Source organism: Trachurus trachurus, assembly GCF_905171665.1.
Source record: "Trachurus trachurus genome assembly, chromosome: 11".
In the NCBI taxonomy this organism is placed as follows: domain Eukaryota; kingdom Metazoa; phylum Chordata; class Actinopteri; order Carangiformes; family Carangidae; genus Trachurus; species Trachurus trachurus.
The window spans coordinates 14,958,069-15,230,140 of NC_139904.1; the positions used below are offsets into that span (position 1 = coordinate 14,958,069).

Consider the following 272,072-nt stretch of genomic DNA (forward strand, 5'->3'; position numbering starts at 1 on the left):
CTTCATCAGTGGGACTCTATTATGACTCATCTGTTCTAAACACCCACCGTCTCTCTTTACTGTGCAAAGCTTCCCTTTGTGCAGCTGAATGTGTCTCATCCAGCACTTGAGAGGTGAGCACCAGGTCTCATCCTTTTGGGTAAGAGGTCCATAACACATTGATGTCAGATTGGCACAGGGTCTGTGGACAGTAGGAGCATTACATTTATTAGACAGCCCATAGGAAACAATGGATAAAATGACGATATCTGTTTTTGTAATCCTGCAAATCCTGAGTAACCCTATTCATTGCATAAAATGGGTTTACAAATCTGTGAAAGGATCATGGAGTGTGCACGTATTTCCTGTGTTTGCATGATGCTCCACATAATCTGAGACCTTTGAGGAATTTCTTGCAGGGTTCAAGTCCCCCAGTAATTTTAGACATGCAGAAAAATGCAGAAAGTTTGCTTTCAGTTTGGTAATTGAGAATATAAAACATACAACAAAACAACTAATTGTCTTCACATCATCAAACAGAGGTCATATTTGATAACAATTAGCAGCAACAGGAAAAGTTTAATGAACTGTTACATAAAAATTGAGTCATACTTTGATCATTATTTTGGTTGACAGGCTAATAATATAATTGGTTTACACCCTTGTACAACAAATACTCACAAAGAAGAGGAAAAAGAATTAATATTAAACCAAATAAATACAAAATAAACAGTACCCTAACAACTAAACATTGAAATTCTGGAGATGGCCACTTGTTAGGTGAGTTTGTTCAGTTAATTATAACATGACGTCAGTAGGGCTATCACATGATTCAAATGTTATTGCACTGCTAGCTTAGCCTTTTAGTTTTTATTTATTTATTATTATTTATAGCGTGTTTGTGTCTTTGCATGTGTTTTCTTAAGCTGTAGTGCGACATACAAACAGCATTGGTTCCCAACCTGTGGTCAGAGATCTCAGGGGGGTCCACAGAGCTTTGACTGTTCTGAGGCTGAGGTTATCAAAATTAGCTATATTTTTATGCATATTAAAATTCAACAATCCCAATAACACATGCAATTGGATAATCAAAATCATGTAGAGAATAGGAACAAAAACCTACAACATGTGATGTTCTCCACCCAGCATTTGAATGGCTCCCGCCTGGACGCCGGCTCCGCTGCCCCATTTGCAAGACTCATAGGAGGGGGGCAACCAGGGCTGTCAGTCAGCCTCCTCAACTCCTAACACATGAACTCAACACACACAAACACATCCCTCACCATTTGACTGACAGATATCTCCTCTCAACCATAATGTATTTATTAATTATAATATTTATGCTTTTTGTTCTGTATTTTAAGCTTCCTGCTCTGCCTGCTTTTTGTTTTAATTGTCCAAATAATGTTCTTTGAATTTAATTTTAAACTGTTTCTTGTTGTAAATAAAAGTTTGCATCACTTTATTCTTTTAATGTGTCTGAACTGAAGGCAGCTAGGGGTTGTGTTGTGGGTAGTGAAGTAGGAAAGCTGCAGTTTCGCCCCCTCACCGCGCGGTGGCAGTAAACGAGCCTCACCACAGACTTGAGGTGTTTTTTTTCCCTTTTCTCCACGCCCATGTCAGACGTTTAAATTTCCGCATTTCGACTTTAGAGCTGAGAGACCAGTGAAGCCAAACTTAAGTTTCTCCTGTCCTGTCTTGTCCTGTGCTGTATTGTTTTATAGCTCTTCAGTATCTGAGCAATGTCGAGGTTTCTGCTGAGACCAAACCTGCGGAGCTGCGTCGCCTCTCAGATCAGACTGGCATCTGATCAGGTAAAACGGTGGTGAAGTGGTGACACAAGACGTTTTGGATGTTAGCAGCATTAGCTGGCTAAAAAAAAAGAAAACAGCAGCTTGATAGTACTTGCTATCGGGGCGAAGACCAGAGACTAGGCCAGGAGAAGCTACAGCTAGCTCCAGACAAGACAGTCAATGTTTGGACCCATTGATAAAAAGCTGTTGAATAAAAACGCATCTATCTAAAGGCTGCTGTGAAAATGTATAGCTATGTCTTTATTGTAATGTTAAATACGCTGCAGTAGTCAAACAGCTGCTATATGAATTGAGACGTGCCCTCCTGCTGTTATCCAATGACGCAGATAATGACATAAATGTACTTTTTTTTTCTTTTTACCCCCTGAAGACTGTAGTGATTAGTGAATATTTAGATTTAACGTTATATAACATGTTCAGTAGCACCTATATAGGTTTGTCTTAAGGGAGAGGTCGTTGCAGGATTGCATAATAGTTTTTCCACATCAATCAGTCAACAGTTGTTCACTTGTCAGTCTGAGCAGCTAGGAACAATATCATGTATTCAGTCATATAGGCTGAGCCAATAACAAGGGAGACTATGTGCAAACTGCAGGTAAAGGCAGGTGCAATGTTGAGTTTTATCTTCTGTTTACAAATTGAGACTTGAAAAATAAGATCTGTATTTTATTTTATTGTTACTTGATAAGAACTTGCACAATGGTAAATGGTCCTTTTCACTTTATTGGGATAGGTTGTTTCTGAATGTGTACATCAAATGCAATATAATGTTATTTCCTCTGGTTATTCCAGCTTGGTGAGTTGGGCAAGGGAGCAGGCAAAGGCGGTGGTGGAGGAGGCTCTGTGAGGGAGGCAGGAGGTGCATTTGGAAAGAAACAAGTAGCAGAGGAGGAGCGGTACTTCAGGTGAGAAGCCGCACGTCATCCTGTCTAAGGCTCCTTGTGTCTTGATGAATAATAACTGCTTTGGTCACATAAAAGGTTTAACGCGGTTTTCTCTCCTCCACATTTTGTGCTCACGTGCAGGCAAAAGGAAAAGGAGCAGATGGAGGCGCTGAGGAAGCACCACGCAGAGGAGATCGAGCACCACAAGAAGGAGATTGAGCGCTTACAGAGGGAGATTGACCGCCACAAGGGCAAAATCAGAAAGCTTAAACATGATGACTGAAGTGGGGGAAAAACATATCATCACTACTACTCCCCCTCCTCCTTTGAGTCCATCCATATTATTGCCAAGTCAATGCTTATCAGATATTGATTGATTTACTGCTGGCCAGGGCAGGTCCTGTATCAGATTTAAGGCTGACAGCATGAATACTAAAGAAAACAATAAAGTGCTTAATTTTTCACATTCCATGAAAGCTTTTCAACATGTGTGATTTAATTATTATTATTATATTTAATCTATCTTGATTTCTCTCTCAAAAAAAGAAAAGTAAAAGTCAATCTTTAATTGTGTTTTTAATAGCTCTGGTTGTGAGGAAGATTGGGCTGATCCTGTGTGTAGTGTGTGCAGAAAAGGTGGATCTCATTGGGCTGAAGTCGTGCCAGTCAAGGTTCAACCTCCACGGTTGGACGGTTGGTGGTGAAGCGCTTGTTTTGAGTCACCGCGCCGCCCGCTGACAGCCGGCGACCGGGTCACATTGAACAGCGAGGCCGGAAAGCTGGGATTTAACCGTCTCCTCTAGCTTTATTTGGTGTGAAATTAAACATATATATATGCTTTGAGTAAAATGAGGGCGTATCCGGACGCTTTTCGTAAGTATTTGTTGCCCCTGGACGAGCACGCTTGCCCCGGTGTTTGAAAACAAACGTACCCGCCTTATTGCGCGTTTTTTCGTCCAAATCTCGCGATGTTTGCCGAGCGGTGGCGTTGTTCGGGCGAGCCGACGACGAGACCGTAGCTGTCTGGAAATCTGTCTTGTGGGATAGACTGAAACGTATTCTTCATATTAGACATTTTTGTACGTCCGACAAGTTAATCGTTTCACATTTTAACACACCCCTCAGTTAGTTCCCCGAATTAGACTGGTAAGTTACGCTAACTATCGGTTTGCGGCTCGTACGGAGCGTATGTGTTTGATTTGTTGAAAGGTGTCTCTCTGCATGGCGAGGCCTTCGTATATATAAGCTCGTTAGCCTATCAGCAAGCTAACCGTTTTCTCCGAGCTCAACAACAGGAGCTATTTCGGGAGATAGTTTCGGCCCAAAAATTGGAAAAATGCATCTAACTGAGAGCGGATATTTGCCCCGAGACGCCTTGTGCATGTAAATGTAAAAATGAAACGTATCCACCTCGGCGGCTAGCAGGCTGCATGTGAAGGGGGCGGGACACGGTGCCTCTGTCTGTGGTTTCTCTTCAAGTGACCGGGTTGTGTTACCGTTCAATACCTGAATGTTTTTCACCTGAGCTTCAGTTACCAAGCAGCTTTTATACTCTAATGTACCGTGTGTTGTGATCTTCAGAGTATCCTGCTATTATTATTATTATTGTTGTGGTGGTGGTGGTTGTTGTTTACAATACCAGTAATGGTTTTCCAGTTAAATAGAGCATCAACTACTCAGGCAGGTTACAGTTACACCAGAGTAGTATCCAACCAATAGAAACAATTTAGTTCAGGGGTCTTCAACGTTTTTCAGACCAAGGACCCCCAAACAGGAACCCCCTACTTTAAATATTTATTTAAATGTGTTTTATATTATTCTGGGCTTAGTATACCCTGGATTTAATACTAAGCTATTCAAACAATATACAGGTTCATATATTCATGTTTTTATTTTAAAGGTACAGTGAGTAGGGTCGTCATGCCACTGCCATTTATAAACATGCCTTGTTATATCAACAATGTCTGTCAGTTGCATGATCATCATGCATACAATTTATTCAAATTTACGTTTTTATTTTAAGCTAAACGTGGAAACAAAAAAATATACAAAATTGTATAATCAACCAAAAATTTCATGACCTCCCTGCAGTACCTCTGCGGACCCCCTAGGGGTCACGGACCCCCTGTTGAAGACCTCTGATTTAGTTCAATCATCAACTGGTTTATGATGATTTACTATAAAAACAATAATTTATAATAATTAATTTATTACTTATAATAAAATGAACTGCTGAGTGACTTGTTTTTCTTGACTGCTGTATATTTATTTCAGGAGAATGGCTGCCGCTGAGGTGAACGGTAGTTCTGCCCCGGCAAAGGAGGAGGAAGAGCCCATGGATGTGACAACACCGCACACAGAGAACTACCAGACACTTCTTGATGCGGGGCTGCCCCAGAAAGTGGCTGAGAGCCTAGACAACATCTTCCAGACAGGTGGGTGACCGGAGCTCTGACTCCAGCAGCAAAAAACTGAATAGTGTTAGCTGAGGCTTTGTGTGACCATACCTTGTAAACTTCAGGCCTGGTGGCGTACGTTGACCTGGATGAAAGGGCGATTGATGCACTTAGGGAGTTCAATGAGGAAGGAGCACTCACTGTGCTGCAGCAGTTCAGAGAGAGTGATCTGTCCCATGTACAGGTAACAGGTTACATCCTCATTTGTGGAGCTTATGTTGATGCACATTGCTGCAGGTCACATTCATTATTTGTTTTTGTTTTTTTGATGTAGAATAAAAGTGCTTTCCTTTGTGGAGTCATGAAGACCTACAGACAGAGAGAAAAACAAGGAAGTAAAGTACAAGAGTCCACCAAGGGACCGGATGAGGCGAAAATAAAGGTAAACAAAGTCATGTCGCTGAACTTTGTTATAAAGAAGATTAGAGGAAATGTCATACGAACAGGTCCCTGCAGCCATGGAGCTTAGTTAATGTGTTGTTTTTTTGTGCTTTCCAGGCTTTGTTGGAGCGGACAGGATACACCCTGGATGTGACAACAGGGCAGAGGAAATATGGAGGCCCCCCTCCTGAGGATGTATTCAAAGGAACACAACCAGGGATTGGAACTGAGGTAGATAAAACAACAGATAAATAGGTTGATGCTGGAACCTGTCTATCACTGTGTACATCAAATTTGGTAAAGAATCCTAAATATCAGTCTTTAAATAGTGCTATATATATTCAAACATTTGTCTTTCTGATTTTTCTCTCTTCATCAGGTGTTTGTTGGAAAAATCCCCCGAGATTTGTATGAAGATGAGCTGGTGCCACTCTTTGAGTCTGCTGGTCCGATCTGGGACCTCAGGTTAATGATGGACCCTCTATCTGGTCAGAACAGAGGCTATGCCTTCATCACATACTGCAATAAGGATGATGCACAGAAGGCTGTGAAGCTTGTAAGTGGTGGGGAAGGTTATTGGAAAAATTTAACTGTGGAAATTTGAGAGGATTGCTCATTATTTTGTAAAATTGCTTCATTCTGTATTATTTATAGACATTGTGTTTCACACAGTTGTTGACCTCTCCATTTTATTTTCAGTGCGATAACCATGAAATTCGCCCTGGCAAGTATTTGGGAGTGTGTATATCTGTTGCAAACAATCGCCTGTTTGTTGGATCAATTCCAAAGAACAAGACAAGGGAAAGTATATTGGAAGACTTTGGAAAAGTTACAGGTCAGTTTCAAATGCACAGGTGGACTTGTGTTATAAAAGTATTAAAATAAAGCCCCAACCATGAAGCATCATTTGCATTAAAACTGGCCTTTTGCTTTTGCATGGGATTCGATCTTATTGTTTTATCTTACAGAGGGTCTGCAAGAGGTGATATTGTACCACCAGCCAGATGACAAGAAAAAGAACCGTGGCTTCTGTTTCCTCGAGTACGAGGATCACAAGTCTGCAGCACAAGCTCGCCGCCGCTTGATGAGCGGGAAAGTGAAGGTCTGGGGGAACCCAGTCACCGTGGAGTGGGCTGACCCTGTCGCTGAACCAGACCCCGAGGTCATGGCGAAGGTTAGAATTATTTATTTTATTTATTTAACCTTTATTTTACCAGGTTGTCCCTTGAGATTTAATCTTTTTTGCGAGGGAAACCTGGCAAAGAGGCTGAACTGGTGTAAAAACAACAATAAAAGCAAAGAATATCTTGGTTCCGAGTCTTTTGCACATGAGAACAACACAACCACACACACAATATTGTAATCCTGTGTTTTTTCTGTGTAGGTGAAGGTGCTCTTCGTCAGGAAGCTGGCCACAGCTGTGACCGAGGAGCTTCTTGAAAAGACCTTCTCTCAGTTTGGAAAGCTGGAGCGAGTAAAGAAACTAAAAGACTATGCTTTTGTCCATTTTGAAGAGCGAGATGCTGCTGTTAAGGTGGGTTTCTGTTACGATTTGGACAAAATATTTGTCTGTGTGGTGTTTACGTGTATCAGTGCAATGGACTATTTTGTTTTGTTAAGGCCATGGATGAGATGAATGGAAAGGAGCTAGGGGGAGAGGAAATTGAGATAGTCCTGGCAAAGCCCCCAGACAAGAAGAGAAAAGAGCGCCAAGCAGCTCGTCAGACCACCAGGAATGCAGGGTGAGTCACCGACGGAGGCACATGACTGGTCAGCTGCCCGTCTCGTTCTTAAAATGGGAATCATTTAACCCTGTCCTCCCCCTCTGCAGGTATGACGACTACTACTACTACCCACCACCACGTATGCCCCCCCCAGGCCGTGGTAGGGGCCGTGGTGGCCGAGGGGGCTATGCCTACCCGCCAGATTACTATGGATATGAAGACTACTATGATGACTACTATGGCTACGACTATCATGACTACCGTGGTGGGTACGAAGACCCTTACTACGGCTACGAAGACGTGTACAGCATGAGGGGCCGCGGCACCCGTCCCAGTAGGGGGGGGCCTCCTCCGCCTAGGGCCCGCGGAGCGCCGCCGGCACGAGGGCGCGGCGGCTACGCCCAAAGAGGCCCACCCCTCGGTGGTCCGAGGGGCGGCCGAGGAGGGCGGGGAGCCCCTTTCCAGCCGCAGAGGGGGCGCGGTCCTCGCGGGGCCCGGGGCAATCGCGGGGGCAATGTCGGCGGAAAGAGGAAGGCAGACGTGTTTAACCAGCCTGACTCCAAGCGCCGCCAGACCAACAACCAACAGAACTGGGGGTCCCAGCCCATCGCCCAGCAGCCCCTGCAGCAAGGGGCCGACTATTCCGGTAACTATGGTTACAGTAATGACACCATGGAGTTTTCACAGGATTCTTATGGGCAGCAGTGGAAGTAGATGCACCAAAAGGTATTTGGCAAAGTGACAACAAAAAAAGAGCAAAATGATAAAAAGAAAAAAAAAAATAACAGGAGATTGGCCACAATTTTTGATTGACTTTTTATCCTTCATCCCTCATGAAAAAAAAGTCTGTATATATATCTCAGAGAAAAAAAAATGGACAGCCCCCAGAATTGGCTCGAGATGATTGGCTGGAAAACCTTTTGGCTGAAGAAATGAACGTAACCGTTGTGGTGAATCATTTCTTACTCCTACGGTTACATTGGGACATGTGTCTTTAACAACAAAAAAAAAAGAAAAGAAAAACACACACAAACCACTTTTACTGTTACTTTTTGTTCCTGATCCTTTTAAAGCCAACAATGAACATTTACAAAAAAGTGGACATTCATTCTCAAAAGTCTGAGAGGACATTAAATAATGATATTGCCTTGCAGGAAGTTTTTGTCCATGCCCCTTTCCTCCCCTCTCGTTCTTGTACTCCCTTTATTTGTGGTTTCTCATAGTTGCATAGGGACTTGCTTGTAAATAAATGCATATGGTTAGAGCTTCAAACTTCATTTTTTGCAATGGTGGAGAAAAGAATCCACAGGAAGAAAGAAAATCAAAGTTTTGTAATGTTCAAAGTGTATGCCTAGCATTTCTAGAGGTAGATAAATTGTGTTTTTTTTAAACTGATACCATAACTTCCTATGTTTTCTTTGAACTTGCCCAATAGAATTTGGTTTGGCTTACCTTAAGAGCCATAGCAGTTTGTTCTCTGATGTTCTTTGTATTTATAACTTTTACGTTTGTTCCGTTTCAATAAAACTCAGCTGAGCATCAGTCAATTGTCAGATACTCAAATTCAGTGTTGTCATTCAGTATTTGATTTGATTTTGACCTCAATTCTCACATTTGGATGAAGATCTTCTTTTCCAAGTCAAATTTCTTTTTGCCTCAAAGGATAATCACAAAAGGCTGAAATTGTGCAATCAGACAATGGGACAAGAGAACTTGAAAGGTGTTTGGAGGATACAATGATTAAACAGGATTTTAACCCTTTACTTTTCAGTGCATGTTCCATTAGACTATAGTCATTTCCTGCACTCTGAATTTATACAGTGACTATTTCAGCAATGCCAACAACTATTCACGGACCAAACAGTAAATGTGACTGCTTGCCAATGCCCAAGATTGTGCCTTTCTTTCAGACAATGTGCACAGGTAAACAGTGCATGCTTCAGTAAACCTTCACTAAAAGTTGCCATTCAGAAAGATAAGGAAAACGTACAGTAATTAACATAGGTAATCTATCTATCTCATTATACTAAATTATTAATGTCAGACAGCTCTTTTATCCTTTTTACTTTTTATGTCTACCGTGCATGTCCAATGAGAGCCAGAGAAACAGTTTAAATGTGATGTGGTCAAGAAAATTAATTTCCTTTGCAGAAATATAGAAATGTGAGAAATTTTAATTATCAATTGTGCAAGTTTATTTGGGTAAGGTAGTATTGTCATAGAAATCAACATGCTAAATGTTTTACTTGTGTACATTAACTGTGCTTTGCACCTCTAACCCCAGTATTAATTTCTTTATTTTTAACAGTGTTAAGTTTGACATCTACTGAAGCATAGACTGTGTACACGTGTTCTCATGAGTCTGAAAAATTGGAACAATTTTGGACATTGGCGAGACGTTACTTGCACTGGCATGGCCCTGATGCCCTAACAACAGTTCAGCCCAATGCATTTGAATGGATTTGTACCTGTATGCTGAGTTGTCTCCAATTCATTTGTTTTTTAATTTTCAAAATCAGCACCATCATCTCATCTTTTTCTCTCCTTTTGAAGACACCAAGGATCTGACCATCCAAAGGGTTAAAATTCTTTTAAAATGTACTTTTGTGCCATAGAAAGTCACCTGTCAGAATCAGTTTGCCATAGAAAAGTGTTTTTTTTTTTAGCATCTGCCTTTTGGTACCATGGTATCATTGTATTTTGTTTCATGTGTCTGTCCTCTTATTCCAACCTGCCTAGGTGGAGCAGCATTGAGAGCGGCACCAGTAGAATGAGGAACTCACCTGAACGGTACTCAAGGGTGAGCTAGCCTTGCACAGAGTACTGTCTCCTCTCCTGTAGCTTATTGTAATCACTGGAGAAACACTAGCCATAATTATACTTTGCTCTTTTTATTGTTTCCTCACTAATTTACTTTGCTACGAATCAAGCTTCTTTTTTTCCCTTTTTTTTTTAAATTCAGAAATGACAATTTTTTCAGGACTTTAAAAATACAAGTCACTAAAGTTGACTGAAGAATCATTGAAAATATTAAAATGAATTGCATTACCAGCATGTTATGGGGGGTTAAATAATCATTCGTCATGAGCCTACATTTCCCTTACATAGTGTATATTTTCCTCTTTTAGGCCAAATGAAAAGTTGCTCACAGTTTTAAGAGCCTAATGGCTGCTGCTTTAGACTGGATTTATCAGCCAGAGGGCAGACAGACAAGGATTTGGTAAGCGCTATAAACCTCAAAACCCTGCAAGCACCTGTTGCCCGTCTTGGCTTACTGCACCAAAATCACCTCAGCTGTCTGCACACACATTCTGTGAATGGAGGAGGGAGGGGTGTGGACATTTCCTTTCCTAAGCCGCTAGAGGTAGCAATTCAACACCAGCACTGCTCCTTTGTTCCCATATTCGATGATGTATTTATTGGCCATTTTCAAAGATGTAACGGTGTTAATTAATGTGTAGATATTAATAAGATGAGCTGTTTATAAAATGTATGTAGGTTGCAGTGAGAATATTGAGCTAAATATTGGTTAAATTGGCTGATTTTGGAACAATGGATGTCTCAGACGTGATGTCTTTATCCTTTAACACCACAAGATGGCAGTAGGAGGGCCACATTATTTATATTGCACAGGTAAGACTGGGATGTAGGGACCACAGTAGCTAATTGTATCATTTGACACACACACGTTTTGGTTTGCATTGAAGTGCCATCAAATGCTGGAGTGTCTTTAAAAAGCTTCTCATATCAGAACTGTGTCTTTATATGTTGCCTCTTGTCACCAGGCAGTAAAGGAGCTGCCCCCATCCATGTGAATGAGTTCACACAAATGGAAGGGACTGATTGGTAAGATTGTTCATTATCTGAACTAATGCTCAGACAGTCTCCACATGTTTCTGTTTTTGAGTTTTGTCATATTTTCAAACATAATGTTTGATGTCCTAGTTGTCTCTTTATGACCTCCCAAAGTAAGTTCTGTAAGTTTGTTTTTCAGAAATTTCAGAAAACTTTGCCTTTACATTATTTTAGGTTGTTGTAGATATAATGCATCATGTTGTATACAATCTACAGTGGGTTTAAAAGGACATGCTGATGTTTACATTAACATGTTCTTGTCCATGTGGCCTTTTTTTTTTTTTTTTACCTCAGAGTCCGGGCATTATTCTCTATAAGGCGCAAGCAAGACCCACCACAGGGATGCACGTTCCTCAGAGTCGTCTACTGACACTTGAGGTGCAGCACCCACACGAACATGAGCTGGCTTCAGCTCAGCAGGCGGCAGAGGTGAGAAATAACTGTGGACTAGTGCAGCTACTCCGGTTATCAGGGAGCACTGTGGCTTGTAGTAATCCTATCGGCCGAATCAACCTCTTGGTTTTCAAAACTGTAAATTCAACACTATTTTTATTCAATCAACAAACTGTGCATCTACCACAGTGACTATGCAGTATATTAGACTGGAAGTGCAAGTTGTCTTCTAATATGAAATGTTTCTTCACTTGCTGCAGAAGCGTAGGAGGATACAGCTGATGGACATCCTGTTCCAGAGCCCAGTCGAGCAGACTCATCCAGCTGAAAGAATTACTACTGTAAAGAGAAATCCTTTGTTTCTCTTGATCATTCAATACATTTTATTTCCCCAAGTAAATACATGTGTTTGTGTGTGCGTATTAAGTTATATTTCATCCACAGCAACTGAGCACCACAGCACAGTTTTTACTCATGGTGCTCCTGTTGTGTATTATGCATTATTTTTGAAGCTCAGTGGCCTAAATGATAAATGGCTTTTGTCATTGTGCAATTCAACACAAATGGTTAAAAGAAATCAGGGGGTGTGGGTGGGGGTGTAAACTTTGCCTTGCCGATGGTTGGAGGAACAAGATTTAAACCGCTGGTTAAGGTTTGACCACATGTTTTCATTGAGATCATACAGTATATGCTTCGGCGCTTCAGAGGACTCGCATTAAGTTGTAAGCGGCTCGGGAAACCAGTAACATAAAGCAAGATGTCGTTAGGCACCACAGGGTTGTTGTGGTTATGGTTTTGTTCCCTCTGTTGGTTTCCTCCGTGCGGTCTAAAAACGTAAAACGTGAGGCATAAAACAACAGCACGTGAACACGTCGTAGTGTCTCCTAAAAGAAGAAAAGAGAAAGAAAACAGTTTTCCTTTGAAAAACTGACATCGGTTTTACTGAAAGTTGTTCGTAGCAGTGTAACCGTGTTAAAAACAACCGTATAACAAGACGTGTTGAAGCGTAAAGATAATTCTTGACTTCCTATCTTTTCAAAATAAAATGACATGCGCTGTTTTTATTAGGGGAAAAAAATTATATACTTTTAAATTAAAACTACATCCTCTCTATAAATAAACCGTAACGTCCGTGAATTTCAGTGCGTGTAAATTGCAAATTGTGTTGTATCGACTTTATGCGATCTAATTCAGTTAACATAATTTAGCTACACTATATTACTTAAATTAAAAAAAAAAAAACATTTCTTATTTACGATATTTTATTATGTGTTGTTGTATTTTATGGACCACGGCACGATCACATACTCATAAAATCTAATAATTAATTTTGCGTAAGACTTGTGGGAATGCGCGATCACGTGACGTTAGTACGTCACATGTAAACCAGGAGGAAGATGGCGGCCGCCGGAGGAGAGTCTTCGCAGCCTGTGTCGGATGAATTATTTCAAAACTTTTACACGGAGGTAGGATAAAGCTGATGTGAAAGAGTGCGTTTCGAAAGTGTCGGTCTCTCTCCGTACACCGGCTAAAGTCTGATACTCGGCCGGGTTCGTGTTTACCGCCTACGAGGCCTGGCAAGACACGAACATCTAGCTAACGTTAAGATGCTAACGATCACTGAGCAGCTTCGTCTTTTCTAACGTTTAGCAGGGCGCTGCCGAAGATCTGCTATGTGTTTAGTTTCACTTTTAGAGAGTCCCTTAACCCAAACCACTGCTTGTTAAACGTTAATTCTGGTGATTACACGTGCTGTGTTGGCCTCCTTTAAGAAGCAGCTCTAAGTTACCAGCTGCAGTGCAGTGTCCGCTCTGACCAGTCATATCATATTAAATACTTATCTGTCAAGCAAATGAGGTCAAACCTAGACAGAAAATACGCAGAGCTAACTTTGTATTTCATCATCACATCATGCCTGAATGTTGACCGTTATTCATTCATTCATTGATAGAAGACGTCTCATGTTGAAATATTAGCTCGTATTCTGATTATCCTCATGGTGGTTTTGTTTTGTTGTTTTGCAGGTGAAGCAGATTGAGAAGAGAGACTCCGTGTTGACCTCCAAGCAGCAGATAGACAGACTGCTCAGACCTGGCGCATCCTACTTTAATCTCAATCCATTTGAGGTAAGCATACAGATTAAGTAGTTTCATTCTTAATGTCACAGCACTGTCCAAAATCTTTAGGCACTGACGGCAAAGCAAGTGATTTCAAAGTGTTGTGAACCAAAACCTAGGCATTTAGGGGCTTTGTAATACCAGTACTACTAAATACACGTTTAGGGTAGTATTGATTGTGTTTAGGGCCATCTTTCATGCTGCACAATGAGTTTGGGACCAATCCCACTCCCCCCTCATGGAAACATGAAAACCTCAATATCTAAAATGCCTGAAACTTTGACATAGTACTGAATTTATTAACAGTTGTGTGAGATAGGATTAGTACTCATCTATACAGGCAAATGCCAGTAACAGAGTGCGACCAACAGATGATAATACAAAGTGTTTATTCATGCCATCTCATCTTTTACTGACAAGTTAGTTAAGGTGTGTATTTAGTTCAAACTGCAGAACTGTAACTAAAATCTCAATATGATTTTTCAGGTGCTGCAAATTGACCCAGAGGCAACAGATGATGAACTAAAGAAAAGATTTCGGGCAGTAAGTGAAAAGAACAACAACTTTTCAGCGTTCCTGTCTGTGATTGAATTAACAGTGCTCTGATGGTGATTGTTGTTTCTTAATTCCTAATCCCTGGTCTCTCGACTGTCCAGTTATCCATTTTGGTCCATCCAGACAAAAATCAGGATGATCCAGACAGAGCACAGAAAGCCTTCGAAGGTAAATTCCTTACATCCGCTGATTAACTTGAACACTGTAAGAGTTACATCCTGCTTCTGCCGTTGTACGTTGTAAATACTCACCTGAATATCTCATTTTGTTCCAGCTGTGGACAAGGCATACAAACTCCTACTGGAACCTGAACAGAAGAAGAGAGCCTTAGATGTGATTCATGCAGGACAGGAATATATTGAGCATATGGTGAGTGTGCAACATAACTCCCATAACTCTTCATGCCAGGCACTGAGCCGCCATGTTACTCAGCTCTCTTATTTGGTGGCATTTCTTTCTTTCTTTTTTTTCTGCTGCTGTACTTTCAACAGGTAAAGGAGAAAAGGAAACAGCTGAAGAAAGAAGGGAAAATGGTGGACGTGGAGGAGGATGATCCTGAAATGGTAAGATTTAATTCAAGGTGCAATTAAACTGACCTATTTCAAAATGAAAATATCATTGTCATGCCATAACTAATTGTTGTTACCATGAGATATAGCTGTGAAAACATTAAATTGAAATTATGGATCCAATGCATTTTTTTCTTCTTTCAAAAACAGCACTTTTTTTGATAAAATTTTATTTAAAATGTCTAGTGTTCTCTGGCTACTTTTTTTTCTTTTTAGAAAACTTTTCATATAATTTCCAATAACTTAGCTGCTTCAACTGTTCACGACAAAGATATTCATGACTAATACATAATTACATACTGTATATTGGTTCAATAAAATGCAACTTCCTGTCCTCTTTCAGTTCAAGCAAGCAGTGTACAAACAGACTATGAAGCTTTTTGCAGAGCTTGAAATCAAGAGGAAGGAAAGGGAAGCGAAAGACATGCACGAAAGGTAAACGACACACAGCATATGTATGTACAACCTCATTTTGTCCTATAATAATTACAAAACAACTATCCTCTCATGTCATTCATTTGAATTTCTACGGCACCCAAGCCAATAATGTGAAATGGTGATACTGACATCCAATCAAAATGTTATCTTGTATTTTGATATCAAAAGTAATACGGTACATACATTCATTGAGAATGTGATGGATCTCTAATTCTGTTTTTTCTACTTTTTAAAGGAAAAGGGCGAGAGAGGAAGAAATAGAGCAAGCAGAGAAGGCAAAGCGAGACAGAGAATGGCAGAAAAACTTCGAGGTGTGTAGCTTGACTTCCTGGTCACTTATATAGAAATCAAACCACAAAGGTCTTGGTTTACCATCCTTTTTTGGTAACACATCTTTTCAGGAAACAAGAGATGGGCGTGTGGACAGCTGGAGGACCTTCCAGGCCAAAGGCAAAGGCAAAGCCAAGGAGAAAAAGAACAGGTCCTTCCTCAAGCCCCCGAAAGTTAAGATGGAACAGAGGGAATGATGCTGTAAAAAACAATTGGACTTCACTAGATTAAAACCCCACTGTCATAAAAACCCTCCGTTCTGTGTATCCTCACCTCGTCGTCTGCAGTTAGCTGTGTAGCCGTCACCAGGATACTTGTACAACAACTTACTCATAGTTTTGTACTTGGTTTTCTAATGTACATATTTGTGATTTGGACCCTGGGATCGTACCTGCCTCATGTAAGAAAGAGAAATAATGCATCTTCCATTTCTGTGACCGACGAGTTGATGTTGTTTGTCCTTATTTTTTTGCTTTTTGTTTATTTTTTAAAAACTAAATAAAGCTTGGTGTTCACAAGCCTACCTTACTGTGGTCTACGAAGCTGAGCCTGAAATGTCCAATGAAAGGTAAAAGCCTGAGTTAAAGTGACTGTTATGTGACTTGGTACAACTGTTTCTGATGATCTGGTTATTACAGATCGCTTTACAAACCAATACGATAACAAAGCAGATTGACACACAGTACTTTAAATTATGTTATCAAAGCAGAACAGGACAATATTTCTGCATCAGCTACATTAGCACAAAGGCACGTTTTGAGTTGACAACACCAATTTTGAACGTAGTGTCTGGGAACCTGCTTAGTTCTGCATGTTTTAAATCTCCTCAGTGAAATACTGTCAATACAACGTCGAACACCCCAGATTGGTGTTTGCTGCACATGATCTCCTGTTTGTTGTTTTGGGAAAAAAATCTTTTACCTGCTTAGTTTCTGCTTTGGATTTGATTCCACAAAGTGAAACAAGCTTGGGTGTAAACAGATGATTCAAGTAACAAGTCCAACAAATAGGTTTATAATGTAATGTTTAATAAGAAAAGACACAAATAAAAAGTTTCATACACAACACAATCTGGAAAACGTCAAATAATCAAGAAGTGGTGGGTCAAGAAGTGCTATTGTGTTTCCTATAACAAAACAACTTTTCAGGACAACAAAGGTTGATCTAAACAAGTTTACCTGTCCCCGTAGCTGCAAAACTCTGTTTTCACTCTCAACTCAAATCACCTTTGTTCCATGAGCCCTTTTCTCGCAAGTCTCTTGAGTGCAAGGGTCATTTCATCGGCGTGATTGTCTTTAAATATCGGCATATCGGCTCTCACATGACTTTGCAGGGATCGCCTCCACCTGCAGCAGAAGCACCGACAGCAGGAGATCCGTTAGAGCCGCCCATCAGCCCGTCCAGACTGAGGCCCTGAAAGGCTCCGAAGAACGACTCGTCCTTTGCTGTCGCTGGTTTTCTGGCTGGTGTTTTCTGCTGCAGGTGAAAAAACAGGTGACAAATGTTAAATCTAGATACCACTGAGTAAAACAAGTTTTTAAATCAAAATCTTTAGTCTAATTTACTATTCCCCTACCCGCTGGAGGCAGTGGTGTTTCCTGAAGTGAGTTGTCCTCATCGACCTCTCGGCGTTCTTCTTGGCGAGTGTGGCTTGTTGTCGTTTCCTGTTGGCAAAGATCACAGGTCAACAACAGACGCATGGCACATGTGCAAACAGCTTGTTCATGTGAGGAACAGCCTTATCCTAATTGAGCCTAGTCTGTCTGGCCAAAGGTCTAAAGTTTCTAAATTGAGCAACAAGACAGTAACTGAACACTGCTAATCCCTAAATGGGCAAAAAAAAAGATCACCCCAATAGGCTTAGACAGGTTTTATAGAAAATAATATGATGAATGAGTGAATATATGATTTGAAATAGATTGACTGAGCTGCCGTACCTTTCTTTCTGCAGCTCGGCCTGGTACACTCTGAGCCAGGAGTCGGGGACTTTCTGGGTGTTGCAGGGAAGGCTTCTCCTCCTGCTGACGCTCTTCCTGCGGGTGAAGCTGCTCCTGCGGACGGACTGGCTCCTGTTGGCCGCTCTTTTGTTGGTGGAGGCGCTTTTACCCGACATGCAGCTGGTGAACTGCTTCAGGGGAGCACCCAGAGACATGAAGGAATCCATTTGTCTTGCGTTGGATGTTTGTCTGCGCTTTATCTGACAAGTGTCAGTGTTGTTGCTCTTCTCCAATTTACACCAAGAAGGAGGCTTTTATCTGCAAACACAAAGATCCGTTATGCCAACCATGAATGAAATCAGCTGCTTTTATCTGCATTTTAACATATGAGCAAAGAAAAACACCGGATCCACTTAGATATACAGTTAAAGTATCATAAGTCAACTCAGCAGCTGTTTCCTACATTTAAAATGCTCACAGTTGAAGTGCAAATGAACACAACATACTGTGCATGTGTAAAAGAAACAAAAAGGACTCACCTCACAGGTCGCTCCTGTGATCAGCTGCTGGTATCATTTGTCAGAGCTTTAAAGAGTCAAACTCATTGACAGCATTACATCCAGTCCTTCAGTGTGTGCACTCCTCTGCTCTCCTCTGCTCTGCTCCTGTCGGCTCTTATGGGGATTTAACTGATGACCTCCCAGCTCCACAAACAGGATTAGTGGAAGACGCAAGAGTCGATTATCTCATTAACAACGGCACAACTCCCAAAACACATGCTGAGGAAAACACCTGCTTGTTTACACTTGACCACTGAAATAGCTCGTGTCAGGTCGTTGTGTTTACGGCGGGGGCGGGGGCGGGGGAGTTGGACATAAAATGGGTAAATTGTGGTAAATTCACAAGTGGGATTCTCAATTTCAGTAGGGAGCAGTTGTATAATTAAGAGTTTGAGTAACAGCTGAAAAGTTAATTTGGTGATAACGGTTAAGAGGAGGGCAGACAGATGGGACAGCGTGGACAGCTTTCATGACGCAGAGGATTTCTTCTTCCCTTCCTCCCCCCATGACTTGAACGCAGCTTCATTGACTGGGAACATGAAGCACCTGAGTCACAAAGCTGAATGACTCATTTCATTCACCCTTCAGTTCACTTAGTGACGTCCTAATTTGAATCCAGGTCTAAAGAGAAATCATTTGCAGTCATCCAATAACTAGGCTTTGATGCCTCATACTGCTTATATCACAACCACCAACTCTACTTACAGCAGTGCCGTCATATTACTAAATATCCGTGGTAGAGAGCCTCCATTCTGCCTCGTAACAAGTTACATGTCATTTATTAAACCATCACAATTACTCCAAAGATGTTTAATTGAGGTACAATAAAAATGTAGCATAGTTAAAGGGATAGTTCATCATTTTGGCAAACTGGCTCATTGCCATAATCCCTATAGTTTTAGGAGTAGGTTCATTACCCTTAATTGTCGGTGTAAACTTTTTTTAGAACAGTGAGCTGCTCAGAGCTACGCTACGGAGGCTAATGGGATTTCTTGGTTTCCCTCATCAAACTCATCAAATACACAATCCAATAACTCCAAAACTCTCTCGTGGACAAGTTGTGACCTGCACATTCACCACACTATGAGATAATAAGGGAACGTTTTTATTGTTGTCGAGTTGTTTTCGAGGTAAATTCATGCAAAACTGCTGGTGCGTGTTCCCGTCGGGGGCAGTTTTTCAGCAAGCAGTCTCTGCATTTGCCTCGAAAACAACTCTGTCTCGTAACGTTCTGTTATTATCTTATAGCATGGTGGATGTGCAGGTCACAACTTGTCCACCAGAGCGTTTTGGAGTTGTTGGATTGTGTATTGGATGAGTTTGACGAGGGAAACCAAGAAATCCCATTAGCCTCTGTAGCGTAACTCTGAGCAGCTCTCGGCTCTAAAAATAGCTTGCACCGACAATTAAAGGTAACAAACCTACTAAGACTATAGGGATTATGGCAATAGGCCAACTTGCCAAAATGTTGAACTAACCCTTTAAGCTAAAAATCCTGCAAAGTTCCTCTTTAATTTCTACTTCACTGACCAAAAGCCATGGTGTGTTCAAAAAGCAGTTCATCTATGTGCAGTTCAAAAGTGAAGGGGCAAAATAAAAAGAGCGTAAACAGAGAGTGGGGTTAATAAAGCAAAAGTAGACTAACACGTTACCGACAGATGGGGAGGCTTGTGTGTGTGGAAAACACTGAAACACCTGTCGCACCACATCTCGTCTTCCTCTCTTCCTGTGTGACGGAGCAACAGCTGAGTGAATGGTCTGGAAGGAGGACACGGGACAGATTTAGTAGTTTTGAAACAAATATCAACCAAACCATCAAGATATGGAGCGACAATAGGAGGCGTACAGGAGATCAGTAGATGGGACTGCCAAGAGCACTTACCTGAGGTCAAGAGTGATTTTATTTCGGGAACATGAGCTCTACAATCCCTGCAAGCTGTGCATTAAAAACTGATGTCTGTAAGATTGTTTGGGCCTCTTGCAGGCTTGGCTTGAAGGTATCAGGGGTAAATCCTGCAATTCAACTTGACAAAATAAACATCAAGTTACTGAAGAACTATAATGAAAAATGTAAACTTTTAAAGCTAATTTCAAACTCATGTTTTAGAGCTTTTATACACATAAATGCTCCATTTGTATAAAACATAGCACCATTTAAACAGGAAACATTTAGATGCCAGTTTTACCTCTTGTCCACACTCTTTTTGAGCCACCACTTTGATCTTCCTGCACATCGTCCAGCAGTGGCTTTAGTCAGTGAGGTAAGAGATGGACTCGGACACAGCGGTTGGTATTTAAAGACAGAGCGCCCTCCTTTTAGCAACCAGAGGCCCAAACTGACACTGAGAGCACCTTAAGTCTCTGGCTTGGAGGACTTTACTTTAATTCTACACAATCATACATATATACAGTTTTATACGCTTTAATTTCATACAAAAAAAGTCATTTACAGGTGAGGTGGAGGGTGGGGACTATGACCTATAGGAACTCAAAAATAAATACGTCAACAGGAGTTGTGTGTGGCTCGTTGGCTCCCGCCAGGAGCTGTGTGCTTAACCTCTTATGGAGAGACGTCAGGTCTGACCATGTCACACATGGAAAAAGGCAGTTTGTTTTGTTTTTTTTGTGTATGTGAGATATTCCCATGACTAATGCTGAACTACTAATAAATCTCTGAGCAAAACATTAACATGGATGTGTCACCCACTCCATCCACACCTCTACACACACGCACGCACACACACACATTCCCTCACACTCAGAAAGCATTGCATAACATAACAAACAGATATATCTATCAATAAGACAGGCTACAGAGGCCTGTGTGAGGAGTGTCCATCACCATTATCATCTCATCGGCGAACAATAACAGGCCTAATGACCGCAGATTGAGGGCAAGAGTCTCCATAAAGGGGATAATCATTTTATAATATATATATATATAAAAAAAAAAAACAGAAACATGAAAAATTATACGCAATGCAAGTGCTCACCTAACAAAACCGTAAACAAAAAAAACTTGAGACACTTGCCTCTGCTGGAGAAACTTGCAATTTCCAAGGAAATGTGATGTTCAGCTTGACCTTTCTGATGTTAGCGTAACAGAACATCTGGTTTGTATGTTTAGTATTGTGGGTGAGGACTGACACTGCTCGTACAGCTCCATCTCCTTTGTTACCCTGTCCTTACACTTCAGAATCAGAAGACATTTCTTCTCCAAAACCGAGTTTCATGACCGATTGTAGTAGTGCTTAAGGTTTCCTTGGAGGTGAAATAGTTCCTTTACATGCTGATGAAGTAATTAGACGGGACGGACGGAGGGAAGGAGGGAGGGAGGGGACGAAGGTGGTTCAGAAGTCTAAAGGAAGACAGGAGCTGCATAGAGGGCTACTTTGGGTACAAACAATCATCCGGTTGAGATTTTTTTGTCCTCTGCTGAGACTGTGACCACCACCAAAGATTCATTTCGACTCTTTTTCAGCCTTTCTGTGGATTATTTTGGTCTCTCTGCGGCGAAAGGGACATGCCTCCTGTTGGCTGCAGAGGTGGACATCATAGGGACGGGATGGAGGAGCGAGGAGAGAAGTGTCCATGCTTTAATGACAAACGACAGAAAACATCTGAAGCCCTCCCCCACCGACTCGTTCAACAGTTCACCTGTTCCACATATAAAAGACATGATCTCCACTGTCATTCAGTCTTTGGAGGCTGATGGGTCACCGGCTGATGTCTCTGTTGCCCTCCCAACTCTTACTGCCCGCCGCCTCGCCGCTGCCGCTGTTCTCGAAGAAAGGGTGTTTGAGGGAGTCGGCCAGCACCAGCCTCTTAGAGGGTTCATACTCCAACATGCCCTCGATGAGGTCAAACAACTGGTGGTGCTCCTCCGCCTCCGACAACAAATACCGCTGATGGAAGCACAGAAACGCAAACGAAAAAGAACATCACAAAAGAGATAAGGGCGGGATATTGAGTGACTGCTGAGAGCACAAAACAAAGACACTTCTGTTCTCTCCGTACAATGCGCTGTTGTCACTTCAGCGCCGCTAATTATCGTATTTATTCCTTTTCCATTTCACATCCACTCCACTTACTCGCAGGGGTTTGCAGTTTTCTCTGACGTATTTCCCCGCTGAAGAGCTCTCGTCCCAGTCCAGACGGCCGCGATAGAAATACTTCTGCTTCCTGAGAGGGTACAGACGTCATACAGCATGAGCGCCGTTCAGTTGTGTACATGTTTACTTCCATTATGAAAAGGTTTATAATATTAGTGCTTCTCTCACCTCGTCTTGCGAATCATCCTAGAGGGCACCGGTCCCAGGATTCTCTCCATCATGGCCAAATGCTCCCTGTTGTCGTGAGTCTGAAACAAGTTTTGAAATAGATGAGCAGGACTCAACAGCAAAGAGGAAAAGTGTTTTTTTAAGTATATTTTTGGGGCTTTTTTGCCTTTAATTGACACAATAGTTGAGGGCAGAAAGTGGGTGAATGACATGCAGCAAAGGGCCACCGGAAGTGGGATTCAAACTGGGGCTGGCTGCAGCAAGGACTGTAGCCTGTACGCACCCCAAAGAGGAAAATATTTTAAAAGAAATTACCCAAGTTTCCTACAAGATTGGATTCATTAAGTGCTGCTATTCATACTGTAATATGTTTTCCACACATCAGTATTTGGTCAAGCACACTTGCAATGTTTGGTCCATGACTATAAAGCATCCTATGATTCCTGTTCTAGGGAGTGTGGTTCTTAATTGTGTATTTTATAAATTTCATCTTTCATATTGTTGAGGGAGGACCAATCACTCATATCTGTATTATTTATGGAATCGCAGATATATTGCTTTGTGATTCAGTTGTAATTTACAGATGAATGGATGAGAAAGGTGAATTGTTATGTGAATGAACATGTGAACCATGGAAAATCATAATAAAAAGAAAAGAAGTTTGATTAATACAGGGTCAGATTATCTGACCAGTTAAACTAATATTCCCCTCATCTTAAACACTGAGTGATGCCATGGTACTGGTTGCACCCATTGGGGCGGTGCTGTACCTGAAACAAGGTGAAGCCGAGGTAGTACTCAAACAGGATACAGCCAATGCTCCACACATCACAGGGATGGCTCCAGCCTAGCTCTAAAGGACAAAAACACAAATTAATAAATGTTAAGTACAAAGAAAAATGTGAGTGATTAGTCCTAGTTTTGGTTGGACATGTGATTCGTGGAAAGAATCATACAATAATCATCTAATAGTTAAAGCCATTCTCACCTAGTATGACCTCTGGGGCACGGTAATGCCGTGTGGACACAATGGTGCTGTGGTGCTCGTGGTCAAAAGTGGCGCTGCCGAAGTCAACTACACGGACGGCCGTGCTCTTAACCGTCCGCTCTTCTCGTTTCTGCAAACAGAGAACATAAGTGTTTAGCTACTTAGCTTAAACTGACTTTTCTCCAAAGTTTTATGCAAACTTTGTTCTTGTAGCAGTGTCTTACCTTCTCTACATTGTAGGACATCGTGAAGTCTGAGTTCACAAACAGGATGTTTTCAGGCTTTAGGTCCGTGTGCGTCAGTTTATTGTCATGAAGAACTGGGGAGAAAAAAACATTTGACATTGCATAAAACATGGAAAGGAGGGCAATTAATGAAGTAGGACAAGTCATTGATCTATTTATGATTTGTGGAAAAGGGGTAGGATTCAATAACAGCTTCTTCTCACTCCTTTTCGAACATGTATGATTATGCTTTTGTGTTTTTGGTACTTCAACTTGTTTATGTTATTTACATATAAAGGAACAAACTGAAATTGTGCCTTATTTTGTTTTACATGTTCAAAATAAATATAAAATAAAAATAGAAATAAAAAAAACATTACTACAATATGCAGTACTACATTTTTTAAAAAGGAAATACTGTTTTTTTTGTGAATATTCCAATAAATGCAGCCATAAGAACAAGATTTGGTAAATTGCAAACAACAGAATCTATTGATAATGATTTTTCAAACAGTAAACTGTACAAAAAAGATGAGCAGGATAATTTCTCCCTAGGATGCTTATGAAGTTGATGCTCAGTCTACTTTGGAGCAATAATGCCCTCGTGTGGTTACAGACTGTCTACCACAAACAACATGTTTTTCAAACTGGTGAAACGACGTCAATGACTGAGGGTGTGTTCCTTATTTTAGGGGCAGACAACTCCAAAAGCTTCATTACAGGAAGATCGAAATTCAAGTTCACTGAACACGTTATGCCACTTATTTGAACCACCTAAAATTACATTGGTATTTCTATTTGTCAGATTAAACATATTCTCAATTTCCCTGCTTGTTTCTTGTGTATTCAAGTCAAAAAGAGGACATAAAAAAAGTCTTACATTTCACAGCGAGACAGATTTGGTAGGCCATGTGTCGGACCTGACCGATTGAGTAGGGAAGATAGTTGTTTTCCTTTAAGAAGTCGAAGGTGCTCAGGGCGAGGAGCTCAAAGGAGATGCACATGTGACCGTGGTAGTCGAACCAGTCGTACATCTGGACACACAGGCTGCAAGGTAAACAGGATACGAGAGGTTTGTCAGGAGTGGTCATGTAATACATTGTTAATGCCAAAAGCAGCTAAGAGATGCAAAATATTTCTTGATAAGTCCCCAGGAAAAGATGAGGCTTTTATTGACCTATAGAAGCTAAATTAATTTCATTTATGGTTTTTTTCACAATTTTTCAGTTATGTTTAATTGTAGTGCCACAAAAATTAGTCAAAACTCACAATTTGTTATCAGGATCCTTCTCATTGATCTTCTCTAGTACATTGATCTCCAGACGAGCTGCTTCCTTGTACTTTTCCACGTTTTTGATTATTTTCAAGGCAACATGGGCTCCTCCCCTGTAAACACAAAAGTTACATGTGTAAATGTCACTTCAAGGAGATGCTGTTTGCAGAAAAGGTACCACAGTGACAAGATTTGTTTGATTTCAGACAAAATACAGTTGTGTTTTATCTCTTGCCAGAAAAATCTCTAATTAACAAGTTTCCCGAGAAATAGTGCAAATTAAAGTAAATGTGACTCCCAACAGCTACTTCTGTTTTTTGGTTTTAATGAATACACCCACCTGCGATGGTCGATGCACTGCATCACCCTCCCAAAGGTGCCTTCTCCCAAAGTGCTGACAATCTCATCTGCAACACAACACAGAGAGAAAAGGAAGAGAAAGGGGGAGCAGGGAAAGAAATAACAGGAGCGTTAGACACGTGGACTTCTGCAGAAATACATAATGCAAAAGTGTAGACAGGCGTATCCATGCTAGCGCCCATCCCCTTTTCAAAGGGCTGCCTAGTCAATCTGGCAGGCTCCAAACACTTTGAGGTTAACTATGATAACCAGATGCATTGCTCTATGTTAAGGGGGCAAATATAAAGCACTCCCTTCCTTTGATGACCAATTTGCAGCCATCGAAAATGAGGGCACATGCTTTCAAGATGTGGCTGTCTTTGACCAAAAGGACACAGTGTGCGTGTGTGTGTGAGAAAACTGGAAAAAATAATTAGTATTTCGACTAAACAATGCATGACGCTGGAAATAACAAAGGTGTTAGTACGATAATACTGTCTATATGTGCGGTGGTTGGGTTGTACTATAACAAAGGCTAAATTGGTGATGTGCATGTTAGATGTCTCCTAAAAAAGAAAAAAAAAAAAAGATAAACAAAATCCCTGAAACCCTTACAGTGGAAAATTGGCTAGCTGAAGTTACAGCTGGAACTGTAACTGGAGTTTTAATCTAAAACACAACAGAGACAAACAGCTGCAAATGGGCTTCTACGTTTAGGAAAGTCAAGTAGCCTGTGAAACATAGAAAATGCTCCACAGCTTAAAATCCTAGAACAAAAAAAAAAGGAGAAAGTATCTAAAATCCCTCCTAAAATCTCCAACATTCTTGCAATCCACCCTGCTATTTCAGCTAGAGCGAAGAGCATTCTAGCAAGGCATCATCATCATCATCAGGCACTCCCATGTCATGTAAATGCTCTATGCTTTAATACTCATATGGAGAAGGGTTACGATAGAGTAGTGGCAGTGAGTACATCTCTCTTGCAGGACGTCCCCACTCCGACAGATCAGGTGCCCTTCCTCGTCGTCCCTCACACTCAGTGCCCGCGTCCGGCTGTCGCTCCGCTGTTTTCACACCCAAAGCGCCATCAGCCAGCAGGTCACGACACGACCAAAGGGAACAGGGGGGGTTTTCAGGGGGCGGCCGCAGCCACGGCGTCAGGCGGCACAGGCAGGCAGACGAGGAGGGAAGAGGAGGGTGGTGTTGGTTGGTAGTTGATGTAGTTGTGGTTGTAGTAGGTGGGTTTGGTGGTCATGGGGCGATTCACGCATGACACCACGTGAAGGAAATATATAACGATAGGGATATAGTGCAAGGGAACAAGTCAAAGATCACATGTTGTCCTCTGCTCCTCCCCCCTCTACCTTTAAACCACAGCTGCTTACAAACAAGGAAGCAACTGGCAAATCCATTCATCAACGCAAAAAACCAGTTAAGACAGTAAAATAACTAATTCAAAAAATTTTCAGACTGTCTTGTCAGATTAAACAAGATGGGAAAATAAAACGAGAGGACCATATGTAATCAAGCAGGAGATATATCAATATAACCCAACATTTATACTAACTCACCCCTTGCTCAGTTAAATTTAAACTACTTGTTCTCCGGTGTGGCCCAGTATGGCCCACACAAAAACTGCATCTTAATAAATCTATGAATCTGAATGCTAACAAAAATCTAAATTCAATTTAAAACTGAATTCAAAATGATGTTTGGTAGAACATTTTCACTTTTTTTTTTCCGCCTACCTGCACTAAAATTCACAAGTGGCCACACAGCTGACGACTTCTAAAGACATATTTACAAGTGGTAGAGCCACAGATGCAGTAGTGCAGTTACGTGTAACTACAGTTAAGGTGTATATCTGAAGAGCAGAGAGAATTGGTGCCTGACCATAAATAAACTAATGAAAAAGTGTTTGCGTAAAAATGAAAATGCTCTGCCAAAAAGAAATGCCAATTTAAGAAAATCCACTTAAAAAAATAAATAAATAAAATGAAATCCCTCTGACAGAACAAAAACAAATCATAAAGATTGTACTACTTACCAATTCCAGGGGCTGCGAAGAAGAAATGGTTAGGGAAAGACAGACAGAAAGAGCTGAGCGAAAGAGACAGAGAGGTGGAAAGAGAGAGGATGAGGAGAGTTAAGACACAATCTCAGGTCTGGCTGTACTCACCGAGGAGGATGGGCTATAGGACCTGGTTCTACGCCGCCTTCGTTTGTGCTTACGCCTGCTGCCTTTCCGTCTATACGATTCGTCTCGTTCGCGTTCCCTCTCGCGGCCACGTCGGTAGTCGTACATATTCGGGGAGAAGTCGCGTGGGTAGTAACTTTCAGCTGCTCCATGTGGCTCCCTTTCTCTGTCCCGGTCTCGCTCGCAGTATCTTCTGTCAAAGGGTCGGTGCTCCGTCGAGCGATTGTCATAACTACGACTGAAACACAGGACAGGCACATATTTAAAACCAACAGACTGGCAACCAACTAAAATCTAAAAAAAAAAAAAAAGCTCACCATACATACATGCAGACATACCTCCTCGAACGTGCAAAACTTCCTCCTTCCTGTCTGTGTCCTCGTGCCCTTCTGTCTCTGTCACTGCTGGAGGAGAAACTAGGCGATCTTCTGTGTCGGTGTCTTCGCCCCCTGTCCCTGTCTCTGTCTCGGTCCCTGTCTCTGTCTCTGTAGCGGTCCTGGTAGCTGTTTCGACTGTCTCTGTCCGAAGACGAGTACCGTCTATTGTGAGGCATCTAGGGGAAAGTTAGAGGGTCATACAAAGCATTGTGCAGGGATGAAAAACAATGAAGTCAAGCCTATGACTAAAATGCTGTTTTAAGTTAAGGAAATGATTGCAGTCAAGTAAAGGAAGCATTTTATTTCACTGTTATTCATGTTCACATTTTTCTTTGTGCCAAACATTCACATCAGTGGCTTCCATAGCCTACTCTGAGTGAGCTGTGGGAGCAGTAGGAGAGGCAGTTTTGGAAGAGAGAAACGAACAAATTCAGCCCCAAATAAACTTTGGTAGCTTAAAACACCACACATTCAACTTTAATGTGAAACCAGAAATGTCCCATTTGTTGCGATCAGATTTCTATGTTTTGACTGAAGACAACAGTATAGTTAGTAAACACACATTTTGGTAAGAAGAGTGGTTATGTTGGAGGCCTAACCTACATTTGAATACAGCAAACCACAGAAAACACACATAGCGACTTGACGTGCACACAGAGGAAGCACGCAATCTCTAAAATCTGTGCATTAAAAAAAATAAAATAGTTGCAGCTCAACAGACAACTGTTGAAGCGGACCTGCAGATACGTCAAGTAACAAAACAACGATCAAATGTGCAAGTGTTTAATAATCCTGTTGCATGATCCTACTGAACCAGTTAGACCCACCACCACCACTAACCTTACCACTGGCTGGTGTAAATAAATGTAGTGGTGATCATCGACACAACTGCAAACAATAAACAACTATAACTGGTGTTCACGAGTAATTGCACCATAATGACAATATCTGTTACTCTTCTAACTATACCGAAATCAAATCATCATAAATTCAAATTACACAAGCGTCGCTGTGTGTTGTTGTTTTTTTCATACCCTGAACGATGTAACGTTAACACTAGCTGGCGTCAACATTGTTGATTCCTCTAAACACTTGGACATTCATAAGTACAATAACTAAACATGCCAAATCTTCACACACCAACATATCAACGATATAAAAGATAATGTTTCAACTCGATTCAGTTAACTAACTGTCCAAGAAGCGACCTACTGGCAGTTAGCATGCTCCTCTAGCCACATTAGCTAATGTAAATAATTTGACCGCCATCTTAGCTACGTTCACCAGCCAAACGGCTACTGACGCTAAGCTAACAGCGAGCTAACTTAACCCTGCCGTAACTATTTAGTCGGAATGTCCGTGGCTCATTAAAAACGCGTATATTGTGCAAATATGTGTGAATTACCGTTTTAGCAGCGAGGCCTGTGCGTTTGTCCCACAAGAAATCCGTGGTGGCGTTCCAGTTTTAATCTATTATCTCCTTGCTAGCCCGATGTTCAGAGCTGTGTTGAGCTAAACGCTAGCAGGCGGATCTGCTCCGTGCAGCTGGTTCTGGCTCAGACTGGAGGTGCTAACGCCTCCCTGCGCCTCAGGTCTAATTCAGTCCGGGGTGTACACAAACAACCACCACGCACTCACTGACTATAGTTGGCTCACTAACTTATTATAAATAAATTATTATATATAGTATAATATTTTTGTTGTTACATTCAGATTTTACAGATAGATAGATAGATAGATAGATAGATAGATAGATAGATAGATAGATAGATAGATAGATAGATAGATAGATAGATAGATAGATAGATAGATAGACAGACTTTATTATTAAAAAACACACACAAAAGACAAAGATTTAACAAAAACAAAACAAAGAAACAATAGATAGATAACTTTATTTATTATTAAAAAACACACACAAAAGACAAAGATTTAACAAAAACTCACTGACTATAATTGGCTCACTAACTTATTATAACACATTATTATAGCCTATATAGCCTATAGATAGATAGATAGATAGATAGATAGATAGATAGATAGATAGTCAAGTCAAGTCATTTTTATTTCTAGAGCACATTTAAAAACAACAGATGTTGACCAAAGTGCTTTACATACAAGATTAGTTCAAACAAAGACAGTTTTAAAGATGTCTATGGAGGGTGAAGATCTGATTGTTTGTGGGAGACTATTCCATAGTTTGGGACCAATAGCTGAAAAGGCTCTGTCACCTCTTGTTTTTTGATTTGTAGGTGGGATAAACAGCAGTGACTTGTCAGTGGATCTGAGCAGACGAGAAGTGGAATAGGGGGTGAGAAGTTCTGTGATGTAATCAGGTGCTAATCCATGCAATGCTTTAAAAACAAATAAAAGTATCTTAAACTGAATTCTATATTTAACTGGTAACCAGTGAAGAGTAGCCAGTACAGGTGAGATATGGTCGATCTTTCTGGTACCAGTAGATAGATAGATAGATAGATAGATAGATAGATAGATAGATAGATAGATAGATAGATAGATAGATAGATAACTTTATTTATTATTAAAAAACACACACAAAAGACAAAGATTTAACAAAAACAAAACAAAGAAACAATAGATAGATAACTTTATTTATTATTAAAAAACACACACAAAAGACAAAGATTTAACAAAAACAAAAAACCGAACACAAATAAAAGACTTAAAAGAAACAATCTGCTGGAAGAGACAAAAACTCAAAGGGGTTTATTATTTATGCCTATTAGTTAGTTATAGCTACCTCATCATAGTTAGTTAACAATGAGGTAATGTCATACAAAAGAGAAATGGAACATACAAATGAACAATCAGAAATATGAATAATAATAATAATACAGGAAACATTATCATAGGGAAATGATATAAAGATATAAACGATCAAAATATATGACAATAAGAAACAAAAGATCAAAAAAGTATTGAAAATTTGTGAAATGATATAATAGGTTTCTGAGTAGTAGTATCCCTTTTTCAGTCATTTAAGAAAATAACTGACATCTTTATTCATGAAATAATTTTTACAGGATTACAAAAAAATAATACTCAAAACTACTGTGTAAAACGATTATCATGTGGTAACTTAACATTTTGAAATATGTTTACCTCAATATGTTTACCAATTATGTCATAATCTACCTTGATTTAGGCCTATGTCTAACTTTTTTCTGGTATATTTATGTTCCTGTCTTGGTGAAAATAGACTTCCATAGTTTGTACTTTTTATGTTTACACACATCTAAAACAGCTAATGCTTTTTTACATTTGTAAGTCAACAAGTTCTAATATGTTTGTAAACAAATTGACCATTTATTAATATTTCTATAAAAACAATCATACAAATAATCTCAGTATTTGACAGTCTTCAGCCACTCCAGCCAGGGAGAGCCATCAGCAGCATATACGATTCTCATCCATCATCCCAATCAAGCCTGCACGAATGGGGATGTGAGGTCATTTGAAGGACATAAGACACAGTAATAGACAATGGGATGAAATCAAAATAAAAGGCATTTTTGGTTTCAGAATGGGAACCAAAGTTACAATTGTCTGAAGTTCATTTAGTCTTCTGCAAATCCTTCGACTGTGAATTCAAATTCTTCCACAGATTCTTCAGATGCTCCAAGCGTGGAGAACCTCGGTATATCCACTCCTCATGTTGATCTACCTGCGCATGGCAACATATCAACTTTGTAAGTAAAGCAATCTGAATGAATACACATCAAAAAGCCTGTTTTAAACAGTTTATGGTAGGTGTCAAAATGTACTGACCTTAAAAACAACTTTTATCAAGCTGCTGTCCACCTCCAGCACCTTACACTCTTGCTTGTCTCCGTTAAATTCCGCACAAATCTTTCGTCCTTCGCTGTAGTGGGCCAGGGGTGCAGAAGGCCAGTGTTCAAGATACCCCTTCATAAACTCCCTGTGGGTGTTGTTTACAATATCGTCCAAGGGGTTTTTCACTGTCACAGGAGAAAGAAAGTAAAAAAGTAAAAATTTTAGCCGTCTGGACAAATGTGATTCAACAAGGGCAAAACTGGTGTGGTGACTGTTGATGGTTATTTTTTCCCTGTTGGAAAAACAACCAAGGGCTTAGTTGGAGAAACCAAGACATACATTACAAAATCCTCCGCCTCACACACAAAGCACTTAACAACCAGGCCCCCTTCTACCTCACAGACTTCTACCTCCACCACCACACCCCTTCCTGCGTCTGTTATTTCATTTAGACTTGGAGTTATTTTATAATTTTGTATCAATGTCTTTGAGCATTCTGTACAAATGCTTACAAATAAGAGTGTATCATTATCATTATTAAGAGAAGAAATGTCATCTTTCCATAACGGACACAGAAAAAAGTGGCACCAGTCTTACAAAAATAACCAAAGGTATTCAAAGCAGACAAATAAGACAGACAACAGGTGGAATAAAATTCTGAAAATAACTTTTTAAATTAAAATTAAATAAAAAAATTAAATTTAAATTCTTTAAAAGAATTTTTGTTCTTCATTTGTTTTCAATTATTACTCATTATTGCTAATTGTTCATACCCGTAGGCCTAAAGTTTGTAATATTTGTGTTAGACATTTTGACATACAGAAAATAGATATGCGAGAGATATGTATTATGAACTTATTGTATTATGAATTTATTCATAATACAACATGGATGAGCCATTTTTGTGCCTGTATGTTTATATTATTATGGAGTCATGGAGTTGACCTGAATCATACCTGAGGTCAGCTAAAAAAGACTTCTGTCATCCAGACCCAGATTTTCAAAAACAGCTGAGACAGTTACCAAACATACCTCACTATCATCACTGAAATCAAACAAACAAATCCTCAAACACAGATAAAGACCTAAACTTACGTGGTTCGCACACCAAGTGAATTGCAGGTAAGGTGACATAGAGTGGATTGTGATCATCAAAAAAGACCAGGAACCTGGAAAAAAAGAAGTTTTCATCAACTTTGGTATTGCAAAAATTAAACAGTGAATTGATATAGAGAAAAAAGGGCTCATCTGAAAAAGAGTTAAACACACACACACACACCTCATTTTGTTTCTCCTGTGGGCTAGCTCTGCCAGGACACCAGGGCAGAAATGGGGCGGGTCTTCTTGAGTCTTGACGACCACACGGGCGCCGACAGACAGTTGCTGCACCTTTGACGAGCGATCGAAGGCGATGTGATGAGCAGACACAAGTCTCTTCCCTTTGTCTTCAAAGTTAATCTTGTATTTCACCTGACCATTTTCTGCAAAGGAAATAAAAGACTTTTCATCTTGCAAAACAAGTCTGATCACCGTACCAATGTGCCATTTTTGTTCCAACAGTCAACATTTACTTGAACATTACCAACATATCTGATTAACTATTTTTAATTGATTCCACAGACAGAGTTGAGGGAAAACTGCAGTGCAAGTTCCCCCGAAACAGACAAATAACAGGAAATTAATGTCTTGCATAGTTTTATGTATTGTGCTACTGCTGCATGGATAAAAAAAAAAATCTTACCCTTTGTTATTACTTGCGATATTTTCCCATGCTGCCAGTTCATGATCCCCCTTTTGGCCAGAACCCTCTTGTTCACACTAAACTCACAATGTGGTTTGCTGTGAGGGGCCTCGGTGTCTTCATTAGTGGAGTCAGAAGGAGCTGATACCAAGCATAAAAAGAGAACAAAATGTTGAGTAAAAAACTTGATCTAGAACTTTCTCTGTCCCTTTCGATATCTAAAATACCTTCAACCTTGGTGTCACAATATAAAGTAATTCAGTTACTGTGATAAGTCCAATAAGATGAGATAATTTAGATCACAAAACAGGAAGCAGCAAACTGCCTCATTCCATCTTTAATTTTACACTTTAATTTACTCAAGTTTGAGCCTAAAACAATGAGGAATAGAGAAAAAGGTATTTGTGTTTTTGTATGGTGTGTTGTTGTGTGTTGTTTATGGACATTACCACTGGGTTCATGTAGTTCGCTTGTTGTGTTCACCACTTCTCTTGCAGCATCGTTATTTGTCCGGTCTTTGGGCTCTGTGTGACTTGTCCGATCCATTTTTCTCCTCTTATTTGCGGGAGGTTTGCTCGAGTTGTCCTCTGATTTTCTCTGTTCATCTGAATCTGAAACCGATGACAATTCCTTTTCTTTGCGGTGCTTGGGCGATTTTGGTCGACGAAGAGCTCTGATTTCCGATACCGACAATCTGGTCAAGACCAGGACTGGTTGCCTTAGAGCCAAGCTGTTTTTGCCTCTATTCAGATGCTGACTGCCGGGCCGCTTTGGTGACAGGTGAGAAGTAGGACCAACCGTAGCCTGAGAGTGGCAGCCTTGAGTCTCTGAGTTAATGGACCCACAAGGGGATGGAGATGTAGTACCGGTATCTACAAAGGTGAAAAATCACACATTGAAAATGGCTGAGCAATTATCACTGGGCAGAAACATACCAAAAGCATATTTATAAATGATATGCATCTTACCAGCACCCCTGACATCATCCTCCTCCCATCCTATCACCGAGTATAGTTTATCTACAACTGACTCACATGCTGTCACAGACCTGCAAGAGACAGCAACAGCATTATCAACTTCAGTCAAGAAAAGAACATCAACACTTGGGAACTAGTCCTTCATAAGTAAACAGTTGACATTTTAACATGGATTGAATATAACATGTTCATCCTTAGAATATAACATGTATCTCCTCAGAAATTGCAACTTTTTGTTGTATTTTCTCTGGGCAACAAATAATTGAATCGAAGGCAACTGGACTTGTATTTGTCCTGGAAGACGTTTCGCCTCTTATCCAAGGGGCTTCATCAGTTTGCCACGCGTCTGACTAGTCCTCATAAATCTGACAAACAGTTAGACCCAGGGATTTAACCTCTGTGGGAGTCCTGTTCACAAAAGTAGAGGAAGGAAGTACAAGCCACCTTATCACTGAGGAGCCATCCCATCCCCCACACCACTCCTCCATACTGCTGATCCTCAGAAGCAACTCTCCTCGCCTTACGCCCTCGGACCAAGCACCGAACTTGGGGGGACAGAGCCTTCTTTGTTGCTGCCCTCACCCTCTGGAATCTATCTATCTATCTATCTATCTATCTATCTATCTATCTATCTATCTATCTATCTATCTATCTATCTATCTATCTGCTTATCTATATGTAAAATCTGATTGTAACAACAAGAGATCTGAGGCCTCTAGGGAACGACAGTCGTTAAAGTCACGTGGGACCCCGAGTCATGTGTTATTTACTCTCCTGGGTAGATAAAGGACAGCTTTATGGGAGATGAGTGGTTTCGCAGACCGCCTGCCCTGTTAAGGGATGGCTTTTCCACTTTTACATAGCTGGCTTCTTTTCCTCCACTTTCAAACCATCTGTCCTCCCTGTCCAAAATCTGAACATTGCTGTCCTCAAAGAAGTGTGGCTTTTCCTTAAGGTGGAAATAGACAACTGAAACTGGACCCGAGGAGTTAGCCCTTCTGTGTTGGGCCATAAGTTTTGTTGTATTCGTGGGGTAACCACGCTCGGATCAAAATTATATAGGCAGAAATGACAAATGCACAAAAACAGATAAGATGCAACACTCACTGGGAGAGCTTCAGGAGGAGGGCGACCTGTTTCTCCCTCCTTTCCAGTAGTGACTGTAATTTGTCCAGCACACCTGAAGGGACCAGCTCTTTCTTCATGACCCTCTCTCTGATCCACTGCTGGAGCTCATCTCTTGTTGCCTTCTTCTGATCATCCTCCATAGTTAGTTAGCTAGTTGATTTTTGAGGTAAAAAGAACCATGTAAAACCTCCTGCAGCAAACGAGACATGAAAGATTGATTTTAGTTAGAAAAACAAAGAAAGAAAGAATATCTCTGCTGTTCTGTGATGTAAAATAACAATATTCAAAATGTTTGAGCTTAGACACTTAAACTGGTGAATGTCTAACTAATGATGTCTAACTTCAGTCACATAACACACAAACACATAGGCTACTTAAGTTTCGCTCTTACCGTATATCTTGAGGAGTAGTCCGCTACATTACCAGACACAGGCCATTTACAGCCTCTTGTGATTCACCCGTTTCCTGGGAGCAGTTTAGCCCCAGATGTGAAGAAGGAAAAAAAACGACTTTGAGCTGGTTTTTCGTCGGGAGTGGAGAAGAATAATATCCGAGATGCATTTGACAAAAATAATTAGTTATTTCTCCTCCATGACTCTCCTTCTGGTGAAAATGTTTGGATATTCTGTATAGCAAATGTATCCAGTAACAAAGCTTACCTCTGCTTTCTGCAGGAGCTTCTTCAGTCTGATGCAAACTTGGCGTCTTCCTCGGCTCACGCCTTCCAGGCTCACAGCGCGACCAACTCACTCCTGCCCCCCGTGTCCACACAGAGGACCAGCACGTACTAAATACTCAATATCTATTCTGTATACAAATTCTCTGATACAATATACAAGACTTAGGTATGATGTAAGACCATGCAAGAATGAGTTGCCTTAAAAGCCTTGCAATGTATTTAAATTGCTTTCATATTTGCACAAACACATATATGTTGACTCTCAAGGAGTGAATTTTCCATTTTGTAAAATGTGCATTTTGCCTGTTTATTGTTAATAATAAATAAATAAGTGGATGTAATTTTATAATAGAGACATTATATATATATCTATGGATTTATTTACCAAGCAAGACAATGTAGCCTGTGAGTGAAGGGCCTGTACTCAAGCAGCAGAAAAAAAGATAAAGTTGAAAAAGGTTGAGAAATAAGATTTTCTTTGTACATCTTTGAAAAATGGGCTGTGGAAACAATGTTCTTTTGTTATTTTTTTTAAATTAAACTTTTATTGGCAGCAAGAAATCGAAACAATGTTCTTAGTCAGGCGACAAAATGAAAATAAACAAAAATTGGGTGTACTGTATGTGTGATATAAAACAATCAAGGTAGATAATGCTGTGAAAATTGTGATAATAACAAAACAATTAAAAGACTATTGACTTCAGTGAACACTGTATCAAAATGAAATGAAGTTTATTGACCAGCAGATAAAATGCACAATTTTATCTAATTCTTTGTGTGGCCTCACATGTAGCACCTTCTTTAAAAAGTTCTCCATCACCTCGACATCCACTGATAAAGATGAGTACTCTTCATTATAAGTCATCTTTGTCGACGGGCTTCTTTGTAGAGTCACCGTTTTTCTCTTGTGCCTCTTGCATTTCCAAAAATTTGGACATGTGTTCCAACCGCATGGAGCCTCGATAGATCCACTCCTTTTGTTGATTTTCCTGAGTGACATTAACACCACATCATGTCAAAATATATCAAACAAAAAGCAAGAGGAAAAGAACATCACATGGACAGCAGTGGTGTTAAATAACACTGACCTGAAAAATGATTTCCATCAGGCTGCAGTCCACCACCTGGACCTCGCATTTCTGCTGGGCTCCGGCTAATTCTGTGTTTAAAATCTGTCCAACTCTGTAATAGGTCAGATGCGGGTACGGCCAGTCATTCAGGTAACGCTTTATGAAATGCTTGTGAGGGCTCTCTGGAATATCCTCTAAAACATCCCCCACTGTTGAAAAACAAAGAGCATGTCAGTCTCGTCATTATCACTCCAGTTACTTTGAATGAACATGTTTACAATATGCAGACTTTAATTTAAACCTTTATTTTAATGGGCTGGAGTGAAATAGTGATTTACTGTAATGGAGGTTATGATAATTCACAGCTTTAAAACTGCCACACAGAACATTTGTGTTGTTCTACTGATCAATGTTGATGCTGTTGAAACTTTCTATTGAATTTTTTAAGACAACATTTATGTTATTATAGAGTTGAACAGCATCACACCAACCAAACCTGAACAAATAATAATAACAATAATAACAATAATAATAATAATAATAATAATAATAATAATAATAATAATAATAATAATAACAATAACAATAAATAAATAAATAAAATATATATATATATATTTGGCCTCAGGTGTGAAAAGTAAACTTACATGGTCTGCACACCAGGTGAAGTTGAGGTAAACCAACATAGAGTGGCCTGTGATCATCTATAAAAACCAAGAACCTGAAAAAATAAAATATGTTTTATATCAACTAAAACTTTGACAAAGCACTGGATCAAATCTGTAGGGATAAATGCCCACACACCTTGAATGGTTCTTCCTAGCAGGCAGCTCTGCCAAAACACCAGGCTCGAACACGGACTTATTATCTTGACTCTGGACCGCCACGCGAGCGCCAACATACAGCTCATCCAGCTTCGGTGTTGTGTCAAAGGCAATGTGGTGTCCAGAAACTAGGCTCTTGCCTTTTTCTTCAAAACTAACTTTGTACTTTACCCGTCCATCTTCTGCAAAGAACAAATTGCCAGTCAATGTCCTCTCTAAAGAGTTCACTGCTCTAACAGGAACATGTAGCATCTGACATCCCACAAGAAAAACATGATCAAAAGAAAATGATGATAAAATGATCTATTTCAATGTTGTCTATTAAATGTCAATGAGTTAAAAATGGCATTTTCACAGATCCTGAGGATCCTCTCATTTTTGTTAAATATTAAAATTTGAAAAAGCAGCTGCTCCCCACATTTGTTAACTGACAATTGCCAATCAATTATCTAAATTGAAAAATAAATTTTCTTTCTGAATAATGAAGTTACTGACCAAATGTTAACAACAAAAGCTATTATGCAACATGTTTGGGATGTACTGAGCCCGATACTTGTATAGCACAAATGAGGTTATTTCGATTTTTACAGATTCATGTTGTTTTCCTGTTAAAAAACTTTTTTTTTTTTACCCTTTGTAATTATCTCCACTATTTTTCCTCGTTGCCATCTCATAGCTCGCCTCCTGCCCAGTACCATCATGTCCACTTTTACCTCCTTCTCTGGTAAATTGGGACGCATTTTTGTGGTTTCATGAGCATTACTGGCAAAGACTACTGATGATACAACAGGGGTTTCTTCTGTCACTGTGGGAAAAACACAAAACAACTATAAGTAATTTCTTTTTCTTTTTTTACCACTGGTATCTGTGTCTTGTGGTGGTGGTGGTGGTGGTGGTGGTGTTCATGTCATGGTGTTTGTGGCCTTACCACTGTTCTTGCTGTCATTACTGCTTGTTGGTGGTGCAGGTGTGACACTTTTCGGTTTGACAGGTTTCTGTTTCTTGTTTGAGGGTGAATAATCCGACTCACTAGAATCACCATCAGGCTCCCACTGCATCTCAGAGTCCGAGCTGCTGAGCAACTCATCTTCACTGTAGAACTGCTGAGGGGTCGGGGGTCGGAGAGCACTGATCTTATATTCAGGGAGTCTGGTCAAGACCACGACCGCGTTCTTTGTTAACGTTGGAGACTCTGGTCCGTTTTCCTGTGCTTTCCTTTGGCTGGGCATCTTGTTCTGGGAGGGAACAGACTTGCAGAGGGAGTCTGACATCTTTTCTGCAGAGAAAACGTTTGTGTGAAATTGAATTGTGACTTCCAACACACAAACAACCAACAACCTACAGCAGAGATTTTAGCGACTTAAAGGCTGTATAATGACTCGTCAATGATTTGTTGAGTCAAACTATTTCAATTTTAATTTATAGCATTAACAACTCACCAGGATGGTCTTTTAACTGCTAACTGTTTAACTGCAGCGACAAAGGTAAACACTTCTATGCCGACACCGTAGCTTAGCTGTACAGTAGCGTTAAGGCAACGGTCGCTATAGAAACTGTACAGTAGCGTTAAGGCAACGGTCGCTATAGAAACGGTAGGTGGGTATATAAGTAGCTGAGGCATCAATGTTCCGTTTGTTTTTACAGTTTGTCGTTTTTAGCCTGCTCACAATAATGGTAATGGACATCACAGTATTGTAGTTACAGTTCTACGTTAGTAACTTTAAGGTAAAAACTTTAACATTAAATGTTATCTGGCTGGTCAACATCTGCTGCAGCTTACCTGTTGTTGTTGTTGTGTCCAAGAATAACACATGTATATGTATATTTTTCTACGTGGTAACGTTAGTGTATTAGCTAATTTAGCTTAGCATTAGCACGCCAGCACTGAGAGTACAGGGGCTTGAGAAAGCGCGCACTTGTCTTTAACCGTGTTCTCTATTTTTCGTCAGATATTAGGCAACCGGCCTTGCACTGTAACTTAGGTGTCCTCTGATAAAAAATAAAACGTGTGTCAGACTAAATTATCATAAACAGCTTCCTCCATTTTAGAGTTCTGTTATTGTTGTGTTCTGCATTTCCTTCGTCGTGTTTTATCAATGGGCGCTTCACCGTCACCACCTGGTTGGGAGGTTGCATTACATCAGGTATTTAAAAAAAAAAAAAAAAAAGTCCCACAAACTCAGACGCTGCATCACACGCAAATAGTTCATTTAATAAAACAACAGCAGTGTCATGTAATTTGCTAGTTGTGCAACATGATTTTCATCTTTTCTATTAAACTTAAAATTATATCTATATAAAGTGCTGAAAATAAAAAAATATTTGCTTGTACATTACATTACATTACAGCCTACTGAATTTATTATAAACCTTTACTATGAGATACAAGGTTGCAGTAACATGGAAAAAATGGCCAAGAAAACTACAATGTCAAGTCAGTGACATCATATAATAGGCTATGTCTTGTGACTGGTGACAATGAGTTTAATGCTGATTCCTTTTAGGTCCAAAGTGCTCTGTTGTCTGCAGTAAAAAAAAAAAAAAAAAAAAAAAAAACATTCAAAACTGCATAAATGAAAAAAAAAAATGCACCAAGTAGAGTTTTAGGAACAAATCTTAATTCTCATGTAAAGTCTTTGATTGTCATCCCTCTCAGGTGATCTGTTCCTCCTGGTAAGTGGAGGTTGAGATGGAGCCATAGGGATCCATCACCGTCTGGGCGCACCGCACCACTGTCACCAGCAGGAAGAAGCACAGGAGGAAGAGGAAGAAGAGTGCAAATCCCAGGTCCACGTCCACCTCCAACTGTGCCACAGACTGAGAGGCTTGGTCCATGTGGGCGATGACGACTGCTGATCCTTCTCTCAGCTGATGACTACTTTTGCTAGCTCAGAGCCACCAGGTCAGAGACAGTACAGGTGTGTGCACGTGTGCTCTTGAAGCAACATAATGACTTCATGCTGGAAATAGAAATTAGAAAGAACATACAAGATGAAGAAGGTTAAACCACTTTTGCATTTGCAGTTTTGCATTGCGAAGCATTGTCTTGGAAGCATTATTTTCTCAAAAAATGCTAGGGCTGTGTAGGGTCATGTGATATGAGATGATTAATATGAGAGAAAAGAAGAAAAAAACTAAACTTTGGCCCTCAAATGTACATACATTTTTGTCTACAGCATAATTTTTGCTGTAGACAAAAGGGCCCCAATCAGACACAGCTTCTTTTTTTTTTTTTTTTAAGGATGTGGACCACTGGTTTGATCTTAACAATACATAGTATTTCTAATTTAATTAATTAATCAATTTTGTTTATATTTATAATCTGCATTTGTGATATATCTGTCACGAACAAGTGGTAAGTTGAAGTAGTCTACAAAAGAGCGCTAAGCAGACGTAAAGCACAAATACCAGACAACCTAGTACAGCATTTGAGTAAATCCAGTGAACAGATGTGAGTGGTATACAGTATGTACATCGATTGAAATGTCTCATTATATGAATTCCACACAGTTTCAACAAATATCTGATGTTATATAAATATATTATACTCTAAATTTCAGATTGCCCCTTGATAATTTAAGGGCAGTTATCAGTTTATTTCCACATCATTTGACCTGTGAGGCGTCAAAAGACACACAAAAAATGACTGTCACAATATCCTGGAAAGACTAGATTCTGTCTTCAAATAGCTTGTTCTGTACAACCAACAGTGGAAAAAGTCCAAAACATTTAGTTGAAGATTGCACAAGACAAAAAAAAAAACAACAACAAAAGGAAAAAAAAATGTATAGCTTAAACCACATACATTCTTGCTCATAAAATTAAAACAGTGATTATTAACATACAGTAAATAACTTCAATCCATCATTTATAATCAATTCATTGTAAAGATAAGATGTAAAACTCACCATCCTTCATCTATGAGTACCCCAGTGTGTATGAGTGTTTCCACTGCCTGTCCAAAACTTTGAATATAGTATCTCCGTCTTCTTTCCCTCTGAGGTTCCTTATTACTCCGGTTACATAAGACGCTCATCAGTTACCAAAGTCTTAACTGTTCTCTTCTCGTCATTATCATCATGGGAAAAATGAGCAGCCCACAAATTAGCTCCTGTACACATACACACACACATATACCCTTGCATACACTTGCACCTTGCGACCTCCCCCTGGCGTGTAAAGCCTTTATTAATACTTAAGCAGGAATTGAATAACAGTCTACACAGTTCACAAGTGAATCAAACACCCCACAGCTTTTGTTCTCCTGTCATGAGGACCTTCATCGCTGTCACCAATTAGACTTCACACCACCATAACTCAGCCACCTTAGGCGACGAGGAGCTTATTCATTACACAAGGCTGAATAGGCAACAGGGAGAAGGAAGGAGAAAACGTAATGTGAAAGCAAAGGCAAAGATTTAAAGAGGAGGGGGTTGGTGGGGGGCATTGGGGGGCGTGGAAAAGGAAAGCCCAGACACTGGAGTAGGAGAAACAGGAGATGCATTAGCAATTAAATTGCAGAGCCAGATGCGAGAGCAGGGTGGAAATTGACCCACGCGGCTTTAAAATGGAGATTGTTACAGTGAAGCTGCCAGTGACAAGAACAGTGTGGAGGCGGAAGGGCAGGGCACAGAGGTAAAGTGATCCCACTCCATATGCAATTAGCCAAGGAGGCCTTTTAGGCTGCAGCCAAAATACTGCAGGGGAGAGTGGCACAGGAAGAAGGAAGAAAGAGGAAGTGGTTTCTTATTCAGATGGATGAAAAAAAAGACACTCAGCATGATCTACATTGTCAGACTTCCAAGTTGCAGAGAGACCAAGTTTTTTTTTGTTTTTAATTCTCACCTGAAACTTCCAAGATAATTAGAAAAAAACTCACTTGAGGATTGTTTTGGCAGCATAACTCATCCCCCACAAAAGTGTGCCAGCCAGGTGGAGCTCAGTGGGTCACCACTACACACTGTGCCATCTGATATTGTAATAGCTCCATGGTGCCTCCGGGTCTGCTCGCTGCCAATGGGACCAGCGGACTGATGGATGGCGCTCATGCCAGACTACATGTGCTCCATTTACACAGCGGCAGACCGTCTCCAAGACGAGTGTTTTTTATGACGTTAGCAACATTAAGAAGCAACCTAATAACCCACATTTCTCAGCTGCTCCTGAATCAATGCTGTATCACTTCTCTCTCAGCAAATCACAAAACTGCACAAAGTAATAGATGAATCAAACCCTGTGACTAAGATAGTTTCATCTAAAAACAGGGATTTTTAGAGAAAAAGTACCAGAATCGCAAAAATGACTGGCCTTCAGACTCCTCACAGACATTTAGGCTACAAATAACAGATTTTCTAATGAAAATTAAATGTTTTTATTGTATTTCAGTGAGTGATTTTTATTATAGTCTTATACAGTAGCTGAGGACAAACTTTAAACATTACTACTGAAGTAAGTCAGCAGGGCTGTACATGTACATTGCAATTAGACTTATGTTTTGTTTAAAATCACTGTGCTACTGTCACATATTCACCAATTTGTGTATTAACAAATTTTGCAGACAAACATTTAAACAACCAACAATTATGATCAATCCATTATTAAATTGATTTTTGAAGCAAAAAATAAAATAAAATGCTGTATGTTCAAATCCTTATGAGTTTTCTGGCAATTTATAGGGGGGACTATTTGTTAATAGCAAAACAATCAGCTGTTACTGTAGCAGCAGTTAAGCATGAATCCAATTATTAGTTGCATTTAGTTCGGGATTTTTGGGGTAGTATCTCATATCTCACTTACATAAAACTTAAAAAGCCATTATCATTTCTCTTTTATTAGATGTTTTTTGTCACTTCTTTGCACTTGGGCAGCAGTTTGTTTGATTTTCATCTTTCATTTTGAACGTGATTTGGTTATTAAACGTCTGAAACCTTCGTATCTAAAATTAATTAATTTGAGATGCAAATGAAAGGCACCAGAAAAGCATTTCAATAGTTATCCACTGTTATCTTTATCATCATCATCATCATCATCATTATTATGATTTTACATCTCAGCAACACATAATGCAGAATAAAAACACTTTGTCAAAGCAAAGCTCTTTAGAGGGCGCTGCAGGTGATTGGTCATCGTGAGCCGAGGCGTACAGCAAAGTTAGGAGGCCCAGAGCGTTTACAGTGCATGGAGTGTTGAATGTGTTGGGGCACAAAGATGACAGAAATAAAGACAAACAAGGGACAGAAATTATGTTTTACAATTGACATTTGAAATGATGAAGGCACTTGAAAATGACAAGGTCGAACAAAATGTAAACTATACTTTGGTGTTTCATTTTTACCTCTTTACACAAGATTTCTTTAAACTGCTTTTTTTTCTCCTTTTCTTTTTTCTTTTTTTAAATACAAAATGAACCAAAAGACTGTGGAAGATCTTGGGTGGATAATAATGAGAACAAATATGAAACAAAATTGAAATCATACTCTAAATCTCTCTAAAATAAAAATAATGTCAAGTTTGTATTTGAATTGAACACTTTAACTAAGCTTTTTTTTTTTTTTACGAGATATTTTGTCAATGCTGATCTGTAGAACAAACCATAAAGTGCATCTTTGGATGGATGGGAAAAGCAACACTGAATGGAAATGCTATTGACTGTTCCAGCCCATAAAGAATTCATAAACAGTTACTGATTAGTTTGGGTTACCCTCAAACAATTTGCTCCCAATTTTAAACCGTTGACTGGACCAAAAACAAATAAAACACAAAGCAAAGTAAAATCAAACAACTAAAAGACAACGAGCATAAACATAAACAAACCTTTAAAATCTTCTCTGTGCATTCGGCTTCCGATAAGGCAAAGCTTTTTAAGACAAACTTCAGGCACATTTCAACACATCTGGCAGATGTAGCATCTCCTCGCACTGTTTCAGACTGTTAAAATACATTATTTATCACCCATTATTTTAATCTTAAACATCATTGCAACAAATATATTTTAGCAACACTGCTCAAAACCGTTGTCAACAACTGAAGTGAAAAAAATGGCAGATTCAGAGTCAGAGTTAACTGACACTCTGGACTTCGGTAAATTGACTTTAATCTGATTATGGTCCATAGAAAGACATGACCTCATTCACCTTAGTGCTCCTCATAATGTCACTGACTTCAGTGTGGTTATGTAGAGCAAAAAAATATAAATCTGTCAAGTTTTAGGGCAGTAATACTTAGAAGAGTGTTAACTGACTGTGCAGGAAGGGAATACCCATCCTAACCACAGCCGTCTCTTAAAACACTGACTTCCAGTAACAAAATATAAAGCTACAAGCAGGCAGATATGGCAACTTGGTCAACAGCACAAAATCTCAGCAAACAGCAAAATAGACTGATGGGGAGGGAAAAGAGGAGGAGGTGTGTGTCCAGAGAAAACCACTCACCACTGCTTAGGTGCTAAGCAGATCATCATGGTTCTCTAGTGCAGTCTTCCTCTCAATTTAATTTAGTGTATTCCACAGAGAGGTGAAATTATCCTCATTGGACTACTGGGGTTTTAAACAGGGGTGAGTGTTTGTGTGTGTGTGTATTTTGCCTGCTGCCTCTTTCAACATGTCACGCTCTCGTTCTTTGGCCTCATGTTGAGAGCCCGTCTTTACTCTTCGCACGGCCTCATCTCTGCCTCTCACTGTCCCATCAGTGCCTCTTCCTGTGGTTGTTGTTGAGGGGGGTGTGGCCGTTCTGCACGTGGCCATTTTTCGATTTTCGATCTTCGTCTTCGTCCTCTGTCTCGGTCTCCTCCTTATCACTGCGCTCGTCCTCGACAATTTCCTGTCAGGTGAGACAAGATATAACATTTTGTACAGTTGCTAGCTTGAAGTGATTGTGTCACATGATGGGGGAATTAAAAAAAAAAAAACATCAATGACTGAAAGTTGCTGCTTCATACGTTTCCTGGCAGGAATTTGACGACCATTCGCAAAATTAGCGCCGCCCAGAAGATGTGCAGAATCTGCAGCACGAACATCAATCCGTTGAAGAAGTAGAAGCCGAGGAAGGGGGGGTAGAGGGTCAGGGGGTACACGTATGTCGTATGTGTGATCCTGGACAAAGGCAGAACAGAGAGTCCAGTCAGAGCCACCTACAGTCAGTCTCATTCAAAAGCCCATTGAGAGCAGCCAGGAGACAAGACAATGTGTCTGTTGTTGCGTGTCCAATGAAATGTTGCACACTTATGATTTCTTTTGCAAAATACGTATGAAAATGGCTTTATATTCAAGAGGACATGATGATGTTAAATAATTAAATGGAGAACCAGTAGATCTGATACAGCATGTCTGCTTTCCACGTAAGATGGCATTGTTTTTTTTCTTTTTAATGAATGAAATGATCTCTTTTGAACATCATGTGCCCAAGCTGCTATTGAGTAGGAGGTCAACAAAGAACCATAGTCATCATAGTCTGAACACTCCCACAACATTGTGTGTATCATTCTTAATTTTGAAGGCTGTCTCACAGGCTGTTTTCAGTAGAGGATTAATACACATCTGATTCAATGAGGAGGTGTGTGGGCGTGACTCAAAATTACATGCCATTGTTCATCGTAACAAAGATACATATATACTGTAGCAAAATCCTGCTTTGCTGATTAAATTTTATCTTTGAAGGTTATATGAAAAATCTGTTTCTGACTACATTTCTACCTCAGACCACTCTGCATTTATTAAAAATGTGCAAAGCGTGGCAGAAATATATTAATAATTGCAACAAATTCTCCAATGCTTTTGCCAAACAGTGAGTCATTACAGTAACAGTAAGTCTGATACAACAACGTTTACCAGAAGGGGAGGATGATAAGGCGGGTGATGATGAAAACGGCAGCAAACACAGTGAAGATGAAGTTGCAGGTTTTCCTCCAACCTGCATAGTTGAACATTTTTGCCGACTGGAAAAAACAAAAAAGACGGATCAGTGTCACATTTTCATTTCTTCCCCTCTAGAGGGCAGACAGTGAGCAGCTGTATGGGGAGGACTGTGCCCTGATCACCTGAACACTGTTATCATGAAGCTTATCAAACAGTGGGTTATGGGGGTAAATTAATCAACCATTAACTTAATCTCTTAAATGATATATTTTCTGCCATGTAAGCATGTTGTCATACCTCCATTAGGTAGTCAGAGGCATCGTGCACTAGCATGATCAAAGTCCCTGCCCGGATGTAGTTGACCAGCCAGGAGAAACTTATAAGGAGGATGGTGGCTACGTGGTGAACGATCTGCTCTTTGAAATCCTGCAGAGGGAAAACAAAACACGGAGAGAAAGAGAGAGAGGTTGTAAAAACGAAAACCCAAAAGTGTTTGTACACCAACTGATCAAGCAGTAAAAATTGGTCACTAATCGACAGGGTGCATCTGATTGATGCAGGTTTTTACAAATGATTAACTCTCTGCACGCAGCAGCTGGGCAGCAAAGGTAGAAGACAAGTAACTTTAGCTTGCCATAACCGAACCCGCAGCATTCTCCACTGACTGCCTCATCTGCCACATTTGACCTATTTAACATAGTTTTCCTTTTTATATTTTGGGGGGCTTTTTATTACTTTAAAGGACAGGACAGTTGGAGAGACAGGAGACAGAGAGAAGGGGGAAGACATGCAGCAAATGGCCACCAGGTGGAATCAAACCGAGGCTGACTATAGCCTCTGTATATAGTTTTTACATTTCGCAGCATGTGCCCTCTCACAAACAAACAGTTTCTGAGAAACGCTTGCTCCCTATATGACGCCCCTCCCTTTTATTTTGTTTACACTGTTTCTCTTTACACAGTATAGTATTTCTTTATTGTTCTCTTAACTCCACATCATCAATCATCAGCTTTAATAGCTTCCGTTTCGTGTCCACTCGTTAATACACAGTGATTATAAAATGGTATTTTAACCTCTTAAATATCTATCTACTGCTGCGGCATACTTTGAATACACGTACACACACCCTTGGCCGGTCCACTTATGTGTATTGTCCTCTAAATAATTCAAATGACACCGACTGCATAGCTATAACAGCAGGTAATGGCGTGTTGTTTTTGTAACAAACACCACTGGGCGTGACACTGACGTCCTGATGCATCAGCTGCTGTTACAGCAACAGGTGACTGCTCCTCTGCCTTCTTTAGCCTTACTTCTGCCTCACCGCCTCTTTCCATGCTTTTTGTTTTCATCTCCATAGCCCTAGCCGGTTAGCTACCACCAGATGCCTCTGTCTGTCTCTCACAACAGTCAGTGTGGTGTGAAGTAGATGTGCTTCCTCATAGACACACAAGAGGACCCAAATGAATCTGTGTTATGTTATTTAATGCATGACTGAGATGACTAATGAATAGATTTGGGACGATTTTGAAGTACCGTAAATAATTTTGGGATTGGCGGCTGTTCAGAAAACATCCAGGACTGAAGCCCCGGATGACCAGGCCTAATAATGCCTATGATTATACAGCTATAAAAAGGAAACTAAATCCATACACAGAGGCAAAAAAGGAACTTAACAGAATTTTACAAAACAAATCCTTGAACAAGAGGCTGAATTTCAATGTGATCGCTCGCTGGGAAAGCCCCAAAATCTATTGTTCTGGTTTCAAAGATTACCACAGGGACCGACTGAGGCCTTGCAGTTTGATGACAGTCTTGAAGGTCTGCCACCTTTTACAACAATGTTTAGACCTGTGGGCAAAAATGGTCCGTCTCTCTATCCACAGTGCCGCTTCTCATTGAACTCTAGTTAAACAGTAATGGCAGACGAAACTTCCCCCAACCTCAAGAGACACAATTCAGTTTATTGCTCACTCACTGTGACATTTCCTAATTGACACGGGGTGAGTAGAAATGGATATTATCTTAAATGTTATTCTGAATTCTGACAACTCCACTCAATACAAAAGCATAAAGTCAGGACATGGTTATGTAGAAATCAATATCCAAACCTCAAGACACAAGAGATCATTCCCATTATTTTATGCACTCAATGAGTGATTGCTATTGATGGAAGGTCGCTGAGAGGCTTCATGGTAAAGAAAAGTAACGAAGTTTCGGGAGCACAGCCGGATCACTTACCTTACGTTTGATATCTGATGCTACACTGAACAGCAGTGAGAGATAGAAGCCCAGTTCAATCACGTAGTACCAGTATTGAGAAGGCAACAGCGGCTGGGAGAGGAGAAAGAAAGATCTGTTAGACCAACATGTTGCCCATTTGTCAGTTCAATAATTTGGTAAACAAATGAAAAGGGAAGAGAGGCCAATTTCTGCACATTTTGTGATCTGCATGTGTAAAATGACACAAAAATGAAAATATTTAAATATGAGACTGGCTGGAGAGACATTTCAGGTCGCAGCACTTGGCCTACCATTTTCGGGAAGCCATCCCATATCTGCTTCACATCATAGAACCATGGTTTCTGAGGTGGGAGAGAGAGATTCAATATTAAGTGTCCAAAGAGCCAAAGAGACACCACAAGCACTCTGTACAAACATCAAGCGAGAACACACGAGGACAATAATTGTGCGTGGCATCCAACATTGTGTCCATTATGGTTTTAATCTTCAAATCCAATTTCCTCCATTTCTGTACTTTCATTAAGCATTTACTGGGAAAAAAAATTGATTAATTCTATTTTGCTGATGAAGACACAGAAGAAAAACAAAATAATAAGGAGTCAATTTCATAATATGGCTAGGCAATAAATAAAAGATGTGTCTAGTGATGATAAAAAAAAATGGATTTCATGGTTATATGTTGTAAAAATTAACACATACACAGATGCTGGCACAGTACTCACATCAATAAGAGCTGCCAGGCCAGCAAAGAAAGCAAGAAGGTAAAAGGTAAATCTCCAACTGTAAAAGAATGCACAGCAATCTCAGACATCCCATAATATACTTTCACACAGCACAAATAAATCTGTCCCAACGGGTAAAACAACAATATGGCACCAAGTCATTTTAGCATCAACCCGAGTCTAAAGGTTTCTGACAAAGACATTTAATAATTCCCTATCTTAACTAATGATTCTTATCACTGGAATTTAAACCCTGAAACTCCCTCAGCTCGATGATGGGAAACGGCTGGCGTGTAACTTTAGTTTTTACATTTCGCATCATGTGCCCTCTCACAAACAGTTTCTGAGAAATATTTCCTCCCATTTTGTTCATTGTGGTCGAACGCCAAAACACTGATGATGAAATACTCCATTAGCGGACCACAGTGTGGCAGAATATTTCAATCAATGGGACGATATGGAGCAGCTTGTAGCAACAAAGATTTACTGGATCGGACAGAATATAACCTTAAGTACAGCAGGTATGTTTGTATGCAGGGCAAATAGATCTGGGGTGTATTCCAGAAAGCAGATTTAATTTCCTGCTGCCGAAAAAGATGTCTTTACCCAAGAGTTAGTTACTATGGCAAATTCCCCTGAAGCGCTCCTGCTCGCTGGCAGGTTTTATTCAACAAACCCTGAATAAGCTATCTGACACAGACTCATTTCCGCATTCATGGCATTGAGCATTCATTTGTAGACATTTAGAATGAAAAAAGACAGATCCCAGTTGGACATTTATTGGGACGCTTTACTAGTGGGCAAAACGGGATGTGCCATTTTATGCATTCTTTGTCTGGCACCCAGTTTTTAGATTTTGTGGATGTACGTGCAGTTTCTATAGTTTTTCATGGTCTCTCTTTACTAGTGTCATTGGTGTAAGGACAGAGACGGTGTCATTTAAACATTATACATCTTAGATTCACCCTTAGCTCAGAATAAAATCTACACCGTGTCTGTGACATTAAATCAACTGTCAGTTATCGTGCTATGAAACATTAATTGTTCTTAAGTGCAGTAATCACAGTGTGACACCCTTTCATGATCACACTGTTGTATAATTTATATCATTCTTAAATGTATGACAAAATATGGTGTTGAGCAGTATTTTTAAAAATGTAAAATAGATGTATAGAGATGTATAATCAGTTTTAACATAAATGTTTTTTCAAATGGCAAATCATCAAAATGATCAAGCCACCAGTGGACCGGACTAAAGGTTATTTCATGACATAGGATTGTAAATAAACTTTTCTCTTATCAGTGTAATTTCATTTTCTGCTGCCAACAGGACATTTAATCTGTCTCCATCAGGTCACAGCTGAATAAACACATGTGAGCAGGATTACCAATTTATGGTCGTGCTCCTGAGCTACTGTTTTTGTGAGAATGTGAGTGGGAGACGGGTGAATAGGTGCAAACTCAGAAGCATAACATTTTTTAGTAGTATTACTCCAGCACTTGATTATTCATAAAGCTGATTCAGATCAGCTACTCTTGAACCAAAATCTCAGTCCGGATTAGTCAACTCAAGAGTTTGGGGTTAGGACCAGAGTTTGTTAAACCTGCTTTCTGGAACAGACTCCAGTTCTGGTCTTTAAACCACTGTAAACGGTTTGATTGTTTGTTGAAGACATTCAGCTAACCTTGCTTCCCGAAACTTCTTCAGCTTGCTGGGCCGGTCCTGGTTTCTCCGCCGCCTGAACCACCTCTGGACCTGTCGCACTGAGCAGCCCGTCTTTTTACTTAGACTCTCTATGGAGCTCTAGCAAAACAAAAAGCAGGAGAGAAGAGTCAGTGCTGTCTTTGATGTTTGCAGACATAAAAATGGTTCTTGTTGGCTTGTCATGAAAGACTTGAATAAAGTAAGCCGAGTATTAGTAAAAATTGAAGATACTAACAAGTCAAAACGATACACAAGGATAAGATTAAGAATGAGTAATGAATGTATTGACCTGTGTAATAAACTTGGTATATGTATGTATGTATGTATGTATGTATGTATGTATGTATGTATATATATATATATATATATATATATATATATATATATAAACTTGACAAATTTTAAGACTCTTGCTTAGATAATCGTATTTATTCACCTCAGTTTATTTGAAAAAAAATCAATGTTTAAATTGTGTTATCTCATTATCTTGCTCTGTTATACAACTTTCTTTCTTTTAAATAGGGTAGGCAAAAAAAGCTGCTGCTTCAGCCTACGCTTTTTCGCCCCAACTTGACATATTAATCCAAATTGTATGTATGTATCATGTTCTGTTGAATAGACGAAATAAACTACTACTACTACTACTACTACTACTACTACTACTACTACTACTACTTCGCTGTGTAGACATGTTATATAGCTACTGTGCTGTCATTCTGGTCCATTTACAAGTAAAACACCAACATCTCTGACCTCTATAATCAGGACACACAGTAAGTACGAAAGCAGCGTCGGTATGCCGGTTGTGAGTACGGTACCTGTGTGGGATGCTTTGATGTGCGGCAGAAATAGGTTTCTAGGGCGGGATTTGGAGAAGCACGAACACGCTGCTTGTCACTCACTCCCAGCAGAGAGGCCAGAGGAACAGCTACTGTCCTGGAAGGAGGAAAACACGCCGGATGAGAAAACACTTCTTGTGCATTTCACATTTGTTACAAAGACGCATGCAAAACACACACACAGGCAGATTAACAGGCAAATGACGGACTGACTCACCTCTCAAATATTTGTCTGATGACCAGGAAGCAGAGTGCGACAGGGACAGTAACCCAGAGGTCTCTGGTTTTAGGGAAGACTACATCATCGTGATCTGTCAGGTCGGCCCAGCCGTGGCCTTCAGGAAACCAAATCCAGTCCGCCCATATCGTCTCATACAGGCCAGACAACATCCTAAAAATGAGAGAGAAAAGGATTGTCATCTTTTTTTTATACCTTGTGGAAGGAAATTAAGATGGGTATTAAAAAAAAAAGATGGTTTTGTCTCCTCTGTGATCTCCATTCATTTTCCATTAGATAAATATAGAAAAGTCACTCAGCCGTGACAATATCCTGAGAGGAAGGAGAGGAAACAAAGCGGCCCGAGAGGAGTGAGTATTGATCGGCAGTGATTAATCTCACCCGAGCATCAGGCAACAGGCAGCGTATCTGGACAACTTCCTGTTCCAGATGGAGGGAGGATTGCGTTATGTTGCACAAAGCGGCCTTCAAAATACCTACAAGAATTCACCCAGGGCACTAAGCTGGGTTCAAGTGTGGCAATAAATTACTGTTCTTGAAAATACATTAACGAACTGTCTACGGCTGGATGACACATTTACTGACACTTAGGAAAAAAAAGTCTCATATTTCCAGCAACTGCCACATTGGACGTCTCCATGTATATGATATCTGACAAAAAGGACCTATGTTGAATTGTCAGAAGATTACAGAAAAAGTATTTGTATAACCAGTATGGCCTTGTTATGATGACACATTTTACATTAATACATTTCCCATTAATTTGTAACTGTATGTTTAAATTACACAAAGGATATTTTACAACGAACACCACGTCTGCCGAGAACCTCTTGAGCAAGATTACTTGTCTTGTGTGTTAACCGAGTGTTAATCATTTCCACTATAACCTATAAAACAGGAATAAACAGTCACCCTGACATAGATGTAAAGATACTCTACAGCCAAAACAAACTGGGGTGACACCAGTGCTGCTGTAATCAGTGGCAGCTCCTCAGTGGAGACTTAACCACCCGTGGACTTCAGTACAGCAGTTTCACATCAGCAGATTTCGAGTCTGATCATCATATTATACTGCTGCACCTTTGCATCTGCCGCCAAAGCTTTGTGACAAAGTGTGAGCAACACAAACACTTCTTGACACCATCCTTAAGCCTGATGAAGCCCACTGGGCAAAATGCGTTGCTTAACTTTTAAATAATATAGGCTAATAAATCAGTATTTAAGTGACCACATTGTGTGCTGTGAACTCCTTCCTTTCTTCATGGACTCAATTCCTGACAATGTGAGGATCTAATCTGTGCTGTGCAGGGCAATCTACCCTTTCTCAACTTCTTGACACCCTATAACGTGGATGGTGCGTGTGGACTTTAACCCCAAGAATGTGTTTTTTCTTCTTTAAACTTACAACAGGGTAGCGTTGGCTGTTTAAAGATAAATTGCTTTAACTTAAAACAACAGCTGTGAAACATCAACTGTCTTGTCTGTTCAAGTTAATCAGTGAGCAGACTCCAAAGAGCCTCCCTCCTCACCTCTCTATTAAAAAACTGTCTCTGAAATTTAACACATAGTTTCTCGCCCATTGCGCTTAAACCAAATGCAGGTCATGTTTTAACTCTTTTAAATGCTTCAAACAGAGAGCGAGCTCTCTGTGGACTTATGGGATTTGAATGAACACACAGAAGGTTTTACTGACTAACTGGAAGCCAGCCTCAGGGCTGCAGAGGCTTGCAGGAGTGACTCATGTCTCTGAAATGGCAAAGTAAAGTACATTATACAGTATGTACCGGTATATATTTTTTTTATCTAAATTTCATCGGGTAGCAAACTGGTATCATTAGAAGCTCAAATGTTTGTATCTTGAATACAGTAGGCTATACACCGCAGTGTGTTCTTTCGGGAGGGTGACAGCTGCACCGGCCTCTCTGTAGCAGACAGTAACTGACTGCAGGACATCAAATAGTTGGATCTGGTTCCAGCAGTTTTGGCAGGTAACCACTGCGAAAGATAAACTTCTTTTGTTGGCCAACCCATGTTGACAGATCATCCAGTATAAAGTCTAACAAACATGTGAGACCAGAAGCACACTGGTGCTGGATACATCACAGCTCTGGTCTTTTTTTCCAGTTTCAAATGAAACACGTTGTGGAATAAAAGAAAAAACGATTCACCCTCTAAAATCTATTCAAGCCAAACAACAGGCATCTGTTCACTGTGTTTTTATCACCGAAGATGCTGTCTGTATTCATTGGTTTGTTGTATTACTCTGGCATTACTAGTACATCATGTAGTCCAGCTTCATTACTCACCACTCAGTAAATGCTCAAACATTTTTAATACAAGCACCGTTTTTTCCCCCCGGTACGGCCATGACGCAATCTTGCGTGTTGCGTGTTGTTTGCAGGCACAATCGCCTCAAACTCGTTCATCCCTCTGTCCATTAAATGTATGAATGAGCAGCTTGTGTGATGATATGTATGAATGTTTGCGTGTCCATACATCTGCCACTAGGACTTTCTGAGGCATATTGCACTTTAATGATTTTACTGTATGTTTTTAGTACTTCCCTGCTGCTTTTCTCTTGTACTGTTTTTGTCTTTGTTGTGAAGCAGCACTGCTCTCTGTCCGAGAGAAATTTCTCCTACAGGAGACTAATAAATTATTTTGACTTTTGACTTTGAATCTGCTGCTTTAGCAACAGAGGTTTAGTGTTTGGGAACAGGTGTGACTTTATTCTTATTTCTTTTGGACAAACAATTTTTTTCCAACTTTATTTATAGAGCCTTTTAAACATTTTGTACAGACAGTGTGGTATACAGCACCAGCCACAAGGGTACAAAACAGGCATCGATTATCACAACTGAATGTCAACTCCCTCCCCGCTCCCCTCCCCCACCCACTGGCAGGCCAACCCCACAAAGTTGGACAAACAAATTTTAATTCACAACTCCAGGTAACTCAGCATGATTAAGTATTGGAAAGACACTAACAACTGCTCCCATGGCTGTCTGCTATGACCTGTAGCCTAGAATGAGTCAAACTAAAAACAAAACTCCTACACGTCCCATAATGAAACTCAAAGGAAACTTTCTTTAGTGCCCACTACCTCCTTGTCAAGTCCAAGGCTCAAAAGATACCACGAGTGGTCTTTGACCACCAGCAAAGGCCAACATTTTGGTTGCTCTTGTGCAACTGTATGAGCACACCGACAGTTATAAACTCTTCCTGTGCTCACCACGTGGTGGCAACGCATGGAGACAAATCCTGCAAGCAAGTAAACAATGCAGGCTTCAAAATATTCCCTGAGGGAGGAAATGTATTCAACATGTTGTTAGGCCTCACTGCAATGTAAACAAACACAATCTTTGTGGTGTTGAGTTTTTTTTTTGTTAAGTTGTTAATCTCCCTGAGATACTTATAGGAGATGAAGGTCTAACGCCTCAGGGTATGATAACCCTGCAGGCTTTAAAAACCTGTCTCCAAAGCCACAGGGGACTGCAGACATTAGTTTCCACAGGCTTAGCAGTTACTACTCTTCTACAACTGTAAAAGAAAAAAAAAAAATCAGTCAAACACCCATTTACAGGGATCTTTTGTGTGTGTGTTTTTAAAAGCCTTAGAGCGTGGAGGTTGTCCTTTGTCGCTATGCAGATTGTAAAAATCCTTGGAGATAATGTTTGTAATGCTAAATTATGTAAATAGCATTAATTTGACTTGCCTACAGGGCACAAACGAATGACTCCTATACTATACTTTTTACAGCTAAAGCTCTGTAAGACAGAGTCAAAGCTTCTCAGGCTGTATTCAAGCTGCTTCAGAGTTGCAGTCATCATTTAGCCCCTTCATGCAGAGGCAGTTTTTGGCAATCTTCGCCTGTTTTTGTATCACTGTAATTACAGCTTTACAGTAGCGTGCGGTGGCCTTTCAGTCAGGGCCAGCAGTAACACCCTCAACCCCCCCCCCCCCCCCCCAAAAAAAAAAAATTAAATGTAAAAAAATGCAAGGCCACTATTGTGCAACAGTACTTAATCAACACCAACGACCGCTGAACAACCACAACGCATCAAGACACCACTGTGCAGCATCGCCATCTGATCATCTTCACTTTACAATGCACACGACACAAAACATCAAAAACAGCACCTACTGCCCGACTTCTTAATCACTTCAAAAATAAAATCAATTTCTGTAACAGACCCATGCCAAAGAGCGTGCCCACAAAAATTAAAAATTAACAATCTCTTAATGGTTGAGACACACCCACACACAGAGAGAGAGAGAGAGAGAGAGAGAGAGAGAGAGCGTTTTTGACCCAGAAGCAACACCAAAAGCATACAGTAGCCTATTAGCCCAACAGTATGCAGCGCCAATCTGAGAAAGTTTAAAAAAAAAAAAAAAAAAAATAGCACTCACCCATCACCACGGCTTGTACTGAAGAGTGGACATGTCCATCAGAACAGCTTGTTGTGCTCCGAGCTAGCTGTCAACCAGTCGTACCATAGTTTCCCACCTTATGCCACACAAAGCTTGTTGGTTTGAGTTAGCATCCATTTTAGGCGTCTGTCTTGCAAAAAATCAATTTTTTTCTGCAAAGGTCCGCAGTCATATCACAAAATCTTGCTGTTAAATCCCCCGCCATCAGCTTTCCAGAATAACAGACTACGTGCGTCATCACGCAGCTGCCCATGGGCCAATCAGTCAGGCTAACTTCAATGACAACACCAAGGCCAGCACTAGAAACTCCGCTGGCCCTAGGGCGTTCTGGCAATAACACATCAAAATCTGATTGGCTGATGATACTGTCACTCAACGTTTTAACCCAATAGCAGCGTCCAGCTTCGACCAAAGGCTAGCAATGCAACTACTGCTGGCCCCAGCCGAGGAACGGAGCTGTGATGCGTTTATAGGACATAGGAAATTTGAGTTCCACAAAACCAATCGTTTTCTGGATAAAATTGCATACTGAACAAGTAATTGACTCCAGACACATTTCAGAATCACTTTTCAATTATGAAAAAAAATGATTATTTCATTTTTGACAGGGCTAGCAGTGCTGGCCCTGCTACCCCTGACCGCACACCACTGCAGCTTTATAACTACATAAGTAATCATTCCACAACTATTGTTGATGGCTTAAATGAAAGAAAACATTTGTCCCTTTTCATCTATTGACTTAAAATACTGAGTTGAGTCATTCCATAAAAATTAGGGCTAGTGAAAATACTTTTGGAAAAAAAAAAAGAGTTTACATTTTATGTGAAAAGGTGATATTTCAAAATCCTAGTTATAAAACAGTTTGAATTTTACATATATGGTTCACACACTCCCTGTCCACATGTCTACCAAATTTTAGGTTGATATGTAAAACTACTGAGGCACAATATAGTTTTTACCAAACTGTGTCCCCTGGCGATCTCCAGTGTGCTAAACCTATCCAAAATGGCCCAATTTGTCTAAAATGCACCCTGCAAGATTTCAGTGAGATTTAATTTTTTTTCCAACAGATTTTAATCACAAACATGATTGCCTTTAGGAAAACCAATTACATAAGTAAAATACCATTTGAAATTTTCATTTAGGTGGATGGATATATGGTGTCCAAAACCCATCCAAACATGAATTTGACCCATTTTCGCCTGTTTTATATTGTTATTTTGAAGCTTTATAACTCCAGAAGTAAACATCCCACAACCATCAGCGATGGCTTAAATTAACAAAGACCTTTGAAATAGTTCATGTATTGACTTTTATTATTGAGTTTCATTATTACATTAAAACCTGGGGCAGTAAAAACACTCTTTGTAGAGACCTTGCTTACTGGGTGACACTGGGGGAGGGGGGGGTCAGAGGGACCAGGTGGGTGTAGGCTGTGAGTGGAGAAGACTGACAAACTGTGTCATGAGAAGAGCAGGTCTAGGAGCACTGGAAAAATTGGACTCATGAACTAGAAAAAACTTGAACACGCTGGAGAAACTGGTAACTTTTGAAAAACACGGTAAAAAACACAGGAAAAAACACGGTAAAAACAACTATTTACAAGTTCAATTGTCTGTCAGGACAGACACCTGGCTGAAATTTCAGTCCTTCTTAGTCTGACTGCTCTTGCGGTCATGCCACTCTGTGAAACAGAGACGATCTGCAATCATGCAGAGAGGCACATCACAAGACCTACACTTAAAAATGGTCTTGCTCCGCTTTCCTTGAGCACTGCAGCTCACACAGTACTGCCTCCCAGAGGTGGCCTTGTTGCGAGGGTCTGAAGCATTCACATCTGTGACAGTTACAGGAAGACATCCCTTCAGCTTCAGCTTCGGCTTGTCTTCAGCAGCTGCCTCCTGTGGCTCTGCTTTGACCTCCTCACTCTTAGGGGTCATCCCCTTGAAGTCAGCCGGCTGTGCTGCGGCCTCCTCACTCTTAATGGCCACCCCCCTGAAGTCAGCCAGCTCCAAACACAGTGCCTCCCTGAAGCTCTTCTGGGTCAGGGGAGTCCTTTGCTTCTCCATAGCCAACTCCTTGTGAAGGATGAAGCTGTTGACCACAGCAATGTCGATAAAGTGGAGAAACAGCTTCTTGTACCACCTCATCGTCTTCTGGGTCACACTGAAGTACTTGATGAGAGCATCAGACAAGTCCACTCCCCCCATGTACTTGTTGTACTCCCTCACCGGCTCAGGTACAGGTACAGTGCGTCTCGTCCAGCTGCCATCATGGTTCTTGACCCGCCGCTGCACCGTCTCCCCACCATAGGCCTTATGAAGCGAAGAACACACAGTTACATCCCTTGTGTCCTTCCATTTGACATACAGCAGAGGACCCTCCCTGAGCCACCTCATGTCCCCTCGTTCTGCTGTCTTCGGGAGAGCATTCAGGAAACCAAGCCTGTTTTCCCTGATGGTGCCACAGGCCCCATAGCGGATCTGGTGGAGATGGAGAAAAAGAGCTGTGCTGGTGTAGAAGTTATCCACGTACACGTTGTAGCCTGTCCCAAGGAAGGGCACGTCGAGCAGGTTTACAACAGCATCGTAGCTCAGACCCTTTCCGCTAGGAGTGTGTGCTTTCCCCTGGTACACATTGAAGTTGCAAGTGTAGCCTGTCTTGCCATCAGCCAGTACAAACAGCTTGAAACCCCACTTTATCGGCTTGTCCTTCATGTACTGTTTCATGCCATGCCTAGCTTTTGAGGCTACCATGCGTTCATCAATGGCCAGGTTCTGGTAGGGATGGTAATATGTCTTACACGCCATCAGGATCTGGTCTTGTAGTGGCTTCAGGCGACACAGGGGGTCATAACCAGGCTGGCCTCTAAGCTGGTCATTAACAAGGTCAGTTGCTGGGTCACTCATGTGCAGGAATGCCCCGATCAGCTCAAACCTGTAGCCTGCCATCACACTGGAGGGAAAGGGGTGGCTGTGCAGGCGATCCTTCCTCCACAGGTCTCTCATGGCAGAGGGCTTCACCAGGCCAAGATATATAACGATGGACATGTATTTCATAATGGCCTCGGTGTCCACAGGCTTCCACTGTGCTGTCAGGGGCCGGCGCTCTGCATTCTTGTTTGTATTTTGGCAGATAACCTTAACAACATCTTCACTGAAGAACAACATGAAGAGTTCAGAAGGGCTGTAGTCCTTCTGACGATCCAGTTGCACTCCAGGAGTTCTCCGTGGACAGAAGGAGAACTGATGAGGGACCTCATCCTCTTTGTCAATGCCATGCCACTGGTTCTGATCCTGATGCTGTGGGACAACAGCCGGCCTCTTTGTTGGCGTTCTTTTTGGCGTTCTTGTTGGCGTCCTTGTTGGCGTTTTTGTTGGCGTTCTTCTTGGCGTTTTTGTTGGCGTTCTTGTTGTGCTCACAGTAGCTGCACGCTTGCAAGGACGCTCAACAGTCGGAGAGGAAGACTGGGAGTTGGGACTGGGAGACTGAGGAGGAGTGGCAGGTGGTGGACGAGGGATGGTTGGAGACTGCATAAGGGCAGTGGAGGGTCCAGGAGACTGCATAAGGGCAGTGGAGGGTCCAGGAGACTGCATAAGGGCAGTGGAGGGTCCAGGAACAGGACAGGGACAGGGAGAAGAGGCATCTTTATTACTGAAAAAAAGTTAAAGAAAAAGCAATATTATTTTGTGATTAGTCATGATTATGAATTCAATATACACCACACACACACACCCATCCATCTACCCATCTAGCTACACATAGCCTACTAAAATAAAATAAAATAAATAAAAACCAATTCATTCATGCATTCATTCTCACACATTTTACACTACACTGGATTACACTTGAACAAGTGGCCCACCATTTTGCAGCACAATTCTGCTTAACTAATAAGAACAATACAATCATTTTTTGTGATTAGTCATACACCACACACACATTTATCTATCTATACAACAATATTTTTGATGTGATATGCAGCCAGCCTGGCTCCATACAGCAGCCTGGCATCTGGCATAGTGGAGTCAGGGTGCATCTGACAGCTCAGTGTGACGTAGGCTACGGTAGGCTTGGAAGCAGGCTTTTATTTGAGGGAGGCCTTTATTTCTAAATCCCTCCGTTTATTTTTACACATTAGCGACCAAGCTCATCGGTCATTAGCTCATCTTGATCTTTCTCATGTGCTGTTCTCCTTTTGTTATTTATTTTACTATCAGCAAAAAAAATAGCATGATCGGTCACTTAACAACAATTCAATATAGGTAATTACTTACATTTGGTCGAGCAAGACATCTTCCCCTTGCTCAAAAGCGTCTTCTTCGACCGAGTCCACGCTGTCAATATCAGAGCTGTCGTCGTCCTCGAATTCCTCCTCACTTTCCCTCAGCATCCGAAGTACCTCCATCGCTGAAAAACACCCTCTTCGCCATGGTAGTGGAAAAAATGGCAAGAAAAATAAATAAAAACGACCGGGTACTATGCACTAAAAACAGCAAATGTCGCAGAGAAATACAGCATCGACTGTGTCACTGTGTGCGTACGTGTCTGTCTTCAATGCTTCTCAACTCAACTTGACACAGAATAAATTAGGTTGTGCAGGGGTTATTTGGGGTGAAAACGTTGCCCAATCAGAGATTGTTATACATCGGAAGATACCTTACGGACTCTACCATTTGATTAAAAGGACGTCACCCTCGTGATTTTGATTGACAGGACAACCTTCATATGCGTAGAGGATGCTCAGTCTGACGGAAATTAGCAGTAGCATGGAGGGGACAGATGACAAAACGTAGGATTATCTGGTCGCCATGGATAAAAATGAACCGCGGATTATTGTTGGGCACATCGTCAGCTTTAAAATGAGGCTAAGCTATATTCAATATTTTAGTAGGGGTTTGATTGATGAATGTTCGTATTTCACGGCACTAAAAAATGAGTTTGTTTTTATGTTTAGTGAGCAGGCTTGTTGAAAACTTTATTGGGATATAAATTGCATTTTTGTTCTTTGCTTTTGTTTCTATGACAGTTTGCGATTTTTGGAAAGATGGAAACAGTTAGGCTATGTTTGAATTAAGTTGACATTCACCCCAACTGCTCCCATGTTTGCAGTTCACTCACAAGACAACAGGGTTTCCATTCCGCACCACCACAGCAAAATAAAAGCCCCCACACCTTCATAATGATGTTTTTTTTCTTTTTCCTTTCCACTGCACAGTTCTTCATAGTTCCTCCTCAGTAAAAACAAAACTTCATCAACCAGCGTTTCCCATTAAAGGGATACGCCAACATTTTTTTTTCTTCATGTCTTTCTTGTCTAACTCCAGAGTCCATGACAAGCAGATAGACACCATCCTTTCGACTGTGCGTGCAGTAACAAGGGAGATACAGGCAGAGCTGGCGCACCGCTAATTAGCTTAGCTCAAACGCTGGAAGTGCATTGGTAGTGTTAGCCTGCCTCCACCTAAAGTCATCAGAAAAACTCTTCAGCAACTCTAGACGGAAACGGGCGGGCCGATCTTCGTCTCAGAGCTGACAAAACTCTCCAGTATGGCATCTTGAGCGGTCAAATGCTGGTAACGGGACGAGATCGATCAAAACGGAGGGTTCAAGCAAAGACGGTTTATTTTGGTTCAAGCTAGCTACATCGAGGGTAGGTTAGCTTCCTATTTCAAAGTGAAAGCACAAATTCTATCGCCATTGTTTTCTCTATGTAAAGGGCAATGGGTATTTTATTTTGTGAAAGTAACCGGAAGTGCGTTGGTCACAACGGCTAGCTTGAGTAGTGCCGAATTCGTCCGAACAAAATTGTAAACAGCTGGTATTTAGACAAATGAACGGCACATTGCTGATCTAAACCGCTACTTTCTCGCCTAAAGATGTTTGAAATGTTGATAAAGTGATATATTTACAGAGTTTAGAGCTAAAATGAAATCAGCTTCTGACTGCTGATTTTGTCTTGGGTAGGAGGCAGGCTAACACGGTATGCACTTCCAGCGTTTGAGCTAAGCTAATTAGCGGTGCGCCAGCTCTGCCCGTATCTCCCTCGTTACTGCACGCACAGTCAAAAGGATAGTGTCTATCTGCTGGTCATGGGCTCGGGAGTGAGGCAAGACATGAAGAAAAAAAATATTGGCGTATCCCTTTAATAAAGTCTGTGGTGGCTCTCTCTCTCACACACGCACACGGACACATGTAGGCTACAGGTTGCGTTGTGACGGACGTACTGTTAGTGGAAACACACAGGATTTGAATTTCTTTTAATGCGCATTTCCCAGTAATTCTTATCACTTTGGATGGAAACATGGCTTGTGTCTGTCACTGCTGTCTACGCTGTTTGCGTAAACCCGTGCACAGGGAGTGGCTGGGCGCGTGTGCATGGCGCAAGCGGGGAGTCTCCCGGACATAGCGGAACAAGACCGTCTGACTCACTGAGATGGAGTTTGAATAAGTTTCCACACAACTAACTAACTTGAATGACTATCACTCGGAGCCACGTTTACTTTTCAGTGCGAATCACTCATTTGAAAAAAGTAGAAAGCAGGGGAAAACTTTTAGCGGCGACATATCCAGCTTACGTTAGAAAACTTTTTTACGCATACATAAATTAAACCACAAAAAAAGAAAGAAAATAGGCCCGTTTATCTTTTGGTACTCACTTATGTATTTCTCCAGGTGGTGTTACTGTGCTTTCTTTAGTGCATTAGTGGTCAGGCCTGAATGGTTTCACGACCTTCTCTTATCGCGGAGTTTACTGAGCAAACATCCCCGACATCAGGACAAGCAAAGGCCTGTGTGTGTGTGTGTGTGTTAGCTAGCTTCGCTTTGAAGTGTCGAGTCCCTTTAACGGCTCCAAACGGCCGAGCACGGAAAGAGAGGCTTCGGATGCTAGGGTGGTGTCGTCATGTCGGCGAAGTTTGGTCGGTCGGGCTCCTCAAGTTAAAAACTTCACATAAAATCCTCCGGGTAGAATGACTGTCCCGTTTTATGTCTAAAAATAGCTGCCTAAAGGTGTGTGTGTGTCTGTGTGGCGTGTGTGCACGAGGAGCGGTCTACGTTTTGAGGCGGTACGTAACTTTCCAACGGTCGTGGAACTGGAACTGGAAATGGAACGCGAAGTGGAATGCAGTAACGGGAGTTAACGGTGCAGTCAGTCCGCTTACCTTTCGTCTTCACCGCGGCGTGGTGCAGCAAGCAGGTAACGTGCTCTTCAAATGTATGGCGGCTGCTGCTGCTGCTGCTGCTGCTGCTTGTTGTTGTACGGCTCCTCTTCGTCTCTTCCCGCTGTAGCCCCAGGAAAGAAACTTCCAACGTTCAACTAGTCCTTTCCATCAAAACACAGCAACTTGTTGTTGTCGGTCGTTCAATGATGAGGAGTTTCAATCCGCCGTTTCCCCCCCCCTCACTCTCTCTCCCTCTCTCTCCCTCTCTCTTTCTGTAAACCTCAGGTTCGACACATCTTCGGGGGAAGACGAAGAGGAAAAAAAACAACTGTGTCGTACTTTCTCCTCGAAGTCCTGTCCTCTGATTTCAGACCCGGCCCAACAAACAAGAGGTAGGGGGAGGAGGAATAGTGTCTTTGTATCAGTTTTCCTTCTGATAAAAGTTGAAGTCTGAATGGGACTCGGCTTGTAAAGGCGTCCAGCCGGGTCTCTCAAGCGGTCGGATGTAGTAGGCTACATATTATGGTTCTATGTTAAAAGAGGACCGGGCTGGGGGCGGGAGCAGGCTATTTAAAGTGACGTGAGCCTCCAACCTGTATGAGGTGTAGTTAGTGCCATGATGGCGGCTGACACAGGAGGAGGAGGAGGAGGCACTTTTTTTTTAACTTTCATTTTATCTCGATCTGTGTGGTTCATTTTTCCAAACAACCTTAGTGCACTGCAGACAGTTTCATGGTACATCAAAACCTTATTGCGTGTTTGCAAAAAGTTGCAAGTCATCCAAAGCGTTTCATTCATGTTTTAAAACCTTTTTTTTGTGTGTGTCAGTTACTTGGCTAGTGCCACAACTAGGCTAAACGTTGTCATGGTATTAAATGTAGGATAGATGCTTTTTCACCTTAACAGTCACAAACTACATTAAGATTATTAATGCCACAACATTGCATCCATGACAATTTCACAGAGAATCAATTTTTTTTAAAGTTCAAGTTATGCTCATCTCTACTAAGCCTGTGAATATTCGCATTTGTCCAGGTCATCGTTATCCCCAAAGAAATTTAAATCAAAAGCAACTGGACTTGGTTGTCTAGGAAGACGTTTCACCTCTCATCCAAGAGGCTTCATCAATTCATGTACGCATCTGACCAGGCTGGGACAGGTCCAACTATCTGGTGTGGAGCTCCAGGTATTTAACCTCTTGTGAGGGCGTTCACAAGGCCGATGATGTCACTGGAACCCTTTGTGCTCCATGTGCCTACGACTACTCATCTCTACTAAAGGGGCGGCAGTGGCTCAGGTGGTAGAGTGGGTCGTCCAATGATCAGATTGGCGGTTCGAATCCCGCTCTGTCCCGGTTGCTGCCGTAGTGTCCTTGGGCAAGACACCTTACCCACCTTGCTCCTGATGGGTCGTGGTTCGCGCCTTGCATGGCAGCTTCCGCCGTCAGTGTGTGAATGTGTGTGTGAATGGGTGAATGTGATGTACTGTAAAGCGCTTTGGGTATCGTTACAGGTATAGTAAAGCGCTATATAAATACAGGCCATTTACCATTTACCATTTAAAGATAATTTGTCACTTTAATAAAGTGATAAGAATTTGGTGATGAATATGGGACCAAATTGTGTAATGCATTAATTATGATGCTTATTCAAGCACCGCTATGTAGGATTCGTGGTACTGGTACTGGTTGAGAAGAGCAACTGTCTGCTACCTGTAGCTACCCGGAGAAGCACAGTAGCCTATGTGCATTTTGTTTGCAACAGCACCGTTGCCGTTTCCAGTACAGGTAACGAGCTTGAGCTCAGTCTCTGGAGCTTAGCAGAATTGCGGTGTACCAGACCCAGAGGTGGGTAGAGTAGCCAAAAATTGTACTCAAGTAAGAGTATAGTTACTTTAGAATAATTTAACTCAAGTAAAAGTAAAAAGTAGCCATTCAAATATTTACTTGAGTAAGAGTAGAAAGTACTTGGTGAAAAAGCTACTCAAGTACTGAGTAACTGCTGAGTAACCTCTGATTTGTTCGTTTAATGATCAGCGCGTAAATGTAGGCCTAATCAAATACACAAAAATATAATAGCAATGAAAAAATTCAGATATTGCCAAAGAACAACATTTAACAACTAAGACAAAAGCCTAAATGACATTTTTTACAAAGTAGCTTAACATAAATGAAGACAAATTCAGCCACAATCACTATAGGCCTATCTATTATATGAACTGTCTGAGACTAATGCCAGAAACCCAGGTGATTAAACCCAGAGTCAGTGGTCCTATGATTGGTTTCTAGTGAAACCAAAGTCACATGACCACACCCCCGCGACTCGAGTCACATGTGTATGGGGTTTAAACTTCCTGGGGAGGAAGAAAAATAAGATGAGCTGGATGACTGAGAACCTTCACCAAAGACGGTTTATATTGAATATATTTGCCTTGACGGACATTATCCACGACATACCAGGGCTGATGTCACCCTAATCATTTACTAGCCGCAGTTTCGCAAATTTGAGGCGGAGTGGCCGTCCTGTTTACCGCGGAGATTTTGTGTGCGGTCATGTGACTGCCTGGCTCTGTCTGATTGGTTACACGGAGGCAAACGTCGTGAGTGGCTACATCTGATTGGTGAAACGCAGTCATGTGACAGAGCCTCGGAAGTATCTCCATTAAAAAATAAACAATTTGCACATTGGATCGATAAGAAAAAGTAGCGAGTAGCGACCGGAATGCAGCTCAATGTAACGGAGTAAAAGTACCGCTTCTTCTGAAGAAATGTACTCAAGTAAAAGTAACAAGTATGCTGCATGCTGAAACTACTCTTAGAAGTACAATTTATCCAAAAAGTTACTCAAGTAAATGTAACGGAGTAAATGTAGCGCGTTACTACCCACCTCTGACCAGACCACAGTGGCGCTGTGTTCCTACCTGCACAGGAAAGTTACATAGTGCAGTTACAGCCGGCATAACCCCACTTAGGCTGCAGCGGCGGCACGATTCATCCTGTTAACTCAAGGAAATTTAAATCGAACGCAACTGGACTTGGTTATTTTCACCTCTCATCCAAGAGGCTTCATCAGTTCATGTTCGCATCTGACCAGGCTGAGACTGGACCAGTCTAATTTTGAGATAACTATGACCTGGACAAATGAGAATATTCACAGGTTCATCCTGTTAACCGTTTTGCTACCACTTAAATGAATTTAAAAACATTATTTTAAGGTCGAAAAAGTACTTAGTGTTGCTTTAAAATCATTGCAGCCAAATGAACCTTAGCATGTTTGGTTACGTGGGTTTGCCATAGGTTTATTTTTGAGTTGACCTTTATTTGACACAAGGCGTGTGCTGTAATCTTTTCTGAAAAGCTGCCCACCCAAAATACTGAATTCATCTGTAATGGACAATTTGAAGAATATACTGCTCCAAGTGTCAGAAAATAAGTTGTTGTAGGCTACCTTTCATAAAGTTATGTGCAAGGTTCATTGCACTGCACATACTTTTCACCCAGTGAGGCCTGTGGCGTATGTTCAAATATAGCTTCTGCTCTTATGAATATGATGCAATATCATTTGATAACAATACAATACAATGCATGGGCTCCCTAATTTTGATGTTCCTCTTTTTACTTAACCATATGCCATTTCCCATTGTTGTGCAGACACTCTGCTTCCTGTCTTCTTGCTGCTCACCTGGACTTTGTACTGTAGTCATATTCAAATCAATCAATAGTAAAAGTGTTACTCTTAAATGTCTTACATGGACATATCATATGATTTCCTCAGCCTTACGCGACCACATTGGCAGTTGTCACTAGAAACTTTTCCTCTTCTTCCTACGTGGCATTAATCACCTCTCATACACTCTGGCATGCCAAAGAGGGTCAAGGCATGTATGGACTCATCAGACCAAACCCAAAATGCTGTGACAGACAGATTCACTGCACACCTCAGCTGTGGTTACACACCTCAGCCTTTTCCATCTTCTTCATATGTAAGATGTATATTAACACAGGCAGAGTCATCGCTGAATCACAGTGGGAGCTTGCTGAAGTGGGATTATTGACAGTTTTACACAATTATGTCCATTTATAACGGCCATTCCTGAACAGACTTGTACAGTAACTCTTTTCAAAAACACGTCATCATTTCCTGTCGGTGCATTTTTGGTTGTTTAGGATTCAAATGCAACCAGGACTAAAACTGAGATGTTTTCCACTTTCCTCAGTTCCTCCTCAGGCCTACAGAGAGCAGCAAACCCCCCTATGATCAAACAACCAAACTCTAGAAAAAGACAACCATTGTCTGATCTGTTGCCCGTTTAAACAAATTAAATGTAATTTCTGATTTGCATTTCGATTCATCACCATGGGAAATTAGGCTGAGCTATACAGAAAAATAACATAACATGAAGCAGGGACTTTTTTTTTCTAAATTGTACTTTATTTTTCTTTTAAAGACATATGTTTTAAAACAGCGATTGTAGAGAATAAATAAAGAAACATTATGTTTGTTTTTTTGTTTGTTTGTTTTGTTTTTTTAACTTCCATAGGTACATTTATGTAATTAAAAACTCTATAATAAGTGTGTTCATTGTCTTGTAGACCGCAGGAATCCTCTTTTTTTTCCCCCTCTTAAATTAAAAAAGAAATTTTCACATCTTCCCCCTCAGCAATTTGATTACCAAATAAATTAAAACGTAAAAAATCAAGATAGAAAAATTCCAAGCCCTTCCTCCTGCTTTGTTGAATTTGAAAAGTAGTGGCAGCAGAGAATCTCAACTCGTGAAGTTTTTTTTTTTTTTTAAGTCCTTTTAAGTCCATTTTTGAACCAAGGTATGTACAGTAAGAGGAAATTAATTTCTCTTCCAGTTTAATTAACCCATGGTTTTAATTTACGTATAAATAATAAAACTAACTCTACATAACAATATTACCAATGGTAATCATACAGAGTAGTATTTTCTTTTGCCTCTGACTGTGTAGACTGGCCTTCTCTTAAACGCCATAGACCACAAATCACACTATACAGTAGAACCCTGTTCAGTAGAATAACATCAGTGATATGCTTTTTCTTAACATGTAGATTTGTTTGTTGCCGACAATAGAGTATGTACATAATATAAATGAATCCAGCAGTGGAATGATACAGTAGGAACTCTGGAGCACTTCTGATATTGCGGATGCTGAATCTGAAGATGTGTTTGTTGCTGATAGTATTACTGCTGCTGCTGCTGCCGCTGCTGCTGCTGCTGTTGGTTTTTTGTAAGCGCATACACGTGATACTGCTTTTTGTGAAGTGTTGCTCCTGTGCTATACGGTTGGTCAAACAACCAAACAAGGCTGGGTCGTCCCAAGTGGTTTTCTTGATTGAACTCTTAGGTTTTTCCTGGGGGCACAGAAGAGAAAGAGAGACAGAGAGAGAGAGAGAAAGAGAGAGAGAGAGAGCACAAACATATTTAAACCACATCACTGAAATAAAACACACAACAGTTAAGACTTTGGAAGTGGAGTGGTGTCTGCAATACACACTGCTTGCACTGATAACCTCCGGGGGAGTCTCAGTAATCAACTAGTGTCCATGCAACTTAAATAGTGACAGTCATACTGCTGCAAAGTGTATGCACGTTCTTAGAAAATACTTTGTCATGTCTTTTGGCAGGCAAATTAATTCAGAACATGCACAGTAGGAATTCTGGTGAGGGACACACTGCAACCGATTGGATAATTAATTAACATTTTGATTGTTGTAGTAATACCATAACATTAATCAGTCTGTAGTTTGGCAATGAGGAAAGGATTTCAGATTCAAATCATCCACTAAATTGTTTATTTGTGATGCAAACAGGGCATCTGCAGGTACCAGAAACAACTTGTTAACCATGTGTTTTTAATGCCAGTTTGTCTATATTCAATATCAGCTATATATCACAAGCAATAAATCATCTGTCAGACTTGATCAAAAACCCTTAACAAGCAGACATTGCCCTCTAACTCTGTTCAAACCCATTTTATTTATTTTTTTAAAATAAACTCTACTTTACTTTACATACATTTCAGATACCAAGATGTCTAATGATGTCAAAAATGTCATGATTCATTTGAGAGAAGTCTGAATAAATTACCTATACATTAATAATCTAGATCCTAGATTCTAGGATATATATTTTTCTATAGCTGGTGTAAGGTTGTCCATAAAAACACATCTCATTATCTCATTCAGTACAAACAATATTTAGCTTTAATGAAGAGTTGATAGGACTAGACACAGAGTATACATGATGCTGTCACACAGTGTTAAAGATAGAAACATAATCAACTGTGTGTTAAGGGGTGAAATGAAATGAAATGCATCACATAGGTGACTTGTTTGTCATGTAACCTAACCCTACTTTTCAGACTAAAAATGATCCAAAACTGTGACTTCTGAGTTTAATTAACTTCATTTCTTTCAAACTGAATATCTGACTTTACAGTATAAGACATTAGTTGTTTTTTTGTTTTTTGTTTTTAAACTCTCAGGTTAAGTTATTGACCTGCAGATCCCCTGTGCAAGACACATAGTAAAATTCTGGTTGTTTTTGATACTTATTGGACATTTCAGGTTGTCAAATGTATATACTGTATGTTAAATCATTATTATATTTCTTATTATGTGTTGTATGTTTGTTTTTTTGTCTTTTCCAGAATTCCTACAGAGGAATGCAGTTCCTCAGCCAGCAGCACGTGTCACAGGAACCAAACAGCTTTACCCAAAACCTTCTAGAGTACGGTTAGTGTCTCAGTTGGTACAACACACACACACACACACACAGGACGCACACATACACACACACACACACACACACACACACAGGTTCACATACTCGCAAATGTCTTTTTTTCTCCCACATCTACTCAATTACAAAACACTCACACAAATACAAATGTAAACACATGTTTTCTTTGGCTCATACTCGCACACAGACAGAGTCACGCACACACACACACACGCACACACACACACACACACACACACACACACACACAAACACTAATTTGTCGACCATATACAGGGGCACGTTCAGTGTTCAGTCTCACAAAAAAACCAAACAAAGTTCAGGCACAAAGTCACTTGGATTTGAGATACAACCAAACAAAAACCCCGCATCACCGAAAAACTACCACACCAACCAACTAAACAGAGGGAATATGTAAGAATGATAATCATGACAGACAATTAAAAAAAAAAAAAAGTAATCAAAACCAAAAAAGTCTAAAAGGAAAAAGTTGTAATAGATCCATATTTGATGGACAGCAGGCTAATTTAGTTCTGAGCATTGAAGCTTTTAGAGGACTTTAAAAAAAGAAAAACAGCATGTCATGATAATCAATTACTTACAGATGCTGAGGTAAAGTGACAGTTATTGATCAGTGTTTGCAAGGATTAAAAACCAGGACAAAATAATAAGAGGAAACTCACAACGCACCAAACACAGTTCATGGTCGCCACAGTAACCCGCCATGCAGTTGAGCATGGTGAATCAAGGCAACGGCCCAAAATAAAAAAAATAAATTGCTAATGGCAACCATCACAGGCAATATCGCCACAGCAACCAACACAGGCCAATTAACTTACAACGCAGTGAGAAGGAAGGGGGGAGGTTTTAGCGGTTGCTAGGCAACCGTAGCCATAGCGACGCACGTCTCCACGATATATGTATGGACGGGACAGTCTTGAGAGTGGTGTGATGTTTTGTTCAGGAAAAATGGCATATGGCACAGCACAAAAACAATAAATGAAAAGTAAAACAAAAAATTAATGACGAACAGTAGTTGGCATTCAACCCTGCGACAGAACACTGGTTAGACACAACATTTGAAGCGAGTAAAATCTAGTTCTCAGTAAATCTGACACCTACACACACTGAGCAACATCACAGGTATCTTCTCATCCTTGTATTGAAATTCAAATTGATGGTATTTTCAGAGCGCTGCCGCCTCAAGTTAAGTTAATCTACTGTAGGGTTATTGACTTCTTCAGCTCCTCATGAAAGACAGCCATTTAAGTGCTGAGCCCCCAATTACATCCACTCTGTCTCTTTAACTTCCAGACACATTTGCAGCTGTCTATCAAGCCCTCCCCCATCAATACACAGTCTCTCACCTCCTTCAGTAAGGCCTGTTGGCGTCCTTGGGCCTCTTCAGCTGCACCTTCAGTCTCTTCATGCCGATCTGGAAGCCGTTCATGGCCTGGATGGCAGTCTGGGCGCTGGAGGGGTTGTCGAAACTCACAAAACCTGAGACGCAAAAGACGGAGCGAAAGAGGTAAAGCACAGATTTTCATGCTGCAGCAACAGCAGCAACGTCACATTTAGGAGAAAGCCGTAATTATAGGTACAGAGAAAAACACGTCTTTTGTCACATAAGGAGAAAGTCTGTCAAGGTGACAATTAGCCATGACAGACATTACAACCACCTTCACCGCCACCACGTGACTCACCGAAGCATTTGCTCTGGTTGGTGGCGCGGTCAACAAACACCTTGGCAGAGATGACGTTACCGAAGGGCAGGAACATCTGCAGTATCTCAGAGTCGGTGAACTCCTGTGGCAGGTGGTAGATAAAAATGTTACAGCCCTCGGGACCTGTACGCAAAGACAGACGGAAGAGAGACACAGAGAGAGAGAGAGACAAGGACGTGGAAATGACATGACGAGACAAGACAGGTTGGGAGATCAGGCAAAAACTCTGAAAAAATGTTGAGTTGGTAAGAAGAAATTTACAGCGAGCAACAAGAAGAAAACATTTTATCTCTATAAATTATTTTCCTTGAGGAGTCAGGACATAACAGCAGTTGGAGCTAAATTGTCTCCTGATACATGTTTACCAAACAGAGATGTGACAAACAAATCCAATCCGCTGAATCTTTGTCCAGTACACAGAGTTTTGTTTGATTACTGTTGCTTTTTAATTTCTATTTCATTATAATTGCTTATCATGAGAATGTCAGAGTGACAGTAATGTAATTAAATAAATGTTGTCATAGTTTGATTCATTGGTTAACGTTACAGAGTGACTAATTAACCAATTAGAAGATGAATAAATGCGGCTGTGGTAATTTCTTATCTTTATTTCATTTCTATTATTATGTAGATGAGACAATTGTTAAGATTGTCAACGACATACTGAACAGGTAATGTAATTCCTGGTTCTGACAATGATTATAATGCAGACTTTATCTTAAATATATAATTCAAGAAAGTGTACATATTTTCCCTTTTTTATGTCAAACATAAGTTCATGATAAGCAACAGAAAAGAAAAGTACAATCAGCTTTGTGAAACACCACAGCTCTGTTGACAGAGTGATCAGGTGTTATTTGCGGCAAAGGGACTGTAATCGTGTAAAAACCACTGGAACGTGCCTCTGAGATACGGTTATTTTTCCACACGTGTGTGAGTGAGTTTACCTTCCCGCTGCTGCAGCTGCTGAGGCTGCTGCGGCTGCTGAGCCACCAGCGTGGGCTGGTGGGGGAACGGCTGTCCCACCAGGCCGTAGGCAGCGGGGTAGGTGGCTGCCGGGGAGGAGGAACAGGAACAGGTGAGCAGAGAGCAGCAGGTGAGGCAGGCGGAGCGCTGCAAACTCAAAACAACATCTGACACGAGCTGCATCCACCTACAGATTCACTACAGCTGGGAGGATGTTTTGCATTCACCGTGTGACTCATTCTGTAGAGCTGCAGGTTATTTACATTTTGTAATATATGTGCATGTTTTGACCCTGGGTGTAGATTTCCACTTAAACATGCAGCACTGGGCAGAACAGAGGTAATGCAGCTGTGCTCCACTGTGTTGCATAAAACTGTTTTTTGCGTTTGGCTGCACAGATTGAAGAGTTATTTCTAGAAACAGAAACTAAAAACAATCTGAAGTCCACTGGTCTTATTTTATTCTGTGAGATCATTTGTTTGTGTTACAGCCATGCATTTATATAATTAAAAGAGACTGTGGCGCTCACCTGTGTAGTGCTGCATGCCTGTATAAGCTTGCTGTAGGGGGTCCAGGACAGGACTCTGAGCTGTGACACAGTAAACATCTTGTCAGTATATTCACACAAACACACACACACACATAAAAAAATAAAAAAAAACCTTGAATGCTATTCGGAGCACATCAACACGCCCCAAATAACATTTAGAGCTTTAGTTTCATTTCATTTCCTCTTAATTAGACCCTCGCTGTTGCACATCACAGCCTGTGAACCTGTGGAGGAATGCACACACACACACACACACACACACACACACACACACACACACACACACACACACACAGTTAATTGGATGTGACGGCTGTACCTTGATAGGCATGGACCCCGTTGGTGTACAGGGCTTCGGTTGCCGACTGGCCGTTGGGTGGAGCTGGCACAGTGGCGTAGCTGTTCACTGTGATTGGTGGAGGCAGAGCAGGAACAGGTGTGCCTGCCATGGAGGGTGGAGTGCTGGTACCTGCACAGAAACCTATTACTCAGTTATACCAACACTTTGCTGGTTCTTCTTTAGCGACTTGCTTATTGGTTGATTAAAGTTCTAATAATCCCTGTTTTATAGCTTAAAAGTTAGAGCCAATATGGCTGCCTTCACAAGAGTCTCAAAAAGGGGAAAAAACTACAAAATAGATGTTTGTTATTTTGTCCTCTTAGGTCCACCTCTCCTTGTGTATCTGTCCTCATATTTCAGGCAGAAATCTAATCAAAGCCGGCCGGAGCCAGACATCTCTGCCTCTCATTACCTGAGGAGGGGGTGATGGATGCGATCGGCGTGGCAATGATGCTGCTGGGGTTGAGGGCAGCGAGCTGCTGCATCTGAACCGCCGCCACCGTGGCAACAGGAGAGAGGTAGGCCGACTGCGCCACCAGGGCCTGCTGCTGCATCAGCTGGAGGATGGACAGGGAGAGAGAGAGAGAGAGAGGGAGGGTGTGATTGAGAAGAAAGAGGGAGGGGTTCAGAGGAGGTGGAGTTTAGAGATTCGTGCCTCAGTCAAAAACACAGCTCAAATTTTCACTACTAACCAACTCAAATAGATAATTTAACTCTCAATTGTAGCCTTCACCCACTGACTACCTATCACTTTTAATGTTGATTTTAAAAATATATGATTAACTTTTAAAGCCTCACATGAATGAGCCCCAAACTACATCTCAGATCTTATCAGCGAGGCCATAAGATGAGATCAGTCGGCAGTCGTCCTCTGCTTGTTCCCAGTGCACATTTAGTTTCAGAGGGTCATTGGGTATTTGCAGTCTGAGCTTCTAAACTCTGGGACAATTTACCTGATGAAATCAGGTCTGCTGATTCTGTTACTGCTTTTAAATCTCATCTTGAAACTTTCTTTTTTACAAAACCTTTTATTTGACTTTTAATTTAGATTAAACTGACTGCTTTTATTGATTTTACATTATGTTGTTTGTTTTTGTCTTTTTGTGAAGCACCTTATAATAATTATTATTCTTATTATAAGGTGCCTTATAATAATAATAATCATTATTATCATACAAATAAAATCCAACATGTTTAATATTATTGTGACAGCTCCAAACTGAACCGCAATCAGTCAATATATCTGAAGGTCTTATGTCTGCACACTGCAGCACAGCACAACACAGGCCTGCTCTCCTCTGTGACCTGCCCTGTTTTTGCTAAGTGCTGCAGATGCTTCACAGTATTTATAATCAGTCATCAGGACCAAATCAAGGTAATGATCTGTCTTCAGATCATGCAGCGTATCTCTGCTTTAAACGGTGAGGGTAAAAAAAATCACTGATGACATTTCTGCTGTTGAGTAATTTTAAAGTGGCCCTGCACTTAAGCTTTTTTTTATTTTATAGTCAGCAACTGTACTCTCTGTCATGTTTATGTTTTAGCTGAAGTTTTGAACGACGTGCAGCACATTCACAAACACGACCATCGCAGAGTTAAAAATGTTCTCAGGCTCCTTTAGCATCACAATTAAACAACAGTTAATGAGCCAAATCTAAAAGCATTTGCACTAAATGGTCAATTAGCAAAGACAAGAGCAGCGATGTGGCTTCATTCTGCAAATTGTAAATTGTAATTTTTACAGTTAAAACCATCCACTGTGACATTAAAGATCACATGGAACAAATTAACATTGAGTATGGATTTTGTATCCGCACATCACATCAATACATTTACATCTATACATAAGGAAAACACCATAATAAGACCTGATGCTTGTTAAGTTAAGAGTAAAAACAAACTAAAATGCATATTTAATTCATATATAAAAAGGACCTCTCAGCGACACTTATGTGTGTCTTGATGAAAGGTACAGTGTGTTTCTAAAGAAATGTGTCTGTGTGCTCCTCACCGCCTGTGTGTAGGCGTTGTATGCCCCAAGGTGCAGGGTCATGGGACTGATGACGCCCAGCTGAGAGGCCACCTGCTGCATCCGCCTGAGCCCTCGCTCCTTCTCCGAATCAGCGAACTTCACCACCAGGCTGGACGAGGCGCCCTGAGGAGGTAACGTGGAAAGTCATCACTCTTTTCTGTCTGAGGCTTTTCACCATAAGGTTAAACCTACGAAGCTGATGATCATGATAGTGTAATAGTATAGTATAGTATAGTATAGTATAGTCTTCAAAACATTTAGTTTCACCGCTACACAGCCTGCGACGAAATCAAGAGAAATAAGCTGGACAAAAACATCAAAACAAAAAAAAGAAACTGCCCATAATGCAAAAATCTAAAAGCAATGTGTGTGTGTTAGTGTGTATGTGTGTGTGGAGGAGGGGGAGAGGAATGAGAAGTGGTGACTATTAGCTGAGTCACCACGTTGAGTGTCTAAATGACTGGATTTGGAGCATCTGAGTGTGTCTATTTGAGTTCATTTGTAACCAAGTGTATGTGTAACTAGCTCTGTGTGTGTGTGTGTGTGTGTGTGTGTGTGTGTGTGTGTGTGTAGGGGGGGGACTCACAGGTAAAGTACGACTCCCATGCAGAGCGTTGATGGCGGCCTGGGCCTCTGCGTTGCTTTGGAACTTTACAAATGCACACCCTACATGAAATGACACACCATTAAAATGTGGCCTCATACACACACACACACACACACACACACACACACACACACACACACACTCACAGTATACAGAAACTACTTCCCTTTAAAAATACATTAGGAGCTGTCTTACATCTAGTGCTTCATCAGCTACTGAGGCATCATTAAACATGGTCCACAAAACATTCATTGCTTCATCAATCACAGCCCGTAAACCACCAAACGCATCATTAGCTCTGACCCATAAAACCTATTGCACCATTAGTCATGCCTCATGCAACAAACGCAGAAAAATCTAGCATCTGTGTTTGAACTGTTGCCGGACTTTGATTTACATGGCAAATATCATTAGCATTGTTGTTAGTGACAGTGGTAATTTACATCCACGTGACAGTTAACGCGCCGCAGGCTTTAATTCTCATGGATGGATGAAAATACAAAGTCAGTGTCACATTTTTACAGCGGAGATCTGGACTCCAGCTGCGATCATCTCAGACTGCAGCAGTCTGAAAAGCTGAAGGACACATAAGTAGTGTGTGTGTTTTTTTTAGGGGGCGGGGGTGATGTGCAGGGGTGGTAAATTGATCATTTTAATTACCGGGACAAATATGAGTCCAGTTTTTCTTTTTTCTTTTTTAAGTAATTGATCTGAGTCAGTCTAATCATTCTGTGTCATTTAAATAAGACGCCATGTTGCATCAATCTCAGTGTGCGTGTGGGCAAAAATTTGGAACAAACCAGATGATGAGAGAGATAATTCAGAGTCTATTTTAGTTTCTTTTTTTTTTTCTTTTTTTTTTACAAAAACAGGTGTTTTTATTCCAAGAAACGGGCACAAGACAGTTGGTTGAAAGCATCATTTGCATAATGAGTAATACTACAGTGTATCTATCTACTATGTTTAAATCTGCATATCACAACAGTGAGTCTGTGATGTAACAGAGACACAGAAGACAGGAGCTATTTGGGAGAAGTTAGTTGAACTAAATGGTTTTAATCCAGTGAAATGTGTTAATTTCATGCAGAACACTTTAGATTAAATGCTGTTGATGTAGTTTTTTTGTTTTTGTGTCCATGACGTGTCCATGACGTTACCTTTGCTGGTGCCATCAGGTCCACGGAGCACCGTGCACTCCTCTATGCTGCCGAACGGCTCGAACATCTTTCTCACGTCGGTGTCCGTCTGCTGTTTTCCCAGCATGCCCACAAACAGCTTCCTGTCTTCTAAGGGGAAGGAGATCACCAAGATGGGAGGGGGGCGGGGAGAGAGAAAACAGTGTGGATAATGTGAGTGAGATTAAAGAGAGGGAGAGAAGGTGAAACAAGGAGAGGAAAAGGGGGGAGGGGAGGGGTTAGGGGAGAAGTGCCATGTCACCGTACATGCATGGGTAATAGAGAGACAACAGTTGATAAGCAGGCACAAAGCAGGGCGGATGTCGGGCTGCCGTACTCCAAAACGCCACCAGAGTGCAGTAACACGAGTGTCACAACAAACAAACAGCATCTGGCAGTGACTCAAATGTTTGTCACCCTGTGTGTTGTCAGAGAAGCTGCTCCGTCTGTCCCCGTCTGTGAGGGATCAGACCAGCGCTCCTGCATGTTTCAGCTACCGATCGCTTACACGTGTTACATTTCATTTCTGCACGCTCTCTTCTCCGACGCAAACCACAAATAAAAAAACACAACGTGAAGATCCACCTGTATCTCAGATAAACGATCAGTCACAGCGAACAAACGCGTCTCTGTCGTCATGGTTTTGCCAGATTTGTGTAAATGTTACGCAAGGTTTGTGTATGGTGTGTGATTAGAGGGAGCTGCTTGTGTGGGGAGTTAATGTGGTGGATTTGAGTGCAGATCACATGTCACGTTTTCCAAAAAATGTGTCAAGACAGAGGGAGAGAGTAGATTGTGGTCATTTCTTGCATTATAAGTTGCGATTTGAGAGCCAACAAGTCGTTTTTTTAACCAAACACACTCATTTTTCTGTAATCAGTCTGGGTGGTGTCATCTTTCAGCCGCATTTGGACAAAAATAAGTCTTCCAGTTATGTCTACTGTAATAAATTAAGCAAATTCTCAATGTCGACAAGCTCACTCACTGAAATGGATGAGGACTAATGTCTTTGCAAAATAGGGAACATCAGTAAACAAGGACGTGTCTTTGATAACAGGCTAAAATAAATGAACGTGGACTATAACGGCAAGAAGTTAGAGAATGTGACAGACCTTTTTTTTTTTCGCTGCAGACATTTTGACTTGTCATAGCAGGGAAAAGCACAGGTGTTTCTAGTAACATGAACAATGGCTCCTTTCTATTCAAGTGTCCCAGTAAGCCACGACAGTGTGACAGCGAGCCGGCGCGCGCACAATAACAGGGAGAAATGAAAATGAAGCAACAAGGTGAAATTCAGCCGACATTAATTTTATTATTCACATTCAGGTTTTTCCTACTGTGACAAAATGTCAAAATGTCCCACTGTCAAAAAAAAAGGAGGATCTGTGAGATATCAGGGACGCTGTGAAAAGTTGGGTTTCTACGCAGGTGTCAGAGCAACAACGCACTTTACTGATGAAAATGAAAATCGTTGCCCGTTTCACCCACGTCGCTTCACCCTACAACAAAATATTTATGAATAATGTGCAATACATGTGGATTTTAGTAAATGAGCAAATGTTTAGAAGTGGGTGAAACTGATTCGAGGTGACCGGGGCGGCTGATTGGTTAGATGTGAGGATGCTTTATTCACTGAGGCACAGTTTCAGCCTGCAGCTCTGACAGGGAAGTGGGGGGTGAGTGCACAGCGTGTGACGTACAGGTGCAGGTTGTCAGCAGCAAAACAGCCATTTTACCGGGTAATTGAATCTAATATTGTGGTTTAGTTAAAACAATAATCTGCTGGAGGGACGATTAAGTCCTGCTTGTTGTTGCTGCTGCAGTTTATTGTGTCTGAAAACGTTTTAAATCAGCAGCAGGCTCTGTCTTTATCCTGAGTCTTTGTTTTTTCTTTTTTTTTTTTTTTAGATGATCCATATTGTTCAGTATCAGAAACGTATCTTTTTCCACTTGTTGATTGATTTGGTGCACAGTGTGAAGGTGCTGCTGTTTGAACAGGTGTTGTGTGTCTGGGTGGGCGGGGACAGGTGTCTCTTACCCCCTCTGCTCTCGCTGTCCGCCGGCTTCACTTGGATTGGACGGTTCATCTGGAAGAGACAGGAAGATAAAGACACTAAATCAAAACCTGGCCACTACCTCTGTCCTGTAAATGATGTAAATGACATTTATGTGACTTTATATAACCCATCCGTTACTGATGTGATAGTGACACATGTATGGGAGATGCTAACTCTTCTCCAGAGCAGAAGATGAAACTGATATGTGTGATATTACAGTCACAGTCGTACAGTTTCAGTTTCTCGCTCTCTCTCTCTCTGTCTCTGTCCCCACCTCTTCTGTCCGAGTCTCTCTCAGAATCTGCTCTAATCCCGCCGTCTATCGTTCCTTCTCCCCCCCCTATCACACAAAACCAGGAAAAGCACACACCCACGCGGGATTGGGGAAGTGATAAGATTAAGAACACTCGCCGGCTAATCTGGATTACAGGAGCACACAGCATCAGAGTAGTGAGAGATTCTGAGCCTGACAGAGAGGCAGAGACAGACGAGGAGGGTATAGAGAGAGAGAGAGAGAGAGAGAGGAAAAAAATAAGGAATAAAAGAATCACAAAGAAAAAGTACAGCACACACGACACAGAGAAGGATTAAACGACCTTTTCATAATTCATCAAAAGACAAGCTGCTGAAATCCTTTTTTTTTCTTTACTGCCGCTCAATTGTCCCTAACAAAAGCTCTATATGAAAATGTGCACACGTCAGTGCCTCCACTTTCAAATGTATGGAGCAGGAAGACGGTGGGAAGAGGCAGTGAATGAAATAAAGAAAATAATGAACAAGAAGTGGGGTAAAAGGGAGGAGGGTGGGATTGAGAGGAAGGAAAGGAGCATATGGAGGAAAAGATGGAGATGGGGGATGTGTGTGTGTGTGTGTGTGTGTGTAGAGGGGAGGGAGAGGGTGACGTAGGTGAGGAGTGGAAGTGAGACCAAACAGAGTGACACTCTGTTAACTGTGGCTTAATGAAGGTCTTAATTATGGAGCTGGTGACATTTCAGCCAGTCACTGATCCCGTGTCACTGATTGATCTGCTGCGATCGGTCACCAGGAGACACTATTGATCGGCGCCCGCGGTCGCGCTCCTGCCAACGCGGCCGCATGCACAAACAACCAACCAGCCTCCAACCAGCGCCGCACCAACACCTGCTGCAGAGGGAGAGGGGCCCCTGCGTCTCCTCACCCAGAGCACCCAATTGATTGCACCAATTAATGGGATGATAGAGTTGATGGAGTGGCAAAGTCTCAAAACCATCTTCCAATCACTCAAGCAAATGGAGGTCTGGCTCCTGCAATCAGTGAATAGTAATTTCAGTTTAATTTATAATTCAAGTTTTGTCCTCAAAGTGAAGGTAACATCTACACACCTGACCGGGGACGCTCATGTTCCCATGATGCTTTGTGTGAAAAGCTCTCAACAAAATGTCACTTTTGTTATTACAAAAGTGTCCATTCGCTGTCTTTCGTCCACCGTTTTTCTGCATTTGGACGCCCACAGAGTTATGACCACTGTGCAACAGTTTCTATTTATTCTGCGGCTCTCAGAGGTTTTAAATATGACACTTTATGTAACTTTATTCTCATTTACACTCTATGTATCTAATATATTTTGGATCCTACATGGTCGGAGACTGAATATATTTGTTTATGTTAAGGCCTGTTGTTACTATTTGATCATTTTCCCTCTTAGTTAGTTAAATTATGACACTCTCAGCTTTTTATTCACTTCATTTGAAGGTAGATTCCACTTTATATAAACCATAAAAATGCGAAACATGGATTTGAACGTAGGGAAATAAATCAGCTTTAAATGAAAAAAAAAGAAAGATAAAATAAAAAACTGATGGCTAAAGATACAGTAAAATATTTTATGGAGGGGGATAAGATGTGGCAATGGACGCTTTCCTTTTGAAAATACATGATTTATATGAGCACATGACTTTATGCTTTCCACATATGAAGCTGGTCATATACTCAGTAAAAAAAAAGAGTTATGTTCAGTCGCTAAAACCTCTTTACTGAGAACAAAATCCCTGTGCCCTCTTCATGCTGTAGCTGCTCTGACTACAATACACAGATTCTTCAAATCCAGATCTAATCTGAACCAGGCTCAGATTAGTTCAGTGACTTTTCCGATGCAAAGATAAAAGATAATTCACAGTGAAATGTCTTCAAAGCTGAAGCTGAAGCTCTGACCTTTTGTGGCAGTCAGTGGCTTTGCTTTTTAAGTGTGGCATCTCTGACTGTCAGAGTGACCACATGTTTTGTTTTTTTCCTCGTTTTTGTTTTTTGAGTGACTCCTGTAAAAAATCCCATGGCCCATATTTGAGAGCAGGAAGACAAACAGCGGCGGCCGTGGCGCTGGTGATAAGGAGCGGAGCGGCAGATGGCTCAGGAGATTGGAATTAGAATATACAAGAGGGAAAACAGTGAGAAGTGGAGGCATCAAGGCTGTGCCACTTCAGATCGGCACGGCAACCGGCCCCGCCGCTCTGACGAAGACACCGTGCTCGCATGGCCATCGTCATGACAACCCCCAGTGATGAGAGAACCCCCCCCTCCCTCCTCCCCCCTCCCACCACCGCCCTTCCACCCACCCTTACATCAGGTAAACAAGGTTGCTCTGAGCGACGTGCAAGAAAGAGAGACGACGGGTGAAAAAAACAAACGAGGAGGACAAAGGGTGCTTCTAGGTCGAGAGATAGAGGGATTAGATGGGGTGAGGGAGGAGGAAGAGGAGGAGGAGGAAGGAAGGAAGGAAAAATGAAAGACAAAAAAAAAAAAAAAAAGGACGATGGAGGGAGTGTTTGCGCCTGTTGAATGTTGGCGCTGCCTCGAGAGCAGATGCAGAAGCAGGGAGAAAAATATCTCCCTCTAAGCCGAAACCACTAACACACACTTTACAGTAATTTGCTCTCTCCCTCCTCCTCCTGTTGCTCCCCTCCCTCCCTTTCTCTCTCTCTCTTTCTCTATCTCTCTCTTAGGCTTGTTTACAAAAACAGTCCCATACTGTGCACAGACAACACAACAGGCAAAACCTGCCTGATCAACAGCCCTTTTTTTTCTCCACCACTGTGTGTTCTTGCTATTTGATTTCTCTCTCTCTGTCTCTCTGTCTGTCTGTCTCCGTTTCCCTGCGCTGCATCTCCAAACACACACAACAGATATTATTATTATTATTATTATTATCATTATATACAGTCAACGTCAGACTAAACACACATACATTACTCCCACAGATACACACACACACGCTCGCTCTGTCTGCTCCTGTCGGTCACAGCAACGTGAACACACACATCTACACATACTTAATCTTTTCGCTCTGTGATGCCGCGGGGGGATTTTGCAAAGGATTATGAGATATTAAATCCATAGATTATCCAATCAAATCACAGCTCGACCCCTTACGCCATAATGCATGACCCCCTCCATGCTGTCAATGACCACGTATATAGATATATATATATATAGAGAGAGAGAGAGGAGTGGCACTTGCTCCTGTTTCATCTTAGCCTAATAACATCAATGTGTTTTAGATGGGGGATCGTTTACAGTCAGAGTGAGTAAAGCATATTGATGATGATATTTCCCCCCCACCGCCACCGCCACCAATACCACCTTTCTGTAATGACCTGCGGAGCGGATGATAATCTCCATATACTCTCCGCTCAACAGAGTCACTGTTGTTAAGTCTATATAACAGTGAGCTGCTGCTGCTGCTGCTGCTGCTGCTGCTGCTGCTGCTGCTGCTGCTGCTGCTGCTGCTGCTGCTGCTGCTGCTGCTGCTGCGGCTGTGACACATTTCTGTCGCCTGTTTTCACTCCCAGTTTCAATCCATTCTGCTCGTTGGCTCTGAAAAGCAGCCGCTCTGAATGGTAAATATATCAGCGCAGACCATCTCTCCTGCTCTTTCAACAGCGTTTTACAGCAGGGAGGCAGAGTTGGAGGTGGTGGTGGTGGTGGTGGTGGTGGGTGTGGAGGGGGTGGGGGTGGGGGTGGTTGGTGGTTGGTGGTGGTTGGTTGGTGTAGTTGGGTGGGGGCACAAAGACAATTTGCCGTCTTTGCCTCCCCTCCACTCCATCACACAGCGCTGGTCATTGCATTGCGCCGGTCGCCAAGCAACCTGGCATCCCTCGTCCCCGCCGTCTCCAGGCAACGAGACCTGCGACCGTAATCAACCTGCCACCTCCCGCCTCTCCCTCCCTCCCTCCCTCCCCTCCTCCTCCTCCCCTGCTCTGTTCCTCTCGGGTCTCTGATGATTTTTGCTCCCTTGCTTTCTCCATCCACCTCCTCCTCGTCGCAAATGCACTTATACGCATGGGACGCACTTGTGAATTCACCCTAAAGGTGGGGGGCGGGGTGGGGGTGGGGGGGGCGAAGAAGAAGAAGAAGCACAGGTGGAAATTGGTATACACAAGCCAAAAAAAAAAAAAAAAGATAGAAAAAAGGGAGATTAACAAACGCAGATGAGTGTGAGCTCGCACAAAGAGTTGGAACAAAGCATCACAGGCAGGGACTGAAAAAAAAAAAAAGCAGAGATGCACAAATACGGTCTGTTAATGTTTCTACACGTGGATGCACACACAGATGCGCACACACATACACACATACACACATGGGTGGGTAAAGCACACAAAGCGGCAGAGAAACTCCACCAACCTCCTGAATCTGGCCAGTCAGTCAGTCACTAAATCAATGCAACACAAAGAGACTGACAGCACAACGCTTGTACAGTTCAATAATATTTAATCAATGATCCAGTCTTCAGTGTCAAAGTGACGTCTCCTCCTCCTCCTCCTCCTCCTCCTCCTCCTCCTCCTACAACAGCGTTCATCTCTCCGTCCAGCAGCAGAAACCCTCAAACTCCACATCACAGAGAAACGTCGCTAACAACACCACAGTCGACTCTCGATTGTTTTGTCTCTTCTGACTGTTACATATTCATGTCAAGTGTTTGACTCGACCCAGTGGAGCAGGAGGGGAAAAGAACTGAATCATGGGAACATTTGTGTGTGTGTGTGTATGTGTGTGTGTTTGTGTGTGTGTGCGTGTGTGTTTGTGTGTGCATGCTTTTTTTTCTTCTAATCTGTGCATGGTTTACACACTTTAACTCCACTGTGTGTGTTCATGCTATGTCCGGTCCTGCAGCAGAGTTCAAAGAGCCTAATGAGTTTTGTGACAACAGCCCCCTTTCCACTCGCACTCACACACACATTCACGCACAGACACACACACATGCATCCCAACCCCCCGAAACACTATTTCTCAGTAACAGATGTCTGTATTTAAGCTGATAAACACACTGCCTCAATGCACCTCCAACCAAACCACCCCCCCTCCTCTCCTCTCCTAACCTCCCCTCCTCCCCCCCTTCCCTGCCACCCACTGTTCATTATGTCAAACTTTCATTCATTTCTTCTTCCCTCCCCCCACCCTCCCTCCCTCCCTCCCTCCCTCGCTCACCCATTGTCCCCTCCCCTCCTTCATTTATCCAATTTCTCTCTAATTCACACCCATTTACCACCTCTGTAAATCCAATCTGCATTCATCATTACAGTGACGTACACACACACACACACACACACACACACAGACGGGCCCTTCTTTTTTTTCATGTGTGTGTGTGTTGTCAGTCGACCACAGCGCATTGATATGCATGCACATGTAAATGAATCGATGCCAGATATGGTCATCCAGTACACACATTTGCTCTGAGGCTAATTGCTATCATCATCATCATCATCGTCGTTGTCGTCGTTGTCATTGTTGCCGCCCCTGCAACTCAACTGACGTCAGAAGACACGAGCTACACATATGGAGCCGCGGCTTTATCTGCTTATTGTCACATACTCAAAATAACGTGTGCACATTGCCCCCGTGAACCAAATTTGTGCATTTTGTCTTTTAAATATCAGTTCCTACCTGTGTCTTCCTAGAAAAAGAGACAACAATGCAAAGCCTGAATGAGTCTTCAGTGCTAACAGGTCTATAAAAACCTTCCAGCCCATGTGTGAAGCAGAAAAAACGTTTACTCAGGGGCACAAATTACAACATTGTGGCTCTACTACTTCCCATCTCATATCCTGTGTAAGAAGCCCGGGCTATATTTAGCATATGCATTTATTTCAGACTATTGATAAAACCCCTCTGTCTGCTCCGTCTGAGTCCTTATGGCTGAGTAAATGTCAGGCTTAGTCAGATGTTCCACTCAAAGGGGGCTCTCTCTCTCTCGTATGGGCAGCTTAAACACAGAAGGCCTCGCAGCACAGATTTCACTCTCTCTGCAGATAGTGAATGGAGAAAACCTGAGAGGAGCTCATAATAAACCCCAAGAACTTTCATCCATCCATATCTTCTGATGTGCGCTCTCCGTGGAAGCACAAAAGCAAACAGACAGATACACACATATACACACACACGTGCGCACACACAAAAGCACACACCCTTCATTAAACCCTGTTAGTGTGAACACCTGCCCTCCCTTCCCCCGCTGCACATGCAAATACACACCAAACACACACACACACATGCACAGCTACTTCCTCACTTGGGCACAGTCGAACTATTAAATAGTTATTGCATTTTAAAAAACGGTGAGGCGGTTGTTGCAAATATTAATTCAAGTAAGTGAGTGTTGATGAGGAGCAATATATTATCTCTCTACTGAAGCAGATGTGAGCTTTAGGGCTGCAGCTAACTGCTCTCGTCCTCATTGATTAGAGCATAGGTTTGACATTTTGGGAAATGCACTTACTGCTGAAATGTGGATGAGAAGATTTGAACTGAGGCAGCTAGTTAGTTTAGTTGATAGGACACAGGGAGAAACTGCATGTGTGGTTCATAAATAGACACGATATAACATGCTAATCAGTGAGGTTTACAGGTGCTGAAGGGCAGACTGAGCCAGATTAGCTGTTTTCTACCTATGTACAGTTCTTATGCTAAGCTAAGTAACGCAGCTCTGCAGTGGTATCAGTCCTCTCATCTAACTCTCAGCAAGAAAGCAATTAAGTATAATTATAAAAGTGTCAAACCTTCTCTTTTAACGGACTGATTACTTTTTTGTTTGGTTTCTAAACTAATGGAAAATTTGGAAGAACAAAAAAAAAGGCAAGCTAATTACAAATGCCCAGCTCCTATGGTGACTGACATCTTAAATTGTCTCACAGACCACAACCTGAATATATTCAGTTTAGGCCTAAAAACAAAACAAAAAAAAACACATGGAGAAAAAAAGGCAGAATCAGTGAATCATTGCTATTTGCTCTTGAACATTTACTTGAATGCTTAACGGATGATTAAAATAGTTGCAGATTTATTTTTCTTAATGTCAAATCGTTTCAGCTTGAACGGCCTCCAACAGCAAACGGCTACATGACTCAATCGTTCTTCCCTTTCAAACTGATATTTATATATATTTTAAAAGATTTGAATAAAATGTCGTCTTTTAATGTGACATAACTGGATGTTATTGTCTCTGTGAGCCTCACAACAGCTGACTGGGCCAGACAAACTGAGATATAGCGATAAGAACAGAGGGGACAAGAGTACGAGATGTCCGAGCAGGACAGAATGAGAGTAGGCTACAGCTCTTTTCTTTTCTTATCTTCCCAACCTCCATTTCTACACTTCCTCTCAGAATGGATCTGTTTTTTTTTTGTTTTTTTTACTGCTCCTGCTTTTCCCAGCTCCACCATTCTCTCACTTTCCTTCCTCGCTTTCAGACTGAATGTGCTTTTGACACTCGTTCCTCCCCCTCCCACTTAGAGACGGACGCTCTCACCTGAAATTAAACACAAGGCCAGGTGCCACTCAGATACAACCATCTGTTCGCCCCTGCCTGACTTCTTTCTTTCTCTTTCTTTCTTTCTTTTTTCCCTTCTGTCTTCTTTTCCATTGTGAGCCGAGAAAAAAGAAAAAAAAAATCTGTGAAATAGCAATGGGAGGGAGAAGCAGTAGGTCCAACTCTTAGACTTCCCGGAGAAGAAAAAATACTACAAAAAAAGAAAAGAAAAACCCTACGCCAAGTGTTAATGACATCCTTCAGCTTTCTCTACATTCAGGTGTGCATTCATTTTAGCTCTCTCTTCTCAGTCCTATAATTGCTTTCATGTTATTTCTTTTGTATCGCCCTGACCATGAGATGCCAAAGTTAATTATTCTTTGGCAGTGCAGGTGCAATTAGATGACAATTACACCACAGCTGGTAGCAGGGGTGGGAAGCAGTTCTCGTCCATGTGGGCGTGTACGGAGCTAATAAGATGGTTTTCGTCTTTTCTTTTTTTCTCTCTTGGCGAGTGAGGGGGAGGGCAGGGAAGGATTGAGCGAACACAGGAGGGTTTAGCTTGTTCCACACGGCTTAGAGGTAAGAGGTTGTGAGTGCCGCTGGGGTGGAAGCACAGGGGGAAGAGGGCTTTAGCCATGGGGCATTGGGCCCTGCTGATCCCCTACGTGAGGTCAGAAAGGTCACGCTACTGTCACGCTAACAATAGGATTTCTTTTGTTGCCACCCTAATAACAGCCTGCTCCTCCAAACTGTCCCCAGCAACCCCCTGCCTGCCACTGCAACACTGCCCCACTACGCCTGACAGAGAATCTAAATAATCAAGTAAATGCACCGTTCGACCACCAAGAAAACATTCAGGTATCGGATTCTGATGATCATTTTATCAATAAAATGTTGAAAAGCAGTGAAAAATAACCCCAAATGCTCAAGGTGAGAGTCCATCACGCATTTTGTTTTTCTTTTGCGTTTCCTCCCGTCATGTCAGACAAGGAAAAGCAGGAAATTCTCCCATTGGATGAGCAGAAACAGGAGGATGGTTTGTGTGTTTTTCTTTTATGTAATAAACCAATAGTAAAATACTTGCTGAGTAATAGAGCGATCTTTTTTTTTTTTTTTTAATCTTTTTATGTAAAATGCCAAAAAGTCATTGGATCCAGCTTTTCAAATGTGAATATTTGCTCAGTAAGTGACATTCACTGAACTCACAGATGCACCATGAGAGCTATGAGGACTATATATCCTACAGGAATGGTGATGTAATCTTATTTTACAGGGGTTTCAGATCAGTTAGACATATTTTTTGCCAAAATGTTGCCCATCTGAAGGCTCAACTTTGTGTTTATTTGCATAAAATGTTAGTATAAATGGAAATAAACTACATACAATCAAATTATAATGCCATCACTTCCATCTTACTGGCTTTGTTTTCACATTTGGAATTAATATTCATGGTTCATAGCTACAGTGAAGCTGTATCCTCTTTGGTAAGATGAAGATAACAATAATAAAAAAAAAAGTTAAATGTCACATCATTGTAAATGATAGTAAACACTGAGTTTGCTCACAGTGATAGCCGCTTGTCTTCAAGCCACATTTGCTGGTTCAAGCTTCTCGAAAATGTGAAGGCGGGTGTCAGATTCTGATGATCATCTTTCTCTATTTCGTCTATAAAATGTCCAAAAGTAGAGAAAAATAAACCCCCAAAAACACTGGACGTGAGAGTCCATCACACATCTTGTTTTTGCTTTTCCAACATTCAGTTTCCTGTCATGTCAGACAAAGAAAAGCGGCAAATCTTCACATTTGAGAAGCAGGAACAGGAGGATATTTTGTAATTTTATTAAAATACTTTCTGAGTAATTGACCAATCTTCATTGCGCTAAAATTGCAACAAGAAAATAATAATAATTGGATCCAGCTTTTAATGTGAATATTGGCTTATTTTTTCAGTGATGTTAAATGAAAAATCTTTTGGGCTTTGGGACAAAAACAAAGCCACATCCTCCTGGGATCTGACAACTCGGGGGAATGTTTTGTCAGCCATTTACTTGATTATTAAAAAAAAAAAACCATTGACATGCCCATCAATAATGTAAATAACAGTTATTTGCAGCTATGTATTGTTTAATCTGCTTCCTCAATCTCCTCTCAAGAGCTATGGCCATGAGCTGCCATTCAGGAGAGAGGGGGGGTGGGGGAAAAGAAGCGAATGATGTAGATTTCAACAAAAATAACCAAAAGGAAACAGGGTTAAAGCCTTGTTAGTAAAAGAGGAAGCAGTAGCGAGTCTGGGAGCACACTCTGTCTCAGTAATTCCTTGCCTTGTCGCCTTGTCTCTCATATAGTCGGTTATTATAGAGACGCGGCTGTCATGTCATATTTAGCTCTGGAAATGTCATTTGGCAGCACACCTGCTGCCTGGCTATGCTAATAAAGCTAGGTTTAACTTTGATTAGAATTCAGAGGGAGAGATGGATGGAAAGAGAGGAGAGGAGGGGGAGGGGGTGGGGAGAGAGAGAGAGAGAGAGAGAGACGCAGAAAGGAAGAGAAACATCAGAGAGAATAAGAAGTGGCAAAGTCACTCCAGCAGCGAGCCTCATAGCTGTCTCCTCCGACCCATGACATGTAGCAAGATGACTCATGCCTTAACTGGATGGATATGTCTGGATGCATCACATATGAAACATAAGAGGGAGTGCAGCCTTTGACCTTTATTGGAGCATATCAGCTGAAGGGGGAAGTCGGGCCGACACGTCAAACTCGGTTAACGTTCCCGTGTCACTGTGTGTCCACGTGTGTCTAGTGTGGTGGTGGTGGGTTCACATCGCCTGCCATGCCACTTATTCTGACCCCCCTCCCTCCCCGTTCCCTACCTCCCTCCCTCCCCCTGTTATAAACATGTGGAATGTTTTTAGGATTCGAGAAGACGGCGCCGCACTCACCCCTGGTAGTGTCTTCTGCTCGTGCAGTGCATTCTGGGCTTTGAGGGCGGACTCACGTGCACAGTATGTCAGGAAGGCGCATCCTGGGTACGAAGACAAATGGCAGACGATCAGCAAGCTATAAATGTGTGTGTGTGTGTGTGTGTGTGTGTGTGTGTGTGTGTGTGTGTGTGTGTGTGTGTGTGTGTGTGTGTGTGTGTCTTTTTAATGTCAAAATCATAAGCTATATATATTGTTATTCTTGGCAGAGCCATGTTGTTGTAACTTAATCTTAACTGGCTGCTTGCCCTGCAGGCCTGTGGGGCAGAAACATCATTATCCTTGTTATAAACAAGTCATTTGATATATGTGCTCACAGCAATTTTTTGGGGTCAGCGCATGTTTAAAATGATCATTATTAACATATGTTTAAAGCTGCATAAAAAGAGGCAAAACATAAATAAATATATATATATATATATATATACATAACACAACACAACGGACACTGACATTTAGATCTATGGGATTATTAAACCACAATACCTGGAGACTATTCAGACACAAGCAGTCTGAATGAGTATTTAATATCACGCTGTTCAAGCAAAATGTATGCAGTCCCACATAATAGAGAAAGGCCTTCATTAACCTTTAGGGCTCCCACAAATCATGAATATGTAAATATATGCAGAATAGGTGTTATAGGTGTTAAAGGACTGATACCACCTGGCCCTATACGTCTCCCAAATGACTGATGGTTTATGAGGATTTTATAAAAGCCTTTGTTTTCTGGACTCACATTTGCATTAGAAATGACAGTAAAGATCATTGTTTAGCTCAGATCACTTCACCAACTGCAGTCCATCTGTCAAACAGGGTTTTAACAGGATTTTAACTGTGTGTTTCTTTCTTTTTTTTTCTCCTCAGAAACATGAGAAACCTGTTCACTAGCACTGACGTCTGACAACCAGCAGATTCAAACTGACTGATATTACCATACAAAATCAATTAGTGACTGACAGAATACTTTTCTTATGATTGATCTGGGGTTAACTACCTCTCTTGGTAGCGATAACTGGCTCGATGGAGTTTGCTGTGCAACATTTTACACTGTAAAAACAATAACAGTGCAATAATAGTCAATTATGTTTGTTTGGTTTTTTTTCAATTATTATTTTTTGCGTTATGTCTCATTTAAACGAGGCGATGAGGAATAACTACTGAAAGATTTGAGTGAAGACGATCTAAAATGAACTGGGTTTAAATATCTATTGAGGTAGGTGTCAAGGGGAAACCTCCCAGCATGCACTGGGGCTACACACTCATGAATTTCACATGTCAGTTCATTTCATTCAGGATTTTTATTTATTTATATTTTTTACTGTCTTCATATTATCACTGTTGTTACAGTACAGGCTACAGTCAGTGAGTCCAGAGTTAATCTAATAGACCGTCTGAGGTTTCAGAGTGTGTTGGTCATTAATCAAAGCGCTGAGGGATGAACAACACAAGTTCTTCCTGTTGTCCATAGGATACTAAATCCAACCTGCTACTAATGAGCAGGCCTTAGATTGCACTTTTATGTGTGGCCATATCTTTAGAAAATACATAGTTTGCCCACTTGTTCATAGAGATTAATGAGATTTGGTATCATGAGTCATTACTTCTTCTTTTTTTTCTTTCTTTTTTTTGTAAAGATGAGTCAAAGCTATTTTTTCCAGTGTAATCCAAAACAGAAACCATGACTAAAAGATTTGGAGATGTGAGGATACAAACTTTCCGCCAACTCAACTGCATTTAATTTTTTTTTTTTTTTTTTTTGTGAGTGTGCCTCACAGGGATCCTTACACAGGGACAATAACCTCACATATACTTAATGAGGAAGTCACTCATAACTGGGGCACAGAGGAGCAGCTGTTACAGTGATGTGGCTTTTGCCTCTCACTGCTCATCCTGCCATAACATGATCAATATTAAACCAGTAGTAAAATATTTCTCGGTCCTCACCTTTGTGCATCCCTGTGTATTTGTCCTTTATCACCGTCAACTCATAGATCTTGCCGAACTGCTCGAAGATGGGCTTCAGGTCCTTCTCCTCCAGGTTTCGGGGTATCTGCCCGATGAAGAGCTTGATTGCGTCAGGCTCCTTCATTGAAAAGTCTGGGGATGGAATAATAACACACACACACACATACACAGAGTGGAGGCGGTCAGGAGGAGCAGACAGGAGCCTGCAGGCTTAAATTCACACTGCACAGGAGGTGCCAACAGGAGGCCGGGGATGGAGGTGCAGATGGGAGCATTCAGTGGGAATGGGGAAGCTGAAATAATAGTTTGTACACCCTCGGAGATATGGCAGACCTACTCCTGCGTGGTGCTACATTTAAGGAGTATATTTAACACAGATTCACGCTGGAGTATACACAGTTAAACGTTAAACACACATACAACTACTACTGCTACTATACACAACATTAAATCGACGTATTTGTGGATGAAAATGCTTATAAGTCATGTAATTCCTCTGTGAACTCAGTGTTGACACAGCTCTCCCAGATACACTGAGAGCTATGAGAGAACTACATGCTCTGTAGAAATAGTGATGCAATCTTATTTCAAGAGGGGTTTGAGCGCAAATACACATATTTTTTGTCAAACTTCAACCCATTTGAAAGCAATACTTTGTCATTTTTTTGCATAAAATGTTAATATAAATAGAAATAAATCACATATAGTTGAATTATAATGCCATAACTTGCATCTTACTGGCTTTTTGGAATTAATATTCATGATTCATAGCAACAGAGAGGCTGTATCCTGTTTGGTCAGATGAAGATAATACAAAATAATAAAATGTCACATCATAGTAAATGATTGTAAACACAATGTTTCCTCGCTGTGGATTCGGGGGGCAGGCCGCCTGAAACATGCCCGTTTGTCTGTCAACACAGCTGGAGACCTGCGCTCTTTGTCAAGACGTGTGTGACAACAACAATGACCTGCACTGGATTTTTTTTCTGTCTTTCTTTCTTTTCCCCCTTTTAATATCATTATTTGACACGTTTACTCCCTTCCAAAAAAACACAAACCAACAAAGAGTTAAAAATAAATCCAAATAAATCCTACCTGTGGTGCTGCTCGTGGCAAAGAATCGGCGGAATCAGAGGCTGCCTGCTCTTCTTCTTCTTCTTCTTCTTCCTCCCGCTGTTATTTAGTTATTAAAGCTCAATTATTCAGTTCATTTGTCTCCACGAGCGTCTGTGAATCCTGTAACAAGTTAGGCCTGCACCCCCCCGACAACAACACAAGTAACATCCAGCGACGCTCCTTTATTCGGCATGAGCGTGTTTTTCTAGATCAGCTTGTTGTTTTTCCCCCCTGACAGATGCTCCTCTTGGTTTTTGGTTTTTTTTGTTTTGTAGATAAATGTGCTATAAATAAAAAATAAACAAATCTCTCCCTGGCTCGGCTGAGATATGGATGATAGGTGGATATTTCGGCTTCCCTTCAGTGACCGTGGGGGATAGAGAGATAGTCAGTCAGTCTGGTAGCTCGTCCTCTCCCTCTCCCTCTCCTCCTGTGTGTGTGTCTGTACTCCTTTGACGTCGTAAGCCGGTGTCTCCCTCCCTGTCCATCAGCTCCATCCCTCCCCTGGGCTGAACGAGCCGTGATGTCTGTCGCCAGGGGCCGTCGCTAAAGTACCCACAGTGTGACAGCCGCAGAAAGAGGAGGAGGGGGGGGATTAATAATATAAAAAAGCTATAATGTGAAATAAAACACAATAATGGTTTTACACTGTGCATGCAATTTTTTCCCCCCAAGACAAAATATTCCTGAATGAGCGATTGTTCTTATTTCTATGAGCTATAATAGTTTTCTTTTGTTCGGCTCTTATGCATAGATAGCTGTTTTAGCCTATGAAAAATACATAGGCCTATATATTTTTTTTTATGTGTTTTGTTGCTTTGCAAAATATCAAATTACATGTTGAAATCCAGACTGGTCTATTGGATTTGAATCATGATTAAGTTTGAACCCATTCGGCTCAAATGAAAACAGAATACGTTTTGATGTTGGTGGCAGTGGTAGATAAACGGACACACAAAAAAACCCTGGGTTTTAAAATGTAAATGAAACGTTTTAGGCGCCTGCAGCAGAGTTGAGATGTTGTGACAACTGTACTGAGCCTTTTACCTGTGAAGAACAAGCTAGAAAAATAAACAATGAAAATTTAATCCGAGTGTTACATTTAGACTGGACTGTTGTTTCTTATATATGATTTTTCTTGTCTCTCATTTTGCAGATGCACCAGCTTTATAAAGCTATTTCGTGTCTTTACTTGAGTCGTTCAGAAAAGAAAAAACACAGGATGAGATGTTGATATCCTTGTGTGAGCACATGCAAAAAGAACTGGTGGAATTGTCGGTGAATAGTGGATGGTAGGTAGATTTGATGGGGTAAATTGCATTTACGAGATGCAATAGTGTTCCTCTGGCTCATGGGCTTAAAGTCCTATTTTCACAAACGCCCCTGCAGTAAAAGCATTTCAACCTGAATCTTGAAAAAAAAAAAAAAAAAAATGTATTTTTGCTGTAGCCTACCACCATTACTAAAAATGAAACTCAGTTTTAGGAAATACTTCAAAGAAACTGAGGTTTTTCATTAGTGCACTGGTAGATCTAGGTTCAGGTTTGATGGATGAGAGGGAAAATGAATCATAATTTAAAAGGTTACGCATGTTAGGTGAGCATATCTCCTGAGACTCAACGGATAGGTCAGGATGTGCTCTGCTGCTCTGACGTGGGGTGGGGGTTTAATAATATTTTTTTCGTTTTCTGTGGGGTCGATAAAAAGCAGCGGGTCCCTGACATCAGAGCTGTAAATCCGCCTTTTGTTCTCGCCGTGGCTCTGGCCGTGGTCCTGAAATGGCTCTGTGCTCCACTCGTGACTCATTAACAGAGCTGCGATACGGCCTCTCCGAGCGGGAAACACACATTATTTCCACGAGTGTAGCTACCTCTTGAACGCAGGGAGATATATATAGGACACACACGCACGCCACACACACATACATACATATAGCATACACACAGCTACACCCTGTGTGAAATCTCGGCAGCATGTAAACAATGAGCCCACATGACAGCGGGCTGCACACACCCGACATGCGCACCACGACCAGTGACCACACTTCAAACGAGTCACGATGTGGAGCTGCTCGGTGTCGGTGTCGAGTCAGAGAGCGACATTATAACACAGAGAGAGAAAAAAACAACAACCTCTGGCCACTGATCTGAGAACAGATCTCCCTGCAGCTTTAATTCCTTTATTTCCAACAGCAGCAGCAGCAGCAGCAGCAACAGAATATCTCATCGGCTTGTCTCTTCATGTTAAGACTGCCATCTGCCATCAGTCACTAAATCCTCTCCGCCTTCAGCCTCCGTTTAAACCTGCACAGCCACATATGCAGCGACGTGGCAGCGGCTGAGCTGCGATCAGGTGGAAACGGATCATCTACGTAACTGCGCGTTGGAAAACGTGATGTGTGTCATTTTCACAATGGATGGATTTTTTTTTCTTTCATTAATTAAATATACATATTTTTTATTTAAGAGAGTAACCAACAACGACATCTGGTGACGAGCTGCACCAACACATATGATGGCACATGACAGTGATGGTGTCTTTATGTTGCTGCTGTGACTTTGCAATGGAGTCTATATCTGTAGATTATTGATAGATAAATTCATAATTGATGTGATCTTAACTGTGATGGAAGATAGATGATATAACTTTATAATGTCTGCTAAATTTACTCACAGAACAGGCTGTAGAATAAAAAAAAGAAGTTGTGTGCCCATTTAGACTGCATGGATCATTTCAATTATTAATACCAGAAAATATGATTTTTCTTTACTGTTTGACAGCTGTCTCTTGTTTTGGAGTAGCTACAGGTTTACATGCCTTAGCATATTTCTGTTTGCATGGTTCCTTAAAGTCCTATTTTCACAAAAGCTCCTGCAGTAAAAAAGTATTTCAACCTGGTTCTTGACATGAGAAAGTACAAGGCCTCTTTGCTGCCGTAGAATTGTGACAAATCAAACTCAATTTTAGAAAAACACTTCAAAGGAAGGAACATCTTAATGCACTTGAAGATCTTTCTTTGAACGAGGGATGAGTTACTGAATAACAGCTGGATAAGAAGGAAAATGAATCATCATTTTAAAAAGGTAATTTAATGTGAAGCACGATCTTGTTTGGTAAAGTAACAAGTAACTGTGTTAAATAAAAGCAGAGGAGCAAAGATCATCTCTTCATCCTTTAGTGAAATCCATGCATCTTCAAACTGGCTCATTTTGACATTTTAACTGAGACTTTAATGGTTGTAGAAAAACTACCTTGATTTTTCAGAGCCCCAATGGATCATGGGACAAAATAGCAAAAGAAAGAGAATGAGTTTCCACAGGACACTGTAAATAAAGAGGCAGCACAAACTGGATTTACTTTGATATGAACTACTTTATTTCACACAAATACGCATTTTTACACATGTGACATTGTTGGTTTAATCCTGGATGTACTTACTTCACACGAGGCTCAGTCCACCCCTCCTGTTCTCCTGTGACTCCTCTGAAACACACACACACACACACACAGAGATAGAGATAGAGAGAAAGGGAGAAAACACTACTTTAGCATTTCACCCCCCATTCCCCCCCCCCCCTCCCCCCTCCCGCCTGAGCTGCTCGTTTTGATTTCCACAGTGTCTGATGTATTAAACCGGTGGCTCACTCAGCTGCAGTCATGTCAGACCATGAAGAGCCATCACTGGAGGCGGCGCAGGGTTCAAACAGGAGAGCCACCACCATGCAGCAGCAGCAGCAGCAGCATCAACCCCCCACCACCTCCTCCTCCTCCTCCTTCTCCTCCATCACCTCCATCAGTTAACATGTGGGAGAGAGGGGTTTCCATCACATCAGGCACATCAAAGTGTGGCTCTGGATCCCTGAGGATGGAAACAGGAGGGAGGGGATCAAACAGGAAATAGGTTAAAATCCAAGAGGTGGAAGATGCATGAGCAACATTAAAGAACATCAAGTCCAACATAAAAAAAATAAAAAAATAATATAGCCTATATAGCTATATGAGAACATCGCGAGGTAAATAAATCTAATATAGTGTCTATTTGTTGTTATTGTTGCTGTAGCCTCGTTTAATAAAGCAGTGTAATAAAGTGTCACTGCGTCTGGAAAGATCTGCTGACATCTGGCGACGGCTGCCTCGCTGTGTCTTATTATCACCTGCCCGCTTCACCTGTTGATTTATTTATATATTAAACGTCGGATCAGGAAAAGAAAAACGAACCAAAAAAAAAAAAAGCGAAATAAACTTTCAGCTTCACTTTCATTTTTTCATGTAACGTCATTATTATTTGCAGAGTTGCATGAACACGACGAGGAGGAAACGTGTAGGCTACTTAAAAAAAAAAAAAAAATCGATTATTTCCTGAGACGAATCCTAGTTTTTTTTTTTTTTTTAAGTAAGCTTCAATTACACAGTATAATATTAATTTAATTTAATATAAGTTTTTTTTATGATGGTCAGAAAAGATATGTTTTAATACATATAAACTAGAGTATTGCTAAAAATATATATTAATCAACCAAGGACCTAAAGAGTCAGAAAGTCTAATTAACTACATTTTAAAATAAATGAATGAATCACGTCGGAGCTTCACTGCTTGCTTTGTAATTGCCTCATAAATCTGACTGAGCAGCACTTTGTTTTGCAGCTTTGACACGTTGAAGCTCAGAGTGGAGACAAGTCTGGCCTCTGAATTTAAAGCCTCTCGCCCTCACTGCCTCTGTGGAGGAAGCAGGAAGAAAAAAAAACACACCGAGGGAGACAAACAGCTGCTCTCCAACAGGGGAGACAATGAAGCCTCTAATGGACAAACAGGGGAGTGTGGTTGGAGGGTTGGGGAGGAAATCTGGATGTTCACTGAGGTTGTAATACTTCACATTATACAGCATTAGCATATTTATGTAAGGAGACCAAATTAAGTTAAATTAATGATATGATATCATATGATATTGATAATATTTGCATTTCAGGGGAACATTTGATCACTATTTTAATAGGGTCAAAACTATTTTTGTCAGAGCAAAGTATCAGTTTCATATTGGGCCTAAAATAGGTTGCTATTACCATCTAACATTATACCACAGAGGTTAAAGTAATGTTATACTCAAAGAGTGGAAACGCCTTTAATATTAAATAGTAATAAGTTGAATAAAAAGTTTCAAGTGTCATTTAGTCATTTGTTATTACTGTTCTGGACAGGGAAAATACAGTGGGATCCAAAAGTCTGAGATCACAGACCTTGGATCTTTTGAACCCCACTCTATATGATTCGATTTTAAAATAAATTATGCTCCAAATAATTATCTTTTTTTTTTTTTAACTCAGACATTTAAACTATAGGAAATAAATAAAAGCTCAGCTTAGTGAAAGGACATCTACGCTGAGGCTGCATCCTTCGACCTGTGAGGACGTTTTTTTGTTTTTGTTCCCCAACACCAGTGTGTTGGTCGATCCGCAGGGTTTTAAGTTTTTAAACAGAGCTGAGCTTCAAGGTCAAGGCCAGAGGAGTCTAATTTACTTTATCTGTATGTTATTAGTATAATACAACAGGTTTCAAATTGGCCTCGAAAACCAGAACAGAAGCTTTTTAAGTTTAAGTTTTCCCACTGATAGAGTGGAGTCTGATACATTGAAGTGAATCACATAGTTAACATGAGTTTTTTTTTCTGTTGAGTAGTGGAGTTAGGATAGTTTATGTTCTTAAAATTGTGAATCAGTTTTTCCTTCAAGTAGCTACCCAATTTTTTATATATATTATATTTACACACACACATGATGACTGGTAGTCGAGGGCAGAGCTGTAACAAGGGGAAAGAAGAAAAAAAACAACACACTTTTTTAAACTCAGATTTTTATTAGTCAGTACAAGTAAAATGAAACTGAAGACGAGACTCTTCATCCCCCTCCAAAAATGAACTTCTTCAGCGTCGGTGTTGGAGGGAGGGTGGAAAAAAAATAACACACCTCTCTCTCTCTCTACTTCTCCTTCCTCCTCTGACTCAGACCGGTGTGTCGCTCTCCTTCAAGGAACTCAACGAGACGTGAAACTATCGCCGAGGGGATCTTACGCACTAGTGGAGAAAGCATGGCTTCACAGATATAACATTCGGAGATGAAACAATGTGAATTTACCCCCTCCCCTCCCTTCCTCCCCTATATATAAAAACGGGTACACTGTTTGTCCCCATACAATACACTGCACGTTTTTTATCAGAGTGAAATTCAAATTGATGTTTAACCCCCACCCCTCCAAAAAAAGGCTACTGGGAAACTGCTGATGATGAGGAAGAGGAGCAGTCACAACTGCTCAGTGAAAAACTAAATAACAGCAGAGACGTCGCACCAGCTACAATCTTTTCTTCTTCGTCGTCTTAGCAAAAATAACTATCCTCCGATTCTGCTGCGGAGAAAATGAGGATCGGCCCCTGTGACTGGTTGACTTACACTTGACCGCATGCACACGCTCACACCATGCACGCACTCTGACCTACTGTATCAAAACTGATGATGCTCAATAATCACATATTTTAATTTGACGCTTGTTTATAACACAAAAAGTGAATTATATATATCCACCTCTTATTTTCTTTAATCTTCTTTCTTCGCTCTTCGGCTCAGCAGCAGCAGCAGCAGCAGCAGCAGCAGCAGCAGCAGCAGCAGCAGCGCCTCTCAGAGCCGCCGCCGTTTCCTGTCACGCCTTCTCGCTGCTGTTGGTTGTCTCTGTTGCTCAACCTTTAATCGTAGATACGTTCAGTCTTCTCGCCGCTCGCCGTTGCTGCGTTTTGTTCTTCAGAATGACCTCGCCCTCCCGTGTGCATGTTGATCCGCCCTCTCAGATTTTCAGCGACCGCTCGTGGACCCCAAAACTGAGTGACTTGAAAGTTACAGAACAGTCTGTGCCCCCCTGCCCCCCGCCGCCGCAGCCACCATCATGACGTCTATGGTTATTTCATAAGAGCTTCATAAGAGTGGCGTCTGCGGTCAGAACCGCGGCGGAGGGAAGGGTCTTTTCGGGGGGAACATGGGACCGGGGTTGCCCCCTCCTCTCGGCCCGGGGCGTTTGCCTCTTAACCTCGGACTGGGGCCTTGGAACGGAGCGAAGGGCGCGTGTGGCGGTCCTCTGGGGGGCGGGTGGCGTGCCGGGTGAATGGGATGATGTGGAGGTCGTGGACCAGGATGACGCATCTCAGGATGAGGCGGCGGCGGCGGCAGCGGTCGTCGTGGAGCGTAGTGTGGAGGGGGGGGGCTGTGGCGCTGGTAGTCGCGGCCGTAGTAGGGGTCTTCCGAGGGCGACAGCGGCGGAGTGAGGCCGCGGTGTCTGAGGTACGGGTGCGGCGGCGGCGGCGGGCTGCCCGGCCGGTAATACGGGTCATCCGGGTGGCGGTAGGCGTCGTCCTGAAACAGAGGGCCGTCACGACGCCGGAGCTCGTCGTGGTGGTACCGGTCGAGGTCGTCGTGGTAACGCAGGTCGTCCGGGTGGTGGGGAGGGTGTAACCGGAGGCGGGGTCTGTCCAGCTCGTACAGCGGGGGGTCGTCGGGACGAAACATGGATTTGTGCTGATGGTCGTGCACCACCATCCCGCTGATGGCGCTGCTGCCGCCGCCGGGCCCCTCCCCCACCGCCGCCCCGTGGTTCATCTGCTGCTGATGATGATCCGGAGGAATCATCGCGCCGCCGCCGCCGCCGGCCACAGCGGGGGGAGCGTCGAAGGCGCCGCGATGAGGAGGGGGCGGTAACTTCGGGACAGGCGGGAGGTTGCTGCTTCTGAAGAACCCAGAGGACGTTTGGTCTGGATGCTCCCGGGTTTGCTCCGTTTGGTACGGATAAAGTCCTGATGTGGCGTTTTCTCCGCCGTAGCCTCGGGGCTGCTGGGCGCCGCCGCCGTCCGGGTACGTGTCTCCGCCGTACCAGCCCCCTCCCCTCTCCTTCGCGCCCTGGAAGCCTTCGAGTGTCTGTGCGGCGCCGCCGGCGGCCCGGCCCGGGGCTCGCTCTCCGGGCGCCGGCCCTCCCGTCGGCGCAGACATCTGCTGGTAATGTCCGACCGGAGCAGGAAGCCCGCGGTTCGGCTGCGGCGGGTAAACCTGCCCGTTCTGCGCCGCGCCCGGCCGCAGGTGAGGCGGCGCCGGCTGCTGCTGGTTCTGGTTCTGAGCGCTGTTCTTGTACGCGGTCGGAGCCGTTTGACCGACAGACGACTGTACCGTGGACGGCACAGGCTCGTCCATGATCTCGTCTTGAGTCGGCGTGCCTCCGCCCTCGTCCCGCACCGGGGTCCCGCCCTGGTTGTCGGCGCCGGTTACCGGGCTGACGGCGTCCCCTCCCGCCGGGTTTGAATTAAAACCCAGGTCGAACGCGCTGAACGCCGGGTTCCCCTGCAGGAAGCTGTGGATTTTAGACTCCAAACTGTTGGAGGACGGCGGCGGCCGTTTCTCCGGCTCCGTCGTCAAGTCCATGTCCGTGTGCAGAGCCTGGACCAGAGCGGAGGCCGGGTTGGACGCCTGGGGGGGAGGGGCCTGGGGGGGGTCTGCGCTCGGCCTTACAGAGGAGGGGTGTGAGGAAGGCACAGGCGCAGCAGAGGAGCGCGACGGGCTCTGAGACGGCACCACTGATGCAGACGTGAAGGAGGACGAGGGAGGGGTCTTGCCCGTGAAGGAGGACGAGGGAGGGGTCTTGCCCGTGAAGGAGGACGAGGGAGGGGTCTTGCCCGTGAAGGAGGACGAGGGAGGGGTCTTGCCCGTGCTGGCGGAGGCCGAGGGGACGTTTGCAGCCGGGCTGCTCAGAACAGAGGTGATGCCTGAGAGAAGAGAAGGAGAAGAACAAAATGTATTTTCAGCACGCTGCTTTTAATATACAATATGAAGTAGATATATAAACACATACAGTGGCATGCAAAGGGTTGGGCACCCCTGGTCAAAATGTCTGTTAACGTGAACAGTTAAGCAAGTGAAAGATGAAAGGATCTCCAAAAGGTATAAAGTTTAACAGGAAACACTCTTTTGCAATATTTTAAGCAATATCAGTATATATTGCTTTTGTCTTCTACAATTTCAGAGTGAAAAAGGGAAATAAAGCAGCAAAGGAACGGGAAACCCAGGAGACTTGAGCTCTCAGATAACTTCGACCAAGGTATCAGACAAGATACACTGCCCGTACACCGTCACCACTTGGATCTAACTAAGCTAATAGGTAAGAGCTTCCCATTGGATAATTACTACATTACTACTACATTACTATTATGTTTCAGCTGGCAACAACTTATTTAACCCTGACTGATGCAGTCTCATCAAGACGCATCCTGTGGTCGTGGAGATGTTAATCTGTATTGGCATGAATCAAGCAAATAAAACATCTAAGGAGATTGCTGAGACTACTAAAATTGGGTTAAGAACTGTCCAACACATTATTAAAAACTGAAAGGACAGTGGGGAACCATCGTCTTCAAGGAAGAAATGTGGTCCAATGTGACCAGAGAGTCCAGACCTTAACCCCACTGAGAATCTTTGAAAAATGTATGCAACTGTGGATGGGAATAAATGTTGTGACATTGCAGAAGCTTATCGAAATGATGCCACAGCGAATGTGTGCTGTAATCAAAGCTAAAGGCGGTCTAACAAAATATTAGAGTGTGTGACTTTTTTTTTGGACGGGCAGTGTATTTACCATTTAAACGCTGTGATAGTTTCCAAAGGAGGTGCTACTAGGTACTAACTATGCAGGGTGGCCAAACCTTTGCTGTAGGCTCTCTTCCTTTTCTATCATTTTGGAAATGTAAAAGATGAAAAGGAAAAAAATGATATGTGTCATCTGTAACTTTATGCCTTTTGGGGATCATTTCATCTTCCACTTGCTTAGCTGTTCACATTAACCGAAATTTTGACTGGGGATGGCCAAACTTTTGCATGCTGCTGTATTTTGGTTGTGGACTAAGCAGAGTACTACTTCTTCTCACCCTCGAGGCTGCCTTGGCCCTGCACTTTGGACAGAGCAGAGAGGAGATCTGCAGGACTCACATCCACCTTGGAAAGCAGGTTTACCAGTGAACCGGCATCCTGAGAGGCCACAGGGGCGGCAGGCGTGGTCCTCACAGGGGCAGCAGGAGGACTCTCCACCAAAGGTCCTGCAAGACAGAGACAGAGCAGCACTCCTGTCAGATGTACTGTAACCCCCACTGTGGCTCATCACGGACACGTCGACTGCTCGGTGGCATCAGGAGGACGCTGAGACTCAGACAGTGTTGCAGAAATGTCAGGACTGCCTCCACATATTTGGCACATGGCAAATAAAACTCTGCATTACACTTTTACAATGTATTTTCTTCCAAAAAAGACTGGGATATCATGACATCAGGGGGACATCGTAGAGATAATGTATATACAGAAACAGTTTCATATTCAGTTTCATTATGCTGTAATTCAGTCCAACAGTTTTTATTCTGTCAGATCGTCCACCGACACTCACCTGTGTTCTTCATCACCGAGTTTAAACTACTGAGGATGGAGCCAATTTTACTCATGTCGACACTTTCCACCACTGCTGCAGGGGCGTCTACCGGGGGGGCGGCCTGCGGGACGGGCTGCTCTCTGCCTGCCGACGGCTCCTTGGTTACTGGGACTGGAGTGGACGCCTCTGTGTGGGCGGGGCGTTCGGTCTGCTCTTCAACTGAGAGGAGAAATAAGGCAGTGAGGTTGGAGGCTGGATCATGGGTCGTGTAGTTTAAGCAAGGCAAGGCAATTTTATTTGTACAGCTTATTTTTACAAACAGTTTGTCTCAAAGGGCTTTACATGGCATCAAAACAACATCCTCATACTTCATGTAACATGTTAAAAAATGTCTGTCTCTTCATGTTTGACACTCACAGCTAAATCGAGCTGTGCTCATAACTCGATTTGAGCGTCCTGTCAGACTTCTGTCCTTGTCCCAGTTTACATGCAACAGGGAAAATCGAATAACTGACGGTGTCACCTCCTCAACATAGGACGAGTAATACGGACCTCTGTCCTGTTGACTTTTCTGTTACCGAGTTAAAAAATGGAAATAAATAAACTTGATAACCGGTTTCCTTTTTTTTTCTTTCTTTTTCATAAAACACATCTTCTCACTGGTTGCACTGAAATGCATTCAATCGAAGCTGATGCCTCTTTTTTTCTTTAATTTTCTGTGCTACACTTTGTGTCATTTTTACTGTTGTGAAGTATTTGCACATGCATTGTCCAGTTTCAGTCCAATTAAGGCGAATACATGCAGAAGAAAATCGATTTCCAATTGCATTATCCGAGTGTCTTAGTCGGATTTGGAGAACTCCGGTATTAGTCGGACTAATGCGTTTACATGCACTTCAGTTTGTCCAGTTATACTCGGATTAAGGCATTAATTGTTTTGTTTTTTTCAACTGTCATGTAAACATACTCACTAAAGTGAAGATTTCAAGGTTAGGAGATGCTGAATTAGTAGAAAACTCTGCAGAACTACTGACATGGTCTTACACTGATGAGCATTTAAGTCAATAAAACAAAAAACTGGACACAAAACTGTAAATTGACACATCTGTTGCTGCTTGTTGGTTAAATGTCTCTTAATGCCATTTTGTTGGTGCGTGACCCAGAAAAAAATGCCTGGAATCCAGGTTGGAAATAATTACTTGGATCTCATCCAATAACATCTGACATGAGTTTCTTGTGACTTCCTGCATGAGTCAGTGCTCCTCCTTTTCAGTATTCAAACACATTTTCAACAGAACTTTGCCTCAGAAACAAGGAGGAATAATCACAAATTCAGATCTTTTAATATTGTGGTTAAAAAGCTCTCATTGTGCAGTCGTCAGCCCACTCCTCACCTATAATCCCACCACTGTCCATTTCCTCCTCAGAGAGCTCCATGTCCTCCACCTCACGATTGTCATTCTGCCCCAGAGTCTGCGTCGGTCGGGGGGATCCTCCCGGTGACGACAGGGGGCTCGGGGCCGGCGGCTCCGCCTCGTCGTCCATAGCGGAGCCGTCGAGATCTGGATCGGGGTGGGCCAGTTCCAGGCCGTGGAAGGGGGACTCGGACCCTGTTGGAGACGGTGCGTCTGCGGAGGGCGAGGGGATCGGCGACTCGTCCAGGTCTGGTAAGGTGGCCTTCAGGCTGTCCAGCTTCCGCTTGAGGTGGGTCACTCGGTTAGCGAACGTCTGGTAGGCCTGGAGGGAGAGACAGTCATGAGTTAACAATAAATCCATCCTAAATTATCAAATACCTCTGATTCAGTTTTAAAGCCTCTGGAAACATGGCTTTAAATAGTAAAAATGCTGGTATATTATATCAAAGTAGAGTGTCTCGTTAAAGGGATACTTCACCCAAAATCGATAATTCACCAATTTTCTAATCGCCGTCATGCCAAGGAAGCATTTGGAGAACTTTCGGAGTTATCAAAACACTTTTGGAGTTCCCGGGGGGGTCCAGCTGGCAACAGATTTTCATATAATGGCGGTGGATAGAGTTCACTTTTGAATCGTCCAAAACACACACTATGAAAAATCCAAATACCTCCATACTGCTCGTCCGTACTGACCCAAGTGTCCTGAAGCTGCCACATGAAAAAGTGGCTCTGTTGATGTTTGTGCGCATGAGCAAGATTTGCTGCAAGATGTTCGTTCGTCGTTGTAAACCATTGGATGTATGATGTAAACACGGAAGAACATGTGGCAGCAAATCTTGCGCAGCCACTGGGAGCTACTACAACAACAAGGCTAAAAACAGACATCAAATACATTTTTTCCGAAGTACTTTTTCATGTGGCAGCTTCAGGACACTTGGGTCAGTACAGACGAGCAGTATGGAGGTATTTGGATGTTTCATAGTGTGTGTTTTGGACGATTCAAAAGTGAACTCTATCCACCGCTGTTATATGAAAATCCGTTGTCAGCCGGACCCCCCCGGGAACTCCTAAAGCGCTTTGATGACTCCGAAAGTTCTCCGAACCCTTCCTTGGCAGTTAGTAGAAAATTGGTGAATCATCGATTTTGGGTGAAGCATCCCTTTAAGCATTCATAACTATTAGACAACCTGGTTTAAAAACAGTTTATTTTGCTGTTTAGACCACTTGTCAGCGGGAGCAGAAAGGTTTTGTTGCGCTGCCACTGGTGGGGTGCGGCGTGAGACAAATGACGTGGATGATTTATGATTGGTTCTCAGCGATAACCACGCCAGAGTCAAACCTAAACAATGAACACATCTTCACGAGCTACATGGATCAAGCACGGGTCTGACTACTTACATTAGCGACAATCTTGACCTCCTTGTACTGCATCTCGTAGAAGATGTCTGCGTTGCCGAGGACCTCCAGGAGAGGAGGTCCAACTTTGCTTTGTTTGTCAAGAAACTTGACAAACTCCTGCAGCTGTGCACTTCCTTCCTCAAAGTCTCTGGAGAATTTCTTTCCTCCGGCCTTATCTGTAGGAACCGATTAAAGCAGGTTTGAGTTTTAGGGAACGTTCAAAAGAGAAAGAGACACAATCAAAGTCACTGTTGATCCTGACTCATCTGATAATGCACTGCGGGAGGTTGGAGCGTACAAGCAGGACGAGACAACTTAAGACTTGCACCTTTAAGTTTCCGGAGGGCTTCGGTACTGCAGATGTCGACTCTCATGGCTGCCAGCTGTTTTTCTCTCAGGTCCACCTCCTCCAGAGATCTCTTGTACTTGGCCAGTTGGTCCATTAGCGCCTGGGGCTGAAGCAGATGGAGCAGTCATTCACATTATCAGACCACTGTAATATTTAAGTTGATAAGAAAACGACAACTGCAAATAGAAACACAGCTTCATCTATACCAGGGGTGTCAAACATGCGGCCGAGGCAGAGGGTCCAATCTGGCCCTCAGGATGATTTTGTCAAGTGTGAAAATTTGAAATTGCACATATTTTTACCAAGAAATTTCAGGTTGTTTATGTTTGTAAAAGGATAGTTCATTAACAGTAAACATATTAATAATGTAATAAATTTTTTTTTTTAAAGAATTCAAAGTTCTTTTTATTTATAGGCTATCATGCTATTATTTTACTGGTCCGGCCCACTTGAGATCAAATTGTGCTGTTTGTGGCCCCTGAACTAAAATGAGTTTGACACCCCTGGTCTATACAATAAAAAATAGATAAGCTAAAAACTTTAATTTCCTACTTACCACAAACTCAGCAACAATCTTGGACTGTAGTTCTGCTTTAGACTCAATCGGAGCTTTAAAGAATTAAAAAAAAAAATCAGAGAAACATCAACCAACAAAATATCAGAAAGGAGAAATGATCAAAACAAGATGTCAGACACGTTACAAATAAATAACTCTACAATAACCCAGTACAACAATATCAACATATTGCAGTTTATGACACCAAAGTGGATACGTTTGCTAATGTAGTATGTTTGAAAATTAAATCTAAACACTTCACAGTTGATGTTAATTTGAAATGTTAAAGATAATGTCAAAAGAAAGTGAGCGGCAGTGACTCAACAAACGTACTTTTTTGCTCCACAGGTGTCTCGGGAGGGGACTCCTCCTTGACCAGGCTGTTCCTCAGCTCAGTGATGAGCGTCCCTGAATACACACTCCTCTCCTCCCAGATGGACAGTATCCTCTCCACTGATTTAATCACCTTGGCCTCACCTTCGTGGCTAGAGAAATGGGAGAGAGGATAACGGAATAAGAACGAGGGAAGGCCGAGGAGATTTATGTTGCCGTATAATGACGTTTGTTTTATTAATGCGTGAGGAGTTTCTCTGAAGGACGGAGGAAGTGAGACGACAGGAACGAAAAGGACGATCGGGGGCACCTACACAGATGTTACCTCTTCAACTAATAAAATTAATGTCAAAACCCACACACACACACACATAAAACCACATCTCCAGAAACCACGTACCTGACCAGCACGAAGGCCTCAGGAAGCACTTCTGCGAACGCTGTGCGATAGACGATGGCGTTTTTCCTTTTGCAGTTCTGAATGACATCGTTGGCGAGGTACAACAGGTTGAGCCTGTGAGGGGCATCAGCTGTAGGACGACAGAGAGACAGTAGAGTTAGTTTGACTGGGAGGGCAGACAGGACGTGATTAATAGTAAATGGCTGGACTGGGGCTATTTGCATTCTGCCTCGTGTCTGCCTGTGTGACTCTTTTGTTTCTCCTCTAGTCTCTGTGCTCACACACACACACACACACACACACACACAGACAGTATTTTAACACATCTTCATTTTACATCAAGTTGGTTTTCATGCAGATTTTTCTGTCTCTGTTATCATTTTATTTAATTTTTTATTTTAATGTTTATTTAACAGGGACGATACATACAACATTGCCACAAAGAATGAAAGATGCGATGCATACAAGACGTCTAGCTTCAGCTAATTTGCAGTCTTTGTCCCTGGTCAGGCTAAAGAAGGATAAAAGACACTGAATACCGTTACAATAAGTGCAATAATACAAATACAGTGAATAATACAGTGAATAGATATCATGAATAAATAAACACAGCTACAACATTTTTGATTAAGAAATTGCACAGATTAAATACATTAAACATTAGTAAAATGCTGTATTGACAGTGACTTGAGAGAAGTTAATGTTCACATTTCTGCTGCTGCTTAAGCCAATGTTTAGCTCTAGCACTAAACATCTTTAATTCTGTTTGGGATTTGATTTCTGGTGGTAAAGAATTCCATAGGTGTGTACCCAGCAGCACTGAAAGGGATGATTGACCGAATGTTGTCCTGCATCTTCGAATTTTACAGTTTTGCTTGCTCATGCTCCTTGTCGTTGTGCCACACAGTTGTCTGATTTAGCAAAAATCTGTGACATCGCTTGTGGGGCCAGTCCATTGACACACTTAAAAACAACTTTCAAAAAAGAGAATTTTATAAAATTAGAAAAAGATAACAAATTATACTTCTCAATGATTTTACAATGGTGCCACTTTTGTGGCTTCTGATCTAAAAAATTTAAAGCTTGTTTGTGGAGTGAGAATAAAGGTCTAGTTGCTGTGTCAGTGGCCTGGCCCCAGGCAGTGATGCAGTAGGACAAATGTGAAAGGACCATAGCATGCAGGTATAAATGAGCTGCCCTGAAAGAGAGACAGGACCTGATGAGTCTGAAACAGTTCAGACTGGTTTTTACAGTTTTAGACAGCTTCTTTATATGTGCTTCAAACTTAAGTTGAGGATCTAGAGTTACACCTAAATATTAAACTCATTTACCACTTCAATTTCTTTACTATCAATAGTGATGTGAAATTCAGAAAATCAGACAGTGAAACAAGTATGAAACAGTGACTGAATGAGACGCAAATCATCGAGATAACATGTTAACTTCCTTCCCATTTCAAACCACGTCATCGTGTGACAAATTCACATATGGATTAGCTGTCTGTAATTGTGGCTACTGTGTATCAAAATGACTAAGAGATAAATTTACACATAACATAAAGAACAGTAATATAAATATAGGACCTGCTGAGGTCCACCCAAGTGAGTCTGACCAGAAGCCAAAGCCAAAAATACAGTATATCAAGAGACAAAAACAAATAACACTGTATGTTAAAAAGTTTAAATGTTTTGTGTTATCATATCCTTAATGAATTATTATAATTGTGACTAATTATCACTCAGTCATTTTGTTTTATTAAAGCTTGGCACTTCTGTTTAGAAATACAAAAGAGAGTCATGAAGAGAGAGGGATCAATAACTGTACGATATTTAGTCAATATCAAACTATGCAAACTGAGGCTGGACATCATCACAGTCTTTTATGTTTTAGTACCTGAGAGAGCTTTGCGTGAAACAACCTGCATAACTCACTCACACACACACACAAGGCTGAGGATCATTTGAATTATTTCAACGCTCAGAACCAGGAACAGAAACCAAATCAATCAATTATTCATCACCTTTTCCCACAAAACCCTTTCTTTAATTCAACAAAAGCAGCACATCTTAATGCAATCATCTCAATAAAGAATAAGCCCTCCGTCTCTGACAATATTAGCAGCTGAGTGTGTAATAATAACCGGCCATACAAATGCAAAACAACTATGAAAATAAGCAGGAAACTGATGAAACTGTTTAAAATCTAAACAATTTTTGGCATGTAAACTATGTAAAACATCACACAACTGAAACCAATGAGTCCACAAACACAAAGTCAAATCACAGCAAACAACGTTTCCCCTGATTTGCTGGACAGAAAAAATACATGTTACACAGAACACAAACAACATCTGACAACCAGAAAATTGATCTTCTTTTTTTTTTTAAATGTTTGATGATGATGTGGTTTATTTGTATAAAACTGCAAAAGGCTTTCCCTCAACAGTTATTAAAAAGCAAGTTGTCGTTGTCCTCTCCTCAGCAGAACAATGGAAACTGCATGTGAGCAGACGGTTGACTAAACACAACTGTAAACACAAACCACAAGCTGAGAGAACAGACACTCGTGAGCCGAGGTCGTCTCAGATGCACAATAAACGCCTCCACTTTCAAGGCGTGAGAGCAAAGCTGAGGTCCATTAACCTTGGCTTCTAGTCAAAGATAAATATTCCCACCTTACTGTATCTCCAGCCAAAACACAGAGATGACTTCACAGCATCAAAACAACAGCACAATAAAAATGCAAAAAGTTCATTTACAATACCAAAGACATGTTCCTGCGTTAACCACAATAAACACGAGTAATGCAGGACAGCATAACTACAATTTACTTCCATTTAAAACCTTCACTTATCCAAAGAAACCTGCAATATTCAACTAGGATTACTAAAAAAAAACTAACAAACATTACATGTCTTTAAGTACAATGAGCCAACCATTATCGAGTTATGTGTAAAAAGGGTTTGTGTCAAATTTATGTAAATCCTCTCTGAGGCATTTGTGAGGAGTCATGTTCACAGAAATGGGACAGAGAGGCAGACGGATGAGAAGACGCACAACCAGAGAACGTGTCAGTGGGCACGGCTGTCGACAGCATGAGGGCGTAAAAAGATCACGGATGCAACAACGTGTTCTCCCTGGTTATTAATCTCTACTTTCCATCTAAATGGAAAAAGCAGCAGAGAAAATTGTTACAGCTAAAGGTCATCGCCAAAATGTTACTGAGCACTTTCAAATCATTCTTGTGGTTATATTGCATTGACTCCATGGATGAGACTACATTTTATGTCCAATATCGATTAACCTGTCCCTTGCTTTTTAAATTCTTAACTGTAGAAATATAGATTAAAAAAAAAAAAAATCCCCAAAAGATTATTAGCTGCATGGATTGTGCATTTGTCCAAGGTGCACAATCCATGCAGCTCTTTGCAGTTGGTCACACTGATCCATTCATTTGATACAACCAATAAATATGTCTTTTATCATTAATATTTATGATTGTAAGACATTTAAATAGGTAAAAAAAATAAAACATACAGATTGTCAGACCTTGTTGCAAAGGTTCATGCAATAGGACATTTCTGAGTACCAGCGTTTCAGAGGACAATAGCACTCTGAAACACAACCACTCACTGTTTATCAACTCTTACACTTGATTCAATTGCATTTAAACAACACAAGTTGCAAACTTTACAACTAGTGTTAGGGATGGTCACCTCGTCTTTGCTAAGAAAAAAAAACACAGGTGATGTTAGACAAAACCTACAGAGGCAGGAGCTACGACGACGATGACGACGACGACGACGACAACTGCTCAGCTCAACAGAGACAGCTCATGTTAATAGGATACACTGTACAAAGCTGGGATAAGCTGCATATTGATCATCTGTTATGAAACATTGGGAGCAGGATTTTGCCTGTAATATCACTTTAGCGTATATGTTGCATTTCCTAACTGTTCAGAAAAGTATTCAAGTAAATTTGTCTTTTCATACAACTCTCTAAACCTAATGAATCCATGTAAACAGTAGATTTGAAGTGTTATCATAAACCTATAATAATAATAATTATTATTATTATTATTATTATAATAATAAACTAATTCCTTTACATCCTGAAAATAATTCAAATGTGTTCAATAAGTCCAATAAATAATTACTCTTATACGCCTGTTCCAGTAAAACATGCCGACACTTTCAACTTTGCAGCCACGTGTTGATACACCCACATCGTGTACCGGTAATACTTTATCTACCTCACTGCAGAGCAGCTCCATGACCTGAAGAAGCTGTACTAGGGGTGTAATCTGTTTCTCCATTCAAGTTTACAACGCACACAGAGGAAAGCAGCTTTGATGGATACGAGGGACAGCTTTCATTAAGAAAAATGCACCATGTGAGCACAATATATAAACTAGAGCTGAGGAATGATATGCAAATACATGTTGTGATTTTTGGCAGATACTGCAATTGCATTTTAGATTTTTCAATAAAAATTGTACTTGTTCTTTTACTAGAGAAAATAATTTGTGGCCACAGCAGACTCCTGCATTTATAGTTCGTAGCAGCACATCTAACAAGACAAATTGAAGCTGATGAATTAGATGACGTCCTGAGGGGTTCCTCTACAAAACAAGGCCACAAAATTATGTAATTACGCTGGACTCAGATGACATTGTACTGAAGTGGTGCAAATTCCCAGACAAATTTATAAATAACCTCACCTCTCAAGTGACAGCTGACACATGGGATATTATAGCTGTGCCTGTGCCTGGCGTTGTCATGGAGCTCTGAACACCACCAACATCTTCAACAACAACAAATTACAAACAAACAAGCCCCCATTCAGGAAAAAGTTACACAAATATCTTACGTTTGTCCTGTCAACACACGAGGCAGTGTAAGATTTTCCATCTCATCAAGCGGGAAGTAAAGCGCATTTAAAGTCCTGTCGGCACAGCACAAACCGGCTACACTCAGCAGGAGCGCACGTTTTAAACACCACCACGATCCCCCGGTTGATCCAGGCTGAGATACTTCAGTGGGTTAGAAAGTCAAAACCAGCAAATATTTAATTAGCACATATAGCTCCAGACTGCCCCTAAACGGAGGCATTTTGCCCCTAAAATTTAAGACAGTGCGAGTAATTTACATCTTTCATTTACTTACACATGTGCAACCAGTACATTTCAAACTCAAATAATCTGTAATCTGTTATTTCAGGTGACAGGCCAAGGTGTATGAGAGGATCATGAATGAAAAGGAAAGCTGAATATTTGCTTTGCGAGTCGATTTGTGTCCCTAAATTTTCTGTTTGCGCTGCTAAAATTAAATTTTTAAATTAGGGGCCACTGTGCCCCTAGAAAAAAAAAAAAAAAAGTTAATCCTGTTAGCCCACGGGGACCTGGGTCGTGGTGGCATCATCTCTCCAGCCGGACCAACAACGGTGTGTGTGTGTGCGTGTGTGTAACGTTACCGAGCTGCAAAGCTACTTACATTTCCTCAAACACTTGATCCAGCCTCTCACGATCAGACTGTGGTACTTCTTGTTGTCGATGCACCACGTCGACAGTCCTTGGATCGAGTCCATCGTGTTTGAGAGACTTTGAAACTTCCGGGCCAGAGTGGACTCCAGAGACCCGCCTGACGCGGCTCGCGCTCCCGCTGCCATGACCGGAGGAGCTCGCGCTGCGCTCCACCATTCCAAAACCCAACTGACGTTAGCCGGTGCTAGCAGTTAGCTTACGACGTTAGCGCATCCAGCCGCCGCTCTGCTGTCATTGTAATTATTACAAAGCTTTAAGTGTGTAGCTTGCTGTTTTGCCGCTATAAAGTATCCGTGGCGAGCTTCTCTAATCACCGTGGGGAGTTTAAATCGTTTAGTATTTGAAGCTGGAACTTAGCGCCTTAGCTTACGACATCCTGGAGGTCTGTTTACTCGTCGCTGGCGGAGCGATGAAGGACACTTCCGCAAACACGACGTGGTTATAGCGCCACCCAGCGGCCTGGAGGCGCACACGTCTAGCGCCACCTGCTGGATGGCACTAAACATACAGTATGACTAACTGTTTCATAATATAGGCAGGCTGGCGTCTTCACAGTCACGTGTAAAAAGTTTTAAAGAAAATGCTTTCAAAAATAACTTAAAGGGATAGTTCAACATTTTAGCAAATTCGCCTATTGTCATAATCCCTGTAGTCATAGCAGTTAGGTTCATCACCTTTAATTATCGGTGCATGTTGTTTTGAGATCCACGTCCCCTGTCCCTCATCAAATACATAATCCAACAACTCCAAAATGCTCTTGTGGAGAAGTTGTGACCTGCACATTCGCCACGCTATGAAATAATCATGTATAATTATGTAACATTACGACACATGAAGCAAATACTCAGAACTACTTGTGCTTTTGAAATCACACCCAGCAGCCGTGTCTGGGATGAATTTCTGGCTATGCATTTCCCTTCGAAAACAACTCTGTCTTGTAATGTTACATTATTTCATAGTGTGGTGAATGTGCAGGTCACAACTTCAGAGTGTTTTGGAATTGTTGGATTGTGTACTTGATGAGGGACAGGGGAACTGTACCATTCACCTCCATTGTGTCGCTGAGCATGCACCGATAATCAAAGGTAATGAACCTACTGCTGCGACGGCAATAGGCTATTAATACTTTTTATTCATCAAAGCTGCAGGAAACGAGGGGAAAAAAATCTTGTGTCTACTTCCACACACTTGTTTTTCAAACTATGTGCCAGGAGCGTTGTTGAAAGCTTCTTGGACTTGCTTTGCCACACACGATCATTTGTCAGTGTCTTCTGTCTCTTCATGTAATCCCACGCTGACTGCATGATGTTGAACGCTCAGCAGGGGGGCAGACCATCTGTTGAAGGACTCCTTGTTCCTCCTGTCTCTCAAATAGTTTATGTCTGATATTTTTCAAAATGTTCAGTGCAGATCCAGGATCTATGTGTTTGACATAGTGTTAGACCAAAAACAACTACTTTTACTGTAACATAATAAATGTACTCACAAATACTATCATTGAGACTGATTTAACTAGCATTTACGGTATATCATGCATTAACATTTTTATTTCTAGGTGATGCAATGTATACACCTTTAAATCTATTCAAATTAATAATCTAATTATTTAAGAGAAAGAGAAACAACAGACATGCTGTATTTTGATGAACATCATTCATTTATTATATAAAAATATGTGCATTTGTCAATCAATTGGAAGTAATGACAATTTTATCATAAGAAACAAAGAAATAGCCTAAAACAAAGGATGCTAAAAAAAACAACAACAAAAAAACATTAAAGACATATAACTGAGGAATAAGATTTTTTTACTCAACTTTCAGTGTTCTTGTATTTCACAAATTATGTTTCACAGATGTACAACCCAGCACAGCAAAACCTGCCCTAAAGGTTGCTACGTAATGTCATTTAATATGCCAAAACATCACTACACTATACTTTTGTTCTCTGTCACATGCTTACAATCTTGACTTTAAATGACCTAATCCTAGGCCAATGAAAAGCACTAATGTTGAAGCCTGAGGGACACTTAACTTACACAGCAGCACATTTGGTTTGCAATGACATAAGTGGTGAGATGATTATTATTTTTTACAACTGATAAATAATAATACATTATCTTGATTGATTGCTGAAAACTATAGGCATGTTTATCATTACCTTTAAGGCTGACTGGTGACAAACTACCAGAGATGAAATGCCATTCAACATGAATGATATCTGATTTATAATATGGTGGAACAATACCCACATGCCATCAAACGTAACTGATGTGTTCAGGGATGGCGTTTTGTTTATGATACCGCAAAGATATTATTCCTCAAAAGCACTTTGAGTGGTAGAGATTTGTGATACAAATCCAAATGACAGAAGCTGTTCTTTGCCCAGATGACACTTTACATTTTGTGTGAACAGTAAAATAAATTTACTTCAGAAATTACAAATATTCCTCAAATTCTCTCACTCAAGCACCTGTGAAGCACTCATCTCAGGTGTAACACACAACGAACGACTACACAAGTCTGCCAATACATAACCTCTTTTGGTTTGTTTGGTCAGCAGTTTCCTTATTGTCATCCAAAGTGCAGCTGCATCAATTCTTAAAACTCAAACAGGATCAAATATATTATGTCTCTTTATGCTTCTATGTTTTTAAAAAAAGGTCACTCAGAATTCACATGTGTACAAAAAATACTACATTTTCAAGTCTTTCTAATCAAAACACACCCACTCACTGGCAGGCTACTTAAAGCAGCAACTGACACAGTGACATCCAGTCAAACATCTTCCTCATATTTCCTCAATAAACACCGGCTGTAGTATTTTCTGTGCAGCACACATTTTAACCACAAGTGCAACTACATTTAGATTTAGATTCTTTATCTAAATAGAAACAATGGTGTGTGCGTGTGTTAACTATATAAATAAGTTGGGACTGACGTAAGGTGATAATGCAGAATGGTTATGTTTGGCAGATTAGGGCAGCAGCTACAAGCCTTTAATGTACATTATATTGAAGCAGTTGGCAAGAGCTATTTTAATGTTGTTAAATGTCACTTTTAATTTACAGTGTTTATGATTGAACTACAGCTGTTGTCTAACTGCTCTAGGGCTGCAAGTAACAATTATTTCCACTACAAATTAAGCTGCCAATTATCTTCTCCATTCATCTTTTCATTGTTTGGTCGATGAAAATGTAACAAAACAGTAACACGTGCTTGTAACATGTAAAATCAATAGTCAGCTTACAACCATATGGACAAATCTGTAAGAAGCTGAAACCAGCAGATTTGTAAATACATTTGAGGAAATCATTGTTTCAGTTTTGAACTGCACCGACAAAGATCCTCTGTATTTTCTCACTTTTTTGAAAGTGATGTCTGCTGTTGCTGTATCTCACCAGCGATGTGATATCTTGTCCTGTTACTGTTAGAGCTGTGTTCAACGATATAAAAAAGAAAGTACAAACAAATAAGCACAGGCTGCTTTAACACATTACACTTCAAAAGTATTTCCAATATCTTTTAAGTTAGTCCACGAGGACAAGAGTCATACTCTTACAGATGAACAATGTGTAATTCCTTGTAATATAGTGCAATAACTCTGGTGTTATCAAAAACCACACTGAATAGTTAGGGCTATAAGAGAGTCTGACTGCATTTCTCCACTTCCTCTTCTGGTTTAAGGTGGCGCGCAGCCATCGCAGACTGGCTGCACCTAACATTATGCTTATGTAATCATGTCTGCCCTCTCTGCCTTCACTCTGGCCGGCATGCTGTGGCACCTCCATGTGGTAGCAAGGTCAGCTAAGGCCAGCTAAGGTGAGTCATTTGTAGTAATGGTGTTGCTGGAGGACACTGAACTGTCTTGTGTAGCTGGGCTTCTACAAGGGGAGAGGGGCGGGGAGATCTCAGCCCACCCATTCTCATTTGGTCTCTTGCTACATAAATATGACGGCCTGCTTAAAGTGCTAGTGCTGTCTGTAAACTCACATCCATCTTCACAGCTGCACCTAGCTGGTTCAACGGTTTCCTCCTCTGGTGTCCTCCGTTTTTTAGGTGAAACGGATAAACATGTGGAAACGCTGTCGAGTGAAGCGTGGCAGCCCTCGTGTTTTTCATATGGATGGAGCCTATGCTTGTTTGGTATTTTGCCAGCTTGTTTGGGACTCTGCCAGTTCAGTTTTCTTTTCTGGAATGACAAAGTAAAACAGCTTTAACAAAACAAGATCTTACCAGAAGACTATACTCAAAATTCAAGCCGTGCTCTTTGAGAAATGTTTAGGTTACAAACTAGTTTTCTTTCTTTAAACACACATCTATCAAAGAAACAGTAAGCCTGAGGAGTATGTATAAAAATATGGTTTATGCAGTTCTTCCTAATATTTTTTTTTAAATCTTTCTCATGATACAATTCAAATGCATGTGATTGGTTGTAAAAAATAAAATAAAATTTTAATAGAAAATATGGTTCAGGATTGTTATTTTAACATCTCTAGATCATGAGGTCCATGATTTAATTAATACACACTTCTTGTAGGGTCTCTCTCTATTGGTAACAACCAGGATGAGTCTCACCTTAACTGGCATGTGGAGCTGGTTTTGACACCAGTGTTGTGGTAGCTGGGGAGTGATGGTCTGTGTTGGTGTTTCTATGGGCCGAAATGCCACCTGAGGGAACCAGATTTTTAGCATCATCTCTATCTGTAGCAGATTGCGGAGGTATTTCTCACTGTTGGAAGAAGGGTTAAGGAACAAGCTTTAGTGACAATTAACAACACAGTGGTTATATTTTCATTACTGTCATAATATTATGTTTGCTCTTCTTACCCCATTTCAGGCTTCTGCAAAATCCCAAGAATCCTCTGCAATCGATCGATGGCCACGCTCTGCTGGAAACTAGTTAAACCTGTTAAACCATTAAAAAGTATAGATAAGTAGGCGTTAGGGCTGGATGCATGAAAAGAGATTTCAAAGAGATTTCGCGTTTGATTCTGCTCTGCAACATACCTTTGTCAAATCGTCCCGTCTTCAGTCCATGTAGAAGCTCAAGCAAAGGATGGATAAACCTGTTTAAATCTGTACACTTTGAAAAAAAAAGAGAAAACAAGCTTTACTATAATGACTGATCTGTTATTTGGCTGACAAAGGAGCTAGGTATCACTTTAAGGGTTCTTACTTTGTGTGCGAAGGCCAGGTCCCCTGGTGTCATCGCTGGTGAGCCTAATGTGGCAGCTCTAGGGGATGAGGCTGAGTCAGGATGCTTCGTTTCATTAGGGCAGTGTTCAGTCTGGTCACTCTTTAACCTCAAATGTGGGTGATCTGAGTGAGCTGGGAAATGACAGTCATTCTGGGAAAATTCGATTCTTTCATCAGCTGAAAGGAACTTTCTTCCTCCACTGTCCCCCTCGCCCTCTGAGAAGATGTCTGCTTCATCCTCAGTCTGGTCACTCTCACTGAAGACAAAGCTGGAGGTGGATGGTAGCGAGTCATAAGACGGCCATTTGGAAGAGCTGTCCAATGAATTCATCTGTGGAGACGGGAAGATAAAGTAGAGAAAATTAGGTGATTGGAACAGAGCTGCTTCATGAATATTATGAATTATTCAAAATCTAATAGGTAGGATGTCTCTGATGTCAAACAAGTAATGGTCACCCAGGAAAATTTCAATTAGGGGGAATAACTTTACAGGTGCAGACAAGTAAGTCCAACCCTTCCAGTTGTGAAAAACAAAAACATTTATATCAACATTTCTAAGGTGACTTCTTTATAAAACATTCTGTGAAAAGTGATAATTGCCTGCATGAAAGATCATAGTAGTTATTATGAAAAATCTCAGTTTTGCTGCTTTTGGGGATGACTGCTGATACATTTAGAAGATAATTCAGGGTTCCTACACATTAGAAATTTCCAAATTCCATACTTTTTCCAGACCCTAATTTCCAGACTTCTCGGTAAAAGAAAATCAAATAATTTGTGATATTTAAGTAAATACCTGTAGACGTGCATAATATATAAAAAAGCATACAATTTATCATTTGTTTTCATTATTCTGAATGGGTATGCCATTATGCAATCAAATAATTTCCAGGAGATTGTAGCTCGGTACAATAGCGCATACAAAATAATTAACTCAAATAACTTCAGATAAGAACAAACCAAGATAAGATAGGCTACATAAAATAAATATATTTCCATACAATAGTTTCCATTTTCCATACTTTTAAAGACCTGGAAATGTATAAAATCAAATTCCATACTTTTCCATACTTTCCATACTTGCGTAGGAACCCTGATAATTATATCAGTCAGAAAATGCTCATGAAACAAGCACAGACATTCTGTTTGTATATTACAAAGTTGTGCACTTTAATTACGTAAGACATGTTTAAAAGATAAGGTCAGAACTGGCCATATCACTCCAAAAATAATATTCTGAAACAATACTTATGTAACACGCATGCGTAAACCAACACGTTGCTCCACAGTGAAGGGTGTATACATGCCTTAAGTTATTTATTTATATCAGTATCTCAAAATTGAGCTATAAAAAAATTTCCAAAACACACCCACACACGCATACACACCCACACACACACACACACACTACAAATGGTCAGTGTACTTGTTGCCAAACAGCTGCCAATAATGTCCCCACTGGTCTGGGGGAGTGGAAGATAATCAATATGGAGGACAAACTAACAAATGGTCAGTGTTGATATGTTATCTCACACACACTACACGGTTATACACATCGTGTGTGCGTGCGTGCGTGCATGTGCGTGTGCGTGTGCCAACAGACAGACACCAGTTGGGCCATGTGAGCGCAGTTTATAAATATATTTAGCTAAAGTCGAATAAGAGGCTAATAATAATACGTAACTTAACGTTGAACGAGATGAAATTGAGTATGAAGAATGGCAGAAACAGAAATATATCAGGGATCGGAGGAGAAGCTTCCTACCTTCAAGCCGGAGTGGAGTCGGGTTCACAAAAAGACGACAAAACAAAAGGACACAACGCTTGAGAAAGAAAGGCACCTCACTCAAAACGCTTCCTCTTGAACAAGTTGAAGAGACAACTTCAACAACAACAAAAAAAGATAACTGCCAACTCTGTCCGTTGGCTGATATACGTAAACAACACGCAGCGGCTGCTCTTGTTATCCAGTTCCCGGTCCCTCCCTACTGCTGCTGCTGCTGCTGCTGCTGCCGTCCGTAGCTCTGCTGCCCGTGTGTCCGTGTGTGTCTGTGTGTGTGTGTTTCGTCGACTTGTCAGATCTCCAACCTGCAATAAAAGTGTACCCACGGAGCGCAACGGTCGCTACACGTGCTGAACAGGCACGCCGAATCCTGATTGGCTGAGGGCGGGTTCGCTTCGTCCTGATTGGCTCGGGGGCTTGACCAATCGGCGGCGTTCTCGGCGCCCGTTGGCTGGTTGGCGAGTAGATCCCGCAGCACTTTCAACGGCAGCACGAGCACGTGTCGGTGTTGTGGCTGTGGAAGGGGAACAGCACGCGGCACCTGGTGTGTGTGGTGTGTTGAGGGGGGGGGGGGGGGGGAGTGAGGGCGGGGGGGGTGTTGGGTTTGCAAATCAGAACCGGTTTCACAGGCGGACAACAACCGTTCGTAATCATATAGGGACACAATGAAGCAGTATAATAATCCAGCCTGCAGTTGTGTTTTAGACCATTTTCAGTATGGTTTATGTTGGTTTGTTTCTGCTTATGATATCGTTAGTGCTGTGCTGACCTCTCTACTCTGCCTATAAAAGACACGCCTAGAAAGAGCAGGCAGGGCAGATGTCTGCGCATATCATCATGAGCAAAAATATTCAAGAGACGTTAACACGAGGCAACATCGACGTTTGCCACACAGTCCAAAACATCACGTTTGTACAATTTCCTTCTATGGACGTCTTAATCTACCATAAAGCCCCCACAACTATGTAATGATAAGTTGATAGACCAGTCAACATTAATAATCAGTAAAAGAAAACTGATTTTCATATGTGTATTATTTGAAACTCAGCATGTTTGTGTTTCTTTCTCTCTCTTTTTAAAACATGTTTGAAAAACTAAAAATGTATTAATGACGAAATAAACGAATGGTTGAAGTTGAACAGGACTTTGTTTTCTGTGTGTTAACAACTTGATACACACGCTCAAAAAAAAAAAAATTCATGCCGCTCTGGTAAAGCAGCCACCCCATAATTGTCACCATGTATTTGAGGCTACAATCCTCACTGCAGTCGGCGCCGGCTCGAATCCCGCATCGACCGGCCCTTTCCTGCATGTGATTCCCCCTCTCCCCTCCCCATTTCCTGTCTCTCTCTCGACTGTGCTATCCAGTAAAGGCGAAAAATCCCCCAAAATGTATGGTACTTAGAAAAAGAAAAAAGTCATATGGCCTAAAACAAACAATATAAAACAATGATGTAATCTTGAAACCAGATTTAACACATCGTCCATATTTAAGACAAATTATACTATTTTACCACCATTTCTGCTATTAATCAAATTATAGAACCAAGTAGTAAAATGTGTGAAATGGCAGTTACAACATTTCTGTAACAATTTCTAGGTTAAAAAATTAAGACTTACACTACATTAATTTAGCTGATGCCAAAAAGTTATACCACAGTGTACCAGGAACATTCTGTTTGCTTTTGTACACTTTATTGCTCGTGCTGGAATAAATGCAGATAAGACGGACAAGCTTATGAGATGTGGCATCATAGGCCTATTACAGCCAGAGACACAAAGCTTAGAATGCGTACCTTACATCGTCACATAATGAGATTGCTATATGCTGTAAGAGTGAATCACTTGTCACATGCAAAAATGGGATGATGTTACCATCAGGTGCATAAGATAACTGCTTGAGCAGGTGAAAGGGCCTCTTACTGCCAAAAGTGGATGACAATGACATGTTTTGAAGGTTTGACAGAGTTAAAAGGGAGTGTCAGTGAAAGCAAGAGAGGGGTCAGAAAGTTTGAAAGTCTGAATGAAGCGTCGCTGTCATCAGGTGTGATCAGGCTTCTAAGCGGTGGCCAAATAAATTAATATATAAGCACTGATGCCATGTTCTCCAGTTGTTATTTGTCAGGTGGCACTGTGCAGGTGTGAACATTGGGAGCAGGCCAACAAAAACATTAACACATTTCACAGTCACGTTGACACAGACCAGCAGTGACTGCACAACATATGTGATATAGACAATTGTATTGTTATTGCCTTGTTATAATAGTGTAATAATAATAAAAAAAAGTTTATTATGCTGTTATTATACATATGCTACGACTGTATAAAAATAAATAATACATATACTGTTGTGCTATATGTATGTACTCTGTGCCTTTCACTAGTTACAGTAGAGTGACAATGCATTATTCACAGTATTATATATTGTATTTGCACTCCAAGTTTACACTGTAACCATATTGACATATCTACATTACTATTCTTCCTTTCCCCTTCTGTTGCTTCTTATCTACCGGTACTTAGTATTTATTATTTCTTGTATTAATCATGGCTACAATGTTTACATTCAGGTGTGCACACACAGCACCTTAAATGGCAGCTGTCGTTTGCAACACACCTGGAGTGGCCACCTTTGTAATGTCCTGTTGAACTGAACTAGCATGAACCTGTAAAACCTTATGAACTGCCTTGTTTTGTAAAAATGTGATTAAACATAAGAAACTGAGTGCTATGAGTTATCAGAAACTTGTCACTTACATTCAAATCAAAAATTTAACAAACAAAAAAAATTACATCACCGTCCCTGTTAAAGGGATAGTTCAACATTTGGGCAAATTGGCCCATTGCCATAATCCCTATAGTTTTAGGAGTAGGTTCGTTACCTTTAATTATCGCTGCAAGCTATTTTTAGAACGGCGGAGCAGAGCTGCTCAGAGCTACACTATGGACGGAGGCTAATGGGATTTCTTGGTTTCCCTCATCAAACTCATCAAATACACAATCCAACAACTCCAAAAACGCCCTCATGGACAAGTTGTGACCTGCACATTCAGCACGCTATGAGATAATAACGAAACGTTACGAGACAGAGTTGTTTTAGAGGTAAATTCATGCAAAACCGCTGATGCGTGTTCCCGTCGGAGGCAGTTTTTTGGCAAGCAGTCTCTGCATTTGCCTCGAAAACAACTCTGCCTCATAACGTTCTGTTATTATCTCATAGCAGTCAACAGTTTTCCTTATGTTGTACTGGAGGAAAAAGGTTTGCCAGTCAATAAAACCAAGAACTCTAACATGACATCAGAAATAAGAGAACATGAAATGGGCCTTTTTTTTTTTTTTTAAAGAAAAAAAAAGGTAACAGCAGTCAGTCTCCGAGTGTAAAATGTAGGTAATCTCCCTCCATTATGCAGCCACCCACCGGCTGCAGCTGCAGGACCGGGCGTCAACATGACCTGGTAACCTCGAAGACAAGTGAACCTGGCACAAATGTTTACGTTTCCTGTGAGAGGGAGGCGAGAGAAAAGTGCACACATTAAGGACCCATGCAGTGAAAGCTTGGTTCTGACAGATGTACGTGGCTGATGTGTCTCACTCGAGGGAGTTTGCAGACATCAGTGGACATCAACACCACACTGTGCAGTAGTGACCTTGAATTAATCTACAGCAAGCTGCTGCTGAGCAGAGACCCCCATTCACACAAAAAAAACAGCTCCTGTATTGTTTGAATTTCCTCCAGCAAATGAGGTCATATGTCTGTGTCCTACAAACATCCCGTTACAGAATATACCAGCTGAATACAAGGTAAATAACTAAGGTAAATCATTTTTCATGAACATAAAATTGTAGGAAAATGTCATATTTATTAGCTTTTTCATCAACAAGGCTGTGTGAGAAGATTCAAAACTGTTATTGACCTGCATCACAACCAAGCACACAAGTACAATGGTCTTTCTCTCTTAATGTAAGGACTGCAGTCGTATTTAAGAGGGAATGAAAAGGAAAAACAGGGTTCAGTGTTGAACGAGTCCACATTTTCACACATGGTCTTTCTTTTTTTTACTGTTAAACAATGTGACATCACGACAGCCGTTCATTCGGATGTGACAGTGTCATTGTGTTAAGAGCATTTACTTCCTCCACTTCGCTGGCTCCATGTCAACCAGTCCATTCATAACGTCCTGTTTTAATCGCACTCCCCATTTTCCTAACGGCCAAGCCAAGGATCGTCTCTGCTCGTCTTGGAGATGAAGGCGATTTTCCTGGCCATTTCCATGTGGTAGATCCGCCGGCAGTTCTCAAAGTTCTTCCGCTGTCGCTCCCGGCACGGCTTCTCGAAGTAGCGTTTTTGCTTCACGGCGTCAACAATCCCCTCCTGACTTAGGACCCTGGGGTATGTAGAGAGAATGTGTGAATAACTGGGACTTCAACAGAGCGTTTCTTTCAAACTTAAATCTGAGATATCCTTATTTATAGATTCGACAATAACCATTGATAGCCTAAATTATATAAATAATTACATAGAAAGCTTTCCAAAAGGCAAACTATTTTTAATACAATCTGCCAACATACATATACAGTATTTCATGACAAATACACTTTAAAGTTTCCATCAAACATTTACCTTTATGTATACTTGAAAATATGTTTTAGAAGACCACTGATGATCACATTTATCGAGCATCTATTTAGGGAAATCGTTATAATTAGAACTTTTCTTAACAACACATTCTGTCCCTGGCAGATCCACTAGCGATCTCCCCTTTCTCTGGTAAGATGCCCAATTTTGACATCAACATCTCCAGTAGAAACGGTCTCATGTGACTCCACAGCCAGAGCCTATTACATCCAAAGGGCTAAACCAGAATGGCTGCTTGTCCAATTTTTTGCGTCTCAGGTGTGGGAACACAGCCGACAGTTTGCACTGACTTCACTGCGGCCAAAGTACGGCCAGGGACAGCGACTGCTCTGTATTACTTGCAAAGATCTTGTTAACTCTGTCAGCTACTTAACAGTGGGTAGTGATGTAGTGAAACACCCGTGTTACGTGGTGGTAATCACAATGCACGCAAACGCTGCCAACAAATGATTGCCTTAGGGTTAGGACTAGACTTACAGGTGACAACTGGTTTTGTTGTTTGCCAAGTCTACAAAGTGGACACAATGCACATACCAAACACACAGATGGAACAGTGTGACAATACACAACACGCAAGGCAAGTTTGGAGCATCTGCAGTCCTGTCTCCATTAAAGGAAATAGTTCAACATTTTGGCAAATTGGCTCATTGCCATAAACCCTATAGTCTTAGGAGTAGGTTCATAACCTTTAATTGTAAAAGCTATTTTTAGAACAGCGGAGCAGAGCCACGAGCTGCTCAGATGCAACACATTTTAATCATAATAACCCCTTTTGTACCCAGTTGGATCATGTTAAAAAGACCATGACAACACAAGCAGCTCAGCTATTGAAAGCTCCACTTCCTGGATATGGGAGACAGGTTTATTTTGTATTTATTCTATCCTAGTGCATGACTACCATACTTAGAGGTGCTTTTTATCAATCTACTGCCATTTCCTGTCTGACTACACTATCAATTGAAGGCAAAACAAGCCCCAAAAATATACTTATAAAGATAAAATTTAACTATCTTTTTTTTTAAAGTATATTTTTGGGGCTTGTTTTAAAAAGAAAACAAATTTGAATTTAGTTGCCATTGGCTCCACATAGCCTACACAAAAAAATTAATGTAAAAATAAAATGTAACAATCTTTTTTGTGTGTGCTCTATTTTAGTCTGCCCATCCTGGGTGAGGGGTCCCTCCTCTGTTGCTCACCTTGAGGTTTCTCCGATTTTTCCCTGTTAAAAGGGTTTTCCATTGAGTTTTTCCTCAGTCGATGTGAGGGTCTAAGGGCAGAGGATGTTGTTACGATGCCATGTAAAGCCCTGTGAGACAAACTGTTTGTAAAAACGGGCTATACAAATAAAATTGCCTTGCCTTAATTTTTTGTGTGGTATTTTACTGTGAAATGACAAATCTTGAATCTTGAATTAATACTTAGGCTTCTGTTTGAAGATCTGGTGGCATAAGATGACATGTATGACATTATATTGGGTCGCCTCTACATGTTGTGTCTATGCATCTGGCCTAATGACGGAGTCGGCAGCGCCTGCACGACAAAATAATAATAATAAACAAAATCTGTCGGGATTCCTGAAATAGACTAACAAAGAGCTCCAACAGCCTCTTCAGAGATAATAAATATTAATCAAACGACCTCTAAAAAACACACAAACATCCACGTTTAACCATGTAATCCTGCAGCGACGCCACAGCGCAGCCGCAGCTCGGTGACATTGAGCGGAAGGATGAACGTCAGCAGCTCACGTAATATCTTGTCATTCCGCGGCTAACATCGCGTTTTTTAACCTTATATCTGATCTTAAATACACAACCTGTTTACCTGTTTAAGGTCTTATATGCGGCGTCAACGTTGCCGTTTGGTACCATCACGGTCCGAGCGACGAAACGAAGGTGCCTCGACATTTTGATGAGGTCGGTCCTGCTTCCAACAGCGGCCGGGTGGAAACACCGAAGCGTCAAAGGTTCCGGGTAAAACAAACACGGCTGAGATGAACGCTAGGTGACGCCTCACTCAACCTTTACTCGTCTGTTAACAGTGGTCCAGTGTTGTGGTTGGCTTTCAATTTAGAAATACTTTTTCAAATACTTTTGTTGTAACATAATAGGATACATTTCAAGCTCTATTTAAAGGTGTGCTGTGGAACAAAAACAATAGCCTACTATTAATCTTATCCTGTCATTTAGGAGAGATTCACACCCATTTAGATGGATAGAAAACAGAAAATAACATTAAAAAAACTAAAACAACCTAAAGTTTTTTTGATATATAATCAGCAGGGCTGGCACTAGGAGTTTGATGGCCCTACAAGATTTTGTTTGTGGCCCCCAAAACATTCAAAGCGCAAACACCATGATCACACACACTGCTTAACTGAATCAACATCCGTCTTGTTAAATGTATAGTCTGTATATAAAATGTTTGATGTTGATGTTGTTGATGTGTAGTGTTTGATGGTGTTTTGTGCCAACACAGAACTATGTGCTACCATGCTGTGCCAAAAGCAAATTCTGATGACTTGTTGTGCAGTTAAATTAAATTAAATTAAATTAAATGAATGAACGGACACACACAGACATGTTTATGTGTTAAATGAATTGAATCGAACCCCGGTTGGTATACCTTTCTGATCATGTGGCCCTAAACATTGGCTGGATTGGCCTCCCCCTGTGGGATGAATAAAGTATCTTTTATCTATTCTAAAGTGTTTATGCCCTGATAATCAAATGAAAATGAAGGACTAACCAACTGAAACAAACAAAAAAAAGTGCTGAAAACGCTGCTCTTGCCCGATCTTCTTCATACATTGTTTAAAGATATTTTGCAGGTAAATTTTACTAGGCCTACTTTCTGTCTCTTCAGGTAAGCCCAGGCTTAGTCCAAGGCGAATGGATGATTAAAAGAAAAGCAAAGTAAACATACACCTAATTCTATCTCTCAGCACAGATAACCAAAACGGCCGTTATTAGCTTATTAATACATAAGGGGGATTTTGAGGAACTCCATCCATTGCCATAGCAACAGGGACAGCGGTGTCCAGTGTTATCCTTTCATCGAGGCCATTCTCCTCTTCTTCCTCTCATCCCCGAGCTGCAGCCGAGGTCAGCCAGCGGTGAAGGCATGGTCTGGAAGGCTAATGTCTAATGTGCAATCAAAAGTGCTTTTATTTTGTCCCTTTTTCAACATGAAATAACAGACACGGCTAATTCCCACGTTGCTGTAACTCAGTAAGCTGCTGTATCTGCACGGTGCCATAGGGAGGAATGCTGAGACAACCTGCACAGATAACATCAGGATGCATGATGAATACAGTGCATCATGTTTCCGGAGGCATCCTCTCTGATCCAGACCTGGTGACATATTCTTGGCAGTGAGTGGATTTGTGTGAACGAGTGTGAGAAACAGAGACTGTAACATTTTTAAAAAGATATGCATTGAGGGGTTTTATTTCACATTGAGTGCCATGATGGAATACATCTCCCTGACAACACTTGAGGTAAAATGCAAAAACATGCATTCATTCACTGTAATTAATCCTTTTTTTTTTTCTTTTATTGAAGTTAGTAAAAGTTTAAGTTACTCTGTTGCTATAGCAACTGCTACTGGCACTGTTTCATAGCAAGAATAACATTTTGTTGACAAGAACAAGAACCATTTTTCCAATTCATCCAATTTATCCAATGTCTAATGCCATTATTGTGTTATATCTATAAAGTCTGTTTTTTTATGATAATTTGGGGACGAGTGTTTATTGCAAACTAAATTAGCCACTCTCTTGCCGTGAGAAGCTTTCTAGAAAGGTAACTTTGCGGTAATGTCAGCAACATACTGTTGTCAGCCTAGCTAAGTTGTTTTGGTTTTTTCCCACTCATTCTGTGACTTTTGTGGACCTTGCATGTAGTTATGCTTACCTAATGTATAGTAATAGGCCTATGTTTTGCTTCCCATGAGGATTTAAGATCATCTTTCACTGCTGATATCTTTATTTCTTTGCATCACTAACTTTGATAAATCTGACTCTTTACTTCTGTTCTGTTCTGTTGTCTTTCATCCATTAGGCCTACTGTTTCACACTTGCTTTCATCTGGGTTTTGTATTGGTCACTTCATTAACAATGCCATCAACCCTGAATTTAATTTAATTTAAATTAAAATAGTTGCATTTCATTTTTTTTATTTGTTACATCTGGCTACATGGACATTTTTAATTCATACATTATTGACAATGATAGATTACCGGTATAATTCACACATCATGGAAGGGAGCAGGATGAAGAAAACTTGTTTTTTCTGCCCTTTACTCATTTCAATTTGAAACTAGAAATAGATTATCTCTTACTTGTAGGCTACATATCATAACACCAACAAAAAAAAGACAAGCAAAAACACAAGCAACTGTCAGTCTGTTTGATAACACAGTTCAAAAAGTGCTACACATTGTTCATGTAAAACAATTACAATCCTATTCTAATTTCATTATTGACACTACAATGTATTAGATTAATGCTTCTGTACAATTTCCTGAACATAAATGACTCAAGAATACTAAAAAACAAAGGATTTCACAGCTTTAGCAGAATATGTCTGTGCAGAATGGATGGAAAGTGGACAGTGATTCAGAAAGCCTGACTGAGAAGGTAAACAGTATCTTGTGTCTGTGTTTGTTTCCAAACATCACATGGAGCCGTAATGACATGTAACCTGTCACTGTCCAAGCCGGACAGAGACAGAATGAGGTGGCAACATGAGTCAGTGTCGGCTAAATGAAAGTGATAGGCCTGGTCTATTGTGCTATTTGATTCTAATGATTAAACTGGCTTTGTATCCCCCCTCTCTCTAAATAGATTTGAGCTGTGGAGTGAAAATGCTGATGGCACTTTCCTGGATCGATGCCTCCAGCTGGATGTCTTATCTTCTGCCCTTTCATTACTAGCTTTACCAGCCCCCTCTCACTGTGGATCTCAACACAACAAACCCTGATATCTGATTTCACATTCCAGATCTTAGAAAACATGACACATGATTTCAAGTTGGATTGTTTTTTTTTTCCCCTCAATTGCTTAATTACTTATTTACTCACTTTGCTATTTTCTCGACTTCTTGTCAAATAACTGGAGCTAACATGGCACCAGCTTATAAAACAATTAACACCTTTTATTATTACTATACGCATCAACATCAAAGGACTTACTGGAAGTGCATTTTCCAGCTCGTATCCAAATCTTTCACCATGCTGACAGAGGTGGAGGGTACACAAGGAGTCCGGGGGGAAAGTCCCTCCCTGCCACCGGCCTCAGCATTGGCTGGATCGGCCTCAGATCCGAGGAGAGCTGCGAGCCAATGAATGGAGGCGCAGATGCAGGCAAGAGGAGGCGGCTTTACAAACCGGGCAACGAGAGAGGGACAGACCAGACATCTACCGGAGAGTCTGCGGTCAGAGCCGGCGTCTTATCTGCCTACATCATCTCTGCAGCTGCTTGTGTTGAAATGGAGACGAAAGTCACAGATTTCTCAGGAAAATGGAAAATGAAATCTTCGGAAAATTTCGAGGAACTTTTAAAAGCACTAGGTGAGTTATTATGGATTAGGGGGGGGGGGAATTAATGCAGCCTTTGCGCATCAATGGATGGGTCACAGGAAAGAAAAGTGCTCTTGTGCTCTAATACAAGAGAGGAGAGGGTGGCATTCAGTGCATGAAAAGAAAAAAAAAACTAAAACTTTGCATGTTAAGAGTCAGGCTGTATATTGTGTATCTGCTTTATCATTAACCATTTGGTTCCATTGTTAAAATGCAAAAAGGATAAAGGAAGGGAAGAGATGCATCTCCCTTACAAAGACCTGTCAATCATTTTGTCAGTGGCATTATCAGCTGGAAATCCACTTGGCTTATAGGGGTCAGCTGGAAGACCGAAGTGTCTCTCTGTGGTTAAATTGGTTTTTCTCCTCCTGCCCTGCTCATATGCTCCCCGGGAATGTGTCTTCTTGTTAAGGTACATGAGGCTGAACAGGTTCCAGGTCTGAGTCCTCTTTGGGGAGAACAGGAGAGAGAGAGAGAGGTCAGACGAGGGCCAGCCAGTGGCATCCATTAAAAATTTGAAGACAAATAGCCTGTGGAGGAATGTTAGATTAGACTCATCTGAAGCAGGGTCCTCCTCATGCGGTTGTAATTAGAGCCAGTGTAAACGGAACTAAGCCTCGACATGGGCCCCAACAGCCAGTCGGCTCTGAGAATGACTTTCCTTCACTGCCCTGGGCCTCCCTGACCCAATCTGGGTCTCTCTCTCTCTTCTCGCTCTGTGTGTGTGTGTGTGTGTGTGTGTGTGTGTGTGTGTGTTGCCTCTAGTACCACTGCATGAGCAAATATGGTCTGAATTGAATCTGATTTGTCAGATAGTCCTGGTCTCTCTGAAGCCGCAGTCTAGCTCACATAAATAATCACTAAAACCCAAGAGGTCACCGCAACCGGGCAGTTTGCATTTGTTTTACATTTATGAAACATCACCTCACATCTCTTCTGATCCAGGACGTAGATGTTGATATAAGTTGTACTTTTCACAAATGAGACTATAGGCCAGGTTACATCTCTCTACTTCACAGTATTATGTGCTTTCTCTTGTTCCACAAATCCACGTTGAACTGTAGAATAGGCCTTCCTGTGCCAGGTTGGCCCATGGGTCTTGCATGGGGCCACTCACCCAAGGGGTTGGGGGTGAAAGTCAATCAAACAAATACAGAGGGAAAAAAGACAGAAACAAGCACTAATAGATGCAAAGTTGATACAACAGTACACACACACACAATAAAATATATAGCCTACACAAAAAAGAAGAAATGCAAAACTTTCACAAAGATGAAAAAACAAGTAAATAGATGCCAAATGACTATACAAGACTACAACTAACTAAATACAACTACAACATAACCACAGAGCCACACAGTGACCAAAGCAACAACAAATATAACCACAAGAAGATGCAAATCAATGATTAAGAAATGAAATATGCTCCAAATCTGCACTTCTATCCATAAGGGGATAGCATCATGCATAGCTGTTTTTAAATGTCAGTATGTCACCATTGTTCATCCCAATGAAAGGACTGCTTTCTTTTCACTTCCACATGAGGCAGAAACAGAATTAAAGTTTATGGAACCACTTATCACAAATTAATTTTTTATTGTCCCATTATTGTTGTGTTACAACATCAAACAAAACATCTTTATTGCAGCTGTGAAGAGATGAACCCTCAAACTATGAAAGGGTAAACAAGCACCCTGCTTCATCAGAGTTCTGGCTGACAACACGCTGAGTGGATAATCACTGACTTGAAGCTTTGTATCTTTGGTGGTCTTTGGTTTCTGCACTTCAGATGGTCGAGAATGTGTTTCATCTGTCGTTGTGCAATACGACTTTAATGGTCGCGCTAATAAGCCTTTCAAAGGACCAAAGAATTTGTCTTCGAAATCCATAGCAGTGGTTTTGCATGACATCCATCCATCAGTACATTAGATATCCTGCTGATCCTTTGAGCGTCACGGGGGGTTGGAGCCAATCCCAGGTGACATTAAACGATTAAGCAAATCACATATGCTCCACATTACTGGCAACCAGACATGCCATAAATTCTGCCTGGAAACCAAGAAGTTAATCAAAATGACAATCCGTCCTTGTGTTTGTTATTTTGTGTGGTCAAAAAAGTTTTATTATTATTGAATGGTAATGCAGCAGCACAGCAGGCTGCGTAAAAAAAGGCGTTGCATTCATAGCTTTCGTCCAGGAAAACAAAACTGAGGAGACGCATTATAAGTAAATATGGGTTTTGGGAAAAGCAGGAAAGAAGTTGGCTGTGACTTGCATTTATAGGCTGATGTGTGGCTGGTGACTCTCAGACAGGATGACATGATTTTATTGAACGCCAAGCGAAGACAGAAATTCCCTGCTGGTATTGCATTCCCACATATAGTGATCATATAACATCAAGATTCACTTTGACAGATTAGCCACCTAAGGTCAACTTCAGACTGGTGCATATTACCGTATACAGTTTATAACATGGTTAGGTTAATGATTCCCCAAACACAAATGTAACATTGAATTTCCATAATGAAATATATGCACATACGTATATAAATTAAAAACTGTCATATATGGAATAGTGATATATTAAACCTAGTAGATGTTGGAACAATTTTGTATAGGCCTAGTGATATATACAGTATAGGATCATTGCTTACATAAACATATATCTTTTATGTAATAAATGTTTATGTAGACACAGGGAGAACATGCCACAAACTGAACCCAGAACCTTTTTGCTGAAAGGCAAAAGAGCTCACCACCATCCCACATGATTTAAATGTTGTTACAAACATTTCAAATATAAATTATACATGTAGGCTAGTGTTTAAATATATGAATTCATTTTGTAAATGTTTTCCTCACATGTACAGTTTTTCTATTAATACATGCATATATGTTATAAAATTATAACTTCATATATCCAGTAGATGTGTGTGATAATAATATCTCCCATTACATGTGACATATAATGTATTACATTTTCTTTTCTTTTCTTTTCTTTTTACCAATACAGACCCACTCCTATGTGTCTTTATTCACAGCTGTATACACTTTGCACTCACCTCCAACCAACCCAGGCGTTACTTTAACCACAGCTTCCAGTTTAATATTTCATCTGTGTGTGTGTGTGTGTGTGTGTGTGTGTGTGTGTGTGTGTGTGTGTGTGTGTGTGTGTGTGTGTGTGTGTGTGTGCGTGCGTGCGTGCGTGCGGTCAGGTGTGAATGTGTTTCTGAGGAAGATAGCAGTGACAGCCGCCTCCAGCCCAGCGGTGGAAATCACCCAGCAGGGAGAGAGTCTGTCAATCAAGACGTCCACCAGCGTCCGCACCACCCATGTCTCCTTCACCGTGGGTCAGTCCTTCAATGAGGCAACAGTGGACGGACGTCCCTGCACGGTCCGTAACCCCTTCTACTTCTCATATGAACATTCTTGTGTAATGTCAATGAATGCATTCCTGCATTTGGCCAAGGACAGCACAACCAGCCACGGACGAAACATATGGAAATGATTTCAGTGCAACTCCAGAGTCGGTCCTGGTGATAGTGCATGGATCTGTTATTCATTCCTTCATGTTGAGTGAGTGGTGAAGGACAAACCATAAAAATGTTCTGGTGTGCAGCTCTCGGTACACTGAGCTTCAGATATGATGAGGCCCATATACTTTGCAATAACTTGAGTGGCCAAATCACATAAGTTATGTTTATTATTAATATTCTTCCTTCTCCGAATCCCTGCAGAGTTTTCCAAAGTGGGAGACAGACAGTAAGATCAGCTGTGAACAGACTTTACAGAAAGGCGATGGGCCCAAGACGATGTGGACCCGAGAGCTGACCAATGACGGAGAACTGATACTGGTAATTTTTGTGTAGGCTACAGCAGACACTTAAACATAATAACTGTCTAGTCTCAGGTCAAGTGTTTAAAAGTTGCCACACTTACTTATAGGTCGTAAAACATGACTAAAGTTGTGTCCCAAATCACTATTGAGATGTCTACGCCACGATTCATGATGCATTGTAGGATATTATGAGTTTACAATATATTATGTACAACAATGCTACATTGCACAGCAGGCTATGGCAAACTCTCTGTGGGGAGTGGTGAGTGAGTTCAGATGCAGCTTTAGAGTACACAGTCATGCTAGCAGCACTGTGAAGGCATACCCAGCATAGCAGTGCTATGATCAAATGCTAAATGCTATCAGCATGTTAACTAACTTCCTGGTAACACCATAAAAATAGCAAACTTAATTCATACTAAAAAGTCAACACTTGGCATAAGTATCTAAGAACAATGTAGGAACAGCTCCAAGTAAAACTAATTGGTAGTTTTTCCATAGGGCAGCTATTTGCATGAATCTTGCATCATCACATTTAGCTAAAAACCACATGGTGACAATGGACAAAAAGTCAAAGAATCAAAGCCAATTGAAATTGTCCCTGGAGATCCATAAATATCTGTACAAAGGTTCATGGCAGTTCATTCAACAGTTTCTGAGACTTCAGTCTGAACCGAAGTGGTGGAGTCATCAACACTGCTCTGACTTGAACAATGCAGTTAGTGTTATCTGGCTGGTGTTTATTCTTCTTTTCACTTTTGCTCTGTAGTTCACCAGAAAAAACCTCTCTAACCGACCATTTGACCACTCACCTTGTGGGAAAAATAAAGTTAAAGAAAAAAAAAACTCCAATTCAATTGCTTTTACAAATTGGAGGGTCTTTCTCATGAGTCTAGGAGCTTTTTTTTTGTTGCTTTTTTTTAAGTGTAAAATGGGAGGATTTTTCAACAAAACAATATTCTCCATCATTTTTTATTTTATTTTAATGATTAATTAAGCATTATTTATTCATCGTTACACACACATACACCCAGTAGGCTATAAAGGGTGCCTCATTACAACAGGGTACCAAAAGTTTAATCTGTCCTGTTGTTGCTGTTTTTCTTTCAGACAATGACCGCTGGCGATGTTGTGTGCACCAGAGTTTATGAGAGGGAATGAGGACGTGTTTTGCAAGACTGTCATACAATACTCCTGTTTTGTGTCTCATGCATGGTTTACATTTACTTGCCTAGTTTTCTTCTTTTTCATCCTACTTGCAGCCAGTCAGATGTTGGTCAGATTTTTTGCTGGAACAGCTTCAGTTTATACAGTATGAATGTATGTTTGTACAATTACCTTTTATAACACCAAAGCTAATTCTTCTTCTATATGTACCATATAGAAATGTCACACATTCCTCTTTTTTTTTAAATTGCAGTGTCTAAATCCTTTTTCAAGATGCCGATAAACTGTTTTATATGAATTTGTGTTTGATGATTCCTTTCCAAGTGCTCCGTCTTTATGCTGCCTCCTCCCTGCACCTCCTATTCCCATGTCAGCCATCCGCAGATCACTTTACATCGCTGTCTGTCATTCATCCCCTGAATACGCTGATTATTCCGCACCCTTTCCCTCCTCCATCTTTCCATTTGCAATCCTACCTTGTCCTCTGTATGCTCTCTGTCATCATTGCTCACTACAATATATACTCAATTAGTTTAAAAAAACCCCGAAGACAATTCATATTTTACAAACCCCGCTTTGAGAGACATTTTGGCAAAGATGGGGAGGGGAAACTGGGAGTGGAAAGGAAAATGAGGGCGGGAAAGAGAGATGGCAGCCATGAGAAAATGATTTCATAGCATCAGGAGAAGGTTCTACTTGTTTTTCTCCCTCTTCCAGCTGTACCTACTTACAGAATGAGCTCAATAAAAAATCCCCCCACTTTTTCTTTTTTTCTGGGTTTGCACAAAGTGTTAAGTGACTTCCTCTTACACTGCATGTGCAAGCAGATCTCCAGCTGTCCTTTCTCAAAATGCCCTTTTCAACATAATGGATGCAAAACAAAACATGCAAATACAAACTGAGACTGAGACAGGACTCACCTGGCTGTGAAAAATGAAAAATGGAGGGGTGGGGGTCTTTAAGGCACTTCCTGAGGAGAGCACACTGCGTTGGTTCACAAGCAGTGATGGTTTTTCCAGGTTTTCAAACATGGTGCAGACAAGCGCCCCAGAAAAATGCTTCCCAGTTTATACACACAGTGCTGAGCAAGCAGCATGAGCGCTGGGGCCTCCTCCTGTATGAACCCTCTCAATAACCTCACAGAGTAAGTGTGTGTGTGTGTGTGTGTGTGTGTGTGTGTGTGTGTGTGTGTGTGTGTGTGTGTGTGTGTGTGTGTGTGTGTGTGTGTGTGTGTGTGTGTGTGTGTGTGTGTGTGTGTGTGTGTGTGTATGAATCAGTAGTGGAAATATGTACCAAACCAACAGTACAAATTCCCTGTCCTTCTGTGTGCCATCATTAGATTGTTAATACTGATGGATGATACAGTAGATACCGACAATCATTATTGATGATGTGGCAAAAAAAGGAGGAAAGAAAATGTTGAATAAACAAAGTGACAAAGATATTTTAGACATGTTGTGAAATGTTGGATAATTGGACCTCTTTTGCAGTTATACATGGCCATCTGAGAAGGGCTCAGAGAGGAAGGAAATTTCTCTTTGGGGGTTCATCTGCTATCCCCAAACCAGGAGTGAAGGGTCACAGGCCATTTAAAAAAAAAAAAAAGTAAAATCTTAATCCATGGGTGACTGCTGTCAAATAAATAAAGTAAAAGGTGGTACAAGTCTGAAAGGGAAATCAAGTATAAGCACCTCAGCATTAATCTTAAGCATGGTATTTGACTGAAGGTATATACAGTATATAATCACTTTTCCACCACGGATCTGCAAAAAGTTTGTGTCTGCATCGAGAACGAAAAGATTAATGTGTGACCAAGTATGCACGGCTTACACAACCTCACTTCCATCAAATCAACAACCTTTTATGGCTCCCAGGCAAGTATGTTTTCAGTGGTCTCAGTAGAAACCCAATTTATTATGTAACCACTCATCAAAACCACAACTCTTTAACTACATTCTGGAGGGGACGGATGACTCCTCCCTATTTGCACAATAAGAAAACTTTCATCACACACACATGTAGAAAACACAAGACGCCTGATCCTGACTCAATGACCCCTTTGACTAATAGTTGTTACCCTCAGAGGAGCAGCAGGCTAAACCACCCAGTCCCAGGTCGCTTTCCAACACAACTCTCTATGCCAGTTCATTCCTCAGGCAGTGATGTCATGGAGACTTGCATTGCTCGATTGGCTAAGGAATGCCTGCGGTTTCAGGACTGCAAGGCACCTAAGTCCAGCACCTGAACCGGGACCATCTGGACCAGCCGTGACCGGGACCGTCAGAGGAAATGATGAGTCACACAGGAGTCGGCTGACAAACACAGATGATCCTAGATGAAGAATATAAAGGCAAATCAATAAGCAAAGCCTGGTTATGTGATATGTGCTACCTCAGCCCCAGCAGTTCAACTTAAAAAAATAAATAAAAGAAAAAAGGTTTCAGTAATTACTTGATCTATTGAGGCTGTCAAAATGGCTGCTATGACTCTTTCAACACAGGTTTCTCTGCTTTAAATCTCTGGTTGTCTTGATCTTTTAATCATACTTTAAGGGTGTTTTTATGATGCAGACACTCTGTTACCACTCATTAAACACATTTAATGTTGCTTTTCCATCATTATAAAAAGAAATGTTGCAACTTCATCTTTTTTTCCTTTAATGAGACACTTTTTTTGATGTGATGGATTCAATCTTCACTCTTTGTTCTTTCAGTAACCAGCAGCCCATGTGTGTCTTCCTCTTTCACTTTCTAAGGCCTTTGTTTATTCATCCTGCATCCTAAACCTGATGTGATAGTCAACCCTCTGAACTGCCACATCCTCCATGTGCTCCTCTGTCTAGTTGAGTTGTTTCCTGTTTTATTTTGAAGTTCAGTGTCATGTCTTCCTGTGGTCTCATCCTGTGTCTCACCTGGGTTGGTTCCCCCACCATGTGCCTCGTTTCTCCTTGTGTAGCTATTTAATCTCTGTGTTTTCCATTGTCCTCTGAGTAAAGTGTGTGTGCTCTGTCTTCTCATGTTACTGCCCAGAATTTTGTATTCAATACATCCCACCATACCTGCTCCAGAGTCTGAGTCTGCAGCCTTGGGTCCATCTACAAACCTTCTCCCTGGCATGAACCTCCTTAGTGATATTTAATAAAAGAGCAGTCACGTGACCTGATTCTTCCTTTTAAGTGACAGGTTCACATGGAGACAGACAGTGACAGGGCATCCTGGTCCATACAGTTGCTGATACCCGAGGCCAAAGTCTCGGCACACCATGATTGGCCAACGATTGCTGACTCACCCACCAGTTCTCCTTCAAACATGGATGTCAAGAAACATCATCATGGCTGCTGTATCAGAGTGATTCACTGAGATCTCACCCTCTTCATCATGCTGGTCTCCAAACAAACCCGGGAACGTTGCCAAGTCTCTTGTATAAATCAAAAGGGATTTGAGCTTGAATTTGAGTTTATAGTGTTGCCAACTATTTTCAGTGGAAATGGAAACTTCGATTTGTCATGCAAATTTATTTTACAGGTTTATAAACTTTGTTTTTTTAATTCAACTACAAACCGGCAATTTGATTATCCTAGTTTACAGGTTCAACAGGTTTAGATTGTTTTGATCCCAATTTGGTCTGGGACCACCTATGATAATTTCATGTCATAACCTTGCATATTTTGCCAGTTAAATAGCAACAAATAGTTACAGTGTGGGATTGTGGGGTTGTGCAGAAGGTTGAGAAATGTAATCTGAAAAAAAAATGAAGGTAAGCCTCTATCCGAGTTGAGTTTCTATTTTTTGATTCAGACCAATCTTTTCTCTCTTTTGTCTTTTTCATACATTAGTTTTTTGACAAATTGATTAATGATTTGTGTGCTGTTATATTTTCACTTGTTCATTGGACAATGTTTAAATTCCATGGTCATTTCTTTTGTTTCTTGTATGAATATGTATTTAGATCATTTAATGAAAACAAGCACTTGTGATTTGTCTTTGTGCAATAAAACATAACTGACAACAAAGAGAAAAGGGTCATGACATTTACATGTTTCTGTACTGAAGAAAAGTTTTGTGCCATTTCCAGTGAGCCATTTTAGATTAAGAGAGCGAATTGGGTATTTATGCGGCTGGACGGCATGTATACAGGTCTGTATACTGTAAGTGCATGTGAGACAGTTTAGCCTATGTGTTTATAATGAAATCATATGACTGCCCTCACCCATGTGACCCCATGTGACTTGTTGGAGAAGAGAATGAACAGACTGGATTGTACAGGGGCATTGGCGTATGAAATGTGTATGAATTAGTGAAGCTGAGGGTGTAATCCGTCCTGCTGCAGGTCAACCTGTTGCTGCATGTCCATACAGTTTATGGGCTAAGGTAGGCCTACAAAGAAAAACCTATAATGTGGTCTGGTCCTGCAGGATCAAAGAGACTGTGCCACAATATTAACCATAAGAAACTCACATTTAATAGGCCTAACACTGGTAGATAAAGCAATAATGAAAATAACATTGTTGAACCAATTACTCAAATTTAGCAAAGGTTCAGTAAAGGCGATGAAACACAAGTAGCTATAATAATAAAAAATGATGATGTTTCTTTTCTAAACTGATGCACCTTTGCAGTTGCCAGTGGTTTACATCCCACATCTGTACTGAGAATAGCATCTACTGTACTGTACGTGAGAGCAGAAAAGTGGGAAAATGGCTCTTCCAAGGCACATGAGTGACATCTACTGGAAGAGAAGGAGAGAGTTCATTTAAAACAACATAACATGACAATTGAATGAGTTCTCTTGTGTACAAAAGGAGTTGTGTTTATTTAGGCCTGAGTGTAGCTCACCAAAACAAACAGTTATCCTTCTTGCACACATTTGAATTGTATCCTCTGCATATGTCGTGTCAAAAACAGCTTACCGGTATCTAGCACTGTTTATATACATGGTTAGCCCATTAACTTGTGGTCTTCATTCCTGCCCTTGCAGCATTTCCCAGTTACCCAGTGTGCACATGCATGTGCATCCTTCCTCAGGCACCTGCATTAGATTAGGAAAAGGTGGACTCATTTCTAGAAAAATAGCTCCACATAGCATCACTGGAAGGCTGAAACTCCACAGGGAATAGCAGTTACATAAACATAGAGCCAGAATGAGATCCTGTCTTTAACCTGCAGCAAAACCATGATGATGTTAACCTTGTTCAGTGCCACTTTCTAATAGGCCTCTAAAAGATAATAATGACAAAAAAGGAAAATAAAATAAGATAAAATAAACAAACTTCAACATCAGGCAGTATTTTATTTAGATACAGTAATGCAATACAGTATCACTTTCTAAAGTGCCACCATATTACAGAATTATTAATACAAGCTTTACCACAAACTTGCATTTGCAGGTTTATTTCATTAAAATAAAATGTTTTTTAATTCAATTTCAATTTGTTATAGGCTTTATACAGTCAGACAACATGGTAATCAATTCCCTTAAAGAAACATGTTGAAACAAAAAATAAAATAAAGTAAAATAAAATTAAATGAAATAAAATAAAAATAAAATAAAATGGTCCGGGCGTGGCCCCGCCCCCGTGAGGTCCACGTGTTTCTCTGCCGCAGCAGCTGTCACATGACCTCGGCGAGCGGTTACTTCCTGAGCCTCCGTTGTTTTTCTGCGTTAGAGAAAAAAAAAATTAGGAATCAGTTTAAATCTGCGACACAACAAAGCCGCAAGGCAGAGGCTGAGAGTCGGGCCTGAAGAGGCAGGGCCGCCGCGGAGCAGCCGTCGACCTGTCGGTGACGTTACGTCGTGTTCACCTGCCAACGCTATTGCTGCTGTTCCAGCTGTTGTCTCTCAGACATGGTGACCGGACGGAGGAGGGGCGAGAAGACGAAGCTGCTCCAGTGAATAAAACCGAAACGAGCCGCTCGTCTGAAGAAAACCAGCAAACACAGCGTGCATCAGAGAGAAGACAGCTGCTGCCGCTGCTGTTTTGTTTCCTCTTTCTCTAAAAAAAAAAACTAGCCGGAAGTGGTGGCTACTGGGCATTAGCTGTGATTTCAGAAACGACCACCCATCCTCAACAACAACATGTCTAAATACACGAGCTTCCCAGAGCCGGCGGATGACCAGAACCCGTTCCAGGTGGGTGTTATGAAATGAAAGCTAAATTTAGCCTCGTGGTGTGTGTGTGTTTGATGGATGAAAGTGACTGATGCTGGCTCTGCTGTGTAATAACAGGCGTGTTGCCGCTCATGTGACATGTTGTGGCTGTTTCTGGGCCTGTCTGCCCCTCACTAATCTCTGCCCACTTGTAGCTCTTATCCATAATGGACACATTAGTGATAAGCAAAAAATAAATAAATAAATAAATAAATAAAGATTAATGTTCCAGGAGGTCAGTGTTAATCTACTGCCTATCTGATTGAAATAACTGATTTTGTTTTGTTTTGTTGTGTTGTTGTGCTACAGGACCCTGCAGTGACTCAACACAGCAGCAACACAGGATATGCCACACTGGACCTTTACAATCCATTTGATAACACAACAGGAGTGAGCATTTTCTATTTCTCACCTAGCCTATACATATATACAGCTGTGGAAAAAAATAAGAGACCACTCTCACAAATGTTTCTTAAAGGGATAGTTCAACATTTTGGCAAATTGGCCCATTGCCATAATCCCTATAGTCATAGCAGTAGGTTTGTTACCTTTAATTGTCGGTGCAAGCTATTTTTAGAACGTCGGAGCAGAGCCACGAGCTGCTCAGAGCTACGCTACGGAGGCTAATGGGATTTCTTGGTTTCCCTCATCAAACTCATCAAATACACAATCCAACAACTCCAAAACGCTCTCGTGGACAAGTTGTGACCTGCACATTCACCACGCTATGAGATAATAACAGAACGTTACGAGACAGAGTTGTTTTCGAGGCAAATGCAGAGGCTGCTTGCCGAAAAACTGCCTCCGACGGGAACACGCATCAGCGGTTTTGCATGAATTTACCTCTAAAACAACTCTGTCTCCTAACGTTCCGTTATCTCATAGCGTGGTGAATGTGCAGGTCACAACTTGTCCACCAGAGCGTTTTGGAGTTGCTGGATTGTGTATTTGATGAGTTTGATGAGGGAAATCAAGAAATCCCATGAGGCTCCATAGCGTAGCTCTGAGCAGCTTGCGGCTCTGCTCCACCATTCTAAAAATAGCTTGCACCGAACAAATAAAGGTAACGAACCTACTCTTAAAACAAATGGCCAAAATGTTGAACTATCCCTTTAAAAGCATCTCTACATGTGTGACAGTCATTATTTTCTTTTCTCTTTTAAATATTAAACACAAACACAACTCATTCTACTTAATGAGACACTGATGAGGTGATCACCTGAACCACATCTGATTTTATAGGAAGATTATAAAAACCACTCCGTCTCCATCTGACATTATCCCACAAAAACTGATTTATAAACTCTTCCTGAGTTAAAATGTTCTTGCTGTGTTGTTTAGGAATAAATATGAACATGTTTTCTTTGCATTATTATTATTCAAGGTCTGAAAAGACTTGATATTTTTGTTATTTAGACTAGTTTAGTCATTTTCAGCCAATAAAAACTCTAAATGACAATATTTTTATTTCAATTTTGGGAGAAATGTTGTCGGTAGTTGATAGAATAAAACAAAAAACAAAAAAATAATTTAATTTTACTCAAACACATAGGCCTACCTATAAATAGTAAAACCAGAGAAACTGGTCAAAATCATTTTGGGAGTGGTCTCTTTGGGAGGGGTCATTTAGAATAACTAACTAAGCATCTTTCAAATACTTTCTTGCAGTTTACATTACCATTCTCCAGGTTTGCTGTGGGGTAATTTGAGCTGACAATATGGAAACACAAGGCTGCAAATTGTAGCCATTGGCATTTTAGTTTAATGTTTAATCCAAGAGTATCTTATTTAGTTTTGCTTCCTACAGTTGAAATAAAAACAGAAACAAAAACATGTGGATGCATATAAAGAAAAACATGTGATGTGATTATGTTGTTTTTAAGTTAATTATGTAGATGGAGCTGTCAGTAGTACTAGGGGTCCATGGTCGGATCAAAACCTCTGTTTGAAGATGCTTCTAACAATTTTTCTTTGCTGGAAAATCAACTAGCAACTAGGAAATGATGCAAAATAACTATGAAGTGATAATGATGATGACAAGTTATTACAAAGTGTGATAGTTTTGTGTTTCTTTGTTGTAATTCTGTGTCTTTGTAATCAAAAACACAAATTGTGACGACAAAGACACACACACACAGACATCAGACTGCTTCTGCGTGTCGTTTGTGTCTCTTTCAATTTTTTGGTTTTCATCATTGTTATCATATAGTTTTTTTTTTTTATAGTTATCACTTTAATCACAAACCACACAGCTCAGTTGCACGATGTAGGCCACAATCAAGTAATCTTTGTTGCTAGGGAACAGCTTGGGTCAAAGTTATGGGCTGTGTCACTGGAGTTCTGTTGCTAGGAGACCACTTGGGTCTTCTACATGTACTTCCTGTCGGTTGTTGTTGTTCATAAATGTTTTTTATAGGCCTACCTACCTACATACTCATATTATCAATACATTTAACAAAAGGATATATTCCTCCAGTGTCCAGCCCCTCCCTCCCTGACATCACATGAAGGTTGGCTTTAGTTTACAGGTTGTGACCCATGAGGCTTAAAGGATTTTTGACATCTGTCTTTTTTTTTTTTTTCTCCACAAAATATTCTCCAGCCTCCGCCGCCATATGAAGCCACGTCTCCCTCGGCTCCACCTGTGCCGGCGCAGACCCCGCCCAGCAGGACGACACCCACCGAGCCTCGCAACTATGGCTCCTCCTATAACTCCAAGGTAAACTGCACACACAGGCTCTGATGGAAACACACCCTGTTGTTACTGTCATGTGCACTGGTGACAAAGTCTGTCATGGAGGGAGGCGCTTCTTTGGAGTTTACTGGAGATTTCTCAACCTACTCAGTTTCTCTGTGTGAAGCTGAATCCTCAAAATACATCAGATCATCAGCAGGACAGTGAATAGTCTGTTAATAAAGTGTTTTTCAGGAGACCTTTGGGTATTATGAAGGACAAAAAACTGACATAACAGTATATAATAATAATAATTATAATAATAATCTTTATTGTCCACAGTGTGGAAATTTGTCTTTGGCTTCACAAATGATCACATAAAAAACACACAGTAAATAAATAACACATCATTCAGTACACATAACATATATAGACACATCGAATAAATAAATAAAGATATAAATAATTAAATGCCATTCAGTTTTTTATTTATTTATGCATTTATGTGTTTATTTATGTGTCCGCATGCTAATTAGGATGTGTTAGGCTGTCCTAACATGGGTCTAAAGCAGAAGTGGTTGGAAATTATTTCTTTATTTAGTTCCTAATTTCTGCCTTTATGTATTTCTACATTTCTTATTTGATGTATGTATTACTGTGTCTGTATGCTAGTTATGTAGGTGGTGCAAGGCAGGATTGGTTTTATTTATTTATTACTTTATTCATTTATTTATTTGTCCTTATATGGGAGGACCTCTGAGTAACGTAAACATGTGCTACACTTAACCATTTTACCTACATCCAGCCCTTGTAACTTCACGTAATAGAGAAAACTTGACCTTCATCTCTTCTGGGAATCTTTCCCCCATTGGATACAGGGCCGCCTTTTACATCCTTAATCCTTTACATTATTTATGACACAAAATGCAAAGCTATCTCTTTGAAACGTGACATGGCTGATGCATCGTTTCCCATGCGTCTTTACTGTGTCAGACTGCAGTGAATGCGACCACGGCCGAGCTCCTGAGGAAGCAGGAGGAGCTGGAGAAGAAAGCCCAGGAGCTGGAGAGGAGAGAGAGGGAGCTGGAGTCACACAGCCTGGGACCGGGAGCCTGTAAGACGGGGAAGGGATGGGGAGTTAAAAACAAAAAATATTGTCAAAAAGGGAAATCTGGTGAAATGCGTAGAATTTGTAGCTGAAACCTTTTTTTTTGTAAAATGTATAATAGTCTATTCATGCATTGGAGCTCTTGTTTTTGATGCTGTATCAGGATTGATATGTGATACACAGATTGTAGAGCTAACATATATGAAAACATTCATATTGCAAATCATTTTTAAAACCTATAGATGTCAAGTTGTTGCAATGACACAAGATTAACACTATTACAAACATGTATAGAAAGATTTAATCACTATTATGATTATTATAGTTGATTTTTAAGTGGTTACTAATGATTAGTATTTTTTAACAACTGTAACGTCCCTATGAGGACGTAGCTTTTATTTTTAGAGCCATAGTTTGTCATTCATTACCTGTTTATACAGCAGCCTCCACTTAACGTCCGCAGGATGAGTTTCAGTTTGTGACAAATCCATTAATAAACACTCATATCTCTGTACAACATTATAATTAATAGAGGTGTGTCAAAAAATCAATTCACATAAGAATGGCAATTCTCATGTAATACGATTCAGAATCGATATAAAATGTCCCAAAATCGATTTTAAAGAGTAAAAAGATTAATCAAATCTGCTGGCTGTCTGCCTCCATTTCCTTAGAATTTAAAAGGCAGCATGTTTAACTGCACTATTATTTAATAAAGAGGCACTTTTCATTTTGTTACAAGATGTGATATTGCTTTTATTCAACAGTTTCAACAATTCCATCTTAGCATGGATAAATGTTTAAAACTCAATAAATGTGAAAAAGACACTTTAGTCATTCTGTCTTGCAAAGCAGACTGGAGTAGATCATGATGTTCCTTTGCACACAGATAAACTGAAGCAGAAATCATTATGAATCAAATCGTTTTGAATCGAAAATCGATTTTGAATCGAATCGTAGCCCCAAAAATCAGAATCGAATTGAATTGTGAGATAGTAAAAGATTCCCTAATAATTAATACTATTCATTGAATCCTTATTTGCTGAGGTAATCACGGCCTGTGATGTCTTCTCTCCTCCTCAGCCCGTCAGAATAACTGGCCCCCGCTGCCCTCGTTCTGCCCCGTGGGCCCCTGCTTCTACCAGGACATCAACGTGGAGATCAGCCAGCAGTTCCAGCGCACCGTCATCATCATGTACTACTTCTGGATGTGTGAGTTCCTGTTATTCGTACTCTGCTGGACCCATCGTGTAAATTCTCAGCAAAACATTTAGTACCATACCATTATGTAATTCTACAAATGATGTGTGTATGTGATTAGAGAGAAACAACATTGTCTCTCTGCAGTGATTCATCAGTGGAAGCAAAAGCAGAAAGAATATGTTGAGAAACTGAATGTAGAGCTGACTCATGCCTGTGTGTGTGTATGTGTGTGTATGTGTGTGTGTGTGTACTTTCCTGTCTGGAGAACGACCCTGAGTGTTTGCACAAAGACTCTGACACTTAACTGTTAGAGTGAGGACTGTGACAGGAACAAACTGAAATCAGCGACTCTAGGAAAAGAAGAATCAGCCATCTACTACTACTCCTACTACTACTTATGCTAATACTACTAGTAACGATACTAACTACTATACTGCCATTAATGATAGATAGATACGGACAGAAAATGAGGGGAACATGAAACATGAAACAAAATAGTTTCTGCTAATCATTTCTGCAAAGTCAGCCTATATAAAACACTAGAAATTAAATTCTCTTTGCACATTTTACATTTTCAACTGAATACCACGTTGATTCTTAACAAAATTAAAGCAAAAACAAGAGACACATTTTGATTGACTGATTGATTTGTTTTATTTGAAGGTCATACACATTTTTTGTGCCCAGCCCACATGTGCTTAAAAGACACTAAACATTTAAATACATACATTCAAGAATGGCTAGCCTGTCATCTTAAAAGAAGAAAAAACAAAACAAAAAAACAAACAAGCTTTCAAGATATACAGAACAATAAACAGTAAGTTAAAGTTAAAGTTAAGTCAAATTCCAGGCTTTATCAATGAATCTAGCCAGGGCAGAAATCTCCTCCTGTAATTCATCTTCAACAGTATTAAGGTCACACAAAACACATAAAGGCTGCTCTTCTGGTATACCCTTATACCTCCCTACTTCAATTGCTAAAGCCAATCCCCAAGTTTCATCAAATATGGTTCTATACAATAATCTTCTTTATTTTGAAGATCATTTCTAAGCTTAGGTTTGTTGCAGATCTCCTCCTTCCATTGTTTCTCATAGAGATTAACTAGCTTTTGTTTAACTTTATTTACATTACAGTACATTGCAAAGTATTACCAAAAATATAATCCAACTCAGAAAGAGAAAATACAGTAGAAGCATCTCTGGACCAGGGAAAATTGTTGGCTCTGTCCCATTTAAAGATTTTTTTTTTTGACATAAATAACATGGGTACACATGCTAGCTGGGGCTAACAATAGCAGTCCTTGGTAACGTCCTAAAAACCACCTGGAGTCTCATGGTTAGAACGACCAAAGAAAGAGCCAGAACTACGCCGAGCAGTGAGGAAAGAGAAGTGGTAACAAATCACGTCATGTTGCATCAGCCAAAATCCTGACAGACCATCTTCATCTTACGAGTGGTGGGGGGTTGGGTTGGGGTTGGATTTGTGTTGTTCCAGTCCAAGGCTCTGTGTTAAAGCTGTGCACTGTTGCCTAACCGCTTCCCTTTGTGCCTTTTTTACGCTGTGTCTTCTTTAATCCGTCTTCATCAATCACCAGTCTCCACTTGCACGATGGTCTTCAACCTCGTCTCCTCCATGGCCATGTTCTTCGTTGACCCCAAAAGTGGCATTGGCCTGGGCCTGGCCATCCTGTGGGGGCTCCTCTTCACCCCCTGCTCCTTCGTCTGTTGGTACCGACCTGTGTACAAAGCCTTCAGGTGTGTACCACCTGTTACTGTTTAGAGCTTTTGTATTTGGAGTCTGGACCTTTTGTATTTTTGTAGCTGGTAGGAAACAAGATAAAGATATTATGATATAACACACACATTATACACACAACTTATATCATAAATGAAAAATAGAATATTGAACTATAGATAGATAGATAGATAGATAGATAGATAGATAGATAGATAGATAGATAGATCAATGCTTGTGCTTTTGCATTTGCCTAATAATATTTTCCTTATCATCTCTAGGAGTGACAGCTCCTTCAACTTCTTCGTCTTCTTCTTTGTGTTTTTTGCCCAAGTGATCGTCTACGTTATCATGACTATCGGTATCCCTGGCTGGGGATTCAGGTAGGATTCATAACTAAAAGTAAAGTTTTGTAAAAATGTCTTCTAAATCCAGGATATTAATTGACTCTGTCCTCACTGTCCTTCTCCCTGTTTCTGTTTATTTATTCTTTCCCTCAGTGGGTGGATTGTGAGTCTGAGCGCTCTGAATACGAGCGTCCCCGTCGGCGCCATCATGATGATAAATGCCATCCTCTTTACCGCCCAAACCGCCATGGGGGTTGTCTTGCTGAAGAAGGTGAATATATTAAAATTTGTTCACACGCAGGGGCAAACTCACAGGTAGTGACTCAAATTAGGGTTGAATTTCATGACAAGGTGTCAGTCATGCTATCCCTGCACGGACTAATTAACAGGATATTCGGAGTAGCACCTTTTTATAAAAAAAACAAACAGAAATCCCATGGAGCATAAACTCAAGTAAGTGGGACAAAGACGGAGCCTTGTACTGTGTCTCTGCGTGTGTTTGCATGCACGTCAGCATCCTGGTTTTGAGTCTTGAGTCTGAGAAACCAGATTAGTTGAGCAAGGTGATATATTGTGATTTCTGTTTTCCCAACAGTTTATGTTTAGAAAAACTCTCATAGCATAAAGAACGCACAAAACAAAAAGGTTTGGTAACCCTTTAATTTACAGGCCCGTTAATTACTTGTTAATGTCAAGAAATTGCCAAGAAATAACAATTAATTGCATCATAATATCTAGAAATAACAATCGATTTCATATTAACGTTGATAAATATAGCCCAGAAATAATCATCAATTGCAAGGACTTGGTGGAAAAAAAAAATTAAAAACATGAAAAGCATGTATAATCTTTTGCCTTTATGAAAATCATGACATTACTATGAAATTGACCGTTATTTCTTGGCTATTTCTTGACATTATCACATAATTAACAGCCTGTAAACTAAAGGGCTACCAACAAAAATATATGGTCTTGTTACATACATAGCCCTACAATGTATGCACTGACAATACACAGCCATAGTATGGTCCCATTTACTCATAAAAGTCAATGGAAATATTTGTAGCCGCTCTGTACCTCGCATCTGCCTTGTCCTACCACCTACCATGAGGCGGGCAGCAGTGAACAAATAGGGCGAAGAATAGCCACCAGATCAGGTTGTGCGTATCATTTTCACCCTCACAATGACCACGATATGATGATGATGATGATGAATTGCCACGTAGTATATCAGGTGTCAACGTGTACTCTGCTCTTCCTCTGCTCCAGGTCCATAGTCTGTACAGGCAGACCGATGCCAGCTTCCAAAAGGCCCAGGCCGAGTTCGCCACCGGAGTCATGGCCAATCAGGCTGTACGCCAGGCCGCTGCCAACGCCGCCCAGGGGGCCGCCCAGGGGGCCTTCACCCAACCTCGATAGAGAGGGACCAGAGGGGGCTAGGAGGGTAAAAAAGTGCAGGAGGAGGATGGAGGAATTTGGTATTTATTTCCCCACATGTGATTAGAGTTTGATGATGGGGGGTTGGGGGGTGGGGGTGGGGGCTGGGTACTTTATAATTAACCCCAGGGCACGTGCATGAGACAAAGGTGGGGTTCGTCTAATTTCAAAAATGTGTACAGAACAAGTTAGCTTTATTGCCAAACCAGGAATCAAACGTATCATAAAGTGTTGATTCAAGACGCAGAAAAAGTGTCATGAGATGTGAACTGAGAAGATGCTGCAGCTGTATGAAACTTTACCGCAGTCCTACCTAGTGTCAGCTGAATGCAGGGAAAAGTTGTTGTGTGTTGTTGTTTTTTTTTTGTTTTTGTTTTTTATAAGAGAAGACAAAGCTGTGTGCCAAGTTGGATAGTACAAACGCTGGATATTTCCCGTTTTTAAATGACTCAGATGTACATTGTTTTTAGGAGGAGCCATGATCACAGAATTGGAGCTGAACACTGAAATGATGCCGTTCTAACCTTTTTGATCCATAACTGAGCGGATCGACTTTAGCCACCGCTACTTTTTGTTGTTGCTCAAAGTGTTAATAAACTAACAAGTTGTTTTGTTATTATTTCAAATGAGAATGCCTATTTATCATATTGCCAAAACATTTCATACAGTACCTAAAGTTTATGTGTTGTTTTTAATTACAATATACCTGTCACTGTTCTGTTGGTGCTGCTTGTGGTTCCTATGATTATTTCAGATCACTGTCTTGGTTTAAAAAAAAAAAAAGAAGAAAGAAAATAATAAATTGTCATGCTTACACAGTCAGCCGCAGTCATTGACGTCTTGTTATTGATCAACACTAAGGTTGCAACAAAGGTTAACTTTCAAATCAGATTAAATCCTGGTTTAAGTTAAAGTTATTATTTGTGTAATTATTTATTTAATTTATTTAACTTTATTTTTGATAGGGACACGCGTATGCATATTGATTAACTTCTCTTTCAGTTTTTATAGGCTAAGTAAAACTTTCCTTTACTAGACTGAGTTTAGCTAATATGAAATGGTGCAACATTGCTTGTGTTTGTTTAGTTTTTTTTTTTTTTTACTTGAATTACCTCTTTTTAAACTTTGTTTTACTCAATTCTGATGATCTCAGATTAAATTAAACCTTGTTGTTGCCATCTTTCCTAAAACTCATGCTGCAGACAACAACACCCACACCAGGAGGTCCGCTAATTATCATCTCCCATCACACCATCTTCCCCAGCAGATGGAGTCTCCTTGTTGTCATGGAAACAGTTTGTAAAGTCAGGAGTTGAGGTGAATTTATTATGTGTATTTATTATGCTCTTACTGGGTCAGACCTCTCACTTTTAAGAAAGTCACTCAACACATTAGCTACGTAGGGAGTTACACATGTACACACTTTGATTAGACTGTTTATCAAGTGACATACAACTGTTAACTGGAGTTTACTGTTGCTAAGAAACAGCTTGGGTCAGGTTTCAGGTTCAACAAAAGTTTTTTTTTTCTAAGGTAGAGGATCCTTAAACCTTTTATAGCCTATTTATACTAACTAGGCTTCTCTGGCGACACCCAACAACCTTCAAGGTAACTGCACCCTGATGCCAGGCTGACAACTTGTTGCCTTTTATGCTTCGCTCTTTTTTTTTTTTTTTTTTTTAAATCCTTGTAACACTGACACAAGATGAAAGCAGCCTAATCTGATCGTGGAGAAATGAGTCGACTAAATATTTAAATTTATTTAAAATGAAATAGTGTAAGGCGGAACTAGTCTGAAAGTGTTGCCGTTTAAACTTTATTCATTCATTGTTTTATTTTACTTTTTTTATTTTTTGGTGATTTTAATGTGCGGTTTGCTGCCGGCACCTGAACGCTCCTTAGACATTGTCAGATCCTCGGGACAAACCGTGTGAGACGTTCATGGGCTGCCACTGCGACGTCAGGCGCTGCGCTGCACCGTGAAGATGGCGGAGGCTGCGGAGGAACCACAACACCGGTTTTTCTGTCACTGCTGTAAATGTGAAACAAACCCTAAACTCCCGGTGAGTCACTTTTTTTTTTTTTTTTTTTTTTTTTAATAACAGTGTTTGTTTTCATTGCACACGTGCTGGCCTGGGAATCATGGACGCGCCCATTGAGAAAGAGAGAGAGAGAGAGGGAGGGAGGGATTACGATTATTAGTTTTCCTTTTTAAAAACGCAAAGATTGATTTCTATTTTATTTTATTTTAATACCCACTTTTTTCAATTCATATTATTGTATTTCAATGGACCGCGAAAGCACACGCGTGGCAGTCCGGTGGTGTTATATTTTTAATGTGCGCTCAGAAAACCTTCACCAAAATCTTCCATTAGAGAGAGACAGAGAGAGACAGAGAGAGGGGGGGGAGTGAAATCTGGCGACTCACGTTGCCATATTTAGAAGCACCACTGCTGGCTCTGAGGCTCTGAGGCTGGGTCCAGTTGTCTACTGTCAGCCGCGTGTGAGAGACGTGAGAGGGGCTGGTTGGGTGGTGTCAACACATGCACCAGCAGCGCCCAACACAGAGCGCCAGACACCGTCACATGCCCCAGAGCCACAAATAGTTGCATGTAGCCTGGAGTCCCGATTTGTTTGGTCCCCCTGACTGTGTTTGTCTCCGTAGACAGCTCAGTTTTCAGCGCGGAACCGATCGGCTCATGTTTATTTTGCTGTAGGTTCGTGTGCAGCAGCTGCAGACGTAGGGAGCGCTCACTAGGACTAGGAGCTTCAGCTGGGGGAGCTCTTGTTGCGCTCTTTACGCACAATTACGCACGGATGTTGCGGCGATATAACCGACCATAGTACACACGTAAGAAAGAGAGAGAGAGAGAGACATGGGATTAATGCGCACCACACATGCAGATATTTGTGGAGATCAATATTTTTGTCTTCATTATTTATTGATGTATTATAATTGGTTTGGCATCTCCTTTAGCTGACAGGGATCAGTGGTGGATATTACTTAACTACAATTAACTGAAAGATGAAGATTTTACATAAAATACATGCACATGAGACATGAGATGATAAATGTAAATCCTCTCACAATGTACATAGTTAAAGCCAACAAAAAGGTAATAAAGATATACTGTGTTTGCAAATTTGCATATATACTTTTTTGGCAAAGTCACATAGTATGAAGAACGCACAAACAAATGCAGTTTATTTGTATGCACCTTGAGTCAACAGTTCCTATAACATCCTACTCCACAGTAAGGAATAAACATCTGTCCTATTAGTAAAATACTCAAAAGGAAAAAACAGATAAACATTAAGAAATTAAATTTGTAAACAGTGCTCCTATTACATCATCACCTCAATAATATTTCTTATCTATTATGAACAGAGGAATCACAGTCGGTTGAAGGATTAGATAGAGAAACACAAAACTTCTGTAACTTCAGTACCATCAATACAGCGCTTCAAAGAATTGATATACTATCTGTCATTTAACTGGTTTTATTCAGATTGGAAACCTTTTTTTGCACATAACTGTATTTTCACTCATTCACTGCTCCTGTGGCTGAATGATCTCAATGGCCAGGTGCCAAAGTTTTGACAAATGTCTCAGAGGTGGTTACAGCAGATGATTGATGGCCATAGTTTTGGAAGTTTTACTACTTTTGGCAATATAGTCTATATAAATATATATTTATTTGTCTTTAAGGACTTCGTCTGCCCCAGATGTGACTCTGGCTTCATAGAGGAGGTGGCAGAAGACTCCAGGTACAGCTTTAAATTGTCTGTTGTTTTTATAGAGTGAGAAACCTCTGTGGTTTACACGGATGTCTCAAAGCATGGATTAAAAAGCACAATGAGACAAGCCTGAGAAGTTGGAATTTTGAAAATACGAGCTTTTTATTTGACAGATATCAGTGTCAGGCCAGTGAAAGTGGTGTTTTTCATTTTACACTGCTGATATAAAACAGATTTTTGCTCTGCTCTCCAGTCTCCTGCAGAGCAGCACATCGGCATCGAGTGAAGATTCAAACTCTTTGTTTCCAGAGGTATGTCCTCACGAATGGCATTTTAATAACAACACTCCTCTTTCTCTAAGGATTTGTTTGACACGTCGCCTCTCTGCTCTCTCTCCAAGTTATGGCAGCTGCTGTTTATGGAACGCTCTGCGCTGCTGTCGCATCCGCCCTCCTCAGAGTCCCAGTCGGACGACAGCGAGCAGATATCGACGAGTCAGAGCCAGTCTCCTCCAGAGTCACCGGTCGCTGCCGAGGCCAGAGAACCAGAGTCCTCCTCCCGGCCTGAGCAGGAGCCGTCGTCCAGACCTGAGCAGCGGCCTGCTGTGGAAGGGTGTGTGGACACGGTACACAGAAACACAGACCAGTGTGTGCTGACCTCTGAGAATGTAAAAAGACGTTTACCACATTAGTCATTCACATATTTAGCGTTATTTGTTTAACAAAGAGGACAAACTTGCAGTTTACATACATAAACAGCTAAATTTTGCACAAAAAATATTTTGCTATATTTCTCATAGTGCCTAAAAACCTAGGCCTATAGAATTCTACAACTTTCAAACTATGTTTTATGATTTATACACATCATTGCATTTCATTACATTGATGCTTGGGATTACAGACTTCAAATTACAATGTAGTTATATAATGCATGCAGCATGTCAATAAAAAATCTTACTACCTAGGAAAAATATGCAACTAAAACAGAAGAGGGCATGACGTTTAGGGTGTAACAACTTTGTGGTTAAGAGCAACTTAAATTCTCTTTACCTAAATTACAGATTATCTACAGTACAGGCCAAAAGTTTGGACACACTCAATGCATTTCCTTTATTTTCATCACTATTTACATTGTAGATTCTCACTGAAATTCCACTAATGAACCCTGACAAGGCACACATGTGAAGTGAAAACCATGTTCAGGTCAGGTTCACCTCTTGAAGCTCATCAAGAGAATGCCAAGAGCAAAAAGCAGTAATCAGAGCGAAGGGTGGCTACTTTGAAGAAACTAGAATTGGAGGGGTCAGAGATAGAGGAGGGGGAGCAAGAAGGAGAGGAAGAAGAAAAGAAGAAAGATAAGACAAAGAAGACAAGACATGTTTTTAGTTATTTCACACTTTATTTGTTAATTCCACATGTGTTCATTCATAGTTTTGGTGCCTTCAGTGAGAATAAAGGAAACACATTGAATGAGAAGGTGTGTCCAAACTTTTGGCCTGTACTGTATGTATTATTTACTTCTAAACTGTGGTGATGGATCATATTCAAATCAGGTGTTGTTTAAAGTATGGAATATGATATTAATATAGGCCTAGTGTTTGTTGTTATTGTTGTTACTGGGCAACAAAGCACTTGAATAAGCAAGAAGGGTGTGGAGCTGGTTGGGTGGGTTTGTAAAATGATGCTAAAACACTGAGGAGCAGTGATGTAGTTTTGAGATCCAGTGTCCGTCAGATCCTCAGAGCTGATGTTAGCGGAGAATGTCACATCATCAGATCATAAATTATCAAGCAACCAAGTACTTTCACACATGATCAAACTTGATTGAGGTTTTATTTGACAGCACGCAACATATAAAGACTGGTGTGGCATGTTATCCAGTACTCACAAATGAAATGACATTACAAATGCCTGTCTTATAAAAATGGATTCCAGCTAAAGTGATGGCTGTTCGCAGTTTGCAAGTAACTCTACACTGTCACACATGGGAGAAAGCTTATTACCATTATCACAGTGTAGTGTGTGTGTGGCCAGGGCCTTCAGCTGACTTTTCAGGGACTGTTGTGTGTGAAAGATCATCAAAGATTACATTTTTTTTTTATCTTGAAGTAAATTTAATTGTGTAATTCCAGGTCTGTTAATTATATGGTTATGCAGTTGTTGCACTATATTTGTGAAACTGTAATAATTTCACTTAATACATACGTGCTGCATAACATCTGTGATCTGCTGTGCGCCAGAGATCAATAAACACATGAGGCCGAGGCACGAGTTGAAAGTGTTCACTATACCATGAAGCCATGAAGAATGTGTTTTGGAAGCACACTAAAGCAGACGTGTCCGCTGTCTGTTTTTGCCCCTTCAAGGATCGTGCAGCAGTTCTTGGCCGGCCTGTTTGCCAACAGCGGAAACCCTGGTGTTGCACCAGCTGCACTGTAAACACCTCTTAATTCACATCATTTAGTTTTGTTTTCATGTAACCTATTGTAACAACTGCTCTGCCTCTCTCTTCTCTTTTTTTCTCCCTTTCCCTCAGATCCAGTATGCTACAGTTGTACTCTAGCCCAGGAGACTATGCGTGGGGTCAGGGAGGTCTGGATGCTGTTATCACAGAGGTCAGTAGGAGCTGTAGTCACATTATAGCTAAGCCAAGATGTATTGTTCTTCCATTTTCTCATATTCCACTGACCGTTTTCTTTACGAAAGCCCTTTGAAATATGTAATCTTATGTGTCAATAAGTTATAAACTGTAGATTTTACATGCTTTCATCCATGAGACTCTTTTGTTTATTGTTTCTCTGTCCATGTCTGTGCTCTCTCTCTCCACTATGTCCACACTATTCATGTCTTCACCCACTCACCCAGTTGTTGGGACAGTTGGAGAGCTCAGGTCCACCACCTGCAGAAAAGGATATGATCTCATCCCTGCCAACAGTTTGTATCTCTCAGGAACAGACAGGTGGGAATCCCAGCATGGTTCATGGTTCACTGGTTCACACCATCAGTAAAACGCAGCTTGGAAGAGTTTGATACATCTGGCTTTTGACTTTGATTCATATCACAGTGTTACTACTTAAAGTAAGGTGTGTACTATCCTCTTTCCTTTCCTTTCCTTTTCCCTTTCTCTTATACCACTCCTTTTTTTGCCCCTTCCCCCTGTTTACCCTTCTTTCCATTCCTGTGTCTTTCCTGTCCCTCTCCTGTCAACGCTTTCCTCATCTTTCCTTTCACTTTTACCTCATCGTTTCTTCTCCTGTCCTTTCATTTGCTGCTTCTGTCTTTCTACCCTCTTAGCTTTCCTTCTCACCTTCCTTTTCATTCAAACAACTTTCCTTCCTTCCCTCCTTTCTTTCTTTGTTTCCTTTTTGGCCTTTTATTCCTCTTCCTTTCTTGTCTTTCTTCCTCACTGTCGTTCTTTTTCTTCATCTTTCCTCCAAACTGTTTTATCCTTCCTTCCCTCCTGCCATATTCCCATGAACACTCTAGTCATTGATAAATGTTTTCTGGCCTGGATTCAGTCTCAACTGGAAGCAGCTTACAAAGTTCATGAAGTTGTTGCTCTTGATTAATAAAGAGCTGCTAAAAGATAAAGCTATACCACTCACAGTCTGTCCATCTAAATCATTTTATTCATACACTAAAATGACATGAAAAAGCACAATTTACCATTTATACACTCTAAGGTTAATGTTTTGCTGCTAAATCACACATTAGCCTGGGCCAATAGGAAATGACAGAGAGCTGCTAGGACTGTGTATTGGCAGGAATCTACTGTAATACATTGCAAGTCTTTTTTTATTTTTTATTTTTTAGAAAGCTCTCATGGTTTAAAGAATTCACAAACAAAGTTTATTCGTACGCACTCAGAGTAAGAACAGTTGTAACAGTATTTCACACTTCATCCTACATCATGATATTGACATCTGACTCAATCGAAAATCAAACAAACAAACTCAAAAGTGCAAACAGGATGGATCAGATAAACATTAAAAAAGGATATCTGTAAACAGCATTACTATATAAAATGTACATATACAGTCTGTCACCACCAACGACTTACATCCTGAAGAACTACATTTCAAAAGTGTGACACACCAGTGGCTTATGTACCTGCCGTACACATTTGTAATGTAATGAATGTTACTTTCTGTTTCTCTTATTTTTCAGACAGCAGACTGGAGTGTCCAGTTTGCAGGGAGGAGTATTCATTAGGGGAATCTGTTAGGAAACTACCCTGCCTCCATTACTTCCACAGTCACTGTATAGTGCCTTGGCTGGAGCTGGTAAGAACGAGAGGTGGCTGTGGTCGGTTGGTTGGGGGGTTGAAGGTCTGCTGGATTTGTCATCAAGGTCTTAACAGTATGTCTCACATTCATACTCGAGGAGTGCGTCAACAACACAACACAGAAACCTTTTTGTTGCTTAAAGCTAGACTAATGCTCACCCGGGTTTCACCAAACCGTTATGGCCGACTGTTTTTTAGTGAACTTGGAAATCCAGTTTTTCGTATTGAGCACCTGCAGCATGGAACAACTTCCAAAACACTCTAAATGTTTTTTCAATTTTAACCTCAGGGCATTTTAAATCTTTCATTTTATTGCACTTTACTTCCAGATGTTCATGTTTTAGCTACACACCCTTATTTTAATAAGTGTGAAGTTTTTATTTATTTATTCCTAAAGCTTTGTGGGTTTTATTGTTGTTTCATTTCTTGGCAGTTTTCTTAGATTTTTTTGTGTTTGTGTTCCCTGACTCTTGTGTCTGGGAACTTTTAATGTATCCTTTGCTAGGCTACCCTGTAAATTAAAATAAAGGGTGAATGAATGAATGAATGAATGAATGAATGAATGAATGAATGAATGAATGAATGAATGAATGAATAAATGAATGAATGAATTAATTGATGTTGCTGACTGGATTTTCCTCTCCAATCACAGCATGACACCTGCCCGGTGTGCCGCAAAAGCCTTGACGGTGTTGACAATAGCCTCCCACCTACATCAGAGCCCCCGCAGGACCGCTCCGTCAGGACAGAGCAACAAGAGAGGCAGACCATCTGAAAAAAACAAAAAAAATAAAACAAGGGGAAAACAGCTCTACCTCCTTCACTGTTTTCGAGAGACACGCTGCTTGCCTCAGACCTTTCCCCTTCTCAATGACTGCTTTAATAAAACACATTATATGCATCACAGTCAAAGGCTGCAGCTTCAACTTTCCCTTGCGTCTCTGCTGATGAGGACCTTTAATATTCTCCGGCAGCATCTTCACCATTTTAAAGATACAGGCCACACAAAAGGACGCAGCAGTGTGCTCGACAAGTCGTGGAGGCAACGTGCCCTTCTCACTACGCTGCTCTCCTTGGTGGTTTTCTGAATGACTGATTTTCATCACATGAACTAATCACCACTGAGCAGCCAGTGGTGATAAAACTGATGGGAATGCACAGAGTCATGAAGTAGCACTTTTTTTGCATTAAGGCTCTCGGTAAGACAGTTTCTTAACTCAGTCTTTTGTTGACCTTTTTGACGCCCAACCTGATTCAGCTCTGGCTATACATTAAGCTATTATTAAAGCCTAACCCTGTGACCCTCATCCTGTGCACCTTATTTCATCTCCCTAATCATGAGCGATGATTCAGAAGCAGGTGCTGTGTGTGTGTCCACCATGTGTTTAATAGTCACTTATTTGACTGACCTGAGTGCTTATTTTGTGAGGCTTTTCTGTGAGTTGTTATGAGAGCTGACTGACAGATTACACTTGTCCACCAAAGGAAGTTTTACTTGAATTCAGCAGGAATTCAATTACATATAATCTAATTAAACAGCACTATATCAGATAATACACAGGAATATAATAGATAGATAGATAGATAGATAGATAGATAGATAGATAGATAGATAGATAGATAGATAGACAGATAGATAGATAGATATAGTGCAAACAAACTGAATTAGGTAACACTCAGGCAATAAAATTGCATTAGGCTGTTATTGCAATATTTATTCTTACTATTAATACTCTATAACATACAAGCCTAAATAATGATGTGACTAACTCCTCAGCTGATTAATTATCAATCAATCTATTGATCTTTTTCAATTGAATGAATCATTTATTTGTAAAACAGGGGTTAAAGAGTTGATTGTATATTGTTTTGACCTATGACCTAGTCCCCCCCACCCCCACCCCACCCACACACACTCAAAAACAAAAACAAAAACATTGGTCTCTACTGTGAAAAGACTAAAGATAGCTAGATAGATGTTGTGTTTGGACAAACTTTGGAAAATGTTCTTGCACTGAACAAGGACAGATGATTTGTCTGACATCACTTCCAATGGAATTGCATTGTAGGGACGGATCCCTGGAGGACCACTGTGAAAAGAAGGGATGAGTACAGCCAGCAAAAACAACGTTTTGCAATATTCACATGGAAAACTGACAAGGTTTTTTTTTTCTTTTCTTTTTTCAACCTGTCTCGCACATAAATAGGCTAAAGCTATAATTTAACGTCAATGATCTGGTTGATTAGAGAGGATGCTCATCAATTAGTTTCAGCTCCTCTAACACAGCATCACAGGGCTCCAGACTGTCCCTATATGCGGGCAAAATTTTTAATCTAATTGCACATGTGCGCCCAGTAAATGTGTGTTTTTTTTTGTCAATGTGTGTGATCATGAATGAAAAGGTGAATAATGAGAAAGATATAGTGAACATTTGCTTTGCAAGTCAATTTACGGTTTGCGCCCCTAAATTTTCGGCCCGGCTCCTAAATGTTTAAGTTAGGAGGCCACTGTGCTCCTAGAAAAAAAAGAAAAAAGAAAAGTCTGGAGCCCTGCATCCCAACAACATCCTTATTATGGAACAGAAGGATTTATTTATTTATTTATTTATCTGTAGGCCAAAGGTTCTCCCGTTGCCTTCTCCTGTCGCAACTGTTTAGAACGTTCTGTTGACAGTCGTCACCCACCAGTTTGACAGTTGACTGTTGCTACCCAACACACACCTTCGAGCCGCGCGCGACGCAACCTGAGCCTCCTCCAACGGCTACCGAGAGTTATGAGAAAAAGAAAAAAAAAAATTATGAAACTGACATGTTTTTTTTCCTTCAACGACCAGAGACCGCAGGAACCGCGTACGACCGACATTTGCTCTCCCCTCCTCAGTCTCCTCGCCTCCTCTCTCTCTCTCTCCCCTCCGCCCTCCTCGGTTCGTCCTCCTCCCTCCTCTCCTCTCCCTCCCTCCCTCCCTGGGACCGAGAATGCCCGTGTTGTACTGACACAGTAGCGATACGGGCTGAGCAGACATGGAGGCCCGACTAACGAGAGAGGCCCGTGCTGACACATCCAGACCCAGCTAACGGCGTGTCGGAGTGGATTTCAGAGCATCTCTGGAGACATCACGGATACCAGTCGCTGTAAGGAAAAAAAAAGGATTATAGCACCCGTGGAAGAAGAAAATAGAGGGAGATCCATTTCGGGTCTCTGTTGATTCAACGCAGCCGCCATTTTGTTGACAGTTAGTGTTTTTTTTTTTTTTTTAATAACCTACACGGCGCTGCTGCATCTGTTATTATCTTTTTTTACACCACTGGAATATAACTCGCCGCGTTTTCGCGCCTGTATTTCGGTCGTTTTTTTAATTGTGTGCATTTTGTCTTTGAGTCAACGTTGGGAGATTTTTCTGGTTTAGCTGATTTGCTAGTGCATCGTTAGCCGTCGTAGCTGAGATGTAGTAACACGAGTGCCTACGAGAATGTGACGGAGATGTAAGATTATGTGCATCACTTGTCCAGGGGTTGTTGTCATATTCACTCGGTTTACACTAATTGTACAAAGGCTGTAAGGCGCTTACTACACATCTGCAGCCCACATACAGTGTATGTTAAGCTTTTTGCACGGCGGAATTTGCCTAAATCGTCCTCAAACAGGCTGCTGGGCTGATAGATGGCTAGTTAGCCGCTGCCAGTGCCATTGATACAAAATGTAGCACAGGCTATTATTGGACGGATGGTAGCTACTAGCTTGTTACAAAATAAACACAAACCTCTCATAATGCGTGGGTTAAATTAAGCCACACAGTGGTCATTACTTCCCTACCTTTCTTACCGTGTGTGTTATTATCATAGATATTATGAAAATACATTTTTATGGGGGGGTCGGGTGATTTTCATGCTGGCTCTCACCTTACACCATCGCAACTTTGTGTTTTGGAGGGTTTTGTACGTGGTCAGGAGCTGTGCATTGATTTCTGATTGAGATTTGTCGCTGCGGTCAGTGCCATCACCTCGTTATAACATATTTAGCACATCTGTAAACAGTATAAACATTTGTTTCGCGATTGCAGCTTGGATACACTGACTGATAGACTGTTTCTCTTCAGCTCATACCATAGATGTATATCTTTTTTATTTTTTTTTATTTTTTAGAAAAAGCAGCAACGCTTGATCTCCAAATGTGACATTTTTTCTTCATGTTTTGGTTTTTGGCAATGCAGCACTTGGAAGATAAAATATGTGGCCACCACGTTGATACACACGAAGGGAGGACACAGCCAAATAATGTGAACACCGCTTCTGGACAATTACAAAGGTGAGTGAACTATAATAATATTGATTTTGATACATTTGAATAGTTGATGTCTGTGGTGATATAACAGTGTAGATTCAGTGAATCAGATCGGTAACTCCTCTCTCCAGCAGATTTTAATAGTGTTAATGTTGACGCACGAGTAGATGCTTGCAGAAATTGTTTCTGTGCTGCACGCAGTGTCAAACCTAATGTCTGTCAAGAGCCATGTCTCCGAGGCTGGATTTCCTCTCAGTAATTACGAGTATGACTAAACAGTAGTGAATTGACTGTTGAGTTAATATGAGTACTTGCAGCGAAAATTGACGCTTATGAGTTATTCGCTAGAAGGGGCAGTGTTGACTGTACAGGAAACCGAGAGCAGATAACGTTATTTGGGTTGCTCAGCAGCCCCTTTGCTGGTCAACCACGTTTTTTTCCTTTTTTTTTGCACAACGTGGGAACGCGTGATTAATTTAAAAATGAATTCACACATTTTTGTTTGCCGGGACTGAGGATGTTTGCAATGCATGGGGCTGGTCTGACTGACACCTGTCATTTAGGTCCGCTTTATTGAAGCTCGCTTATCCCCGAGGTTTTTTTTTTTTTTTTTTTAAACCGCCCCTTTCATTCAAGGGCATAATCTGTTACAATTATGTTTAACTACTTCCGTTGTTAGGTGATACAAACTAATGGTTGTAGTAAAGGAATTTGGCTGCTTTCCCCCCTCCTTGAGAACCGCGCTGTGTAAGCACCAATGGCGTAAAAAAGCCCTGGAAATGACACCGAGCTCTGAGGGCAGACGCCAGCCCTCATGTGAATGATGTGGGGGTGGGGGTGGGTGGGTTGGATACTATTGCTATGGCCAAAGGGAAATCAGCAGTTATGAACAACGTGTGCAAAAGTGAGGAGGGAGAGAAAGGAGGGAGGGAGTAAGGGGAGGAAAGAAGTGGGAGGGGGCGCGGGAAGTTGTTTACTACGTTCCTGCCTGTGCTGCCATTCTTTAGGTTCTTAGCCTGATATTGATTATTGATTATTCGTAGGTTTTTTTTTTTTTTTTTTGTAATTTATGGTGTTTGGTCTTGTTTTAGATCCCCTTCTTTCTGCTTTGTAATTGTTCTCAAAGGGAAAGCAAACAACAGCAGGGCATGACCAATATGACTAATATATGTCTTTAAACCCAGTTATGTTGTTGTTCTCTTGTTTTGCAGTATGACTGTAGAAGATGAAACAACCGTGCCCTGCTCTTAACCGTTTTGTGTTGTATGTAAAAGTACCGTGATGCTAAATGTGAAAATGATATGTTTTGGTGTGAAGGCTTATCAGTCTCACATCAGAAATGGATTCAGCCTTTTTATCAGATCATTTACAGGAGAACAAGTGCCAGTAAATGTGACCTGACTTGGCTTGTTAGAGGTGAGAGGAATGTTTTGACTCTCCGGGAGGCTTTTCTCCACACTTGTGTCAGTAGCCTCTCACAGAGTTTGGTACTACAGTGGCTTATTTTTGGCATAGCTGCTGTCAGGCAGCGGAAGCAGCTAGTATCACTGCAAGCGCTTAGTATAAAAGAACGAGGGGAGCGTTTGTCGTCCTGCGTAAAGAAGAACACGGGGAGCAGAGTTTCAGGGCTGGAGGTGGTTTAAATGTGTTTTTCATTAAAGTCGAAACACAGTGACAGTGTTTAGTTTGTGTGCTGGTTCTGCTGCTTTCCAAGTTTTGCGAAACAGAGGAGGAAGAGGATGGAAAAGCTTTAAGAAAACGGTGAAAGAACCCCGGAGATTGATGGAGTGCTAAAGAAAAGAGGGAGGTGTGATTTGAGTGTGGTATGTGTAGTGAGGGGGAGTGCAGTTTTGAGGCGAAATGGAGTGAGTAATTGAAGTAAACACAGAAAGAGGGCGTGGGGGAAGTACAGGCCAGACTCCAGAAATTTGGCTACATTTACTGTGTGGTTCTACAAAAAAAACAAAAAAAAACTCTACTACTGTTTTCCACAGACATAACCCAAAACAAACATGGTCTAAGACGAGGGTCGATTACTTCTTTCTTTTTTTTTTTTTTGGCTAAAGCCTTGCTGTACTGATGACGCCTTGTATGACTTTCCTGAGGCTCCATTAAGTGGTTCCTTTAGTGCTCTCCACTAATGTAGGGTGCAGAGAAACCGCCGGCACATTGACGCTCTATCACTCACTCTCATTTGCTCCTGGCGAAGGCTGGGAAAGGCGGCTGTATCCTCTGTCTAGTCCCAGAGGGCCAAATGTGCTGAGGTCACAGTTCTGAGTTGCCTCCAAATGACTTCACCCAGAGAAAGCACCTGCTTGGGGGCGAATCCACATTAAATCACTCAGTGGCCACGGGGAGCTGTAGACAACTTCATTGAATCGGGCTGTCCTCTAAGGAGCACAATTAAGAAACATGCTGCTCTGTGCTAACAGAGTATGAGCAGGATACCACTATCACCGGCACGTATTCACCGCGGCTAATGAGCGAACTTAAGGGATTGCTCATTTGGCATCTTATCTTGTCACACCTCCGAAGGATGTTGTGGCAGCACTCTGGGATTAACGATTGACTTTGGATGCTTTGTAGTTCTCAGGTCGACAATTTAGAGGACTTAAAGCCTGAGGTTACATTTCTCAGGTAGAAAGATCCTTGGCTGGGTAAATGGGTCACAGATTGTTGTAGGCTGTGAGAACGGACACACCATAAAAAAGTCACCCAGACAGGATGAAGGACAACCTCTAACCAAATAGATGATAAAAAACGTTGCCCTCCATCTGCTTTGCACCATCATCCATTATAATACTTTTTTTATACTCCTCAGTTGTAGGGCACTGTTTAAAACTGTCAGTATCCAATTGATGTTCTGTGTTGCAGTGACTAATGTGGATTTGTTTTTGTCTCCTCCATCCTCCTCCCTCTCCTCCTCTCTCCTCCGCTCTACCTGTCTTTACCACTGCAGTTGAAGGACGGAGAAAGAGGGCTGGACAGCCAAGGAAGGGAGAGAAGCCGCCTCGAAACAAGGAGAGCGTCACCCTCACCTTTACCCCCCCTCCCCCCTTTTCCCCCCCTTCACCCCCATCCCATCCCCCTGACAAAAAAATCTGCCCGGTGTCCACTACGACCCTCCCCAGTAAACTTACACACCTCCGAAGTTTGCAATGGATCAGAAAATTCAGGGGGGAACTGCGACTCCTCCCCCTCTTCTCTCAGGTACTCCCTCAGGGGAGCGAGAGAAGGAGGGAGGAGGCGGAAAGAAAGAAGACGAGGAGGATAAGAAGAGAGACAGAGAGAAGGAGGGAGCTGCCACCGCTTCAGCTGGTAATGGAGGGGCGGGCGCGGGTGGTCCGGGAGGCGCCGGCGGTGACCAGTCCCATTTCTCCATCAAAGAGAGCAGCCTGTCGGAGGGCAACGTCAAGCTTAAGATCGGCCTTCAAGCGAAACGCATGAAGAAGCCGCCTAAGATCCTGGAGAACTACGTGTGTCGACCGGCGTTCAGGGCCACTGTGAGGCATACGGGGCGAGGAGGAGGCGGCGCTCGTGGCAACCGCGCCGTGGCCGCAGGCGACGGGCCGGGCGGCCAGAGCCAGACCCCGTTGCACGGCAGGGAGAAGGAGAAGGAGAAGAGCCCGAGTGTCAGCAGCAGACAAGCCCAATCATCTTCATCAACCCCCTCTGCTAAAGCCCCGACGCCACCTCCTCCGGCGCCTCCTCCCACCAGCACTACCAGCCTGTCGCCCTCGCAAGTGAACGGGAGCGCTCCAGCAAAACGGGTGAGGAGGGAGAACAAGAGTCAATATGCATACTTTACTTTGCTTCAGAGATTTACACTGTGTCAAAAGTAAACATTCAGTATTGACAAACGGCATGTTCACCAGTGCATTACATCTATTTACATACTTGTGTTTATTTGCCTTACTTCCTTAAAATGTTAATCAGTTGGTCAGTGATCCACAGCAAGGTTACCGTAGTAATCACCGTGTTATTGCACAGATAAAGAGCAGAGCATAACTTTTTCTTTAGTGTTCTTTGTGTTCTCTGTCGGCCCGTCTCTATTCATCGCTCACCGCCCCCTCCGGTCTCCCCTCCTCCGTCTGTGTCGTCTATCCTCTGTCTCTGCCTGGCCACGTCCTCTCCACCCCCTCCCCTGCATGACCCTTCTCTCAAGCTCTCCCTCTCTGTCCCCAATCTGACCCTGATAAGTGTTAGTGAGTTGAGTGTAACTTCCCCCCCTGGGCATGCCCAGGAAGCAGCTCTGACAGAAAAACTTAGCAATGAACTGATTTGTAACGGGGGTTAAGAAAGCTATTGTTGATTGATAGTTTGTAATTGTGGCTGTGGGCGTCTGCGGCCAGATGTTCAGCACTATTAGCACCAAAGGTGTTTCTTAATTCTGACATATTTCTCTCAAATGTGTCATTAAATGTCAGCACAAAACTTTATATTACATTTAATTTTCACAGTGTCTCTTCAATGTCATACACCTATTTATTTTAATTAACTTTTTGCCATCTTGTTGTGTTGTGTCTCTCCAGGGTCCACCAAAGTTGGATTGCAAGTCTGATACAAAGCCAGACTCAAAAGCAGCCAGCAGCACATCTGAGAGACCCCTTAACCTTCACCGCCCTCCACCAGACAGTAAAACGCATCCCTCCGTGAAGAAAGCGCAGACTCCGCAGCTCAACCCCCGGACATCCTCGCCCTCTCCACCGCTACCTGCATCAAAAGACCCCGGCTTTGAAGGTGTTAAACCACCACAATACGCCTACAGCACTGACAGCCAGAGAGACAAGGAGAAGGGTGTCCAAAACTGGGGAGCTCCCACAGTCACCGAGAAATTGGCTCAACTCATAGCGACGTGCCCGCCGTCAAAGACCCCAAAGCCAGCCAAACCCTCAAAGAGCGACCCTGCTCCTCCTCTCCCGAGCTCAGGCTTTATGGCCCCTACAGCCAAGCAGCGTGACAGGGCGATGGCCAATAGGAACACCTACTCAAGAATGGTCCACCTTTCTCCACCCCCCCCTGTGTCGCGACCACCCGGTCGGCCCTACGGTTCTAGGAACAAAGACAGCGTTATGGAAAATTCACCCAGCCTGGCGCCACTGCGGAAGGAGGACATGGATGGGGCCGGGAAATCAAGTAGCAGCGGTAACAACATCAGCAACAGCATGAACATGAGCAGCAGCAACAGCAGTAGTCGCAGCAGCAGCCCGGCGCTGACCTACAACAACAGCCGCCTGTCAAAGGACTGCAGCAGCGACAACAGCAACAGTAGCATTTCTAAGCAACAGTCACGTCCTGCTCACTGCCAGCCTCACAACACATCTTTACCATCTTGTCCCATTTCTTCCTCATCCACCACCTCAGCTGAGCAGAGAACAGTGAGCGCAGTGAGTCACCTGGGCTCTCCCGCTCCCTCACAAGGACACCACGCACGTGAGAGCCCTGCCCTAGCGGAGGAAAGCAGTGCGAGTGAGCGAGAGCAGGACAGGGACAGCCCCAGAGACTTAACCAAGTGCCCTCCCACAACAGGAACAGGAAAGCCAGAAGGGAAAGACAAGGGGGTTAATAATCAGTCACTGCGAGTGGAGAGGGGGAAGAGCTCTAGTCCGAGTAAGCGCAGTCCCAACCGGGATAGTAGCCGACCTGGTCGGACCATCAGTCCCCCAGAGCCTGTCAGACAAAGGGCACCTTCTCCACTGGAGCCAGATGATGATGATAGCCCACAGACGCCTCTTAGAGATGATTCCCCCGATTCATCTATTGACTCTCCCGCAGAGCAGGACTGCAAACCCTTTAAGAAACGGCGGGGGAGGAAACCCCGTTGGACCCGCATTCTGAACAAGACGCAGAGTCAGAGAGCAGACCAGGACAACCCCTTCGAGCAGAGCAAAGCCACCATGCCTTTACCTTTAAGCTTTGAAACGCCATTGCCACCAGTTAAAAGACCCGTGGGCAGGCCTCCCAACCCAAATAAGGTCAAACCAAATCCTGTGCCACAGAGCCAAGTGTCACAACTCTTTGCACCCCAGCCTAAGAAAAGAGGGAGGCCAAAGTCCAAAATGCCGAGGCTTGACGCCCTGGCCCATGGGCACCCACCGAACAAACTGGCCCCCTCCAAGGTCTTTTCATCTTTACTCAAGTCCAAAGAAGAGCAGGACCCCCCTGTTCTTCACCCAGAGGTGGATTTGAACCCCCCTAAACCTATGCCTAGAAAACGTGGACGTCCTAAGCGCCTTCCCCCCACCCTACCCCAAGAGGGTCAGCCTCCCACGTTGGCTCCAGAGTCAGGAGACATGGGAGACAAACGGTTCCGCAGCAAAGGAAACGGGCAGCTCATCATGAAGACGATAATAGGGAAGATCAATAAAATGAAAAGCGTGAAAAGGAAGCGTATTCTCAGTCAAATCCTGTTGGGCCCAAGACCAGAGGAGACCCCTAAAGGCACTACCAGCGGGGTGGTCGGCTCTGTGGAAGCTGCTACCCAATCACTGTCGTCCCTGGCTGCTTCTTTTGGGGGGAAACTCGGGCCGCAAATTAACGTCAGTAAAAAGGGCACAATATACATGGGCAAAAGGAGAGGCCGTAAACCAAAAGCAGTGAGTAACGCCACGGCTACGACGCCACCGCCGGAGCCCTTCCTCTCCCCAAACACCACGTCTCCTCTACATCACCATCAGTCGCAGTCGCAGCAGCACCAGCTCTCCGGCTCAGAGGTCTTTCCCTCCCCCTCCCTCTCGCAGTCCAGCGGAGGCCACAGTCCCATCAGTGACGCCAGCTTCGTGGAACCGGGCTCCGTGCACTTTGCAGGTCACGCTCACTATTCCAACTCCCACCACGGCCACAGCACGTTCTCCTTCCCTCCCCCGACCTTCTCGGCCCCAAACCCTCGCAACCCGGGGCTGGGCTCGTCAATGGCCGCGGCAGCTTCCCAGAAGAAGTCTTGCCGCGGTTACCATCATCACCACCACCATTACAGGCAGCACTACCATTATCATAAGCTCTCACCTCCCCGGCCGCTCCACCCGACCTCGCCGGCCCCCCTCAGCGAGCTAAAGGAGGCCACACCGTCACCGGTCAGCGAGTCACACAGCGAGGAGACGGTGCCCAGTGACAGCGGGATAGGAACAGACAACAACAGCACGTCCGACCGCGGCGAGAAAGCCGGAGGGGCGGGCGGCTTGGGTGGGATCGGGATGCCACCGGGGATGGGCAGTGGATTGTTAATGCCAGGGGTCATTGGGTCAGCGATGGGTCCGGGGGTGGGGCTTAATTCCAGAGGCAGGCGGCGACACTCCGCCATGCTCATGGAGCATCCCTCGCCCTCTCCCTCGCCCCACGGGGCAAGGTCGTCGCCCGATCCCCGGAGACCTCACCCGGCGGCTCCCGCCTCCTCCTTACTGGGACACAAGGAGAAACACAAGCACAAGTGTAAACGCCGCAGCCACGGTTGCCCCGGCTACGACAAGCTAAAGAGACAGAAGAGGAAACGCAAGAAGAAGTACCTGCAGCTGCGTTCACGCCGGCACGACCCGGACTTTCTCGCCGAACTGGACGAGATTGTCGTGAGGCTGAGCGAAATACGGATAGCACATCGCACAACGGGGCACCGGCTCGGCAGCGGGATCGGCATCGCGGCAGGGACGAGCAGAGTGCCGGGCGTGGGGAGCAGGGCCGGCGGCAGCGGAGGCATCGGAGGCACGAGTAGTGGCAGCGGCGGCCCTCCTCCGCACCATTATGTCCACAGGGACCTCCTGCCCACGATCTTCAGGGTTAATTTTGGCAGCTTCTACTCTCACCCTGCGTACTCCTGTGACCCATTGCACTATGTTCGTAAACCAGACATGAAGAAGAAGCGCGGGCGGCCTCCCAAACTGAGGGAGTCCATGTCCGAGGTTCCCTTTGTCCCGGGGCTCGGGTTCCCCCTCTCCAGCGGAGGCTTCTACCACCCCTCCTACAGCGTCCCGTACTCCTCCGGGCCGCTGGGATTGGGCTATTACAGAGGTTATCCTGCAGCCAGCGCTCTGTATCCCCACCCTCATCACCAGTCGCCGCACACAGCCCCGGCCCACCACTCTCACCACTCGCCCTCCTTCCCCCCGCCTCCGCCGACATCCTACATGCACCATCACCACCCTTCGCATCTCCTGCTGAACCCCTCCAAGTTTCACAAGAAAAAACACAAGCTGCTCCGGCAGGAGTTCCTGGGAGGAGGGAGGTCCCCTGTCCTGTTCCCACCCATGTCCTCCGAGCTTTCCTTCAACTGGCACCACAAACACAAACACAGACACAAACACAGAGAGCGCTGCGCCGAGGACGACAGGGAGGAAGCGGCGAGGAGCGGATCAGGGAGCCGGGCTAACGCAGGGATGTCTGACGGCGGCGGAGCGTCAGGGAAAGGAGAGCGAGTCGGCAGTTTAGGAATGGCAGAGTCTCTACAACGATGCCGCTTCGGACGAGACGCCTCCAGCACCAGCGGCAGCAAACAAGCTGCTACCACCTCTGCCAACTCCCCTTCCTCTTCCTCATCCTCATCTGCAGAAAGGTACAAGCGCAAAGACAGCTCCATGTCCTGTCTAGGGCCCTCCAGACTCGCGCTGGGCAGCAGCTCAAAAGGCCACCACCCGGTCGAGTCCTGGTTCAGGATGGGCAGCAGCTCGGAAGCAGACTACTCCAAGCTCTCACGGGGCCACGTGGCGCCCGGCCAGGGTCCCTTCTCAGACGGACGGGCAGAGGACCCAGCAGGCTGCTCGGACAGCGAGGATGAGGAGCCCCTCACCCCCACGGACGACGTAGAGCCCGGAGCGCACGATTCTCCAAACCTTACAAACCTGTTTGCCTCTGCTCTCACCCGCACAACGCTGAAGGGGAGCAGAAGCAGGAAGACGGATGTCGTACCAGAGAGCTCCAGTTTTTCCCGCATGGACCGGCCGATGAGGAAGGATCGCTCAACATCATCAGAGAGGAGAGAGATGGGTAAGTCCCACTGGTTGAATTAAACTATGACGCAATCTGTTAAACTAATGTAGTAACCAGAAACAGTAGAAGTGGGGAATTATTTGCATATATTTGTTCATTGAATCCTAAATCATAAATGCTGCTTGGTACGTTTTGTTTTTAGTTTGATGAGCACATAAAATCTTTTGACTGAAATGAATGTGACATTGTGTAAGGTTATCAGAGTCACCAAATTCATTTTCCAAAAATAGTTCAGATGCACTTGTAACAAGAATCCTGTGGCCGAATATGATTGGCTGATATCTGATCTGAGCTTTATGGCTTAGCATTGCTGCTGTGAATCTGGCCAAGGGTGAAATCAGTTAGATCCAGTTACTGTGTGTTTTGGCAAAAAGACGTTTTCATACTTTGCCATATGGCACAGCAAGTGGTTCTCTCAAATATTGCTTTATATTTGCTCACTGATCCCTGCATGTTTCTTGAAAATCCTTCATAGTATTGCGAAATTGCGAAGCGGTTACTGCTGGAGCCGTCCATACCTCAAATGTGGCTGGATCAAACAATGCTGGAAAATTATTAGCTCTGTCTGTGTAGCCCTCATCTGAACAAAGAAGAAGTCGGGCCACTTATTTTGGTAGAAAAAAAGACACAGTGACATCCCCACTGCGTTTGGTAGCTCTCTTACTAGTGGTTATGCTCTTGGCCAAAAAAACAAATGTGTGTAAACTGGCTCCACTGTGAGTGTGGAGGCCAGAGTTGGCCAGAGTTGATATAGCATTTCTGCCAGAGCTCATCTTACTGTAGGGGTGGAGTGTTTTGTTAACATGCTATATTTAGGAGCCATTTCCCTCAAAAGCCCCACAATGTGAGGCCTCGTCCTCCCCTGCAGTACGCCCGGCACCTGGGCTGAGCTTATGTTGCTGATGTAAGACACAGTGTCTCAGCAGTGGACTGTATCCACCATTGTGACTCTGAATGCCTCCCGATGAGACTAATGTGTCTGTGTGTGTGAGCAGCGGTGCTAAAGGGTTTTTATGTGAGCATTACCTGTGTTTATGTGCATGGCTTTAAGTGAGATGTGAAGCTGTGAAAGGCAGCAGCATAGAGCAGTTCAAACCAAGACAGAGTAATCCTGGATTAGAGCTCAGGACTGGGGGGGGGGGGGTCAGTCAGCGGTCACAGACTGCATCATGAAGGTAGAGGAGGCCAAAGGTGGCGACTGGGCTGGCGCACACAACAAGACATGTGTGGAGGGATGGAGGCAGATAGATGCACTCTGACAGGAGAGGGAGGGTGAGAGTGATGTGGGAGGGGAAGAAAAGTTTGTGAGTGAGGTCAAGAATAAGAAGTAGCGCAAAAAGATGGTTTAAATAGTTAATTTTTTGGTCAAGAAAAGAAAATGCGAGTTTTTCCATTAGCGCCGTCTATTATATATTAATGGATCACAGTGATCAGGGAATAGTTAAAACTGTTTACAGGAGTTAGTTAATCAGTACTCCAAGTCTGGGCTCGCTGATGTCACTGTCATTAGGTGTTGTGTGTAGCTGGATGTGGGACAACCCTTTTATACAGAGCATGGAGATAGTAGTGGTATTGAAAGACCTATAGGTGCCTTAATATATTTCTTTTAGTGATTCTGTTTTTAGACATCAGTGTGTTTGGGGCCTGTGAAGTTGTTGTTGTTTTTTGAAGTATTTTTTGGGAGGGCTTTTTGCCTTTAATTGATATGGTTAGTGGAGAGAGACAGGAAATGAGGAGGCAGAGAGAGGGGGAATGACAAGCAGCAGAGGGCCACCAGGTTCAAGATTTGAACAGGGGCCGGCGGCAGCGAGAACTGTAGCCTCTGCATACGGGGTGCCTGCTCAACCCACTGAGCTTTACGATTCAAATTCAATTCAAAAACACTTTATTTGTCCCCAGGGGGCAATTCAAAAAGAGTGAAAGTAGCTTAAAAGGGCAACACATGTCACAGACTAAAGGACACAGCAGTCAAGAGTCGACTAACAAGGATAACACACACACACACACACACACACACACACACACACACACACACACACACACACACACACACACACACACACACACACACCACACACACCACACACACACACACACACACACACACACACACACACACACACACAAAACGCCCCATGAAGTTCACTAAACTTCTGAATTGAATCTAGCATGAGATGTGGCATACTTGTGCTACGGAGAGGAAGGAGGGAGAGGGTGAGAAAGTTTGGATGACACGACACAGGAAGAAAAAAAAGATGAGCACATGGAAAGATTGGAAAGAGAAGCAAAGTCTTAAAATATCAAAGCATAAGGAAGTGTGCAGTAGACTCATGATACATTATGCTGCATTAATTTGTTGTGTCTCTGTCCAGGTTCATCGGGTATTCAGACAAGAGGTGTCGCCCACCCGACCTCTGACGGGCCCGAAGGATCCCTGCACCACCGGCAACAGCACCATCACCAAACCTCTCTGTTTCACTCCCACGGCTCTGCCTCCTCTTCCTCCTGCCTCTCCCCCCCTCAGGACTGTTGCCTGGATGCGTCCCTGCCCCACCACTCCCACCGGGCACAGCCATCCAAACACAGCCTGCACCACGTCAACAAAATCCTCCGGGCCAAGAAGCTGCAGAGACAAGCGCGCACAGGAAACAACGTGGTAAAGAAGAGGGGCCCCGGACGTCCCAGGAAACACCCGCTGCCCTCCCCGCCGCCATCCCCTCCGCCACCGCCGCCGCCGCCCCCCGCCATCGAATTGAATCAGGCACGGCACAGGGACAGAGGGGGAGAGCGGCCAGCGGGGGTCAGGGGATGGGAGGGGGACACCGTGACGGACGCCATTGAGTCGGTCGTGCAGGGACAGCGGAGAAAAGGCCAGAAGAGGAAGCACTGGGACCGAGAGGGGAATGAGGAGGAAGAGGAAGAAGAAGGGGAGGACGGGGAGGTAGAAGAGACTGAGGAGCGACTGCCAGATAGGGAGGAGAACCTGGGCAACCTGGTGGCAAGGTCCAGAACTGGGACAGGAAGAAGCTGGCTAACTCAGGAGGAGCTCCAGCACTTTCGTGGGTAAGCAATATGTTTTCTTTTTTTACCACACTGATAATCTTTATTCCCTAGAGTCTCAGCTGTGGGACACAGACAATGATTCACAGCGCGATTAAATGTTAGGAGTCAGTGTTGGTATATATAGGAACATTTATTATGTCCAGTCGTCACTAGAAACAAGTCATGGTTCTAATTTTAGCTCAATGGAAAGCAAGCCAGATGGCCACTGCTCCCCGGAACGCCCAGGCCCCGTCTCCAGGGAACAAGCTCCACCCATGCCCATAACCAGCCAACGGGAGAAGAGAGCAGCCAGACCTCCAAAGAAGAAGTTCCAGAAGGCGGGGCTTTACTCAGACGTGTACAAGACTGAAGAGTGAGTGCCAAAGAAATCCCAAAAAAAACAACAACAACTCTCTGAAATTCATCTTTTTGATGTATAGATACAAGCATGTCATATCACAGTTTGCCACCTCTTTACATCTCACTGTTTCTCTCCACCCTGCAGTCCTCGGAGTCAGCTTCTGCAGCTAAAGAAAGAGAAGCTGGAGTACATACCTGGGGAACACGATTATGGGTTGTTTCCAGCTCCTATACATGTTGGTGAGTCTCACACCACATCACTTTTACTCTGCACCTCCTATTTTTAAAACACAGGATTCGAGTATGTAATTACTTCCAGACTGATGGACCAGTCTTTTAAAACTCATCCTTCTCTATGCAGAGAATCTCTCTAAATAAATTCATTTTTCTTCTAATTATAACCTAGAAAAGCATTTGCTCCAGGTATGTAGGGTTTCTGAGGCTTTCCAGAAACAGAGAAAGGTTTTTTCACTTACCACGGGCCAGTATTTTAAGCCATTTAAAAAAAAAAAATCAAACCGTTGAACTTCTTCTTTATATACAGTATGTAATCGTAAATGTGAAGTGTGTGCATGGTCAGAAATGACTTCCGTCTTCTTTTATGTATGTTTTCTCTATCTGAATTTCCCCTGCTTTGTTTTTTCAGGGAAGTACCTGAGACAGAAGCGTATTGATTTCCAGTTGCCTTACGACATCTTATGGCTGTGGAAACATGATCAGGTGATCAATCACATCAAGCACAAATTCTTTTTTTTAGGGATTTTCCATGCTCTAAGTGAAACACTGAGTGATAGTTACAGCCCCAGTAGCGGCCCACCCACACAAGTATTTTTCTCTGTCATTAAACCCCTTTGTGGGTTTTTTTTGTGTGTGTTTCAGCTTTACAAGAGGCCTGATGTCCCCCTTTATAAAAAGATCAGATCAAGTGAGTATCTGGCTTCATACCAGGAATTTTGTCAAAATGTAACCTGATCAGTTTTGTTACCACTTATCAGATACTCTGCACTGGTTGCTTTGACTTTTGTTGTCCGTATTATTAGTTAAATTAGTTGTTTGCAAAATAGGGATTAAAAAATACTTAGCGTTGCCACTGCTGGTCACAGTTTTTATTGTAGAGTGGTAATCCCCTGTTTGTGTAACAGATGTCTATGTGGACGTGAAGCCTCTCTCCGGTTATGAAACAACTACATGCAACTGTCGATCTCCTGAGGCCTCGGCTGAAAAAGGCTGCCTTGATGATTGCCTGAATAGGTAAATGCAACAGCGGAGTCAATGTAGAAATCAATCTTGTTATGTGTCAAGAAACAATCTTGTGTTTATTTTCTATTTATTTTTCAAGAAAGGAAAGTAATTTGTCTAGTTATGAAAAACAATTTTTTTACATTTTCGCTCTTTGCCTTCTTCTTCTTCCAGAATGAGCTTTGCTGAGTGCTCTCCCAGCACGTGTCCCTGCGGTGACCATTGTGACAACCAGCACATCCAGAGACACGAGTGGGTGCAGTGTCTGGAGCGCTTCCGCGCTGAAGGGAAGGGCTGGGGAATCCGCACCAAGGAATCTCTCCGCTCGGGGCAGTTCATCATCGAGTACTTGGGAGAGGTGGTTAGCGAACAGGAGTTCAGGTGAGATGGTTTAATGCAAGACATCTTGTTGAAAGGTCGACACGTGCATGTGGATATCTGAATATTTAGCATATTTTGCATCTGTCTATCTCTTTGACTTGTTTAGATGGATAAAACCGTCCTTTTAATCTACCACTGTTTTCTTTGCTACTGTGTTTTAGGAGTCGCATGATGGAGCAGTACTTCTCCCACAGTGGCCAATACTGTCTGAACCTGGATAGCGGCATGGTGATTGACAGCTACCGAATGGGCAATGAGGCACGCTTCATAAACCACAGCTGTGAACCCAACTGTGAGATGCAGAAGTGGTGGGTGTCATGGCAGCTTTAAAACCAGCTCCCTACTGATGTCCTTGTGGTGCTTTTGGGCTCTTACCAAAACCCAGATTTGGTTAAGCCTGTTTGGGAGCAAGCATGAGGACGTTGCCAGACGTTGTCGCTCGCGGATAATTGAGCCAGACCTGGTGTAAATTGCGTTTTGTTTGACTGCGACGACAAAGACGGCACACTGCGCCCACTCACGCTATGCAGCTGATAATGTTGACATCCATTAGGATTACTGTAAGAGCAAGTTTTACCATTCAAGAGATGTCAGGTACATCAGCAGTCACAGTCTAAATTATAGAAACAGACAAGTGAAGCTGAGACTCTTGCTGGGTTGTTGTAAGAGGAGAGTGGGAGAAGCTGATTAGAAAATGTTCCAGCTTGATAATTCAGTATTTTGTTTTCTAAATGCTTCTGTCACTTAAGGTCAATGAACTGGAAAATGGACCTGCCCATTATCTGAACCGTTTCACTTAATTTGCCATCCGTTTGTGTGCCTGATGATTCGGGCGAGATGGGTAATTTCTTATTCTCTTTCTGCAGGAGAGAAAACCTGAGTGTAGTGACTATACCAGAACGCGTCTGAAAGATATTAAGCATAGAAATAATGCCTTTGGTGCGTTGTTATCCAAACAGCTATTTTAAACAGCTATTTTATTCTTGGGTCTTCACTCATCTTGTCAGAGAACAAGTGAGCCACATTTTAACCAAACGCTGAAGTCGTTTATACTCGTTGTAGGTGTGTGTCTCTATTTTAATACATGTAAATGTGGCCTTGTTTGTGTTGGTGTTAGATTCCCTTATTGTGGCAGAAGTGTTTGGTTATATTTAGACACTTTTTGAAGTTGTTTGGGTTTATAACAGCCGTACTCTTTAACCACTTTAACCTAAGACATGGATAAGTAGTCCAAGTGACTGTTAGGAAATGTTGTGTTGTCCTAGTTTGGAAATCTTACACCAGCACTGAAAGGGACACGTGTAGCAGGTGCATGTCTTTGTAAATGAGAAAGCTCTGCCTGGAAACCCCAACCTTATTAATGTGGTTGTGTGGTGGTAATCTGATGAGTTCACCTCAGTCACACTCTGCCAGTGTTCAGAGACCTAAATGGCTTAAAGGCCTTGCACCATGCCAAAACAATTCACTGGTTTCCTGAGGGATTGTTCTCACAGCGTGGCTAAATCCACAGCAATCAGAGACCTGGCTGATCAGGCCTCACTGTGCTTGACATTACTTGGTGAAACCTGCTTGGTTTTAACTGTAGCTGACTGTCGTTGTCTATGTATGGTGTGTATGATCCTGCACCACGTATCACCGCAGTTTAACCCTCCGAGGATTTGATTGTGGACAGCTCTCGACCTTGAGAGGCTCCACTATCAAACTGTACCCTCTGGCTTCCAGCATAGACCAGCTCATAATCTAGGACAGTGTATGTGTACCTCCACGTGTGTCTGTGTGTGTGTGTGTAATATAGAGTGGCTGGGCTGAAATAAAAGACTCCATAAGGATGGAGAATTTTCAGCACAAAGCCTGACGAGTCATCCATCTTGTCACAGAAGAGAGATTACATGCAGCCGGGCCTTAGATACAGCTGTAGTGGCTGAAGACAATGCGCTGAACCAGCTTTTTACCCCTATAGAAGGAATAAATTATCAAGTGGCTGGCAAACAGAATAGCACGCTTTATTCTTGGAAGAATGGCGAAAGGAAAGGAGGAAAATGGGAATTACAACGTGTTGAGCAGTTGGCTAATCGAGAAAATGAAAACCGGGACAGCTCTTTTTTCTGTTTTAGTCCAATTTAAAGGACCTTTAATAAAACTGCCTTTCCAATATCAATACTTCAACGTTTTAAATAGTTTTTAGTTCTACTACTTAGTACGATGTGAAAACCTGACTTCACTGAGAAGATGTTATTTCTTTACAAGGCTCTCCAGTATGTTTCGGATATAGACAGTGTGCAACCCACAGATGAACAGTCAACAGTCTGAAATTAGCTTTACCACAAATATTTTGTTCTCTATTGATTATCAGAAGCTCTTACTGTGACCAGAAAGCAAGACCTGAAAATAACAATGTGATTCATAAATTTTGTTTCATGCTGAACTAACTTGTTCTGTGAGCTTCGATGTTACATAATAAGTTGAACCAGTTATTGTCACACTTCCCATTAGTATGTGAATAACTAGGCTTGTACTGGAAGTTTTATCATTGAAAAGGGTTTAGGACTAAGCAGGAGAACACCTTCAAGTAGCTTTCTAGATATTTAGTCACCTTTCACATTCAGTTTATTCTTGTTAATTAAGTGTCTTTTTATAACTCCTCTGTCTCAGGTCAGTGAATGGAGTGTACAGAATTGGTCTCTTTGCTCTGAAGGACATCAACAGTGGCATTGAGCTCACCTATGACTACAACTTCCATTCCTTCAACACTGAAGAGCAGGTGAGGCACCAGCGCCCATTTTGTCCTCTTCATGGAATCACACTTTGTTCAGACCTATAATCACGGCCGCTTCCATTTTAGCGAGACCTCTCACTCTGTTTCTACAACTCCAGTGATCTTACTTTTTCTCTGCCCTGCAGCAAGTGTGCCAGTGTGGCTCAGAGAGCTGTCGGGGCATCATCGGAGGGAAAAGCCAGCGCATTAACGGCCTACCTGCAAAGACTGGAGGGACTCGGCGGCTTGGTCGGCTTAAGGAGAAGAGGAAATCAAAACACCAGCTCAAGAAACGAGTAAGTGATGAATGTAGATAGAAACACTGAGAACCTGTGTTGGTATCAGTTCACCTCTAGTTCAAGATTGTGTAGACAAAAGAGACATTTTCATGTCCTCAAGAGTGCTTAATGATTTCTTCTAATATTCTGTATTATTATCATCTCTCGGTGTTACCTGGGTGATGAAAGGTAGCAGAAGTCTGGCTCTCTCTTGTTAAAAATCAGGTGCAGTGTGTATGTAGGGCATGAGCGTGTCTGTGTCTCAGAGGTACTCATTGTGGGCCACAAGGTGTCTTAAAAAAGTAACTCAGAATATCTTTAAGGGTATACTTTAGAATTAGGACCTGATTCTCGTGATCCGAAATTGATATCATGGTATGTTTTAAACGTAGGTAACACACAGGATGAGTTTGAGAAGAGCTTATTAAAGAAATCAGAAATAAAACACACATTTTAACAGTGAGGGGTGTGATTATGGTCAGTGCAATAACAGTTTTCTTTCTCCACAGGAAGAGGAGTCGAGTGACAGCAACAAGTTTTACCCTCATCTAATGAAGCCCATGTCCAACAGGGAGAGGTAAACACACACACACACACACACACACACTTGAAATGACACACAGGCATCACATAAGAGACAGGACAGAGCAGTTGATGAAGTGTGTTTTTGTACACGTGCTCATTATCGTGCTTAGTCTGCATAGAAACCTTCAGTCAAATATACTGGGAAAGAACAAATGATCAGATTTTTACTTCCTTATTAGAGTGGTGGTATTTAAATGATTTAAGAAGAGAGTAAAGTGCAAAGACACAAGCTGTCTTCACACTCTCATCCTCTCACCCTCACTAAACAGAAACTTTGTGCTGAAGCACCGAGTGTTTCTCCTGAGGAACTGGGAGAAGATGAGGGAGAAACAGGAGCTGCTGAAGAGAGAGGGCGAGAGAGAGAGGGACGCCAGCAGCCTGTCCATCTACACACGCTGGGGAGGAGTCATCCGTGACGACGGCAACATCAAGTCAGGTGAGTACAAAGGTTAAAGGGATAGTTCAACATTTTGGCAAATTGGCCCATTGCCATAATCCCTTTCGTCATAGCAGTAGGTTTGTTACCTTTAATTGTCTGCTCAACTGCTCAGAGCTACGCTATGGAGGCTGATGGGATTTCTTGGTTTCCCTCATCAAACTCATCAAATCCACAATCCAACAACTCCAAAACGCTCTCGTGGACAAGTTGTAACCTGCACATTCACCACGATATGAAATAATAATGTAATGTTATGAGACGGAGTTATTATTATTATTATAACCTTTATTTATTCTCGAGAGACATTGAGGTTACCCTCATTTTCAATGTCGTCGAGTTGTTTTCGAGGCAAATGCAGAGACTGCTTGCTTTTGTACAGCTCCGCTCCGAGTCGACAATCAGAGTCTCAAGATCAGTATCCAGGGGTGACTGCATTATCCCCATGCGACACTCCTCCTTTGCACAATCTGTGTTTTCATGGACAGCCATCAAAGAATGGAACAAGCTGCTGAAACCCTGAAAGATCAAACTTTAAATTTCTCTCATCATTTAAAACAATGGCTACTGGAGAACCAAAGTTGCCAGCATGTTTAAAAGCAGGGCACTTGTTACTCAGTTAGTCTTTTTTTTAAAAATGTATCTTAGTATTTCTCAATGCACCCAATCCATGAAATTATCTTAAAACCTTATGGAATATGAACTATGGGATTCTAAAATGTTTTATATTTTATATTCTGTATCTTGTAAGACTTAGCTTTTCCCTCCATTGATCATATAGGATAGGGTACACCTCTCTTAGGTGTGTTGCATTTGATTTGGTCTTTTTAGATGTGGAAACTGTTTATTTTTCTCTTTTTTTTGTATTGTCTATGTGCTGTCTACTGTCTATTTGTGTATCACTCTTGTATAGTAGTTTGTGGTCTGCGTTTCTTGTCTGTTTGTTATATGTTACATGTTGGGACTGCAGATGGAAATGAGCTATAAGCTAAATCTGGTGCAACCATATTTTCATTTTCTGTAAATGATTAATGTCATTGCACAATGTCCCCTAAATAAACTAATAATAATAAAAAAAACTGCCCCCGACAGGAATGTGAATCAGCGGTTTTGCATGAATTTACCTAGAAAACAACTGTCTCGTAACGTTCCGTTATTATCTCATAGCGTAGTAAATTTGCAGGTCACAACTTGTCCACAATGCGTTTTGGAGTTGTTGGATTGTGTATTTGATTTGATGAATATGATGAGGGAAACCAAGAAATCCCATTAGCCTCCGTAGCGTAGCTCTGAGCAGCTTGCGGCTCTGCTCCACCGTTCTAAAAATATATTGCACCGACAATTAAGGTAACAATTAAAGGGAACGAACCTACTCCTAAAACTACAGGGATTATGGCAATGGGCCAATTTGCCAAAATGTTGAACTATCCCTTTAAAGGTGGGAGTTTTAGTAGCTACTGTGAGAGATACAATATCACACACCTGGTCTTAAATTATGTAAACTAATGTGTGTGAACTTGGTGTTCATCCCTCGTTTTCCAGATGTGTTCCTGACGCAGTTCTCAGCCCTGCAGACGTCACGGTCGGTTCGTACACGGAGACTCGCCGCCGCCGAGGAAAACACAGAAGTCACACGCACTGCTCGTCTTGCACACATCTTCAAGGAGATCTGTGACATGATCACCAGCTACAAGGGTCAGTTTCTTTTGTGGAGAAATATTGCTACAGTGCGTACTGGTGCACTCCACTTGTTATACCCCTTTCCCACTGGTCAAAAAACCCGTTTAAACCTGCTAACAATTGGCTTTTGGTGGCAGTGGGAAAGGCGCACCGAGCCGCGTGGACCCGCGTTGAAGCGGGTCAAACGACTCGGCAAGCGACGCGGGTTAAAAGCGCCTTCAATCGGCTCGGCTCTGCTCGGCTTGCAGTGGGAACGCCAGACCCGCGCCAACCCGCTAATTTACGTGATGACGCTGAGCGTTGCGTGACGCCATGTCATCGCGCCGGTCGCGTCTCATATCACGTACCAAAACAAAGCTCTGCTCCGCTGCTCTCATTCGAGACTGGGATCAAAAGATCAAATAACACTGACCAAAAACGACTGAAAAAAAAAGAAAAGAAGCGACAGTCTGTTTAACTGACGTGTTGTGTCGCGGACGTCTGTCATATGGCCGCGGCAGACTCACTGTCTCCGCGGCGGGCGGCTGTGGCATGACACTGTGTGTGTTTCTTGCACCGCGGATGAGAGCGGGGCGACTGGTTTATGCTCTGTCTGATCCCCCAGCGGGGGGGCAGACTCGGCTCATTTTGGTCAATGGGAAAGGGGCCAAATGCCGATTGTTAGCGGGTCGACCCGCGTTTAAAAAAACCCGCGACGACCCGCTAATTTTAGTGGAAAAACGGCTTTAGATGGTATGCACAAACCCACACACACACACACACACACACACACACGCATTGTACATTGTCCAGAAGAGGAGACAGACAAATGATCACCAGCCTGGCGTTGAAGCTTTGAACCTCGGTTGGTCGTTGTGAATGTAACTGGAATGTGATTTAGCTGAGAGTGTTGGCAAAATGCCTAAAATGAAAAATGCAATTTTGTTGTATTAATTGGAAACAGCCAGTGCTGCCATACTGCCAGTAATTCAGTTATTGCTGGTTTTAATCACAGAAGTGCCGCATCTCGATTTTGTTTATGTGACCCATAATTTACAGTATATTTGTAGTGTTAACAGTGCTGAGTGTGCACCTTACCTGCCTAACGATTAAATATCCTCATTAACGTGACCTCTAGAATGACCTGAGGACTGAGCAGGCCTGTAAAGCACATCTGTCTCCTGCCTCCATGCTGCTATCTAATATTCAGTATTTGATAAGGCTCTGCAACTAGAAAAATGTGTGTGAATGTGAATATGAATGTTATTTCTTTTGTGTTACTTCAGATTCAGCTGGCCAAACACTCGCTGCTCCGCTGGTGAACCTTCCGTCGAGGAAAAGGTAAGGAGTGCAGACCCGCATGTCGACCGGCCCATTCATAATGTTTCACTGTTTTCCCGACAGCAGAGTTAATGTGTTATCTTCTCAATCAGCGTACAGCACCCACATAGTGTAACAGTTTATCTTCCACTTCACATTTGAGCCGTGACAGCCTGTGCTTTGATTCTTGTCCAGTATTCATAGTAATCACTTGGTGTCAAAACAATAAAAGCTCATTATTTTCTTTTTGCTTCACGGCCCTTAAACCCCTCATGGTATCTGTAGACACACAGGCTAAGTCTTTGTTTTTTGATCCTTTTGTGTGTATGTGGATTAAACCCTGCTGTGTTTTTGTGTGCCATCAGGAACAGCCAGTACTATGAGAAGGTGTCTGACCCTCTGGACCTGAGCACCATCGAGAAGCAAATCCTCACCGGCCACTACAAGACGGTTGAAGCGTTCGATGCAGACATGCTCAAAGTTTTCCGCAATGCTGAGGTAGGCAGGTGTTTCAACCATTAATGAACCCCTGCTATTTACAATGAGAACTGCAGAAAGAGCATTTGTCCGTGTTCATACATAATTTAATAGTTACATCAGTTGAGCAGCACATCTTGCTGCCAGGTGGAGAGTATTTTAGAGACACAACCACTGTCCAACTCTCGTCCTTATATCAGTACAACACAAGCTGTATTTGCCGTGTCATCTGGTTTTACCTAATGAGCGGCATAAAGCTTTAAAAGCAGCATCTTGAGCACATCCTTCAGAGCAGGGAGCAGGTTTTTACACCTGGAGCTGGAACTGTAGTTCCTCATTCCTCTGGTCAGAACACAGATTTAGATCCCAACTTCCCCAAGAGGTTCCTGGTCCCCCGGGGAAGTTTAACAGGAACTATTGGCTGGAAATGAAGAATAAACGACCACTAAATCAGATCTGATGTTAATGAATTTGTGTATCAGCATTATTCTGCCACTTAAACAGATCACTATCCACCATTTGAAAAATATCTCATTTGCAAATGAGATGCTCAATCGTTGTTACAGATCTCTCTCTATATACATGGCAACAATCAATAGAAAGACTAGCATGATGATTGCATAAAGGCCAAGGCTGCTGCAGAATCCCTTTTGCATCATTATTCACTCCAGAGTATGATCCCGTATTCTTAGAGCCCAATCAATATAAAAAAAGCCTCATCAAAATGATAATTTAAGCCGTTACTGTGCAGCTCCAACACATTCTTCCTCCTACTCAATCGCTGCTTTCCTCTCTGCTCTCGCGCACAAAAACCTCCCAAATGGGACATAACTTGACGACTCCTGATCCTCTGCGCACACGTCGCCGGTCCTTTTGATTTACATTTGTATAGCGTAGCAGTTTAAGCAAGTGCCACTTGAAGCCCCTCAGAGGAGCTTTACTCTCCCAGTCAGAGAAGCCTGAAGTGGATGTCTAAATTAGATTCACCCTTCGGTCCCAAGGCCCTTTCTGGCAGATGGAAAAAGGCATGAGGGGGAGATGTGGTTTTATTGTTGGATTAAGAGCTACAGGGTGTTTTTGTCAGATTTGAACGCATCATTTTGTGTCAGTGACGTTTTATTCTGCAGCCATTTGCCCACAGCTCTGCAGGCGGATCACCTTGAAGTCATGTTGAATTGACTGAACAATGAGGGTGCAATTTTAGGGTCAAATGTTCACTCTTCCACCTGATATAATTTATGTCATCTCTTTATGCTGATTGTGAGGTATTGCTGTCCTTGTGCTGTTTTTTTTTTTGCAAACAAATAAAGCAGCTGCACTCAACGACTGTCTCGCTCTCTCATCAGAAATATTACGGCAGGAAGTCCTCGGTAGGCAGGGACGTGTGTCGGTTGCGGAAAGCCTACTACAGCGCTCGTCACGAAGCCGCTGTCCAGATTGATGAGATTGTGGGCGAGACCGCCAGCGAGGCCGACAGCTCGGATTCGCTGGAGCGGGACCACGGCCACCACCACCACGGAGGAGGAGGAGGGCCGGGGTCTCACGACAAGGACGACGACGTCATCCGTTGCATCTGTGGAATGTACAAGGACGAAGGCCTGATGATCCAGTGTGAAAAATGCATGGTGAGAAGCAAAGTGTCAAACACACAGCAAAAATGTATATTTTGGGGAAAGTTACATTTCACATTTTACACATTTCTTTTGATGTGCCATATAAGTTGTGGAAGAGTCACGCATTTGTGTATATTTTTGTTATTTTTAGACAGAGACAGCCAGGATCGTTACAAATATTGATGGAGCAGCCACTAGTTCTACGCAGGCTGATACAAATGTATTCGTTTACATCGGTGTAATTCAGCTGTTTGTTGTTGTCCAGGTGTGGCAGCACTTTGACTGTATGCGGCTGGAGACGGAGGTGGAGCACTACCTGTGTGAGCAGTGTGACCCTCGGCCTATAGACACGGTGCGTCATCTATCCCTTCACAGACAGCCACGGATACTGAACTCCCATGTTTTCATGTTCCACAAACTTATAACTTCTAATCTCACATTGTTGTGTTGTGCTGTCGCTACAGGAGGTTCCCATGATACCCCAGCCCAGCTATGCCCAGGCAGGCTCTGTGTACTACATCTGCCTCCTTAGAGACGACCTGCTGCTTCATCAAGGTAAAGAAACAGTAGAAACCAGTTTGGTTCAGTTTCAGCCTCTTCTTTAATGTTTTAACAGTTAGGTCAAGTGTACTTACTTATTTGGTTTGTATATTATAGCAGTGATGTATGATTTACCTACTCATTCATGGCATGTAGCCTAAAAGTTGTCATGAAAAACAATACTTCATTTTGTGCATCTCAGTGTTGAAGTGAATGTAACTCAAAGTTGTGCTTGCTATGCAGTCTCCTTTCCTTTAAATTTGATCCTGTCCAAACTTTGGACAGAGACGTGTCAAAAACAGTTAATTTCAGCTGAAGTTTCCCACTGTAGACAACTAACCTGCCAGTTTCTGTGTGTTGTGTGCAGGTGACTGTGTGTATCTGATGAGAGACAGCAGACGAACACCTGAGGGCCAACCTGTCAGACAGTCTTACCGTCTCCTGTCTCACATCAACCGAGATAAACTCGACATCTTCCGAATTGAGAAACTCTGGAAGAATGAAAAGTAAGTTCAACAAAGATCATGTACCGACGGTATCTGCTAGTGAGAAACGTAACAGCCAAAGTTGTAATTGCCTGTGATAGTGAAGGCTTCATCAAGTTGTCACCCTGTATCTGCTCAAACTCTAAAGGGGGGAGAGGTTTGCCTTTGGCCACCACTACTTCCGTCCTCACGAGACGCACCATTCTCCATCGCGGCGGTTCTACCAGAACGAGTTGTTCCGCATGCCGCTGTACGAGATCATCCCCCTGGAGGCGGTGGTGGGAACCTGCTGTGTCCTCGATCTCTACACTTACTGCAAGGGTGAGGGAGAAACACTGAGAAAAAAATCTCTGCATGTGAATGTGTGTAATTATGAATAAGAAGTAGGACGGTGCTGATAAATGAAGGTTAACACTCCCATTACGTCCCATATCTCAACTTGACAGGCTTTAACCAACACACAGCAGAACAAATCTACAGACATTTGCTCTTCAAATATTTCACGACGTCATAAATTGCAGCGGTTCTTGGCTAACGCACAGTTTCTTGTCTCATCTTCACGCAGGGCGGCCGAAGGGTGTGAAAGAGCAGGACGTGTACATCTGTGACTACCGCTTGGACAAGTCGGCTCACCTGTTCTACAAGATCCATCGTAACCGCTACCCGGTCTGCACTAAGCCATATGCCTTCAACCATTTCCCCAAGCGGCTCGCACCCAAAAGAGACTTCTCGGTGAGAGTGACTGGGATCTGTTACTGATTTCTATTACATTGGTATTTAGGAGTAGAGGTAATATTACATCCCTGAAGCAGCTCATTTAGCTGGTGAAGGTGTGGCTCCCTAGAAACAACAGTGAGAAACCTCATCAGCTTATTGTCATTTCTCTAGGCCACATAGTGAGAACCTGCAGGGAAAACGCAACCAAAAATCTGTTGTAATCTAGATGCCTAATTGTTGTTGCATGTAATTTGGCAGTGATGTTATTATGTCGGCAATTTGTTTGACTCATTATGCTCAATGTAAGTTGTAACAAGGGATCACGTCATCACATGCAGCTATCTAAATAGATAACGGCAGTTCATTTACACTGCAGAGCTGCTTCAAACAAGTTCAGGACTATTCAGCAATATTGAGAATTACTTTTACAGATGGTCAAAGATGCTTACATAAGCTAAGATAAAAATACAGAAACAATTTACAATATCAAAAAGAAATATAATTAAATGAAAAAGATAAAACTCATAGATAGAAGAACAGAAATTAGACATTTAATTACACATAAAAGCCCGTTTTAAACGGTGGGCTTTCCAAATTAATGTGATGTGAACTTTTTGCACTGCTTTCATTTTACAAACATTATTTTACATTTTTGCAGCCTCATTATGTCCCTGACAACTACAAGAGGAACGGCGGTCGCTCAGCGTGGAAGAGCGAACGACCCAAAGGAGCCGGAGGATGCGAGGACGACGGCTCTTCCTGCGACCGCGGCGACGACTTCCCACCCGAGGCGGAAGACGGGAGAGGAGTGGAGGACGACATGGACATGGCTCCGGAGGATCCCGAACTTCTTTCAGCGAAGCCGAGAAGAGCGGAGCGGGAAGGGGGGGAGGGAGAAGAGGAGGAAGACGAGGAGGAGGAGGAGGAAGAGGAAGGGCGGGAAGCCGATGAGCGCAAGGACCTGGAGGACGGTTCCACCGAGAGGATAGGAGAAATGCTCGAACTCCCGTCCTCCTCGGCGTCCTCACCGTTACACCACCCGGTGCTGGGCCGGCGGGAGGCGCAGAGGGAACGACTGAATAAAATTCTGCTGGATCTGCTGCACAGAACGCCAAGCAAGAATGGTGAGGGACCGGGAACAAAGCAGGGGGGTAGGTCAACCAATAAGTGAGGGTTACATTTTCAGATCTTTTTGCTGTGACATACTGTTTGAACATTTTTTATAATAAAGTGTGTCCAAGCAAATTTCCGTCAGTACGATAAATAGTAATAAATAGTAATGTTCAATTCAACCTTTATTCCCACACTGTACAGCCTACCCATGACACCATACATAAGTTCAGTGATGGGGCCATTTAATAATATTATGTTTTCTTCTATGTTAGATATGTATCATGAAATTCTACCGACGGAAATGTGCTTTGACGCACTTTACATTTTCTCTTCTTCTCCTCAATGTTTCAGTCCGTTTACATATTGTGACCAAACCCATGTCTTCTCACTGGCTAAGTTTACATGCAGTCAATATTCGGGTTAAGGTCAATATTCCAGTTTCTGAAACATTCGGAATAACCCGTTTACATGCATGAGCAAACAGGGTTATTCCTGTAAACATGGTAATCGTAATCAATTGGGATATCCCGATCAAAACAACGATGCATGGACAATGTCATGGCGCAACGTGTGTCATTTTGTATCCAAAAACAACAACAACGAAACAACAATGTAACTTAGTTTTCGCTCACCTTCTTGTAGATCTCGCTATCCCGGTACTTTCTACCGTCTACAAAAGACATGATGTTCATGTCGTTCACCACTTATGAAGTGATTTGTTTCCTCCTCGCTCCAATGTGTGGTGTTATCTTGCGTTTCGCCATGCGTACAACTACAAGTAGTTCCTGTACTCAAAAGACCAAGATTCCTTGGAATAAAACATGCGCAGAACACAAATTAATGTTCCTTTCGAAGGGGGATATACAGGCGGATATATACAGTATATACATGGCCAAATACTCTGGTTAGAAAAGGAGTAAAGGGTCATTTTGGGGTTTTTAAAAACCGGAATATGAGCATATTCGGGTTTTTCAGAAGGGTTATTGGTGTTTACATGGCCGTGAGCAACCGGGTTATGCTACTATTCTGGTTATGAAAGGTTTATTGACTGCATGTAAACGTAGTCGGTGATATGCTGCATTAAAAACCACAATTAGCAATGACTTGACCCTGCTAACAGGTGCTGCCTGTGTAGCCAAAGCCTGACACGGGTTATCTAAACACATCAGTGAGCCAGACTGCTGCACTTAGTTTTATCTTTTCCTCATCACAGTTAACAAGTGCAGTCACCGTACACCGCCCTGCTGCCAGCACCTTGACGATAGTGCCTACAAATACTTCATATTAAATGCTCAGCTGTTGCTGAGAATTATAGAGATTGTTTAGAAACTTTTTTTAAAGAGTTGCATCTTCAGAAAGAACGATTGAGCTTTAGTGCCACATTGACTAAATAAAAAGTTGTAAGTAGTTACAAAGATTTAGAGGATCAAAAGTCTTATCACATAAAGGGCACTTCCTGCAGCTGCTTCACACTGACGTCCTTTCATTGGCGCCACCATGCCGTGTCTTCCAGCATAAAGCAGCTGCAGGAAGTGCCAAGAAAGGGTTTGCTGACAAAGAATAGCAAATGAGCAGATTGAGAAACTGTTTGTGTTTGGCTTTTTATTTGTGGATGAAAATCTGGAGCAGCCACAAAAGAAGTGTCCTAACACTTGGAGCTGAGATGAAGAGTGGAGGAAGACTTGCAGGCTCACTATAGAGTCTGCCAGTAAACCTGGAACTCCGTTAGCGCTTTTAGCACTTAGGTCCGTGGTTAACAAAAGCTTAAGCGAGTTTCAGGTTTTGTTCTATTAAATAAATCACGTCAGTAAATACCCTACTTGTGAATTTTGAAGCTTTTACGTGTTGCTAACAAGTTGCTCAATACGACTACAAACCCTGTCGCGGACATTAAACGTCATCACCCCCGGACAGGCCAGAGAGTTCTTATGTATGTTATTTTATGTTATTTATGGGTCTTCAACCCATTCCCCATTATACAATGTTTTCAAAATAAAGTGGCTGAAATCAGTTGAAAGCTTAGTGGTGGTGACGTCAGTCATGCGACCGTGTAGTAGTCCGTTAAAGCCTAACGGGAGCTTTTTACTTTTGAAGATTATCTCTCTGAACAAAACTTCTAAGTATCATAAACTTGTGTTTAGTTTATTTTCTGACATAATCCAAAACGCAATGCAAAAATCCCATTCACTTTCTTTTCTGGGAACCAGCGCGATGCTAAACTTCCGGGTTTTGACGTCGGTCCCGGCACACTCTGTTAGTAACTGTTAGAATTAGAAACACCGTTGCTCAACTTTACCTGTGTCATTTTTTTTTTATATAAAACACTGTGTATCAGCTGTTTCTATTCAAGCCTCTAACCCCCTCTTTCTCTATTTCTGCTTACCCCAACAGCCATAGATGTCACTTATCTCTTGGAGGAGGGGGCAGGGCGGCGGCTACGGCGACGGACGCTCGGATTCGGTGATTTTGTCGGGAGGAAATAATGTCGCGACGTGCCTGTCAAGCATACTGCCTTTCACTTTGTGAGCACAGGGGCAGAGAGTGGAGAGAAGAGCAAGAAGGGAAATGAGCGTTGCTGGTTATCTGACCATTAAGGAACCGCAATGCATCCCTGGGGGCCTCTTCCAGTTTACCTCTTCCAAGACTGTCATCTCATCTCTGAGAGGGTGGAGGGGGTTTGGAAGCGCTGACTCGTGGCAATTTCAGCTTTTCAAGAGGTTCTCAACGAGCACGACGAGAGAGCTGACCCAGACTTCTTGCTTATTTAAAGTAGTATGATGCAAAACCTGTTTTTTTTTTGTTTTTTTTTAATGAACATAGGAGAAGTAACCCATGCACTTAAATGCATTGAACATTACAGACATGGGCAGTTGTATTCCACTTAGCAACCATCAGAAATGAAACAAGTGGTACTGAATGGGGGTGGGGGGGTGGATAGAGGGGAGGGGGTGGTGAGTCCTTTCAGTCAGTGGGAATGTGAATGCTGGAGAATTGTTCCCCCTAGTGGGACCTAGCTGCAATGACAAAATGTATCAGACGAGAGAAGAACAGCGCTGGGACAGTGTGGGGGGGAAGCGGTTATAGTAGAGGTGTTGTGCGGTGTGTTCAGATGCTGCTCATGAGAAAGAGAACAGGGGGTGGGGGTGGGGGGGGTGAACTGCACTTTTGGTACCATGGATATTGTGAAGCTCTGTGTAATGTATCTATAATTAAAACACACTAACACTCACAGTATTGGATGATGCAGTCTGAAAAAAAAAAGCGAGTTAAAAAGTCTATTATCTTTTCCCTGTTATACTGTAGTAACTCATTTAGGAACAGAAGAAGAAGAAGAAGAGGCCGGGGGTGTGTTTGTTTTTCGAGTAACGGGAGGGGAGAGGGGGGTTGAGTGTGCGCTTTTGTCAGTCAAAGTGTCTTGTTGAGGTTTTAATTTTTTTTATTTTCTTGTGAGGCAGTCAGCTTCGCCCCTCTTTTTTGAAGTAACATGATTCACCAGCTTAACTAAATCAGGCGTGCGGGGGGGACAGCGGCTTTAACTGTAACGCCTTACACAGCCGTGCTCTCCGACTGCCTTGCGTGTGAGTGTGTGCGTGCGTACACACTTACTGTGTGTCTGTACTCTGCCAGATTTCTTGAAGATATACCTTTTTAAGAAAAAAAAGAAAAAAAAAATAAGGGCTCGATGGCAATTAACAGTTTTGAGAAAACTATGGAAAAACAATACTTAACATGAAATGTATCGTGACGGTCATATTTTCTTATATTCTGTGAGACGGGTGGGGCGGTGTATACTGTATATTGGGAGGGGAAGGGACTTAGGATCTTCTTTTTTTTTTTTTGTCTTCGGACTATGTTCCTGGTTGCCATGGAGAATGTTTTAAAGGAAATAGGAAATGTGATATTTGATGAGATTTCTTTCTTTTCTTTTTTTTTTCCCCAAATGCCTCTGCTAAAAAGGGACAGCCTGCAATGTCCCAGTGCGGTAAACTGACAGTGATGAGACGAGAATGAGACACTGACGGAGGGAGAGAGGGGACAGGAAGCTGTACAGTGCCAAGTTATGTAAATATATACACTTTACATTGAGGAGTGTCTCCAAAAGCAATATCTTGAAAAATGGATTTTGTTTATTATTGTACTGTACAGGACTCAGCCCTAAATGTATTATGATTATTATAATAATGATAATATTATAATTTCTTCCGTTTGTATTACTATAATGAAGACACTTAAGCTCGGAGGAAAAATGATTTTTTTTAATGTCCAGAAAATCTCACCGTAACTGTCCTGACGACATAAAAACTTAAGCTGAGTTTTTGTTGCCTATAAATGAAATTCATCTATGTACTGCATGAGCGAGAAGAATGTCAAACGGACACAGAAGGCATTGGGACATGACAGTGACTCAGCAACGACACCTTTGTCACTGAATATTGTTAATAATATTACTTTTAAGGAGAAATGTACTCCTTGTCTTTTGCTGCAAAGTGTTGAACACTAAAAAAACAAACCAACATAAAAATGTTATGATATTTTTAAACGGTGACAGTAACAAAAGTAAAGCTGTCAGCCCAATATCATGTTATTATTTTTGTTTTTCTTTCAAATAGGAAATGGTTCAGTTTTGTGATAGCAGTCATTGTATGATGCTTGTACTTGTATTTGTGTGGTTTGTGTGATTCGTTTAGTTCTTTTTAGACAATCACAAAATAAGATGCAAGCATTGTAAATGGCAGACTGGCGGACATTTTGTGATGTGTACAGTTTGTCAAAAAAAAAAACTTCTTCCACTCGTTAAAAGTTTGTAATTATGATTCTTAAGTCATGAAAAAATGCTGTTGGTTTTTACTTTTTGTTTTATATTTGTTTTTTTGTTTGTTTGTTTTTTTAATAAAAAGCACTACATTATTGTGAATACACATGATGCTGTCTGCTTTGAATACTCTTAATGTAGCTTACAGAAATCAAGTAGTCCAGCCTGATGACACAAAAAAAGTTTTTATTTATTCATATCCTTAAATTGAGTAGAATTATAACATGTATACTGCACATGTTCTTTTAAATGTTTAAGACATGAAGCTGCTTCGGCCAAAGACAGTGGGCTGTATAGAGTGAAACATAATGCAGGGATGGAAAGAGTCTTGCTAATGTGATAAAACAGGTAGAGCCTAAAGGGATTCATGATAATCAGACTGCATTGCTGTTTAGTTCTCACTTTCCACTTTTCTTCTGGATGGAAACTGGATGTGGATTTTTAGGAAGGTTCATCTCATTTGTCAAGTAGGATATCAATATGCATTCACACACGTTTTGTCAGATTCCGTTTCATTAGAATCAACTATTAACATACATTTAAAGTTATACCTAAATTGAGCCGTAAAACAGCCTCAAAATGTATATTTTTTAGGATAAAGGAGTTGGCTTTCAGGGCCACCTTTACTTACCTCAGTTCCTAACGGTGAATCGAGAACTCTCGCGATATTTCAGAACTTGCATCGTGGAAAGTGTCGCTATAAATGCTGCTGCTGTTCCTTCTCATCGTTGTCATCACACCAAGTCCTATCAACTACTTAGGTCTATCGATGACAAATAAATAAACGTCTGTTTAAATTATCAAAGAAGTAAACGAAGACAGAGAAAATAGACTTTCAGTCACTTCAGGTCAAGTCTCGCGTTGAACTCCTGGTTGGGTTGGGACCTCAGGGTTGCCATGGTTACGATAATGACGCTCAGTCTTTTAGCCAGCGGCACAGTGGAGGTAGCTGCCTCATCTGAGGAGTTGAAAATAACTTTTGCGACACAACAATGTCTAGAAAGAAACACGGGAAAGACAAAGCGGACAAGGCGAACGCTGAGGATGAGAAAAACACAGGTTAGAAAAGTCTGTTATCATAAAAGGCAGCTACGTAGCTCCTTCACCGTTAGCACGCAGCTAGCAGCCATTAATAATAAAACACCCCTTTCAGTTGAGCTGAATTAATCTGCAGGGATCCAGACTAACTTTTTTTTTCTCGGGGCACAGCAGTGGCCCTTAAAACTTTAGGAGCACAAGTAGAAAATGTAGGGACGCACACTCAAAATACACCTGCAAAGCAATCTGAATATAGGCTATCCTTTTCATTCATGACCCTCACACACATTGGCCTGGCCTGCCACCTAGATGCCAGATTCATTTTGAGTCGTCCCTTCGACGTTTCATCAGTGTTAAAAAAAAACATGATAAATGAAAACTTGCACTAGTCTCAAATTTTAGGGGCAAAATGCCCCCAATTAGGGGCAGTCTGCAGCCCTGATCTGTCAATTATATTTATGCAGGTAGCCTAGGTTTTTAATGATACAACTGTAATACTGTAACACAACATCCTTAATCAGTAGTGTGGTTTGAGTGGGACAATTTTCTGTATTCAGTGTCTATTCAGAGGCATTAATGTCAGAGTATAGCCTAGTTATTTTAAATGCCCAAAATAAAGGTATGGATCAGGAAGAATGTCCCATTTCAGAAAGATGTACAGTATATAACATTATACTAGAATTATGAAAAAATATCATGAGTCTTCAACAATAACTCCAGTGATGAGCTGCACATATTGGTGAAGAGTAGATGTGTTTCATATCATAACATCCATGAAAATGTTGCTAGGGTACAGACTAAACATCTTGAGGCACTTTTAATAATATCTTATCTTATCTTATGAATGCATTAATACATCATGTTAATGTTACAGCTGGTGCACTTCATTTCACTTTACTTTACATACTGCTGGATAGATTTAACTTCCCTGCAGGATCAATAAAGTCTTAACCTAGAGGCATTGAAGCATTCGCCCATTCATTAGCCTCACTTGTAACATTGTCACAGTGGACTGTGGCCTTAGTAGAAGATTTAAGGAATGAAATAACCATTCAAACTCACTTGCAGTTGAATTAAAGGTATGACATGGTACCCCATGGTTCACTTTGTCTGAATTGATTATACGTAAAAGTGAGACATTTCCATCAGATGAATGAATGATGAAATGATGAAAAATGAATCTCACCTTTGGGGATTTATAAAGCCATTCGTATCGTATCATATCGTAGCTATAAACTCTGGCCTCTTTTGTTTTTAGGACACACTCCAAATGAATCATCACCTGGTCAGACCTTTGGTAAGTGACTCTATCAGGCTTCGTTTGGAGACAGCTGAGGGTTGTATGGCTAATGCTTTGCACCCACTATCACACAGATGAGTATCAGTGCTCAGGCAAAGTGGAGACTGACTTCCCCAGGCTGTGTGCCCTTCTGGACATAAAGGACATCCCAGCTGTCGGCAATGAGCACCCAGCAACCCCCTCCATACTGACTGACACTGAAGGAGGGGTCACAGGTGAAAAGCAGCTCAGAACAGCCTTTGCATAAGAGGACATTAAAGAATTATGAACATAAAGTATAATAATTATATCTCAGTTTCACTTGACTTCATTAACATATTAACATTAACTATGCCTTTAGGAAACAGGCAGTCCCACATAAATGCTGCATCTCTCTGGTCCAAGCCACGCCTCCATGTGGAGCTGGAGAATAAAGACCCCCTCAGCACCAGGAGCATTAAAGTTTCAGGTAATAAGTAACACAAACCAAACACCACAGAGACATGTTCATACAGTAACATTAGTTCACATTATCAACAATGTTTTTTTAAACCATGATATAATGTAGTGTGTATCTTTTTCTTTTCTTTTTAAATGTACCCAGGATGGAAGGTGAATGAGCAGATTGGCAGAGTGCTGGAGAAGATGCTTCCCTCCTTGAGCCAGCTACAGAGCCTCCAGTAAGCAATGAGCTGCTGCACAGAGGTGTTTCCCCTCTTTCATGGAACAGGGTTACAGCTCTTACTGATATTTTTTTCTGTTCCTGTTTGTTTGTGTAATCACTGTGTTGCAGGTTTTGGCAGGCAGGACTGACAGATCAAATGGTAATCTCCCTCACGAACACAATATCACTGTGCTCCAACCTCAGGTGAGTGAATCCTATTGTCGTTCACACTGCCGGTCTTTGTTTTGTAGCTTCCTGCATCACAGTGGGTATAAATGAATCTTGGGTTGGAGAATGGGAAACTAAATTTGAGGGGGGGGGGGGGGGGGGGGGGCACCACAGAATGAACATTATCAGCCAAGCAATTAGGCTTACTGATCCATCTCCTACTCTGCGTTCTTTGTCAGAGTTGTGACATTAGAGGGAAACCCTCTTCCAGAGCACAGTTTCCACCATCTTCTCTCTGAAGGCAGCGTGTGAGTCACCAAGCAGTTACGCATTTCACATAACTATACAGAACCCGTTCAGAAACACAAATGTGTCTGATCTCATCGTGTGTGTTTCTTTGGTCAAGCCTCACACACTTGTCTCTGCGAAATAACCGGATCGGAGACGAGGGCGCTCGTCTGATCGGGGACGCACTCTCGACAAAAAGCTCCTCTAACAAGAACCTCCTGTCACTCAACTTGGCATTCAATGGTATTGGTGATGCAGGTGCTGCTTACATCGCACAGGTACTCACACCCGACTGTATATAACCCCCTATATCTTCTCCTTTTTTGATCAGTGACATATAGCCTAGTGTTCATCCTTTTTTTTTGCCTCTCAGGGTTTGCGGTTGAATCGGGCTTTACTCCTTCTCTCACTGTCCAACAATCAGATTGGAGACTCAGGAGCCGCTCATCTGGCTGCGGTATCCATTTACATGAAAGACTGTAACCAGAGATAATGCATTTAAATCAATGGTTAAGTTGTTTTAAATTATATTCTTCTCACTGGATTATATTTTCTAATTTAATAAGTATCCACTGCACACTGCCTCCATTTGCAGATACTTGGTCAATTTTCTCTAACTCATGAAGAAGTTGTGGAGAGGAGGAAGCTGCTTCTGGAAAAAGCACAGTCCGTAAGTGTGTGTTAGTTTCTAACATTAATATTCATCCTCATCACTAAATGCTTAAGTGTGAGGACTTACTGACGATACTTTCCTCAAACCAAGACCCTCGAAGAGACCAATTTTCCCAATCTGGGGTCTAACATCTGAGGAAGAGCCGTTGGTGCTCGAAACGTCATGTAGCTTTAATAATGACTTGATATGGATGTGGAGAAGTTTTTTCTTTTTTGTGAGAGTTATGTTACATTACGTTGCCTATACTTGTACCTATAGATATCAGAGAGGCCAGCTTGCTAAGTAGGAAAGCTCAAATCATATCTCCTAGCTCTGATCAATGTTGCACTTGTCTCCGCACTGCTCAGCAGCTCTTCTTTTCAATGTCTTCTATAAATATGGATGTCGTATACCAATTTGATGTTATCACTTCTTTTATTTCAATAATTGATTATCTTATTATGATTCCATCTCATTTTAATGCATTTCATTTTACATCAGTGCTTTTAATGTGTTTTAGTGTTCACTTACAGTAATGTCTTTTCATGTGAAGCATTTGGTGCATGTAATTTCTTGCAATGAAAGGTTCCACACAAATCGAGTTCATCATGATTATAATGATCATTATTTGTATTATTACTATTGTTATTATCTGCAGCCAGCTCAAGGAGTCAATCCTGACCAAACAGCTGCTGACCAACTTCCCTCAGTACCCAGCAGCACTTCACTGAGCGTCAGCAGCAAAGGCACCTCCAAAAAAAAGGTAAGACTTCAATGTTGATGTGATTCCAGTGTATTTAGTTGTATTTGTGTGGCCCATTTATCTTGAACTTTGGATCTTTTCGGTGTCTGTTGAATAACAGGAAACATCCAAAAAGGACGAGAAAGCAGCCGCAAGCAGAGACAACCCGAAGTCGAACAAGAAATGTAACAGCCTCTGTCACAGATGAACACTTGTTCCATTATCCTCTGACAGCAGGGGTGTTTGTCTTTTCACGGCTGTCTCTCTGAATTTCTTTCAGCCTCTGACGCAAAGGTGCCTCAGAGTAAAGGTGGCAAGCCGGGGGGTAAAGACAAACAACTGGCTGCACAGGAGGTACCAGACACATGCTTTCAGAATCTGTGTACCAAACATTATTTGTGTCTTAACATGCAAAACACATGAAGGACTAATGATATTTTTACTTTTTTCTTTTTTTCTGCAGGATCCAACTGCTGGCCTGAATGAGGTTTGTCTGATGCAATGTGCTCTTGAGCCGAAATAGCGACTGTGATTTAAACTTTGAGTGCTCTGTTATGCACTCGTTCACTGCTCCATCGGCAGGTAGAGCTGGTGGAGATAAGGAACCCCCTGCTGGAGCCGTCACTGCAGCACAGGGACGGACAGCTGTTTCTGCCCGGAAACGCCACTCTCACCTCCCTCAGCCTGGCAGGTCAGTAACTGTGGTGTGAAAGAAAAAGGGCAAAAGGCTGGAACATTTCTCGTTAACGTGTTTCCAGCACAACTACAGCGTGACGTTTCAACTCCTGACTAATGTATATCATCAATTTTAATGTGAATTCCTCACAATCAGCTTGCAATGGTTTCTTTCTCAAGGTCATTTTAATATTACATGTGTAACTGTAGATTACATTCAGGGAAATGCTGCATTTTAAAAAGAGATTTATTTACAGTGGGTTAATAAAAGCCTTGTTTATTAAAATCTCTTTGCAGGCTGACTTCCTCCCACAGCTCTGCACAAAATAAAAACAGTAAAATCTTTTGACGGCTTTTGAAAATGAATATTAAATGGTTCGCTTGTTTGTTTGTGTAGGAAACAAAATAACAGAGAAGTCGCTCCCTCTGTTCCTGACGTCATTAGAGATGCAGGAGGGCGAGGAGGGAGGCCTCCTGCGTCTCTGTCTGCAGGTTTGTTTCACCATAATGTTTCAATGTGGTCAGTGGTCACAATTCCCCATTATAGATTTATCAATTTTAATGTAGAGTTATATAGCCATTAAAGTCGAATGTATTTGAATTTATGTTCCCAGTGTATTAGCAATTTACTACATAAACATTTTATGTGATCTAGGAGTGTGAAGACAATTTGTATGATGATTTCTGTTCTGTCTTTCAGAGAAACCGCTTCCCACTAGAGTGTGAGTCCTATGTGAAGATAGAGGAGCTGATCGCACTTAGACATCAGAGAAAACAGAGTTCTGAAGCGACAGAGGAGGAGGGGCAGGGGGCACAGCGCTGAGAGATGTGCAGGCTTGTACTGTATGCCTGTATGCCTTTGTTGTATAACAATAAAAATGTATATTTTGCCTTGAGAATTATCAGTAAAAGTCCCGTGGTGCATTCAAAGGCCATGGCTGAAACAGAGACTTTAATATGCAATGCAGCACATTAAAATCCAGATGCCTGTTTACAGATCCATTTTACTGCTTTGTTTTGCCCGCGTGGTCAGAATTTATGCCAAGGACAAAGACTCAGATAAATATAAATGATCCAGTGTTGCATCATCTCAGAGTTGCTGACCAGTTTGACAAGGAACGCTCACTCTCCAAGAAAAGTTGAATAAAGGCCAATTGGACTAGGTTGTAGATACTTGAAGATGTTTCACTGCTGATAACTCATTGATTTTGAGTGAGTCTGTTTTGATAAGTTAATTTTCCAGATCCAGATCTTCCATTTGAAAAAAGTCACTACTCTTTGTGTATTGGGGGCTGCTGCAAAGACTCAACAAGCAATTTGAACACATTTATAAGTGGACTTCAGGGAACAATCACAGGGAATTTTCTGATGAAGGTAACTGTCACTAGAACAATTAAAGCTATTTAATAACCCACAAATAAACTACAAACCAAAACAAACAATAGAGGTGATATTGTACAAATTTCTAACAAATATGATATGATTAAGCAGCTTATTAGATCGATGTGGTATTGTGTGAACCTGGGGTTTTTGGGGTTAGGGTTAGTTTAATTCTGCCAATTTTTGCCATTGGCCCCTCTAAGGAAATGTAATGTCTTAATTTCTATCATAATTAAAATGTATAAATGTATTTGTCAGTTCGGCCATTTATTTTATTATTTTGTATTCTTTATTTAACACAAATTAATACTGGATGTTTATTCATTAATAGTTAGTTACATTTCTAAGGTGTCTATACAATTATATACAGATTAAATAAAAAATTTGACCAAAATAGAGTTTTGTTTTTAATGCCTTTTTGTTTTCCAGTCCATCCACAGTGGTGCTATACTGATATAGTTCGTGCAAAAAAGTGTGCGAAACTTCTTTTTTTTTTTTTATGAAACATTTGTGGTTCTTATTATGGATCTGTGATAATAATATAATACATCCATGTTTTTTATTTTATTTTTTCCCCCTCCAAACTGTATTGTCATTGCAAATACAGTACATGGTACAGCTGCAGTGAACAGGGTGGAGCTTTGACCTCACCAACATGGCCGCCGCGCCATTTGTAAGTCGTCACATCCGGCCCGTGCTCAAACGCTCCACCGATATGAAGCCCTCGCTTCCGGTGAAGCCTCCTTTTCGGCAGCGGCTATTTCCTCGCCAACATGCCAGTGAGTATCCACAGGCAACTGTAACATGACATTTTTAACATTTAGCGCCGTCTCGTCGAGTCGCCACACGGCTCAACGTTTACATAAAAGACTAGCGAGCCGACTGGAGGCAGTTTTAGAGGCTTTCGATAAGTTTCGGTCCCAGTTTTTCCACAAATAACCGAGCACATTGCGAGCGCGTTGTGACACAAGATGGCTGCGCACACACCGCAAACATGGAGCCAGTTTAACGGGAAATCTCACCGGGCCGATAACCTCAACATTAGCGGCCTGGATTTTTACTCCGGTTGATTTCGTTTGCTTGATGCCCAGATTAATTTACCACCGCTTTCCAAAACATTTGAAGTCTCCCGCGATTGGTGAAAAATGCGCAGCCTGTATTACCTAATCCAAGAAATGTAGGCCGGCGAGGAGCCTGAACGTGTAGTAGTAGCGTAGCAGAACAAAAACAGAGCTAACACAACATTTAACAGCTCTGATCTGAAGCTAAACTCCACATTTAGACGACGACCACCACCTTTAACGACGGCTTTTATCTTTAATTTGGTTATGAAGTGCGTAATTTGTCGTCGTAGTTTTGATTGATAGGAAAGGAGATTTTTCTGTAGAAACGTGGCCGCATGTTAATTCAATTTCCTCCTCTTTGTTTCCTTTCCAATACAGCTTGCAAAAGACTTGTTGCACCCATCCCCTGAGGAGGAGAAGAGGAGGCACAAGAAGAAGCGTCTTGTTCAGAGTCCCAACTCTTACTTCATGGATGTGAAATGTCCAGGTAACGTTACACTTATTGATTAGAGCCACTGTCTATTTTGGCTGCAAACATGTGTTGATTTACCACCACTTCTTCTTCTCCAGAGAGGTAACGGGTATCTTGTCTTTTCTTCTTTTTCCCCAGGATGCTACAAGATCACGACAGTGTTCAGCCACGCTCAGACAGTCGTGCTGTGTGTGGGCTGTTCAACAGTCCTGTGTCAGCCCACTGGAGGCAAAGCCCGTCTCACAGAGGGTCAGTATCGTCCTGCAGTGGACACACACAACCGATGGGTCTTGTACTACTAACGTTAAGAGAGAGGCGACCTGTAGCCCGTGTGCTTGACATTAGTTTCTATTTTAACCTTAGGGGTCAAATGCAGGTTTGTCAGTAGCTGAGAATGAGTCTTGTTGAACCCAAAACTCGTCTGTGCAGTGGTCACTCGCTGTTTTAAGGTTTTGGTGAATTGGTTTTGTTGCAAAAACCACAGAAAGGCCCTTCACGGCTGCATTTAAAGTACTTCAATTTGCCTCCACATCAGCACAGATGTGTTTTCTTACACCAAAACTTAGTAACTGTGCCAGACAAACCAATAAATAACTGGTGTCCTTGTGACCGCGCCTTCAATGCCTAGATTAAAGCTGAAAGGTGCTAGTAGTGTGAGAACCTGCATACGACTGAAATTATCCAATTTTACTGATTATAGTAGTGACGTGATTGGCATGTGAAAACTTCCTTACACTTGAATTGCATTAAACCAGCCACTATTTAACCCAGTGTGCTGTTAAAGCAGCTAGAGAGATTAAAATGCAGCACAGAAATATCCAGATTTGGGGTGGGGATTTATACTGTCTAGGGCAGTGGTTCCCAACCTTTTTTGGCTCGTGACCCCATTTTGACATCACAAATTTCTGGGTGACCCCCGATCACGTGCAGTCATGTGATCATGGCCATCAATCATGCGTCAGCTCAGATATTTTTATGTTGCATTTTACTTGGAACTCGATTTATATTAGAGTAAGTGAAAGTATAGAATACAGTTGTTTTAGATCGTGTGTGTGGTGTTTTAATCATAATTTTAAAATGAGTTAAAAGAATATTTTCATCAGTAATATTTTTTTATCAATTACTAGACATTTCAGGCGGCCCCATTTGAATTTGAATTTGAATTCCTGACCCCAAGGTTGAAAAACACTGGTCAAGGGGCATCAATTGAGAACAAGAGTGTAGTATTTTTTTTATTTAACTAACACCTTATCTCATCTGTGTGACATAATAGATTTATCAGATAATCTTTTTTTAGGATGTGACTGGTACTTCAGAAGCTTTTGAAATGAGCTAATTGTGTATATGTGTCGATGGTCGCACTGCCAAGTGACTGGACTTCCTCCCTCATGGTTTTCCAATCTCATTCCAGTGCCAGATAAACCTCAGTTTGCAGAAGGGTTGAGCTAGACCACTGGCTCCCCCCTTTCGAAGGCTGAGAACAAACATTTACCCTGTAGCCACTGTACTGTGCATAATTAATTTGTTTTTTTTAAGCTCTCACGCTAGAGCCTGATGCTGCATTAGTGACTTCTTCACATGCACAGTAAATATAAAGGAAGACGCGTTGACCTAATCAGGCACATGATGCAAAGTCTGGTATCAGCACAGTGTGGCACAATAGCGAGTGTGCATCGCCTGCACTATTTCTGTACTGTAAGGCTTCTCTTTTGTCAGCAGTGGTCTGACTCATTGTCTGTCTCTCCGTGTGTGTGTGCAGGGTGCTCATTCAGGAGGAAGCAGCACTAGCTGTTCTCCCACCGGAGCTGAAGGGGAGAGGAGGGGATGGACCGGTTGATATCAGCGCCTTGATCCCAGCGGTCTGACTTAACGCGAGACCTGAAGACGAACCGGACGGCAGATGGATGAAAAAAAAATCAACTCTTGTTCCATGTCCACAGATCGGTTGAAGCTGTAACTCCGCCCTCCAACCCTGTCTCTCTTAATAAAATATTGTTTTGGCTAAAAGAACAGTTTGTGTGTGGTTACTTGGTACACTCTTGTTTTACTTTTCTTTTCACTGTGATAGGATCTGTCAGACATAAAACAAAGGCAGCGGTATTATCATCTTTATTAGAAAGAAGTACAGGTGTAGAATACAGAACTATGAGGACGCCATAACTCTGTAAGATTACAGCTTTACTTTATGATACCAGACAGGCTTTACATTTCTGCCAAATTTTAAAGTGCTGTGTTTTAAGATAAAAGATACCGACAGGGACAGTGGAGTCGCACTCCAGCTGCAATTGAATTATGGTTTGAACTGGGCTGCAACTTAGTCACTGTTAGTATCGATTCATATATGGCTTTCCCCTTTAATCAATTATCGGTTTGTCTGTAAAACTTGAGAAAACATAACCATAACTGTTCAAACTTAAAATATTCAGTATGTTACCTCTTTAAATGGTTAAATGTAGAATTTGGAGATTTAAAAAGTCACTTGTGACTAATTTCTAAATTTCTGTTTTTTTGTTAATGCTACAGAAAATGGTCTACCTATTCTGAATACAATTTTACACTTAAGTCTGTACAGCCTCTATCTCGTGTACCACACCTCTGAGAGAAAAACAGTCCAGAAAAGCTCATTTTAGCTGCATTATAAGCAGGTGAATCCCTGTGGAGCGCCGTTCTCCTTCACCTCCCTCAGCTTCTCTCTACCTGTCGCTTCCACTGGCGCTCGCCGTCTCTGACTTGACCTCCCTCTCCCTGAGCAGGTGGCGGATGGAGGAGTTCTGCGTGGACAGGGTGCTGGACAGGAGCGGCATCAGGCTCCTGAAGCCCTCCCTCAGCTCCTCCACGTGCTTCTCCAGGCTGTGGATGTGTGTGTCCAGCTCCCCCCTGCAGCCCTGCACCTCTGACAGCACGTCATACATCAGGCTCTGCATCTGTGAGGGTGTGTGTGTGTGGGGGAAAGAAAGAAAGAAGAAAGCATCAGGGAATATTAGATGTAACTTTGATGAGGTTTCTACAGGATGACATACAAAATGATGTGTTGACTTGCCTCTCTCACCTTGCAGAGGTCCCCTAACGCGTTTCCCTGGTCTGCAAGTGTCCGCTTCTCCATCTTTACACGACGCAACCTGGAGACACAAAAACATTTAGCTTCAGCTGCTATGGAGGAGAAACTGAATAGGTCAGTGCATCCACAAAATACTGTCAACAGATTTTGGTAAACGGTAATTAAATTAGAAAAAAAACAAACACTAATTACACAAACTCAACGATCTCCCATCATCTTCATTATTTTGGTGAAGGAACTGAATAAGAGCAAGTATGTAACTTGAGGTCAAAAAGAATAATTGCAGCATAATGTTAAAAACTATATAAAATAAAAAATACTAAATAAAAATGGTAATATCTACTAAACTTTGCTAATATAAGATCACAAACGCCACCATGTCTATCCACTGACTTCGAATTCAAGACCCTAAATTTGTGTTTTTTCCTCAGATTAGTGCTTAGGTAGAGCTCAACCGCACTTTAAAAATAACTCCTGTTTGGATACAGTAGGTTACTCATAAATTATAAACCGATCAGATATCAGTTACTAAGAGAAGCCTGGAAGGAAATAAAAAATGTCTTATTCCCACAAACAGGCAGTATACAGTCAGTAATACACTGTTTTCCAAGATGTGAAACTAAAGCCAATTGATATATAAATAAAAAAAAGTATTATTAGGATTAAATTGATCAACAGTTTATTATTATCACAGCATGAGTGTATAGAAAATGAAGGGAAACATCTTCTCTTCTTATCACTGTGACTTGTGCACAAACAGTTTTATATGAGGGTTAAGTGTCTTACTGGTGGATGGCCAGAAGTAACTTCCTCTGGTGCATGCGGACTCTGGTGTCATCTCTTTCTCTTGACAGCTTAGTGTGTTTGTAGATAAGCCAAGTCTCCCTCAGCACATTTGCTGCAGCAATTTTTATCTGGTGAAAAGGATGAAGAAAAATCAGCCCGGGAGAGAGAAGATATTTTATGTTTATGCACATAACCTCAAAGGGATGTTATTTACTGCACATGCTGAATAAGACCAACTTAATGGAAAAGTATACTGCAGTCGCTTCATCTCAACTTCCAAACCAGATTTCTGTATTCCAAAAAAAAAAAAAAAAAACATAAAATAAAATAAAATAATAAAAATGTCTTATTTTAAGATCTTTTCCCCCCTTAATAAATAATGTCAATATCCTTCAGGACAATACAACACAGATCACTCACCACATATTTGAGTTTGTGAGTATTTTGAGTATTTACTATCAAGAGACACATAATAAAGAAAAACATGCAAATGCATACAAACATAAATGTGCGTACACAGACATACACCAATCAGGCATAACATTGATGCATGACCACCTGCCTAATATTGTGTTGGTCCCGCTTATTGCTGCCAAATATGCAACAAACTGTGATGCACTGTGTAATCTGACATATTTCTGTCAGAACCAGCATGAACTTCTTCAGCGATTTGAGCAGCAGTAGCTCGTCTGCCGGCCGTCTCTACGCACATGCATTAATGAGCCTGTCACCACTGTTCCTTCCAAGGACCAACTTTTGATAGATCCCACCCACAGTTAGATCCCACTGCAGTTTTTCAGGTCTGACCCAGTCGTCAAGACATCACAGTTTGGTCCCTGTCAAACTTGCTCAACTCCTCACTCTTGCCCATATTTCCTGCTTCTAAAACATCAACTTTGAGGACAAAATGTTCACTTGCTGCCAAATATATCCCACCCACTTACAGGTGCCATGATGAAGTGTTAGTCACCTGTCAGTGGTCATAATGTTCGGCCTGATCAGAGCACATTTACTCTCATACTCAGTGGAAGAAAGCAGCAGAAGTATGGTCAGTTAGTTCAGACTAGGAGTGGAGCTATAATGGTTACAGCACAGAATCGTGGTATTTTGTGTGACAATAGTGTAGCCCAGTGGTTCTCAAAGTGGGGTCCGGGGACCCCCAGGGGTCCTTGAGAGGGTTCAAGTTGGTCCCCAAACATTTCTCAAAAATTAACCAATTTTATTTTATTTTTTTTTACAAAAATGTTACTTTTTTAAACTTTTTTTTTTACAGAAATGTATTTTCTTTTTCCAAAATACCACGCACTTGGCAGTAATTTTGAACGTACATTGACTAAAAAAAGTAACGTTATTCAGCCTCAGCACAAATATTTGTGTATTTCTGGTGTTTGTTTCAAAATTTTGTCCAAATTTGTGTCAGTTTAGAGGTCCTTGATGTAAAGAAGTTTGAGAACCACTGGGGTAGCCTATTGATTCATGGACTCAAAGTATTTATCTTTTATTATGTGAATGTGCCCCTTTTGAATGAATAAATGGCAACACATCACAATATATTATTGTAATAATGAGGATGTTGTATCATGACCCAAGTATTGTGATGATACATTGTGTGTGTGTGTGTGTGTGTGTGTGTGTGTGTGTGTGTGTGTGTGTGTGTGTGTGTGTGTGTGTGTGTGTGTGTGTGTGTGTGTGTAGTGTTTACCCCTTTGGTGATGTGTGAGTCCATCATGAAGTTGTGAACATGTTTCTCCGCCCTGGTCAACTCCAGCTTCCTGGCGACTACGGCCACCACCAGGACTGTGCAGCCCGCTCCCTGTGTGAGACACCATCAGATGTTTATATTGTTATTAGTGCCCACATTTTTTTTCCTTTTCTTCCGTGTCAGTGCACCATGCGCTCACCATTATACCGGTGAGGAGGCAGATGCTGCGTCCACAGTAGGTGTGAGGCACCACGTCCCCATAACCGATGGACAAGAAGGTGACGGAGACCATCCACAAGGCCTCCATGTAGTTGCTGCTGAGGTCTCTGTAGTTGTGATGTCTGAGGGAATAAAAAAAGATTTCTTAGCCACTCTCTGTTCGTATTGCATTTTGAATAAAGTCCTTCAATAAAAAAACAAAAAAAAACAACGACCTTATCAACATCAAATCTAGACTGGGTGATGTTTGATATATCAAAGCAGAGTGGAGAGTGGATTTGTTGCTGGGGCAGGAACATTAAAGTGCAGTAAAGCTCTGTATATACACCAATATTTGAATGATATTAAATATTAAACATATGGGCCTGGAGCTCCGTAGATGCCTCTGTATATTCAGCAGTAGACCCACAAATCCTCACGTACCTCTCACAGACATGTAAACCCCACGCTGCCACAATCCACAGAGAAACGCTGAAAATCATCAGCACGGTGCCGGGGTAGGTGGTCATCAACGTTTTCCCTACAAAACGGGTGTTGAAGTGTATCTGAAGATCACAAAGAGGATGCGTTACGTCATAATTTTGACACCAGGGGCGTATTTAGCCAGATTATTTGGGATAGCACCTGTCGGATTATGATTATATAAAATACAGAGGAGATGAGGGATAAAAAAAAAACAACTTGTTCTCAATCTGGCTTGATACATGGATAGTAGGTTTGGCGTTGCAGAGGGGAGACAAAGGTCATTTTCGTCACTATCAAACAGCATCAATAGGGAAAGGGATTAGCCGGGTGGATATCATCAACTGTGGAAAAGAAAGCAGACAAGCAAAGGAGAGCCAGCGAGGGACATAATCAGCATGTGAAACCACTGGGATTCATGGGAGCAAAACTGTGATAGCCACACCTCAAGTGTCACACGTCTACAGACCTCTCGGCCCACCTAGACATAAGACATAAACAGATGTGCATGAAATGTTCATAGAGGAATCCCAGCCCAGAATATTGACCTTAAAGGGATAGTTCAACATTTTGGCAAAATTGGCCCATTGCCATAATCCCTATAGTCTGAAGTAGGGTCGTTACCTTTATTTGTCGGTGCAAGCTATTTTTAGAACGGTGGAGCAGAGCCGCGAGCTGCTCAGAGCTATACGCTACGGAGGCTCATGGGATTTCTTGGTTTCCCCCATCAAAGTCATCAAATACACAATCCAACAACTCCAAAACGCTCTCATGGACAAGATTTGACCTGCACAAATGACCCGGCAAATGCAGAGACTGCTTGACGAAAAACTGCCCCCGACGGGAACGCGCATCAAGTTTGCCTCGAAAACAACTCTGTCTCGTTACGTTACGTTATTATCTCATAGGGCGGTGAATGTGCAGGTCACAACTTGTCCATGAAGGTGTTTTGGAGTTGCTGGATTGTGTAGGCTATTTGTTGAGTTTGATGATCCGTAGCGTAGCTCTGAGCAGCTCGCAGCTCTGCTACGCCGTTCTAAAAATAGCTTGCACCGACAATTAAAGGTAACGAACCAAACTATAGGGATTATGGCAATGGGCCAATTTGTCAAAATGTTGAACTATCCCTTTAATATCATGAGTCATGTCCCATAAGCAGATCGCTGCGACTGCCCCAGTTTTTTTTAACAATCACATCAAAACTGACACATCCCTCCCTCCTCTCTACAACTTCACTCTTATCACAGTTACTATCCAAGCCAGTTTCAGCCCAAAGCCAGATTCTACACAGAGACCCCCCAGGTGGCCTCCCCACCTTGTTGAGCGCGCCGATGCTGCGGGACGCGGTGTCAGTGAAGAGGCGGCTGTGCAGCATCATGGCCCGGCCCAGCAGGTAGAGCCGGAGGAACATGGGCAGAGCCAGGATGATCTCCAGCTCCGTCTCCGACAGCGACAGGCGGGACTTGGTCTGCTGGAAGTACGACAGCAGACCCACGGGGTAGGGATGGATGGCCACCACCACCAGCTCCAGGACTATCAGAGCCAAACGTTCAGTCGTCATGGCAATCCGCCAATCCTCAGCACCGATGTCGTGAACATAGAGCTACCAGAGAGATGGAGAAACTGAGCGCTGTGAAAAGCTGGTGCACATAAATCAACATGAGTAAAGCGGGGTCAGATGAATATAAAGAAAATTTGTTTTCTTTTATTTTTTGTAAAATGTCAGACAGCCTCGTCCCCTCAGACCTTTAAAAACCATAAACTGTGACGAGCAGGAGGCCCGGAGCAGACTTTGCTTCATTTTAAGAGGCCACAGGACAAAAAGTTGGGAACTGCAGATACAGAAACCTCAGAGGGAAACTGGGCTTTAACAAGACAAAACAGTTTGGTTTCCTCATGTCAAATGGGGGCAAAAGCAAAAGCACTGTGATTATGAGAGATAGTTAGTCACCTGCACCTCACAGCAGTGGTACGCTATGATGAGGCCGACCAGGACCATCGTAGACAAACTGATGATGGACTTGAGTGCGAGGGAGTAGATGGAGCTCTGTGACACACACACACACACACACACACACACACACACACACACACACACACACACACACACACACACACACACACACACACACACACACACACACACACACACACACACACACACACACACACACACACACACGCACACACACTTAGCACAAACATGACATCATTGTCATCTGACAACTGTTTGTCTTCATGGCATCAGTGATCCTGTGTAATCCTATGATCTTACATACATTTATTTAATCCACTTGCTTGACATAATGAATGTGATCTAATGGACATACTGTGTGTGCATTTTCCTGCACTTGCTGGCAGATCAGTTCCCATAGCAACTTTACAAATTTCCCAATACTGCCCATATAAAGATCATGATTAACTGAATACTTTGACATAAACCAGAGTAAAGGGTGTGCTGTTATTACTCTAAATGTGATTTCTTAGGCAGGAAGACTCGCTGGTTCTTTTCAGGAAAAGATAATAACTGCAGTCGTAGCCTACAGTGTGGTTTCTTTTCTTTAAAAAAAAAAAATCCTTTTAAAACTTTTACAGCCCAGAATTACATTCCAATCTCATAAAGGATTTTCTGAGGGCTTTAGTCTGTTTTTCTTTTAACTTTCTGACCTTGCTGTAGACGCTCCAGGACAGCTCAGTCTCCATCACCATCATCACCACCCCGAACAGTCCGACTGCCAGGGCGCAGTCGCTCAGCCGCTGCCTCCTCAGGAACAGAGCCCTCCTGCGGACCAGCCGCCAGCCGATGCTGTGGGTCTTCCAGTAGTTGTCGTCCTTGCCGTCTGACTTATGCTTTGGGCTGGTCTGGGGACTAGGGCTGGGGTTGGGACCGGGACTGGGGCTGGGGCTGGGGCAGGGGCACTCTGCTCCGGGCAGAAGGCCTTTACCCTCGGGCCGCTCCTGATGATGATACTGATACTGAGACATCTCGTTTGGTTGGAGGTCGTCATCTTTGCTGGTGATGATGATTTCTGGGAGACTCTGGCGGTCGTACATCTCCAGAGAGACGTTGCCTGACCTGCGGTGACCTCTGTCCTCAACATCCTGGACGTCTAAATGCGACCTGCAGGGGCCCTTATAGGGGGACCCGCAGGGAGACACGGGGACGTCGGTGAAAGACGTGACTCTCTCCTGGACTCTGTGAGAGTTTTTGCCTTTGCACTGATGATTTCGCTCCTTGTTATGTTTTGCCCCCCCTGACTTCCTGTCACACTTCTTCTCTTTGCCTTTGGCTTTGTCCGCCCTCCTGCTGGAGCGAGGCGACGGCGCGGCATAGAGGTGGCCGTTGTATAAAGGTGAGGTGGCCATGGCTTGGGTTCTGTCCAGCCACACGGTGTGATCGGCTGATGGTTGGACCGTGTGGTGAATCCCGCACTGCGGAGAGCAGGCCTGAGCTGGAGGAGCCATCCGCTGTGGGAGGAGGGGGCGCTGGTCCTCCACCCCGTCTCCATCCACCACTGACAAGTTCATAGAGGGGGAGAGCTCCATGGTGGGACGGTGTGAAGAGGTGACGATTCACCGAATCTTTTGTAAAGGGTTTCAGCAGAGACAGAGAAAGAGACAGATATTAGGCTGAAAAGAGTTTGTTATAATTCCTAATTGCACCGAACTCTGTTCTGAAAAGCAACAAAATAACTTCTTCCTCTAATTTGTTCAATCACAAATATTTCTTTCAGAACTGAATAAGCAATATTTATGATATATCAAATTTTTATTTTGTATAATCTTTCCTGTAAGGCCTGTCTAAAAGCAGCTCCTTCCATCTTTATTCTTACCTTATCGGTCCGGGTTTCCAGTCTCCACAGAATCTGCTGTGAGGATGTGAATTAGTATTTCAGCCTTATGGTGCTGAAGGTCACATCTGTCTGAATCACAAAGAGATCCTCCAAGTTGAAATCCTGTTGTAACTTCGAAAGATGCAACTGCATCACTTGCATTAAGAAGACATTTGAAATTCAAACACAGTAAAAAAAACCTAATCTTGCTACAACACCAAGGAACTCCACAATGATCAGATCAAACATAGTATCCCAAACGTCCTTGCTCGTCATGTATGAACTTTTCAACGATCCATTAGCAGCCTCAGCATCATGGAGCCCCTCCCATAAATTCCAGCAGAGGTTATGAACTTCTCCTGCGACAGATGAGGATATCCATTACGTTTTCTGGCCTTTTTATTCCCTTGTTTGTCTCTGTTTCCTGCGTTATGATTGTCCACCACCATCAGGGCATCCTCCTTAAAGCTGGAGGGGCTTAATGACCGCACAGACTCTAAGTTGCAGATGTTGCATGGAGCAAAGGCAAGGAATGAGTCATCTGTAATCTGAGTTTTTTTTTTTTGAGCTGGGATTGGCAGATTTCCTCCGTCCTGTGAACATAACATGTGGGGATGTCTGCTTGCTTATATGTTTGCCCCGGTGTCAAAAATCAACCTGAACACATTCACATAGTCTAATATGAAATGTCATAATATCACATTTAATTTCATTAAATTGTGTTATTATTATTATGGAAGAATTCCAAGTGGGATGTACAGACTTTTTATTTTATTTTATTTTATTTTTTACAATAAATCTAATCTTCAAAGGAGAATAATGGTCCTCAGTATCAATTCAGAAGATTAGTATTGCAGATTAATCAAGTGAGACAGAGATCTGATACTTATGAGCTTATGAAATATCAAATATGTCACCTCTTAACCAAACAATATGCACAGAGCAGGGAGGGGTATTAAGCATTAAAGTCATAACAATGACATTCAGCATCTAAATCCTCGTGACAGATGGGTCTACAGATAATAGACCTCCCTCCAAATGGAAAGACCCAAGGAGCAAAGGGTGGGCGGAGCGCATCCGGATGGTAGCGGAAGGATATAGAGCGGCATTATTTAATCTGAGGACAACATGTATTTAAAGATAGAGGGTGGGCGTGGGACTGGGCACAGGTGGGGAAAAAACATGGCTACAGACAGTCTGATCAGCCAGTATCATCTTACTTCATCACCAGACAAGCCCCCAGATGTAAAATAGATTAATTATGCTAGAACTACTCAGGTCTTCTCTGAGATTTAGCCAGATGCTGCTGTCTGGATTTTTGTTTTGGTTTGTTTTGATATTCTGCAGGCAGGGAGCTCCCAACACTGTGCCTTGGTGCGTGACTGTCAACACCAAACCCTTTGCGGATGGTATCTGGTAAACACAGACACTATCTCACATCATTGCAGTCTAAAATATGAGTATTTAGTTTGCTGAAATATGAATCAAAAAAGCACTGCAAAGCTGGCTCCGCTGTGGTGATAGGGGCTATAAATGTTCTTAAGTTATGTTGTCCTTTTAATAACAAGATGCTGAAAGGATATATGCACATCTGCAAGGCTTCAAATTAATTCAAGCTCCCAGCCAAGTGCTTGTAAATCCTGGCTGCTGTAGCTCAGAGCTAAGTATGTCAATTCTTCTTGCCTCTGTGGCCAGTAGCCAGCACGTCTTCAATTAGTCTCTTATATAGCGTATCCTCTGGCTGCTAAGAGAGTGAAATTAAACTGGGATATTTAGAGTCCACTAATTGCTGTGGCTGGTAAATGGCAAATCTGCTTCATGCCCTGAATACTAAGAGAGTGCCAACCCTGACCATCTTCTAGTCAGGATATTAATTGCTTCAGTTTGATTTGTGGAGAGGCAGTGGTCAAAAGATAAACAAGCCCCACCGGGATGCAAACAGCGATGATTCCTTGTTGTGTTTCATAGGTCTAAGGGTTAGAGGAATAATTTGAGAATATGCTTATTTACTTTCTTGCCAAGAGACAGATGAGAAAATTGGTGCCACTATTTGTCTGCATCCCCAGTTTGTGCTCCCAATATAGATCATACAATTACACTAATATATATATTATATTCAAGTCACAGAGCAAATTATTTTGCATGAAAACTAAAATAACTGGATGTGACAATATAGAAATAACATACAAATATAACCGCTGTCCTTATTATTTCTTACAGTATTACATCTATAATCGCCCATGAGCGCCCATAGTTTATCAAGAGCCAATTGCACAATTTTTATTTGTTCAAAATGTAGGCCTATGCCTTAAACAAAGTGTTTGTTGAAAAAATGGAAATGTGCTGATTTATGCAAAATGTAACTTTATTATATGCAGCCCAAACCAATGATAAATAATGTCCAGAAAGCCTGAAAAGCCTCACTGCATTTACAGCAGCATACAACATTTGCTCAACTCATAACATGACAGCACCATATGGCGAAACTCGATTGCTACTGCAACTGATTAGTTTCTGGCCACGGATTCAAACTATGCTTTGAGCCAAAATAAGATAATGTTCTATAATTGCACGTCAGAAATGTGTTTTGGTCTTTGACAGTTAGTTCAGACCGGATGACAGTTAGTAGAGGCCTTGGGCACATTACAGCATTGGGATTTTTTACTGTGTGTATCACTCCTCCCCTACACCCGTGATCTATAATCTGTTAATTAGTCTTAAAGCAGAAGTAAGCGGAATGTTTGTGTTAATATAAGTCTTAAATAGTAATATCTTCCGACGGCAATCACTTACATAAAGTGTTTGGGCTGAAACACGGGTCTGTCAGTCACTCTGCTCTGCTGTAAGCCGAGGAGAAAACTTTCCTTGTATCCTACAACCTTTATCCAATGAGGAGAGAGAACGGCATAAAGGGGCGGTCCTCTCTGTGTGTGCAGCCAAGGGATGCGCGTGAATGTGGTGACGTAGGGACGAGGGCGGGGACTGCTGACTCCATCTGCTGACAGGAAGTTAGCCAAAACGACCGGATCGCTTACTTCTGCTTTAAGTTGACGGTTGTCTTTCTTAGATTGTAACCAAACTTGTATCGCAAAGATGAATATAATCGTAGAAATAGCATTTGAATTACAGAAAAGCACAAAGGGCGGGAGAGGAAGGGTGTAGATAAAGTCGGTAGCTAGTGGTATTTCAGAAAATGTGTCTGTTATCGAGCAATTTAGAAGAGGATTACTTGCGGACTATCTCTATTGACGTAGCAAAATTTATGATGAAATAAACAATGACATTACTGTTGGCCTGATTACATTTTTTTTTGGCAAAATTTGTTTACCAATTATACTTCTTTTTTTTGGCTGATGTTGGTATAGTGAAAAGATGATGCATATACGATACATTATTTTTATTGACTAAGGGTTGGAACCATATTTACTTTGCCTATAAAGTTGATGATGGTTGAGATTGGCGGAGAGGCTGTAAGGTGATGAAGTATTCAGTTCAACGCCTTGATTAGGGAGATTACATTCAGAGTTAACACCAATTTGGCATTTGTTTCTACTGCATATTCTTAAATAAACTGCATAGGCTGGATAAATTCAGAAGATTTGAATCATGTTGCAAAAGCAGATATTTATGTAATCTCACCTAGCATGTCTATTTGAAACTATTTGGATTGAGGAACTGAGCCACAAACTTGAAAACTTTTTGAGTGTGTGTATGGTCCGGGGTGTTAAGAAGAGTTGAGGAAGTCACTGCTGTGACAGTAACGTCTGTTGGGCCCGAATCAAATGCCTATCATGCAATGTGATAATTAACGAGCTTTAAGTGGTGGATGTGCTTTTTCTGTTTCGCTTTTGACCGAGCTTGTGGCACTTGGCCTGTGTTAGCAGCTTCTAGCATCAGACATCTGAATCTATTTTGCCCTGTAATTCTTTGTTTACAAAAGTCCACATAATTTGTGTAACATGGCTTGATGGGAAAAAAACCCAAAACATATGAATGTCAAAGTAGTAGCTAGTTTTACATTAAACAAAGTCCAGGATAAGAAAATAAATAAACAAATAAAAAGGCGAAAAGATGCCAGGAGATAAATAGGCTCCACAGAAAATTATACTTGTGAAAACATTAAAATGGGAACACATTGTTATAATTTCAGTAGGCCTAGTTTTTTTTTTTTTTTTGGAAGATGACACTGCTTTAACATGTAGAACTTGATTTATTGGTTATGTTGAATATTAAGAAACCAAAAATAACCTTTTTTAAGCTAAATCTTGCCAGAACTGTGGGCAGTCGAAAGGCATTGTGGGTAAGTAGGTGCTATATTTCCAAAACAAGTGTGTAGAATTGAAAAAAAAGAAAAGAAAAAAGACTCAGGTTTGATATTTAAATAAAACAGTTTAGAGTCTGACAGGTGCAGTCAGATTTCTTCTCCCCATACAATTATTATATTGGATAACGATAGAAACACTTTGGTCCAGCTGCTCCAGGGTTTCAGGGGCAGGATTTAATTGTCTATTGTAAGAAAACTTTTATCTACTCAACTCCATTCAAGACACACACACACACACACAAAAAGGCCACGCTGACAAATCAGACGTCACAACCGAGTGGATGTTTGTGCTGGTTTTGTCGATAACACCCTATTAAGTGAAGGGGACGTGTCAGCGTAGGAGAGGGTCTAATCCAATCAGCAGAGTAATTAAAAATACACAGCACAGCAGCCCTGATGGCTGCATTGTCAGGGGCGGCATTCGGCATTTAGCACAGAGACGGATGAGCTGCAGTCATGCCAGGACAGACTGATGGTCATCTGCTGGTGCGCTATTAGAATAACAACCAGGATCACCAATGGAGGAAAAAAAACCCAGCAAATATGCCAAATATGCAGAGTGATTTGTGGCACCATATAATTGTTCACATGGTGTTCATAATCCTCATTATCTCACTCCCAACCATCATCATCATTGATATGGCTGTAATCCACACCCTGCTCCACTGTTTGCCTGTATTGTTTCCTAATTAGCCTTCTCTTTATGGCATTGGCTCTCATCATCCTCTCGTTTCATTTAGCCCAGATTCTCCCTCGTTAACACTGACCCCCCCCTCCCAACACCAACCCCTCACAGAAAAAAAAAAAAGTGTTGCTGAGCTCCAGCCAGCATGCAGTGGGAAAACAAACCACCAGATGTCACCCACGCCTCAGTGCCCCTAATCTGTATTTTTATGAAGCGTAATGAATTTTGCTTTTGGCACTGTGTCACACTGGTGCTTGGTGCATAACAGCACAAGGAGCTTTTTTTTTTTCCCCCCCTTTCTCAAGAGATGAACTCAAAGTCAGTTTTGCACACATTTAAGTAATGCAATATTGCAGGGATGCAGCTGCAGCAGCAGCAGCAACAGGATGCTTTCTCCACTGATGATACATTGCTGATGCCCATATAGTGTGTCCTCGCTCCCATGGTTGGTTGGTGCAGTTTTTTATTTTTCTCTGCCTTCACCGGTGATCTTAGCCATCCTTCTTTTTCCCCAGCGAGGGACAATCTCCATCCTCTGTGTGCACCCGAGCATGAATGTGTGGCTCAGGAGCACTCTGGGTGTGTGACAGGCTAGGGTAATTCCGAAGGGCAGTAGAAGTAATAGGGTAATCTATTATACAGTCCAACTCTTCCTTCCTCCTCCTCCTCCCTCCCCCCTCTTCCTCTCTCTCTCTCTCTCTCTCTCTCTCTCAGTCTTCTGGTTTCTCGCTGCCTCTGCCCTTGCATCAGCATTTCGTGAGGACAAATGAGAAGTAGAGTTTAACTATGCACATTGCCATTGCCCTCCTGCAGAGCCCAGCACTTTCTCAATTAAACTGGAGTCCATCGGCCGCGCTGATTCAAAGCTCGCCCCCCACAGAGGGGGAAGCTCTCTCTCTCTCTCTCTCACACACACACACACACACACACATACACACACACAGTCAGACAGACAGTTCCCTCTCCAGTAGTGCGTGACCGTAACCACTGTGGTGTGTTATCATATGTGTGACCAGCAGCTATATATTGGTGACACGTCATGCTTCATGTTAACAAGGAATGAAAGATAAGATAAGATACAGGGGCCTCAAAAATGACTGAAGTTTCACACAGTAATGTAGCTCATATAGTTTCCATCTCCACGTTTTTAAGGAAGACAGCTTTTCACTGCAGGGAAGCAAATTAAATATTTTTTTTTTTACATGTAAATCTTTGTACTCAGTTTGAAAAAGGTCTTTAATTTGCAGCAAATCGGGTCAGTCAGTGGCTCAACCATCTTTGTTGCTCCCACGGCTTCTTCATGCATATTTGTATGCACAGATTGAGCACTGAACAGCTACCCCTCCTTATTTCTGCGTTGTCGCTGCTGACATGTTTTGCCATGGTTACTTTGCACTGTTTTTGGTTTTTTTTTATTTTTATTTTTTACACTTTACCATCCTCAGTCAGTTCTCCATTAGTGTTGAGATGTTCTAAAAGCATCTTGTTTTTCCTTTTTGTGTTTATAGTGAGGTCAACTCATGGCTGCACACCAATTAAAACCTCCTGCTCCATCTTCAACCCTTCACCCCCATCACTGACATTTTTCTCTCTCTTGTGCTCTCCATTTTAGTCCCACCTCCCAGAGAGACAGGGAGGCAGGGGGAGAGAGAGCGAGAGAGAGAGAGAGAGAGAGAGAGAGAGAGCATCTCCCCCTCCTCTTGCGCTCCCTCTCCTCCAGCACACGCTCACACTCCTTCCCTCGGTTGCCGACTGGATGCAGACTGGGGGTTTTCCAGCAGCTTCCTGAGTCAGACCTCCCTCTCCTCTCCTCTCCTCCCTACCCTCCTCCTCCTCCTTATCCTCCTCCTTCTCTTCCAACGTCCGGAGCTTTTCCTCTTCTGCCTCCCCCTCTTCTCCTGCTCCCCACCACCAGGATGTGGCACTCGGTGGCTCTGCTCCTCTCTGGATTCTCTGCTTTGATTCACGGTGAGCCTGACCGCCTGTTTCTCCGTCTTTCACTGTGTTTTCAGGAACCGGATTGCAGCAGCTGCACTTTTGTCTCAAAGTGTTATTTTGTTGGAAAATCATGAAATAGGAGTCGGTGGTTTTGACACATGATCTGTGAAGAATACAGGATTTGAAGATTTTAAAGTCGAGCTAAAAATGAAAAGTGAGAATCGGACTCACCTGTTTGCTCACTTGTTTACATCTCTGGGATTTTTTCATAACTGTGCTGTTATTTTTCTAGACACACATGGTGTCTTGAACTATGCATCGCATTCCTCTGCTGGAGATGTCTGAACAGACAGATTGACATCTTGTCTGTGCAGTGAGGCAGATGACAGAAACACTGTGTAAAAGAATCAGAGGCAGCACTCATCACATTTCATTGCTTTTTTTCCCCCCCTGTCATTCCTCAACCCTGCTCTTGCACAAGTGTGTGTGTGCATGTCAGAGGCTCATATCCCCACAGGAAACAGGTCACCGATCAATTAAAATGCACATATAAATCCTGCAATCTTCCATCTTGGCTGCTTTGCCTGTTGTGTTGTGGACGTGTTGCTGCAGCCGAGCTGACGAGGCTCTGAGTAGCAGAAGTCGTAGCTGAATGTAAAGGCAAGCAGTGGATGACAGAGATGAGAGGAGAGTGGGTGAACTTGCCCCACAGGCAGATGCACAAGCAATGAAATGCTTAACAATTTGTTTTTGTTTTTAAAAAAAGAAGGCATTTCAGGCCAGAAAGTAGTGCAAATAAGAAAAAGGACGACTCCGGGGGGTGAAAGTTTCAGAGCATATTTTTGTAACTGAATGTTAAAGAGAGCAGCGTTACATAAACATCCAGAGCTGCACCTTTACTTCTACAGTATGTTACGCATTTATTTGGCCGATAAGGGAAGCACTGCCATTGCTCCAGCGAGACTTAAACCTAGAACCAATGGATCACTGAAACTTCACTTAAACAGATTCAAAATCAGAAACAAACAAAACAAAAAAATCCATGCAGCTTGACAATGTCATAACCACAGTGCATTCTGCATCTGTTTTTCTTGTACATTTGACACCAGATGGGGAAATTCCCAAACCAAGACATCCGTTTTACTGTTGCATCAATGTGAGACATTAAAAAAATGTTGGGAAATCTACCTGAATGGAACATAAAATGAAGAATTCGGGCCAGAAATGGAGATCCTTAAATGTTAAACTGTACTTTGGTGGCTCCCAGTGCAGTCTACCTTTAAGCCCTTTCTTTGTTTTGACAGCGCTTGAATATCTTTATTCATTGTTTTATGTGTATCACCTCCAAGCTTTTTAAACAAATGTAATTATTATTTCATTATTGCCAATTATGCACTGACAAGACATCTCACATTTTTCTAATTACATCCTGTTTACACTCTGCTCCCTATGATTTTCTCCCCTCTCTGTAATTTCCATCTGTATTTTCAGTCTCATTGTTAAATATTTCAGCCTGACTGAAGGAGCTGCACCTCAACTCCATGCTTCATTTGCAAAGCTAAAACCATAAATGTCAAGATAAGTGTGACTAATGATGAAAGATCCATTTTTATTTCTGCTAATTTCATCATTAACTTTCCAGTTTCCCTAACACTTGTCTCCTCTTTTTTCAGTCTTTTGAATATATTTATAGATAAAGTTCAGTTCCTGGGTGATAAATTGTCTGATTTGATCAGAAACATGCTTTTTTTCTTCTCTATTTTAACGTCTCCATCCCTGCTGGGCTGTTATCCCATCTCACAGTCTCATTTGCGTTCACTGAGGTTTTCCTGGAAGAATGGTATCATTTTTACAAAGTGTTAATCTGCCACCAGGGGCGAATGAAAATGTCTTGTGATTAGATGTGTGTCTCTGATTTAAACTCTCCCAATTTTGTCCACGTATCCAGTGTCGGTGCAGGGCCCTCACCAGAGGAACCTGCTGAAGAATCTCCTGAAAGACTACAACCGGATGGAGCGCCCCGTGGGAAACGACTCGCACCCTCTCACCGTCGTCTTCTCCCTCAGTCTGGTACAGATCATGGATGTGGTAGGTGTGAAAATATATTTCTCAAATACAGATATGTTATGTTTTAAATCTTGCATTTTTTTTTCTCTACAAAAAATAATAAGCATTTGCCAACTCTAATCTTGTTTTGATAATTAATATGGAAATCAGTTTTGACTCTACGGATGGATGCATTGCCTGAAAACATCATAGCTTGGTGCCACTTTAAGCGTTCTGTTTGTTTACGCCTGAGCTGTCATGTTAATGATAATAATGGTGATCTCGGCAGGCTTTAAAGAAATGTTTGTGGATTGCAGCTTTACATATTCAGCCCCATTATCTTTGGTTTACAGAGCAAATTATTTCTAAGAAATGTTTAATGTTTTTCAGGATGAGAAGAACCAGGTGTTAACCACTAACATATGGCTGCGGATGGTAAGAGCCCCTGAGACACTGTGAATGTTTGAGGTGATAATGAATTTGCTCCTGTCATGGGTTTAGGTGGTTTAAAAAATGTTTTTACATGAACTAGTGATAAGGAATGACCTACTATTTGAATCCTGCAATAGTGATTCCGAAATGTAGATAAATTTGGGGCTGCTTTTCAGTTAAACCTCACGTTTGTCATGAAATAAATACACTGGTATACACATATTTTGCCTGAATTATCCATGACTTATTTCTGAAATGAAAAACGGAGGGTTTGGATGAAGCGGCCTGGTCAAATACAGATTGTGTCTGTGTTTGTGTGTTTAAGAGTTGGTACGACCACTACCTCCAGTGGAACCAGAGTGAATACCCCGGGGTTAAAAACCTCCGTTTCACCACAGATCAGATCTGGACGCCAGACATCCTGCTCTACAACAGGTAAAACATGCACACACGTCTAAAAACACACCTCAAACACACACTTAACACACACACACATTATATTTCAACAAATAGTGTCACTCCCTCTCCTGTCCATCCGCAGTGCAGATGACGACTTTGACTCCACCTTTAAGACCAATGTTCTGGTGAACTCCAGTGGCTACGCCGAGTATCTACCCCCAGGTGAGTGAGTCTCTCCTAGTTTTTTTTTCTCCCATTCACTCTCACTATCATTCATCCATTACTCCCATCATATCACTTCCTCTTCTCCCTGCGGTGCAAAGGAGGCATCTCATTCTGCAATCTCTGCATGTCTCGCCTGTTTTGTACACTTGATATTAATATTCTATTAGTTTAAAACAACATCCCTTTTTTCACTGACTGGTAACAGATTCCCTAGTGCTGAGTAACGCCTATAAATAGGAGATGCTCGCTCGCTTCCTCCGCTTCCTGTCTTAAGCCAAACGCAAGACCCGTGCAAGGCTGTGAAAGTAACTGCTCCCATGGGTTTGCTCATGTCTCTGACTTTGTATTTTCTCTTGTCATTTCTTTATTCACAAGATTATAGCGAGCTCAGGTTGAATCCCTGGTGTTAGAGGCGGCTGAGTTTAAATTGCCCTCTGAAGTAAAAAAGTGGAGGATTGTGAGCTCAGAAAGCCGCCCTATCAGTTCTATTCAGTGTTCCATGTTTATTAATAGGCTTCTGCTGGATGTAAATACAGCGCTTTAATGCTGCGATCTGGATGAGAGCCAATTAGGGGGAGAATAAAACGATAGCGCTCCGGTTTGGTACAATAAGAGGAGGAGACGTTTTACCGCAAAACAGGATGAAGAGATGGAGCAGGAAGAGAGCAGAGTTACTGGAAAAAAAAACCGAAGGCGGGGGGCAAAAAAAGTAGATAAATGAAAAGAAAAAAACGGAGAGCCAGCTTTCTTTACTCCCTCACACAAGTCTGGTTGCAGTTGCTGAGCTCTATTCAGGCTGGTTATCGTCAGTAAATAAAAGGCAACAGGTCTGTGGGTGGCAGCCACGGAGCAGGAGCTTGACACACGGTAAATTATTTAAAGACATTGTAGCAGGTGTGCGCTGCATACTGTTATTTGCAGGATTCCTCTTGTTGCTGCAGAGGCAAAGGTGTTCCTGCTGGTGTGGTTTGATTTAACTGAACATGGGAGAACAGTTGTAACAGGTTTTTCTTCTTTTTTTTTAAAGCTCATATCTATGTTAGGTGACATTTGGAGAAATGTAATCTTGTCTCTGGGCCTTGTAATGCCTCCATGGGAAGTGTGTGTGTGTGTGTGTTTTTTTTTCTCCCAGAATTATGAGTTTTATTTTGGGAGCTGCATGTGCTGCAAGAGAGAGATTTTTATTTTCAAACTGCAGGGAGGAAAAATAATCCAGGTGTCTTGTTTGTGAGTGTTTTGCTTCAAGGTTACTGGATATCTGTGGAGACAGGCAAGGTTTTTTTTTTTTAAATACACTGCACATGACGGAAAACAGAGCAGTGGACTTCAAAAGCAGACAACCACTTTGAACTGATCAGTGTAATTTATTAAGGGGTTACTGTCTCAGGAGCTCATAATGGGAGCAATTATAAAGACATCATCCCCATTAAGTGATGGCGGCAGAGTTGACGTTAGCAACAGAATTTTATAGCATGGAGCAAATTTGTAGCTGCTGCTTAATTTGGCGTCATTTTTGTGATCAACCTTTGCTTTGAAAGAGGCAACCTGCTAACCTCGTTATATTTTCCTCCAATCTCTGCTTTTATTCCAGTCTGAAGGCTGAATTGCATGTCGGCAGCCTCATAATGAATGCCTTTGAGATCTGTAGGGCTTCATTGGCATTTTGGTTCTGTGTGTGCGTCTGAATGTCTAAACAGGCTTGATTCATTTATTCCCAGTAATTACTTTAAGGGCTGGAGTCTGCCAGCCACCACTGTGAGGATCATTGTGATTTTTTTTTTTTTTTTGATTTCATCTGGGGGTGGAAACCACAGCATGCAAGTGTGTCCTCATGATTTTGTGCTCGCATGTGCCTGTGCATATCCCAGTGAGTGCATTCATTTTGCATTATAAAAGTGGTAATCTGATTAGGGTGCTGTGCATAATCTTTTTTTCTCAGTGTCACTGTTGATGTTTCCTTCTTTTGCTGAGGCTTAGGTAACAGCTGTGTGTGCAGACAGCGCACACAAACAACATTTGTTTGCAGAGGAGAATATCTGAAAGCTGTGAGTGACAATGCTGCCGCCAAGTTGTTTTTTATAGGCATTTCTTTGATGGGAGGTTATTTCTTTGCATTCACTTCTCTAAGGCTCTGAACTCAATTTAGAGAAAGTAAACTCCCAGAAGACCTGCACGACGTTAATACAAATCTCATTGCGGTGTGCATTCTTGGTTATGGTGCAGCATTTTCCTACACCTCAATATAAAGAAATATTAGGCGGTTGAGTTAATTATTGAGTTTTGGAGCTGGTGAGATATGAAATAAATAAATGATTCCGTCTGATAAGCATCTTGATATTCAAGACAGGCTTTCTGCCCAAAACATGTAGTCCTCAGATCTTTCCCTTGTCGCCCTGAGTACAGGAAACCACAGGGGTCAATATTGTTGTTTAGCGAATTGATTGTTCAGCTCTAACACTCTTCCCTCTGTTTTCTTTTTTTTTTTGTCTCTTCTACCTTTTCCTCAGGAATCTTTATGAGCACATGCAACGTGGATGTTCGCTGGTTTCCCTTTGACATCCAGAGATGTGAGCTGAAGTTCGGCTCTTGGACGTATGACGGCTGGCTGCTGGACCTTCAGATGAATGATGCTGATATTTCAGGGTACATGTCCAATGGAGAATGGGACCTAGTAGGTGAGTAGAGCCAAAACCTTTGGATTGGGTCCTAGTCATGGGGTAAATAAACTGTTTAGGTCTGCCTGTTGGGTGTCAAAAAACAATCAATGAAATATCATGCGCAATGATTTAATTCTCTATATAGAGAGGGACACAACACAGAACCACACGGCAGTCTCACAGCTCAGGGTTGTGCCCACTGACCAGTGCTTGCTGCCCACTACTCACTACCTAAACCTCTGGCAATCTCATCAACAGTCATAAGGAAAGATACAGAAATAAAGTAATCAAGTACAACACATGTTCTCCTACAGGAATTAACAATACAGTCATAAGACACAGGGTTAACTTCATTCTAACAGACTTCCACAGAATAAGAAAATTTCCACAACAAATGAATATCTCTCTGTCCCTTCTCCTCCAGGAGTCCCAGGCACCAGAAACGAGGCTTTCTATGACTGCTGTAAGGAGCCCTACCCAGATGTGACGTTTGTTGTGACAATCCGGCGGCGGACTCTCTACTACGCCCTGAACCTGCTCATCCCCTGCGTGCTGCTCTCTTCTATGACTCTGCTCATCTTTGTGCTGCCAGCCGACTCTGGGGAGAAGATCTCGCTGGGTGAGTGGAAAACAGATGAAACAGATGCATGAAAGGCGGAAGCAGTGGAGCGAGAAGGCAGCGAGAAGTGGGACAACTGGGACTGTTAGTTCCAATGTCCATCAAAAAAATCAAACATGCCGATCGGTGTTTTTGTTAATCCCACCTTTATAAGTATAAAAAAAAAAGTCTATTCACTTTTAAAGGTATGCTGTGGAGATCTATGAATCTCTATGGAGCCACGTTTCTGTGTGCGAGTCTGCATTTCCAGCAGCAACTTCCCAACAGCAAGGATTAGAGACGAACTAGGTTGTAAAAAATGGATTTGAATAATGCAGGTTTCAAAATCATTTCACAAATATTTTTGCAAAAGTTTTATAAGCAAGTGCACACAACTAACTAAGGTATAAGACAAGGTACTTTAGTGCAATAGAAAGAGAAACTCTGTTTTAAAGAAAAATCTGATTTACTTATCTTTCATATTTAGTATTCATGGTTTGTTTATCTCTCAAGTTAATATAGTAATCTATGAGGAATCTATAATAAAGATGATGATTGTTAGAGTATAAATCTAGTTTGGGTGGTCTACACTCAACACCCAACCTACCCATGAACTACCCATGAACGAATCCCATGCTCTCAGGTGTGTTGTACATATGTACATGATAGATAGTGTTCACAACAGGCAAACCTTTCTTGTAAGGCAAAAAAAAGAGAAAGAGTGGTCCTGAAGACTGTGGGGAGGCATGAAAGAGCCAGAGGAAGAGACAGCGGAGCTGAGAGAGGAGAGGGATTACAGGATTAAAAAAAAGATGAGAAATGTGAGGAGGAGGAACAGAGATGGATAGATGTGGGAAGGCAGGGAAAAGAGAGCAGAGACAGGTGGAGTATTGGAGAAGGATGAGAGAGGAGAGTCCAAGAGAGAGAGGGAGGAATGATAAAGACGAAAAAGTGGGAGACGATCAAACAGCACAACAACAGACTGAGAGAGAGAGAGGGGAAGCAGTAATCCAAACAAACTACAGCTGCAAATAAATTCAATTATCTGCTTCAACCTGTTTAGAAACAATGTTCATTTCATCAGGATAATAAAAGCTCTAGGTAATTTAACTTCTCTGAGTGGAGATAAGTCAATTAATCAAATAGACAGAAAAATTAAAATCAATTAGTTGTTTTTCCGGGTAAAAACGTTGTTAAGTGTGATTTGATTTCATAATGTATTGTTTCACATCATATTGAATTAGAATATCTTTTGACTACAGGCTGTTTGTCACACAAAAGACGCAGCATTTCATTTCTAACGTATTGAAGACAAAAAAAATTAATCACATTTATTGAGAAAATAGTGAGCAGAATAGTTGATGATGAAAATAATAATTAACTGACTCTTTGTGACATGGGCTTTGTGCTGGTCTCATCGCTCATTGAGTACACCCACAAAAGAAAACAGATAAATGCCTGTGGTTTGTCTTTATTTTGTAAATACTATTTGACTCATGTCTGCGAGGGAGGGAACTCAGAGTGAGGCAGCGACACCATTGTCAAAGTATCTTCAGCATCAATACAGGATGCATTACGCAGCATTTCTCAACAGAAAAAAAATGCCAACCCTTTCACACACGGCCAGTTAACCTATTGATGTAATTAAGGCTAGTGAATTGATTAGGGAGAGAGAGCTTACACACTGCCTTCCAGGAAAATACTCTTGTCACTTTGCCGGAAAGGGAGGACACGGGGACAAAGTGGCCGGGCCTTTAGGGTTAGAGTAGCATGCTTTTTAAAAAAAGAACAAGTGTCATTGCAGAGGGGGATAAAATCAACATAAAAGCATCTTTAATTTTCTTAATATCCTTAAGGGGCATGCATATTTTATCTCGCAGCCTCCGAGTTTAATTGAATGCTTCTGAATGGGGACAGTTATGCCAGCAAAGCACTCCTTAAATTCTGTCTGCAGGAGAAGTGAGACAGATAGTGTGGAGGTGGACAAATGAAGATGGAGATGAGTTTCAGTGCAGAAGCGTACGAGGGGTGGGGGTGTGTGTGTGTGTGTGTGTGCGCTCATGTGCGGGCAGGCAGGCACGCCGCCGTGTTTGGACAAGTTAAAAAAAATGAGTGTTTGCTGCGCGGAGGGAAATTTCTGCTGCAGAGGTACATAATGTCAAAAAGTAATTCACCGTACGGGCATTAGCTTATTTACATAAATCGAACCTGATCTCATCCTGAGAGTGATCATTTATCAAAACACACTAATGTAGTTTCTCATGAGAAAGTGCAGTGACCCAGGGGAGGACACTAAACCACAATAGTGATTGTATTTCTATCTATCTATCTATCTATCTATCTATCTATCTATCTATCTATCTATCTATCTATCTATCTATCTATCTATCTATCTATCTATCTATCTATCTATCTATCTATCTATCTATCTATCTGTTCTGGAGACACTGGCACAGTTGTCTTTTTTTAAAACTTTATAGTAATTCTATTTTTGATATCAATGATGTAAACCTCTATCTCTATGTTTTAGCTCTATTCTCTTTAATTGTCTGTGCTGTGTGTCTGTTGTTGTGTTATGTCTTGCTATGGAGCCGGAGTTCGAAATAAATCTCTCTATCTATCTATCTATCTATCTATCTATCTATCTATCTATCTATCTATCTATCTATCTATCTATCTATCTATCTATCTATCTATCTATCTATCTATCTATCTATCTATCTATCTATCTATCTATCTATCTATCTATATATCTAGGTATCACCGTCTTGCTGTCCCTGACTGTTTTCATGCTGCTGGTTGCAGAGATCATGCCTGCCACATCCGATTCCGTCCCTCTTATAGGTATGTACTGTAACAGTGAAAGCTTGTGTCTATTTTCCCAGTTGGTTCCCATGATCCTTACAGTAATGAGCACATTTCTCCGCTGACCTCATGAGACCCAATTAAAACCCTATTGATAACAACATTTAATGATTTGTTGTATGCCATGAAGAGGTTTTGCTCAGAAATACTCCATCTGAGAGTGACGATCAATATTTGCTCTCTACTGTATGAACAAGTCCGACAGCCACATCATCGGTGTCTTACTGTGGTGCTTTGATCTAAAAGCTAATATCATCATGCCGACAGGCGCACAATGACGATGTTTAAAAAGTCTGTAAGGTTTACCATAATGTTACAGCAAACAAAAACTGAGTGACGGACTGACATCATCATCTACAGCATAGAGCCATGCTACTCACAGGTTGTCACAGAGGTCACCACTATCTGCCGGGGTTATCACACCCATAACCCTCAGAGCATCAGTTCAGATGAGTAAAACACCAAATGCAAAACTAAAGCTTAAAGGGATAGTTCACCCAAAATTCAAATTTCACTCATTATCTACTCACCCTCATGTCGACTAAGGGCTGGGAGAATTTTCAGAGTCCTCCGTGCCTTCTTTGAGTTACGGGGGGGGGGGGGGGGGGGGGGATCCGCGCAGCAGTATTTGTCCATATAATGGTTGTGAATGGGGCTCACTTTTCTTAGTCCAAAAGGACACACCAAAAAACATCCAAATACCTCCATACTGCTCGTCTGTAATGTCCCTCTTGTATTGAAGCCCCGAAATGAGAAATTGTTCCGAAAAAAATTAAATAAGTCTATATTTTAAGCTTGTTTGTAACGGAAGCTCCCAGTGTCTGCTCTTCCTGTGTCAGTGCAAATCTCGCGTGATTTGCACTGACCGGCGGAACAATTTCTCATGTCGGGGCTTCAATACAAGAGGGACATTACAGACGAGCAGTATGGAGGTATTTGGATATTTTTTGGTGTGTCTTTTTGGACGAAGAAAAGTGAGCTCCATTCACAATCATTCACATCGCGGACCCCCCCGTAACTCCGAGAAGGCACGGAGAATTCTCCCAGCCCTTAGTCGACATGAGGGTGAGTAGATAATGAGTGAAATTTGAATTTTGGGTGAACTATCCCTTTAAAAGTAAACAATCACAGTTACAACATATAAGTGTTACAAAGTGATAGAGCTGCAAAATGCCAAACTGCCTCTAAATAAAACGGGAACAAAACCAAACAATTTATCTTACCCATCTGCTTGACTGGAAAATGTAATTGTGTAAATTGATTGCAGGCACATTGCTGGAAATTGTGTTTAGTGAGTTGACTGCCAGAGACAGATGCTCGGCCATGTTTGCCCAAAGACACGAATCCTAGTCAATAAAAACTTGAAAAATAAAATCAGAGTAATCACCATCAGAGTGTTGCCTTTAGCTTAATGTTTTATTAAGAATTACTTGATGCCTGATGCCGTCTCAGTCTGTTGTTGGATGTTTTTGTAAATATAGTGCGGCAACTAGCAGGCAGTGGGTTGAGCAAATCTGAAGGTATTTAACAAAGAATGCGCTCACCTTGAATGAAACCAGAAGCAAGTGTGAGAAACTAATCCTTAGAAATTCATGTTACTGTGCAACAATCGATGGAGCTCCTCTCACCGACCTTGCACTGCTTGAAACAGAGGGAAAGTAATGCTTCGACTACAAAATACAGGTGAATAACATGAAAGTGAGCGTTTCATAATATAGAGATATACTAAATCGGTCTGTCAATAATCCAGTTAAAAATGGGGTATGCAGAGACTATAGTCATCGCTGCAGTGGCCACGGTTCAATTCCTGTCTCTCTACAGCTGTTGTATCAATTAAAGGCTTAAATATACTTGAAAAAATGACTGTGTGTGTGTGTGTGTAGAATGACTTGACAATAAATAAACAAATATCCCATTGCTCTTCACTGCGCTTCTCCCAGGTCAGTACTTTGCCAGTATAATGATCATCGTGGGGATGTCAGTCATCGCCACAGTGGTGGTTCTGCAGTATCATCACCATGATCCAAATGGAGGGAACATGCCAAAATGGGTGAGCTCACTCTCTTCAACATTAACATGGGGCTGTGTTATGCTGAAGGTACATACATCTGTTACATACATCATGCTGTAGCCTACAGCTTGTTAAATCTGGTAGGTCTCCCCTATTTCAGATATGATATATTCCATCTGTTATTCTCTATTTCAGCATTATTATCACTCTGCCTTTTTCAATCTCGTTACCTGTGCTTCTCTGCCAGCGTCTCTCCTGTTTTTTTTTCTTCTATTTTTTTATTCTCTGACTTCCTCAGCTGTGACTCATCCAGCAGTGTCAGTCTGCCTGACTGTGTTCATCAAATGCATCGCCACAGACTTTAACTAGAGTGTGATTCAAATCACCCTGGATATGTGGGTGGATTCGATTTAACTCATTCCATTTTCTTATTTTCTTGCTCTCTGCTCAATGCTATAAATGCATCAATCGTTTTTTTTTTTTAAAGAAATATTGTTGTACTGAGAATATGTCAAAAATATGAAATACAGAAAAAAGGAGCTGAAATAATGAAACATGAAAATCAATTGGAAACGGTTAGAGGAATCGCCTCCCTAAAACAAGGTCTCAGCTAACAGGAACATTTTCTTGATAATTATATAACACAGCTGAACAAATATGATATATGATGGAATTATTTGGAGCATTTTAAGATCTATTTTATTTAGTGATTAGTGTTTGGGCTGTAGAGAAAAATTGACAGGTCTTCATTAATCAATATATATAAATACACAAATAGCTTGGTTGTGGGAGGGAGAGTACAAAATGCTGTGCATCGACACATTGGAGGGCCATTCTGTTGATGAATGTCCTGCTCAGATAATCCGATGGCTAATTAACAGGCTAATTGATGTGGTTTGGATGAGGGCATCGAAACAGCACAGTTCATAATTGCAGCCCGGACTAAAAAAACACAACAACAAAAAAACAGCAGCAACAGCAGCAACAACAGGGACAGCTACCTGGCCAGTAAACACACTTGGTGGAGACTAATTGAGCAGCCATCTGGACATTAGCTTCTTATTAGATGCCAGACACCCATCTGGATCATCTGGATGCTGTTGTCCTTTTCAGTGGACATGTTGGGAGTTTGTGTCCAGAGAAGGAGAAGAAAGACAAAGAGAGAATAGAAATCAAAGTCAAAGTGTCCTTGGGCAAGATACTGACCTCTGATGGTGTAGCTACTGTTTGAAGTGTTTTGAGTTGGAGTGTGTTGCATAGAACAAGTGTTGTATGAATGTGTGTGTCACTGGGTGAATGTGACCAGTATTGTAAAGCCATTCAAGTGGTCCTTATTAAGATTAGAAACATGCTTTATAAATGCAATCCATTCACCACTGAAGTGGAGAGGAAACATGGAAAAGAGAGGAGAGAGGAGGGCTGAAACAAGGAGAGGGGAGGGGAGGGGGGGAAAAAAGAAAAAGGGAGAGGACTGACAAAAAGAAAACAGATTAGAGTAGAACCAAGGTTTAAAATTTGTACTATAACTTGTGAGCAGCCTCTCGTCTTTTTATCTTAATGCTGCAGTTTATTGCTCGGCTCATTACGGTCACCGAACAGTAATCTGACAGTCAATCTCAATAATTCCACAGTTTCAATTTAAAGCTGCCTTTGTATGAATCGTGTCTGCTGGGAATCCAGTTAAGGCAAAAAAGAAAAGAAAAAAGTCTTCTTTGCCTCAGGCACTTTAACTCGGCGTCCCTGGTTCTGCTTATTGGAGTGCAGCTGCATTTTGAAACTAAATGCAACGCTGGAAACGGCACCTACGTCAGTCCACAACAAATAAAGCTATTAGCCCGGCTTAACTGGTGTTATGAGAAGGTCAAATGGCGTAGGTGGTTGTTCGGCTCTTTATGGCTCTTTCATATTCTCCGTTGCCTCTTTGTGTGTTTTTCTGCTGCTCCCCTTCCTCCACCCACCCCTCATCTTCACCATTGTCCTTCTCTCTCTCTCTGCAGGTGCAGCTCGTCTTGCTGCAGTGGGTGGCGTGGTTCCTGCGCATGAAGCGGCCGGGAGAGAACGACGACCCCGAGCGACCCCCGTGTGCCCCCCATCTGCGGCGCTGCTCCTCCGGCTCCCAGAGCGGCAGCATCCCCAACCCTCAAGACCCCACCCTCCACCCGCTGCACCCGCAGAACCTGGCCCCTCTCCAGACGGGGCCCCTCCACGCGGGGCACCCTCACCTCCACGCCCAGTCCAGCGCCAACAACAACGGCAACCTTCTTTACATGGGCTACCAGAGCATGGAGGACCCTTCGATGCTCTCGGAGCCCCTCCAGAGGAATAACATCTCGGCGGGGGCTCCACGGGTGGCAGGAAGCCCACCGCCACACCTGCCGTCTCAGTTCTGCAGCTCCCCGCCACCTCCCACCCCTAACATGGACACTGTCGGCTGTCCCAGCACCGTCTCCAGTGGCGGAGGCTTTGGAGGCGGACCCGGTGGGCTTGGAGGATGCTCGACTACGGGGATAGGAGACCCCCAGCTACAGGCCATCCTGGAGGAGGTGCGTTACATGGCAGACCGCTTCCGGGAGCAGGACGAGGCTGAGAGCGTGGCCGACCAGTGGAAATTTGCAGGCGCCGTAATCGACCGCCTTTGTCTGGTGGCGTTCAGCGTTTTCAACATCATATGCACCATCTCTATCCTCATGTCTGCTCCAAACTTTGTGGAGGCTATTTCCAAGGACTTCGTTTGAAAGCAAAGAGGGAAAAAAGAGGAGGAGAAGTGCGAAGGAATGGATGAAGGGAATTCAATATAGGATGAGAGACGGAGTGGGCCCCGATCCAAGGAAACACAATTTCCAGCGGACTGTAGGCTCAGTGATTTGTGATTGCGAGGAACTGGGAAATAGAAAAAAACAAATGGTTTTCTTTGCAATACATTCTGTTTTGTAACTGAAATATAAGAAGAAACCAGATGAGGAAAGGGATCCAGTGTGTCTTCAAAATGAGATTAGAGTGTGTGCAGGGTGCTTTATCAGATTCTTGACAAGGTGAAATGGATTGTGCTTAATTCAAAGACTTTCCCTAGAAATTAAGGGAAAGATGAGTCACACAGGGAAAAGGAAAAGCCAGTGTAAAGTGAAGTAAGCCAGCTCTTAAGTAAGCAAGGGAGAGGTTGAGAGAGTAAGAGGGCAAAATAGACAGAGGCGGATAAGTGAGACAGACGTTTGGCTGTTTTATTTGCTCGCGCAGGAGAAGACAGACCTTCACTCCCACGTGTTGAAAAAAAGACTGCATCGTTTAAAGTGATGTGAGGAGGAGAGGGCGTGGAGAGTGGAGAAAAGGACTTTCACAAGGACATACAAAGAAGAGCGGTCAAGACGGAACGAGACCTCGTCCCTCGAGACACAGGCGGAGTTTCGGAGGAGTAAGCAGCTCGATGTTCGGATATACAAAAGTGGACCGAGGATCAAGAACGCTGCAGCGGAGGGGAACAAGAGGAGGCTCTCATCTATTATTCAATCACATCTATCTAATGACAGTCAAATTGAAAGACCTCGGATAATCTTTAAGACTAATAAGCTTTTAAAAGATGAAGTCCCCCTCTCTGCTCGCAAACCACTTGGAATTTCCAAGGCCTTATCTCTTTGAGATGATTGCCAATCTGCAACAATCAGCAGAGATCAAAAGCTCCTCGGCAGCGGTCAGAGTTTGCGGCGCTTATCACGACTGGAGAAACTGAATTAACTGGTCATCAACGCAGTGGCCAGTAGCAGCAGCACCACCACCACCAGAGTGCAGCTACTGGCCTGAACCAATAATAACTCATGAAGCAGCTTCCTAACTGTGTCTGGCAGAGTCCTAATAGACCAAAGGGATCTCATCGGATTTCACATTAAAGGTTTAATAGATGAAATGAAAGAGGAACACGAGGGACACAAATAAGGCAAAGATCATTCAAAATCCTAAAATGAATATGGAGAAGTAACATCCCAACAAGGCTTTGTCAGATCCCTTTAGGGGCTTACTGCTTCATGAGTGTTTTCATGTTTATCTAAAATAAGAGATGAGGTTTTAATAGACCTGTATTTTCATGAAACTGACTCATTGACTCATTTAATTAAATGGTGATTAAAAAGGTTTAAACTTAAACTACAGCCCTGAGCCAAAGATCATGTGTGGTTACATCTGAAATTACTTTGCCTTTGAGGCGAATGAAATTTTCCCTCTACTTACCAAGAGTCAGACAACCATAACTGACTTCAATGTGTCTCTGCTCAGCTCTTTGAATGTATGTGCTCATTGTTAGGTTCGGTTAGCCCACTTCAGTTTGGCTCTTTCATCAGATGTCGATGGGTTAAGTGGCTGATTCCCATTAAATGTTAAGATTTAATGACAAGGATGGCTGATCAAGGTTGTGTCACACATACGCAATTAATAATGAACAGAAATTGAATTATATTACATTCCTAATCTACTTGTTTTTTTACTTCATAGTGTGGTGTTTCTCAAATTTACATCCACATGTGGAAATGACCATCGTGTGACCCTGCACCTGTTGCTGAAGAGGCAAAATTATGATTCATAAATTTCTGAAATCTCATTCTCCTGCTCTCGATAGAGCAATCTACTGAGTGTCTGATACACAGGGAATAGTGAATGAGGGAGTGATTACGCACACAGCCCAAGATTATCAGAGAGGGATGAGTCATTGAAAATAGCTAGAGGCAATAGAAATCCACCTCCGTGTGTACCTATAACAACTCTCCTCTGTGCAATTCACCACAGGTAATTGCTGCATTTCTTTCCCCAGCGCATCACTCAAGATAGTCGTATTCTCCTCTTATAATATTAGTTTACATGTGGTATACGACTGCTGATAAATAAACATGTCAAGATAAATAGTTGCCAAGGCAGGCTTCTTCTGTATTTGTGAAAACAGCAGTTGAGCTATAAATAGCAGCAGTTGTTGTTTATTGGGTCATGCATATATAAGCACGCAGCCTACACAGCCTACACAGCCTACATAGGTGTTTTTTGTCAGAAAAGAACCCAGCTGGTGAAAACAAATGTTTATTTTGTGCCTTTACCCTGCATTTCAATAGCTGATGCTGAACAAAGCGAAAGCTCATCTTTAAGTGCTGAAGTGACGGCAACTGGATGCTAAAGCTCATTCTTCAACCATCATTCAAAGTGTAAGCAGAGACATAATGAAGTATGTCCTCAATTTTGCTGAGTTGACCTCAAAAGCCAAAAATAAAATTAAAAAAAAAAAAACTTTCAAAGATGGAGCTGCCAAATCCCATGAAAAAAAAAATCCAAAACTACAACATTCCTGTTTCTCAAGACTTCGCCACACTGGGTGTAATAAAGAGGTACCGTAATCCTTAGGCACCAATTACAACGTTTGAATTAACTACTACTAAAAATGTCGCTTCAGCTGGGTACTGCAGTTTTAACACAGAGATGGAAAAGAAAAGAGTACTGGAGAAGTGTACTGTCCAATAACATATAATAAAACCATTAGGCTTGAAAGCAAATATGTAGGCGTGCATACATTGGTATTTTAATGCACAGGTGCTGTTCCAGGTGAGAACAGCACTGAAAACAACCAGTATATTTCAGCCAGACATTTAGCAGCCAGTGTAGCCAACTGATAATTCACACTCAGTTGACAGTCCAGCAGTAAATCCCCCCTTATTAAAGATTATAATGCACAGTTTTATTAAAATTAATGTTGAGAGTTGTCAGCTCAACTGTATGATAAATTTAAAAGAGATGGTCTGTGATGCTGTTGAGCTTAAGTGCATTATACTAAAAGATGTTGGTTATTTAGCCTATCACCGTTGATATATATGGGCTGGGAAAAGTAAAAGCAACAGCTGAACACCATGGCTTAGATTTAACGTAGCAATATCACAGCACATAAATCAAATATCTGCTGCTTCTTGGAGAATTAACAGCAGAATAAAGCAGGTGGAGATGCATAAATAACATCACCTCCACGACAGCTACAGATGATAAAATGAAATGTTGCCAGGCAACAGTAGTTGTTGACCTACAGCAATCAGTCTTCGCAACCCTTCACAATCTGCTGTGCATCAAACTTCACTGTTGATCCACCTTCAGTGTTTCAGCATCTAGTGTTTAGCCTGACCCAGCAGGCACCTGCTGGTCATGGCAGGTGTGTTTAATTTGAGACATTAAATCCATGAATAATTTAGGTCGTTGTGATCTTTTTTTTGTCCCTGCACATGAAATGCTAATCTTAACCATGGCAACATAACAACACTAAAATCAATTTTACCACATAGTTAGTTCTGTCTGAACATGCCCCTCGCAATCCCTTGCTGATTTTTAAAAACTACTCCAAAAAGTATGTTGTTACAGTATGTTGCAGTTACAGAAATGCAACAAGTTACTTCCATCTCTACACAAACGATGCATTTGTTTTCTATACAATTGACTCAGTACGGTTCATCTCAACGCTGACTGTGTTTACATGCACAGCAGTTTCTGGTCACCATAGTTGGAATATGGGGTCATGTTCGGATTAAGTAATAATCAAATTACGGCGTGGAGTAATTACTGAGACATGTATTCAAATGAATTGCACTAAATCTTCCTATTGGAGAGCTTTCACAGCATTTTTTCCATCAAGTTTACATCTGATAAATCAGCATATGTAAACTAATAGAAACATGACTTCTTCAAAGAAGAGCTGCCATTTTGGGGGGGGGAAGGGAGAAACATTAGTGATGCTTAATATTTTGAAAGAAATTATTATAATGAAGTGTTTGGATGGGTGAAAGAACATGTCTAGCCGATCTATAGTCATTTCTGAACATTGCCTTAACCAGAGTATGGACCTCACTTGGAACGTGGTGTGCATATAAACGCAGTTGCTGACATATGACAACAGACACATGAGGCTGTAGTCCTCATTAGCAGGATCACTATGTTGTTGGTTTTGGTATTTTCATGGGATTTAAAGATGACAATAAGAAAAATATTGCACCCTCGCCCCTTTTACACAAAGACAAAACATGTTTACTGCATTCCTGACCTCCTCTGTCTCTTGTGGCTATCTGTATGTGTTCTCTCACTGTGAACCGCTACACAGGGTGTAGAGGCAGTTGTACAAACACCTTATCTCTCCAACTCTCTCCGTCTCTTCTTCTGTCTCCTCTCTCCTTCCTCTCTAAAGTCGAGCCTCCTTAGCAGGCAGAAAGTAAACTTCCTGCCGGGGGGTTTGCAGAAGGATGTTCTCCTTCCAGCACATACTGACATCTCAACACTCACATCTGTACAGAGCATTTCTCATTCGGGAAAATAAAGGATTCTCTCTTTCTGTTTTCTACCACCTTTGTTTGGTTTGCTCTCTGCTCCTCATCTCTCTGTGTTGACAGAGGCTGGCCCTACACCCAAAAAGAAAAGAAAAATGACAAAGGGAGGGGATAAGACGGGGAGAGAAAGTGCTGACGCGCAGCGCGAGGTGGACAGGGCCTTAATTGATCACTCGTTCAGGAAGGAGAGAGAAGGGGTTTGGGGGGAGGGATGGGAGGAAAAGGAGGGGAGGGTTAATGGGGGAAAGAGGGGGCACACTGGGTAATTCATCGGATTTATGAGGGACAGAGGCTGGGAGAGGGGAGATGGGCGCTCAGACAAGCATAACTCAGTCACAGACATCAGATGAAAGGCCACTGCAATATATCTCGCCACAAGGGAAAATATATTCTACGGAAATAAACAGAAAATTAGAGACATATTTTCATGCAACTGTTTGTCCATCAAGTGTGGGGGCGATGCGTGCTGGCGTGTGGCCTTTACTGTGTCACTCAGTCAGTGTGTCAGACTGAGTAAAGAGGCTGGGGGTGTATTTATAGTAGCGTGCTGGTCCTTATTCAGCCCTGGCAAGGCTCCCTGTTTGACGGGCTAACTCCCTCACTCTCTCTGAGGTCGAAAAATGTGCAGCGCTTGCAATCTAGCAGCACTTAGATTTACTGTGTTCACTCAGATGGAATAAAAGAAGACAGAGAATGTGTGTGTGAAGACTGTGTGTGTGTGTGTGTGTGTGTGTGTGTGTCCGTGGGGGAGATGAGCCTCAGGGTTTTGCGTATATGCAGAGAATCAATCGTTTGTTGTTGTTGGTTTTTTTCCCTCTCCCCACCCAATTCTCATTTAATAAGAGAGTGCCGACCTAGAGGCCAAAGATATTTTACCAGATGGGTAATTCCACTGAACCTCACTGGAGGCACATTAGGCCTCCAACAGCTCCATGAGTGTGTAAATAGGCTGGCGATATGTAAGCTAAAAAGATGCAGTAACTTGCAGAGCATACTAATGAACCAGGAGGAAAGTGGAGCTCAAAACAGACTAAACACACCGGGGAGAGATATTACACAGGGCAAAAAACACGCCCGGCATAAAAAACACATAAATTCAAAATGTGAGAAGAAACATCTGCACAGCACACGGCCGGGTCACACACACACACACACACACACATATGTACGATATTCTTACATATTCAGATGTTATGCACACCTGTTCTCTCTAAAGGTCCCGGCGTGTGCTGTGCAGCATGATCGTATCCCAGCATCCCGTGGCTGAGGCCGATCAATGCCTTTTAATTACCAAGGGCCCGAAGCGCTGGTCGATAGAGCTGACGAGAAGCGTGGGGAGGGGGGTAGAGAGAGAGAGAGAGACAGAGAGAGAGAGAGAGAGAGATGGTCCAGACGGTGATTGATGCTCCCTCCTCCCAGCAGGCCTACCTACAGATGTGTCGTTAGGCTTGATTAATCCTGCCAAGCCACATTCATTCACTTTACAGACCGCCGTTTAACCGGCCCAGGCCGCCGCGGTCACAAGGTTAAGTGGACGCGAGGTGTTCGCCCGTAGGAACACGGGGCTTTTTAACCAATAAGTCAGGGGTGGCTGGTTGGTTGGTCTCTAGATGGCTGCACTTCTGATTTCTTATTCCAGATTCAGCCACACCACAAGTTTCCAAACAAACAAATTCCCACTTGATGACCTCCAAAATCGGCAAAGACATGAACTCTTAAGTTAATATGGACTTTTTTTTTTTTTTTTTTTACTCCATTTCAAACCTGAGGGGATCAATGAAGTTTTATGTATGCCGCTTGCACCGTGAATAATGAACTAAGAAAGACTCGTCTGTTCATTAATTTTTTATGAAGCAGTGCCAAAGTCCACCGGAGGAACCAGAAAGGGTGCAAAAATGTCATGTCAGCCGAGCCGTTATATGCACTTTAATGTCGCGATGAATCTGTCTGATAAAATGCAACGGGTTTAGAATCATAATGTGGCCTGACCTTATCCAGACACCTGCTATTGTCCTCATCATTATACAGCCACATTAAATCACAGCAATGACCCCTGGACTAAACCATCGGGAAAAATGAAAGAAAATGAAGCACATATATTTTGATGTGTTGCATTTAAATGTCACAATACACCGCTGCAGTTTGTAGGACATATTTATAACCCATCTGTGGTTGCCCCTCTCTGGGGATTGTTGTTATTCAGTGCAACTTGAATGGTTTTGCTAAAAATGTGGAAAAACAAACAAGGGATAATCTGGAACGCCTGCGCGCGAAGGGTGTTTTGAAACCGTTATCTCTTTTAATTATATATGACATAATTATACAAGTTTTTGTTATATAACGCTCTTTCAGATTTCAAATCCGTCCTTCTGTTCTGAGACGCAGACAAAGAACAAACACACAAAAAAAGCAATTTGCTCGTCTTTACTTGTGGGTTTATCCGTAGATAAACCCACAAGAAGAAGACAGGGATAAATCTGGCAGGAAAAAGACCACCACAGCTGACTGAGTGTAACACGGAGGACGGCTCATTGGAGAGACTCCCACGTGGCTTTTCACTGAAGCCTCAACACAAGTGGACATTAAGAGGACTTAACACATTTTCCCTCAGGTGTGACCAGTGGGTAAGCAGCCACTCTGACGGTCTGAGGACATTATTCCAACCTGACAGTTAAAATCAGTCGACTGTTCAGGGGACGAGAGGCTCCACTCTCTCCTCCTCCCCACTACAAAGCACACGAAGCACTGAGAGGCTGTAGACCTAAACTCTCTTAACTTCGTGGTCTCACTTTAGTTGTGAGTACCTTGTGTCACAATCTGATTATGACACTACGGATTGACTCGTTTATTTGTAGACACGACATTTAGATAAAAAAAACAAGTTCATCTGGATTAAAAATGTGAATATTTTTCATATAGGCTTCAACACTTTGTTTCAAATAATCCTCTGGTTTAAAGCAGAAGTAAGCGGAATGTTTGTGTTAATATAAGCCTTAAATAGTTATATCTTCCGACGGCAATCACTTACATAGAGTGTTTTTTCTCCGAAACACGGGTCTGTCAGTCACTCTGCTCTGCTGTAAGCCGAGGAGAAAACTTTATCCTACAACCTTTATCCAATGAGGAGAGAGAACGGCATAAAGGGGCGGTCCTCTCTGTGTGTGCAGCCAAGGGATGCAGTGCATGTGGTGACGTAGGGACGAGGGCGGGGACTGCTAACTCCATCTGCTGACAAGAAGTTAGCCGAAACGACCGGATCGCTTACTTCTGCTTTAAATAACTCTGAAACTACCATTTTGAACATGATTTTCTTATTAAACTATTATGTAAATATCACAACAATCTGATTATGACACTATGAACGGGGTCATTTATACTATATGTAGATGTGACATTTGGATTAAAAAGAAGCTAATTAAAAAAATATGATTTTTTTCCCCCAACATATTCTTCATATTTCAAAACACTTAAGTTTTCTGACTTTGTTTAAATAACTTAGCCATAGAACAAAAAAAAAACTTTTAACTTGCATACAATTATATGAATATAATAATATAGATTAGCATTTAAAGGTTCCAGCAGGCTAAGGTTTTAAAGGGACTACGAGGACTTTCGGTGAAATTTTTGGACCTGTGCAAGATGGATGAAAAGCGAAAACATTTGCCAAGAATGTTTTCATTAATCAAGAACGAAAGTTGGAGGTTCGAAGACGATCAGATACCGTCGTAGTTCCGACCATAAACGATGCCAACTAGCGATCCGGTGGCGTTATTCCCATGACACACACCGGGCAGCGTCCAGGAAACCGAAACTAGGAAATGCTGGGCGAGTTGACCACTAAATAATAATATCAAAATAACTATAAAGACAAAATGATATATTTATCGTTATAATATGAGACTCTTTTATAACCAAAAGCAAACTTCTCGGGGTCTCTTTAAACATTTACAGTAGATGTAAATTTTCCCCAGGTACTATTGTTGGGGTTATTGGTAAATGAATAGCGTGTTGCTAATGTCGGCTACAGACAGACGTAAGTAATGATACTATCAGTCTGTAGAGTCTTAATAAGTACTAACAATGTATCCGGTAAAACTGACAGATAATGGGCGTCAATGCTGCAAAGTGTAGATTTGATTCCACCGTCTTTCGGACTTGGGTGTTACAAAGAGAAGTTGAGGGCAGGTGGTGAAGTCGGGGTGGCAGCCTGCTGTCAGCTCAGTATACAGCCAACGTGAAACAGCTCTAATGAGATGAGTATTTCCACGTCAGCTGTGCCAGTGCACACAACACTTTTATGGGCTTGGTTCCACGGGGTGCATTAGGAGGCCTGTATGTTTTTTTTGGGTTGAATAGTGCCTCACAACTCAGTTTCCCACCACCTCTCCACGGACTGCAACCGCACCCGTTGAGCACGGTGCACACAAGACAAAGATCAGTGCAGCATGTGACCATCAAAATGTCACTGTGGCTGTTCCTGTGCTAGAATAATGTGCCTGTGGACCTTTTATTAGCAGCTGTGCTCTCTGCAATGGGACCTGTTATGTCTGTACAGCGTGTCTGCTTTTTTTTTTTTCTTTTCCTGCAGACCTGAGGCTGTTTACAGGCAGGAAATGTGAAATTTCAAAGAGAGCCTGGGTAATAAAGAACAAAGTTAATCACAGTAGCACCAGCCATTAATACATGTGATCTCTGCAGCGGGCACAAGCCCGTCTTTGGTCTGCTCTGTCGCTGGTTTACATCCAGAGAAGTGACATCGTGCATTTCTATTCATTTGAGACGTCCTAATGCTACTGAAATGGGGATGAGGGACACTGAAATGTTTCCTGCCAGCGAGCTGTCACATCTGTTCCTTGTCATGATCAGCACGCCTTCACTTCTCATCCAGCAGGCTGAGCAAGTGCAGTTAGAAAAGTGTTGAGGAAAAACACAAATCGCTGTCAAATCAGCTTCAGCCCCTCGACTCAAGTCATCCTGTGCCAAACAATTTTACTTTTAAGATTTAGCACTCGTGACTGGATCTGAACTTCACTTGCATAAATGCACAGTCGAGTGCACTGCCGATCTTCAGCAATACAAGATATGTATATAACATTGTTTCCCCTGTCTCTGGAAAGCGAAGGGTCATCACCTTGCTTGGCAGCTCACATAGGAAACACTCATTAAAGCAATATATTCAGCATGACTGTGTTTTTTTTTTTTTGACTGATTCAAACTTGAAGACATTAAAAGCTTATTAAGTGCACTTGTCTCCTTCCTTCAGGAAGTTAATTGGTCTCAGATGAGCACTGCTGTGGCTTTATCACTCCATGTCCTGACATTGGCCAGGTCTCACCAGAGAGGAGGAGGATCTATACATTGATAAACACGACCGAAGTGCTCTATCATTTAACAGCTGGTTAAAAAAAATCCAGCTGGAAGATCATTCACATAAATGCCAACATGGACAAAACCGAGTTCATGCTTCATGTTATGTCCTGTAGAAAGTGATAAATGAAAATCAACCCAACAGCTTTTTTCCCAATATATAACTTTATTTAAAATATTGTTACAATTTATTACTTTACACATTTTCAAACCTTTTTGTCCTTTTTCTTATACAGTATTGATTAGTAAACCTTTGTGTTTTTTTTTTTTTTAAGATATAAAACTCTCCATTTTGTAGCCTAGTTCTGCATCAGGTGTTAATTGATGTCTTTTGACACTTATTAAATGCAACACTGCTCGTTTCATTGTGTGGTTAGCTAATCCTCCATACAGCCCTTCCCCACGCACAAAACTAATGATCGACGGTGGCTCATTGTACACTATCATTTCCCCAAACTTTATCATTTCTGCTTAAATAAATAAATGTTTTGAGTTGGAGAAACAAGAGTGCATTTTGTCCAAAGGATACTATCTTTTTTTTTTTTAAACAGCTATTTACAGCTTATGCTGAAGACAAACAAGGCTTAAATTTTTAATTAATGTTGCTGCCTACTCGTCATGGGAAAACCCTGTGTTTCAAAGCAATGAACAAAAATTAATTACACAGAGGTTAACACTTTCTAAACAGCACTTCAGCACATCCACCCCTCAGTTAGTCACAGGCAAGACATGTCAGCCAAGAAGGAAAGGCAAACAGCTAATGCCCTCCGAGCTGAACGTACGTTCCAGAGGCTGACGAACATCAAGTCTACACAAAAGCATTGATGATGGGACTAACGTTGCGGCTTCGACTGAACCAACAGTGTCAAAGGAAAAAAGACTGAGCTTCCTGACAGACGCCACTTCAAACGCTCCGAGCCTGAGCCCTGTGCAACTCTGTCGAATCTGAAACAACAAAAGATCTTATACGATATCAGCCACTGAAAGGTTTTATGGAAATCGGTGCTGATTTGGCACGCGGGACTCGGGTAACCGATGTGTTACCATAGCAACTGCATCATTTACATGAGCATTCCAGGGGCGGTTTGGACGAACACAAACTTTCTGACTTTCATGTGAAGTCCACACATGATTTTTTTCCAATCTTTTTAGCCTATTGCCTTCACGTTTGTTGTAGCCATCCAATATTCCTTTTCATCTCTTAAGTCCTGTGTAAAATTCAATCCTTTTTGTAAATAATCATTCACTTACAGGCCGAGGCTGCCCAGCATCTCAAACACAAACACAGGTGGCCCACAGCACAGTGCACACCGACGGACAAAAACTATCAAGCACAGGCCGACCGTACAAAGACGTGCTTCTTAACATTCCTGTCATCTCCCTGCTTTCGCCTAAACACTGTTACTATGACATTTACCTCAGCGATGACCGAAACTTACGACAACTGACAGTATGCACACCCGCTTGAGACTGACGGACAGATGGCACCTGGCGCAGATGAGACGAACCGAAACACAGAAATGTAATAATAATAATAAAAAAAATGCAGCTTTTTCTAAAAGCTTATTCACAGCAGCACAAGCCACGGGGACACAGAACAAACATCAAACAGTAAAAAACACTGCTTTGAATACATTATTGGGAGGAGTGAGACAGTTGGCTGACAGGAATAAAAGGAACAGAGGCTGCACTGAGCGTGCTGAGCCAACGTGGTGCTGCCACGGCAACCGTATCCCCCTGTGATGATGGGAGACCAACCTGGAGAGAGTAAGAGCAGAGGACGGAGAGGCAAACACACAATCACACCACCTCTATCCGCCTCTCCCTCTACAGCTTATAAAAGAAAAAAAAACATCATGGTTGAACAGCTTTAATTCTTTTGTCATCCATCTCTAAATTGGCTATTACTTCAGCTGTCAAAGTGACCATCCAGCAGTCTGCACATTGCAGTTTTCTCTCTCATTCCAGCTATCTCTGCTGTATAAAACACACAGCATGCTACTACAGTGTGGTTGGTATTGCTATCGGCTGCTGTGTAACTAATGCCTGTCCTCGGAGGCAACACTTCGGAAAAAACAAAACACAATATAGCTTGTGTTGTTGCACTTAACAATTTTGTCAAACCACTAACACAGAGTAGCAGGGGAATCAGGTGTGTGAGTGGTTGTGAATGTTAGCTAGACAATAGGAGACGCCTCCCATTTGTCTCCATCTGTCTGGTGTCTCCGCTGTCATACAGATACAAAAACCCCCATCTTCATTTGCCGGCTCTCACACCGACAGCTCATCAGACACGTCCAATCAGAGCCTAAAAGCTTATCAGCAATGTCAATGATAAACATGGAGGACACACACAAACTTGGTGCATCTGCACACGCTGCTGACTGAAAGCAAATTATGACTAAACCTAGTCATGAAATACACGTTAGTATTGAAACGTAAGCTACACTCAAATGTAAATGTAAAAAAAAAAAAAGAGAGAGAACAAATCGTAATGTTGAACCTGCTCTAAAAGTCAGTTAACAGGAAAGAAACATCACCCTCAGTTTCTGGTTTTTGGTTTCTGCCAGACAGAAAGAGAAAGACAAGAACGAGTCAGTAATGAATCGGCTGAGATAAACTTCTAGCCCTTAGTGGGAAACACAAAACTATCTCATTCAGGTGGAGTCAGTTCATTAACACACACCGTCTCCGTTTAGACGAGAAAAACAAAAAACACACGTAAACCTGTCAGCGTTGTATGAAAACAACTGAAATGCTGATTCAAAACTAAACAAATCTGTGTTTCACACCATCATGTTGAGTGCAAACACACGCAACTAATACTGTATCAATGTAGGTGCATTAGGAGGCAGACAGCTGTCTGCATTGCTCTGTGTGCTGATGGCTGTGGCTGCAGTCACAACTTCATGCACCATCTACACTCTGTACAACACACACACACACACCATCTGTCCTCCTGACGTGGTTAATGGACAAACTGCAGAGGAGGGATACTTTTGGGTGAGTTACTGAGCCCAAGGGATCACTCTTTTAAGAGGCTCTGAGAAGATTTTTTTTTTCTTCAAAAATCGAGAACTAAAAGTGTCTTACACTCTGCTGCCCCCTGCTGTCTGCTCAGGAAACTGCAGCTCGGCTCAACAGACACAATCAAAAGTCTCCTGTCCTGTCCTACTATTCAGAATCTGTGTCGATCAGATTCATTGCGTGACGTTTCAATAATATGCATCGAAACTTTGGCCCGTCAACCCTTTGTTTCAAGAGATCATTCCTGCACGGAGCTGAGAGGGAGAAAGCGTCGTCCTTTCAGCTCCCAAACTCTGCAAAATCACCACAATAAAACACTGAACACTGACTGGTCGACTGCCAGCAGACGTCGTTCTGAAGTAGTGGGTTAGAACAGAAGACATTGTGGTAAATGGAGATTAGTAAAAAGCAGCCTGAATGCATTTCAGTTAGTGTTTCATTGTGTTACATCAAGAAACCAATTATTATTAGGTCTTATATTAATCTATATTTTATCAGAAGTAAGATTGTTAAACATACATATAATCATGAACATGTCTCCTCCGGTCTGTTTTCAGTTAGTTACATTTTGGCTGCCTGTGGTTTTCCAACAAAGACAGAACGCTGACCTCGGATAGAAAACATCATTTCAGTGTTAATGTCCAGCATCAGTGTGAAGCATGATTTTGCTTTTCTTTCTTAATCACAAACTGAAAGAAGTGAATCGCCCCGCCAACCCCCCACTTTCCCCTGCATCCCTCCCTTCGTATTTCATCTCCGTCGTCATCGTCGTCCGTCAGCAGACGAGGGGCCACGCTGTGGGCTTCGGACTGAGTCGATCGTGTTTTCGCGAGACCCGACCGTCACAGATGTCCTGGCCCAGATCAGGTCAGCTCCCTCCTGTAAGTGGCTTTTTCATCAGGGTGCTCCCTTTTCTGCAAACGGTGCTGCAGCGCTGTGGCAACTCTGACCAGTCACACACACACACACACACACACTGTAGATATGTGTTTTACACCTCAACCAGCGATGAGAATTTGCTCGAGTCCCGCCCACATCGCAGGGCGGATGTATGGAGGAGAACAACAGACACACTATGGAGATCTAAGTAAATGACATGAACGTTGGCTTTTGTTGATTTTCCTTCATTGCTTTCCTTACTGTGTGAATCCCTGGGTTTGGTTTAAGTGTGACAAGTCCAATTTCCCAAATTGGTCACTTCCAGTTTGTTTTTTCGGGGGCGTGGAGCCGCCTCAGTCTGTCACTCAGTTCTGTGTTTGTTGATGGGCGCTCTCAGAGAGGGGGGTGGCTGTGATGATGCAAGTGGACCAGTTCTAGTTCGAGTGATGACCGATGGTTTTAGGAGGTTGCAATCTCCCCCCCTAGGTGGCGCCATCCCTTCTGCTGTGTCTCGAGAGGAGGCAGAAACTCTGAAACAGAGGGACGGTTCAGGCGGAACAACTCTCAATGATGGGCTTTTTTTTTTTTTTATTGAACATCATGCGACTTATGAAAATATTGCCACAACACAACACAGATGTCAGTGTGTCTCAGCCACTGCGGCGCTTCTATGTGTTTCTACTGTCCCTCGGCAGCACGCTGACGCCTCGCCTTGTGTCTGGAGGTTTCTGACTCAACCTCAACCTTCTGAGCTTCTCCGTCCTCAGCTCCTCATGACCTCTCTCTGTTCCTGTTCCTCCTGCCTCGCAGTTGCTTGTCCACATACTTGCTCTGCTCGTCCTGTTCCATCTGACGTTAGGCAACTTCCCTCAGATGGGGCTCTGCCACCGAGTCACATGTCTCTACATGCAGCTACTCTGAATACTTTTGTCACTGTGTTCACAAATCCACATGTCCTCTCTCCCAGCAACCTGATACCACTTGAGGAGAATTTACTCTCCCAAACGTTTTAAGTGCATTGTAAAGCTCAGCTGAATTGTCTATAAAAATTTCTCTGCTGCAGTTTCGCCTTCACTTTGTTCAGTCCTTTATGAAGCAATTGGAGGCGCAGCAAAGAGATGAAACACTACAAGCATATCTGAATGCACCCTCCCACTCCTCCTTGGGTCGGGTGTAATTTAATGCTTTGAATTAAGTTACTTATAATGTCGTAAAGCGTTTAGATATATTTTTGCCTTTAACACAGGAGTGAAAAAGACAGCATACAGTACACTTGAAATCTCCCTGCCCTTGCCCTTTTACTTTTTGCCAGACAGGGAATTTTTGCATAATTCATGGTGCATGATGGGTGCCGTCTCTCAAAGCTCCACTCAGCTCCACTCTGAATACTTATTTCTTTATCATTTGCCCTAAATAAAATCTAGCCTCTTGCCCTTCAGTGTCAGCGCTTTTGTTATATGAATGGTGCTTTATCAGTTATGTATATGTATATATATATATATATATATATATATATATATATATATATATATATATATATATATATATATATATATATATATATATATATATATGTGTGATCGTATTACAGAGAAATAACATAAAAAAGACACTGAATTAAACTACTTGCTACTTACCATTGTTACTGCAGTTTTTGTTGTCTTTGTCAGATGCCTCTTCCTCAACCTGACAGCAAAGATAAATACAAAATGTATAATTTTAAACAAGAGCCTGTAAAAAAAACTGCTGCTTACTGTATTTTGATTTCTAAAAAAAAAAAAGAAAAAGAAAAAAAAGAAAAGAAGCAATAATAAGCTAAGTTTAGAAGTTCAGACTTGGCATGGAGATATGTGCTTCCCAGAATGAAAGAGGAAAGGAGTGGTCTTTACCTGTTTCCTCCACTTCAGCTCACAAAAGACTCGCTCAAAGCACTCGTGCATGTAGTTAAACTGGGAGACAAAAGCAAGCAGAATTGTAATTCAGACCACCAATGCACCACAGTCGGCCTGCACAGTCACACAGAGAAGTTATGTTTCTGTATTTAATCAGTTTCCTAATTCTTCTTCCTACTGAAGAAAACTGTTGACCATTGATTCATTTAACAAACAACTGCCTAAAATGGCCAATTCAAAATAAAACACATTAATGTACAATCAGAGGAAAATGCCTGACAAACATGTCCCACAGCTGTGGAGGTGTGAGCAGCACACTCACATATGGAGTGAAGATCTTGACCCAGCGAGGTTTCTTCTCCCCTCTGGCGTATTCGAAGCAGAAGGCCATCCCCTCCTCGTCGGTGTCCCAGCGCTGCATCTCTGCCCACTCGAAAGCTATCACCTGATTCTGAGGGAGAGTTGACAGGAGGTGAGTCTCGCGCATGCATAATATTAATGTTCAGCTTAACACCAGTTTGATTCGCTACCGAGTATTTGGGCAAAATGAGAATATTAGGAATAGTTTTACTTCACTACATCGGTGAAAGATGAAACATGTAAGACTATCCATATTTTTTTTCTAAATAGTGCTGGCTAACGTGTTACATCCTCTCCTTGCACTTTGTTTTTACACTTAACTAGCATGGACAAACACTGACCTCCAGTGTGCCGTCCTCGGTGCACGCGTGCAGCTTGAAGTGATGGATGCTGATGGCCGTGATGACGTGTCCCTTCCTCCTGGAGTCGCAGGAGCAGTGGGGGAACGCCACCTCGTTGTAACCCTCACATGTCCGCAACAGGCTCAGGTACTGATGGACAGATATTACACAGCACACACACACACATCAGCGACTTAATAACAAGGTTAAGATGAAGGTCCAATTACTCAGTTAACATGCAGCTTGGGCACTGATCTGAGTTCCCACTTACTCTCAAACACAATGTTTCACTAATTACAGCCTATTTATGGTGGCCCCTGAAGACACAGCACATACAAGAGTGAACACACAAACATTACTGGCGCTAGAAAAACAACAAAAACACGAACTGATGTAATGGAGGTTGCACCTGCAGTACACTAGCTGGAGAGATGGGCTCCATCTGGACAAAAGAGCAACGCTACAGATGACATAAAAAGCTCCTTTATGGATTGATAGTGGGTGTAGAAAATTATGCACAAATTATACACTTCATCCAATCTGTCATGTATTTTGAAAATACTTACAACTGCCGATGTCAATTGCCAGTTATACTGTATATATTAATTTTATTGAAATCTGGTGATATATTTGAAGAACTGAAATACACACAATAAAACATGTTCTTGATTAACTGTATATATCCATGTTTTCCTTCAGACAAACTGACTGTAACAAACGTTTGAGAAGTGATAAATTACTGGCAGGGGGCTCCTCACATCTCCAAACTGCCACTGTTTGGATAAATTCACTGCATTCAATATCTAAATGGGTAATTTCTGCTCAGAAAACTTATCAAAACTTCATAAAATGTTAGGTTAGGTACATGAAGTTTAACTTGCAGGAAATAATATGTGTATTGCTGCTGTTATTCTGAATCAAGAAACATTTCCCTTTGCATCTTGGACCAATTCAGCTTCTAGTAGAAAGTCGTGTTGCATGTGTTTTACTGTTTGTTGTATTTCTGGATTAGGAGTGTTTACCCATCATGTTTATGTTTTCCCTGTTGTATTTGCTTTGTCCTCAGGGGCCTTCAAATATGTTCAGTAGAAACCTGTGTTATGTTTCAGTGTACAAAAAGGCAATTGTGACGCTGTGGAAACTTTTTTTTTATGTTTAACAGTTTAGTTAAACACAATAATGAAAGCATCAATATTCTGTTTCAATCAGAGTTTGAATACATAAATTTGGATGCACAGCTATGAGTAATAATCATTCCTTTTATTCCACCACACTGTGGCATCATTACATTCACAGTTCTGCATCTTTTTCATGCAAATTCAGACTCTTTCCTGCAAATTTGGCCTTCACCAACATCAACTCACTGACGTACATGTAAATGAGCGTCGCCTTTGTACTCATTCATCTACAGTTCATCTCTAAAAGCTTGGAAACGGTGTGCTGGTTGGTTATATGGTTTTGAATGTAGTTTGAATTTTCACACAGAAGCCCTCTCACGTGCTACTTCCAGTTAATGTTCCACCAACATCAATAAGAAGTCAATGACTCCTGTTTATGCCATCCAGGGCCATGTGAAAAGGTTCCTGAATTTTCTCTCCATTTATGTTTGGTAATGTTTTGGTGATGGCTCTGGTCAGAAGGCAAAAAAAAAAGGCAGTCATCCCCATCCCCTCCCTGAACAAAGACTGGTTTGTGGGACTGACCGTGGCCATCTTGCGCTGCTCTGCCAGTTTCTGCAGCTGGTAGGATTTGTCCTCCGTTTTTATGAATCCCTTCTTCACATCATCCAGTGCCTAGACACACAGGGGGGAGGGTGGTGAAGGTTTAAGATGGCATGATGAGATACAACAGCATTTATCATTTGAGGTCAGTAAACAAAAAATGGTTATCCATGAAAACATTTAGTGAGAAGATGTCCTGGGGTCAAACATTTACAACAATAACCTCATGTGTACATTTTAAAGCAGCTTTAACTGATGACAATACATCACATGACAATGTCTCAATTAAGTATCTGCAGCTCATTCATTGTTTACTTTTCCAGTCCCCAACTTCGCCGCTCTAGTTCACCCTCCTCGCTCTCCTGATGTCATTATGCTAGTGCAGAAACTTTCACCTATTTAGTGAAAAAAGTATGAACATATAAAACTGAAGCCTTCGTCATCTTCTCAGCACCAGACCAGACAGTTAGCAAACACCTGGTGAACATGGTACTGTATTTGGAGCGTTTAGCAGCTCAACAGGCAGATATCTCACTCAGTCGGTGGAGACCAAAAACAGAGCTAATAGAGAGTTAATGTTGGACACTCATCGGGTGGCTACGATCATAATACCTAATGAATGTCTATGCTGCTTGGTGACTGTTGTGTTTATTCAATGGGATATTTCAACCTCATGGCTTACAGATTTGCTTCCACTAACCCCTGGTGGTCCCCCCCCCCCCCAAAAAAAACACTCAGGTATGTTTTCATGTTTGTCAGGAGTGCCAGCAGTGAGATGTGCTGACGTTTAATAGCAGAAATTGCTTTAATGGGTCACTGCTGAACTTCACATACCTGTAATGCTTCAGGTAATGACCTTTATTTGTCAGCGGACAGCCTGTAGGCTCCTGTTCCTGCTCTGGCTATTTTTAGTGAGAGGATTATTTTTTTTCCCAGTTCATGCTTACACTATGCCGTGAAAAAAAAAAGTGAGTTTCACTGGCTTGTAGAATATCATACTTCTCTGGGTTGCTATTTGTAAGACATCCAGATAGTATTTTAATGTTTTGTTTTTAGTTAGAACATGCTGGTGAGGTTAAACCTCTGTGGTCATGACTGTCACACTTAAACATTTAAATTGTGTAATTAACTACCACTGAGGCATGTTTTGCTTGTTGTGATGTTAAAGCATGCTGGGAATGTGGTCTTATAGAAAACAACTTTTAAATCAATGCTCTAATTAATTTTGGAGACATGAGATACGATACTATACATTGTGTTGGCTGGATAAAATAGCCAATAGCCAATAGTATTTATTCTATAACAGGTATATGTCTACACTGACTGTGGAAATATTCATATGCCACAGTAAAAGCAGATTTCTAACCAGAAGGAAAATGAACTAGACAGAGAACTAGAAGGTTTTGAGACCAGCTTAATGTAACACCAACACATTTGAACCCAGAAGGAGGTTTATAAACTCTTGGGGGGGGAAATTGTGCCGAGTTCCTTTAAGTTCACAGCAAATGGGATTCAATTACTGCTTACTGCTATTGCTATTACCTGGTGAAAGCAGTAGTGCAGCGCCAGCGGGTTGTCTCGGAGCAACTCCTCCTCTTGGAAGCTGAACAACCATTTGCGGAGCGCCAAGCAAGTCCCCGGCACTGCCGATGTGTAGTTCTGCACATAAAGCTTGTGTGGAAACTCATTAGGTGCCAGCTTCCGTACTGCAAAAAAATAGAGAGAAAGACAGGGATGATGCTGGGGATGTCTACTCAGTCATTAAAAAAAATTCATTACAGTCTGCAGCGCGAAGAAACCCAAATTTGTAGTAGTCCAAAACTGGCCCACTGAATTTATCTCAGTGGTTGAATGATACAGCTCGCTCTTTAGAAAACTAGTGATCATGTGATGAAGTCAGTCCAGAGAGAGCTGTTAAACCAAACACCTGACAGTATGTAATAATGCTTGTGAAATTTCCCTGTGATATACTATGTCATCATAAATGTCAAACACACAGCGTTCTTACCAAAGGAGTGGTTGATGACTTCAAAAAGGGCAAAGTAGCTCGCCATAATACTGTCCATTCCAACCTTTATCACTAATGCCTACGGGAGGAGGATTACACAGTCAGTTATGTGAGAAAAACTTTGTGTGAGAATTTCTTTGACACGTTTGACATGCTGCATGCGTTGATAACTGCATGTTACTGCATATTCCTATGGCATATCATGTATTTACCAGTACTCGCTATTCAACTTATCAGTGTCATAATTTGAGATAAAAAGTCAATGACAAGCCCACTGCAGATGTTAAAGAAATGTCATCCCATCATGTGGTCTCACCTGGTACACCTGGTCTGTTGTGCTGTTCTTGCGGACTCTGACAGAGATGGTGGTCTTGTCTGGCAGGGCTATACGCAGTTCCACATCCGTCACTCCATTGTAATTCTGGACAGCGAAGCAAAACATTATGTCAACAGCTGTAGAGCTGGATTAACCCGGTGAAATTTAATCAGTAGTGCTGCATTTCTTTCTGTTATTAACTGTTATTATGCAATCATTTCCAGACTAACAGACAGAGCTGCTAGCTACCCTCAAGTGAAGAAATCAACTGCCACAAGCTGATGAAATTAGACTAAGGGGGTTCAATTAATATTTTCCCAAATTCATGAGACCCTTTAAGATCCTAGGCTCATGTCCCTCATAACCTCCCTCATAACACTTATTAGCATTTCTGAAATGGTAGCCTGAGCTGATCGAACTGGGAAAAGGCGCATCCGATTGTGTAATAAAAAGCATACTGTGCTGCAGTTCTGTGCAAGTTGCACACAGGTGAAGAGGTTTGCAAGATTTTGCTGAAGAACTTTCCCCACTTCAAAGTACAACTTTCAAAAGCTTGGAATCAAAAAATCATGCGGAAATAGATACATCTATATCTGGTGCAGTCAACATCAGCACAGCAGTGTGGATGAGATGCGTACCTCATCTGATTCAGACAGAAACTCCTGCATGATGTCGCACTCTCCGATCACCCGCACGGAGCAAACTGCAAACACACACAACAGTGGAGAGAAAAGGTTGTGGGGGTGGGGGATATTTATTTAGATTGACAGTATTTTCCATGCATCAGTCCAAAAAAAAAAAAGTCCATATCCATACTGATAACAATACTTTGACTTTGATATTGACTCTGCCTCTTTTTAGCTCTTTGTCCAAGCATGCTGCATGCTTATTGGCTCACTGGTGACATTTATGCCTTCACTTATTAGGTATTGAAAATGTACTATTGAACAACAAAGCATTTTAAAATATGTAACTCATCCAGTCAGTCCACAGAATATCAAAGGTCGGCCTGTATGGGCTTCACCTGCTTTCAAATCAGCCTACCTCGCTCAAGATACTCCTCCAGGCCTCGACGGCGAGCGTCCAGCTGCTGCTCAGAGAGGGAGAAAGGCCATTTCCCGGGAAGCTTTGGGAAGTTGAAGTTGGAAAACTCCCGCTTTAGGTTCTGGTGTAGGATGGCAAACTCCCGGTAGCGCTTTGAGCACAGCTGCCTACCTGACATGTACACATTATACACCTACAGCCATTGAAAGAAAAACAGAAAGGCATTAGAGGATGTCCAGTTTCCTAGAGGTGTACATGATCTACATGTATAGCAGCCACAGAGTAGCGTTTCAGAAATGAAAAACGTACGGTAATGTGTCAGAACACCACTCACCACAAACCTCTCCGAGTGCTGCTCGACATGTTTATATGTGGGGATTGAAATGGGGACAGCCTGCTTGTCACTGTAGTCATAGTTGGGCTGGACGTCCTCTCCTCCTCCTTCCAGTCCTTCAGCCTCCTGAGGTGGGACAGAGAGCACAGCCAGAACCAGCTCCTTCTCCCCCGCACGGATCAGGTCCACCACCTGCTTATGAGTGGCACCTTCCACGCTCACCCCGTTACTGGAAGAAAGTGAAAGTAACAGAGGGATGAAGAGAGGAAAGTGAGCTCAGAGTTTTAAAACCTTTCCCTCCACTGTTTTTTTTTTTTTTTGTGATTATTATTTTGTTTCAACAAGGCCGATGATGTGACTCTCTAAATACCAAGAACAAATCAAGCATTCAGAGCTTGACTGGACATTTACCATGCTGCTAACATTGTGTGAAATCTGTGCTACAAATTGACAAATATAATATAGTATGTGTAACGACATTTCAACTTTGGGTATCTTCTCCCACTATCAAATATTGACCTGATACTGGTGCCCTTGTTTCTCCACATTTAAATCCACAGAGTAATTAGTTTGATATGAGGCAAAGTGAAGCCAGGCTCTTCCACTAAAACCTCAGTGGTTGGCCTGCTGTGACTTAATGAATCTAACTGATAGACAATATTGGCAACGATACGCATTGGTGCATCCCTAATAATAACAATGACACCAGATCACTCTGTCAGATGTAATTACACAATCTTTCTTGTACAATGTCCTATTTTAATGTGATAGCATCTGATATTTTTGTCCTCCATTGATAAACACAATGTTGGGAGTGCTGGCTATCCAGGTCAGCTCTTATGTCTCCCTTTCCTTTCATGCTGTGAAACACCTCCTGTCCTGGCTTTGCTGAGGCCAGATGGCACCAGCATCAGGTGTCTCTGCTAATCTTCCAATGAGTAACAGCGGGATAGACACATGAAAGGAGGGAGTAAGCAAGACCACAAGCGTAGGTCTGTCCACTACTACATGCCACGTCTCAATTACCGATTATAAATGTAGATTTGTGTGGTATCATAGAGAGAAGAGAGACAAATGGGAAAAGAGTGGGCAGTGAACAGCTACATAAACAAAAGGAGATGAGAAGAGCTGGTTTGTATTTATGAGAGTAGAGGCTGACGTCATGACAGCATTCCTCTGAGCTGCTGAACTTAAAAGCTAACTTTGGAGTCTGAAGTGAGATAAAGGGAGGTGTTTTTGGTCTCAACTGTGAATCTGTGATCCAATCATCATCCGGAGGTGTCTCAGTTACTGGTCAGCAACAAAGGGGGTTGGTAGAAATGATCGGCCAAGACAACATTAAGAAACATTAGCACTAACATAGGGCAAAATAATACATTACATTTTCCCTTCGAATTAATGTAGTGAATATGTAAAAAATAGCAAACTATTAATATGAACTTGGGTACTTTCACTGAATAAAATATATAACTATCTTATCAGCCATCACATTTTTAAAAATGATCAAAATTTGAATTGTAAAAATGAATTTTTCTTTCAAAAACAGACCCAGTTGTCAGGCTCAGTGATAAATGGCCATGCAGTTCTCAGATCAGGCCTTTCAGAGCCTCAAAACATTACTTTCACTTTACATGAAACATTATGTGTTCACTCGCAAAGTAGACTGTTCCCTTTCCTGGTTGAAATGCTGACATATGCCAGTACTTAACCGGATGATTCTTGTGAGTTTTTGCAAAATAGTCAAGCTGGTTAATAAGTCACATGATAAGAACCGGCCTTGTCATGTGACCAGCGAGTGATTTAGAGCTTTAAACTGAGTATACACAGCCTGGATGAAACTAAGAAGAAACTAGAAGTAGGATTGTTGTTCCTTGTTTTCTGTTTCTCTTCTGCTTTATTCAAAGCTTCACCTATGGTTGCAGAAATACATTTGCATGTTTTCACAGCTCAGATTCAGATTTGACACATAGTTATTTGACTTTACCATTTTACTCCATGCAGACTTTGCAATATTGAGGCCTTATTCATAGGCACATATCTTACAACCATTGTGGAGGAGAAAATTAGGTTTAATCCCTTGTTAGTTAGAGCTCTACCAGGACCAGTGCCTCGGTGGAGAGATGATTTATCTGTTACACGTTCATCATACAAAAAAACATATATCTGGGGAAAGACTGACAGCTCATTTCTCCCCCTGACTTTTCTTAGCATGACATCAAAGTCTCAGGTTGGGGAAGCAAACACGGTTTACAAGATTACTCCATGATCCAGCAATGCGTATCGCAATCAATGACACAGATAGAGATAAAGGACGAAAAACAAGAGACGGTTCTTGAAATTGACCCATGTATACAGCATGGCTGATCGGGCTAGCCTGCCAAGAGGTTTATCTCCTAAGACGAGACGGACACACACCGTATGATGCTGAATTTGAGTGACAACACTGCCATCCACTGTCCTCGGGCAGTGGCTAAAAAAAAAATACACATCCTGACTAGTAAACATATGACAATGCAATCAATGTCAACAAAGCTGCCATTCAAATCCATCCTCACTACGATGCTGAAGCAGTCAAATGTCTAAACAAGACGTCAGCTACCTGGCTCGCCAGCTAGCTGAAGCTAATCAACATGCACAGGCTGTTGTCTAACTTATGTAAGGTGGTGGTGGTTAGCCTTCTCGTTAACTGGCTAGCATTAGCTTGGCGAAGCTCTCACGGATTATATTATAACAAAACGGTCACAAACTAGATAAATAACTCGGTAACTAGTGTAAACGGCTACTTCTGTCGTCATAACACACAAGTGACGTAGCGTTATACCCCTGCGGAGGGCTAATGTTAATGTTAACACATGCACACACACATTCAAAACTGGGCTAAACTCGACAGCTAACAGGCTAACTAACGGCAGCTTCGGTTGCTAACTAACGGCAGCTTCGGTTGCTAACTCAGCAGCAGCAGCAGCGGCAGCGGCATCACCATAGCAGCAGAAGCCGACTTACACTTCCAGGATTCGGTCACCCTTCGCTATCCCAGCGCGGTCCGCCGCACCCTCGGGCAAAACGGCGCTGACATGCTGAAGAGGGGCATACAGTTCACCGTTGATGCTCCGCAGCTGTCCGCCTTCACTGACTTGACCGCGGACGTTGAAGCCGTAGCCGGACTCGGACTTGACGATCCTCACCACCCGGGGACCTGACGTGACTATGGCCGCGGTCTGGCCCGCCGGAGAACCGACCACCACCGCCGCCGGGCCGTTACGGGATGCCGAAGGGAGAGCCGACCGAGTTTCATCGCCTCCTACATCCGCCATCTTATCCACAGACCCTGGCTACCCCCCCTCTCTCCTCTCCTCTCTCTCCTGCCTGGCTGTCGGTCGGTCGGTCGGTGGTGTCTTCTAGCAAAAATTCAAAACAACACTCGGGCTCTCTGTCTGTCTCTCGTCGGTACCGTTTGGCTCCACAGACCGACTCTGTGTGTTGTTGATAAGTTAACCCGCCCCTAGGAAGCGTCACAAGACACGGCCACGCAACGTGACCTCCCGCTGGCGGCGTCACCACCGAAACTGCTCTGTTGTTGTTTTCACCGCTCTCCTCTCCTCCTCATCTTCTCAAATAAAAACGTCCTCATCACTTTAACGTTACGTAGCCTATTTAATCTGTGAACGTGACTAAACGTGAGTAACAGGTTTATTGGTTTGATTGATTTGATCAACGCATTCTTATCTACAATCAACTTCTAACAGTTATTATAACTCAGTGCTTCTACAAACAGGAAGTAAAAATAAGAGTATTAGCCTATTCTGTATTAGCCTACATTATATTAGTTAAACTTGTTTCAAATATAATACTAGATCATTAGGCTACATACAAGGCAAGGTTATATAGCCTAGCCCTTTTTTTCTTTCTTTTTTTTACAAACAGTTTGGGCTTTACACAGCGTCATAACAACATCCTCTGACCTCTGCCCTAACCCTCACATCCACTGAGGAAAAAAACCCCAAATTATAATTTACAACATGGAATATGGGAAAACATGGAAATGGAAAGGAATTGTTCAATCAACAAAACTGATTAAGTCAGATTATTGGCCATATATGGGAAAAGCAGGGAGAGCAGGCCATCTTAATGGGAATACTGGGCAGGCTGCTTATGTGTATAGCCTACTATTTTTTTTTCATTCCAAATAATTTAATCAAAGTGATTTTTAGATCAAGCTGACATAAACACCACTATACTTTGTACAGAAAATATTGACCCAAGTTATCCCAGCATGATTCAATAATATTCCAAATGAGCTTCAGCGTTGTCTCTCCAGGTGTCCCATAAGTGTACAATTGTGTAGAGGTCCGCTGCACTATAGAGGACAGTCCACAAAAGCAAGAACTCCTTGGCCCTACTCAGTCCTCAGGTGTAGTCGTTCCTGCAAGGTTTTGATATATGTTTGGGCTCATCATACTGCTGCAGCAGCCTACAATTCCCTTGCCACAGAGATACAAAACATGAGAGTAGAGCATGTCTCTGAAGAATAAAGCAGTACTTAACCTTGGTCAGAGTGTAGTTAATGTGCCGCATGTGGTAAAAGAAAACAACTTTAATATTGGCATCACAGCGTGATACTCTGTAATATCATTTCCTTATACAAACGCCCCTCTGTTGCAGCTAAAAGTGTCACATGTCAGTAAATATTACTTTTTAAGATATCAGTTATGCTGGTATTTCTCAGCCTTGCTTTAGAAACTGCCCCTCATGCTCTGAAACTACTACAGTACAAGATCTCTTCTCTTCTTTGGCCTTTTACCATTAAAAAAATGTTTTAGTGTTGAAGTTGCTTTACTGCTTCACATTTGATGCATTTATCTTCCTGATTGTGCTTTAGCTATAACTGTTTTTTTACAATCTTAGAGCTCCATGCAGTGCTTCTTTAGAAACCTTCGGTGAAGTCATGTTCAGACACTGAGAGCTCAGAATAACAATTTGAGTCCTCTGACACTTTCACTTTGTTCTGAGGTCCTTTTTTTCCCACTAGTAAGCTGTGATCTGCTTGAAACTTGAGGCACAGACTTATTTATAACAGGTGAAGCCACCTGGTTGTCATCTGAGCACATACTGGAAGGGATACAACCAGAGGAAATCTGACCTTGTGCACAACCCACTAAGCAATTTCCAATCTAAAAGCAGTCTAAATGTTACATAGCCGTCTAGGCTAAAATAAGTTTAAATTTGGTTCAAAAGCAAAGAGTAGCCTAGTAACTGTCTGAATTTGACCTCACATTTTTTCATCAACATCATTTTGACATATATATTTAAACATATCAATTGAAATGACTTTAGATGGTTTAGATGGTTTTCACTTTTGAACCAAACTTAAACTTAGATGGCAATTTGAAATAAGTGCAAATTTGGTTCAAAAGTGAAAGAATAGTAAACGTCTAACTGACCTAGATGTCTTGTAAACTTCTATTAGACGGGAAATTGCACATGGCAAGGAGTAAGGGATAACTTGTAAGAAGTTAAAGGGATACTTCACCCAAAATCGATAATTCACCAATGTTCTACTCACTACCATGCCAAGGAAAAGTGACTGAAATTGGGCTCTATCTATAGTCCACTTTTAAACCAAGCAATCTGCCTAAAAGTGGACTATATCTAGCCCTGACATAGTTTGGCAGATTGAGAATAATCCAGAAATGGCAAAACAAATTATTTTAGCATGGACTTCACTTACACATCCTAGATATTTACAGTTGTTTTGTGATTTTTATTTTATTATTTTATTATTATTATTGTTTTTTTTATGATTTTAACAGCTTGGGATAAAAGTAGTCTACATTTAGCCAGATAGGCTATGGTATGGACTACATGGGAGCTACGACATAGCCAAGACGTTGAAATGACGTCTAGTGCTCAGTGCGAAGGGAGCTGACTTGTTCCAGGTTTGCACAATTTTGTTTGCTCACCTAAAACCATTGTGCAGAATCATAAATAATCCTCATTTATTTTACACAATATGACTTATTGTGTTTTTAAATGCTTTACAATCCTCAAATTTGCTGATTATTGCCAGGTTGGCATGGAAATATTAGAGACTGTTAGTGTGGTCACAGACTTTTGAATCCCACCGTTTTCTAAAAAAGGTCTGCAGTACAGACAGTTATGTAACTGCCCTGAGAGTCATAGCTCATCTTTTCCACAAACTGAGCAGCCACTCTTTCAAAAACTATGATTTATCTATAGGAGCTGAATGTAATGGCAGTCTGCCTTGTGACACAGTTAAAACCTGATGCCAAACACTGATATCTTTGTAGCTCATGTCATCTGAATGAGCAATCATGCAAAAATTTAAATCAGTCAGAGATAGATTGGCTCCGTGTTTGATTCACATGAAAACTTGCAGGTTGCTATTGCCTGAAGACGCATAATTTTTCATAGAGTATTGGTGGCAATTCTCCTGTTGCAAACAAGTAACCAGAACATGGAAGAAATGCACAGCTCATGTGTTTCAAAAAACAAAAAAGAGTTTATTTCATTTTGCATAACATCTTTGTTCATGCCTCTGAACAGTAGTAAATGTTAATTTCCTTTAAAAGACACTCTTCTCCATCACAGGAGACCATCACCCTCTCTGTGTTGGTGGTGGCGCTGGGCTCCCTATTCCTTGTTGCTAGTAAAATATTTCTCCAAACACAGCGAGGCGGGCCACCGCAGCGAGAAACTCACAGAAGTCCACACATTTGTCCCCGTTTTCGTCCAGGTCCTTGAAGATGCCGTCAACTTCTGCCTTGTCTTTGACTTTCTGTAGGTAAGAAAATAATTAGCAGACATGTTAGTTGGTTTTGACGTGAGTTGTGGTTGTGTTCAGCAATCATCACTGGACTTAGATGCAAAAAACCTTACTGCAATATTTGTGTCTATATATATATATATAAAAAAAACTCTGCATGTACATCAGTGTATTCACACGTCTGCAGGACTGATACAGAGAGAGGTCAAAGGTTGCTCACCCCCAGCAAACCTTCAAATTCGTTAGTGAGCAGCTTTTCAGCTCGGCCTTGTTCATGGTGCGAGGATCACCCTGTTTGCCGGAATATTTACGAAAGGTTTTGATGAGGATGTCGATTGCCGTCTCAACGTTAGACATGATGGTGGCTGTGTCAGGAGGACAGGAAAAAAATTAAAAAGAGTTAAATAGTGACACACGGGATTTTTCCTGATGTTCCTGTATTGATTTTCATTAAAACCTTCATACTGTGATGACAGGGACTCAGGATTTTTCATATACATCCCTCAAGGGATAAACTAAAGGTGTTGCTTCAGGATGACTCTCTCATTTAAAGGCGCTATGACTCCATCTAGAGGCCGAGTCTAGACCCGTTAACATCATCATGTGACATTGTGGTGAAATTTGAAACGCTAACAAGGGGTTTATAGTTTATATCCACAGCTAGAGGGGGCAGTTGCAGGAGGAGGAAACGAAGGAAGAGTAGTTCAGGGTGTGGTTGAGTGAACTTTTCTTTTCTTTTTCAATAACGGTTAATACATTTCATTTGGTTGCAACTGGTAAACTAGTCACCGGTCGGTGCCAACTTTTGAATTGCATTGCGTTTCTGCATTTCTGATGTTTATATAATGAGCATTATCTGCTGTAAAACCGCAAGTTTCATCACAAGCGCCAAAGAGAAGTCATTAGTTTAAAATATGCTATTTTGTAATTTCACACAAATTAATTATGTGACTAAAATGACATGAAACTTGTTGCATTCAAAAGGATTTCCCATCGCAACAAAGTTCTACAACTTTCTCCAATCAAAAACATGCTAGAGTGATGACATTCACTCTTCACTTGCTCAGTTAGAACCCCACCAAGAATAGAGAAGACATTTTCACCATCTGCTCCAGCCAGTGGCGTATCCAGGATATTTGCCACTGCAGAGTGGCAAATATGGCAGACAATATTTTTACTGGCCAAGATGGGACACAAAGCTAGTGTGGGGTGGCCATGGTATAGCGAAGTTTAATGCCATACGTAGCCAACCGTGGTTCGAATGCGGCTGCAGTCCTTTGCTGCATGTCACATCCCCTTCTCTCTCCTCCATGATTTCCTGTCTCGTAATTGCCCCCCCCCAAAAAGGTGTTTATGCTGGTAAAAAGAAAAATCTTGATTTTTTTCACAGTTCTCAGGAATCTCTAGTTATTTTAACATGTCTATTTTTAATCAGTAATTATGTTCTGGATAGGGTACACATTTTCTAAGAGCCTTGTAGGGGATTAAAGCCCTCATCTCTTCACAAGTTAGATCAGGGTAGCAAAATTAAACTGCTCTTAACTCATCCTATAGAATAACATTCATCAGTAATCAGCTCATTATTTGTGTCACCTGTATTGTTACATGTGTTTTCTTTACTAATTTAGGCCCCATATCTTGTGGTTAAATAAAAACACAGCAATCCAGGCAACAGAACAAACCAAAAAATCTAATCAAAGCTTAATACTTAAAGATAGGCCTTATTAAAAAGTTTATCTGTGAACAAAAGATAAACTATAGGAAAAAACTGAAATATTTGTTGTTCTTAACATGCTTAGTTTATGTTATTATTTATCTTAGATATCATTTGTTGGAGATACTGGAATTTGATTTTTTTTTTTTGGTTAGATCTTTGCCAATTTGCCAGTTTTTATTTAATCACAAGATGGTGCCTACAGGTGACACAGATGGTGGCCATGGGGAGAGCGAGTACACCATTATCTGTATTATCTGTAGCCGTTTTCTTAGATCTTTATTTACTTTAAAGCAGAAGTAAGCGTTTGTGTTAATATAAGTCTTAAATAGTTATATCTTCCGTCAGCAATCACTTATATAGAGTGTTTGGTCCGAAACACGGGTCTGTCAGTCGCTCTGCTGTAAGCCGAGGAGAATACTTTCCTTGTATCCTACAACCTTTATCCAATGAGGAGAGAGAACGGCATAAAGGGGCGGTCCTCTCTGTGTGTGCAGCCAAGGGATGTGCGTGAATGTGGTGACGTAGGGACGAGGGCGGGGACTGCTAACTCCATCGGCTGACAAGAAGTTAGCCAAAACGACCGGATCGCTTACTTCTGCTTTAATGAAGACGAACTAAAAAAAAAAAAAACCCAACCAGCGTCGCTGCAGTGAGAGACGTGACACCGGTCAGGAGCCCTGTCTGGTCAAAACAAAAGCACAGCATCTGTTACGAATCAAGTTTACCAGAAATTCTGACTGATACTGATACTGACTGTACAGTATGTAGGCTAATTACAAACCAACATGAGGAACCGGTATTGAAGGGGGCGTCAAACTTGAGTGATTGATAGAGAGGTTGTCTGTGCGGAGCGGAGCATAGCTGCAGTGACTTGTATGTGTGTAGGGGAGGGTGTGACAGCAAACTAACTACCTATCAGATTTGGGGTGACCACAGGGGTGGCCAAAGAGTTTTCAGGGGTGGCCCCTGTCACCCCGGCCAGGCCACTCCCCAGTTTGCCAAGTAGCTTTTTTCACAAGCTGTTTACCAGTACTAATTTTGATTAGTAGCCTACTGATACCATTGAGGTTTGAGTTGGGTAACTCTGAATAACGTAACTTGAACCTTGAAGAGCAGGTTCTTAGGTGAAAGTGAAATTGATTTTTTTTTTCTTCTAAATTTCAAATCGGTACAGTCAAGCAATAGCTGACAGGGGTGAGAATGGATTTTTTTTCATTCCTTTTGCTCTTAAAGGGATAGTTCAACATTTTGGCAAATTGGCCCATTGCCATAATCACTATAGTCATAGCAGTAGGTTCATTACCTTTAATTGTAGGTGTAAGCTATTTTCCTACGGCGGAGCGCAGCAGCTGGCTGCTCAGAGCTACGCTATGGAGGCTAATGGAATTTCTTGGTTTCCCTCATTAAACTCATCAAATTCAACATCCCAAAACTCCACAGCGCTTTTGTAGACAAGTTGTGACCTGCACAACCACCACGCTATGAGATAATGACGGAACGATACGAAACGGAGCCGTTTTCGAGGTAAATACAGGGTAAATACGGAGACTGCTTGCTGAAAAACTGTCCCTGAACGCAACGCGCATCAGCGGTTTTGTATGAATTTACCTCGAAAACGGCTCCGTTTCGTATCGTTCCGTCATTATCTCATAGCGTGGTGGTTGTGCAGCTCACAACTTGTCTACAAAAGCGCTGTGGAGTTTTGGGATTTTGTATTTGATGAGTTTGATGAGGGAAACCAAGAAATTCCCTTAGCCTCCATAGCATAGCTCTGAGCAGCCTGCTGCTGCGCTCCGCTGTACTAAAAATAGCTTACACCTACAATTAAAGGTAACGAACCTACTGCTATGACCTATAGAAATTATGGCAATGGGCCAATTTGCCAAAATGTTGAACTATCCCTTTAATATTGTGTAGGTCGTACTATAGGGCCATAACCACCGTCTAAATCAGTGGTTCTCAACCTTTTTGGGGTCCCCTGCATATTTTTGATCAACCCTGAGGACCCCCCCCCCCCAACAGGTCATGAGGGTTACCCGCCAGCAGGTCCAGCATGCATTAGAAACAATGGGACCCACTGGCCAGTGAGTACTTTAACCTCCTATAAGGGTTAAAGAAGCAGAATGGACAAAGAGGAGATTGAGTCATTTCTTGTTTCAGATTAGCCTTGCTTTAAACACAGAACTTTAGTGAATGTTCTCCTGCCATAACATTAAGTATTGTATTGTTACTTTCTAGAGAGAGTTCAGGTATGAAGTCTAGTGTGAATAAAAAGAAATATTGTATGTGTTTTGGACAAATATAATATTAACCTTAATCTACTCAGATTACGCTGCTGACATGTAGCTGTCCAGTGTTGTCTCATGCAGTAACACACAAATTGCACAGCTCAAGTGTTTCAAAAAACCAAAAAAAAGTTTATTTCATTTTGCATAACAACATATATATTTTTGTTCATGCCTCTGAACAGTAGTAAATGTTAATTTCCTTTAAAAGACACTCTTCTCCATCACAGGAGACCATCACCCTCTCTGTGTTGGTGGTGGCGCTGGGCTCCCTATTTCTTGCCGGTGAAATGCTCATGGCACATCACAGTGAGGGTGGCCACCAGGGTGACAAACTCAGTGAAGTCCACACTGTTGTCCTTGTTCCTGTCCAGGTCATTGAAGATGCGGTCAACCGCTGCCTTGTCACTGGCTTTCTGTAGGTAAGAAAATAATTAGCAGACATGTTAGTTGGTTTTGACGTGAGTTGTGTTTCAAGTGTTCAGCAATTATCACTGGACTAAGATGCAAAAAAACCTTACTGCAATTTTTGTGTCTACATATTCAAAATTTTGCATGTACATCAGTGTATTCACACATCTGCAGGACTGATACAGAGAGAGGTCAAAGGTCGCTCACCCCCAGCAACGCTCCCAATTCATTAGTGAGCAGCTCTTTCAGCTCGGCCTTGTTCAGGGTGTGAGCATCACCCTCTTTGCCGGAGTATTTATCAAAGGTGGTGATGAGGAGGCCCATAGCCGTCTGGATGTTAGTTATGTTAGACATGGTTGCTTCAGGAGGACAGGAAAAACAAACAAAAAATAGTTAAATAGTGACACATGGGATTTTTCCTGATGTTCCTGTATTGAATTTCTTTACAACTTTCATACTGTGATAACAGGGACTCAGAACTTTGTATACATCCTCAGGGCGGAAGAACTGAAGGTGTTGCTTCAGGATGACTCTCTCATTTAAAGGCGCTATGACTCCATCTAGAGGCCGAGTCTAGATCTGTTAACATCATCATGTGACATTGTGGTGAAATTTGAAACGCTAACAAGGGGTTTATAGTTTATATCCACAGCTAGAGGGGGCAGTTGCAGGAGGAGGAAACGAAGGAAGAGGAGTGCAGGGCCTGTGTGGTTGAAGTGGCACAAATTTACTCAGTTATACATTCTTTTGATTTTTCATTTTTTTCTTTGGAACACTGGCCTCTGGTTAAAAGTTTGCTTTACTTTGTCTGTTCTGCTGCAGTGGACATACGGGTTCAATCGTGCTCTATAATCACAGAGCCAAAATATGTGCATTACGTAACAAAATATATACCTCAAGGAATGCATACTTGTTTCATTCATTCGTATCAAACAGTGGGTGACATCATTGCTTTTGTTTTTGCCTGTGTGTTTTCCTCTGGATTTTCCATGCTGCTGGATATAAATAAACGCTGGGTTTCCACTGGGACCCAGGTACTCATATTTCCCTATGTCACTGGTCTCTAACACAGTGACACAGTGCATTGTTATGGCAACCGCTGAATCTCTCCAGGTAACTGTGATGAACTAGGTAAAGGAGCAAGCCATGGCTTGAAAAGTCCCAGTAGATAATCTCAGACCAGATGCCTGCTTGCATTCTGACTCAGATGGTGCTGCTCCCACAGTGGGGTGTGGTAGACTAAGGAAACGGTGGCATTGGTGGGTCCGTAAACAAATGAGAATTTTGGAGGAAGAGAGCGCAAAAGAGTTGCCACACTAAATAACTGTTCATACGTTTCATTCGGTTGCAAGTAAAAGAGTCACTGGTCGGTGCCAACTTTTCAATGTGCAATGCATTCCTTAAAGGTCATTTGAGGCTGATGTTTATATAATGAGCATTATCTGCTGCAGAACTCCAAGTTTCACGAGTGAGAAAGAGAAGTTGTTTGTTTAAAATATGCACAGACATTGGTAAGTTTGCGGTTTGTGAAGACTTTATGCTATTTTAGAATAAAAATGACTAAACTGACATGAAACTTGTTGCATTCAAAATGATTTCCCATCACAACAAAGTTCTATAATAACACTTTATAAGTAAGTTTTAAGTAAATGAAACCAAATGAGATTATTTAGATTTTCTACTCACCAAAGGTGGGATACAAGGAGATGAGAGTTGAAGTCAGTCTTGGAGGAGCTGCAGTGACGGGAAAATGGATGCAAAGGATGCTTTATACAGCACCACACCCACCATCCCTTCCTCCATAATACTCTTTCATCTTCAGCCACTCCTCTTTCTTGTTCCCCCCTCGTATCCTCTAACTCTTTTTTTTTCACTTAGAAAAACTGCGTTTATGTTTTGTTGCTTAGAAAATGATCAACAAACAACTTGTGATTATTCATACCAGTTGTGAGGGAGTCTGCTACGAATCATCTTTCATATCTACAACATCTTGTAGTCTGATATTCACAGTGTAGGCTATGTATGCAATCAGGAAGCATTTTGTAAAATGCTAAAATTAGCATAATTTATCACAGTAAATTCATTGTTGGTGTAAACTCAAGCTTGTCTGACGCCACTGCAGACAGTGGTGAATATGTGCAGCTACAATATAATAAAACGATCCCTGTCACGCAGCAGTCATAAAAAGCAAAAACGTATTTATATCTTCATTTGTTTTTTCTTGTCTGTTGAAGTTTTGTAAGCTGAGGAAAAGTTAAAACATTTGCTATGTAAACTCAATCACTCTGTAACAATATAGTCATACAAATGCAGTTTTGTTAATCCTTTCCAAGCAAAAGCTGCAATTAGTTTGATACATTTTAGCCCAGACTCTGAGAAAACTTTTAGAGCTGCTTTTACGACAATAAAACGAGGGGAAAGTTTAAGACTTTTCCCTGGAGAGAAATCTTTTGTCAATTTTTTTTTCAGGTGTTCTCTTGTAACTCTTTGTTTGACTTTGCACGTCTGTCATATGCTGTATCGCTCATAATTTTTATGACTTTTCTAAAGATGAAAACCAAATGTGAGATTACTGTTGTAGCGTGCTCCATGAAAGACTTAGCTGCCTGCAGTGATGTGCATGTTTTCAGTTAAATGCTGATTTTTTTTCCGCTCTCTCTTTTGCTCTCTCTCCGCTTGTGTATCTGCAGACTTTTAAATTGCAGGTTTCTGTTGTGTCTGTGTGTATAATTACTTTTGTCTATTTTTATTTAATTGTTCGAGACACACATTATTCTAAAATGAAAACCTTAGGCACAGTGACTTAGTGAGCGTTGATTGTTATGGTTTTAAATGGGTCCACTCTTCCTTGCAATTTTGTGGTGGAGGCTGTGACTCACAGTCATGTTCCTGAAGCTCATGAGTCATACTGCAGAGAGAGAGAGAGAGAGAGAAAACATAATCAGTGCTGTGGCAACTATGTGACCGTTAGTTTCTATGCATGTGTGTGTGTGTGTGGTCTGTTGTTTGACTTTGACTTAGTTATCAAAGTTCTTTTCCTGTCTCTCTCGTCTTTGGTCAGGGTACAATTATTGTTGCTCTCTAATCAACAACTTGAATCAAAGTCCAGTAAAGTACAGAGGAGGAGCTCAGTCGCTCTTCACCACCGTGCATATCTTCAGCTCATCAAGTTATAATACAGCATTGCACTGTACTTTTTCATTGAGTGGAAAACATTTGTCAAACATTTTGCTGTCCTCTTCCTCTCCTATCTTACTCAGTCAAATTAGAGAGGAGGTATCCATGGAAACCACATTCCACTTTACTTCCAGCTGTGATTCATAGGAAGCTGTGTGCAGGGCAGGAGGACTGGTTTTAATAACTGGTCAACCAGTCAAAAGCAACGTTATGATCACAGCTGTGCTCTTGTGTCCTCTAGTGGTGAAGCAGAGGTACACCAACGAGAAAGACGGTATTGTGCAATCTGCAGGACAATTTTAACGACCAGAATACAAAGAAGAGGTCTGTTACTGTTTTATTAGTATTTTCAATTTTTATATATATATATATATATATAAACTGTTTGGCGATTTTAAACTTTCATTTGAGAAAAGAAGGGAAGGTGCGACTGAGAATGAGAGGAATAAAAGACGACAAGCAATGAAAGTCTCCCTGATTGGTTTTATTATTTGCACGCACCGTTGCCAAAATTTCCCCATTCAAAGACAGAGGAAACTTGGGGCAGCACCCATTTTGAGACCGAACTGATTTGTTGGTTGTTTTATATTTGCAAGGAGGGAGTGGGGGAAAAATGTGTGGACATATTCTGTCGACAGTGAATATAACCAGCAAAATGTTGGCTCACATCTAAGCAAATCCAATAAACTGACATGAAGCACATTTCTTATCACCACCTATAACAAGATCACAAAAGTCTGATGTCATTTCGCACGGCAACAGATACAAACCGGACATGTGAGTGGGACATTTATACAAGGAGGACCATCAAAGACTCACTTCACCCCAGTAACTGTGTGTGTGTGTGTGTGTGTGTGTGTGTGTGTGTGACTTGATGCTCAGCCAGGCAATTTACATCCACCAGCAAACTAGCACACTGCAGTTATAATACTGTACACAGATATTATACCCTATTAAATTTGGAACATTTTTTTCTATATATTTTATAACCTTTTCAAATTTCACTTCACTTAAAATTAAATAACTTTTTTTGCACAGCCTCATGACCTATTTCACTGCATGTTGTATATCTGTATAAGGAATCTTGATTTGTGGACTCTTAGAGGTTGTTATGCTCAGGACACTGTGGTTTTATAGTTCAACAGATTAAATTATCCACTGAGAGGGGCTATTCTGTCCAAGGTAGGTGTGGTATGCAGTGGTGAGTGGTGAATGTTAATCATTGAACCAATACACACCTCCATAAAGAATGACTTGAGACATAATAAAACTATGAACATTTTGTGGAGGGTTATTCCAGCGGATGAGATTAAGACAAAAAATTAGGGAACAAGATCTGACATGGTGTCACAAGTTAACGCCTGGTGTCTTGCTTCATGCTTCTATTAAGTAATTCATCTGAACAAACAAATGGTGATTGTATTTTTTAGGCCACGTGATAAACATGCAGCACAAAGATATAAATTAAGCACTTCATACTTGTATAACCACAAAAGTGTCTTTTATTTATTTGTTTATTTACTTTTTTTTTTTTTTTTTTTTTTTTACCACAAACACAAAAGGGATATTGAAAAAAAAAACAGTTGGTAAAGAGGAATTCCAGGCTATAACTCAGCTATGGGTCACATGGGTGTGGTGCTTGTGTAAACTGAGGGACGAACTGTAGCAACACACACACACAATCACAGACTCACACATGCACACTGAGTATTGTAACCTAGCAACTTGTGTGTTTGCCCTGTAACCATGAACACTGGTAGGCCACAAGATCTGGCCCTGCCCAAGGAGGTGTGTGCATTGCAAAACTCATGAGAGTCTGCCACTCCTCTGCCCCGAGTTTAGACTTCTAGGCATGGCTTCCTCAAACAGTAAAAGTTGCTGCCCCCTCCCTCTGGGAT

General features: G+C 41.8%; 23 protein-coding genes across 40 annotated transcripts; 10 read left to right on the forward strand and 13 right to left on the reverse strand.

The window, feature by feature from the left end:
• Positions 1–1,605: 1,605 nt before the first annotated feature.
• On the forward strand, positions 1,606–3,148 carry atp5if1a (ATP synthase inhibitory factor subunit 1a). Its single transcript, XM_083982199.1, has 3 exons — positions 1,606–1,793; positions 2,586–2,698; positions 2,819–3,148. The coding sequence occupies exons 1-3, from the start codon at positions 1,722–1,724 to the stop codon at positions 2,958–2,960; spliced, it is 327 nt and encodes a 108-aa protein (XP_083838325.1). The 5' UTR covers positions 1,606–1,721; the 3' UTR covers positions 2,961–3,148.
• Positions 3,149–3,311: 163 nt separating this feature from the next.
• Positions 3,312–11,861, forward strand: LOC310993741 (heterogeneous nuclear ribonucleoprotein R). Of its 6 annotated transcripts, none has more exons than XM_083982193.1 (15): positions 3,313–3,823; positions 4,952–5,112; positions 5,199–5,317; positions 5,408–5,515; positions 5,632–5,745; positions 5,894–6,070; positions 6,214–6,349; positions 6,483–6,688; positions 6,899–7,048; positions 7,135–7,256; positions 7,346–7,884; positions 9,978–10,038; positions 11,024–11,084; positions 11,388–11,522; positions 11,747–11,861. In XM_083982193.1, the coding sequence occupies exons 2-12, from the start codon at positions 4,956–4,958 to the stop codon at positions 10,010–10,012; spliced, it is 1,863 nt and encodes a 620-aa protein (XP_083838319.1). In that variant the 5' UTR covers positions 3,313–3,823; positions 4,952–4,955; the 3' UTR covers positions 10,013–10,038; positions 11,024–11,084; positions 11,388–11,522; positions 11,747–11,861. The 6 variants fall into 6 exon arrangements, with proteins under 6 accessions (XP_083838318.1, XP_083838319.1, XP_083838322.1 ...); XM_083982196.1 differs by having other exon boundaries at positions 11,750–11,815; XM_083982192.1 differs by lacking the exon at positions 9,978–10,038 and having other exon boundaries at positions 3,312–3,823.
• Positions 11,862–12,787: 926 nt separating this feature from the next.
• On the forward strand, positions 12,788–16,337 carry dnajc8 (DnaJ (Hsp40) homolog, subfamily C, member 8). The gene is made up of 9 exons (XM_083981682.1): positions 12,788–12,952; positions 13,511–13,612; positions 14,090–14,146; positions 14,260–14,326; positions 14,433–14,527; positions 14,650–14,721; positions 15,071–15,162; positions 15,401–15,476; positions 15,567–16,337. The coding sequence occupies exons 1-9, from the start codon at positions 12,884–12,886 to the stop codon at positions 15,690–15,692; spliced, it is 756 nt and encodes a 251-aa protein (XP_083837808.1). The 5' UTR covers positions 12,788–12,883; the 3' UTR covers positions 15,693–16,337.
• A 200-nt stretch (positions 16,338–16,537) lies between these two features.
• On the reverse strand, positions 16,538–19,274 carry LOC310993455 (uncharacterized protein). Of its 2 annotated transcripts, XM_083981807.1 has the most exons (4): positions 17,972–19,274; positions 17,433–17,750; positions 17,072–17,159; positions 16,538–16,971 (listed from the first exon to the last, which is right to left on the reverse strand). In XM_083981807.1, exons 2-4 carry the CDS (start codon positions 17,657–17,659, stop codon positions 16,813–16,815), a joined length of 474 nt encoding a protein of 157 aa, XP_083837933.1. In that variant the 5' UTR covers positions 17,660–17,750; positions 17,972–19,274; the 3' UTR covers positions 16,538–16,812. The 2 variants fall into 2 exon arrangements, with proteins under 2 accessions (XP_083837933.1, XP_083837934.1); XM_083981808.1 differs by having other exon boundaries at positions 17,433–19,274.
• A 1,084-nt stretch (positions 19,275–20,358) lies between these two features.
• clk2a (CDC-like kinase 2a) lies at positions 20,359–29,252 on the reverse strand. 3 transcript variants are annotated; one of them, XM_083981622.1, is made up of 13 exons: positions 29,076–29,252; positions 27,632–27,846; positions 27,276–27,531; positions 26,070–26,160; positions 25,098–25,164; positions 24,754–24,870; positions 24,365–24,531; positions 23,485–23,579; positions 23,261–23,390; positions 23,043–23,125; positions 22,273–22,352; positions 22,084–22,174; positions 20,359–21,897 (listed from the first exon to the last, which is right to left on the reverse strand). In XM_083981622.1, exons 2-13 carry the CDS (start codon positions 27,844–27,846, stop codon positions 21,709–21,711), a joined length of 1,581 nt encoding a protein of 526 aa, XP_083837748.1. In that variant the 5' UTR covers positions 29,076–29,252; the 3' UTR covers positions 20,359–21,708. The 3 variants fall into 3 exon arrangements, with proteins under 3 accessions (XP_083837748.1, XP_083837747.1, XP_083837749.1); XM_083981621.1 differs by having other exon boundaries at positions 27,620–27,846; XM_083981623.1 differs by lacking the exons at positions 26,070–26,160; positions 27,632–27,846; positions 29,076–29,252 and having other exon boundaries at positions 27,276–27,449.
• Positions 29,253–30,303: 1,051 nt separating this feature from the next.
• On the reverse strand, positions 30,304–36,002 carry LOC310993367 (uncharacterized protein). Of its 2 annotated transcripts, none has more exons than XM_083981697.1 (9): positions 35,971–36,002; positions 35,291–35,501; positions 34,175–34,254; positions 33,656–34,078; positions 33,207–33,347; positions 32,745–32,946; positions 32,561–32,634; positions 31,460–31,650; positions 30,304–31,355 (listed from the first exon to the last, which is right to left on the reverse strand). In XM_083981697.1, exons 2-9 carry the CDS (start codon positions 35,449–35,451, stop codon positions 31,245–31,247), a joined length of 1,383 nt encoding a protein of 460 aa, XP_083837823.1. In that variant the 5' UTR covers positions 35,452–35,501; positions 35,971–36,002; the 3' UTR covers positions 30,304–31,244. The 2 variants fall into 2 exon arrangements, with proteins under 2 accessions (XP_083837823.1, XP_083837824.1); XM_083981698.1 differs by having other exon boundaries at positions 35,703–35,980.
• A 694-nt stretch (positions 36,003–36,696) lies between these two features.
• On the reverse strand, positions 36,697–39,972 carry LOC310994115 (histone-lysine N-methyltransferase SETDB1-B-like). 3 transcript variants are annotated; one of them, XM_083982680.1, is made up of 8 exons: positions 39,424–39,653; positions 39,324–39,378; positions 38,813–39,160; positions 38,516–38,689; positions 37,865–38,066; positions 37,708–37,781; positions 37,079–37,269; positions 36,697–36,979 (listed from the first exon to the last, which is right to left on the reverse strand). In XM_083982680.1, the coding sequence occupies exons 3-8, from the start codon at positions 39,153–39,155 to the stop codon at positions 36,845–36,847; spliced, it is 1,119 nt and encodes a 372-aa protein (XP_083838806.1). In that variant the 5' UTR covers positions 39,156–39,160; positions 39,324–39,378; positions 39,424–39,653; the 3' UTR covers positions 36,697–36,844. The 3 variants fall into 3 exon arrangements, with proteins under 3 accessions (XP_083838806.1, XP_083838807.1, XP_083838805.1); XM_083982681.1 differs by lacking the exons at positions 39,324–39,378; positions 39,424–39,653 and adding an exon at positions 39,665–39,972; XM_083982679.1 differs by having other exon boundaries at positions 39,324–39,653.
• A 3,894-nt stretch (positions 39,973–43,866) lies between these two features.
• cers2a (ceramide synthase 2a) lies at positions 43,867–64,604 on the reverse strand. The gene is made up of 11 exons (XM_083982678.1): positions 64,079–64,604; positions 52,464–52,637; positions 52,226–52,343; positions 51,388–51,506; positions 49,703–49,760; positions 49,271–49,321; positions 48,978–49,070; positions 47,034–47,162; positions 46,710–46,816; positions 45,821–45,974; positions 43,867–45,702 (listed from the first exon to the last, which is right to left on the reverse strand). The coding sequence occupies exons 2-11, from the start codon at positions 52,634–52,636 to the stop codon at positions 45,568–45,570; spliced, it is 1,137 nt and encodes a 378-aa protein (XP_083838804.1). The 5' UTR covers position 52,637; positions 64,079–64,604; the 3' UTR covers positions 43,867–45,567.
• Positions 57,573–64,071, reverse strand: LOC310994113 (piggyBac transposable element-derived protein 4-like). 3 transcript variants are annotated; one of them, XM_083982677.1, is made up of 3 exons: positions 61,193–64,071; positions 60,536–60,569; positions 57,573–60,475 (listed from the first exon to the last, which is right to left on the reverse strand). In XM_083982677.1, exons 1-3 carry the CDS (start codon positions 61,321–61,323, stop codon positions 58,559–58,561), a joined length of 2,082 nt encoding a protein of 693 aa, XP_083838803.1. In that variant the 5' UTR covers positions 61,324–64,071; the 3' UTR covers positions 57,573–58,558. The 3 variants fall into 3 exon arrangements, with proteins under 3 accessions (XP_083838803.1, XP_083838802.1, XP_083838801.1); XM_083982676.1 differs by having other exon boundaries at positions 57,573–60,505; XM_083982675.1 differs by having other exon boundaries at positions 57,573–60,569.
• Positions 64,605–68,674: 4,070 nt separating the features above from the next.
• Positions 68,675–93,150, reverse strand: celf3a (cugbp, Elav-like family member 3a; the record flags this gene model as incomplete). Of its 2 annotated transcripts, XM_083982197.1 has the most annotated exons (12): positions 68,675–69,453; positions 72,211–72,343; positions 72,547–72,690; positions 73,515–73,619; positions 74,063–74,122; positions 74,836–74,980; positions 76,435–76,578; positions 77,042–77,121; positions 78,220–78,348; positions 80,276–80,324; positions 91,020–91,102; positions 93,006–93,150. In XM_083982197.1, the coding sequence occupies 11 exons, from the start codon at positions 93,148–93,150 to the stop codon at positions 72,216–72,218; spliced, it is 1,212 nt and encodes a 403-aa protein (XP_083838323.1). In that variant the 3' UTR covers positions 68,675–69,453; positions 72,211–72,215. The 2 variants fall into 2 exon arrangements, with proteins under 2 accessions (XP_083838323.1, XP_083838324.1); XM_083982198.1 differs by lacking the exons at positions 80,276–80,324; positions 91,020–91,102; positions 93,006–93,150 and adding an exon at positions 74,403–74,564 and having other exon boundaries at positions 78,220–78,863.
• Positions 93,151–99,986: 6,836 nt separating this feature from the next.
• rprd2a (regulation of nuclear pre-mRNA domain containing 2a) lies at positions 99,987–114,962 on the reverse strand. Its single transcript, XM_083981690.1, has 11 exons — positions 114,526–114,962; positions 109,032–109,161; positions 108,632–108,783; positions 108,299–108,351; positions 107,722–107,848; positions 107,394–107,569; positions 105,975–106,317; positions 104,599–104,799; positions 104,090–104,257; positions 102,846–102,934; positions 99,987–102,755 (listed from the first exon to the last, which is right to left on the reverse strand). Exons 1-11 carry the CDS (start codon positions 114,698–114,700, stop codon positions 101,124–101,126), a joined length of 3,246 nt encoding a protein of 1,081 aa, XP_083837816.1. The 5' UTR covers positions 114,701–114,962; the 3' UTR covers positions 99,987–101,123.
• Positions 114,963–116,251: 1,289 nt separating this feature from the next.
• On the reverse strand, positions 116,252–121,821 carry ciarta (circadian associated repressor of transcription a). 2 transcript variants are annotated; one of them, XM_083982219.1, is made up of 7 exons: positions 121,539–121,821; positions 119,754–120,104; positions 119,585–119,660; positions 119,405–119,483; positions 119,153–119,306; positions 118,568–118,766; positions 116,252–118,010 (listed from the first exon to the last, which is right to left on the reverse strand). In XM_083982219.1, the coding sequence occupies exons 2-7, from the start codon at positions 120,102–120,104 to the stop codon at positions 117,895–117,897; spliced, it is 975 nt and encodes a 324-aa protein (XP_083838345.1). In that variant the 5' UTR covers positions 121,539–121,821; the 3' UTR covers positions 116,252–117,894. The 2 variants fall into 2 exon arrangements, with proteins under 2 accessions (XP_083838345.1, XP_083838344.1); XM_083982218.1 differs by having other exon boundaries at positions 116,252–118,766.
• A 3,744-nt stretch (positions 121,822–125,565) lies between these two features.
• Positions 125,566–128,152, reverse strand: mrps21 (mitochondrial ribosomal protein S21). The gene is made up of 2 exons (XM_083982458.1): positions 128,017–128,152; positions 125,566–125,941 (listed from the first exon to the last, which is right to left on the reverse strand). Exons 1-2 carry the CDS (start codon positions 128,097–128,099, stop codon positions 125,761–125,763), a joined length of 264 nt encoding a protein of 87 aa, XP_083838584.1. The 5' UTR covers positions 128,100–128,152; the 3' UTR covers positions 125,566–125,760.
• A 3,467-nt stretch (positions 128,153–131,619) lies between these two features.
• On the forward strand, positions 131,620–136,995 carry crabp2b (cellular retinoic acid binding protein 2, b). Its single transcript, XM_083981952.1, has 4 exons — positions 131,620–131,763; positions 134,988–135,166; positions 135,510–135,626; positions 136,721–136,995. Exons 1-4 carry the CDS (start codon positions 131,682–131,684, stop codon positions 136,769–136,771), a joined length of 429 nt encoding a protein of 142 aa, XP_083838078.1. The 5' UTR covers positions 131,620–131,681; the 3' UTR covers positions 136,772–136,995.
• A 5,287-nt stretch (positions 136,996–142,282) lies between these two features.
• On the forward strand, positions 142,283–151,518 carry scamp3 (secretory carrier membrane protein 3). Its single transcript, XM_083982211.1, has 9 exons — positions 142,283–142,906; positions 143,234–143,314; positions 145,527–145,643; positions 146,592–146,712; positions 147,790–147,918; positions 149,505–149,664; positions 149,926–150,027; positions 150,145–150,262; positions 151,261–151,518. Exons 1-9 carry the CDS (start codon positions 142,853–142,855, stop codon positions 151,408–151,410), a joined length of 1,032 nt encoding a protein of 343 aa, XP_083838337.1. The 5' UTR covers positions 142,283–142,852; the 3' UTR covers positions 151,411–151,518.
• A 1,810-nt stretch (positions 151,519–153,328) lies between these two features.
• rnf115b (ring finger protein 115b) lies at positions 153,329–160,281 on the forward strand. 2 transcript variants are annotated; one of them, XM_083981774.1, is made up of 9 exons: positions 153,329–153,491; positions 155,138–155,196; positions 155,420–155,477; positions 155,567–155,778; positions 157,532–157,600; positions 157,702–157,780; positions 158,031–158,124; positions 159,333–159,448; positions 160,103–160,281. In XM_083981774.1, the coding sequence occupies exons 1-9, from the start codon at positions 153,414–153,416 to the stop codon at positions 160,223–160,225; spliced, it is 888 nt and encodes a 295-aa protein (XP_083837900.1). In that variant the 5' UTR covers positions 153,329–153,413; the 3' UTR covers positions 160,226–160,281. The 2 variants fall into 2 exon arrangements, with proteins under 2 accessions (XP_083837900.1, XP_083837901.1); XM_083981775.1 differs by lacking the exon at positions 157,532–157,600.
• Positions 160,282–162,414: 2,133 nt separating this feature from the next.
• On the forward strand, positions 162,415–194,615 carry ash1l (ash1 (absent, small, or homeotic)-like). 2 transcript variants are annotated; one of them, XM_083981890.1, is made up of 27 exons: positions 162,415–162,582; positions 163,662–163,756; positions 166,692–167,502; positions 168,265–172,705; positions 175,081–175,771; positions 175,950–176,123; positions 176,256–176,350; positions 176,757–176,830; positions 176,990–177,035; positions 177,253–177,361; positions 177,524–177,730; positions 177,892–178,038; positions 180,383–180,491; positions 180,632–180,781; positions 181,273–181,340; positions 181,618–181,784; positions 183,327–183,479; positions 184,730–184,784; positions 185,129–185,261; positions 186,587–186,865; positions 187,119–187,205; positions 187,318–187,408; positions 187,761–187,899; positions 188,027–188,199; positions 188,444–188,610; positions 189,254–189,746; positions 192,100–194,615. In XM_083981890.1, exons 3-27 carry the CDS (start codon positions 166,891–166,893, stop codon positions 192,189–192,191), a joined length of 8,952 nt encoding a protein of 2,983 aa, XP_083838016.1. In that variant the 5' UTR covers positions 162,415–162,582; positions 163,662–163,756; positions 166,692–166,890; the 3' UTR covers positions 192,192–194,615. The 2 variants fall into 2 exon arrangements, with proteins under 2 accessions (XP_083838016.1, XP_083838017.1); XM_083981891.1 differs by having other exon boundaries at positions 189,254–189,719.
• Positions 194,616–195,513: 898 nt separating this feature from the next.
• Positions 195,514–200,850, forward strand: lrrc71 (leucine rich repeat containing 71; the record flags this gene model as incomplete). Its single annotated transcript, XM_083981511.1, has 16 exons — positions 195,514–195,580; positions 196,934–197,074; positions 197,200–197,307; positions 197,443–197,518; positions 197,632–197,706; positions 197,910–197,978; positions 198,077–198,236; positions 198,332–198,415; positions 198,554–198,628; positions 199,269–199,373; positions 199,474–199,537; positions 199,633–199,706; positions 199,816–199,839; positions 199,935–200,043; positions 200,425–200,519; positions 200,728–200,850. The coding sequence occupies 16 exons, from the start codon at positions 195,514–195,516 to the stop codon at positions 200,848–200,850; spliced, it is 1,449 nt and encodes a 482-aa protein (XP_083837637.1).
• Positions 200,851–202,117: 1,267 nt separating this feature from the next.
• Positions 202,118–204,953, forward strand: rps27.1 (ribosomal protein S27 isoform 1). Its single transcript, XM_083981583.1, has 4 exons — positions 202,118–202,186; positions 202,850–202,958; positions 203,082–203,192; positions 204,703–204,953. The coding sequence occupies exons 1-4, from the start codon at positions 202,181–202,183 to the stop codon at positions 204,729–204,731; spliced, it is 255 nt and encodes an 84-aa protein (XP_083837709.1). The 5' UTR covers positions 202,118–202,180; the 3' UTR covers positions 204,732–204,953.
• Positions 204,954–205,636: 683 nt separating this feature from the next.
• Positions 205,637–212,716, reverse strand: LOC310994204 (small conductance calcium-activated potassium channel protein 1-like; the record flags this gene model as incomplete). The annotated part of the gene is made up of 10 exons (XM_083982809.1): positions 205,637–205,867; positions 205,993–206,062; positions 206,788–206,915; positions 208,490–208,600; positions 208,689–208,830; positions 209,132–209,253; positions 209,616–209,651; positions 210,486–210,773; positions 211,122–211,217; positions 211,838–212,716. 10 exons carry the CDS (start codon positions 212,714–212,716, stop codon positions 205,637–205,639), a joined length of 2,103 nt encoding a protein of 700 aa, XP_083838935.1.
• Positions 212,717–219,928: 7,212 nt separating this feature from the next.
• chrna11 (cholinergic receptor, nicotinic, alpha 11) lies at positions 219,929–233,918 on the forward strand (the record flags this gene model as incomplete). The annotated part of the gene is made up of 10 exons (XM_083981760.1): positions 219,929–219,980; positions 221,899–222,038; positions 222,387–222,431; positions 222,754–222,863; positions 222,970–223,049; positions 225,560–225,727; positions 226,134–226,328; positions 229,065–229,151; positions 231,113–231,222; positions 233,181–233,918. The coding sequence occupies 10 exons, from the start codon at positions 219,929–219,931 to the stop codon at positions 233,916–233,918; spliced, it is 1,725 nt and encodes a 574-aa protein (XP_083837886.1).
• A 14,127-nt stretch (positions 233,919–248,045) lies between these two features.
• On the reverse strand, positions 248,046–259,315 carry snx27a (sorting nexin 27a). The gene is made up of 13 exons (XM_083982067.1): positions 258,804–259,315; positions 255,801–256,029; positions 255,467–255,659; positions 255,061–255,125; positions 254,423–254,527; positions 254,107–254,185; positions 253,641–253,804; positions 252,081–252,170; positions 250,378–250,527; positions 249,999–250,127; positions 249,674–249,733; positions 249,422–249,470; positions 248,046–248,314 (listed from the first exon to the last, which is right to left on the reverse strand). Exons 1-13 carry the CDS (start codon positions 259,112–259,114, stop codon positions 248,244–248,246), a joined length of 1,695 nt encoding a protein of 564 aa, XP_083838193.1. The 5' UTR covers positions 259,115–259,315; the 3' UTR covers positions 248,046–248,243.
• A 7,391-nt stretch (positions 259,316–266,706) lies between these two features.
• On the reverse strand, positions 266,707–268,764 carry LOC310993503 (ictacalcin-like). The gene is made up of 3 exons (XM_083981866.1): positions 268,684–268,764; positions 267,205–267,356; positions 266,707–267,002 (listed from the first exon to the last, which is right to left on the reverse strand). Exons 2-3 carry the CDS (start codon positions 267,349–267,351, stop codon positions 266,859–266,861), a joined length of 291 nt encoding a protein of 96 aa, XP_083837992.1. The 5' UTR covers positions 267,352–267,356; positions 268,684–268,764; the 3' UTR covers positions 266,707–266,858.
• Between the last annotated feature and the right edge of the window lie 3,308 nt (positions 268,765–272,072).

Excerpts from the sequence above, each read along its gene's own strand:
- atp5if1a (XM_083982199.1), top strand. The coding sequence starts at position 1,722 with ATGTCGAGGTTTCTGCTGAGACCAAACCTGCGGAGCTGCGTCGCCTCT. Across the intron at positions 1,794-2,585 it reads TCAGACTGGCATCTGATCAG|CTTGGTGAGTTGGGCAAGGG; the intron begins GTAAAACGGTGG and ends TGGTTATTCCAG. Across the intron at positions 2,699-2,818 it reads GAGGAGGAGCGGTACTTCAG|GCAAAAGGAAAAGGAGCAGA; the intron begins GTGAGAAGCCGC and ends GCTCACGTGCAG.
- LOC310993741 (XM_083982191.1), top strand. The coding sequence starts at position 4,956 with ATGGCTGCCGCTGAGGTGAACGGTAGTTCTGCCCCGGCAAAGGAGGAG. Across the intron at positions 5,318-5,407 it reads GTGATCTGTCCCATGTACAG|AATAAAAGTGCTTTCCTTTG; the intron begins GTAACAGGTTAC and ends TTTTTGATGTAG. Across the intron at positions 6,689-6,898 it reads ACCCCGAGGTCATGGCGAAG|GTGAAGGTGCTCTTCGTCAG; the intron begins GTTAGAATTATT and ends TTTTCTGTGTAG.
- dnajc8 (XM_083981682.1), top strand. The coding sequence starts at position 12,884 with ATGGCGGCCGCCGGAGGAGAGTCTTCGCAGCCTGTGTCGGATGAATTA. Across the intron at positions 12,953-13,510 it reads TTCAAAACTTTTACACGGAG|GTGAAGCAGATTGAGAAGAG; the intron begins GTAGGATAAAGC and ends GTTGTTTTGCAG. Across the intron at positions 15,163-15,400 it reads GCGAAAGACATGCACGAAAG|GAAAAGGGCGAGAGAGGAAG; the intron begins GTAAACGACACA and ends TACTTTTTAAAG.
- LOC310993455 (XM_083981807.1), bottom strand. The coding sequence starts at position 17,659 with ATGGATTCCTTCATGTCTCTGGGTGCTCCCCTGAAGCAGTTCACCAGC. Across the intron at positions 17,160-17,432 it reads GCCGAGCTGCAGAAAGAAAG|GAAACGACAACAAGCCACAC; the intron begins GTACGGCAGCTC and ends CTTTGCCAACAG. Across the intron at positions 16,972-17,071 it reads AACACCACTGCCTCCAGCGG|CAGAAAACACCAGCCAGAAA; the intron begins GTAGGGGAATAG and ends TTTCACCTGCAG.
- clk2a (XM_083981621.1), bottom strand. The coding sequence starts at position 27,846 with ATGCCTCACAATAGACGGTACTCGTCTTCGGACAGAGACAGTCGAAAC. Across the intron at positions 23,580-24,364 it reads AATCTGTCTCGCTGTGAAAT|TTCTTCATGACAATAAACTG; the intron begins GTAAGACTTTTT and ends TTTTCTCCCCAG. Across the intron at positions 21,898-22,083 it reads AAAACTGCAAACCCCTGCGA|CGGTATTTGTTGTCGGAGGC; the intron begins GTAAGTGGAGTG and ends TGCTTCCATCAG.
- LOC310993367 (XM_083981697.1), bottom strand. The coding sequence starts at position 35,451 with ATGGAGGATGATCAGAAGAAGGCAACAAGAGATGAGCTCCAGCAGTGG. Across the intron at positions 34,079-34,174 it reads GGATGATGTCAGGGGTGCTG|ATACCGGTACTACATCTCCA; the intron begins GTAAGATGCATA and ends TCACCTTTGTAG. Across the intron at positions 33,348-33,655 it reads CGAACTACATGAACCCAGTG|CTCCTTCTGACTCCACTAAT; the intron begins GTAATGTCCATA and ends GCTTGGTATCAG.
- LOC310994115 (XM_083982681.1), bottom strand. The coding sequence starts at position 39,155 with ATGTCAGACTCCCTCTGCAAGTCTGTTCCCTCCCAGAACAAGATGCCC. Across the intron at positions 38,690-38,812 it reads TAATGACAGCAAGAACAGTG|TGACAGAAGAAACCCCTGTT; the intron begins GTAAGGCCACAA and ends TTTTTCCCACAG. Across the intron at positions 37,782-37,864 it reads GCTAGGAAGAACCATTCAAG|GTTCTTGGTTTTTATAGATG; the intron begins GTGTGTGGGCAT and ends TTATTTTTTCAG.
- cers2a (XM_083982678.1), bottom strand. The coding sequence starts at position 52,636 with ATGTTGTCTGGCCTGTATGAGACGATATGGGCGGACTGGATTTGGTTT. Across the intron at positions 49,071-49,270 it reads GGGATGGCTTCCCGAAAATG|CCGCTGTTGCCTTCTCAATA; the intron begins GTAGGCCAAGTG and ends CTCCTCTCCCAG. Across the intron at positions 45,975-46,709 it reads CTTATCATCCTCCCCTTCTG|GATCACACATACGACATACG; the intron begins GTAAACGTTGTT and ends GCCTTTGTCCAG.
- LOC310994113 (XM_083982675.1), bottom strand. The coding sequence starts at position 61,323 with ATGGAGGTACTTCGGATGCTGAGGGAAAGTGAGGAGGAATTCGAGGAC. Across the intron at positions 60,570-61,192 it reads GATGTCTTGCTCGACCAAAT|TAATAAAGATGCCTCTTCTC; the intron begins GTAAGTAATTAC and ends ACTTTTTTTCAG.
- rprd2a (XM_083981690.1), bottom strand. The coding sequence starts at position 114,700 with ATGGCAGCGGGAGCGCGAGCCGCGTCAGGCGGGTCTCTGGAGTCCACT. Across the intron at positions 107,570-107,721 it reads AGCCCTCCGGAAACTTAAAG|ATAAGGCCGGAGGAAAGAAA; the intron begins GTGCAAGTCTTA and ends CGGTTCCTACAG. Across the intron at positions 102,935-104,089 it reads GGGCCAAGGCAGCCTCGAGG|GCATCACCTCTGTTCTGAGC; the intron begins GTGAGAAGAAGT and ends CTCTTCTCTCAG.
- ciarta (XM_083982218.1), bottom strand. The coding sequence starts at position 120,104 with ATGAATTCATTGGACAGCTCTTCCAAATGGCCGTCTTATGACTCGCTA. Across the intron at positions 119,484-119,584 it reads GACGGGACGATTTGACAAAG|GTTTAACTAGTTTCCAGCAG; the intron begins GTATGTTGCAGA and ends ATGGTTTAACAG. Across the intron at positions 118,767-119,152 it reads AGCTCCACATGCCAGTTAAG|AAAAGAAAACTGAACTGGCA; the intron begins GTGAGACTCATC and ends TTGTCATTCCAG.
- mrps21 (XM_083982458.1), bottom strand. The coding sequence starts at position 128,099 with ATGTCGAGGCACCTTCGTTTCGTCGCTCGGACCGTGATGGTACCAAAC. Across the intron at positions 125,942-128,016 it reads GCATATAAGACCTTAAACAG|GGTCCTAAGTCAGGAGGGGA; the intron begins GTAAACAGGTTG and ends TACATACCCCAG.
- crabp2b (XM_083981952.1), top strand. The coding sequence starts at position 131,682 with ATGGAGACGAAAGTCACAGATTTCTCAGGAAAATGGAAAATGAAATCT. Across the intron at positions 131,764-134,987 it reads GGAACTTTTAAAAGCACTAG|GTGTGAATGTGTTTCTGAGG; the intron begins GTGAGTTATTAT and ends GCGTGCGGTCAG. Across the intron at positions 135,627-136,720 it reads ATGACGGAGAACTGATACTG|ACAATGACCGCTGGCGATGT; the intron begins GTAATTTTTGTG and ends TTTTTCTTTCAG.
- scamp3 (XM_083982211.1), top strand. The coding sequence starts at position 142,853 with ATGTCTAAATACACGAGCTTCCCAGAGCCGGCGGATGACCAGAACCCG. Across the intron at positions 145,644-146,591 it reads GCTCCTCCTATAACTCCAAG|ACTGCAGTGAATGCGACCAC; the intron begins GTAAACTGCACA and ends TTACTGTGTCAG. Across the intron at positions 146,713-147,789 it reads CAGCCTGGGACCGGGAGCCT|CCCGTCAGAATAACTGGCCC; the intron begins GTAAGACGGGGA and ends TCTCCTCCTCAG.
- rnf115b (XM_083981774.1), top strand. The coding sequence starts at position 153,414 with ATGGCGGAGGCTGCGGAGGAACCACAACACCGGTTTTTCTGTCACTGC. Across the intron at positions 157,781-158,030 it reads TGGATGCTGTTATCACAGAG|TTGTTGGGACAGTTGGAGAG; the intron begins GTCAGTAGGAGC and ends CCACTCACCCAG. Across the intron at positions 159,449-160,102 it reads TAGTGCCTTGGCTGGAGCTG|CATGACACCTGCCCGGTGTG; the intron begins GTAAGAACGAGA and ends CTCCAATCACAG.
- ash1l (XM_083981890.1), top strand. The coding sequence starts at position 166,891 with ATGGATCAGAAAATTCAGGGGGGAACTGCGACTCCTCCCCCTCTTCTC. Across the intron at positions 176,831-176,989 it reads GGCTGTGGAAACATGATCAG|CTTTACAAGAGGCCTGATGT; the intron begins GTGATCAATCAC and ends TGTGTGTTTCAG. Across the intron at positions 178,039-180,382 it reads AACTGTGAGATGCAGAAGTG|GTCAGTGAATGGAGTGTACA; the intron begins GTGGGTGTCATG and ends CCTCTGTCTCAG.
- rps27.1 (XM_083981583.1), top strand. Across the intron at positions 202,959-203,081 it reads CATGGATGTGAAATGTCCAG|GATGCTACAAGATCACGACA; the intron begins GTAACGTTACAC and ends CTTTTTCCCCAG. Across the intron at positions 203,193-204,702 it reads CAAAGCCCGTCTCACAGAGG|GGTGCTCATTCAGGAGGAAG; the intron begins GTCAGTATCGTC and ends GTGTGTGTGCAG.
- snx27a (XM_083982067.1), bottom strand. The coding sequence starts at position 259,114 with ATGGCGGATGTAGGAGGCGATGAAACTCGGTCGGCTCTCCCTTCGGCA. Across the intron at positions 255,126-255,466 it reads GGAGGAGTATCTTGAGCGAG|TTTGCTCCGTGCGGGTGATC; the intron begins GTAGGCTGATTT and ends GTGTGTTTGCAG. Across the intron at positions 250,128-250,377 it reads CCGAGGACGGCACACTGGAG|AATCAGGTGATAGCTTTCGA; the intron begins GTCAGTGTTTGT and ends ACTCTCCCTCAG.
- LOC310993503 (XM_083981866.1), bottom strand. The coding sequence starts at position 267,351 with ATGTCTAACATAACTAACATCCAGACGGCTATGGGCCTCCTCATCACC. Across the intron at positions 267,003-267,204 it reads AATTGGGAGCGTTGCTGGGG|AAAGCCAGTGACAAGGCAGC; the intron begins GTGAGCGACCTT and ends TCTTACCTACAG.